The sequence below is a fragment of the Spea bombifrons genome, chromosome 5, assembly GCF_027358695.1.
Source record: "Spea bombifrons isolate aSpeBom1 chromosome 5, aSpeBom1.2.pri, whole genome shotgun sequence".
In the NCBI taxonomy this organism is placed as follows: domain Eukaryota; kingdom Metazoa; phylum Chordata; class Amphibia; order Anura; family Pelobatidae; genus Spea; species Spea bombifrons.
The window spans coordinates 59497622-59716923 of NC_071091.1; the positions used below are offsets into that span (position 1 = coordinate 59497622).

The 219302-nt window shown below is 37.9% G+C and overlaps 6 protein-coding genes and 2 non-coding genes across 12 annotated transcripts; 6 read left to right on the top strand and 2 right to left on the bottom strand.

Annotated features, from left to right (window-relative positions):
- The first annotated feature begins 3879 nt into the window (after positions 1-3879).
- Positions 3880-59685, top strand: LOC128497278 (band 4.1-like protein 4B). 2 transcript variants are annotated; one of them, XM_053467259.1, is made up of 16 exons: positions 3880-4258; positions 32697-32801; positions 35273-35315; positions 37235-37313; positions 38357-38401; positions 38888-38940; positions 40552-40672; positions 41298-41385; positions 41738-41826; positions 42265-42334; positions 42429-42598; positions 43204-43313; positions 47839-47866; positions 55354-55387; positions 56853-56920; positions 58767-59685. In XM_053467259.1, exons 1-16 carry the CDS (start codon positions 3944-3946, stop codon positions 58912-58914), a joined length of 1566 nt encoding a protein of 521 aa, XP_053323234.1. In that variant the 5' UTR covers positions 3880-3943; the 3' UTR covers positions 58915-59685. The 2 variants fall into 2 exon arrangements, with proteins under 2 accessions (XP_053323234.1, XP_053323235.1); XM_053467260.1 differs by lacking the exons at positions 55354-55387; positions 56853-56920; positions 58767-59685 and adding an exon at positions 53787-53876 and having other exon boundaries at positions 3881-4258.
- A 20929-nt stretch (positions 59686-80614) lies between these two features.
- On the top strand, positions 80615-120103 carry LOC128497280 (band 4.1-like protein 4B). The gene is made up of 8 exons (XM_053467262.1): positions 80615-81030; positions 82298-82365; positions 94969-95076; positions 96108-96234; positions 99800-99877; positions 109490-109558; positions 118938-119098; positions 119851-120103. The coding sequence occupies exons 1-8, from the start codon at positions 80974-80976 to the stop codon at positions 119918-119920; spliced, it is 738 nt and encodes a 245-aa protein (XP_053323237.1). The 5' UTR covers positions 80615-80973; the 3' UTR covers positions 119921-120103.
- Positions 120104-132793: 12690 nt separating this feature from the next.
- Positions 132794-137878, top strand: FRRS1L (ferric chelate reductase 1 like). Its single transcript, XM_053467261.1, has 6 exons — positions 132794-132935; positions 134160-134367; positions 134980-135064; positions 135866-136004; positions 136238-136484; positions 137446-137878. The coding sequence occupies exons 2-6, from the start codon at positions 134178-134180 to the stop codon at positions 137616-137618; spliced, it is 834 nt and encodes a 277-aa protein (XP_053323236.1). The 5' UTR covers positions 132794-132935; positions 134160-134177; the 3' UTR covers positions 137619-137878.
- Positions 137879-154977: 17099 nt separating this feature from the next.
- Positions 154978-160103, top strand: LOC128497672 (protein polyglycylase TTLL10-like). The gene is made up of 9 exons (XM_053467835.1): positions 154978-155102; positions 155228-155346; positions 155680-155791; positions 156522-156607; positions 156893-157046; positions 157445-157757; positions 158430-158546; positions 158952-159045; positions 159514-160103. The coding sequence occupies exons 1-9, from the start codon at positions 154978-154980 to the stop codon at positions 160101-160103; spliced, it is 1710 nt and encodes a 569-aa protein (XP_053323810.1).
- Positions 160104-171613: 11510 nt separating this feature from the next.
- On the top strand, positions 171614-176395 carry LOC128497673 (protein polyglycylase TTLL10-like). Its single transcript, XM_053467836.1, has 9 exons — positions 171614-171738; positions 171861-171979; positions 172341-172452; positions 172898-172983; positions 173279-173432; positions 173834-174146; positions 174716-174832; positions 175242-175335; positions 175806-176395. The coding sequence occupies exons 1-9, from the start codon at positions 171614-171616 to the stop codon at positions 176393-176395; spliced, it is 1710 nt and encodes a 569-aa protein (XP_053323811.1).
- A 4225-nt stretch (positions 176396-180620) lies between these two features.
- Positions 180621-208034, top strand: TMEM245 (transmembrane protein 245). 4 transcript variants are annotated; one of them, XM_053467253.1, is made up of 19 exons: positions 180621-181310; positions 188310-188427; positions 189266-189367; positions 189796-189909; positions 190837-191025; positions 191395-191564; positions 192711-192734; positions 196089-196193; positions 196758-196840; positions 197735-197825; positions 198275-198307; positions 199171-199269; positions 200186-200317; positions 201713-201835; positions 203079-203224; positions 205866-205966; positions 206463-206637; positions 207407-207601; positions 207870-208034. In XM_053467253.1, the coding sequence occupies exons 1-19, from the start codon at positions 180669-180671 to the stop codon at positions 207913-207915; spliced, it is 2688 nt and encodes an 895-aa protein (XP_053323228.1). In that variant the 5' UTR covers positions 180621-180668; the 3' UTR covers positions 207916-208034. The 4 variants fall into 4 exon arrangements, with proteins under 4 accessions (XP_053323228.1, XP_053323230.1, XP_053323229.1 ...); XM_053467255.1 differs by lacking the exon at positions 198275-198307; XM_053467254.1 differs by lacking the exon at positions 192711-192734.
- Positions 208035-218756: 10722 nt separating this feature from the next.
- On the bottom strand, positions 218757-218829 carry TRNAT-UGU (transfer RNA threonine (anticodon UGU)). The gene has a single exon. It is a non-coding gene; the product is annotated as a tRNA-Thr (tRNA).
- Positions 218830-219131: 302 nt separating this feature from the next.
- Positions 219132-219204, bottom strand: TRNAT-UGU (transfer RNA threonine (anticodon UGU)). The gene has a single exon. It is a non-coding gene; the product is annotated as a tRNA-Thr (tRNA).
- Positions 219205-219302: the final 98 nt, after the last annotated feature.

The window sequence follows — 219302 nt, forward strand, 5'->3', positions numbered from 1 at the left end:
GTTAATCCCAAAGGTTTTCAGGGTTGAGGTCAGGGCTCTGTGTGGGCCATACCAAACTCATCCAACTATGTCCTTATGGACTTTGCTGTGAACACTAAAACATCCTCACCCATCTCTCACGTTCTCATCACACCTTACTCCCACCACACATATCACTCCCTTACACATCACTCCTGTAAAGGTACTGCAGCAGAGAATCCCGTGTAGCAGTATAGGCTAGGGCACAAGTTTTGAGGACCTGGAATCTAAGCAAGCAGGAGGCAAGGGCCAATATCTTCCACTGAACACCTAAGGACCCAAGCAGGGTCAAGCCTCACGTGGTTGCAGTAGCTGGAAAGTAGCGGGCTTTGCACGAGAACCCGCTACCTCAGGGAAGGTTGGCTCCAGAACGAGTGTCGTCCCTATAGTCAGCTGAGGCAGATACTGTAAGTCTCCCATTCACCTATCACCATACCTGGGAACTTCTTGGCTCCTGCTACCCGGAGCCTTCCCTTGCGGGACGCGGCCAGGACTGCACACTGACGTTGGGCGGTCCTGCTGACATCGGGGGAGTTCCCACTGACGTCGGGGGCGTTCCCCCTGATGGCAGCGGGAAACAACCCCATTTAAAGGGGAATTGGGCGGGGAGCGTCAAGACCCCGCTCCCACGACCCGGAGGATTCGGGTCTTAATCCGGAGAACCAGAGGAGCAACGCTCACCCGGCAATCTCCAGGTCAAACCCAGAGAGGTATGCCTATCACACATTACACCTTACTCCCTCACACGTATTACACACCACAACTCACTCCGATCACACATATCAATCACACACTTCCCACCTAACACCCTTACCTTACCAAGATCACTTCTTTATGTAATTTTACCACAAGTTGCATACACTTAACCATGTGTTACCTGACACTACTATGCTCCTGCCTCAGTAAGTGGGCAAGTTCAGGCCTGACTGGTCCTGCAATGAATTTTGGACTGGCGGAAGGGACGATTACTCCATGGGCCAGCAAAAGCCTGCTGAAAGGTAACATAGTTTTGTTAGAGAAAATGGGACCTGTTGTCATCCAAAGTTGTCATCTAAATCCAACTATAACAAAACTGGCCCACAGCCCCTGCACCCAAAGTGATAAACATGAGGGGCACTTAGAGATAAGATCTGTATCGGCTGTGAGGTCATTATGGCTTGGGTTGTGTTTAGCAGCTGTCTTTTATGAGTCTGGTAATGCTTATTAAGTGTCACAAGGATGGATAAAATGAGAGCGAAATAAAACCAATGCTAAAAAACAGAGAAAATAGTTCTGATGCTTCTAGTGATTGAAATTTAGTGTATATGGCATATAATAATATGTTAAAAACATGCATTGTATAAATGTAAATACCTGCCTTCTGATCAGTTAAGTAAGTTATTGAAATAACCATATTTTATGCCTTTTGTTTCCAATCATAGAAAGCTTTTTTCAACATATTAGCTTTATATCTAGGAATTTTTTATTCCTCAGTGATGCTGAGTTCAAAGATAAATGTTAGCAAAACCTACATATTTAAATAAATCCCTGATCATTATTATACAAATGTTAATCCAGCATTGTTTCCAGTAGTCAGTATCTACGTGAGGTTATGCCCATGAACATAAATCAGCACCTGATCTCTGTGAAACATTTCCGCAAATTTAAAATTTTTTACCATAATTTTGGCAAATTCTAAATTCCGAAATCTTATCATACAGCAACTTTGGCTATATTTATGTGGGTGAAAAACTATTCCATGATAATAAAAATAGTGTTTTGGTATTACCATATTTGCTTCATTATAAAATGACCCTGAATATAAGATGACCCCTCCAAAATTTGAATAATAATTTAGGAAAAAAAGAAAAAGCCAGAAAATAAGACTACCCTATAGGAAAAGTTTTACTAGTACATATTATTTCACATGTAAACAATTTTTTCATATTTAATGAAAACTATGAATGAGAAAAATGCACATCTGCCCCCTATATGCCACTCTGCCCCAGAGATGCCTTATACCCCCTATATGCCACTCTGCCCTCCTGATATGCCTTTTACCCCCTATATGCCACTCTGCACCCCCCCAGGTTTAACAATGCATCCCCAGACTTGTCCTCCATGCTCCAGATTCTCTGGTGTCTGGTGGGGGGCAGCCGGTGGACATCTGAGCGATACACGCAGACAACCTCTGCTGCTGACAGCACTTCTATAATGGAGCACCAGAAGGTCCTGTCACGCTGGGCCACACCTTAAATAATCTAAAATTTACGCTGCTGTGGCAGAATATGTTGAAATATGAAACTGATTGTCATCAGGTGAGATAAAATTTGGGAGGGGGTTAGGTTTCCATACTTTTGTATGTTGCGTCACTAAGTAATTAGCAGTTACCCTTCAAGATCCTTCTCTTCCTCAATATGTATTTACATTTGCCAATAAAGGCAGGATGGAAACCTAGGGCAGAGCTCAACTAGTCTGCCCGTTTTTCCTGTAGAGACTCAGACTTTAATCGGTCTTTTTAGTCACGTCTTAGATTCAGGATAGCTTCATGCCTTTCCCATTTATGTTTAAATACTCTCACCGTGTTAGCCTCTACTGCTTCTGCTGGGAAGATGTTCCACTTATCTACCACCCACTGAGTAAAGTGAAAATTCCTTACATCACATCTTAGCTTCTGACCCTCTTGTGTTGGATTAGGCTAACACTTCTTTCCTGTACTTTGTTAATTCCCATTTAGGTAGTTAAATGTTTCCACTGCATCTCCTCTCCCTTCTCTCCACCAAGCTATCCATGGTACAATAGTCAACAGTACTGCTGGCATTTTCTCCTTATTCTCAGCGCTTAATGAAATAAAATGTGGTTTAATTAGAGATCTGTGAACAGACAAGCACTGGCATGGGTCGATGAGTTAAGGGAAGTCAATCAGAGCAAATGAAATTCTTCAGCAAGGTTATTTTGTGGTCATCCTTGTGAGATGACACCTTTGCTGCACAGGAGGGGGGAGCCGATGGGGTTAAAACACCTGCTGCTGTTGCCTTGTCGATAGAGTAGCTGGGAAAGCAGCCAAAACTACTTTGGGAGGAGGAGACACGGCAGAGAAAACGACACACACACGAGAAAGGGGAGGAGGAGGAGGGAAGGAGGGGGACTAAACAAACCCACGTCTGTGTCATTCCAGTTACCGAGAAGAGGAGGAAGAGACCACATCCAACAAGTGCGCGGCAACCAAAGAGGGGGACAGATCGGAGATCGCGGGGGGCATTTGTGGCTTTCGGCACCTGACGGGCACAAGTCAAAGTTCTTTGAGGAATACTCAATACAGAAAAGTCTTGTAGCATTCCTTCCTGTTGCGTTACCGGCTGATCCGTGCAGGATGATCCCGCAGCCTATCCGCCTCTAAGGACTGTTCGCAATAAACAGTAATTATCATCATCATCATCAGGATGGTTGCCCCAGCCGGGCGGGGTGACAGTGTAGGTATTCCTGTCGTTCCCCAGCCCAGTCCTGGACAATAAGAAGGGGCTGCCGCTCCGCTGTTTGAATTGTATGAACTGGGAGCCAAGAGGTGGATCTCCTCATCTTGCTAAAACTTTTTATTTTTTATTATTTATTACAGTTGGGCTTTTTTATTGGACTGGATTACAATCGCTCACTTCCTGCACATCGATCTGCTGCTCATTGATCTTTTCCCTATTACCGCTTGATTTGTGTGAGCTGCTGTCAGTTCTATTGGCTACATCGGTGTAACTTATAGAGAGATCGCAGCCCCCCCTCCCCGTTCGTTGTAAAGGGCTGTGTGAAGAGGTTGCGGGGCTCCAGGTTGGGTGTAAAGGTGTGATCGGAGCCCCTGATCGCTTCACTCACATTGCACTCCGCTTTATTATCCAGGAAGAGGAGGAGAGGGGTAAAGAGGGAGGAGGGAAGCCAAGCCAGGAGGAGGTGAAGGATGATGCTGCGGTTCCTGCGGAGGACCTTTGGCCGGCGGTCGATGCAACGGCACGGAGGGAGAGCTGCGGCTGCGGGTCGTGGCCCCGGATTCCGGGGTAGAGATGAAAGAGATGGTGGAGCTGGGGGGATGAGGGCTTTGGGGGCTGCTGCTGCCTCTCCCGGTGGGGCGCTCTACCCGCACCCGACCTTGCTGCCTCCCCCAGTGGTCAGTGGAGGAGCCGCAGTGCACATACCGGCAGCGGGGGACAGCAAGTCGGTGCTGACCTGCCGGGTGCTTCTCCTGGACGGGACGGATGTCTCTGTAGACCTCCCGGTAAGTTCACCTCAGAACCCGCCTATAGCGAATGAATTGGCTGCCGGGCGGGGTGTCCCCGCACTCTCACCCGCGCAGGTGTGTGGAGCTTTCCGGGCAACTTCACCTGCTTTCCTGCATGCAAAGCCTTAAGAGGTGCCGTCATAAAAGTGAAAGTTTGGGGCAAACATGTATTCCGTACATTGCAACACGTGAAGCAAACAGCTGCATACGGCTCTGCTGTCACTTATGGACTTACAACGAGAATACATAGCTCTGACATATAATATAATGATAATAATAATATAGTGTGTGTATATGTATATATGTGTATATATTATAACACACAATTCCACAGTTCATCCCTCTCAGTATATAAAGATATAAAGCCCTGTCTGGCTTTTTATTATTGCAGAAGGACCTTGTCCAGATGTCACAGTAGTTAGACCCATTTATAACTAAGATTTAAAATACTTTCTTGATATAAAAGAAGCTTAGGTCCAATCATTTTATTTTTTTAACTATAATTTTAATTTGTGACATATCCCTATATAATAAAATTCTCTATCACCTTGCTTATAGATTAATGATCTCAAAACTCTATACTATGTACATTTGTTTATGTTACATGGATCAGATTCTGTACAGTTCACTATATATATATATATATATATATATATATATATATATATATATATATATATATATATGTGTGTGTATATATATATATATATATATGTGTGTATATATATATATGTTTATAATATATATTCCGCTGCAGGAGATGCATAATGCAGAGCAGTTGTAGTCATTGTGACCTTGTGACGAGTATACCACTGCGCATGAGTTATTATTTAATTCATTGTTTAGATTGCAAATCAGATTTTTTTTTAAATTAATTTGTTTATATAAAACATGGTACCCTAATCTCTAATTTGGAGAACTGCTTGCAGTGATTAACCCCTGAAGCAATTTCACTGGATGGTTAGAAACCGAAAACAGTTTCAAGAATACATTTTATAATTTAAATGAATGAAATATACTTGCAGCATTTCAGATCTGTATAAGGCTCAGCCTTGAATGAAGAATATATTCGAAATACAGTTTGTTCCAGGTGGATGATATTTTATGGTATATGATACATGGGGGGTAAAACGAGGGGGTATAAGCATTAACGGTGTGTCCAGAAACGAAACTAAAATAGATAACATTAAGCAGTCAAGAAAATATTGTGGTAGGTTTTGTTGTTTCATAGCAAAGCCTAAACACTAACGCTGGTTTTGACATTGCAAAAATGCAAAGTGTCTTGTGTACCTTGGCAACCGTTAAATAAGTAGGATATTGGACAAACATGAAACCTGTATCTAGAGCTTACAGTCAGAAGCTGCGTCGCTCCATTATGCTATTGTACAGCATTTCATAACCAGACTCATGGGCTCTTTGCCATTATCACAAGAGAAACCAAAGTCTTTTACTTGTATGGAAAAGGATTCCTTCCCTGGTCGTCGAAATAATTTTTGGTATATCTTGGTCTTGTCCAATTAACAGGAGTGTTTCACTTTCCCCCCCATGGATTAGTTGCCTGATGATCAACACACCCGCATCTGTAGGGCACGTTTGTTGTTGGATGGTATACATATGGACATGCGTCAGCATCAGTGTTTATCTTCCAAACTCGTCGTGGACCATAATGGTGGAGAGCGTTGATCTTGAGTGAAGTTTTGTAGATGTTCTCTGATGTCCTACCTGTGTTGTCTAAAATATGATACAATTGTATAAACAAACAAGTATTATATTCTTATTGTGTTACTGAGTTTGTTTAGTATACATATTTAATATATATTTAAAAAGCTATAACTCTGTGATCATGAAGCATAAGAAACTTCGTATATGTTCATCTTTTCTTGGCCAACTACTGACTGTTTTCTTGTGAATACAACATATAGGGTATAGAAAATTTAGTGCTTTACAGGCAGATTTCCTAATCATTTTAATGATTACTACATTTTTAGGAGCTATTTATCAAGAATGACATGAAATCACACTAAGGGCAGCCCCACTGAAATTTTAGCCAGTCTACCTGGCTGTTTTTTTTTCCTTTTGACCAGACAAGATAATGGTAGTACATATCCAGAAAAATGGGAACATACTTCATTCATTCTTCTGTATGCACATTATTCTAGTTAGTCAACTTCTCTTCCTGATATTAAACATAAAATCCTGTTTTTTGTTTTTTTTTCTTTTTACTCTTTCAATTTTGCTAAAATCTAGAAAATGCAGTGTATTTGATGTGTTAGAAAACACGTTGATCAAAATGTTTAGATGTGAAATTTCTAGTTTAGATCTCTCTGATTTGATATGTAAACTGCCGCAGTCCGTCTCGGTAGAATCATCATCGGAAGTTCATGTAAAAACGTCAAGATCTTTTTTTTTTTTTTTCCTATGAAACCAGACCCATCTCCTCTGTATAATTAGTCCACTTTAAATGCTAAATTACTCCGGAAAGCCTTTTTTTTTTCTTTTAACTTTTACCGCATTTGCCCGTAGGCCTTTGGTGTAGAGTAGTAGTTTCTGTTTTAACAGAATATTTCATTCAAACAGTACCTAAGTAAGCATGTTTTTTATGCAAATCATGGACGTTTCAGATGAAGTAACTCTCAGTGGTTTAGGGTTGGTTTATGGCTGCCTTTTGTTGCAAGGTTGAAGCTAATATCGTATGTATATCTGTGTGTTGTTAGCACTGTTGCTAGTGCTTTATATGATTTGCATTATGGGAGTGGAGCTGGACTTTGGTCGGTGTCAGCCACCTGTAGTACATAGTCTTCGCTTTCAAATGCATTTGATTTTGTTCCCATGATTGCTGTAATGACATGAGGCTTGTTTGGATCCTAGCCAAGCAGGGACACAGAAAAGTCATTTTGAGACATGGGTTTCCTGTTGAGCAGACCAACTGGCCCTCATCCACTGTATATGGTCAGATATGTCTGTATTAAGCATCAGGATAGTGTCCTATGATTCTAATCCAACAAACACTTTATACCCATACCTTGGCCAGACATCATATGGATCATGGGAGTGAGCACCAGACTTTAAGGAGCCTGATGTAACTTAGCGGATACAGCCCATATTTATAGTCTTTAAAGACCTCTATAAAGTCATGTGGCCTCCCTAATTCAGTTATACATTGAGGGGTTCCTGAAATTGTCTTTTGTAAGTGAAGAATTAGTTTCTATAAGTTGGTGTAGGCCTCCTCATTCTTCAGCGTGACCCAGACATGTAGCTAATTTTTTTTTCACGCTGCAGCTCGGAGTGTTGTTGATGAACTGTTAGCGAAGTAATTTGCATTGGCTGGACACGTTGCTGGACAGGTTATGCCAGGAATGCACTTATGTCCTTTCCATGGCGTTTCTTTTTAACGGGTAATTAACCGTACATTTGTTTGTGGTTGTTAAGTTGACGTTGTGGTCATTTTCCAGCCTGGGTGGCTTTACAAGGCTGTGCAAATTTTCTGCTGACCAAATTAAGAGCTTAAAATTGGTGGGGTAATTTGATATCTGGTATAGTTCTTTCTCAGAATTATTGAACTTCTTTCACCCAACCAGGTGGTGATGACCCAAGTTTCTTATGGAAGCCACCAGTGACCCAAAATATGTAAAATTGCTTAGTGAATTCACGAGCCGCTTTTACGGCACAAGTAAACATAACGTTGTTGGAACAGAATTTTCAGTTGGAGCATGTAATTTTAGGCTGGATCCACCCATGTTGTTAAGTACACAGAGATTTTGAAGCTATCAAGGTCAGCAATAGTCATCCAGAATGTTAACACCTGTAGGTGGATCCTATTTTGGGATGCCCAAAATATGCTTTCCACCTGGTTGTTAAAACAAAGGAAATTTTATATGCAAATACTCTGTGTACTGTGACTAATATGTGACAAGATATGAAACTTTGTCCTGTAGGTCAGTCATAAATGCTAATTAGACTATTCATATAGTATGGCAGGAAAAACTATGTACCGGTAATAGAATGAGAATGTGTGCAATGCTTCTATAATTTGGTTACATTGTTGATGTAGAGATAAGTGCATTACAATCGGACATCCTGTTTAATAAATATCATAAGCTCTATTCATCTGTGTTTATGTAGATGTTAAATATTATTATTGTTTCATATAGCACCATCATATTCCACAGCGCTGTACAATGAGTAAGCAGGACGTAACAAGTAGTGCATAACATAACAATTTGACTTACAGAAAAAAGAGGTATGGAGGACCCTGTTTTAACGAGATTACAATTAATAGGTAGTTAGGGGAGTATTATACAAGAGGGAAAAGTACCACTGTTAGGGAAGGAACAGCCATACTAGTATAAGAATTGTCCAAGGGCAGGAGAAGAAAGGTGAGCTAGGGGAAGGGAGGAGATCATCGAATAAACAGAGAGAAAGTAGGAGGTGCGAGTAGGGGAACCGCTATGAAGGGCTTTGAAATGTAAGAGTCGGGTTTTTGAAATCCATCCTGAAGCACACAGGCAGCCAGTGAAGAGACTGACGGAGGGGCGACAAGTCTGGCAAAAGCATTCATGATTGAAGTAGAGTTGCGAGACAGGTATGAGGCAGAAGGAACACCAGAGGAGAGGAAGAGCAGAGCCAGAGGGACAGTATACAACGACAATGCCTACAAAAAAAATTAAATAAATAAATTAAATAGATATAACCGATCCATGGAGTTTTACTAATGCTAACATGCTAATTAATGGTATTTTGCTTTTGACGTGCCATATTTATAGAAAACACAATGTCTTAATGCAAAGGCAGCAAAACACCATATGTATGCATATAGCAAACACATATTACTTACTAAAGTGGCTAGGTTATGCAAAGGTTTATTAGTATTGCCATAAAGAATAGGCTCAATGTGGGTTTTTCATTGATGGTAGCCAGCAGTGGAGTATTTTTTTATAGATAACTGTAGGTCATCTGTAAAAAAAAAAAAAAAAAAAAAAAAAAAATACCACAGGTATGAAATGAATGTATTGCATGAACCACCAGGACTAACCTGCAGAGACCTTCAAAGTCTTCCTTGTTAATCGTACTCTATTATTGATATTGGGAGAATCTGCTCCATCCCATCAATGCAACCATTTCTGGTGTTCAGGTAATGAACTGTTCAGTGTGCCCTAGTGTTTTAGCTAGGGCACACTAGCTTTAGCAAGTTAACTCAGTAACTAGGAAGTAGTATGGCTTACAAGCAGGGGCGTAACTAGAAACCTCAGGGCCCCGGTGCGAGAATCTGTTAAGGGCCCCCCCCCACCCCAACCCATCTATCCCTTTCTCACTATCTCCCCTCTCCCTCCCTACCCCCCCTTCTCACGATCTACCCACTCCCTCACTCCCCCCCTTCTCACGATCTACCGACTCCCTCCCAACCCCCCCCCCTTTGTAGGTCACTTACCGTCAACTCCTGTGTTGGGAGCGTGAGGCATTTGTCTCGGGTGCCGGCGCTTCACTGCTGAGCGCCGGCATATGACGTCATATGCCGGCGCTTAGTGTGAAGCGCCGGCACCCGAGACAAACGCCTCACGCTCCCAACACTGCACTCTGGGAAGCGCGGAGGCAGGCGACGGCGGCAGCGAGCAGAGGCATCTTGGATTTCTGTCAGTCAGGGGGGCCCAAGAGTTGCCGAGCGGTTGTTTTCAGCAACCGCTCGGCACCCCTTGGGCCCCCCCCTGACTGGCAGAACTCCAGGGCCCGGTCGCAGTCGCAACCCCTGCGACCCCGGTAGTTCCGCCACTGCTTACAAGACATATTTTTTTTAAAGCAGCTTGTCGACAAACCGTATGGATTATAGAAAATAAACTGACTTGACTTGTCCTCTTAACTTTGGAAAGAGGATAGTAGTAGTTTAATTATAAATGTAATAGTAAGAAGAGTTGGAGTATCAATTGTGTTTGCCGTGTGTATACGTTGGCCTGACCTTAATATAAATTCTTTATGTCCGTAAAACTGGAAGACTAGATGAGCTGAATGCTAATTATCTTCCATCAAATTCTGTTTCTACGGGGTTACTTTTTATTTCAGAATATTTGGCACATTTGAGCTTTACTGACTAAATTTGAAGTTGGCGGGGAGAGTATGCAGGAGTATTATGGTTTCAACTCACAGATATAACTATACATTATTAAAGCCCAATCCCAGTGAGCCTCTGCTGAAAGAATAGAGTCGATGGCTTTGTGTGATTTCTTGAAAATCACCTTACTGAGTGAACTATGCGTTACACAGAGCCACCCCAACCTTCGTCATGTATAATAGGGGAGTTGAAGCCAAAACCCTTCTCTGTACTCGACTGCTTTAGTGAATAAACTCTTTAACGCCAGCGGCTGATAAATGATGTGAGTGCCTGGGGCTGCTGTCCCAGATGGTCAGTTTGGCCCTGGCTGTGATGCAGCTCTGGCACGTCACAACATCATTCATTTGTACTGTTATACAGTAGCACCTATGCAGAAAAACATCAATGATAAGAGAAGTAGGCACACAAATGGGTTTGTTCCAATAAATGAAACATATTGGAATATATATTTTATTTTATGATTTATTACCCTATATCATCTCTTAAGAGCAGCTTCATTTCAAACGCAAAAGTAACTAGAACAATCCCTTCAAATACCGTAATTTGTTAGGGATACGAAAGTTGGAAGGAGACGGAGAGTGTAAAGTTTTCATCTCACTGATTTCGCTTTATATAACGATAGCGTACCCCTGCGAGCATCTGTTCCAAGAATAGCTTGGAAGGTTACATTGCTGATCTATGCATTATGCAGGGCCAGCTAAGTTATTCACTATACTGCATAGTGAATTCAAAGAGTTGAAACCAACCTACGGTATATACCGTATTTGCTCGATTATAAGACGACCCTGATTATAAGACAACCCCCCAAAATCTGAATATTAACTTAGGAAAAAAAGAAAAAGCCTGAATATAAGACGACCCTAAAGGAAAAAAGTTTTACCAGTAAATGTTAATTCATGTAAACTATTTTTTTTAATAAAAGCTATGATTGAGAAAAATATTTTTTTTTTGTTTTTATTTCTTGTATTTTCCAACCTGTCCCCCAGTTACGCACATCTGCCCCCAGGCTTGCCGCACCAATATGGCACTGTGGCCCATGATATGCCTTTTAACCCTCTATATGCCACTGTGCCCCATGGTATGCCTTTTGACCCCCTATGTGCCACTCTGCCTCCAGAAATGCCTTATACCCCTATATCCCATTCTGGCATTTAGGGGGTTAAAATGCATATTATGGGGCAGAGTGGCATATAGGGAGGTATAAGGCATTCCAGGAGGCAGAGTGGCATTAAGGGAGTTAAAAGGCATTATATAGAGCACTCTGCCTCCAGAAATGCCTTATACCCCTATATGCCACTCTGGCATTTAGGGGGTTAAAAGGCATATTATGGGGCAGAGTGGCATATAGGGAGGTATAAGGCATTTCAGGAGGCAGAGTGCTCTATTAAATGCCCCCTTAACGCCACTCTGCCTCCTGAAATGCCTTATACCTCCCTATATGCCACTCTGCCCCATAATATGCCTTTTAACCCCCTAAGTGCCAGAGTGGCATATAGGGGTGTAAGGCATTACACACACACACACACACACACACACACACTTACTTACTTACCGGTGCTTCCAATTTCCTGCTGTATTGCCGGGGCAGCGGGTTGACGTCTCATTCCGCGGCAGCCGGAAGGAGGTGGAGTTGGCAGCGGGGGTTTGTATGCGTCCGTCGCAAATACCTTCCCCGGCTGTCAGAGATCAGGAACTCTGGAACTCTAGTCTCTGACAGTCGGGGAAGGTATTTGCGACGGACGCATACAAACCCCCGCTGCCAACTTCACCTCCGGAAGCACCGGTAAGTGTGTGGGGAGGGGGGGGGGCGACGACAGGAGGATCCAGGTCCCCTGCAGCGGTGCGGGGGATCTGGATCTTAGTCTACTAATCAGACCTCTATTTGAGGTCTGATTAGAAGACGACCCCGATTATAAGACGAGGGGTATTTTTCAGAGCATTTGCTCTGAAAAAAACCTCGTCTTATAATCGAGCAAATACGGTAGTACATATATTAGTCATTCCCTTTAGTGTAGTGGCCAAAAAAAAAATACACTGGGAAATCATGGAGATGTTGTATCTGGATCCTGTGTGACGTTCCCGCGGTATATGAACATCCGGCAGGCAGCATTACAATTAGGATGCGTGTGATCACTGCAGTCAGCTACTAGCTTCTTTGTTTAATGTGAAATAAAATCAGTGGCAAATGTTCTTTACCAAGAGTTATAAAAAAATTATTGGGCCCTTCCACGTGCTGTCCTCACATCTATCACAGAACAAAGGAGTATTGTTTGATTTCTTTTTATTGGTAGGGCTGTAAAGTACATATACTAAGCATGATAAGTAGCTATCTGGCATTCACTACAGTGCCTATAAAAGAATTGGTGACTAAAAACAGAACTTTTGCTAGGTTTGTTGTCCTTCTTGATTCGGTCTTATTTGATCTCCATTGAGTCTATCGACTTTACTTACATTTTCTGTTGTATCTATGTGTTTTTGTGATTTACTAACCTGAAAGAAAAATAACTTTTAATTGTAAGCACTTTGGGTTTTTTTTCCTTTGAAAAACAACAAGATTAAAACATAAAAAACTAAAAAAACCAAACACATTACATGTCGGGAAGGGAGTTCTCTGGGAGTTTAGGATAATGGGAGATCTGAGTACCATAACATGGGAGATGGTCTGCTTTTCAATAAATGTAGATGTGTTTTCAGTGGCCCTGTTTACCACATTGAAGGTGCTATGTGATGGACTGTACTGCTAGGTTTGTTTGTCATATGCTAGACTTGTGGCATGTGAGCTGTTACTTTTAAAACTCTAAATAAAATGTTTAAAAAACCCTACAACATAACAATTTTACAGGATTCTGTAAATCCTCTAATATAAGCCTTTATTACTTTGTGATCCTAGTGGCTATACGTGGAATTGCAGGTTAAATGCTGGAGCCATTGCCCTCCCCTCTACTACACAAGGTATGAACCATGTAGTCTTTATATTTGAATAGAACTATTTGCCAAGGTGCTGTTCTACCTAGACCTCCTCCCACCCCAAGTTTTTTCCAAAATACTTAAATGTTATACGCGTGTTAAATAAACATATTCCTGTTTTTAAAATAGTGCACCTTTTTTGTTTTAAACCTTTCACCTGGACATCTTAATTTGTTCCCTCTCCATGGCTCTGCCTGCCAATTTTTAACATCACAAAAGGTGTGTTGGCTTGAAGGTCTTCTAGTTTGAAGAGGAATGTGAGCTGTTACAGCTCAGTCTGCTGTGATGTTATACATAGAGGAGGAAAATAAGACTCAACTCAATAAACCCTCTAATGCAACTTTTAATTGGCAGGGAGCAGTTAGGAGAAAAATACAAGGTCAGCTAGGTTTGTGAATCTGTTAAGACACACTTTCCTTGGTATTAACACCTTAATTCAATGACATGCCGTCCACCACAATAATTTGAATAAAATCAACAATAAATGTCTAATATGCAGAAATTGTCTATTACAAACATAAAAACCTAGGATATTAACATTTGGCATTCCCATATGGACCACCATTAGAGTGGATATACCTCATTTTGTGCAGAAGTTCAGCTAGAAGCTAATACCATTATTGTTTCTGTGAAATCACATGACTGCTTGCATTTTACAATTTTGTGCAACTTCTTGATATGTTATCAAATGGTTTTGTGAAAGGAGAATTGTAATCGGCTAACGAACTTTTGTAACTACATTTTTCCTGTTTTGAGAATACCAGGCTGAATTTAGTTTCTTCTCAAATGCCATTTAAGAAACACTACATGTTATATGTTTTAATATAATTTACTGACTTTTTTGGGGGGTGGATTATAATTTTGTATGGATTTAAGAGAGTAATTCCATATTATATAAAACTGCATGATGAGAAAAAAATCAGGTATTTATGTAAAAGACAATGTTTAAGGTCCATGATGGGTTACCAGAGTAAAAATTATGAACAGTGGCCAATTTTGACTTTATTAAGAATCCCACCATGAATGGATCCCAGCAATTCACAATTATTGAAATTGTTAGTGGTTGCTTTGCCAAAGGTTTCTAATGATAGTTTAGGTGTTTGTTCCCAACTTAACAAAGAGCCCATTTTCAAAGGCACTTTTTTGAGTAAAATGACTTATCTTTCCAGGGGTTTTGTGGTCCTCCTGTATCTCTAAGTGGGTAGCTAAGAAAAACTAGGAGTAGCAAGTTCAAAAGAATTTCTGTTGAGTTGGATGGAAGTTTTCAGACCCAATGACTTTGGTGCATACAGACTTACCTAGTATAGGAACAAGGGTTTGGTGAGCCTGTAAGAAGTCTGCTGCTGAGAATACGAAGATAAAACCATTGAGATGGAAACAGCCATCCTTTTGTTTCAGACTTTAGTGAACGTTAAAGCAATATAACAAAAACAAACAAGAAGCCTCTCCTTGTTTAATACATTAACCAAGGCTGTTGCAGAATTTTATTGTAATAGGAGCCATGTTCAAAAGTCGGCTGATTATCATGCTGATAGCTTTGTGGCCGAAGAGCAAATGCAATAAAATGTGTGCGTAAAAAGTGTTTTAAACGGGGAACTCAGAAAACATTCCAAGAACTCCCTTCTGTATGGCATAGTATATTGTTTATAATGATTTTACAAATGAACATATACTCTTGCATACAAATTCCATTTTAATTTATTCATTTGGTTGGTGCATCCTACGGTGTCAGGATATAAGTTTTTCAACATCTACAGATAATCTACTGAACATGTAAAATTCCTGTTGACGTTAAGCATTTCTCAGTAATGCTATTAGGGAGCTAACAGGGCGGTCGGTTAATGAAACCAATCCCACCCAGTGTTTGAAATAGGAACTTTCCAAAATGTATGTGAATGACCTGGTGGTTTCAAGTAACTTATGTTTTATTGCCACCCGCCGATTTTGCTAACACATAGACTAAATCCTTGGAAGTATGACCTTCCAGTAAACGTACTGGAGGTACACGCCAAAACGAAATGTCAAATGGCCAAAGAGGGACACCTCTGTGACTCTTCTCATGAAATTAGAAATATTTAGAAAATAGACACTGGGGACCAGATTTGGGACCCAGAGATGGACTGACCCTCCTAAAGTAGAACATTTGTTAGATTTTTACTTGATTTTTACTTATCTTTGTTAATGCATATCTCACATATTCGAGTGTCAGCTTGTCATAGAAAATGCTATGAGTTGAGTTGAAGCAAGTTGGAATGTAAGCTAGTGCTGGTCTATTCCTTTTTGGCATCTTTTTAAGAATTGCTGATTCTGTATTAATAATAACATTGCTGACTAAAAGATCAGTAAAAGGTTTGCAATGAAGTCTATGTGTAATAGCAGCAGAACTGGTTAAATGCACAGTCTAGTATCCAATACACCCATAATCAGAGAAGATACTTGCTTTGTAAGTATCCCTCGCTCCAACTTTCTTGCCAACCCTAAGTGCCCCCATCAAAGCACCCATTTTCTGTGCACTCTTACAGATCCATTAAAACTCCAATGTAAGAAGAGAGTACGTGTATAAATTTTTTTTTTTTTTTCAAGATTAGATTTAGTCTTTAGTTATTGTTTGCCATGCTGCTTGGTTTTGTCTGAAAACACATTTTTAGCTAACTTTTTTATTTATTTTAAGTTTCACTGTCTGATCCATTTAAATATTATTATGCCTTTTTTTTTAACAAATTAATTATTTGAAATGTTCTGACAATTTAATATCGATGAGTTACGAAGAACAAAAATCCCTCAAAGCCAAAGAAGTCAATTTAAATACATTAAACCTGTTTTAATTTAATTTTGAATTCCATTAATATGAAGGTTCTCTTGCAAGTTTTATGGTTATGTTGAACAGCGATGCATAATGAGTTCTTAACAACCTGAGCACTTTTTACACAAATTATACACGGTTGAAATAAGTCATCAAATGCCTTAATTTCTCCCTTTGTGCCTTAGAATCTCTCGCAAGCCTAAAGTGTATTTCCTATTCATTTACAAAAAACACATTTATTATTGATGTGAAACATGTTTATTTTATAGACCTGATTTTGGGCAGTTTTCAAATGAAAAGGATCAAAATGATACCTCGCTGTAGACTTTACAATGCATGGCTTTATTCAATAACATTTCTGCAGAGAGATTGTATCCTGAGCCAGCCTACAGACTATTTCATGAAAAAGAAATCCCATGAAATGCCTACAAGCTCTCGGAATGCAATAGCTGCTAGAGTTTTATTCTTTGTTACTGTTGAAGTTGGACAGTGTCAGTGACACTTCCCATAGTAATCTGTGCTACTCCTTCATCGCAGTATTTTTTTTTTTTTTAGGAAAGCCAGTTTGGTGTGAGATTTGGTGTTTTTGCGGCAGTTAGCAAGAAACGTCAATCATAAACCTTATTATTTGTCCGTGTCTGCGACTGTTTTCATGCTTTCGTTCCTGACTGTGATCAATGGGGGAAAAAAGTGCCTTCACGCTGGGTGGTTGAACAGGGTCTATGAGGTTTTCCTGTTTTGTTTTTTTTGTTTTGTTTTTGAAAAAACACACTAAAAGAACAACTCATACAGGAGAAACCGGAGCCCACCTATTTTTCTGCTTATTCTTCAACCGTCCTCACCTTGAGCGTCCCAAGTTTCCATAATTTAAGTTACAGACTTTATTGAATATAAAGGGGCCTCTGGAAGAAGTGTGTGAGGCTTTAGTGAGCATTTTCAGCAGGATCTAATAGTTACTTGGGATGTACGTGGATTTTATTGATGTACCGTGAACTAGAAACAGTTGGCCAAGAGGCTTTTGCTGCTAAAAACCTTAATAAAAACAAATTTTGTTATATTTTGCACAATGGCCAGGCATATAGGGCACTGACACCCTCAAAAAAGGGAGTTCGTATGTAAGCTAAACATATCGCGTGAAGTGTAATGCTGTAGGAAAGTTCTTATTATTCTAGACCTCTGTGACCTCCATAGAATTACACTTACTGCTGGTGTCCACGTTCTGTAAATCACAGCATCCCAGATGAGGGGGTTGCTATTTTCTGATTGTTCCCAGGCGACACTTGTTTTGTATACAGAGGATCGAATAAATGCCAAAGGTCTTCTCTTAATTGACAGAATCAAATGGCAGCAATATTGCCACCTAGAAGAGAAAAGAAAAACACCGCCTTTATATCGGAGATTTGTTCCTCTTGACAACATTGAGACTCAGGCTATATATCCTTATCCACTTTCTGGCTTGATTGATGCTGCTGTCAGAGGGACTGGAAGAACGCGTGGCCAACCATAAAGTAATACTAACCTGCTGCTTTAAATACGACCAGGGATAAGGGGGGGGCACTGGGCTTTAATTGCTAAATGGTCCATTTGGATATTTTATCATACCGTGTTAAGGGCTTTTCAAGTTTAAAGAAGTCTGTCTGTGCTTTATGCTCAACCCCTCTTACAGGCTGGATGAAACATTTCCCCTCAACTCACTCGTAATCTCATGGTTTACCTAATAAACCTCTCTGTATGCTGTAGAAGCATTTCTTTAAACCGTAAAAAAAGGTAAAAAAACGGTCCGAACAGCTTCACGAACGGTGTTTCGTATCAAGACATTTCTTGCAGATTAACCCAGTGCAATCAAAACTGATCCACACCCAAAACTGTAGAATGATTTGTGTGCATACAAACTGTATTGCGTTAACTGTGGTTGATTTTTCCTCGCTCGTATGTCTTCATTCTTGTCCAGGAAACACTAGATATTTCTGGATCTAAATAGTTAACTTCCCAAAACTTTACTAGTGGTGGAAGCTACTGAACACTTATGTCTTCTACTGACATCTGACACTTTTGTTTTTTTATTTTTACCGTATAAATTGGTTTTTCAAAGAATACATAATCTGAGTATATAGAACGTTCTGCCCCTGCCTAGAAACAATTGTGATCTGATCAGCTGTGAGAATAAGGTAGCAGCTGTAATAAGTCGTTGTTTAAATACTTGTTCCAGATTTGAAAGATATGCTGAATTTTGGGCAGGTTAGCCTGTTTACTTCTACATTATCCGGTAATGGTCAGAGATATCCTAGGTCTCTTTAGTGTTCCAGATACAAACCTCCTAAACGTGAAAAGCAGGTTTCAGACTCCCAGTACAGGTTGTGCTTGCCAAATCCCTGGGAACTTGAAGTTAAATGATTTGTGCTCAAACACGTTCAAGTAGGACTTTACATTTTTTTAAATGAGATTATTTTTTTTTCCTCGTTTTTTTTTTTTTTCTTCAAGGGACACATTTTTTTTTTTTTTTTTTTTTTTTAATGTGTCACCATTGGCAGGGTCGGTGTAAGTCTTCTTCCCGACATTGAAATTTTACCTTGGATTTGGTGACTAGAAAACTAAATCTTTCAAACAGTAACTCAAAAAAAAAATCACTGGCCCAGGTGGGAATATGTTTGACAAAAGTCTAACGCTTAAAGGGAAAGTCACTTTAATGGATTTACTCTCATTTCTGTCTACTGCTTGTGTTTTTGGATTGATTGGTTTTTGGAAGCATTGGAGATATTGTCTTCAAATATTTGTGTATGGTTTGCAGAAGAGGAGAACATAGATGTGATAGAAAACTGCAAATACATACAAAGGAATACTTAAATACATAAGTTAATTTAAAAAGGAGACATTTTAGAACAAGAAGCTTTACTTTTGCTGAGTGGGAGATGGAAAAGTGAAATGAAACCAAGGACTGATTAAGGTTGAAATAATTAAAGCAGGAAAAATGGGTAGACTAGGTAGGCCAAATGCTACTTATTTGCTGCTAAATTCTGTGGGGTTTTTTTCTTCCTAAGACTATTTTACCTGTTAGAATTATTATTATTATTATTATATTTATTTATATTGCGCCAACAATTCGCGCAGCGTATCTTACAATGCATATATTCAATGGGGTATGACAAGACGAGAATTGACAGACTAAGACAAACCGATACATTAGGTGGAGAGAGCCCTGCTCGCAAGCTTACAATCTTGACGTAATGGGGTGACAAACATAAGGAACAGAGAAAGGTGAGAGGTAGTGTGGGGGGTATCAGTGATGTGTGGGGGGTATAAGGCACAGAGAAAGGGTGAGAAGTAGTGTGGGGGTATCAGTGATGTGTGGGGGGGTATAAGGCACAGAGAAAGGGTGAGAAGTAGTGTGGAGGGTATCAGTGATGTGGGGGGTATAAGGCAAAGAGAAAGGTGAGAGGTAGTGTGGGGGTTGTATCAGTGACAGGGAAGTTCTAGCAACTAAGGTGGTATACGTCTCTGAAGAAGTGGGTTTTGAGATTTGCGTTAGAAGCCAAGATCCATGATGAAATGAGTCAAAACTAGACCAAAAATAATTTGGACAAATTTGTTTCATTTTTGGTCTGTTCGTTTTCGGACAACAAACTGCCCTTTTGTTTCCGTTCTCTTGTCTTCTTTCTTCGTCTGTTTCTCTGTGAGCCCAGTGTCCCAGAGCATTTCCACAAAAGGGCAGCGCCTCCGGACACACTCTTTCCCCTGATTGAGAAAACAAGGGAGAGGCTGTCCACAATTTTGCAGAATTACGCTGAGAGGCCAGAATAATGAAGATCGATTCGCAGAGAAAGAGAAGCGTTTCTTCACTTTCTCCTCTCCTCCAATAGGGGGAGAGGGTGCACCCAGAGCCTCCGCTATTTTGCAGAAGTGCTGTGGGAGACCTGGTTCCTGAGAAGCGGAAGAAGAAAGAAGACACAAGGAGAAGCGGACGAAAAAAGAAGAGGGACAAGAAGAGGCAAGAGAAGAAGCGGAGCTGTGGGAAAGGACACAGGGACATCGGCAGAGAAGGTAGGGAGACATTGAGTAAAAGTCTGTCAATGCCTGAGTAAGTGAAATACAATATAAAATTCAGCGCTCTCTGCTTTGTTTCCATTTGTTTCATTGGGGTCTTCCCTCGTTTTTAAAATGAAAATACGATTCTGAATGCACAAGTCTAATCAAAACATCTTAGTGTCTATGTAGGCAAATATTATATAAGTTTTATTATGTTTCTATATAAGCATCATTGCATAGGTTAATTTGTTATATCAAACTGTAAAATGTATGATTTGCTAAAAGAGACAGAGCTGCTTTAAAGAGTACGTCTTTTTGTAAATCCAAAGTAACATTGGGATTTACAATGCCGGAATGTTAAGCAATAACGCATGAAAGGATTACTGGTAGAAAGTGCTGAGTTAATTTATTTATGAGGCATGCATAAATTTCATCTATCCTGTTTAGTTAGTACCAGTAGAGAAATGTATGGAAAATAAATAAATAAAATAAAAAATAAAATAAAAACATATATAAAATATATATATACCGGTATGTACGTGTGTTTTAATATAGCAGTATAGTAGATAGGGGCGTTTATCAAATAATTCACAACATGAATCCCACTTTTCTTACAATGTTAGGCACAATATTTTATTTGTACAAGGTTATTAGTTTTAGAGTCTATTATTCCTTGACTTCATCCTTTAGCCTAAGCATGCAATATTATTACTTTGTGTTTGAATATAGCGAGGCGCTAGCGTGTTTCTAGTTCTAGTGCACACGTATGAAATGCCACGCTGAAATCGAGAAAAAGCTACATGGAAAATTATAAAGCATCATTTTCCATTGTAGGCCAATTAGTCACTATGCACTATAATAAGTATATTCCCAGTTTAGACTCCCGATTTCTGGTCATTCTCCATAATGCTAGGCATCTGTGCATATTGGCTCTGCTTAGTGAATATATACCTATGGTTATAGTTCTAGCGGTGACCCGCTATCTGACTCCCTGCTTACCACAGATGGTTAATTTGCTCCCAGGAAGTATGTTCTACAGACTATCGAGAGAAATGAGCCAGCAATAAAATTGCTTGCTGTTTTCTACCAAATTTTGTTTTATATAAATTCAAAGGACGTTCTACATTAAATTGCACACTCACTTGAAAAATACAAGGTTGTTATGCTTCTTGAATGTCTGCGCGTGGATCATGATTTATATGCCCTGATCTTGTTACGAGCAGGAGAATATTTTCTTCTTCGGAGTCTTGATGGCTTCTTTTCATGCTGGTTTATGTGCTAAAGACAAAAGAAAAAAAACCTGTGCTGTACCTTTTCAGTTCAGAAATAATGCTGTTAATGATATTTATAGAGGTGTTAACACTAGGGAGCTGTATTGGTGTAAGAGCAGGTAACAGGATACATTTGCAGAAGCTCTTGATGCCATTTCTTAGTCATCTAGTGAGAAGGACAAGATGACTTTACGCCATTAATGGAACTTCTTAACTTTCTCTGAATTTTATTAAGTTGTTCTTTCTCTTGTATAGTGTGAATGGGCCGGTTGGGAAGATACAAGGTCTTTCTTGTAACTGGTCCATCGCGCAGTGGTGCACTGGGGAGCCTGATTGCAAAATAGGGTTGTAGTCCCACCAAACTATCCTAGGGGAGTAAGCCCACTAGGCCTAGCCAGCCTGGGCCAGAATATGCCTCTGCCTTGGGATCTTTAAGTAACGTGAACAACCCACATATTGGTTATTGAATAAACTTTCAGAAAGCATCAACATATTCAGCAGGCCATTCATAAAGACCTAGAATAAGGACTCCTAAACCAACATTATATGTGCTAGAGCCCTAGGCAGTGAGACAAATCCTTACTGGATTTTTTTCTCTGACCTTTACAGAAACCTAGAATTTGATGGCAGATAAGAACCATTTGCATACAGTCTTTCCATTTTTCCTGACATAGAGATTCAGAGCTTACTCAGGCCTTGTCTCGGATTAAGAATAGCTTTTTGACTATCCACGCATGTTGAAATTCTTTACTTTATTAGTCTCTACCACTTCTGATGAGAGCTCCTCTCTCTGCAAAGTAGAACTTCCTTATTACATTTAAACCTCTGACCATCCAGTTTTAGACTATGGCCTGTTGGTTTCTTTCTTTCTTTCTTTGAAATGAACTTCCCCCTGTACTCAGTTACATCCCTATGTATTTAAATGTATCTGTCAGATCTCCCCTTTCTCGATACATGTTAAGGTTCCTCCGCTGAACTTTCAATGTGTCTGGGGTCTCCAGAACGGTACACAATACTCTAGGTGAGGTCTGACCGGAGATCTGCTCAGTGGCTGAACCAACTCCCTCTCTTTGTGCTACTGATGCCCCTGGCTATACAGCCCAGCACCCTGCTTGCTTTTTCCAATGCTTTATCGCATAACCTGTATACTTACGCTGCACTTGTTTTGTTCATTCATAGTTGTTGTGGCTTTGTTAATTTTAGCGTGGCAATTAGGATGGTCCAACATACAAGAAATAGACATTTATTTATTTAAGGCACTTTATGTAGGACCCCGCTTATAAATAAGAACAAGCTTCTTTACTGTTAACATCTATACCAAATAAATCTTTATAACCGAACACAAGAAAATAATTATAACCCAATAGTCCATGTGCCATATTGGGGGCGCTCCTTTATTTATGTACTTGCAGCACAGCAGACATCCTAAATTGGCAGGTAACTTGTAGTAATTGGCACTCCATTTGTATTGTGTCTTTGTTCTACTCATTTTGTTTTCCCACTGGATTTTTTATACACAAAGCCTCCAAATCTACAGGATGTTCCAGCTTGCTTCTTAGAATTAGGTGAAACAAAAATGCATTTATTTGGTTTTCTGGATAAAAGTGTAAAATCATGTCTTTCCCTGTTTATATACACATAGACATAAATGTAATTACACTATATTTATCGTATCCTAGTAGATAATTAGATTAAGCTACTGGTATTAAAAATGTCAAGCTTCACAGAGAACACTATATGTATATATATATACTGTATATCAGTATAATGCATTTGCATAATGGACACTATGGCCAAGGAATGTTCGGCTTTAAGGTGGGAAGAAAAACATTCAGAAAAAAGTTCACAAGCAGATTTTTTTTCAAATTTTTTTTTTTTTTTATAAATTACACCAAAAATTAACTGGTACACAGAAACCTAAAAAATGATGGCAGATAAGAATCATTCTGCCTATCTAGTATGCCTATTTTTTGTTCCTGCTTTAAAAAGTCAAGCCTTAACTAGTTGATCATTGATCTCTTCAGGATGCCCAGGTTCCTGTTCCATGCGTGTTTAAATTCCCTTACTGTGTTACAGGACATGAAACTCCTGTCCCAATAAATATATATATTTTATTTATTGTGTACTTATAAAACAGTCACGTATAGTAAATGTGTAACTTGCTTTTCAAAGTAGGGGAAACTGTTCAAAATAAGGAAGAATGCAAGTGTTATATGTGAGATTTATTGCATGCCTTGCAATGCAGTGTACTCAAAGGCTTAAAGATCTAATGCTAATCCTCAGATTAGCTCAGGCAAAAAATGTACAACATGTGTATTACACATTTCTGACCGTAGACTCTGCAAAATAATAGTAATCAGATTTTGACGTTTGTAGCCACACATTCATTTTTTTTTATTTAAGATTTTTTTATTTTGCTTATTACACTGTAGCAGGACAATTCTCGTAATTCTGTGTTACGATGCAAACTGGAAACTGCTTTGCTGTTCGCTTCCATATTAGTAATGTTAACATTGTTGTTTTACATTTTAAAGGTATGCACTATTAGTGGTCAAAAATCTTTGGCCCCAGTGCAGGCTTTGATCCCATTGCTTTACCTTTCACTCCTCCTTATGATCTTCCTACAAGCAAACCTTTATTGAGAATAAGGGTGAGCCTAGGTTTAGTGGCACCTGTGTGCAGTATTTCTCTGGGGCCCCCCATTAACTAACACGCATACATACTAACTCACATCGCTCACATCGCTCACTCATGCTAATACTGTACACTTGCATAGAAACCCATTTTCCTAACCTGACTTATCCTGGCACTCCAACACCAACTGTTAACACACAAACTCATAATAACATCAAACATTGACACCCACGTGCTAACACCAAACATTAACACACATACATTCATGCTAATACCATACACTTACACACTCTAACATATGCTCATATTATATGTGCACAAACGCTAACAAACTTACACACAGTAAGATACTTACACACACATGGACTAACATACCTACATACACAGTAACATACCTACACATAAACACATTCTTCAAATAAAGCTTATGTAGAGGTTGTCATTGTAGACGTGCGTGTCGTATTTTGTTTAAATTAAAAACTTAATTACCCCTCACTGTTATGTAATTTGGTTGTTTTAATCAAGCTTTTATATAGTCCATTTTTGTTGATTATTCATATCTTTATATTTATTTATAACCTAAAATAACAATGTATACGGATATCGGAAAATTAAGATTTGTATTCGCTGTTTTCCTTTTGCAACAAAAAAAAAAACTGTTTTATCAAATAAAATAAATATATATAAAATTATGGGGGAAGTTTACCTTTTATTGACAGGCCAGAGATAATTTTATAGGAAAGAGTAACCATGCAGAACCTAAGAACAGGAATGTTAAAGTGGCTGCCTCTATGGAATAGATATGATATAACGTGGGTTTTAAGCCCTTAATGACAAAGCCCGTACATGTACGGGGTCAAAATGCATTGTTTTCAATGGGTTTAGGGACCGACTATTGTCCGTAAGGGGTTAATACCTAATTTATTTTACATATAAGACAATGAGCGTTAGGATCCCGGAAAAGTAACACAGGTACTTTTAAAACTGTTGCTTTTAATGCTTTGTGACTTTTTACAGGACAGTATTCAGGGTACAAGTTAAACGGACACGCTAATGCACTTTAATGCATATGGTAGCTGTGTGGTTCCTTTACATTTTAATCCCACAAATGCTTTTGCCCCTTTCCCCAAAGCCGGTTAATGCCCTGCAGGAGATGCATGTGGGCGAATGCATCTCCCTGCAGATGATATAATCTCCTCCAGGGGGTTCCAGCTCTGGCCCTACTGAACGTCGCGTACAGTGTCCATGTGTAAAGTGTTCCCGTTAATTTCAGTGGAGCACTTTTCCTGCCGCTGATTGGCTGCTTAAACTGTCAATCAGTGCCAGGAATACTCCCCAAGTACTTTACTGCCACTTATTGACAGTTTAATCAGCCAGTCACTGGCAAGACATTTCAGGTCCTTGAGGAAGAGAGAAGATTATGCACCATGTCGGGTAAGTTTTATTTATTTCTGTTTAGGAAGAATGCATATTAAAATACTCAACTTAAAAATGCATTCTTCTATAGTAGGGTGCCAGTGACTAAACCGTCCCCTTTTTAAGTTTAAATAGTGTTTTCTTGAAGTAAACGGCTTCAGGCCATTGAGGTCAGACTGTCAGCCTAAAGCCTAACGTCGCCCCCTCTAAAGAAAAAAATGCATAATAAAGTACTCTTCGAGCACATGAATATGCTTTCTTCCAAAATGGGGGGGGCACTTACTTGACCTAGAAGACTGCAGCCCTTCTACAGCAGCTGACGTTTGCCATGCCTATGCACAGGGGTCTAAACAGACCACTGCCTGCAGCATTTACCAAGCCGTTTTTGGAGCGGTCTGTAAATAGTTGGGGCAGGTGAAAGGGCAAATGCATATAGGGGATTCTGCATATACAAAACCGTCACCATGGAAATTTATAGGGACCATGGTATAAACAAAAAAAATGTGTGCTTCTGAGCTTTGTTTATATTATCCAGTGGTTTCTGTCATAGGTGGTTGTGGTATTGTGTATTTGTATAAGGTTGTGATTCTTCCTCGTGAGTCTGTGTGTTTGTTTCTGTCGTCTCTTTCGGAGTCATATGTCAAGAAACGGCGTTGTGTTTTGATTACGTTTCAAAAGAGAATAGCGGACTCGAGGGCTTGCCTTATGATTTAGGTGTGAGCTGATGGGGATTGCCACCACCAGGATGTTAAGCGGTACGGGAAGTCCATCCCGGAAGAGGGCCCTGGTGACCGTTTGCCTTAAGTGCTACAAATCCAATGGTTGTACCTGTTGTTGGTTTTCAGCAAGGTCATGTCAGGTTCCCAGACTTACCCTTCAAATGGAAATCTTGCCTGAACGTTTATATATAACGTATATATATATATATGTGTATATATGCATTAGAAATTGTTATCTCTTGAATCTTCTGTTTGGAGATGATTCACACATATTTGAGACATAGGACAAGCCTGCTTTTCATGCCCGTAGCAGTCACAATAATGGAGCAAAGTTAAGACCATTACTCATGCAGTGCACACGCTGAGACTGGAAGTGAAATGGTTGCGTACAGAATTGATGGCATGCCGGCTGTCATCTAGTTAAAAACACACAAAAGTCCCATTTATATATGTAACGCAGTTTGGTCATGTCACAGTGACTCTGCCACTTATACAAATGCAAAGCTAATTACAGTTGTGTTTAAAGCATATGAGAGACAGGTTGTTTCTTGTATGTATCTAGATGTTGCTACATATCTATATTCGTAAAACAATATCACAAACATTTCCCCCTATCAACTACCAAACATGCAAAACTATAACTCTCCATGCTTCAGTGCGGCCATTGGTGAATTGTCCATTAGGCACACTAGGGCTCATGCCTGGGGGATCTGAAGCTTTAGGGGGAGCTTCTGTGCATTGATGGATAATCTGCTAAAACACTGCCATCTGCCAAATACCAATAGCAGCATTAACCCTGTGATGCAAGTGTGGCAGCTCTCGCTGTGTGGGAGCAGAAGTGTGTGTGCGTGTGCGCATGGCTATGAGCTTTAGATCTGGGAATTTTGTAATAGCGCTGCTTGTTACTGTATAGTGTATAGTAGCTACCAGTGAAAAGTAATGCATAAACAATATTGGTCAGCCCTTTACTTCAGACATGTCCAGAAAGTGCAGATGACTGGGTCTACTGCAGGTAAGTTTGACACCTTTATACTGTATATACATTCTGGTGGTAAAATTGCTAGTAAGTATGTATGTGTACATGCATACAGGCCAGTCTGCCCTCTCTTACGCCGCATAATTACATATAAAGTATTGGCTAGAATATAATGTAGAGTTGAAAAGCTACCCTCAACAAAGTGACACCTAAGTTTCCAACGAAAGGTGCACTTTGAGTGTTTCTGTAAATCCAAGTTGCGATGCACTACGTGTTTTGTCCTGTTTACTTATTGTACATCACTACAGAATATTACAGAGCTATATACATCAATAACTATTAAATATCACTGATAGGTGGCTGTAGAATATCAACAAAAATATCCTATTTTAAGAAACTCTTTCCCATAAACATTATGGAGCGAAATTTTAAAATGTGATTCTACTACAGAATTTGGATATTCTGAGGCAGACTGGCAGTGAACCAAGTTAGGTACGAAGTCGATACAGAATGGACATCATCTGCTCGTTAGGCTTGAATTGATTGGGTTTTTTTTTCTTCTTCTTTTCTTGAGGTCACACTTTTGAAATCATAATGTGTACATCTAGCATGAGCTATTGTAGATAGAAAGAAATATAAAATATGTTTTGGGTATATTATCTGTAGTGCTAGGAATGAGTAATGAGTATACCTGGGAGCTCTTAGGGTTTTAGTCACCGATCTCAGGGTGAAGGGGCAGATTAATAATGTCACAGTCTACAACTGACTCCTTCCTAATATACACTGTACTGGACTCCCTATGGGTGCCTTTGCTATCAATAAGTCGTAGTCAATATCCTTGATTTCGGTCGTGGTTTCGGTGAGTCACTACATATAATCTTCACAATGGGCTAAAAAGAGAGTCGGTGTCAGCAGATTTAGAATGTTTCCGGGTATATGAATGAGTCGGTGGAGACTGTTAGATCTGAAATCAGTAAAGGGTCAAATTAATTTCAGTTTATATAACTAAATATCAATAGGACCCAAAATAACATAAATTCCAGGTATAGACCAGCTCCCTTGTCTCACTTATAACCACACCCCCATTTAAAGACGCAATCAGATGTATGCTTGTTATAATGCATGACAGATTTAAGACATGACAGGAATAAAATGCTTTTCCATACACAAAGCACAGTAACCTGTCAATGTATAGTTGTTGCTATGTACAGTGTGTCGTCCACCTTATTTGTTGCTCTCCCACTTAACAGAACCGAACAACTGGAATATCACTCCTGTGATGATAATGTGTTTAGTGATCCTCGCGTTCCTCAGCACTTTTAAAAACCTGTTTGTGTGTGGCTTTTTAAAAGGTTAAATTGGCTTGTTTCTCCTTGATTAATTGGAAAAGTGTATTTTTTTTTTTTACCATTTCAGAAGAATAATTCACAGACGATAATTATGGGAGTTATCAAACTTTATTATACAATTCAATATATCAAATGAATGTGAACAGAAGGGACACATTTGACCTTAAAGCAGGCCTGAGAAGGGCTACCTCTGGACTCACGAAGAGTCATTCTTCAGCACTCAGGAAAGGAAAAACCCCCTTTTTTTATTTTTTATTTTTTTTTTACATTTTTTTTTGGTTGAAGGAGGAAACCTCTAAGGAACCATGGCTTGAAGAACTGCCCTTCCCTATGGGCATTAAGAGGATAATTTTATCTAGAGCATGGGGTTTTCAAAATTGTTTTTACTGGCCAGAGATCATACTAAAATCGAATCTAAAAACAATCGATACATGTAAAAAAGTAAAACATTATTCCGTTAACAAAATACTAAACAGCATCCTTATGACTGAAATGGACTTCAGATTTCATATCCAGAAATCCATGCTCTTCATGTCAACCTGCAGTTCACATTCTTCAGATCTCTGCTGGGATCCTGACACTCTGCGAATCTCTTTGCCGGAGAGCCGGCACTCCGCAGATTTCTTTGCCAGGCAGCCAGCGGTTTTTACGTAGGCCTTGAGAGTTCTTCACTGCACGTGTGTTTCAGACTCGTGGCTATGCTTGTGTGCAGAGATGTTTTGTAATGCCTACATAGACTGCAACTTCCATTATGACATCGCAATGATAAGAGCAGACAAGATTCCACACAGCATGTTTAACCCTTCAGCTGCCAGCAAACTGCATATCACACACACACTGCGTCACTGGAGTTGCCATAAACGTCCCGGGAAAACAACAGCTAGTATTGGTGCTGTTCAGATGGTTATTTTAGTGTGATAATTTCAACTTTATTTTTTTTTTAAATGTAATGTTAAGTGGTGTTGCACAGAAATCTGAGGTTGTTTTGAAAGATAAACCAGTGAAATGTGAGAAGGGGAAAATAATTTGAAATGGAAGTATGGAGCATGAAGGGAAAGGGCAGGTAAAATCAAACTCAACACTAAATGCAATATCTAAAATTACCACAAAAAAAACCAAAACTAATTTGACTGGAGGTACGTGGTTGAAGAATATGGGACATTTTGCCTCATGACATGAGATTCATGGCAAAAATTGCACAAGTACATTTCTGTAATCAAGTCTCCTCCTTATCAGAAGGCTGGAGTTTTAATACAGATACATTTCTTTTTAGAAATTGTGAACCTCATCACATAAATGTGCATGCGATTGACATAAAGCTATCCTGAATAAAAGACAAGACCAAGGACCGTGTAAGGAGTGAGGTTTTTATAGCAGAACATTTCTCAGACTGGATGGCTCCAATGTTTCTTATCTGCCATTAAATCCCATTTTATGGACCTTTGAATTGCTATATATATTCCACTTATCTTGAATATATAACCATACACATTTTAAATAGGCTCTTTCAATCTTGAATATATAGATAGATTACTGAAATTGTGTTGTAGTATGACACCAGGGCTTTAAAACTTTAAGGCCTGTTCATAAAAGGAAGCGTTTGCAGGAGAGTTGTGGCTTCTGCTCTCACTTCACTATTCACTATAAAGGGCTGACGCTGACGTTGACTGGTGTCAGCTGGTCCTGTGTAATGCATAATTCAATAGATGAGGAGACTGTAAACAGATTAGACTGATTTTAGCATCTGTGCTTACTTATTAGAGAGCAATGTACATCACCATCACACTGCCCTGTGACACTCTAGAACCGATTTATAAATCACCCAGTGAGATTCTAGACCTGATAGATAAATATCCTTGTGAGCTTCTAGAATTGTTAAGTAAATAGCCACAGGAGATTGTAGAACTGATAAGTAAATTGCTTTGTGGGATTCTAGAATTGTTAAATATATGGCCCCGTGGGATCCCATAACTCTTGGCCTTGGGTGATTTGGGAACTGATAGATAAATAACCCAGTGTCATTCTAGAGATGGTTAGTAAATAGCCCAGTGTCATTCTACAGATGGTTAGTAAATAGCCCAGTGTCATTCTACAGATGGTTAGTAAATAGCCCAGTGTGATTCTAGAACTGATGCACACAAATTCTCAAATAGTTTTTATGCTCTTCCCAAAAAATTTCCAGTGCCTTTGTTAGAAAAGATGATGGTTTCAGAGGAGCGTTTCAAAGTGACTTCATCAGTTAGGAATTTGAGTTTCACCTGCTCTTATCGCCCGTGTTTATGCGTTTCCTGGCAGCGTATGTTGTTTGAGGAAGTTTCTGCCACTTAAAGGCGCAGTGAAAGGTATGCCTTAAAAGCTCTCCTCCCAGAGAAAGCACCATGCGAGGCAGTGTTTTATACCAATAGCATGAGTTTGTTTTTGTGCTGACCTATTCAATGCTCAAAATATATGGTCTGCTTTAGAAATGTTCTAACAAAAACTAAGATATATATTTAGTTAATTACCCAATAATTCCATATAATTTAAATTTTAAGCTGCTTTCGTGTGTCGTTTACGAGTTGACAGGAGTGTTGACGCTTTGGGTGACAGATCTAAACATACAGGTTAGGTGTCCTGTTCTTTGTTTCATGGTTTTTTTGACACATTAGTGTCCATGAAATCATAACAATTACAATGAAGTCCCCATAAAAATAAGGTAATTAGGGAACTGCTGCTTTAACCATTTCTCAGTTAGTTTGGCCCAAAAGAGAGAGAGATTCGTTTTGTGGATGTGATTTGTAACATGAGTCTTGAAAACTGTAATTTGACGTTTAACTTGAATTTTCCCTGTATTTAAAGAGACAGTGTCACAAAACATGTTCATGAACATATATTAAAGTAGTTTGTAAGTACCTTTTAATCTGCAAATTATATTTCCGTGTAAATTAATGTTATTGACCGTGTCAGGCCTGTAGCTTCAGAGCTGCACAGGAATGCTCCTTTAGACCTTTTGTAGGATAGCACTCGGCAATGATATGTGTTAAAGTGCGTATGAGGGCTGGAGTGTACTAATATGTGGCTTATATGCATGGTGCATACCTTCAGTGATGCTTATAACTTAATCGACAATGAATTCAAAGAGAATAGTCTCCACAGCCCAAACCTTTATCGTTGTGAAATCTTACCCCTATGACGGTAACAACGCGTTTGCAGGACATTCAATTTACCGAATTAATTGTATATTAGGACTCCTCCTGTAAAGATTGGTGCTCTCCTTTCTTAATGCAGATGACAAGTGCTAGAGGAGTCATGCCTGGACTGGTTATAAACTGACACTCACTGTAGAGAATGTCCCCAATGTGGATAAATCAATCCGGAGTGTGGTGCAAGAGAAGCCTTGACAATCTGTGAGAGATGGGCACAAAAAAGTATTTAAGAAATCTTGTGGTGAGGGGGAGAATGGAGCCTCTTGGCTGCGATGCTGTTTGGTCAAGGGCTGGCCCTTGTAAAGCAAAATAAACACAGAGAGATTTAGTCTTGGTTGCCCATGGATTACTCTGGACCAGGTCAGCCTTCTAATTTGGAAATTACTGTGTTCTATGGATAGATCCAGTTTGCCATCATACAGAGCTAATTTTAACATCATTTGAGAAAAGGCCAGTTAATATGTTGACTTCTAGATTATATAAATGTTTCAGTAGTTTAATATTATACTTTTGTGCATTTTCCCCTTGCTGTTGGGTTCAGTAGTGCACTTCGAGGTACCGTTTCAGACTTGTGTGTCCATGTCTGTTGAGGTGAGGTTGTACTGCGTAGACTTTGCTAAGCCATGTTGTAGACATTAAGGACCATTAACAAACAATATAAATTAATTTATATTCATTTAATATACCTGTTTAGATCAGGTTTTCTGGAATACCATAACTTGATAAAATAAGTACAAAAATCAATACTTTGAAAGAAGATAGAAAATGTAATTGACTTTGCCATGTATAGAAGATGATACTATTTTGTAAGGCTGTAGGCTCCTCATGAATCAGGATTTGGTCCAGTGCACTTTTATAGTTCACACAGTATAATTACGGCTCGCTCATATGACATATGTGCTTTGAAGACCAGCCGCGATATAATTGTTTGTTTTTTCTTGTTTTATTATTTACTGTTATTCGCTAAACATTGTTCTTCTGTATTTCAGAAACATGCCAAGGGCCAGGATTTGTTCGACCAGATTGTATACCATTTGGATTTGATAGAAACCGATTATTTTGGCCTACAATTCACGGATGCTGCCCAAGTGTCGGTATGTACCTAAATCCAGTTCAGATCGTTAGAGATGTCTCCTCCTATATCCCCACAGGGAATGAGATAATAATACGGTTAATGATGCTTAAAATAATAACTAGAGCAAGAATATCCAGGAGGTTATTCCTGAAATTTTTAATCATTAAAATGTTCTCCCTGCACTTGCCTGTTTTCAGATAAAAATCCCCAAGACATATTATACAGTATTACAATAAATAACCGCGGTTTGTTAGGACTCTGAAAGGGAATGACAATTGACAAGCTGGTCGCTGCTGAATTCTTGTTATTATATTAAAGAGACATGAAAGGACGGCTGTAGATTTTAATGTGGTTCTTGTTACCTAAAATAAACTTGTAATTTATCAGTAGAACATTAAAACTTTTCTATATTATGTGTTAAAAGTTATGTTACCTTTTTAAGAGACTTCTTATGAATCAATGGGGATTGATAGGGGATTTATGTATCCATAATGCTTAAATGATCCTGATATTACAGGCCATAACTTCTTATATGTTCTTGTGGTGTTCCCACACAAGGTTGTATTGGTCACAAGAGTGGTCTGATGCTACCTTCCACAACCTATTTATTTACACTCACATTAACTTTTCTTGCTCTGCTGTCCTTTAGAAATACTTCTTACTTGTGATATCAAAGATATTTAATTGCAGTCCCTATTATGCCTCAAAAACAATGAGTGTCCTTTGGTCCTCAATGTCAGAGACAAACTTAACAACTCAAATCGCCCAACTGGCTCCTCTTCACCCTTGTGTCCTGTGAATGCTTCAGTATCCTGTACCTCTTATTCCCTTGTGGAACTCTTTCTCATTCTCCATGCCTGTACACGTTTAACTAAATGCCACGAGGAGGAATCGTGCTTTCCTCCTTTTTTTTCTCCGCATTTATAAACCATACACACACATTGAACAATATAAGCATTTCCATTTATTTTAATTCTTCAAGTTGAATACATTTCTTCCAGCCAGAATCATATTCTGACTGGAAGATTAAATTGAACTTTTAAATCCATTAGCTTTAAAAGCCGATGAATGTAAGAGGACACATTAGCAAGGAAAGTGAGCCCTTTTTTCAGGAAGCAGCTAATTGAAGCAATTGGAGAGATTTGTCTTAATAATCAGTATGGCTTTGTCTTGGGTTTGTGTGTGTGATGAGCAGCATAATACATTAGACTACTTTACCTCATTAAAATCCATGTAGTACAGAACAGTACAGTAAGCAGCTGACAGTGGTGTTTAGACATCTGGGGAACTAGTGTTTCCACTGGTATGTCTTTTAATTCATAGAACTGCAGCTGGAACAATGGAACTTTCAATCTCATTGCAGTAGGTTTCACTGACTGTGGAGGTCTCCATGTAATGGCTGATATAAATCTTATAAACATTACTGGTGTCTTCATTATTCTTGTAAAAAAATAATTGTATAAATCCATTAGAAACAGACTTTGAAGGCAGATTAACAACCGTTCGACCCATCTAGTCTGCCTGTAAAGACATTGGTCTTGTCTTGGATTCAGGATAGCCTTATGACTACCCCATGCGTGTTTAAAAACCAAACCTCTTAGTAAATTAAAACGTCTTCACATTCCATCTAATCCTCTGACCCGCTAGTTTTATGCTATAACCTCTTGTTCTAACAAAAGCTTGTAATCTTTTGGCGTGTGTTGTTGGTCTGGGGCATTCAGGTGTATATTAACACAATGCCAAGGAGGAAAGACATCAGCAATGATCTTAGAGAAGCAATTGTTGCTGTCCATCGTCTGGGAAGGGTTATAAGGCCGTTTCCAAACAATGTAAAGTCCTGAACAAGTATGGTTTGGTTTGAAGGGTTGCAAGGAGAAAGCTTCTTCTCCCTAAAAAGAACCCAACAACATGGCTTAGGCTTGCAACGTTCCATCTGAACACACCACAAGACTTCTCGCTAAATGTCCTTTGGACAGACGAGACCAAACTGGAGATGTTTGGCCATAATGCATGGCACCATGTTTGGGGAAAGCCAAACACAGCATATTAGCACATCATACCAACTGTCAAGCACTGTGGTGGAGGGATGATGATTTGCAGCCGTAGGACCCGGGAACCTTGCAGTCATTGACGACCATGAACGTCTCGGTATACAAAAGTATTCTAGAGTCATCTGTCTAAAGCTTGGCTGAAATTGGGTCATGCAACAGGACAATGATCCCAGGCACACCAGCAAATCTACAAACAGAATGGCTAAAAGAACAAAAATCAAGGTGTTATGACCCAGACCACAAGAGAGCTGTGCATAAACAAATGCCCACAATCATCAATGAACTGAAGCAATATTGTAAAGAAGCGTGGGCCATTTGATTTAAGCATATTGGTTTACCAACACTCTCACTGTCGCCAATGCATATATTGCAAACTGTTTTTTTTGTTTTTTTCTGTTCATCTCATTAATATATATATATATATCTTTATATTTTTTAGCACTGGCTGGACCAAACAAAACCTATTAAGAAACAAATAAAAAGTAAGTATGTTATGTACTTTCATTTTGTTAATGGACATATTAGATTACATCTTGTTTTCAGTCATAATTTAATGTAATTGTGAATTCAGCTGTTTATTTGATTAGTAAGGCGCTAATTGCTTATAGACTATCTTTTATGTCATTTGTACAACTTTTTTTTTTTAACACCACAACCGTTTTTTCTTTCTTTAAAATGAAAGTTGAATTCTGTCATACTTGTTTATAAATGTCAGTCTGTCAAGTTTGTATGTGCCTAACCTGCTCTCTCTCATTGCGTTTGCCTGGGGGCAAGTGATTGCTGGTCTACTATATAGATATTAAAATACACAGGCAGTTGTAACATAAAATGAGATAGTTTGCTTAAACATTAAAGCAATTTATATAAAACAGCTAATTACCACTCAAAAGTTACACAGACAAAATGAATATGTATGTTTAGCTACCTCATAAAGCTACTCATGACCTTAGTAAACATGCAGTTAGCAGAACTGCGGCCATCTTGTGAATGAGAGTTCTGGATCTTTTTTGTCACGCGGCCTCACTCCTGTTGAATGTTCAACCCATGACTGAATTTTCACTAGCCCAGGCTCATTCTACCCTTTTTTATGTACCCTGGTGGTATACCTGCCTAAGCCAATCGGATAATACCTGGTCATAGGGCAGGTGCTTTTAACTGAAATGCCCGTAACTGACCATGAGGTAGGTTTTTGTAGTTCTCCATTGACCATGCTGTCTTGTTTTGTTGCCAATCAAGAATGGCAGATGTTATTACCACGTACCATCATCCTTCAACGCTTGTGATATTAACCCGCTGACAAACGTAGATTTATCTATATCATACAGACGTTTGTCAGTGGGTTAAGAAACCTCTTCTGAGGAGATGCTAAAGAAATCACCAAATGATATTGTGTGGTCCATTTACGAGCCTCATTGACCTTGCGTTGTTATTGTTGGTCTGCAGCTACCTGCTATAAAGAAAATCTTAATCTTCCGATGAGAATTTTCAGCCGTGCTGATGCATCGAAGCAATGTTTTTGCTAGCTTAATGCGAATGTTTCTTCATTTTTATTTCTTGTAACGTATGCCAGTGCTTTGTTGTCGGGTAAATGACTGTGCTTGTGACCAGGAAATGTACAGAATTGTACAAACACCATCTTCTTCAAAGCATGTTCACCAAGTGGCCACCCTGGTGTGTAACCTGATAAATTGCTTGTAATTACCGTGCTTAGAGGGCAGTTTCAGACAGACCAGGAGGCTATGCTTGCTCTACACATACATAGGAAAGAGCTTATGCAAATGCATTACATTGTCGCAGGGCAATATCTCTTTCCACTTGGGGTAATAGAGCCCTGTTCCTCCTGTGTATCATTGCTAATGGATCATTTCTTTCAGAATAACTAGAAGTAATGTTCAGTTTGACGGCAACAAAGAACATTTTATAGCAATTGTGTAGCCCCCGGTGAACTGCTTCTCTATGGCTCATTGCTGACCTGCAGTGAAAATTTTTCATCTTGATAGGGTAGCACTTTTTTTTTATTAAGAGCATTTTTGCAATAGAGTTTTGGTCATTTACATGGAAATTTGGAAAGTCAGATATTTGGAAAAAAAATTCTCTTGCTGTAAACCTTCTGTAGCCCCAAAACAAAAAATATAATAATAATAATAAAGATAGATATATATATATATATATATATTATATATATACACACATATAAAATAAATAAAGCGGTGAATGCATCATGCCTCCTAAAATACCCTTTACTTCATGATTGCACTGCACATTTATATTGTTTTGTTTCATTATTGAACTAAATAAACTGCCATCTGTTGAATGTTTGTTTCTTTTTGAATGGATGAAATAAACGTGCTGATATTTGATATTTTGTTTAAAGCTTTTCCTTTTTTTTTTCTTTCACTAGTTGGACCTCCTTATACTTTGCACTTTCGAATTAAATATTATTCTTCAGAACCGAACAATCTCCACGAAGAGTTTACAAGGTATGTTTAGGCGCTATGCCCATGCTTAAGCTGGGATAGGCACGAATTGAGGACTGGAGTTGTGCACCCCTGTTCTAGTGCCAACCTGAAACAAAAACACTACGGTTTCTTCTTGTTGGCATCAGTAACCCAATTGTCCCATAGTTTAGTGTTTCTAATATCCTTGTTTGAGTACAGGTGACTTAAGGATATCTTTGTCCTGCCAAGTTTTCACAGGCGCAGGTTCTTTGTAAACCAGTTGAGGCACTGAAATTGCTCAGTCTTGACGACTGGGTATGAAAACCATTGGAGGATATGAGTTTCCCCGACGCTATGTGGTTACTGTGAATGATCCTTGGTTGCATCCACTAGTTTTGTTCGAAGTTGCTTTTGCGTGATGCAGATTGTGTTATATTTACCCCAGCATGTTTGGTATATCTGATAGTCTTGTTTGAGTGTAATGATATGATGATATTGCTCTCCAGAGATTTCAGATTTGAGGATGGATAGACAGATACCTTTATTCTTACTGGAAGATGGAAAGAGAAGTTGTATTGCTCTGATACTTAAGTGAAAGGAAGATCATCATCTGATAATTCTCGATTAGCCCCAACATTTAAGTTGCCGGAAGCAGACACCTTGATTGAGGTGGGCATAGTTAGAGGCAGGACTATCCGCCTACTTTACCTGTCCAACCGCTCACAATATATTGAAGTCAGAATATGACGTCTTATCGTGTCGCTCTGGTTCAGTACATTGCGAGATGGTCAAGTGTAGTTTACGTCTGTTCTTCAAAGGCAGAGACCTTGACCAATTTCAGAGCTCAGTAGGCTAGTCATGGGAGATCGCTAACTGGCCCATGGTCCCCGCGGCCCGCAACAGTAACTGAGGCACTTGCCTGAAAATGTACTTGAAATTTTGTCTAAATGGAACAGGCACGTTAGCCATGATCTTCCAGTTGGCTATGGTTAATCATGATTTCCACCCCACTTGGCTGGACACAAGCTGTGCTGATGCTGGTTTTGACTAACTCATCTACTGTTTTAATTTCTTTCCCTATTTAGGTACCTTTTTGTATTACAGCTTAGACAAGATATTCTATCTGGAAAGTAAGAATTCTTTTTATTTCAATTCGTAAAAAAAAAAAAAAAACTCTTTATGTAAACAAAATGTATCTAGACTAGCCTTATGTCTGTTGGCTGCATGTTTAAATTCCCATAGTGGGAACCTTTACTGCTTCTGCTGGGAGACTTTTCCACCTGTCTACTACACTCTTATGTGAGGGGGAAAAGCTCCTTACGTTACAAAATAGCAGACATGCAAATTTAATGTAAGTGTAAATCTGCATCCAACTAAAACTAGACATTTTTGGAGCAGTGAAGATATTTTGGGGGGGGGAATAAATATATATACAGTATATAAGTTAGTTTATTGGCAAAGGGAACACAGTTCAGAAACATTTTACTAATATATTGTGTGTGTGTGTGTATATATGTATGTATATTGTGTGTGTGTGTATAATGCATGAAAATATGAAAATCCAATGTCAGTAAAGTGTAATTAACCTTTCATTGTTTGGTTTTTTTCTTTTTTAGATTGAAATGTCCTTATGAGACTTCAGTAGAATTGGCAGCTTTGTGCCTACAAGGTATAGAGCTCTGAACATTTAAAGTAAACATTTTATTGTGTTGAACCGGTAGCAGTTTTACATGTTCGTTGCTTTAAATGAATAGGATTGATTTATTCTGATGTACCTTATACTTAAGAGCCTCATCAGTGACTTTTCATACAATTTGGAGCAGCTGCACTTGGTTTATTGGGCAGCTTTGGGGTGTCCTGTTCCATTCTATAATGTGATGTTGGTTATTGTGTGACCGAGGAGCATTCTATCGCGATTTCCCACCCCTCCCAATTGTATGCTTATCACCCTTAATTGTTCCTTGGCATATGAAGGCTGCAGACTGCTTTTGATGATCTACAGGTACCCATTATGTGACATCAGTGAGCACTTACAGAGCTTCAGGAGATTTTTATTTATTATTATTATTAAATATATTACCAAATATATGATATAACTTGAATAAATCTCGAAAGACAACAAAACTAAAGTGCATGGCCAAATCAGGTGAATATATTGTAATAACCATTAAATAAAATCCTATATCCGATGTAGTGTTTGTTCTTCCATGGGCTATATTAAGCATTCTGACAGCTTCCTAGTCAAATGTTCAATTTAAAGGACAGGAGCTTAAATAACCCTAACTCTACAGGGCTTTCCCCATAAATTTGTGTCAGTTCATGCCACTTTGATGTGAATTAATGTAGATATCTACCTCTTAACTTCTTTATTTGACATATTTTGTTATCTGAATTCCTTGTTCCAATGCTTTAGTGTTTGCAGTACGGTTATGTTCCACTCCTAATGTGTTTTTTTTTTTTTTTTTTTTTCCATATTTTGTTTATTGATGCCATCTGTTTTACTCTTAGATTCAAATGGTGTTTTCTATTTCATATAAGTGCGACTCAATAGGCATACTACGTGTCTTTAAAGAATTCGAAAGGCTGTTTGAATGCAAGAATAAAAGAACAAAAGAAGGCATTGTAATGCCAATTTATTAAATCCTGTCATTTGCACATAATTCTATAGGTCACGGTGCATTTTATTGTGCAAATAAATAGGCTGCCATTGTGAGCGCAAGAACTATTTCAGCGCGTTGTTGTGGAAACTATGTATAGAAGACGCGCATCTACTTTCTCGCTTAAGTATTTGGATCTATTGCAGTTTCACACCTGATTATAGACTTTGCTACATCAAATGTCATTGGCGTTCTGATAATTATATATGTTGCAGTTTACTGGCATTCTTGGGGTAAAATAGTAACCTATCATTTTCTCCTTTTTTTGCCTATTTACTAATTTCCTTCAGAATTTCCAGAAATGTCCCACAGTACCGCTATGAAATATATTTACTGACAATTGGATGGCTTCGTAGAGAGAGCATCTTAAATGTGCTAACAGGTTGCACCCATTGGGTGGCATGGCAACCGCACAACTTTTATCAAAGTATTGCTTTTGATTCATAAGCTCAATGGTTTATTTTGTTTCATGTGATCTTTAATTGTATAAGATCAGTCTTTCAACTAACACGACGTGACCTTTTTAGCTAAAATGAAAAAAACAAAAACCTGCTAAATGAAGAAAGTTTCCGAAGTTAATTCAGTCGCCGCCACGTAACCGTATACCTTGTGTTTATGTGCAGCGGAGCTTGGTGAATGTGAGCACCCGGAGCACTCCCCGGAGCTGGTGTCTGAGTTCCGTTTCATTCCAAACCAAACCGAAGCGATGGAACTGGATGTCTTTCGCAAGTGGACGGAATGCAGGTATACAGTATGAACAGCCTGGGACCTATAACCCAAGGCCAGTATCCCCTCGAAGGGAAAAAGAAAGAAAATGTTCCATTCCTAAATCAATCCTCTATAAGAAATTGACAGCATTATACGATTTTCTCTCTTTCGAAATATATATAACATTATCCATCCATAAGGCTTAAGTGTACTTCTTACCAAGTCTTATAGGGCTTTTATTGTAAATAAAAACCTAAGCGCTTAGTTATAGCTGTAGGTGAATTATGTCATAAAAGAGGATACCACATGAATCCCTTCTCTGAATACTGTAAGCCTTTCTAAGCACCTGAGATTTTTCACAGCACTATTTCTTCACAATAAAGTGTTTCTTTACAAGTATATATACTTTTCTTCTATCATTCTTACATTCTTCTAGTTTTTGCTTCCTTTTTTTTTGTAAAAGTGTTTGTATTTGTCCTAAACCCATCTAGTGTCTGAGTATTTTACTGCCTTTTAAGGAAGGGTTCCTATAAAATTATAAGCCTATTTTTCTATGCCTTTTTTATATTAATGTAATGTAATTTCCGTTACCTCATTAGCCAGAGATCTGTTCTTCTTTATCCAATGGCATGCGGTAGATAAGTGGATCTTTTTTTTCCAGGGGGAAGACACCAGCACAGGCAGAACTCTGCTACCTGAATAAAGCAAAGTGGCTGGAAATGTACGGCGTAGATATGCATATAGTAAAGGTACAACAAGCTATACAAGTATCTCCAGAATGTAGGTGGCCATTGTGTCCTCTCCATTAAAGTATGAGCCCTCTCTGTGGCCACAGGATTGCAGAAGTGCCTGCATTTAATACAAAGAAAGTAAATAACTGGATCTCTAAGGATTGTGCTTGTTAAATGATTTATTCAACGGATAACATTTCTTCTTCCTCCTTCTGCCTTTCTCTTTTCTCCTTTCTCCTTCTGCCTTTCTCCTTTTTTTTTTTTTTTTTTTTTAATAGTCAGAATTTTTTTAAGGTTATTATTTTTTTATTGTAAATTGCTCCATAGCAGCATTACCTATTAGTAATCTCTATATACTTTTTTTATTTAGGGGAAGGATGGCTGTGACTATGCACTTGGACTAACACCTACAGGGATTTTAATATTTGAAGGCACAAACAAAATAGGTTTATTCTTCTGGTAATTTACAACTTTTATAACACATTTAATCGTTTATTTGGATAGCATCCTTTGTTTCTGTTCTGAATTATTATAATGCATTTATTATAGCCAAATATACTTTATGTACTTTATAATTTAATTGCAGACAAGATACCAAACAGTAAAGATTCTATGTAATAAAATAAACTGACTGGACCAATCATTATGATTAAACGCAAGTAAGGCTTCAGGTGACGTATAAGGTCATGAAAGAGATTTAATCTGGAGCCATTTACATTATGAAGCTTCAGTGTAGTTAGCCAGTGGAAAATATAGCGCCGCTTTTGGTGCTAAATATGAAAATTCTTTTGGTTTCCTTGGTGACTGCTCCATATTTACTATACTGAGCTAGGAATAGTCTGGTTTTAATACCTTTTCTTTATTTGATGTTTTTAACCATTACATTTTCTTTGTTAGGCCTAAAATTACCAAAATGGATTTCAAGAAAAGCAAATTAACCCTTGTTGTTGTGGAAGATGATGACCAGGTATGCATAGTTCTTTACCAGTGGTTATAGTTTTGTATAAATGGTAGATGATATAATAATTTCTCAATTTTATTTTTTTTAATTCTAAACGCAGGGTAGAGAACAGGTGCATACCTTTGTTTTCCGCTTGGATAACTCTAGAGCATGTAAACATTTGTGGAAATGTGCGGTGGAGCATCATGCTTTCTTCAGACTTCGAACGCCGGTCAATAATAAAGCCAACCGATCTGACTTCATGAGACTGGGATCACGATTCAGATTCAGGTGAAATCAGTAGTGGGTTTAGCAAACATGGATCCAATCTAGTCTCATTTGACATCAGAAAAGTCTCAATAATATATAGTGGTTAATTTTTTCTTTTGACTTTATGCTACCATGGCCCCTAATATATTCATCTTAACCTCCAGTTAACTTTTATCCACTTGTGTTAGGTTACTGATTGGCTTAGGCAGGCTTTGTAAGGAATTATGAGGAGAAGGGAGATAATGGGAAATATAACGCAGTTCTGCCACATCAAAATACAGACTGCTATGCTGATTTTACAAAGCACATGCTGTAGGTAGTTTCCGAAGGTGAATTATTACAATATGTGAAAAGCTGACGTTGCAAAAGTCATTTGGACTTTAATGCTTGTGGTAGCTGAATTTCTTTTCGTTTATTCTCTTAGTACAAATGCATCCTCCATGTGCAGTATACTCACCACAGCCCCAAAGTACTTTTGATATGCATTCTTCAGTGGCAGGGCTGCCTGGGATGCTAGACTTCCTTTTAATACCCAGTGTAGGGTCCTAAGCTTTACATTGCATTAAATGTAGTTTACTCTTATCACTGGCCATATAGATAAAATGCTGATTTGTTAATATATTTAGTGGTCGTACCGAATACCAAGCAACCCATGCTGGAAGACTAAGAAGGACTAGCACATTTGAAAGGCGACCGAGCAAACGATATCCATCAAGAAGACACTCAACATTCAAAGGTTTGGGTTTTTTTTTGTTAATACCCCACATATCAGTGTATCCTCACTGCCATTATGGTATTTTTGTTTTGACTTACTATTTAATACTAATTTCACTTAATGTTTTACTAAATATACTGTCATTTTATATAATTATTGTATTAATAGGAACCTGTTGACTCCTGAGCCTCACCTTGCTTGGCAGTTTTTGTGTAAACATCGCAGAGCTGGTTTATTGTGGTGTTTTCAGGCTGATGGCACTATAATCCTGAACTCTGGCCCTAGTGGAGATTATGTTGAGAGTGTGCAAAGACATACTGTATCCCTCATGTCTGCTTCTCCATGGGTCTGCTACCTAGAAATGAAGTAACATAGTAACATAGTTCATAAGGTTGAAAAAAGACCAAAGTCCATCAAGTTCAACCTATATACATATTGTGTCCCTACCGTGTTGATCCAGAGGAAGGCAAAAAACCCTTATGAAGCAGATGCCAATTGCCCCATACCAGGGGGAAAATTCCTTCCCGACTCCAAATATGGCAATCAGAATAAATCCCTGGATCAACGTTCTGTCCCTATTAATCTACTATCCATAACTTGTGATATTATTGCTTTCAAGAAACACGTCCAGGCTCCTTTTAAACTCTTTTATTGAGTTTACCATTACCACTTCCTCTGGCAGAGAGTTCCATAGTCTCACCGCTCTTACTGTAAAGAACCCCCGTCTGTGCTGGTGTAGAAACCTTCTTTCCTCCAGCCGTAGAGGATGTCCCCTTGTTATAGATACAGTCCTGGGTATAAATAGGTCCTGGGAGTGATCTCTGTACTGCCCCCTTATATATTTATACATAGTTATTAAGTCCCCCCTAAGCCGTCTTTTCTCCAAACTAAATAACCCTAATTCTGATAATCTTTCTGGGTACTGCAGTCCTTCCATTCCCCTTATTACTCTGGTTGCCCGTCTTTGAACCCTCTCCAGTTCCACTATATCTTTCTTGTACACTGGTGCCCAGTACTGTACACAGTATTCCATGTGTGGTCTGACTAGTGACTTGTACAATGGTAGAATTATTTCCTTGTCATGGGCATCCATGCCCCTTTTGATGCACCCCATGATTTTATTTGCCTTAGCAGCAGCTGCCCGACACTGGTCGCTACAGGTAAATTTACTGTTAACCAAGACTCCTAAGTCCTTTTCCATGTCAGTCGTCCCCAGTGTTTTCCCATTTAATACATATTCCCAGCCTGGATTTTTCTTCCCCATGTGCATAACCTTACATTTATCCGTGTTGAACCTCATCTGCCACATCCCAGCCCAAGCCTCCAACCTATGCAGATCCATTTGTAATCGTGCACTGTCCTCTATTGTGTTAACCACGCTACAGAGCTTAGTATCGTCTGCAAAGATTGATACTTTACTATACAATCCCTCTACAAGGTCATTAATAAATATATTAAAAAGAATAGGACCCAAAACTGACCCCTGTGGTACCCCACTAGTAACAGTCACCCACTCAGAGTATGTACCATTAATAACCACCCTCTGTTTCCTATCACTGAGCCAGTTACTTACCCACATACACACATTCTCCCCCAGCCCAAGCATTCTCATTTTATGTACCAGCCTTTTATGTGGCACCGTATCAAATGCTTTGGAAAAATCAAGATATACGACATCCAGCGATTCTCCCCGATCCAGTCTTGAGCTCACCTCCTCATAAAAGCTGATCAGGTTAGTTTGACAGGACCGATCCCTTGTAAACCCATGCTGATATGGAGTCATACATTTATTTTCATTGAGATACTCCAAAATAGCATCTCTTAGGAAACCCTCAAACAGTTTACATACAACAGACGTTAAACTAACAGGCCTATAATTCCCCGGGTCACTTTTTGTCCCCTTTTTGAATATTGGCACAACATTTGCAATGCGCCAGTCCTGGGGAACAGACCCGGTCACTATAGAGTCCTTGAATATTAGAAATAGGGGTCTGTCTATTACATTACTTAACTCCCTTAGAACGCGGGGGTGAATGCCATCTGGACCTGGTGATTTGTCTATTTTGATTTTTTTTAGGCGGCACTGTACTTCTTCCTGGGTTAGACAGGCGACATGTACTGGGGCATTTATCTCATCCTGCTGTATATTACCTGGCATTTCATTTTCCTCTGTGAATACAGCAGAGAAGAATATATTTAATAGATTCGCTTTTTCCTGATCCCCGTCTATAACGTCTCCCTCATTACTTTTTAAGGGGCCGAAGCTTTCATTTTTAACCTTTTTACGATTTATATAGTTAAAGAACATTTTGGGGTTTGTTTTACTCTCTTTGGCAATGAGTCTTTCTGTCGCCACTTTTGCTGCTTTTATCTGATTTTTACATATTTTATTTTTTTCCCGATAGCTTCTTAGTGCTTCCTCACTGCCTTCCTGTTTTAGTAGCTTAAATGCCTTTTTTTTGCCATTTATTGCCACCTTTACATTTTTATTTATCCACATTGGTTTTCTCTTGCTCCTGCCACTTTTATTCCCATACGGTATGTACTTTTCACAGTGAGAATTTAAGATATTTTGAAAAATCTCCCATTTAATATCTGTGCTTTTGTTTTTGAGGACATTTTCCCAATTTACAGTGTTAAGGGCTTCTCTTAGTTGATCAAACTTTGCCTTCCTAAAGTTCATAGTTCTTGTGGCTCCTCTAAGAGTTCCCTTATTGAACGACAAGTTATAATGTATTATATTGTGATCACTATTTCCTAGGTGCCCTCTGACCTGCACATTAGTTACTCTGTCAGGTCTGTTGGTTAATATTAAGTCCAGTAGAGCGCCCCCTCTGGTTGGGTCCTGTACCATTTGGGACAGATAATTATCTTTACTTATAGTCAGAAAGCGGTTTCCTTTATGAGATTCCCAGGTCTCGGTTTCCCAGTTTATGTCGGGATAGTTAAAGTCCCCCATAATAACCACCTCATTGTGATTTGCTGCCTTGTTTATTTGCTTTAATAATTGATCTTCTGCTGCTTCAATTATATTTGGTGGCTTATAGCAAACCCCGATCAGTATTTTATTATTTTTCTTTCCATATATTTCTACCCATAATGACTCCACATCATCATTTCCCTCACATATATTCTCCCGCAGTGTGGCCTTTAGGCTGGACTTTACATAAAGGCAAACTCCTCCCCCTTTTCGTTTTTTTCGATCCTTCCTGAATAGACTATAACCCTGTATGTTAACCGCCCAGTCATAGCTATCATCCAACCATGTCTCTGTTATACCCACTATGTCATAATTTTCTGCAGACATTATTAACTCCAGTTCGCCAGTTTTATTGGTCAGACTTCTGGCATTAGTAAGCATACAATTTAGAGGTGTATGGTTTTTTCTCCTATCAAGCCTATCCCTATTAACTATTCTAACCCCTCCCTCCGCTCCACCCCCAGGTACATTTATATGCCCCAGCTCTCTATCTATACTATCTTCCCCTTCTATATTGTAGTTTCCCTCCCCCCCTTTCCCTAGTTTAAACACTCCTCCACCCTTCTGGCCATCTTCTCCCCGAGTACAGCTGCACCCTCCCCATTGAGGTGCAGCCCGTCCCTACCGTAGAGCCTGTATCCGACAGAGAAGTCGGCCCAGTTCTCCATGAACCCAAACCCCTCCTTCCTACACCAGCTTCTGAGCCACTTGTTTAGCTCCCTAATCTCCCGCTGCCTCTCTGGTGTGGCACGTGGTACAGGTAATATTTCAGAAAATACTACCTTGGAGGTCCTTGCCTTGAGCTTGCTACCTAAGTCCCTGAAATCATTTTTAAGGACACTCCGCCTACCTCTTACTTTGTCATTGGTGCCAATGTGCACCATGACAGCTGGGTCTTCTCCAGCCCCTCCCAGTAATCTGTCAACCCGATCCGCGATGTGCCGAACTCGAGCGCCAGGCAGACAACACACTGTTCGGCGATCCCGGTCTTTGTGACAGATTGCCCTGTCTGTCCCCCTAATAATAGAGTCCCCTACTACCAGCACCTGTCTGGCCTGCCCTGTGCTCGTCCTTCCCTCCTTACTGGAGCAGACACCGCTCTGGAGGTCAGAGGCAGTGACTTGCTGCAGTATTGCTAACTCTGAACTAACATCCCCCTCATCTGCCAACCGGGCAAACTTGTTGGGGTGTGCTAGATCAGGACTAGCCTCCCTGGCGCTTTTCCCCCTACCCCGCCTTCTAACTGTAACCCAGCTAGCTGCCTGACTGTCCTGTACCTCCATCCCGCTATCCTCCCCCACCTCTACCCGCGAGAGAGCTTGCTCAGTGAGCAGCAGACTCCTCTCCAAGTTGTCAATAGATCTCAGTGTTGCCAGTTACAACTCAGTGTTGCCAGTTGCCAGTCAAGTAGGCCAAGTTACACTTGATTGCTCCCTATATCACTTTTCTTTTCTCTTATGTTAAACTCCATCAAGTACCAGTGCATTTTCTCACATAGCCGTGTTCCTAAAATGCTTTAGTTCTATGTGTAATATGTTCTAAGTAATATGTGTATATATTTTTCAGCAAACCCCATGAAGGCTCCTCAACTCTGGTAAGTCAAATTTCCCTTGCACATTTATTCTTCCATTGTAAAAGATGTCATTTAGATGACTGATGCTTCCAAGTCCTAACAAAAGCAACTATTACAAAAGTGTTATCCGTGCTGTCAGATGCTCTGCAACCTTATCTTGTTTTTCTTACATCATCTTAAACCATTGGTGCTAAAATTAAAACTGTGATTGAGATGTTACAAGTGTTTTATACCAAGCTAACAGATACATTAAAAGTAGGCACGTAAGCTAGCTTGTCTTGACAGGTCCAATTTGCTTATTACATATAAGCAATTTGTGTACAGTATGTACATCTGTACAGTTATAGAACTTTGTTTATCCCAAATCACTGGAGTGGTATCAGGCTGGGTATTCTGTACCTCTGCCACTTAATCCTTTCAACAGGGAATGCAGCATCAAACATAGTTATTTAATTTTACATTTTAGTTATAGAGCACTGACAGATTCTGTAGCACTTTTAGAATGGGAAGACTATAACATTTACAATAAAATAACAGAAAATACTGGTGCAGAAGGATTATTAATTACCTACGAAGAGATATGAGAACATCAACTGGGAACAGGCAGCAACTTAATGGTCTGTCCTACTTAGAATCAGTGTTTTTTTTCTCACTTGCGCCGTTTCAGAGGAAAAATCTCTATTGACATATCAGGCTGATGCCGCTCACAAAGGCAGTCCAGAACTGAAATACAAGGCAAATTACCTCTGCAGGAGGGAATCAATGATCCCAAATGTGTTCTTGTGCCATCGTGGGTGTCATCAGTTGGGATGGGGTTGGTACCCCTCTAGACACAAGTGATCAAGGAGGTTCATCTCTGGACTCACATTTACACTTGGAGGTGAACCCAAGAGACTCCTGAGCGGAGAAAATGTATGCAAAGGCATAAGAGTAACTCAACCTAGAATGGGCACAACCTAATAGCCTGCCATTATGGTGTGTCCGCGCTCAGGAGCTTGTCGAGTTGTTGCTCCCCTATTTACATGTCAGTCTGATCCTGCTCATAACAACAATCCAGAACCAAAATTCAAAACCAATTTCCATTGCACAAAAAAGAACAACAATCCCAAATGTACAGTTTGGCCTCCATGGGCCATATCGGTGGGATGTGGTTTATATTCATCAAGGCACCAGTGAGCGAGGAAGTCCATGTCTGGACTTCTTTACACTTGGGGTGGACAATCAGAGATTTCCAAAAGAGAAGTTTGGAATTAATCTCTCTTATTTTTGCCTTCTTTCTTACATTTGAATCTAAATCTTTAAATATATTTAATAATATATTTAATACTCTTATACATGACTTGTCATCTTTAGTGCCTTGCGGGCATTTTGACTTTTGTGTCAAAGTACTTTATATTTGGTGGGAGAAGTAAATGTCAGGAAAAATAATAATCGTAAAACTCCCTGTAGATCATACCGGCAAAGGATGTCAAGTCATTGTGGCTCCTGTATAGATATAGCAAGCCAGAGAAAAGTGAAAAACATTTTTTTGTCGTTGAGTGTGCTATATCTAGAACAGATGTGACTTTTCTCTGTTGGATTTGATAAACCATATGTCATTGAATTTACTAGGCTTCTGTTGGTTTTAACATGACTGACATTTTTTATGATCTGACCATTCTTTTGGCACTAATACACCATAGGGATTGTAAATAGTATTCGGTAACAGTAATATCCTAAGATGTCCCCGTAGTAACTTACACACTGAGAGATGGGTAATATATATATATAATATACATATAATCCGTATCTTCATGTATGAGGAAAAGTTTCCTTGAGTTTTCATGACCGTTTAAATGGCTTATTGATTTGTGTGTGTTCTTTGTACTCATTAGGTGAATTGCAATATTAACATGCTTTGCTTTGAAAAATATTTACATTTTGATAATAAATGATAGGCCGTTACTATGGGGCTTTCTGGTCACTGCTCTGTTCCTATCTTACTGTTCCTCTATGTTGCTTATACGAAGCACAGGTGGAACAGTTCCAGAGGGCACTTATTCATTCAGTTTCTTGGCTATAAGGATTTTTGTTTTTTTGCTGGTCACCATATTCCATACCTCCAAATGACTAAAGAGGGGCACCTTTGTTTTAGGAGGTACGGCTAGATGTTTGCGTGGGACATTGTAAGGGAATGTCTTGCCTACAAGCCTGGGGGTTTCCAGGGTAGGGTACCTGGATCTATCCCTCTTCTGGGGGTTTGGCATTACGTAGGGGCAGGGCCAGTCCCAAAAGACCCTTAGTGGGTGGGAGCTGGGCAAGAAACAAGAGAAGTGGACAGTGAATATGCAAATTGGGTGTGGCCACACATCGCTGCGCTAACCAACAAGTGGAAGCATGGCTTTACCCAGTGGGGATCGGGTGTGGCCACACAATGCTGCGCTAACCAACCAGTGGAAGCATGGCTTTACCCAGTGGGGAATTGGGTGTGGCCACACAATGCTGCGCTGACCAACCAGTGGAAGTATGGCTTTACCCAGTGGGGAATTGGGTGTGGCCACCCATCACTGCGCTGACCAACCAGTGGAAGCATGGCTTTACCCAGTGGGGAATTGGGTGTGGCCACACATCACTGCGCTGACCAACCGGTGGAAGCATGGCTTTACCCAGTGGGGAATGTGGCCATGCATTGCTGACGTACCCGACTGGTGGAAGCAGGGCTTTGCCCAGTGAATCGGAGTCAAACTCGGAGTTTCCAGGTATACCGACCTACCTAGGTGTTTATTTACTTGATGCTTTTAGAAGAAATACAATTCATACAATTGAGTATACAAACACAATTTCTGCTGCTTACACTTTAGAACATTGTGAAACTCTTATTCCCAGTAAATATTGTGCACTTCTAGAAAAGAGGAACATCGTGGGAGGAAAGAGAGGCACATGGATATGGGTCCCAAAGAGGGGCTGTCCTTCATAAAGAGGGACGATTGGGAGGTATGATATTGTCCTTTTGGGGAAAGATGCTACGAATGCTCCGGTGTTTTACAGGGCATTACTAAGATTAGCCTGCAATAAGACTTGATCAGAAGAGCATTGTAACCATTTAATGCTCAGTGACAATTTAAAATTTCTAGGGCTGCAACTAACGATTATTTTAATAATCGATTAGTTGGCCGATTATTTTTTCGATTAATCGATTAATCGGATAAAAAAACAATATGCAAATTTTTCGTTTATTTAAAATAATTTAATGAAATGGATGTTAAAAAAACAACTTAAAATTTACATTAACATTCTTATTTCGTTATGATCTAGTAAAAAACAATATCTGCCCTGCACCCACATTCTGCCCTGCCCCACACTTACACCCTGCCCTGCCCCCAGTCTCCCACTCTGCCCTGCCCCCCCCACCTGCCCTCCACCCCCACTCTGCCCTGCACCCAGTCTCCCACCCTGCCTTGCCCCCCCCCACACTCTGCCCTGCCCCCCACCCACACTCTGCCCTGCACCCCACTCTGCCTTGCCCCCCCACCCCCACTCTGCCCTGCACCCAGTCTCCCACCCTGCCCTGCATCCCCACCCCCACTCTGCCCTGCACCCAGTCTCCCACCCTGCCCTGCATCCCCACCCACACTCTGCCCTGCACCCAGTCTCCCACCCTGCCCTGCATCCCCACCCACACTCTGCCCTGCACCCAGTCTCCCACCCTGCCCTGCACCCAGTCTCCCACCCTGCCCTGCATCCCCACCCCCACTCTGCCCTGCACCCAGTCTCACACCCTGCCCTGCATCCCCACCCCCACTCTGCCCTGCACCCAGTCTCCCACCCTGCCCTGCATCCCCACCCACACTCTGCCCTGCACCCAGTCTCCCACCCTGCCCTGCACCCAGTCTCCCACCCTGCCCTGCATCCCCACCCCCACTCTGCCCTGCACCCAGTCTCACACCCTGCCCTGCATCCCCACCCCCACTCTGCCTGCACCCAGTCTCACACCCTGCCCTGCATCCCCACCCCCACTCTGCTCTGCACCCAGTCTCCCACCCTGCCCTGCACCCAGTCTCACACCCTGCCCTGCACCCAGTCTCACACCCTGCCCTGCACCCAGTCTCACACCCTGCCCTGCACCCAGTCTCACACCCTGCCCTGCATCCCCACCCCCACTCTGCCTGCACCCAGTCTCACACCCTGCCCTGCATCCCCACCCCCACTCTGCTCTGCACCCAGTCTCCCACCCTGCCCTGCACCCAGTCTCACACCCTGCCCTGCACCCAGTCTCACACCCTGCCCTGCACCCAGTCTCACACCCTGCCCTGCATCCCCTGCCCCCCACCGTGCCGTGCACCCCCACTCACACTCTGCCGTGTACACCCACCCACTCCCTCACTCACTCACCCGAAACACCCACCCACCCACTCACTCACTCACTCACACTCTGCCGTGCACCCAGTCTCGCACATAGACAATAGACATAAAGAATACTTACCTCCGCTACGGACTCGTTCCTCTTCCAACTTCAAATTGAAAACTTTATTGAAATCTTGATAGTTGAAGCGCGTCACATCCGTGGTCACGTAGCTTGAAGAAGGCGGAGACTGCAGAGCTGTGTAGCAGAAGCGGGGAACGCTGGCGGAGGTAGGTTAAAGGAGCCGAGCGCTCCAACGACGAATCGATCACTCGATTAATCGATAACGGAAATCGTCGACAACGATTTCCGTTATCGATTATTATCGATTTTATCGATTCGTTGTTTCAGCTCTAAAAATTTCCGTATAGATTGAATACAGGAAAATCAGACGTCAGCGTGAGAAAGCAATCACTACGTATAAATAGATGTCATGAACGTACTAACACAATTCATTTAACAATATTGGCCTTGCAGACTTTGATTCTACAGTTTTGTGTTTGGCTTAGTAATGCAAATATATCCGAAAATGGAAGCGACCTATAATATATATAAATTCTACAAAGCCATATGCAACCTCGTGTAATTATAAATTGCATTTTAATTATATCAGCACTATTGTTATTAGTTGAGCTTTTTTATTCATAACGGAAGGATTTTATTCTCCCACTGAAATGTGTTATAGCTTAGAACATATACTACATTTCCACCGTATTATTGTCTGAAAATACGTGCTTAAAAAAGGTAAATGGATGCACCCTTAAGACTTTGACTGATTTGATAATATTTTATAGACGTATAAATAGATGATCGTAGAGGGAAATAATTAAGCCTTTTTATTTCTTTGGTTTCATCCACCAGCAAAAGCTTAATGTGTTATAGTTATTCTCCAGCTATAAACTGTCATTACGAAACGTATTAGACATCTTTTCCCTGCCGGCTCATTATTCTTGAAAAATGTAGTAGAAATATCGAGTATCGGTGAGAACATTTTAAATAAAGCCCAAAAGAGTGCATCTCCAGTTCTCCAGCCTGGTTTTGCTCATTTTCTCCAGCCTTTGAATGAAGTGGCGTGTGTCTTGCTTTGCTAGATAAAACTCAAAGTCAAATATTTACAAGTGTTTCAATTAGCTGAGGTTATTTAAGTTTAATGTGTTTTGATATGATCCATATATTTCTGATATTAGGAATATCTCTTATAAATATGAGACAGAAACCTTGAGAAGCACACCTTCAGGAGAGCTGACCTGTTTGGAAGGGTTACTAATTACCCATGTAAATATTTTAATTGCTCCATTTCAAAGAAAGTACTTTTGTTAGGTTGGAACAGCTGCAGCAAATGTAGTCGTTCATCCAAGCATCTATTGGGTCCAGGTTAATACATAGGTGAAGCGCTGATGTTTAAATAATCTCGACCTTGAATCACCTTGTGGAAATACTGTATGTCCTATGTTTGACCTACTGTGTTACCTTCTCCACTATAGTTACCTAATATGTTTGTGAAATAAGCATACTGTTTTTGTAAGGTTCTCTGATTTTCAGCAACTTTCTAACTTTCAGAGATGATTAACATTTAAGAGGGGCCATGGTTCTATCTTCAATAGAGAATTAAGAGCTGCAAAGCTCTGGAATGCTCAGTATATTAAGATGGTGATCATAGGTACAGCTTAGTCTTTCCAAGATCAACCAGAGTAAAATATGATGAGGAAGCCTATGTATACATGTGCATTGTAGTTTAAACATAGTTAATCCAGGGATTATTGAATATTATTGATCCAGGGAAGAACGTTGCCACTGTTGAGCCAGATTGGTTCCATTACAAAGACTACAGTCCTTTTTAATTACAGATGAATCTATTGAATGATATCTCAGTAGCTCCAGGTTTCTCTTATCATCTGTCCTGAAGCCTAATTCATCTATGATGAGATATGTAAAAGATTGGTCGGCACGAACATGACTACCCCGGGGATATTCAGAAACCAGGTTTTAGAACTGGTAGAAAGAAAGCTTCTTAGAAAAAGCAGTGTAATATGTTGTGTATATGTCATTGTTTGGAAGCGGCCTGAATGTCACTCTAGTAGCTATACATAGGCTGCTGAAACGTAAAATGATTGTACAATCTAGATGTTTAAATGATGAGTAATCGTAAGGGATTTAGAAATACTGTCAATGAAAACCTAAATCAAATCAGGTTCTATCTGACTAATCGGGCGTGTCATTTGTAGGTGCTACGAATAGAACATTTTTCTATCGTAAATAAGGTCAATGCAAATAAGAGTCCCAGCAGCCAACACTCATATTTGGATGTCAAATAAATCGATTAATATTCCTGGGAATTCCATAATCATATGTTAAACTTAAATTCCTTAAATGTGGGATATATAATATATAAAGCAGGGGTAAATAAGCTAGATCATGTTTCATAAGATCTTCCAAAGTTGGTCACCTCTGAGACCAAAAGTTAAAGGCTAATTCCTTCAGCTACCTATGTTAATACCTCATGGCAAAAGGTAGCAAAACAAACTTAACAGGTTTCTCTTGTTGTCCCTGTCGTCTCTTCACACCTCCCATAACAAAAGGTGAAGAGTAACTAAACGGAGAGATATATGCTGCGCCCCTGGGTTTTTTTGAGAAAGGTTAGAATCTTCTAAATGGGATGTAACCGCTTTGACTCTAGAAGGACCCAATATCATCTGCAAACCATTTTCTTCCATACAGGGTCCATTAAGTGTCTGAAAGGTACTAGTACTTAAGAGGCACTGAACTGAACTAATAACCGTTCACTCATAAGAGCAGAAACATTTAGATTTACACACAATAATGTAATATACACAATACACATATATTTTGTTTAATAGCTTTTCTAAGAATTTTTATGAATATTAAATTGAAAAAAACATTGATTGTTAATATGGTAATTGTGCTAAATTTATTTGAACAATCATTTTGTATTTTCACGATACTTGTTTCAGCTGTACTGGTTAATCATAATATCGTATACTTTGTCACAAACAGAAAAGAAAATATTTTTCTAACAGCTATTTTTTTATGTACAGATTATCTGTCTGTATTTGTGACAATGTGAACAACTAAAGTATAATGTGTATATATATATTTTTTTTTACAGTTCAAAAAATAATCCCGACATCCAGAACTACCAGGTAAGTTTCAAGCCTGATGCTAAATTGCGTATCGTATTATTTGTAATATTTCCTGATGTCTTAAACTTGATGTTGTTTACGGCTTTCCTGAACTGGAGTCCATTCTCCCTCTGGTAGGGTGGCAGACGCCACAAATGGCAGCTTGTTGGATACCCTGCTGACCCCTGGTATATGTGATTTACGCTGTAATCTTTCTTGTTGGGTTTATTGTAATTCAGAACATCATAGTCTTAATAAAAAGTGCTAAGGCCATCATTTTTTTGTGCCAGACCATGCCTCCTAGTTTTAAGATCATATTAGTAACTATGCATTATAATTATTTTTATTTATTTTTTTTATTTTTTAAAGTGTTCTGTCAACCAGCATGTAATCTTGTGTAACACTGGATAACTAAAATATTTTTACATCAAAGCTGAACAATCGGGGTTATGTAAAAAAAAAAAAAAAGTGATTTTGGTGCAAAGTACTATCATACCAACTGATCAACCTTAATATTTAATTAGTTACGTAGGGCTACTTTTCGAGTGGTCACTTATAGTAATCTATATGAAGGCCTGGAAATCTCTAAAAAAAAAAAAAAAAAAAAAAAAAAAAAATAGTGGGTAATAAAATATGAACATATTTGTCTAGGTCAATTTATAAAAATATACAATCTCACAAAGGGCTAGAAGTTTCTTCTACCTATATTTTTCTGTAAACTCTTACAAAAATGAACATGGAAATTGCCCACATTAGCTCCAGAGGAGGAAGAGTATTAAATGCAGTACACATCTATATACATTATTCACATAATCTTTCACATTTTTATTAGTTTCTTTATATCTGAAAAATGGAGCTCTGATGTATTAAGAGCTCACGTACATGTTTGTGTACGTGTTGGGTTTTTTTTTTCTTTTTCTTTAAAGTTACACTCCAGTTAATATATGCACTTTAATGCCGAGTGTCAACTTAAACAATTTGTTTCATTTTTGGGGTAAATGTGAATCCTGTTTATGTATAAGCACTGTTGTCCAAGCCCCCCATCAGATCCTTGGCTTGCAGGGAATTTTAGGAGGTCTGTTGACACCCATTTGCCCATGTGTATGTGCTGTTTTTACTTATTTTTTTTTTGCTGGCTGGTAGGTAAAGAATGCGTTTAGAAGTACTTACCGAGTTCTTTCATTTGAATCCAATTGGTGAGGCTGTTTGGGGCATTACTATCCCTTTAATGCATGTGAGTGACTTATCCAAGGTTACTGGTAGGACATGGCTTCCTCGTACTTGTGCAAGGCTATTGACTCATTCCAGCGGTGTCTTGTGCAATTAAGAGATACTTTGTTCCAAGTTTAATGTAGGAGTGGAAGATTACTGAAGTACAATTTTTTTTTGTTATCAAATAATTGTTCGTTCGAGAAGCCTTTTTTTCTTCTTCAGAAAAGCTGCGCTTGTGGTTAACGCTCTGATAAGTATGCCTTTTCTTTTGTAGCCGCAATACCATACAAATATACAACTAACTCAGCAGCACTGGCACCCCCAAACATCTCCAAATATAAGGTGAGTACAGCAGAGTCCCCCTCAGATCCAGGTCAACCAGATGATACGATTTCACTATACTATATTATTATATATGCATATGTGTTGACTGATCTACCATTCGGCGAGTTACATGATTTCTAGCTCTAGTATGTTACACTACATTGGAAATGGTCTCTCCAAAGTATGGAGTGGAATGACATGCTATGTGCCATTTAAATGTCTAGTTAAAAGAGAAAATACTGTACAGTATGACTTGAAGTAATGAATTCTTTGTATGTGGCTTGTATCTAGGAAGCCCTTTGTCTCCAGCCATTATTATTATTATTATTATTATCTTATATAGCACCAACAATTTACACAGCGACAAATTGCCAAACCTATACATTGGGTAGAGAGGGCCCTGCTTGCAAGCTATTTATATTTATTAAAGGGGTGAATGGATGGAACTGTGGGTCTTAAAAAATAGTATTGCAATGTATAAATAATGATTTATTCTGATTATATAAATCCAAGGTGCAGGTGTGACTTTAAAAAAAAAAAGAAAAAAAGCTTCTTTTATAATCCATTATGGTATCAATTTATTGTGAAGGCAAACTTCTGTTGTGTGCTGTTTCTTTACAAATGTATACTTCTTTCTACTTTACTTTACGCTTATATCCTACTAAGCTTTTTAACTCTAAAAAGAGGAGATCCTTTTATCTTCATTATAGATAAAAATGATTTCACACGCAAATTCCCTTTAATAAGAACCACTTAATGGGGCAGAAATCCCAGCTTCTATCTACAGTACACATAACAGGCAGATTTCAGGCGACTCTGGTTAATTTATAACGGAAGCCGTGTTGACACTCTTCCTATATAACCGGTAGCTGCAAAACTATGCCTATCGGTCCAACCTTAGATTAAATGCACCACAGGGAAGCTGAAAACAGTGCCTACCTTTACTAACTCCAACAAAATGATGCTATAATAAAAAGTAAAGCACATAATTATAATAATCATTGACATTTCTTGATTTGCATTACTACACCAAAGGCTACAATGTCACAGATGTGATAGTTTACAATATTGATAATTATTATCGGTGTTCCCATTATTGACTTTCATAGCACCATCATGTTCAGTGGAACTGTAAAGGTTAGCATTGGGTAAACAGGACAAAACAGTGCAAAAATTAGGCAAAATTTGTATGTTCTTATTTTTCCAATACACTTGGAGCCATTTTTTTTTTTAATTCATCTTTTCTTTATGTATTCTCTAACGAGGTAGAATGGCTTAGGAAATGGTTAAACCATTACCAGGCTTGAGTGTGATTTGGGATACTGTGTGGAACAGCTGGCTTCTGCCCTCTGGCAAGGCTGTCGTTTTTCTAACAAAGTCGTGCAGGGCCTCATTGTTGGTTTTACACATTTACATGTAATTAACAGCAATGTTGAGCAAATAGGAATATATTTGGTGTCTGCAAAGCAGAACTAATGCCCTACCTGCTCTCTGTCATTGCGAGTCAACGTTTAATGGCAATTTTCTGCTCTATGTGTGAAGAAACATAAGTCTAGCAGCTAAACATTAGAATCTTTCCGCATGCATTAAACGCTTTATGTGTTTTTTTACCTTTTCCTGTTGAAACTGGTTTCATTGTTATTTTGGCATGACTTTGAAACCGAGCATTAAGTCATTACTCGCTAATGATATGGATTTATGGAAAACGTGTTTTATATTAACATTCATTATTCATCGCCATTCTAATTTGATTTCATTTAAACTTAGTTTTTTAAGCATGATCATGTACATCTGTTCTCTGTGTTATTTTGTGTTTTTTGAATCCTTCCATCTTCACTAATCAATAACTATGCAAATGGCACAGGCAATCTCCTCGTGATGACAGACCATATTGGATTCCAGTCCCCGGTGGAGATGGCAGGAATATACGATACATCCAAGATCAGAACCAGAAGAATTTAGGAGACATTCCAACCATTATCTATCAAGATAAACTCATGACAACACTCTGAGAATCACAGACGAATGTCAGCTATCATTCTAGAGATCCATTGCATTCCATGAACTCATCTGTCTGTCTACCATCTGAAATGAGTATTGTTCGAAGTGCTTGCTAGTTTAGCACAGAGTTCACACTGTAAAGACTTGTTCTCTCCAGACCAAAGTAGGCCTCAATGCATTCTGTAGATTGAAACTTATAATGCATTCAACCAACATTTACTGACGTTTGAAACCGAAATAAGTCATGCGTTGTTAAACAAAATTAAATACAACTATGTTTTAGCTACTCCAAAGACCATTTGGATATGTTGTCATTGGCATCTCCATGACATAGTTGGAACAGTGGTAGGGTTTGGGTTTTAGGCCTGTTGATTCCTAGGCCTAAAACTTTTCCTTGTTGATGTTTCGTTGGGGCCAACAAGGTGTGTATTGTGTCCTTCAGTCAAAATGTTATCAGATCCTGTTTTAGAAGAAAATCTAATTTCTATATTTTCAGAACTATCAATCATATTTAGCGATCAAACGTTCCTTTTCTTCAATATCGCAATTTGCCTTACTGTTTTGTTTAAATAATTACCAAAAAGGCCTTTAATAGAGTTAAGTTTTATATAGCTGTTCAAGCTTGTGAAATTTCTTTATTGTGGGTGTTTTTTTTTTGTTTTGTTTTTTCCTGAAATTTAGTAGAATGTTTTCTGTCCTTTTGTGTGTTTTGGTCAGTCTGCTCTCCAAAATGTGATTGCACTTAAAGATATATTCTTCCCATTATAGTTACTATGTATTTTTTTTTAAATTGTTATAGGAGTCTGTAATGGTGAAACAATATCTGTAGCTTAATAGCTTTGCACTAGTTTTGCGGTCTTCACGTGACTATTAAGTTCCTTTTATACTTTAAATTCTGGCATAGCCTACTATCTGATCTGAGACTTAAGATGTGCATGTCGAAAATAGAAAGCCGCGCCCGCCTCCCACAAGAATAGGGTTTAGATTATATAGATCAGTTCAAATATGGTTTGGATGTATAGGCTATATAACTCTAAAAAAATATAAATGGAGGCATGGTTGCGGGATAAAGGGAAGCATCATTCCAAACATAATATAGTATTACCCATCAGGACACTATTACTAAAGCACATGTGCAATAATGAAGTTACTGCAACTTTTTTGGTTTTAGTTTGTTTTAACAACAATTTTATTGCAATATCAAACTGTGCCACATGCTTTAAGCATACAAAAGGATGTTCCCCTGCTAATGATGTGAGGATCGCGTGTTGAAGTAGGTTTTAGAATGCCTAAAGAATGAAAGTGCATTTTTTTATTTTTTTTTTCCTTCTAATTAAATTTGCGTAAAGCTTGTCAAATCGAATACAAGTACCTGATGCTGGGACAACAGGGATTGTACCAATGGTGCCTTAATGTTTTGAGGCTCAGAGGGTGGGCAACAGATTGCTCTCCGTTCTGACTCTTGAATGGTTTTAAATATCTAATATGTAAATAAGGATAATTATTTCTTAACGGATTCCATAGTTGAATTGTTTTCAATGCATATAAATGTTTGCTAAATACATGGTGTTAGGGAGTTTGGGGCTATGTGACCTGTCAGTACCAAAAATGTGTATCTTGTCAACTAGCGTGCTGGATTTGTGCTCCTTGTGTACCTCGGTTGATCAGTGCCACTTCTTTGTTTTATAATAAGTGCTCAAAAAACTCTAATTGTGTCATATAAAGAGTTTTTTAAACAAGCAGGTTACTATTTGCTACGTTTTAATGTATAGATTAAAATTTATTTTTTGGGATGATTTAGCAAGGGACCAAATACTGTGCGAATTACAAATGCTTGGATTATAGATTATGGTGTTCTTTTACATCCAGTATAAATGGAACATGTGCCTTTTCAGGGGTTTTTCCCCCCTATTGTCCTCAATTTTAAGGTGCTGTTCCACTTAGACTATTAATGGCACTCGAGTATGCTAAGCAACATATCCTTAACCGAACTGCCATTCTATTCTTTGATGATTTAATCACATAAAACAACACTAAGTTTTAAGAAAATTGTATCGGCTTGTATGGCAACAGCTTATAATGGCATACAATATCAATTAGGTAATTATACATGATTAAGGAGTTAGTTTATGCATTCAGTAAGTACTCAGAATTATTTTTCTAATTCTATAGTTAAATAGGTTTTAAATTCAACAAGTGGAACAGCACAGTTTAATTCTCTTCTGTTGTCATTTAAGCATTGTGCCTTAATGTCTTCAAGCTGGACAAGTACACCGTAATGTATTGCCTTTTAACGTGGACTCGACGCTTAAAAGCTACTCAATAAGGCATTACAAAGAGTTACTGTTTCATTGAATCGTTCAAAAGATTTTTGTTTTGTTTTTTTTTGTTAGATATATTTGGTATTTAATTTTCACTTTTCTAACCTGAGCTTGCACAGTATACCTTTTCGTTCTGTTGTGCAGAGATGGAAAGTAAATGAACAGCATTGGATTTTTTCGGTGGAACACTACATATTGAAAAAGTGGCGTTAGTGGCACACGCTATTTGTCTCTGGAAAAAAATAAAACGGGTATTGCTGCCTCTTTAATCGCATGGGTCCACTTTAAAGGGTTTCACAAAGTCTGCATTCCCAGTCCTATTTTTCCAGTTATTTTGGATAGTACGTATGTGTATATTGAATTGTACATGTCTAAATGCATACCCATACGTATATATGTATATATACACACATATGCATATATAAAAAATAGTTTTTGTAAAAAGGAAAAAGATGTTTACAGATGTGTTCCTGCTGAATTTCCTCGACCCTTCATTGTATGTGCTAGGTACAAATAAACATGAAATTGTTTCAAATCACATTGTTTTCTCATTTTTGTCTTGACTCTGCATCCGTTACCATTTCTACATCCCGTTACCGCCAACCCCCCCCCCCCCGTTTTCCTGAGAACGTATGTCAAAAAAGAAGTGAATTTGATTATGGTGCTTCAGTAATGGCACCCGCAGCTTTCATACACGAGAAGTGCGTCACTTAGCCAATTTGTTACTTGGCTGCATTGTAGCTCAGCGAGTCACAGATACATATTGACGGTAGCCCCTGAATGTCTCTGTGGCGGTGAAGTGGCAAACGCATACAATTATAAGGTTCATTTTGAGGCACATGTTTGTAAAGAAGAAAAATGGTCTATAGAATAAATGTATTCTCTTTGCTGCTAAAGCAATTCAACATTTTATGATCATTTAACATCCATTTTAAAAGAGAGCTTTTTAAACAAATTTCCTTTTTTGGGGGGGGTTCAGGTGTATAGGAAACACACAAACGTAATTTCTTATTTTTAATTTACATTTTAAAAAGTTAACGTACTTTAAGAAAATTCTTTAATATTGTATAATTTTTGTTAATGAACCTGTGATGGTGTGTATAAGCAGTTAACCCTTTCTTCAGGGAACCACTTATACACACCATCACAAACCCTTAAATGATTTTTAATATGGAAAGATGGATTGTTTTCTCATTAAATACATGGTGGTGATGCTGTAGCTTTCCATTTTCTAATATTCTTGCTGATAATGAGCAAAGCAACTGCTCTCATACTGCTTCAACCGAAGGTCTTGTTACTAATGCAACACCCATGGTTCCCACCTTTTTAAGATTTCATGTTTTGTTACCCGTTAAGTGGTTTCTTCATTGTGATGATCTAAGCAACTAATGCTCTGTTATAGGTCTTTTGTTCACCTGCTTTTTAAATGTGTTGTCCCCCGTTATTTTCTTTATCACCCCCAGTTTCTATTACAAAAACATATCAGTGCCTCGCTTTGACAAATAATTCAAAAAATAATGACCAGGTGTACTGGGCTCCCTTTTCCCCTTTAAAGACCGGGATTCTCAGTATGTGTTTTCAAGGAGAAAGAGGGCTTTCTTTTGATACCAAAGTTAGATAATTAGTTGAATATTTAGGATGAGAAATTTAGTAAACACTAGTGAAAATTAGAAAAAGATCTCACAAAATTAGCTAAAGTGAAGGAAAATCTCCAAATCTATCAATTCAGGTGTCCTGATTTATATAGACTTTCCATACTTCTTGTTATAGGGAACATACTATAAGGTGTAAATTATGTTTTACAAAGCTGTAAAATGTTTACATTAGGTATGATGGGATTGCTCTAATAACTCAAACAAATAAACCAAAAATACCCACAAAAAGTATATATTTCTATAAAGCAGTCAATCCAGACTATCCTATCTCAACATGCAGCTATTTTGCCACCATGGAATCTCTGAATCCATAAGGGTATCTTGGGATGGGGTTACTGGACGTACTGGTACGTCCATAGGGGACTGAAGGGGTTACAGAACCAACTTGGTGCATTTTACTTCATGTCAATTGAAACAAGCATTGTTTAATCGCTAGTGTTGGACTTCTGTCTTTTTTCCCCTTCTCCCTGGCTGCCTCCAGAAGTAGGAACCAGAAGCAATTCATATATTTGCTTCTTAGAACATGTTCAGTAGCGCTGCCATTGAATTCACGGTGTTTAGATTACATACATATTACCACCTGCTGCTACTCTTATTGATTTCAGGGGGTACTTGGAGCTACTGAGTATGTTCAACTGCTTCCTGCTGTCAGTATAAGCATTCGGGGAAGTCTCATTGTCTAACTCCAATAACTCAAGAATGCTTGCACCCATTTGTGTGCGATAATATTTGCTGGAGTGCATGCAGAACGCACTCCGATATGTATGGTTTGAAGTGCTCCTTTAATCTGAGTTGGATGTCTGTGAGTCTATAATCCACAAATAGTTTGTACGAGTAAGTCATAATGTAATGTAGCTTTGTAACGTGGAAGAAAATGAAACAAAAAAGCAACAAAACAGTTATTTTCATTTCCTTGGCAACTTGAAGCTAAGTGCCTTTGGAGAAGTGTTTGAAATTGCATACAATATGTTCCTTCATACATGGATTGAAGATATTAATAATGTATCATCCATCTGTGAGGAATGGCTGCAGATGACCATAAATATATTGATGACAACCACTCTATGCTCCAGAGATTTTTAGCCTTTTTATCCACAAGGATCCACTGTGGAATTTCTGATACACGTGAGATATTCAAGACTTTCCACATATTTAGACAGCCAAAATAAGCTGTTGAGTATGTTCTTGCTTGAAAAAAAATATTTCATATAGTCTGTAAATGTATTTTTTCATTATGGAAGGATTTACAGTTGATCTTTATATATATATATCTTTGCACATGTTTTAAGGCCTCTAAATTTACAGGTCTTTATTAGTAGTGCTGCTGAGTTTATGATGTTCTTGGATTCCTTTTTAATATATCAAGTATGTTGTGTTCCACCAAGTGTCTTCCTAATATAACATGTATACAATGTTCCACAAATATCCATTGCAATTCAGACTGTACACATAAAATGTATCTTTAATATGCATTTCACATATTACACCACCTCCGCTTGAAGTTGAGTCTCTTGTTATCAGTCTGTTTGACCAGATAGGTGCGTTTGGTCCATTTTTTTTCTGCTGTATGGGCTTAGACTTTACATAATCCTTGGTATTGTCTGATGCTCATGATAGCCTTAAGACTACGCCATGCATTCTCTCTCATCTTTTTTTTTAATGTTATTTCATTATTCTGATGTGACTCATCAAGGTGGTGCTCATAAATTTATTTTAAAAATGTAACATTGATCCAAGACCAGACAACACTTAAATAGCTTTCTCTGTAGTGAGACCATGTTAATTGGAAAGTCTCTCAAATTTATGATCACTAGTGTGTGTGATTACAGAGAAAAAAATCTCCATCAGTATAGCAATCTACTTCTGCTCACAAGGACATTCCAGAATAAAAGGGATATTTGAATTCTGGAAGTTTGGCTGCTTGCAGGTAGTCCAGGTGAGAAAATCAAAGCAATCGTCATTAGTGCAGACCACAAGAAAATGTATTTAATCCATAGAAAGGACAACATTTGTGAAGGGCAGAGGCAGGAAGATACACAAGCGCTGCTGAACAGCTCTTAATCATAAGCCTTGTGGCCTGCCCCTTCATATGATGATTGCTTTGATTGTCTTAACCTGAACTACCTGCAAGCAGCCAAACATCCAGACTTTGAAGTAGCTATTTGCATGGAGGAGATGACGACTGCTGGTCTAGTCAGACACAGGCTAATCAACTTGGGTTATTAATAATCGCTACTATATACAAAATGATTGTAGAAGGATATATACATATTCCAGAATAAAAAGGCAAGTAAAATGTCATCTGCATGAGGGTAACAACAATCCTAGGTGTATATGTTGTCCTCCTCTGGCTTTATCAGTGAGTTATGGTTGATATCCATCTGTGAGCATGGTGGTCAGCATTAGCTGGTTTTTCCTCTTTAATGGCACATGAGCTAAAATTTGAGACTCTTCTAAATGGAGCTCACAATAGGGCAAACCATTTACAAGTCTGCTCTCTGTTGAGTTAGTCCCGTGGGCTTTGTTTATATTTGCTCCCTTTGGGAATGTCCAGGAGCTCTCCTAAAAGTATGAAAATGTAATCCAAACATGGACATCCTTGGTCATAGTGCCTAGAATAATACTGGCTCCACATCAATGGCTAGATCCAGCAGAGGCCATACGTTTGGGGTTGTTGGCTCCTTCATGCATTTTAGCTCTTGACCACGGTTAGTCTGCGATGCTGATGGAGAGTTTCACTGCAGTGACACAAGTAGGCTAAAACAGAGAGTTTGGCAAGCTTTATAAGAGTGGTCTTTTCTTGGCCACGCTAGTATTGCACTCTTTGTGTGTATATAAAATTATCTTTTGGAGCTCAGATCAATTGATCAAGACCTGGTAGTCTGTCTAAAGTTTATCCTATTTTAATACTCTTTAATTCTTTCATGTGGGGTGCATTTTTTATTTAGACATGCAATGCAATAGTCCTGTTTGCTATATTATAAATGTCAAATATACAACAGTTGGCGGATTGTCACCTCAATATACTATAAGACTCACAAAACAAAAGCTGTCAGAAGTAAAGGTGTCTGTTACTAAAACATTGCCAAATAAACTAAATTTTACATTTGTCCTCTGAGGTCTTTTAAGACATGTCCACTCTATCATGTCACTGTTTTACTTTAAGCCCCATTATCCTCTCCGTTTCTTGTAGACTGTTACTAATTAATAGACTGTGGTTCCTCCCCTCTGCTAGTTTTGGGTTATACTCTACAGCTAACTTTGGCTTCATACACTTATCCATGAAAAATAGTGCAGTCACAAATCTCTCTGCAACTCCACTAGACTGGTTGATTTCTTGCAAGGCTTGAAAATGCTTTTGGGACCAGTCCAGTAACAGCTACAATGTACATAGTAAAACTGGATGTTTAGTTGTATCCTACTAGCTACAGGTAATAAAACAATCTTTGGGGAAAGGCCCCAACTATAACCTCCTGCCCGCACCACCACCTCCTGCTCATGGGGATTTATAATTAAAAATGACAATATCCCATTTAAAATAGCTTCAAACCCTATAGGTCTCTTAGGTAGTGGTTTTGAGATCCATCCAAGCTTACCATTTGGATATCAGGAGGGTGGACAGTGAAAATCCTTGGCATTCAAAGGGTGCAGCCTGTTAGGAAGAAGAAAAAAAGATTACGCTAAATAAAGCAATCCTGGTGGCAGCAGATCGTAAATTGGTCATGGTCAATCAGCTATCATCCAGTACGGTATTTGGAATTCATTTCAAGCAAAGTTCTCTAACAGTAATGATTTCTAAATGTAGTTTCAAAATTTAGTTTATCCAAAAACTGTGCAGGTTTTAAAATTAATAATCTTGCCGTGTCCTTGGCCACTAGCATTATGTGCTATTGTACAGAGTACTAGCTATATACAGCTGTTTGAGTTTAGTACTTTCTGTTAGTAGGTAACTATGGAAACTGGTTCATAGGAGCGCAGAAAACACAGTCTCTTTTAACATGCCACTAATGCAGGAGCAGACAGAATAGCTTTGTGGAGTAATAAGACTAGGTTAATGAAAGAATATTCCGAGAATCTGTTCACTAGAATTATTATGATTTTTTTTTTAAGTGTTTTTTGTAACAGCGCTACAGAGTCTGGCAGCCCTCTGAAAATAATTTAAATAATAATAATAATTATACACAATCCAGGATCTTCAACAAAGAATGCATTTTACTTTGTAAGTACTTATATAAATATTGTTCCTCCTGAAAACAAAAAAAACGACTTACCAGAATCTGCTGCAAAAAGCATCCTCATTGGTCTGATGCTTCAAGCCACAGATTGGCTTCCTGTGGCAGGAAAGCACTCCAATCGAAAGCCAGTACACATCTCCTATACAGCAAATGGTGGTGGTATGCATCAGGGATTCCGGGAAATTTCTCGGCAGGCCACCTCACCTCACCCAGGTGCCATGAGGGCTAGTCTAAGTAATAGATGATGAGGCAGTGCCCGCTGCCTGATGCACAGGACCAGTTGAGGAGATCAAGAATCTCCCACTACGCTGCCCAACATTAAGAGAGAGCAAGTTCTGTCACTTTAGCCCTTAGCTTTCGTGCTCCGTAGCACTATGCGCCGGCGATTGGTGCTGGGTTATGGCATCATATGCCACAGCCAGGGAGCGCCATAGCAGAGGTCTGAAATGACAGACCTTACGCTCTAGTGTGGAAAGAGAGGAAAATGAGAAAGGTAAGAGATGGGGAGAAAGGTATGCTGTTAGGGCAAGTTTGAGCCAGTATATTTGTGTATGGGCAAGAATCAATCTGCAGGTAACTGGTGTAGTTAGGGGCACAGACAGGCTGTTTGGGGCAAAATATGGCACAGGAAGGCTGACTTTGGCAAAAGCTGTCACATGCAGGCTGTTTTGGGGCACTGACAAACTGGTAGCAAATATGGCACAGAGGAGCTATTTGGGGTATTGACAAGCTGTTTGGGGACCAAGATGGAACTGGCAGGCTCTTTGGGGACAAAGATGACACAGGAAGGGTGTTTGGGTGCATGGACAAGTTGTTTGGGGGCAAAGAAGGCACATACAAGCTGTTTTGGGACAAAGGTGGCACAGACAAGCTGATTATCGGCTAAGATGCTTGGTGAAGTCGGGGGCCCCTGACCTTATGTGTGGCTTGCTCTACCCCTTCATGAAGCCGCTGCTCCAAAAGAGGGTGAGCTCCAAGTAGCCTACTCTGGGAAGTTCCCAAGTATGGAGATAGGTCATGCAGTCATCAAAACAAATTATCATGTTCCATAAAGAGGATAACACATTCAAATAGAAATAACATGCATTCAGCTTTTTGTAAGCGTAAATTCAATAAAAGGTGACTGGTCACTGTTGCTGTGATTGTTTTTTCTCAAATCTTTTAACATTTGCTACTTTTGCAATTTGCAGTTACGTAATTTGTAACGGTGCTTATTCAAAGGCATGTTAAGCTGTTCATAAGCATATATTCATCTTAATATGCTTGTTTGTTAAAACCACAATGACATCTTTTGTTTATAAAGAATGCACCTCTGAATTATTTAAAATCTTTTATAATTAAGTCACTATTCGTGTCCACCCACTGCCTTCAATTTAAATTCTCTGCACAGATGTTATTATATGAAACACTTTCTTTTTTTGTTTTGTTCTGCATTAATTAGTTTGCAGAGTAGAGTTAAAATGTATTAAGTCTAAGAAAAAAGGTTTATATTAATATGTAGAATATAGTATGTTTTGTGGAATTTAGAAAAATAATATTTAAATTAAGTCTTATATAAGAGATTAAATATGGTGCTTGAGAACGAAATGTCAAACATTCTAGTAGGAAAGCGCTTGAAATAATTTTAGTTTGTGTAAATTACAAAGAGATCTCTAGATTTGATTAAACAGATGGACCCGTTTTAATAAGGAAAAGTAGCTAAATATTTTCAAAATATCATATTGCCTTATTCCCAAACAAACTTCCCCATCTGTTCATTTTTTTGCATTAAATTACTAATTTGGATTTTTTTAATACAGATTCATACTCCTCTAACCCTGCTCATAAAAAAACCCCTTTTTTAAAACGAATAAGGATAAAAGTACACATTCAAAGGTTATAATACATTTTAGTAAGATAAATGGTATTAATGTGATTAGAGTGGGCTGATCATCTAACAATTATGTATTTCTAACCATGGACTTGAGTATAACACTTATAATACATATAAATTGTATTATATAAAATATATTTACACACACTTGACATGGAATTCTTCCTTCGGTGGGACACATCCAACATTTATGTAGTATGCTGTATATTATAGAATAAAACACCTGTAGATACATTTACAGTGATGACTTTTCTACCCTAAAAGAAATATCTTTTAGTTTCTCTCTAACCCAGAATAAGACAAAAGCACAGCTTCTATGTCTTTAAGACAGGTTTATCTTTTGTAGAGAACGGAAGAGAAATGAAGAAAAAGTGGCCTTAATATATCTAGGTTTTTAACCCCTCTAGATAGAACTAGGGGTGATCGTATTACCTTCTTTAGCAATGTCTACATTGTATAGAGATATGCACTTTATGGGCAAAAGAATTGGGACACCTGACCATTACACCAACAAGGACTTTTATGGCATGGAATTCTAAATACATAGATATAAATTTGTAGTTGGTCCCCCCTTTGCAGCTAAGATTTTGGAGTGTATCTCTGGGAATGGATGCCCAGTAGAGCATTTGTGAGGTCAGGTACTGATGTTGAATGAGAAGATCTGGCTCACAATCTCTGTTCCAGTTCATCCCAAAGGTATTTGATGAGGTTGAGGCCAGGGCTCTGTGAGGGGCAGTCAATTTCTTCCACACATGTTTTTATGGACCTTGCTTCGTGCACTGGGGCACAGTCATGCTGGAATAGAAGAGGGCCTTTCCCAAACTGTTCCCACAAAGTTGGAAGCATAGCATTGTCCAAAATTTCTTGGTATGCTGAAGCATAAGATTTTGCTTCACTGGAAGTAAGGGGGGCAAACCCCTGAAAAACAGCCCCATACCATTATCCCTCCTCCACCAAACTTTACAGTTGGCACAATGCAGTCACATAGGTAACATTCTCCTGACATCTGCCAAACCCAGACTCACCCATGAGACTGCCAAACAGAGAAGTGTGATTCGTCACTCCACAGAACACGTTCCCACTGCTCCAGAGTCCAGTGGTGGCGTGCTTTATACCACTCTATCCAGCGTTTAGCATTGTACTTGGTGATGTGAGGCTTGTATGCAGCTGATCAGCCATGGAAGCCCATACAATGAAGCTCATCAGTTGTTGTGCTGATATTAATGCTTGGAACTTCATCTGTTTTGTGCGTTTGTACGAATCAACAAAAACAAGGGCGATCTCTGATGAAACTAAGGGGAAAACACTGCAAAAGTAATTATTTGTCTATTTGTCGCCGTGTGTAGCCGCCATTACAAGCTGTTTTGGTGCTCCTTGATGTGGTAAAGTAGGAAGGGACTGTGTATAGAAGGGTACATATCAATGACTGATACGTAGAAGTAGGCAAACAAAATGGGTGGTGATTTCATTGATGATTACGTCTGTGATTGATGGGTCCAACAACTTATGGGAGTTTTTGCTTTTCACTCTGGCCAATTAACATTTAAAAGGGGAAGGGTCAACCATTAGATATACTGCTAGTACCGGGTTGGACTCCCTTTTGCCTTCAGAACTGCCTTCATTCTTCTTGGCATTCTTTTTACAAGGTGCTGGAAACATTCCTCAGAGATTTTGGTCCATATAGATATGATGGCATCACGCAGTTGTTGCAAATTTGTTGGCTGCACATCCATGATGCAAATCTCCCGTTCTACCACATCCCAAAGGTGCCCTATTGGGTTACTAGGGTACTTAATACTCAGCTAAGCTCGATTGGTATTAAGGGCCCCAAAGTGTGCACCCCACACCATTACATCACCACCAGCCTGAGCCGTTGATACAAGGCAGGATGGATCCGTGCTTTCATGTTGTTTACACCAAAGTTTCACCCTGCCATCTACTGTAGTGTATTACAGAGACTGCAGCAGACATTTTCCCATTGTACATTGTGGAATTAGCATGACATAAGAGACTGTCGTTCTGGGTGCTGCTGTACTCTGGGAAAGTTTTATTTTTTTTACTCAGTTTATTCTTATTTATTATATATTGTGGTCTCCACTACATTGCTATTAATTTTGTTATAAATTATATGTAAGCCCACTTATTTTGGACTTTGACCTCTTGTCTAGATAGCACTGTGCAGAATACCAACGGTACACTATGGCAGCTGGGCTTTTTGCTATGAGACATGCTAATGTGTAAAAGAAGATTTGGGGGAACTTCTAGTAGTTCTCCATTTCATTGAGTGTTGCATGTGACCTACAGTTGAAAGGAACACTGGAAACATGATATAGCATACTGATGTGTACAAGAGGACCGATCACTGTTCTAGATGCCACATGTAGTAACATTAGCTATCTTTCTTCAGTATAATCTACGTTCTCTACTCTGCCTCATGAAGCATCTTAAACTTGTATGTCCTCCATCACTGCCTTCTAATATTATTCATGCTTGCATCCTTCCTTTTCTCTGGTTTTCTTCCTTCCTTTTTGTTATGTGCTGCAATTATAGGAAGGAGACAGACATTGCTGACTATATATATATATATATATTCTTTTATTTAATCAAAGATATACGCACAAACAGTCTTCTCGTCTCCCACTTGAGGTGTTAATAGCTGCAATCGCGATGACCTACATCAGCTGGCCTTGTAATGAGATTATTGTAGTTTGTATTGAGTTGCAATTGACGTTAATGAGAACTTAGCTTGACTTAAAGCGGAACTGTCACCTACATAGCTTTTAACATAATTGTCATAAATCTGAGTAACTAATTACTTTCTTGTGCTGAGATGTCTTTTTTCCCCACACCACCATTAAAATGCCTGCTTGAACCATTTAGCGGTCACAAAGGGGATGAATACTCATGAAACTCCTGAGTTGAGATGACTACTCCAATGTTATACGCATAAGGTGCAATTCCCATGCATGTAGTTATTGGTTATTTTATAAACAGCATTGTATAGCTTAATTAATCTGAAATGTACAAAGTAGAAATTGAGTGCCAATCCTTTTAGTGTACTTAATGTATATGTTATTAAATGTATTAATTCCTGTGTTCCCACATGGCTCTTCAATTACCTTAAACGTTTCATTATAATCTGATTGTATGAATAGTTTTATATGTAATAATGCATTACTTTATGGACTGATGACAGTATGTAATCATACAAAGTATTATGTTTCCAGATCCAGTCATTTGCAACCAGCTCAGTGTACTGTAATACCCGAGGCACATTATTATACTACGGGTGTTAAGATATCCAATGCCCACTTATTCCCCTTAACTCATTCATTGCACATTAAAAGGCTAAGGAAACTAGCTTTATTATTGGGTAAAAAACCCAATAATAATAGCAGCGCATATATCAAAAGCACTCATAGTAAATACAAATTATATGTAATGTCTTATTTCAGTCAATGCAGCAGAAAAGTAAAAAAAAAAAAAAAAAGCCAATTAAAGAATCAGCAATGACAGCGGGAGTTGCATCTACCTTCTAGATCACTCTCTGCAGTGCTGCATAAACACTCTGATTGCTTAATTGATTTAATTACACTTACTAACTGTTCTTACTGTTCTGCGGTTGCATAGCTTTTCTACATGGGACTTCTTGCTAATTGCTGCCTGCTAGGATGGGTTTTCCAAGAATCCTGATTTGCTGTGTTAAGACATCTCAATATTTTTATTTTAAAAGAGCCATTCCAGCCAATATATGTAGATTAATGCATACTTTATATTATCACGGTGTTCCCCTTCCACATGCATGGGGGATCCTGCAAAATACACTTTCCCCTTTAGCTCACTCTCTACTATTTTCCAAGCAGGAGATGTGTTTTCTGAATGTGATTTATTCATGGCCAATCAGCTCCAGAGCTGGCTCGTTGAAAGTCGCAGGGATGGGGTCTGTATGCATGTGTAGAAACTGCTCCCATTATTTTCAACGGGAGTCCTTTGATTCCACTAATTGGCTTCTTCAGGCAGCCAATCAATGGCAAGAATTGTTGCTTCGTCCTAAGTGTTTTGCTTTTTTAATTTTTTTAAATGATATATATACTACAATAATCAAGTACTTTAATATGCATTCTGTTTTGATGAGGCTGGGTGAGACATTATACCATTACAGTCGGTCCCAGGGGTTTTTGGTACCTCAAGTCCCGGAGCAATTTTGCCATTTTTGCGATATATCGGTTCAGCAATTATTCTCCTTTTCTGTGAATAGTGTGCCCATGTAAACTATATTTTTTTTTTCAAAGAGAGATAGAGCTTTCTTTTGATACCATAGTTAGATGATTAGCTGAAAATGTAGGATGAGAAATTTAGTAAAAACTAGCGAAAATATATATTTTCCCTCTGAATCCTCACAAAATTAGGTAAAGCGATGGAAAATCCCCTCCAAGTTTATCAATTCAGGTGTCCTGATTTCAGAAATACCTAATTTATATAGATTTTCCATACTTTCCCAGCAGTTATAGGGAATTTTTATGCTTTATGCTATTATCTTTTTTATCTAATTTTTTTATTTTAGTTTTGTATTTTTTTTTTGTATTTTTATATACCCTGTCCTCCGATGACCTTCTGGGTGACGTCAGCAGTGATGCGACCTGTAAGGGAATGCCTTACGGAAGCTGTTACATGAGACTGGGCAGCAGAAAGCCAGCGATGCGGGCTTCTGCTATCAGAGGGGGGAGTCCAGACTGTCAAATGACAGCCTGGTCTCCCGTGTTGCCGCAGGGGTGTGCCCCTGTTGCTGCAAGAAGGGCAGGACGTACCGGTACGTCCATAGGGGATTCTTGGGATGTGTTTTTTTGGACGTACCGGTACATCCATAAGGGGTTAAAACTGAATCATTCTATTCTATGCCACAGGCAGTACCAAGAAGTCAGGATGTTTGTCTAGTAGACTGGGCTAAGATAACATAGCAAGAACATAAACAAAGGAATAATATGCAACTGCCTGAAAACATTGTTATGTTAAAAAAAAGAAAGCTGCATGCGATTTTGAAAACATTTTGTGACACTATTAAAACAAAATGGTGGGTTTCCCCTTTAAATACAAATAGACAGCCAAATGGTTAGGGCTTCTTACCCGCTTGTTGTAAATTAGCAGAGTTGGCAATCCTGGTGCAGCCCCAAACAGATTTCCCCTCCATCTGTCAGATGCATAAAAGAAACGAGCAGATAGAGCGTGACATCAGGAACAGAAATCACCAAGCATATGCGTCCATCCAAAATAACACAATTAAATAGGTGACATTTTTTTATTGCAGTTAATATATTCTTCTAAAGAGAACGTGTGTATTTTGGATGTAGAAAAGAAACATTTTGTAATGTCAACATATTTACAGCAACTACATCTGGGTGATCCACACAGGTACATGCCTATAATAAATAGCCAAGTGTTGTCCTTCTCAGGGACAGGTAGACAAATTGGAGATAACATTGTAAAAAGAACATGCAATATATTTAATATGACATATGTGACCAATTTTTTATCCATTTTAAGAATGGGAAGATCCCTTTGTATAATCCTCTTATTTTTTCAAATTCCATGTTATAGTAAGTTATAAACATCAGATCATCATCAGCATACCTGGGAACTTCTGGGCTCCGGCTACCTTCCCTTGCGGGACGTGGCTAGGACTGCAAACTGACGTCAGTGGGCAGTCCCGCCGATGTTAAACACCCCATTTAAAGGAAAAATGGGCAGGGAGGGGGATGTGTCAAGATCCCGCTCCCGCGCCCCGGAGGATTCCGGTCTTGACCCGGAGAACCCGAGAAGTAGTGTTAACCCGGCAATCTCCGGGTCAAACCCGGAGAGTTCCCAGGTATGATCATCAGAGACTTGCTTTTTTAAAACTTTTTTGTTTATGATGTTAGAGCTCAGAGGGTCTGCCCTGTATTTATCTTTAGCTCTGATATAGGCCTTACTTATAGTTGGTCCAGGGTAACCTCTTTCAAACAGGCACACAGACAATTCCTCAGCCTGTCTTTCAAAATCAGTTGACTCAGAGCAGTTCCTCCACAAACGTAAAAAAAACTCTGCAGGTGTCACGGACTGGGTCCAAGCTGGTGACTAGAAGGACCCAGCGCGCCCGATGGTTGTTCACAGGAGTCTCGATGCAGTAGCGGAGTCTGGGGCAGGGCCTGGTGCAGGGTGACCACACTCGCCCAGGCGTTGAGCACCTAGGATAGTGCAGCCAAACACCAGCGCCCTGATATGGCAGCAGATGGAGTCCAGAACACAACGAATCCTGCAGGCACCCTGGAGCAGGCATGAAGCATATCACATGAATCACGTGCTGGATGCTGCAGGCTGGGAGAATGGAAGCTAAGCAAAGGGTTAATGTAGCAGACACAAACACAGCAAAGGAAAGGGAGACCAGGCAAGAAACATGATACAAGATAAACACGAGAAGTGGCTAGAAACATGACATGAATAGCGAAAGATATAAACAGGCACAAGACAAGGAATAAACATAACCAGATAAGACATACTTGTTACAGGGCACAACAAAGGACAGGGAAGAAGGCAAGGAACACAGGGGAAGGAGTGAGGAGCCGGAACCCTCGGACGCTTCTCCTATAAGCAAGGATAGGACATATTAACAGGGACATGGGGAGAGGAGAGAGGAACCGGAATCCTCAGATGATTCAAGGAAGAAGGGCAAAGGTACATAAAAGACAGACAAACATGAATACAGAAACTAGCCTAGGACTACAAGATAACTATTGGAGATTTCATCACATGATATGGCCATAGTATGCTTAGCCCACCACTACGCCAAAGTACTCCAATGACGGTGGGTCCTAACGCTAATCCCTGCTGACAAAGATACAAAACAAACCAAACATGGAAACCAACCACATAGCACTGAGACATACCTTAGACTGCAGACTGAGACAAACAGAACACACCTAATAAAGGAAACAGAGCTGAAGCAAAGAGCCGGAGCAGAAGCAAGGAATGGAAAATTGAACAAAGCAAAAGGAAATCCAGGAATGGATCAAAGCAAAGCAGAGAAACTACAGCAGGACAGATATGCAGCTCCGCAGCCTGGGCAGACCGTGACAGCAGGGCAGCATTTTATTTGGGCAATATGCAAACATTATACATTTCCTTAAAAATATGGCAGATGCGGTCACCTTAGAGCTATGTGTACCTGTGTAGTACCGGTATATCTCACTGCTGCAGGCAGTGATGCACTTTTCTTTGGTGCTGCCCTGGTCCTTACCCAGAGCAGTGTCCCGGCTGCCCTCTCTGTGGCAGCCATTCTTACAGATGAACACCAGGATATGACAACACATCCCAGCTCTTTTCCTGTTAAGGATGCTCAGCGACAGAACTATGGACAGTCCACAATAATGTAAATGTGCTGGTTGGCAAGATAAGAGATCTGCCTTGAAACTGGTCTGTTGAGCAGCAGTGCACAGGATCACCCAACAGGGCAATCTGCTCCCAGTTTAATGACAGGGGGCTGCTGCTGCCCTAGGCCTAATCTAGACCTAGATGGGCTTGCTAATGCTACCTCAGCCTACAATTTATCTTATTCACCAGGTCACGGCTACTGCTCATTGAAGATAAGTATGCTGCAATATGCAATGCATAATGCAGCCCAGATGTGTTCATTTTTTGTGTCTTAAATAGAACATCAATATTAACTAGAAATCCATTGCTATTTTTTTTCTGATTTCGTTTACTGATTTAATTTTATTGTTAAAACTCATTAGGGTTGGCCCTCTGTAAGGCATAGTGAAGTCAGCGAGTTCAAACGGTTCATTGTACCTCAACTAACCTTTACATTTTTGATTTAGCTGAATAAATCCCTTAATCTGGCTCTGGCTTAGTTTAGAAGAAATGAGTTGTATTTTGTTATTGTATTATTTTTCAAGATACTGTAAATTTTACACTTTAGAGGCTGGGTTATCACTCAGAGATGTAAATCCTGCTTCCGATATGCAGGTAGCATAAGGGGCTAGAATTCTATATACCCTGTTGTGTCTTTGATGTAATTATGGAACAGTTTGTCAACTCTTACATCATTTTACAGTTGCCGTTTGCTTATGAGTCATAAACAACTGTAGTTAATGTAGAGATACTGTCTGTTAGGTTGGAAAATGCAATTGCACAAATGATCTGTACATCCTGTCATAAGATCTGTAATCTCTTTTGCCTAACGTATATCCAGAGAGATTATTTGGTTCTGAGTCTGTTTGGAAACACAGCTGGGAACCTGCAAATATTTGATAAGTAGAAATGTCATGACTGCCCACAGGACTTTGAAACTTCATCAAACTATAGAAAGTGATAACAGTACACAGAGGAAAGTGGTTTAAAGTAACAGCCACATGATATAACGTAGAACAAATATAGATTGTAAGCTCTGGGGAACAGGATACCGGACTTGAATCCGTTATAATGAGATATTTATTTATTTTATGTGTTTATTATAATCTGCAGAAAATGATAAAAAAATATATGATAATTGATAAAAATAGATTTATATTTATTAACAAGACTTCTGTATTTAGATTATATCTCTTGGCAAACTGAAATCAATATTTAAGTTTCATCAAACAATAAATGGCGTAAGCGTCACTAAGGGTGAAAATTTTTATTCAAAAACATATAGAAAAGGCTGGACAACAAAACACAGGTCTATTTTAGGATACAAAATGGCTTCCTTTTAGACGCTCATTTATCCAGAATGTTGATATGGAAATCTTTATATCTACCACAGACACAGGTGTGGTGGGAATTACATATCTTTCTGGTTCCAGAGCATCTATCAAACAGGAATTTTGTTAAGAAAGTGGTAGAAAGGACCATTCATTTTAAAGTCTATTCTCTTTACAAGATACAGTACTTGTAAGAACATGACATATTGTCAATAGCTCTGTATTTTTGCATAGACACTCTGAAAATCAAACTGTATCACAAATCCTTTCAAAAAACAATAGCCACCATGATATAACACCGACATTAGATCCGATTGTCATTTAACTAACTGTACAAAAGCATTTTGTGACTAGCCACATGCATAAAGCTCCAAATTATCACTGTTTTAATACCCTAGCATAAGGAGCACTTATTACTTCCTGCAGCTAAACCAGCAATGGAATTGCAAATTTTTTTAGAGATATACCTTTGGGTTAAAGTACCTCATCCCCTTCAATTTCCCTGTAGTTTGTACGACTATGACTTACCGATGTTCTTAGAAAAAGTACTTTGACATTTTTAAATTAAGGAGTTTGTGGCCTAAGTGAATGAAAATGTTTGTCATTCGCTTATGGAAACTTCTAGGAACCCTTTAAGACTATACTTGTCCCTTTCTCTATTAATGGATATTTTGCACACAAAACATGTTTTGAAGTAACTTCAGTGGAAAATATTATTCTAAGCTTTACAAGATTCATGTTTTTAAATTAAAATATATCTTAAAAATTATCTTGTTTGATCAATTTAAGATTGAAATAGTAGAACCGAACCGTACTACATTTTAAAATTGTATTTGCTAGCAGTAGCTATTACAGAAGCTTGTAAGCAATTGCCGTTTTAAAGAAAATTCTGATGACTGATTATTTTGTATATTATATTTGAGGCATACAAATACCCATGAAACCTCCTATATTAATTGCCAGATATCCAATGGCATCACCATCAGTGAAGAAGCCTGATCTTCAACCATTCAACATTGAAGAAAATGGAGGAGCACCATATACACCAAAAGCACCTGGAAGACACCACCATCACCAACATCATCATCACCACCACCATTACCTTCCTCCCTATGGAGTAAATTCCAGTGATGGGAATGATATAGTTTCTGAAGGTTCCAGTTCCAGCAGTAAGTATAGTTAGTAGTGCAGTAGTGTAATACCATCGTGGCAGACCAGATAATGATAGTATCATTCCAGATAATAGTTTATAAGTCATTTAGTGTGTTTTAGTCATTAATATGGATGTGAGGAAAAGCCTAAGACAACACTGCTTATAAATCTGTGCTTTATTTCCCATGTCAGTCTAAGAAAATGTAAATAAGATGCTGAGACAGGTAGGCATTTTTTTTAAATTAAAAAACATTAAGGAAAAAAATGAACCAACTAGAAAAATGGTTTATATGACCTAATAATACAATTACATATGAATTTACCGTTGAATCATGAACAATGTTGTGTCATGGCAAGAGTAGCCCCTAAATATGTCTTTCTGTCACTTTTGCTTAAGGTTTCCTTGTGGCAGTTCATTGTTTTTACCCCCAAAACTGAATATAATTCTGATAAATTCTTTGATACAAGATTTTAATTCTTTGATAAAAGATCAATCCTTTCTTGTTCAACTCAGCTCAAGTTCGCCTTATATGTTTTCTTTTCCAAGTTAAAGTAAAGAAAATTGGTAGAAGCATCTTCCCCAACTTTGTATGTCCAAACTATGTTTACGCCATTTATGATTTACAGTTTAAATGTTTACATTGTTTACACCATTTATGATTTACAATTTTAAAACTGAGAAAGGTAATTTCATATCAGTGTTTTGGAATCTATCAGTTTTTGTTGGTTTGAATGGTAAATTGATTGTTTTTAAATGTCTTTTCTCAATGTTATTTAGAGGTGTCCTCAGGAGTTCCCATTAACTTTGAAGATTCTTTGGGACATCACAAAAAAGGAGACACTGACACAAATAAGATGGCTCTGCAATGGCCTCCTGTACACATCAACATAAGCAAGGTACTATGCTTGTTCTTGCCTTAGTGTATAGTTGTGCTCAAGGCAGCATCCAGTTTTGGTTAGTTTACAAAATGATTTATTTATACATTCTAACTTTGCGATACCAAATAATGTCACACCAGACCAAAAACTATATCTAAGCAAATCAGACTAGCTCCGATGAGAACAGACAATTGTATAATAGCTTACCCTGCAGAAAAAGCATATCAGACACACAGTCCAGAACCAAAATGCCCCACCTGTGAGACATGAGTGACCCAAAAAACCTCACGTATGTTTTGACATTTATTGGCCTTCATCAGAGAGGTGTGGTTGCTACATACTGGGAGCAAGGAGATCCCCGTCTGGAAATCTTTTCTTTTAGGTAGATCCCCTAGAGATTCCCAAAGTGAGGAGCGTCAGCAAAGGTCAAGACTAGCTCAGCATATTGATTTTTGTAACACGTACGCATTTTGTATTTGTATACTATTACAATTAATTAGTTCTAAACTAATAAAGGTCATTGTCATCTACCATTAGTTATGTTTTCACTTTTTAAGTGGTTATCTTGTATTTGGAGGCAAGGCTACTGTAAATGTCCTTTTGTTTCATGGGATTCTCTTATATTACTTTAAATGTGTGTGAAATTATCTGACCAACAAAGCTAATATGTTCTGTTCCTTGCCACAACAGGTGAGATGTTTTGTTTTCTCCATCTTTCCCTTTTTTGGTAGGAAATTCCCCCACCCCTATTAAGGTTAGGGTTCTGTTGTCCACAAAACAGCTAACCTAATCAGGGCATTAATCAAGCAAAACGTTTGTGTGCTGATAAAGAACAGCGCCCTGTATCCAATTATGTGATTCTTTGCCAAGAAGAAGCTGGCCTCCAATGGGGACAACTGGTAAGAGATGACACAGGGGATATCATGACTGAATGGGATATCATGAGTGACTGTGCTTGCCACTGAGTATAGACACATGTAAAAGGATAAGTATTCCACATTTTCATTGACAGTAAAAAATTTAACATTATACCTCTTACAGAATATTGAAAAGGATTGCACGCTGTAAAAGAAAATGCTGTTTTATTTCTTAAAACCTCTGTATTTTCTACACAGGCTTGAACGTGCCTAGTAGTAAAAACTTTACTTCCTTCTTTCTTCAATATTTTATAGGGAGAAGAAAAGAAAACACTTGAAAAGCATATTCATCCTCCTTTATCTCCATCTTCTGTTCCTGAGCACATGAAGTGCAACATCCTTACAGCTCTACCAGACCCAGCCTTCAGAATGGGTCCCCAGGTGTGTGGGGTCTTCTGTGTTGCTGCCTTTTAATCGATGTATGGGATGATTTTATCGAACAGAGATCCTATTTATCATTGTTAAAAAAAAAATGAGTATCGATATAAATATATAAAATTGTAACTCTTACAAAAGGTACACTGGAATTAGCAAATTTTGTTTTCTTTGCTGAAGAATAGGAAAATAAACAGTTTTGCTGCTTCAGTTAATGTTTTATTTGTGTCTAATAGAGAGGGAAGAACAGGTTACAAAGAAAATGATTGGTTAGAAAGAAAGAGTAAAGGGGTTAAATTGAGACATTTGCTTAAAAGGGAGGTAATAGGAAGATAATGTACTAAAGTAACAGAGAGAAGAAGGTGTTAAAAAAAGCAGATACTGAGCATGTTAAATTGCTCTTGTATTACATTAAATTCTGTAATGCTTCTGGATTTTAGGAAAGTAATCCTCTAAACAACGTCATTTTCTTTATAAAAGAAAACAAAAATGATTAAATTCCTGTTCTAAAAATTGGATGAAAAACCTGCGAATAAGTGGACTGAATTAATTTACCAGAGCAAACTTTACCTCTGCAGATTAAATACAAACGCAGATGTTTATAACAGTTGTTTTACTTTTTTGTTTAGTATGACAAATAGCACTGTTTTTTTTAAACTGGGGTAATTGAATCCAACCTGATGTGTTTTGATGAGATAAAGCTTCACATTGTAAGATTCATCCTGCACAGATCATGTTTTTGTGCGTGTAGCAGTAGGAATGCAATCCTGGACACAGGTACATTCACTCACTGATTTCACAACAGCAGCTATTGTGTTACATTGCAGTTTGTAACTATTGTATACCTGGCACAGTGGGAATGAAGCTTAGCGTCTAGCGCATAAATAACGGTCTAATTGACAGCTACGACTGCGATATTGCTGAGGCAGCTTCTGAGCTTCATGACTCAGACTCTCCTGTGTGTTTATCTCATTATTTTGGAAAGTTTGAACTGATTAGAAAGCTTTCAGATACTCCAGAGAGCAGGACAAACTGAGTCACACAATTTGTTTCATTTAATTTTAAGTATATAGGCAAGAATTAGCTGATATGTTAATGCACATTGGTATAACATATAGTACTGTTTCACGGAGTGATGTAAAAACTGAATACAGAGCGGCAAATAATATGTTATGCATCTGACCCTGTGGAGAGCTGACAAATAGCTCTTGCATGTGAATGAACAGAATGACAGGTATTTTATTGACCTTGTCTGAATCACTTTCTGTTGCAGGCTACAAAAGAGGAACCAAGTCCTGTAGATTTCTGTAAGAGTCCAACGCTCCAGGATGCTAATGTAAGGTCTGTTATTTCTCTGTTCTTGCATTCTCAATGTTGTGCACATTTCACACCACAGATTTTACTTTTACCTTTGAGAACATTGCTAAAAAATGGCTATTTAGTATGTTTTTCTCATATAGTGAACCATATAAATGTGAAAAGTGCAGAAAAATAATCTATAGCTTAATTCAGTTGGGTATATTGGGCCAGACTGACACGTCTGAGCTAGATTAGATGGCCCATTGTGCCATTGCTCCACCACTACTATGAAGGACTGTTCCAGCTGACCCAGCCACCATAGTGCCCGGTACCTAACACCATGTTTCCTTCTCAAGTAGAAACTTTGGTATATGACCTCACATTCCAGTGCTTAGTAGAGGGGAGTGCAGCCATTAGTTAGTCCTGGGGGTGCTGGGGTCACTGCCTTGGATTATATCTACTGTAGCACTTAACTGTAATACCACACTGACAGGGGCGTTACTAGAAGCCTTGGGGCCCCAGTGCGAGAATCTGTTAAGGCCCCCCCACCCCCCAAAAAAACATGATTTTTACACAATGTTTTTTCAACAAAAGTAAAGTAAAAAAAAAAAAAAAAGTAAAGGTAGGAGGAGCAGGGCCCGGAGGGGTGTAGCAGTAGGCGGAGACCAACAGGAGGCAGGGTTATCATGGCTGAACCTGCCCCTGCTGACCCTGTAAGAAGAGGGACAAGCAGCTTTTCAGGCTTCCCGGCTGGCTGAAAGTAAAGGTAGGAGGAGCAGGGCCCGGAGGGCCAGGGGAGGACTGAATGGCAGCTTGTGCCGGCTTCTGCATTCCATGCCCTTGGGTCCCCTTGACTGGCAGAACTCCAGGGCCCAGTCGCAGTCGCGACCCTGGATGCTCCGCCACTGCTCACTGATTACATTATACAGTCTTGCCATTAGAACGGTAGGACTAGTAGATATAAATATGGTGCAAGAATTCTGACATATAGTATTACCAAGGAACATATACTGTCTGAAATGTATCAAAGAAAACCATAGTAACTTTTATATATCATATTTTACTATAGCACAACTAGCTCAACAAGGGATAATCTTTATGCTCTTTAAAGAAAATGCAAGTGCTGAAAAGTAGTTTAATTATTAGTTAAATTACAAGGAGCACACTTATTTTTGTCTCACATAAAATGTAAATGAATAGTTTTGATCACATATTGAAACATGCTTTTATGTTCAACCATTAGAACATCATAAGAGCATAAAAATATTTAGTACTTTTTAGGGTCAAAATATAAGACAAATGGCCAGGTTTAGTTGTATATTATGAATGCATTTTGGGATCATAAATCAGAGATCATAACAAAACAATTGACAGGTCTTTTATTATTATTATACAAGGACTAATCTGTTTATTTGGGCCTTGAAAGAACAGGCTGCATGGCTTCTAAACCAGCAATTGAGAGCAATTCTCAAATCAGTCACAAATTTAATATTAAGTATTATACATTCCAATATTGGAATGTAATGATAAATCATTAAAGTAACATTTAATTTCAACATTTCCTCGTGGTTTTGAGTCATGTTTTAGTGTCCCCTTAATTTCCAGGATTATTATTGAAAAATCATATGACTGGCTCATCATGATTGCATTTCATGCATCCAAATGCTTCGAACTGTTAGTCCATTTAAAAGTCAAACATACAGTAGGAGGTTAGGATAGCATAAAACGTAGGTTCACAGTAACGTATTATGGTAACCCTTGTACAGAACTACACAGCTATTTACTGGCATGCAATGTTTGCTCAATGTGTCTAATGCTAATGAAGATGGCTTAATATAGTGGTGGAGATACTCAACATTTTTAAAAACAAAGTTGAATCACTGTATGTGTACAATTTACTATGGTGTGTATCTTTTTAATTGTGTTTTAGGGGATAACACTGAACCATGGTTTAACAAAGACATTTAGATCCTATGGTAAATTGTAAATGGTGGAATGTGGCCCCAAAACCACCTTACTTTAGACAGTGTTGTGGTTATATGTGGAATTACACAAAGACACACACACACACACGCCAGAGGCGTATCTAGGGTATGGCAGCTATGGCTCCTGCCATAGGCGCCATTTGAAGGGGGCGCCAGTTAGCGGCTTTCAAACGCCGTCTTTTTTTTTTTGATGCGGAGGAGAGAGAGGGGCGCCTAGCAACCGCTCGGCGCCCCTCATTCTCCTCCATGAGGCCTCTGCCTCTGTCCTGGTGCCGGCACCAGCGAGCGGCTTTTAAACGCTGTCTTTTTTTTTTGATGCAGAGGAGAGCTCGGCGCCCCTCGTTCTCACCCACATCCCAAAAAAAAAAAGACAGCCTTTAAAAGCCGCTCGCTGGTGCCCGCTGCTTCAGTGCTGAGCGCCGAAATATGACGTCATATTAAGGCGCTCAGCAGTGAAGCAGCGGGCACCGCAGCAGTGCAAGAAGGCAGAAGCCTCGTGCTCCCGTCGCTGGACCTCAAGGTGAGAACTACAAAGGGGGAGAGGGGTTAGGGAGTGATAAGGGAGGGAGAGGGGTTAGGGAGTGATAAGGGAGGGAGAAGGGAGAGGGAGTGATAAGGGAGGGAGAGGGGTTAGGGGGTGATAAGGGAGGGAGAGGGGGTTAGGGGGTGATAAGGGAGGGAGAGGGGGTTAGGGAGTGATAAGGGAGGGAAAGGGGTTAGGGAGTGATAAGGGAGGGAGAGGGGTTAGGGAGTAATAAGGGAGGGAGAGGGGTTAGGGAGTGATAAGGGAGGGAGAGTGGTAAGGGAGTGATAAGGGAAGGAGAGGTGTTAGAGAGTGATAAGGGAAGGAGAGGGGTTAGAGAGTAATAAGGGAAGGAGAGGGGTTAGAGAGTGATAAGGGAGGGAGAGGGGTTAGAGAGTGATAAGGGAGTGATATAAGTAAAGAGTGGATTAATGTGTGCATGCATTGAGTGAATGAGGGAGAGCATGAGTTAATATGTGAATGTATTGTCTGAATGAGGGAGAGCATGAGTTAATGTGTGGATGAATTGTCTGAATGAGGGAGAGCATGAGTTAATGTGTGGATGAATTGTTTGAATGAGGGAGAGCATGAGTTAATGTGTGGATGAATCGTCTGAATTAGGGAGAGCATGAGTTAATGTGTGGATGAGTTGTTTGAATGAAAGTGTGAATTAGTGAGTGACAGTAAAAGTGTTTGTGTGTATCATAGATGTATAATTGTGGAAGGGCAAAGATGGCACTAGCAGAAGTTTTGAGCCTTGGGGACCAAGATGGCACAGGCAGGGTGTATATGGGACAAAGATGGCACAGGCCGGACTGTTTGGGGACAAAGTTGACTTGTGCTGGGCTATTTGGGGACAAAAATGGCAAATCTTATGTGTGTGTAATTTGGGTGCTGGTCAGGTTCTATGTGGGCAGTGTGGACGCCAGGGCTGGCTTTGGGGTGTGCAACCTGTGATCTATGCCTGTAATTTAGGGGGTTTTAAATATACCTTTAATGCCTTGTTTTTATGTGAATTCCAATTGATCTATACCTGCAAAGCGGGTTTTTTGTGTTATTCTGTAGATCCATATCTGCTATGCTATGTTTCCATACATTATTTATGTATACCTGCAAATACAGGGTTAATATGTCTTATTCAGTTGATTAATACCTGCAATGCTGTTTCCATGTATTTATTTGATCTATACCTGCAATGCTACGTTTCATATATTATTATTGTATACCTGCAAATATAGGATTTGTATGTCTGATTCTGTTTATTTGATATATACCTTCAGTGCTGAGATCACAAGTTAATTTCAATTGATCTGGGTTTGTGTGTTGATCTATACCTGCTATCGGTATATATATATATATATATCGGCAGCAGGGACTAATATTTATATATATATGGGCAGCAGGGGCTAATAAATGGGTTTTAGATATTTGGACAGGGGCGCAATTTCAGTGCTTGCCATAGGCGCTATTTTCGGTAGATACGCCTCTGACACACGCACTAACCTGAAATGCTCATATCAGACCATACAAGGGGACAGCTACCTCCTACCCCACTACTTGCCCTTTCTCCACTGATAGAAAGTGGAGGGTGGCAGATAAAAACTGTGTGGAGGGAACCCAAAACCACTTTATGCTTGTCAAAAAGCCACCTAAGATAAACTTCATATTGTAATGATTCTCCGTTCTCTATGGACATTTTCCCCCCCAATGTTTTTAGAAACCATTGGTTATCCAACTAATCTTTATTATTTTTTTTACGCTTTGGTGTTGTTTTAATAGTATGTCTGTATATGCCACGATGAGCATAGGTGGCATGTGAAATGTACATTGGCAAATAGATGGGCTTATATATTTTAACTCAATGTACCACCAATAAACATGTAGATTTTTGTAGTGTGCCTGGAGGTTTCTATTTTTATAACCCAATAGTCACGAGTAGTGGAAGAGGCTCCAAACAGCACAAAATCTCTAATCTGCCAGACACTACAGTGTAGGTAATATTTTTTAATATTTTCAGTTAATAAAAACGTTTTTTGGGGTTTTTTTTTTTGCTAAAAGCACAGACGTGAAGTTGAGTTACGTACATTTTTAGTTAGCTTGGCGGAAAGATCTTTTTTTTTTTATTTAACATAATTTAGCGAAGTGGGTTAGACTTTACAATAGTGCTTAATTGAAGATTAATATTCTTTTCACTTCGACAAGTATACAAATGAGAATCATCACTTATATCACTGGCACCTAGAGATTTTCATGCATTATGTAAGTTATTTTCACAGGTTCCTTAACAACTGGTAATTGTCAAACCCAGGGGCTCTTTATCAAGAATGCAGAAGAGCATAATTTGAACGTACTTTCATAGAGATCAGCAAGAAACTCCATTTACTTGTGTACTTCATTTTTTTCCCTTTTGTGATTTTATAATTGGCACTAGAATAAGGACGTTATGTCCAAAAATGTGTGCCAGGAATGCCTTGGAAAGTGTAGTGTCTATGTCACAAGCCTACTTAGTCATTGCATTAGCAATGTCAAAATATATTTGACATGTTCATTTTCTAGAAATCAATTATAGATGAAGGTTTGCATGCATGCTTGTGTGTGTGTGTGTGTGTGTTTTTGTGTGTATGTACTGCATGACAAATCTGCCATAATAGTCCAAATGCTTATTTAGCCAGCCTACCATCAGGGTAGATCACAAATAATACTATAGGCAAAAAGCATGGGACATCCATCTCACTGCATTCTGAGATCGGTTTTGTTCCAAATCCGTTATCTTTAGTCTCATTTGGTCTTTACAGGCAAATTTGAAAACAAGAGAAAGATGGTCTTTTTAAGCTTTCAGGTTTCAAAATCAGTGCTAGACAATCAAAATAAAATGTTTTTGAAGGTCCAGTGGGATATCAATCCTTTTCCTCCTTCACTTGCATTGATGCGCAGCTTTCAGCATGTATGTGCACCTACCCCTTTTGAACAGTAAAATTTCTCATGCGAAGTGAACATATGTCCAAGACCTCATAAAGAAAATGGTTGCATCAATATATTCAATAGTGATATATAACAACATAGGTGCAATAGCCAATTTACATATGATTGCATATCTTAGTTGTAGAAGTGCACAGTTGACAACATTTGAAAAATATTCCAGGGACACTCTCCAGCACACCCACTGCACCAACTTTCCGAGCACTCTGCAATGTTACACCACTTCCCATCATTACATAGTGATTCAGACACTGACAGTGATACAGCTTGACTCCTATCATTATATAGCAGACACTGATGGTTGTACTGCACAACTCCCACCATTATATATTGACCCAGACATTGACAGTGGTACAGCATAACTGCCATCATTAAATAGTAAGCCAGTCACTAAGGGTGGTACAGCATAACTCCAAAAATATATACAAAGCCTAAGGTTGGTAAAGTATAATTCCTATCAACATATACGTACAGTGGTAAACCACAACTACCATCATTACATAGTGATCCAGACACAAATAGTGGTACTGCATAACGCCCATCATTATATATTTAGCCAGACAACGACATTTGTACAGCATAATTCCCATCATTTTTTAACAAGTCTGACAATGGTACAACATAACTCCTATCCCTAAATCTTAAGCCAGACACTGAGGCTATCCAAAGCCTCACGGTGTACTTCCTCAAAAGAGCGGAAGAGGGTGTGCACGGAAGCACTCCGGATGGCCTGGTCAGGAGAAAGAAGACAGAGGTAGATGGAAGAAGGCAGAAGATAGAAGAAGCAGGAGAAGTAGCGGAGCTGCAGGAAAGGACACAGGCATGCAGAAGTGGTTAATGGAGAAGGTAGAGAGACTCCGACCTCACGCCTTGGGCTGTGCTCCCCGCCTGAAATCCGCAACTGCCGATTTTCTGGGACACTTAAAGTACCAGGAGAAGCTCCCAAATCCTAGGACTGTCCTGGAAAAAATCATGCAGTTGGCAACTATGGAAGTGCGATGCATGTAAAGTTGTTTTATTCACAATGCGCTCCCACCATCATGTGTTTTTTTAATAAATATGATAGCTGAGAGGCCCTATACATTTCTGTGGTGTTGCCCTGGCAAATTCATTTGCCCTTTGCCTGCCCCACATGGTTCTGCAGGAGATGTGTTCAGCCACCAGTCAAATCCAGCGCTGGCTCAATACATGTTGCAGGGATTGTCTCATGAGGAACCTTCCCCATAAACATATGTGGAAAGTGCTTTCATTGACTTTGATGGGAGCACTTTCCTGGTTGCTGGTGAAAATCGTTGGACCATAGAGGAGGCCTTATAGCTACCATCTACCTAAGCTAAGTGCTTTTGTTTTTAAATAATACATATCAAAGTACTCACAGAGTACTTTAAAATGCATTCTTCTTTAGGCCCGTTAATAAAATCTCGCTACTGTAATGTTTCCATAAAAAAAATATTCACACACCTAACCTGAGGGCCAAATGTAAGACCCCTTTCATTCAATCACATAACTTGAGAGCAGTTTGGCATACAGCTTTGATAGACTCATGGGTCTTCTGCATGTTTTCCTTTCTTTTGCCTAGTCTTCTCACTCCTCAGGGTACATGGGTGTACTTGGGTCATGAGATCAATTGGTCAAATGGAAGGCAAACTGCAACATCACCTGCTTTTTTAAATTTGAGTTATCAAAACCCGTCGATTAGAGTGTGTTGATTGGTTGCTGTGCAATAATTCCATAAATCGCTTCAGTTACACACATCTCAAGGTTTATCAATGCAAGGACTTCTTCACAACCAAGTGCATCTAGCTCATACTTTAACAATTGAAATACAGTGTTTTATTTATGACTCTGAATCTTCCAACTGTGGGACAATGAGCATTTTGCTCGTAAAAGAAAATAAATCTTTCAGCTAAAAGATTTTGATAATAAGGTTTTTTGCTCCTTTAATAACATTCCAATAAATTGTTAAAAAAACCTTATAGCCTTATTAAACTGTCTGCCTTTTTCCAAATACTGCATGGTCAAGGTGATTTTAAACGTGACAGATAAAATTGTGTTTGTTTTTTTCATTTTATTAAAGCTAAAATATTTAGCTTGCACAATTTTTCAATCTTACTCACTTAACCTTGAAGCTGAATATGAATTTGGAGCCACTCTTTAACTCCCAGTAAAAACTGCAAGCAAAATATTTAAACTGTAAGACTTAAAAGTGGACAAGTTGGATACAATTTCCATCACCGTTGATGATGCCACACCAGAGGAGCAAAGAGGTTAACATATGTGATGGAGTCTGTATTTGCTTTTTATATTTTGTTTCTTTAGCATAATTATGTCATTAAACCCTATTCTTATGTGTACTTATCCTGCGAAATAGTATGTACTATCACCTACAAGAGCTTTGTGTGAAGCAGGATGTGCAAAAACTGTTTCGTTTAGTAGTAGGTATTGGTTTGGTATACATGGGGAAATAATAGGAAAAACACATTTTTTCCATTTTTGAATTATATTGTGTTATTTGATACATGGTTTCCCCAGTCCAGGTACAGTATCTGTGAAGAATTTAACTCGACCTAAAAGATCTTTTTCAGATAAAGAGTAAGCTGGTTGTATGGTTGTCATCTGAACCTAACCATAGTAACTATGCAAATAAATACTTGCAAATAAACAAGTTCTGTGTACAAATAGAGAAATGTGTTTTGCAGAGTAGTTTAGTTTAGACATGTCACTTTCTTTTTCTGTTACCAGTCAGCATGACATAGTTGTGTTAAACCAAGCAGAAGCCCATTAAAATGATTATATATAATTTTAACAAGAAACCTTCCGTCATCATTAATGAGAAGGAAGCAGCTGGGCTAATCCTTGATTTCCATAGTAATCAACATCACAGAGGCTCAAGTCACGTAAATGGCCCCACATTCAAGTACCTGATTTAATGTTTTGAAAAGGTATTGACCATTGAATGGGAAACATTTACAGAATGTATTTAGTCATGATGCCTCGGGACAATGATAACTGATAAATGATGATTTGCATTTTTAGACCATAAGAGTAGAGTCAATCAAATACATTTTTGATGATTAGTATTATGACCAGTAAAGTAATCACCTATAAAATGAAACTAGCATTTAGTATAACAAGCTACTGTCCCTACATTTTTTGTTGTCTACTTTGTTTCCATGGATATACTTTAAAGGCTCCACCATGAGCTTGGTCAGGCCTGGGCCATGAACCCCGCCAAAATATATACCAGTGGGGGAGGTTACATATTTTTCTGTCAACGCATGAAATTTTTGAGAGAATAAGTGGACAATCAATAGTTATCAAAACTAAAGTATTTGTTTTTGAATGTTATGGAAGTGTGTTTTATGCAATTAGCCTCAATTCTTTGTTGTGTTTTTGTTGTTAACGAATGTTTAAGAGGGTGAACGTGCACTGATGCAGAAGGTGAAGTTTTGTTGAATTAATGATCTAGAACTTGCCTATCCTGGATTAGTGTTGGATAGGTTTTGGTGACTCAATTATCCTTTTGAGCTACTGAATGAGGGAGACGATTCATTCTCAAACTGTAGATTGAGAATGAGAAATTCTGTCCTTCACAAAATCAGCGCAGAAAGTACACTGAGATTTTTAATAATAGCATCAGACAACAGACAAATGACTTGTAATGAAATTTAGTTACTTCTCCTTGAAATAACTGCAGTTAGCACTTATAGAATTTATATAAAAATGTTATATGTAATTCTTGGTCTTTTATACTGCCAAATAAATTGATCCATAGTTTGCTGGATCTGCTTCAAAATAGGGGGGTGAACTCTTAAGGGGATTGTTCTGAAAAAATAAAGAATTTTGGGGATTAAATATCCGTTTATTAGGTGAATTCGGCCCATCCAAGAAATTTCTAAATTTTTCCACCTTAGGAGCTGTGCTTTTATTTTGTCAATTAGTTTTTTGTAGTTGAAATTGATAAGTAAGGGGAGCTCATTTGTAATATTAATTCCAAGGTAGTCTAAAACATTAGAATTCCAGTCGAGTGGACACAAGGACCCAAGCTCAGTTCTTTCATCTTGCGTAAAGCAGGTCGTAATAACCTGCGTTTTACCAAGGTTAATTTTATAATTAGAAATTGAGCTATATTTATCTATCACCTTAAAAAGTGCGGGAAGAGAAGAAGTTAAATTCGTCATTGAAAGAATTACATCATCTGCGTAGAGAGAGATCTTAAATGACTCTGAGTTAATTTGTATACCAAATATATCGGGCGATTGTCTCAATAACTCCGCAAAAGGCTCTATAGTAAGAATATAAAGTAACGGGGCTAATGGGCATCCTTGGCGAGTTCCATTTTTTATAGGGAACCAATCTGAGTCCAATAGATGGCCGACCACCTTGGCAGTTGGATTAGTATAAAGGTTCATAACATAATTTTTAAATGTTCCCTCAAAACCATAATTTGTTAGCACGGCATCTAAGTATCTCCAATTCACCCGATCGAACGCCTTTTCCGCGTCAAGCGCCAAAAAAGCTGATTTGATTCGAAGGGAGTTGGCCTTATGTAAGAGGTTTAAAATCTTACGGGTATTGTCCATGGGACTCCTGCCTTCCACAAATCCTGTCTGACCCTTATTAATAATGTTTGGTACCACTTGTTTTAGTCTCTGCGCTAATATTTTAGAGTAAATCTTAATGTCTAAGTTAATTAAGGAGATAGGTCTATAGTTAAGTGTAGAGCTTGGGTCCTTGCCTTCCTTGAGTATTGGAATTATCGCCGCTTGGAGAAGTTCTACTGGTGGTTGCACCGTTAGCGAAAATGTGGAAAATACTCGCAATAGTAGCGGGGCAATCAAATAGAGGGGGAATATCTTATCCTAGTATCAATAAACTCCATGAAGCTACAATGCTGACCCATTATTTGGCTTGGGACAAAAAATCTAATAATTTCCCAAAATGGCTATATATAGAGGAATTAGACATTGGACTTGGTGAATTATACTCTCTCTTCTGGGCGGATACAATTAGATTGAAAGATATAAAAGTCTCGAATCCCATAATTCATGATACACTTAAAACACTTTCTAAACTAAAACGAACTATGGGAATAAAGAGAACTCTTATGCCCTCCACCCCTATCGAGGCTATCCGATTTTTTATCAGAGATATAGACTTGTCCAGATGGCAAGGATGCGGCATCTCCTGTATTGGCAATTTGTTAGACCAAAGCACTATTATACCCTTTCCTCAGTTATGTAATTCCTTTACCCTACCATCATCTGAACTATTTTCTTTTTTGAGGATGAAGAATCTTATTGACCAGGTAGGGATTGATAGAAACCCCGAATTAGAACATTGGTTAACAAAACATAAAAATAAGAAACAAATCTCAAGTTCATCTATACTTCTACTATCATTGCAAAAAGATGAGAAAGATCCACCGATCCTGAAGTGGGAAAATGACCTAGGTATTGAGTTTTCCTTGGACCAATGGCGTCAGGCCTTTGTCCAAACAAAAAAGTTCGTCCACTCAATAAGCCTAATAGAGATTTATATTAAGATAACTTACAGATGGTACCTGGTCCCAACTAGACTTAATAAAATCAGTACTGTACATTCAAATAGATGCTGGCGTTGCTTTTCCCATACGGGCACCTTTGTTCATATCTGGTGGGAGTGCCCGCAATTGTTAAATTTAAGAAAAAATCTCTTGCAACTACTTGGATCACTTTTTCACAGTCTGGAACAATTAGACTCACAGGTGTTCCTCTTCCACTTGGGACTTGAGAATTTTTGTTTAAATTATAGAATCTTCATCATACATGTCCTTATGGCCGCAAAGATATGTATAGCTAGGCACTGGAGACAACCAGGTTTATTTAACTGGAGATTAGTTATCAACCAAATTAACCATCAGTACCTAATGGAAAGAGGATATTACAACAAAATTAATAAACTTGTCAAATTTGACAACATCTGGCGACCCTGGAAACAACTTTGTGATATCGACTCCCAGAATGTTAGAGATCGTAATTGAGGATTAAGATCTTTATCTCTTTTTCTATATATATTTATATAACTTACTTACTTATCTATTTATCTATTTATTTATCTATTCTCTTCTTTACCATCCGCTGTACCCCTGGGCGGACAATTTATTATGACCCAACTCTTGATCAATAGCTAGCCCCCATCTGTTTCTCATCTCCTCCTAAGTATGACTGACGTATGAATGATATATGTGGTATCTGTCATTGATATTTGGCTGCTATATTTATAGCTTATGCCAAATATCCTGTAATTTATTCTTTTGTTGTTTTTTCTTTTTTCTTCCATTCGGTGGGGCCAGGAATATAGCGCCTGTTCGTTTATAAAGTCCTTAAATAAATATATAATTTATTGTAATATTAAATATAGCAACGAATGAGGATTGGACAACTTGTTTTGCTTGGAATAATTGTTTAAACGTATTTAAGATTATATATTTCTTTGTCGGCAAGAAAGAACCGTTATTGCAATGCCTTACCGATGTATTCTATGTTTGTGTTAAACTGCCTGGAAAATTAAATAAATATAAATATTAAAAAAAAAGAATTTATATAAAAATTTCCAAATTTTGGCGTTACTTAAGATTTTTGCCATGGGCTAGTTGCTTTAACCACTTAATAAGCCGAGGATGTACTGTTGCGTTCCAATAATCATGTTCTAGATGACCTACACTGTAGATGTAAAACTACCCTACATCCTAAAATTGGCTCATTGGCGTGGCCATTTCCCCATTGCTACACGGTGTATCAAGATGTGAGGCTTGTCAACTGGAGCCACAATTGCTGTCTGTGGTGTGAGATTTAGTGTAAAGACGTTCACAATAAAGCCACTGCAGAAGTCAAATTAAAAACATATTATTTAAGCTAAATGGTAGATGAAAATGGTATCAAAAGATAGCCTTTTGTCCTTGAAAGAAGCAATATACAAATTATGTGGAATCGTTATTTGACATACATATAGTAAAAATAGCAAAACATCTTAGGTCCCTATGGTAGGAAAACTCCTGGTCATAAAAGTGTTGAGTAAGCTTTCCACTGCACTCCACTTTTTGTCAAGCAGGTCACATTGGTTTATATATATAGTATCTCTAGACACGTAATATTTATATATATTCATTCATTTTAGGAGCCCGGCTTCCCTTCGAGCTGAGAGTACACAGTCCACTGGATCGTCTTCAAGCAAGCAGGAAGTCAGACCTCCAAGACTGAAGAAACTTACAAGACAATTTAGCTTGTAAGCTGGCATATGCATCATTTAATTTTATTAGAACGACCCCATAATTAAAAAGTTCTTATACCCAAAATATATATGACTGGTGTGGCTGTTTCATGCACAATACAATCTTCTCCCCACATGGAATTATCTGTATTATCCTTATACAACCCTAGGCAGGTTTAGGACAACCAAAGGTTGAAAACAAACTCACAGGGCTTTGCATTCTTAATGCAGAGCTTATATTTGAATTAGGACTAACTGACCTAGTTTGGGTCTGGTAGGTCTGGTGTAATATTGTAATTAGATCAGATCATTTTGTAGGTTGTAGTAATATATAAGTATATAAGTATAAGAAGAAATTGTTCAGAGATTTGCTGCTTGTTTGATGTGCTAGGTAATGAAATGTATAATCTTCAGGTGTAAAAAAGGAATCTACAGAAGTCCCCTTGGGCAGTGGTGATGTACTTGGTGGGGCCCAGAGTCATAGGAATAGCATTATCCTTAAAGTGTGTCAAGGGGAAAATATTTTTTGGTAATTGCTATTTCTAATCTTTCAAACCACAATTGGAAATTAATGTCACTGCTACCTTGCTGTGAAACTCCAAGGGCAAGCCTTTTATTTTTCAATCATCGTTATGATGAGGCTGGAATTGGATTCCTTTTAGGCAGTGGAATACTGGAGTGCTGGCTCCTTTATTATAACCGGAGTAATCAGACAGTGATAGTCTCTTTCTCTTCTGCTTTCTCTCAAGGGTGCTGTAACAGTCTGCAGATCTTTATTAGGGGGTATTCAGTGAGATTTTAAGCCAGACTTCAGAGCCTAGTTTTATGAAGCAGAACTGCATTGGACCTTCTCACTACCTCCACCTCTCTGCCACTCAACCCTTAATCTTTAATTAATGCTAACAGAAGCAGTATTATTGCATGGTAGGCTAGTTTCTCACATAAAGCAAATGTTAGGCATTAATATTTATACAGTTAAATAATAATTTAAATTGTAAATTTAAGCTCAAAGTATTGTATATTGTACTGTTTTTTTTTCTCTAAAGTAACCACAGTGATGAAGACGATCTTCCTCCTGCCCTGGCTGCAGTTGCTGCTGAATCCGCTGCTGAACATAGAGCTGCGCTTTTGCAAGCTTCAAATGGACATTCCCAGTCTTCGTCTGTGGAAAAGGTACATATCACAATAATCATGATATATAATAACTGTTAATTTTAAGACACTACCAAATTGATCCAAAGTATGTTCCTTATCAACAACCAATGTTGACTAATGTTAAAGTAACAAAATACCACCTCTTATGGCATCCAGCCATGGGTCAACACTCCCTCACTTTTGTTTATCTTGAAACATAAAAACACTTTTTAGCAGGGTGCATCCACATAAAAAGCAAAAAACTAATTAAAATAACATAACGTGATACTGTATATACAGAAATACCACGTAACATATATCATGGAGATCACTAATTTGGCCAGATGTCCTCTGAAATAAATGACTGAATAAAAAAGTTGGAAATATCTGGCATTTCTTTATGCAGAAGCTGCAGGTTACCCCAAGTGTTGCTAACCTGCTAATTCTGTTGGATTAGATTTTTGTAATTTGCATCATTTTGCAGAAATTTGGACTCACGACACCAATATAAATCAGCCCTATTGACTCATTAACAGCAGTAGCCTGCAGAAGACTTTCAATACAGGCACTTTTAGAAGTTTGCATCTACTGTACTAAAAGTACTTGCCTAAGGCTATTATTATAGGATTGGTAGAAGGACATTGGTGTCTTTCCGTGCAAGAAAAGCTGAGAGTCACATGGTCTTAGCCTGCAAAATAATGCAGCGTGCATGGAATAAAGATAAAGCAGTAAAACCTAATCAAAAACTGGGAACTACTTATTGATGTACATTATATGACCAAAAGTGTATGTATACCTGACCGTCACACCTTGATGAGCTTTCTGAACATCACATAGACATTAATATGGAATCCCTTTTGTGGTGAAAACTGCTTCCAGTCTTCTGGGAAGGTTTTCCACAATATTTTGTAGATTGTCTATGGGAATTTGTGTCTTTGTGCATTAATGTTGGATAAGAAAGCCTTGCTTGCAGTCAGTGTTCCAATTCATCCCAATGGGGTTCTATCAGGCCACTCAAGTTCATCCACAACAAACTAGTCAAACCATGTCTTTACGGACCTTGCTTTGTGCTCAGGGGCATAGTTATGCTGGGACAGAAAAGGGCCTTCACCAAACTGGTTCTAGTTCCAGTGAAGAGTAATGTTAATGCTGCAACATACAAAGATATTGTACGCTTCCAACTTTGTGGCAACAATTTGGGGAATGCCCTTTCCTATTGCAACATGAGTGTGGCCTTGTGCACAAAACAAAATCCATAAAGATATGATTTGAAGAGTTTGGTATAAAGAATAAATAAAAGACAGGAACCAGACTTGACTTGTATAAAGTAACGGCAATATATTAATGTGACAGCACACAGTGACATTTTATCAAAGCATACGCTTGATTTTCCAAACAACAGCCTTCACTTAATGTTATGTGACAATTGTAAAGTAGATTTTATGTAAGCATAGGACTTGCCTCAGTAACCACCATTAAAACAGTTTTTATTGATTCAATTTTGAAGTTAAAACTGCCAAGGGTGAAGAGACATTTTAAAACCCAAAGTTTTAAAACACCCATATTGCTTTGACATTGTCCACAGGCCACAGCACGTGGATCTCCACATTCACAATATTAAGTTCCCACGGGACCTGACCCATAAAGAACTAATGTATCAGACAATGAATTATTCCTAAAAAGCCTGTTATACCCCAGATAACTAACTCAGCATCGCTACTTTATAACTTGATGACACATTGCCAATAAAGAATCCCTTAACACACTCATAAAATACATAAAACTAACCCAGAAATAAAATTATCTTAGGGAGGTGCATGCAGCTGTCTCGCATATTGTAAAAAGACTAGCCCAAGGAGCTCTGCCACTTTAAAGCTCTTGCTTTATCTTAACCTCACAAATATTACCTACCTCAAGATAAGAGTTTGCCAATTAATGCCCCAAACATCAAACACCCTCCAAAGTAGGTCTAGGCATGCAGCTGAGCTGTCCCTTCTGTAGGCTACAGGGGATTCCTGGATTTATGCTTGATGATGACCTTGACTGCTGATTCATACTGCCAGTCTATTGTACTGTCAGGTAAGACAGTAACAGGTGTTAGTAAGTCATAACCAGTGATGGCTGTATATGTACAGAATATTTCAAAGCAGTGGAAAACATGTTAACATATTTAGTTGACAGCATGAGTGAAAATAACATATGTAAGCTTTAAATAAAATACTGAAAAGAAGGACAAAGATCATGTTATTTAACGACTAATAAGAAGTACCAAAGTATAGCAGACCTGTAGCATGTAAGATTATCATGCCCTCTTTTTTATCTCTACCAATATTGTAGACTGTATTAATTATATGATATGTGTTGATAAACAGCAGCTGAACATTTATTGTTTGTTAAAATATAATAATTTAGAAGAACAAGAAAGGTATCAAAATGATATTTTTTAATATACTCAATTTTACACTACAAAAATCTAATAGATGGACAACCCAAACACTGTGAAAGGGGTTCTGAGCAAAAGATATTCATCTCAGCGTTTTATCATGTCTGCCATGGCCCAACAAACAAAGTTGCCAGATATTTTCAAGTTTAATGCCCGAAAGGAGGGAGCTTAATGGTTACTATGGTTACCTTACATGATGGAATTCATACAAATTTGACAAAGATGGTCAGGGTGACTTCACTGTTAGACAGTTATGACTAAGTCTTCTCCTTCCTCTGGCGTGACCCAAAACAATTACATATTGCTGCAGCATTTTTAACCATTTAGCTGGGATGCTGAAAGATGAGTTGCTGTCAGGAGTTATCTTCCAGCGCTATTAAAGAATCCAAAATCCAGCACATTTCTGCAAGAAGAGTCATTGCATTCTACAATGTACTGTTTACTTGGCATCACATTTTCATTAAAAAAATAATTATAATCATCCCTACACAGCAGTCTCTTTTGAATTGACTGTATGTTTATAATTCTTCAGCACATATTGTGCCATTTAATGATCAAGGGACACTGGAAACGTCATTGGCCTTTATGCCAATAATATAATTATTATTGTTCAAAAAAGCAGCAGTTCGCTGATCGGCTGCCCATTTGAACTGGGCAAAATATATGTAGATACAGCAGCAATAATGCCCACATATCATAAGGGGTTATGTATTAAAGGTAATTCTGGATTCTTAATGTAAACATTTTCACCAAAATGGCTACCACCCTGGTCCAGAGTTTCCTGTTTAAGTGGTGGCCAAGAATTTGGCAAGTTCCTCTCCTGTTACGTTAATAATAATTTTCACAACAATTTTGAACCTCTCATAGTCACAAAATCAAAGAAGTTCCTGGCCCCAAACCCATATTATTTGGTTTAGTCCAATTATTGCTATTCATTTAATGCTATGTAATACCTTGTAATATCCCTAATAGATGCAGTAGAACACTGTTAGTTACAATACACATAAATAGACTTTTATAAGAAGCATCAGAACAAAAGGGATGTCAGAAGTAGAGAATAACAATTTATTATGGCATTTGTGGTACCTGCCATATAGTTATCAATATGTAAATGTCAAGGCATATGTGTCTGCAACAAGTAATAATCAATATATTTTTCAGAGTCCCTGTAAAGCTAGCAGTTCATTTACGCTGGAGCCAGGTGATCTACTGATGGATTTTACAGAAGCCACTCCAATGGTAAATATTGAATTTTTATGCAAGTTCCTTGTTCTCAAAGAGGTCTAAAATAAAATGATAAACAAACTAGTTTTCTGTACGCACAAAAATGCAAATAGCAAATGTCTGCATGTGTATAAAAAGCAGTCCTATTTGAAAGTACAGAAAGGAACATTGCCCTGTTTTCAGTTCAACACTTTAATCATTCCATGACCAGGGTTTTTCACTCCCTAGTGACTGGAAAGTTTTGCCATTTTTACCATACGCTTATTTATTTGATCAGTGATGCTAGCTCCTGCTGACAGAAAAGGCATAATCCTGATCTCCCATCCACCTTTCCACCTCTTCCTGTTTTAAAAAACCTGGACTTGCCACCAAAGGTTAACTGCAGGCTTTTAGGCAGGTCCTCCCAAACCCCTAGGTTCATGTGATCCATTTACAGTTCACTGAACTCATGGCACCTAAAGCATACACTATTATTTAAGTTAAATATTATACCCACTCAGTGCGACAGACCAACACCTCTTCTGAGGAAACATATACTTTGAGTTTTTATTTACAATTCGTTTGCTTTAGCTTATGGAGCTTCTGTCCTCCACAAGCAACTTTTTTCTCCTACCTTATGCATTTGGAAAAAAAACTTTAAATGTATCTTTCTCCTCTAAATAGTGAGGAGAAATCTTCATGCATGGTATCAGGAAAGAACCCCATCTATCCTATCTATGTGGGTCCTACCTGTGCAGAGTATTTAAACCAAGTTGGTATCCTTACCCATCGTGCCCATATAGGCAAGCCATGCACATGATTTTTGTTTCCGTGGTGGATCACCTATTCCTACCGAAGGGGTCTACTGCCATAGGAATAGAACACCCTACTGTTTGGACTATTTTACTTATTGTTATGGCCACATGACCACTTGTTAAAACTTTAGTTAATGTATGAAAAGTGATTCTAGGAAATTGTTTACAATAGTTTTATTACAACCCTATTTGATGATCCAATCATGAGCAACGTTCCATTGTGTGCTTTGGCAATAAGATTACTTTTAAGGTTTGCACTTAATGGACATATACGTCTTTGGTTCGTTAGACCTTAGTACATATCTCCCATAGATGCAGAATAGCCATTTCTTCCTGATGCAGCTATTCATCCTTATCTGGCATCCCTCTAGAGATGAGCATTGGTTTTAGCACAGTTCAGAATTGTTCAAAAAGCGTCAGGAACAATTGTGTGAATTTAGAATGCTAAAATATTCATTGTACACCTCATAAATTATCAGTGTACCACAAGTGAGAAATAGTCATTTTTGATGTGCTATTCTCAGTTACATAAGAGAATTTTGAGCAGTTATTTAAATTTGTTTTGGTAAACTTTGGTGAGCTATCGACAGGTTATTTAACCATCAGATTGCAAGTGAGAACAGCTCACTACACATAGCTCAAATGACATTAACGTGTGTGATTATTTAGCTTTGCATGGAATATGAGATTTTTCTGTTATGTTTCCTCTGCTTGTTTAGTGTTCATGTTGTTACTCATATTTACAAAAGCGACTGCTTGTTATATAGAGCCTTCTTTGTTTATGCTGTTATGGTATGTAGCGGCCAAGAAAACACCTGATACCTTTGCCTTTTCTTCAATTCATGCATCCAGAAAAAAAGAAAGAAAAATGTACATTATGCTATGATTTCTTAATTTTGCTGCATAAAAAATGAATGGGCATTTCTAGGGACAGGGTGTACCAGGGGAGAAATGCCCATCACGAATTGTCCAAAAGTTTCAAACAAGGTCAGTAATGGGCCAGCCCAATTGCAAAGGTGGGAGCACAGCGGGGTCGTGTAATGCACCTGTAATGGCACAGTAGCTTGCACAGTGTGAGTAGCTATGAAGACTGGCTCTGGTCTAGGTAAGTGTATGTGTTAGTGTGCGCGATAAAGTAAGTGTGATTATGTTTGTGCATGTGTGATTGAATGTAAATTTATGTCTGTAATACAGTGAGGCTATGTGTCTGTTAGTTACCGGGACAGGGGCAGAGGCTGAGGGGGAGGGCAATTAGATGTACCTGTCCCCTGGGCGAGAAGGTGTCAGCCCCTTCTGACTATTCCCAACCAAATTATGCAGATTAGGTCTTCTGAACAACCTTTGGCTATGGTAATACAATACTTGTGGATAATACAATACCAACATATTGGCAATATAAAATGTCTGTATATCCCCAGTAGGTGCTCTAAATTATATTTGCATACAGTATTCTGCTATCATAGAACCTACATCAATGAATGCTGTTTCCAAGCCTTATTTCATAGATTATCCTGATGGTTACCATCTCAAGTGGCCTTATATTATCTTCATCTTAATTCTCTCTTCAAGTGAAATGCAAATATTGCCCCTGGGGAAAAAAACCCTGAAGACTTATCATTAAGATGTTCTTTTCTTATAGTCAGAATAGAAATGTTTGATATAATATGACATGCTACACGGTACATATTAAAATGGAAACATCTGATTTTAGTTATTTATTACACAAAAATCTTGGGCACATAAGCTTTCAAGACATTAGAAGTCCTTTCTTTTGATGTATTTCTGAATAAGACGTAAATGATTAGAAATATTCGGGATAATGCTGGATTGTCCTGTTTGTAGGATGAATATAAATCTAGCGTACAACTGGTAAGGTGATGATTATCAGTCATTATATGTTTATTATTGCTAGAGCTACTCTACTGTGTACACGTGGCCACATGATGCAGTCTTGTCTGATCCTGTTTGAATCCAAATGCATCCCAAATTAATTTATATGAGAAGTGGCAAAATATAGCGTAGGTAGTACTTGTGCTTTAAGTAGAAAGTTGACTCACGCACTGTAATGTGTCACTGTCTTTCTGTTCCTCTCACTAGTCGATTCGTGAAATCCCAGTAGATTTTTGACTATGGCTCTTCATTCTAGAGCTGACACGCACACAGGTTTCACAAAGACGACAAAGGGCAGGTCAGCCAAAGTTCACACTGTTCAGTCCAACATATTTCCCTTTCATTTTTATCAATGGCTTTTTATATAAACACTACCAATCTCTGTAAGCTCTGCTTTGCTACCTTCTTGAACGTATACATCCAGTCTTCAGTAGAAACTACTCACTGGAAATTACTCAGTTTAAGGGACATAAGTAACCATCACTAGATGGGAAGAAAATCAGGAATTGTATGATGATCCGTTTCTTCTCATTACCATGATACTATACACACACAAACACTCTACGGGTGTATATGTTCTGCTATAAACATTCCGTATTGAGAACAAAACCCACATAATGCCACGTTAGATATCTCACAACAAACCTGTTCATATATATCTTGATATTTAGCTAGCAATTGACTTTATGCTGTGTTACAGTACGAAGCAGTGATATTTTTTTTTTGTGCTTAATTGTAAGCAAGCAGTTCACCCTCCAAATATTCAATTACTTAATGCGCATAGTGCTATTCCATGGGGAATGTCTGAGAGGCTGAAGTCAGTCACCCCGCTTTATGTATAAATAGTAATTGTGTTGCAAAGTGGAGCAATCAGCAGAAACATTCCATAGGTTGTTATGGTGATCGTATCACTTTTACCCCTTTGCATCATAGTGATTGTAAAGCAGTCGGTGTCTGTCTGGGTTTATCGTTCGTGCATGTGTAAATTTGCATTATATACGCATGTATGTCATGTGTGTGTTTGTCGAATAACCCTACACAAAGGAATGCAAAGTGTTCTCATAATAATTCTTTTCATTTTGATGCTGTGATTTATAAACCGATTCTAATTAGGTTACCTTAGAAACACAAGTACAGCACTTTTGTCTTGGGAGATTGTAATAATAACATGCAGCAGTATCTTTATTAACCTAATCCTGCTTTGCCTTTGTCACTTGAATAGTGGAGCACATTAAATGACGCCAGTGAAAATAGTGTAGCAATGCTGAATGCTCCAGAAAATATTTTTTTTCAATAATAAAATAATAATATTTTTTATTACATCTTAAAAAAGGTATGCAGATAAATCCAAAGTGTATCTGAGATATATGGATGCTATTGAGCAATACAAGTCTATTATGCTTTTTAGCTTCATTTGAAGAAGTATTATGTTCTCCATTAACAAAGGGGGTCATTTTGTTAATGCTTGCCTGGACCTTGCCAAGTTTCTGCAAGGCTAGAAATGGAAGATGAAAAGTCCAGGGTCTCAAAAGATTCTGGTAGCAAGGTGTCTGTTCCGCTGTCCTTGACTTATTCAGTATCGGGTGTTTAGTAACACTTGCTTAATTTAATTGTTGGATGGGAAGCACATACCTCACAGGTGTCCCTCTTTAAGAGCCAAATCCTTTTGTGTCCACTGATGTCCCTCTTTTGCTGGGGCCACAATTGCTTGCTGTGGATGAGTATATCAGTGTTCTACAGCTTCTACAGTCACAATAACCCCCCAACATTTCACGTGCTAAAAAGCAGAAACCCTTTGTTTGGGGCAACGTTAGTGGAGAGGCTGGGGAAAGGACCCTCAATCTACATTAAATGTCCAGCTACCTCTCAATGTATTGAAGCAGAACAGTGTGATATGGGGGATTATATGGTGCTCTGCTTCAATATGTTGTTAGGTGGCCATGTAAAAGCTGCAATTGAGGTCTGTCCTGCAAAAGCACAGGTCAAGTCAATTTTAGGACACAGCTGGAGGTCAAGGGAGATCAGGGATCGTCTTTAACCAACCCATGACCACCACTACCTGCAAAAGTTGGACAGTTTAACAGTACAGTGGGCAGAATGGACTGCATTAAATAAAAGAGCTAATGTTAGCATTAAGCATTCCTGCATATACAATACATGTAACTGCATAGCGTGGTTTATATTTTTTGACTCCCTGTTTGGTTCAGATTTTGCATACCATTCTATTTGTTATATAGCTGTGATCGCACATGTTAGAATGGAGAATTTTAACCCTCCAGCTAGGAGGAGAGGAATTATTCAAACCTTAGGAAACAAGCAGCTCTTACTGAACTTTCAGGATGCTCAGAGCAAGCAACACTTCCTTTCCTTTAGTAGGCTTGCTGAGCATCATCTGAGTTATATTTACAAAACAGCTGGAGAGCAATCTGGTGGCTGGTGTCTAACTGTTTGGTCATAAGATACGGAGATTTGTATGTCCTGAAACAATCTGGCTCACTGTTTTACTTTAGAAGCCAATGGACTATCAATTAATATAAATTGCAGATGCACATGGCTTGCTGTATATAGCATGCTGCTTACCCCTTATTGCCTGTATGACACCTAGAACATGAAAATATAATCATGTTCCATTGGTAACTTCATCTTTACATTTGCAAATCTAGGGACAAAATGCCCAAGGACACGCTGTCCATATCAGCTTACACCAGCCTACAGCTCTCCAGGTGTGTGTCCTGTAGTCCACTCTGCTCCAAGGAAGAGGAACAATGTTTGGCCATGCCCATCCCCTGTCTGATTCTCCTTCCACTGCAAAACTAGTGCCATTTGGGGATAGCCCTGTCTTATTACAGACCCTTATGAAGAATAGTCTACATTGTTTGCTTTTACACAATATTTAATTAAAAAAAAACTCTTATGCAGGCAATCAGCATCCCTGGGAATTCTCTGGATTTGACCCAGAGTCTCCAGGAGAAGCACTGCTTCCTGAGTCTCCAGGTCACTCTCCTTTTTTGACAGGGCAGGGGAACAACATTTAACCATGGCTGCTCCCCATCTTATCCCCCTCCCACTGCCAGTCCATTGCATACTATGTGGAGCTAGTTCTGCCCTTACTACATGGCTAGCCCCACCCCTCAGAGAACCACTCCCCTTGTGCAGCTGGACCTGCCCTCATGTGTGGCTAGCCCCACTCCCTCAGAAGAAGGAGAGCTTCTGTTAGCCTACGCTGGGAAGTCCCCAGGAATGCCCATTATAAGGCCCATAGGATGGGATGGGGAGTAATTAAAACGTCTTGTGTTTTATGGCTATACATGCTGCTACCTTTATGTAGACTGGGCTGAGGGGCTTGCCCAGACCTCATTAGATCCAAGGACTGCCCTGATATTGGATTGCAATTGAGCTGTCTCTTTTTTTTGAGAACTCTAATCTTAACTCTTAAAACAAAATTCAATATATCGGTTTCAACATAAAGATTTTGTGCTGTTTCATGTTTAAATTGTAGCCTTACCCACAGATATGTGTGTAATAGCCAAACAGTAGAACTGCAACATTTCTCTAGCGCTTGAAGTTCATGCAGAGTCTGATAAAGCAATGCTATGAAGTGTATTACAGATTTGTTCTTGTGCTGACAGTAGGAAACAATACAGTTTTACCGAGGCATCATGGAAAATGAAGGGAAATCACTTGAAAATACGGCATTCACCAAAATAACATTGTTTTTTTTTTTAAATGTATTTTATTTAGATGTTTTAAGTTGGAATTTATTGTGGTAATGTTGCAGATGTAACAGATGTCCTTTAGATATTTTCCCATGAAACTTAAGGGATAGAAAAGCAGTTCCTTGTGTTTTAAACAATTTAATAATCTCTGAAACTGAGTCTTGAAGCTTCATGTCTTGTATTGAACAGATTTTAACGGGTCACTGGTTTGGTCTGATGCATTGTTGGGTGTATGTAGATATTACATTCAAGCTCCATGTGGGTTTTTTTTTTTATACAAACGAGCTTGAATAGCATTGTCCAAAATGTCTTGGTTCCCACTTGATTCCCACTTTGTGGCAATGGTTTGGAAAAGGCCCTTTTCTATTCCATCATGACTGAGCCCCAGTGCACAAAGCAAGGTCCATAAAGACATGGTTGGATGAGTTTGGTGTGGAAGAACTATAATGACCTGCACAGAACCCTGACCTCAACCTCATTGAACACCTTTGGGGTGAACTGGAAAAGAGATTGCGAGCCAGGCCTTCTCATTCAACGTCAGTGCCTGAATTCACAAATGTTCTACTGGGTGAACGGCCAAAAATTCCCACATAAACACTCCAAAAGCTTGTGTAAAGCCATCCCAGAAAATTGGAAGATGTTATACAGTATCTGCAAAGGGGGGGCAACTACATATTAATGTCTATGTATTCAGAATGTGATGTGAATCCATCTAATTCATTATGATACTACTATATAAAATATCTCTAGCTAGCATATATGCAATTAGAAACATAGAATATGATGACAGATAAGAGCCATTTGGCCTATCTTGTCTGTCCATTTGTACTATATGTAAAGACTCTTAATCAGTGGTTTATCTTGTCTTAGATTCAGGATAGCTGTATGCATTGGAGGGCTGTTACCTTCTGTCCCCATAAGCCCCTTGTCCCCCATAACTAAAACATGCCCCGGCATACACCTTTACACACACACACTCTTATACATACACACTTCTGCTAACACGCATGCTAACTCACACTCTCACACTGACACAGACTTACACATATGCACTCACCCTCACATTAATGTACTTACACACTCATGCTACCACACACAATACACATACACACTAACTCTAAAATGCACACACACAAATGGAATCCATCTCTCACTTCCCTTTTCGGATCCCTTTTTTAACACCAATGCTTTATTGTGAGGTCACATAACATCACATTCCCACCTTTTCTAGTCAGACTGGCCCTGTTTAATACCTATTCCATGCATGTTTAAATTCCCTCCCTGTATTAACCCCTACCACTTCTACTGGAAAGGGTTCCATTTATCTACCACCCCCTCAGTAAAGTAAAACTTCCTTACATTATATCTAACCTCTGACCCCCTAGATTATGAATTCTTTCCTGATATTTTTTATATTACAAACCATTTTAGTAGCCCTCCTAAAATGTCAATATCCATCTGAGGATGGGGTTTTTAGAACTGTACACAATTGATTACATTAATCTGCCTGCAATTGTATGCATCATTGATAGTATTTGTAAATCTCAGTTATGTATTTATAATCTGTAATAACATTATTAATTAAAAACAATGACATAATTCTGATCCGGTAGACACATGTACCTGTGTTATGATACACTCATTGTGTTTGCTGATACCAATTAGCCTGAAGTTATATATCCTCATTAAGTAAGATAACTTACTCCTTTGTTAGACACAATCATTAGGGAGACACATGAGTTCAAATATTTCTTAATTTATGTGCAAATTAGATCAGTATTTTGGGATTTCTGATTTCTGCTCAGTGAAAAAATGAATAATGTTGCTATAAATGAGGCAAAGATGTTCTAGAAAAGTTTTTCAAAACTAAAGGAAGCCTCTTATAAAATCCAAAGTATTGGTTATTTCAGATCGTCAGGTTACCATTGATTTGTTATATTATGTGGGAATAGTAATAGGCTTGCCACCTTTTGCCAAGTCATTTCTGGAGTCTGATCAGGGATGTGGCCATGAATGTGGCTCAACTGATAACAGCTGAAACATTTCACAAAGGAGAGAGGAAAGACAGAAGAAGAGAGAAAAGAGAGGAGAAGATTTGAGATAATGGAGAGGCAGAAGACCGAGAAAATAGAGAAGTAAAAGGAGGCACAAGAAAGAAAAGAAAAAAAATAGAAAATACAAAACCTATAGCAATAGCTGAACTTGCAAGGCCAGCCTAAGAGCTCTCCTTGCCCGCCTAGACAATTTTTCGGTATTTCCTAACTTCACCTGTAAAAAAAGCTTTCTTTTGGGCAAATGTCAGTGCATTTGATGCGTAATTACCACTAATAAGGATTTCTGGAATACTACACTATATGTTTTTTCTTGTTTTATTTTCTCTCCTTTTATGAACCGGAAATAGCTTTCAGAAAAGGGTTCTATATTTTTACTTTGATCACTATAAGTTTAACAAGGGGTTACATAGCTTCACATTGCAGCTGGTGAAAAGGTTAGCGCTGTGTTGTTTTCTTTCTTTTATATAATATATTGTCTACCCTGTATTGTTTTGTTTAGACTTTTATTCATTATTATGTTATTTTATTTTATCAAATTATATATTAGATAATATATTGCATTGTGTATTGACAGACCAGACTTTCGGGTCAACATTTTCCTATTCTAATCCCTTTGACATATATAGAAATGCATAAATGTTAATGCCTTTTACAGTATATTGAGATGAAGTACACAACTTGCAGCTTGACATGAGTGGATATTTAGCCTAATAATATGGTTATCTGATTGTTATTGTGTTTCTACTAGCATATAATTTTGGTAAATGACTGTTTTTTATAGAAAACACTCAAATAATAAATTAGAAATTATGTGCACAAAGTACAACAGAACTAAATCCTATCTTGCCTTTCTATGAAAGCCATATCATTCAAAACAATTTAATTGCTAGACATTAATTTACATGATGACTTGTGAATGTACCTTTTCCAAATAATTAGCAAAAAATATGAGTATATGTCTATTACTGGAACTGGTAGATGATTAGATTGTACCTGTAGATAACAATGTTTTTTTTCTTCAAGCCTTAAAACTTATGTTAATTTTGCAGTTTTATCTTTTTTTTTTTTTACAGACAAATAAAAAAAAGTTTGATGTTATACAGTAAATTATTTCGATTATTTTTCTTTTCTAAGCATGCTCTAAATATTTTTTCTTTTTTTTTACTGTTAAAGATAAAGACATACCCAGCTGATCCATGTAATTCATTTTTCGATCCTTTTACAACAGTGCAGCAGTTTCCTGTAAGTAGTTCTCATGCTCATCCACACGTGACTCACCATATAATTCTGTTTAAAACATTAGTATCATTCGTTTTGTTTGCGGTGAAATGATTTATCTGACCTCTAAAAGCTGTGATGTTTTCACTTTCTCTGTGTATGTGTTTGAAGCTATAACTAGATTTTAGGTACATGCCAAGGGTGCCTTAAAGTTTGGGAGTTTCGTGACTAACATCAGCTAATGCTAAAATCTAAAAGAAAAAAAAACATCATACCACAGTTTTTTCTGTTTTACTGATAAGTAGCAGTACACCGGTTTTGTGTTTCTGGTGTGCTTTCTGAAGAACAAAAACCAAAGACAAAAAATCCTGTTGCCCAGTGACACTGCTTTGCCGTGGATGCTTGAGTAATGGGCAAACTTGCCAAATATCTATTTTCGGTGGCATGGGGTATCTTAACCTTTTGATCTACAGGTTGGGGTAACCATTCAAATGAACGGATAGTAACATAACTCCATCTACTTCCACCATATTTTGTCTAGATCATTATGAATTATTGAAGATTTATTTGTGCTTACTTCCACTTTATCCTCATGCAGCCCATGGTGCCCTCTCCCTACTTTCATGGATTCCAGAACACCAAATCATCAACATTTCTACCTTCACACATAAGGATAAAATTTAACTCTGGACTTCCAGTGACTCAAAAAATAGTTTAACAAAATAGTTAGCACACAGTGTTTATCAAAATTATTGTGAGCTTCCCTTGGAGTTCTCCATATGGAAGCAAAACATTATTTTTTTCCTAGGGGTCTAAGGTAAGTACTGGATGGGAGTAGCATAGAATTGGGCATGATGCCAATAGTGCACTGAGTCTCTGGTGTGACTTAAATTACTTAAATACATTTTAAATATATTGTAGGTATGATGTGCACTCCTGTGATTATAGGAAAGTTACAGTAAAGTAGAAATAAGTTTGTGGATCTGTGTTGACATATTGAACTAAAATAACTTTTTATCTTGTTGCAACTTGATTATATAATTTATCATGATAGCAAGGATGGCATTGCTACCACAATCAAGCTCAATCACTATTATCCCTACTTTAGTCTCCAATTATGGGAATCAGGAGAAGGGGAAGCAAATTGTCAGTGTAGGCACAAATGTTCCTGCTAAGTGAACAGGAGAAGACACCTCACACACACCGCAAGTTCCAGAGGTAACTCGACTGAAATCAACAACTCACCTATTCATGGTCAAGTTTCTGTAGAGTTGGACATAGAGTTGTAATTCTCCTATTCAATTGACCGCTGAGTTTGTCACTTGAGTTTGGCATGTGAATTGTGGGTCGAAAAGAAATCAATATGTTTGTGATCTAGTTGGTTGTCAAGTATGTCAGTGCTATAAAGATTTAGTTACTGATCAACTTGCTTTCTCCCAGGGAGGCTAGTTAACTTGATTTGAGACAAACGCCATTGTGAACCGCCAATCTAGCTCAGATCACCTTTCTGTGAATTGACGTGGTGCTGGACTTTGGTAGCAGCTTGCTAAGCTATTGGCATCAAGTTCACTATAGTGAATATTTGAACTGCTCATGTTCATGCAATATAATCATGATGATCTGAACAACTTATCTTGACTGACTATGTGATGTAACTCAGGATGTTTTTGAACAGACCCCAGAATCTTAATCCTGACCATATTATGATGTCTGGCACCCACTTTGTTTATTATTGGAATAGTGCAATTTTTTATGCATGTCTTGTATTATCTATTCATCTTCAGTCAAAAACTCTCCTCACAACACTGGCAGCAGGCCAATCTCTCGAGTAGGTTAAGTGATGAGGACACTGTGAACCTTTCGCTTCACAGGACACTTTTGTTCACATAAACTAAAACCGTAAAATCAAGCTAAGATCATTAACACTATCTGGTAACTTCAGTGCATACATTACCGAATTTGCACACTTTAATATTACAGAACCCCACAAAACACTGTGATCAGAAGTTTGAATAGGTCTGTGATATGCATTGCCTATTGTTCATATCCTTCCTTTGTTATCGACTTCTATTTCCAATTTTCCTTATGCTATTATATGACTTTGTATTTTAGGACACATAGAAGATATTATTTATACTTTTTTACACATAAAAGGAATGGGTGTGTAAGGAGCGATGGCAGACCCACCAGGCATTGGCTCAGTATGCCAGATAGATAGTCTGGGCCTGGTCATCACTGTGTTCTATTCAGAAAAATCTATTACCGTACTTACCGGCGTATTACACGCACCGGCGTATAACACGCACCCTCGCCGGAACCGGAAGTGCAGGAGACGCGGCTGCAGATCGTGCAGCACAGAAAGTTATCGGCGTATAACACGCAGGTAGGGTTTAAACTTATTTTTTTAGATATAAAAGTGCGTGTTATACGCCGATAAATACGGTATATATAATTTAATAACGTCTCATATCCTTAAAATACCTGAGCAAGTCTCAGGTCGTTGAGGGCTGAGGTGAAGAGGTCTGAAAGGGCTTAACCAAGATCAACTCTATATCAGTGAGACTCTCAAATTGAGTTTACCTGTCTTCTTAGTTTTGTTGCCAAAACTAGGAAAACGTATTGATCGTCGTCTTCGTGTAAGCATTTTGACGAAAAGTTCAATTACTATGGTATTTATATTCGCATATACCTTATTCACAGACAGTTATTTATAAAAGTATCAATATGATAATGAATAGCAATCTAGATGTATGTTATCTAAATCAGTTTAAGACTGTGGTATTGTTAGTATTTACATGAATATGAATATACATAGCTATATGTGTTCCAGGGAAAATAAACCTGTCACGGAGCTGGCTAGTCCGACTGACTGCCTCCGCTGTCTTGTGCTCCCTTAGCCTGGGACAACACACTTTCCCCGGTTCCCCAGTCACTAGCCGAGACTCAGTGTAGGGTAAAACCAAACGAAGACTGATTTATTTCTCACACACAGAGCTGGATATATCCAGCAAAACACACATTAACATAAAACAAGATATTGGGACACAAACCGCCCCCTTAATCTGCCTCCCAGAGACAACAGGGGCAGTAACGGGATTAACAATACAATAGGTGGGGGAGACTGATTTATACATTAAACTGAAAGAATGGAGGCCTCTCCCTGGTGGCAGACCCTGGCTGTCTGCTGGAGATAATCCCCTCAGCTAGTGATGAGATGATACTGCTGGGGGTAGCCACAGAAGTCTTTAGAAACCCAGGGCCCATAGTCAATAGGGAGGAGGCTGGCAGTCAGGCTTCTCCAGTGGTCCCAGTGATGGAGGCTTCCGTCACAATTCTTCCCCCTTCGAATTGGACTGACATAGGATGAGACCCCAAACGGGTTGACTCCGTAGTCAGTCAGTTTATTTGGCCCATTAATGCCCTCCCAAAATTGGTGCTCCTGCTGCTGCTGGGGAGATGGGCCGGCTGCGCCATCTCCCGTGTACCGCTGGGGAGGGATAACTCCTGCATCTCCTCCCGGGTGCTCCTGCTGCCGTTGAGGAGGGAGCTCAGGTTGATCCGGTCCCGGAATTAGGTTCTGCCGCTGGGGAGATGGACCGGCTGTTCCACCTCCCTGCTTCAGCTGGGGATGCGGGTCGGCTGCTGGATCTCCCTGAATTCCTGCAGCTTTGGTAGGTGCTGGGCAGAGGCCAGCGATGCTATGCCCGGTTGCCAGCACTTCAGCTGGGGTTAGGGCATCTTGTGGGTCGGCCTGCCGCTGGGCAGGGAAGGCCGGTTCCTCCGCTCCCGGGCTGGTGAGCTGCTGCTGGGAAGATGGAAAGGCTGTCACATCTCTCGGTTCCTCCCACTGCCGCTGGGGAGGAAAAACAAGTTCCTCCGCTCCCGGACATGTGAGCTGCCGCTGGGGAGATGGGCCGACTGCCGCATCTCCCTGGATCCCTGTAGTCATTGCAGGTGTGGGGCAGAAGCCAGCAGCACTCTGCCCTGTGGCCAGCTCTTCAGCTGGGGCTAAGGGATCTGGGCAGACTGCCCAGCATTCTGAGGACTCAGGTGTGGAGACCGCAGTGTTATCCACCCCTCTTGGGTTACCATCCTCAGACAATAATCAAATAAATCCCCAGTCTCTGGATCCGGTTGTGGAGCACAGTCGCACAGCTCCAGTATCGGATCTGGATTAGCTGCCCAGTATCCCTGTGACTCAGGGGTGGAGACCGCAGTGTTATCCACCCCTCTTGGGTTACCATCCTCAGACAATAAATCAAATAAATCCCCAGTCTCTGGATCCGGTTGTGGAGCACAGTCGCACAGCTCCAGTATCGGATCTGGATTAGCTGCCCAGTATCCCTGTGACTCAGGGGTGGAGACCGCAGTCCCATCCACCCCGCCTGGGTCAACATCCTCAGCTGACCACTCAATCACATCCACAAAATCCACACAATCCCTGGACACTAGGGGCATTCTGTTGAACGCGTTCGAACAGTTTTTTATATGCCTTCTCCAGTTCCCACTCCTGTGTAATTAAAAAGTCTAAATCACCTTTAAGTCCTAGTGCATCTGGGAGGTCCCACTCCCTGAAATCCCGGATGTCCTCAATCCACCACTCCGCTGTACTGCCGAAGTCCGGATCCTCCTGAAGACTATCCCATAATAATCCCAGGCCACCGAAGTCATAGCCCTCTGGAGAACATTCTTTCGCAGTTCCCCAATATGCTTGTTCTGTATACCACTGCAGAGCCCTATAGTGATCTTCCAGCTCTACCTCCTGTTGGACCAGCTTGTCCAATTCGGATACCCATTGCTCCTGGGGTTGCTGTCCCAGGAATGACATCCGTAGTTCCCGCTGGTCTCTAATCTTTTGTTCGGAGCTTGGAAGACACTGACCCCGGCATATAACAGCCCTCTGCCAAACTGACCTTCGAACCACTTGCCTCAGATTCTGGTATTGTTCTGTAGGCAGGGCAGTGGTGTAGCAGGAGAGGATGACCCGCAGTAGCCCCTGGAATTCCGATACCACATCCATGTCCTCGTCAAGGCGACCGAAGTCTGCCGTCCTGTCGGTCAATCCCGGTAGAAAGTAAGTGTCCCTCAGACTAAGAAGAAATCCCGCCGCTTGCCACCAATGTCACGGAGCTGGCTAGTCCGACTGACTGCCTCCGCTGTCTTGTGCTCCCTTAGCCTGGGACAACACACTTTCCCCGGTTCCCCAGTCACTAGCCGAGACTCAGTGTAGGGTAAAACCAAACGAAGACTGATTTATACAACATTAAACATCAAACAAGATATTGGGACACAAACCGCCCCCTTAATCTGCCTCCCAGAGACAACAGGGGCAGTAACGGGATTAACAATACAATAGGTGGGGGAGACTGATTTATACATTAAACTGAAAGAATGGAGGCCTCTCCCTGGTGGGAGACCCTGGCTGTCTGCTGGAGATAATCCCCTCAGCTAGTGATGAGATGATACTGCTGGGGGTAGCCACAGAAGTCTTTAGAAACCCAGGGCCCATAGTCAATAGGGAGGAGGCTGGCAGTCAGGCTTCTCCAGTGGTCCCAGTGATGGAGGCTTCCGTCACAAAACCTTTTAGATTTTTTGTGATACCCCATATTTAAAGAACAAGGTTGAAAGTAACAAAGATTTTTAAGGCCTCTAAAGTGATTTCTTCAAAGTTCATTATAACCTAAAAAAAGTGAATGCAAACTTCTTAATGCTACATCTATGAAACATTTTACACCAAAAGCATGCAACTTAATTGCACAAAAAGGAAAAATTAGAAAAAATAGATGTGGTAAAGGGGCAAGAAGGACAAACTGAAAGCTCTAAGAAATACCTAAATTAAAATGCATATCTTTCTATAATAATAATTAATTTTATTTTTTTCCATTTATTTACGTTAAAAGATTTACTGCACCCACAGACCATACAAATATAATCCGGACAGAACAGTATTAAAACCATTCTACTTCTAATGCTGATCTACACCGATCAGCCATAACATTATGACTACCTGCCTAATATTGCGTAGGTCCCACTTTTGCTGCCAAAACAGTTCTGGCCTGTCGAGGCATGGACTCCACTAGACCTCTGAATGTGTGCTTGTGGTATCTGGCACCTAGACCTTAGCAGCAAGTCCTTTAAGTCATGTAAGTTGCTACATGGCGCCTCTGTGAATGCTTCCTGGTGCCAAGTGTTCTCCAGGAAAGCAATGTACACGCACCCGGCCATTCACGTGATGAAAAAGAAAATGTGATTCATCAGACTAAGCCACCTTGCTCCATTGCTTTGTGGTCCAGTTCTTATGCTCACGTACCCATTGTAGGAGCTTTTGGCAGTGGAAAGGGGTCAGCATAGGCACCCTGACTGGTCTCTGGCTATCCAGCTCCATATATAACAAACTGTGATGCACGGTGTGTTGTGACACCTTTATATCAGAATCAGCATTAACATTTTCAGCAATTTGAGCTACAGTAGCTCGTCTGTTGGATTTGACCATACGTGCCAGCCTTGTGCATTAATGAGCCTTGGCTGCCCATGGCCCTGTTGCCAGTTCGCCGCATTTCCTTCCTTGGACCACTTTTGATAGGTACTGACCACTGCAGACCAGAAACACCCCACGAGAGCTGCAGTTTTGGAGATGATCTGACCCAGTCGTCTAGCCGTCACAATTTGGCCCTTGTCAAAGTCACTCAGATCCTTATGCTTGCCCATTTTTCCTGCTTCTAACACATCAACTTGGAGTATGAAATGTTCACTTGCTGTCTAATATATCCCACCCACATACAGATGCCATAATTACAAGATTATCAGTGTTATTCACTTCACCTGTCAATGGTCATAATGTTATGGCCGATCTTTGTATATTTTAATTATGTATTGATGTCTTCTACAGTACTGCAGCACTGGCGGTTTTCCCAACATTAACATGGAATATGACCCAATACATTCCATAGCCTGTTAGCCACAGCTTTGTGTTCATGTTCACAAGGGTTAAATTCATTGTTCGTTATTTTGATGTGAAGTTTTGTAGGTACCCAGGTGCCTATTTACTTTCCATTCATATATAAATCTATCCAATCACCTATCATAACTTATGGCATTTCATTGCTTCACACTTATTTATAGTTAGCAATGTTGTGCATTAACAAACACAGTATATGATATAGTAGGATAATTACTCTGCAGTGCATCAGGAATTTTAGGAGTAAATCATATCAATAACAGGGAGAATGTCCATATGCAGACAATGTGAACTTATTGATGGGTATGGGGTGTTTACTGAAATGTCCACTACAAAGCTTTTTATTGCTTACACATAACCAAGTTATTTTTAAATACTGTGAGCTTTATTCCATCAAACTGAGCAAACCACCCTGGGCTAATAGACTAAAGCAGTGCACATTGACGTATAATCATTTATTGATTAAATATTACCGTATTTGCTCGATTATAAGACAAGGTTTTTTCCAGAGCAAATGCTCCTCGTCTTATAACCGGGGTCGTCTTATAATCAGATCCCTGTAGCGATGCAGGGGACCTGGATCCTCCTGTCCCCCCCCAACTTACCGGTACTTTTGAGTCCCCGGTGCTTAGTCCGGGCAGCGTGTAGAGCTCTACGCGATTAGCATACACAATTCCGTGATCTCTGACAGCCGGGGAAGGTCTGCTCGATGGATGCAGACAGTTCTGGTAAGTTTGGAGGAGGGAGGAAGGGAGGGAGTGTTAAATGGGGGGCATAAGGCATTTCTGGAGTTCTCTATGAAATGCCTTTTAACCCCCTTAATGCTACTCTGCCTCCAGAAATGCCTTTTAACCCTCTATGTGCCACTCTGCCTCCTGAAATGCCTTATACCTCCCTATATTCCACTCTGCCCCATAACATGCCTTTTAACCCCAAAATGCCAGAGTGGCATATAGGAGTATATGGCAATTCTGGAGGCAGAGTGGTACATAGGGGGTCAAAAGGCATATCATGGGGCACAGTGGCATTTAGAGAGTTAAAAGGCATATCATGGGGCACAGTGGCATATAGGGGGTATAAGGCATTTCTGGGGCAGAGTGGCAAGCCAGGGGGCAGATGTGCATAACTTGGGGGGTGGCAGGTTGAAAAAAACAGAAATAAAAATAAAATATTTTTCTCAATCATAGCTTTTATTAAAAAAAAAAAAATTGTTCACATAGTTTACATGAATTAACATCTACTGGTAAAACTTTTTTCCTATAGGGTCGTCTTATATTCAGGCTTTTTCTTTTTTTCATAAATTAATATTCAGATTTTGGGGGGTCGTCTTATAATCAGGGTCGTCTTATAATCGAGCAAATGCGGTATACTGTGTGACATATATATATCCAAAATGTAGTTGTTAATTGCCCCCTAACTTATCTATTAATTAAACAAAAAATGAACTACTGCTCAGATATTTGTCAAACGGGTAAAACTCCCTTTGTCACATAAACCTTGCCATCTGCTATTGATTGTAACTACCATACAATTGATCGGCATGACAGGATTTACAGAAACAAAGAAGTAAATGGCATATGAGAACTATTCATCTCATCTAGTTTGCCCAGGCCTGATGTGGTGACAGTCTTTATCTTAATCTTTGGTCTTGTCTTAGATGCAGAATAGCTTTATACAGATGTGCTATCCCTGTGACAGGTACTTGTCTGTATTCACTAAGCCATGAGTTGTAGGACAGCAAAGGTGAGTTGAAACATTCCAGCTCACAGTTATGTATTATAAACAGCCTGTCACAGGAGGCTTATCATTTATGAAGGGATGCGTTGGCCTTACAAAGACCCAGACTGGTCTCTAACATTGTTCCATTCTCGGCCGAACTGCTGTTCCAGCAGTAGGTTGGGTGCTGCAGTGCAATTCCCCCAGCTGGATATGCCCAAGTGCACGTTACGTGAGTTTAAAAAAAGTAGCTTGCGTTCTCATATCCAGTCATTGGCTGCACTTACATCATTTGTGGCTATCTGCCTTAAAGTGCCAGGGCTGGCTGGTTTTCACAGGTTTCAAGTTGTTCTTTAAGTCATTTTCTCACTTGCTGACATTTCACACCCAGTGACAATCTAGCGATGTTCAGAACACTGTAAAAGTTAAAGGTTTCCAGACCTACAACCCAGTTCATTAAAATATCCTCAGTGTTATTTAAGTCTTCCTGCTCAACAAAGAAACCTATTTGCACAGTTAAAACAAAATAGCATGGGACTGACTGCACACATCCTATCAAAAAATGACAATTCCAAATAGCGAACTAACACCTTTACTAAATGACTATTTTGCAGGAAATTGGAAAAGTAACATGTGATATGGGATTCCTATTAACATTCTGTACAGTTGAGTGTTATATTGCTTATATATTCTGATTGTGTTAATAAAAAAAATATGTTTTTTCCCCAGATTGATTTATTAGAAACTCCCATGCAACAATACCCTGCATCACAGCCATCCCCAAAGAGATTGTCACCATCAGTTCACATGATGCCAGGGACAAGGTCTACGGTGAACCAAGCACAAACTACACAGATGAGCCATTCGTCGCACATGCAAATGGTAGACAGGTATACCACATAAGCTTTTGCTTACCAAAATAAAAAATAGGACATTGACAGCAGAAAAAGAACCAATCGACCCATCTAGTCTGCCCATTTTTCCTGATGTAAAGAACTAGACAAATCTGGGAAATATATCATCGCTCCACTCCTATCATTCAGGATTCCACATGGATATATATATGTTTTGGTAAAATATGGGCAATATTATACAATATAAACACTATACTGTGTGTTATTACAGACATATACATGTAGACACTAATGGATACAAACATCACAAGTAAAGTCTGTCACAAAGTTATACAAATACAGATAAACCCCTATTGGCCATCTGGCAAACTGGGCAAATGCCCCATGGGTTGGTGCCCGATGACACTGAATGCTCACCTTAACCGCTTTTAAAGTCATAAGATTTGGCCTTGTAGTGTCCGGCTGCAGGCTAGATATGTGTGCCTGCATGTTGCTAGAGTTAAGAGTGTTGGATGCGGGTGCGCATAAGTCTTTTAAGAACCTTGAAGTACAAGGACCTTTTTTCTTCCTTAGGCTGGCCCTGAATATAGAGATGCCCATGCTGGTCTCACACATGCCAACCAGCCAACGTGCTGCTCCCTCCCTTCCTCAAACCTCAGACATCTTAGTTTTAAGTACATTATATAATCTTACTCTTTAAAACCTGAAAAAAATAAGTCTGAGGCTAATCATTAGACAACTAATTGCACTTTTTTAACATTTATGTAATATGCATATTTATTTTTCAGTTCAGAGGCACTCAGGCGTGAACTTGAAAGAGAGAAGATGATGAAAAGACTCTTAATGACAGAACTCTGAAAATTCTTGTGTTCACCACGGACTAGGCCTGTATAGTGCCTTGTGTCTTTTTTTACATTCCACTGTGTTCCTAAGGCAATGCATATCTATTCCAGTGCATTTTATTTACTGGGCCAAAACTAGTGATGCCAGACACTTTGAGGCATATTAAGAAACCAGACTTTGCATGGAAACAGAAGAAAAGTTTATCTTCACGGATGTTTATCTTGTATAGTACTTTGTAAATAATTTAACAGATTTACACACTGAATATTTTACTAGTTGAAAAGACACATTTTATTATCTCACAAATTCTCATAGCATATTTTTTTTAAGAACGATGCCGTTAGAGCAACAGGGACAGTGCTCACCGAAAGCAGTCTAAAAACATCAGGCGGCTAAGAACCCTCTTGGTTCCTTTGTAAGAACGTATGTTATGTACCAGCTGGCGTATTTCACTGGCCACTTATTTATTTCAAATATGATACTGTATTTCTGGAGAGAAAAATGGAGTCACTTCATTGAGCTTCTTGTTCTTTAGCTACCTTTTGAAGGGCGACTAATGGTTAATTAACCCATTAACTCTTTTGAAAAAAAGAGAAGCAACATAACTCTTGCATGTTACAAATGAATTTATCTACAATCTAGTCCCCAGTATTTTTGTTTTCTTGTGTTGGAGTTCAATATATTTTATTGCATGCAACTTAATGCTTGCAAATTGGCACATCTGGAAGTCTTATTTTTAACTAAAGGTTGCCTGCACTAATTTACATGCAGTAAAATGCACACAAAAATGGATACCAATTTGCATTTACCATGAAAACCGGTCTAGATTACTGTATATTTTGTTGAATGGTTTTATTGCGCTTTCCAAGCATAAATAAGCAAAAGTACCTCAAGAAGCCATCTTGTTTTTTCAACAGCTGTCTTGTAAGTTAACGTTCCGTGGCTGCATTGCTTATAGAATTTATTATATACTGTGAGATCAATAACATCCCTTTGCCGGCAGAAAATGTATGCATTTTAAACTGAAAAATGCTACTGTAGATGTAGCCTGTAAAAACAAAATGGCAGCTCCCAGCAGATGCATTTTGCATATGTTATTCATGGTATATTTGAAAATTAATATTGCACAAATAAAGAGCATGGTGATCAGGGACAACATATTTTTATGATTTATTTGTTTTTTTGTTTCCTATTTAAAATGTGAAAATTCATCTATTAATATGATTTATGATATAAAACAAAGATTTAAATGCTGCCTTTGGTAAAACTTTAGTATATTATTGTACAGTAATCCATTGCCCAGACCTTTCACACTCAAAGGATGTGGCGGTTTTTAATATTAAGGCACCTGCAAGAAATGTTGGGATTGACTCATTGATGAAGAAAACATAGAAAGTTGAATCATAAAATATGAATTCAGAAGTGAACAATTACCCTGCCATGTATAATTATTTACTAGTTTAATATAATTATGTTTTATTCTAGCTAGCTGGAGACATCTACTTGTGTAGTGTATACAATTTTATTTTATTTTTTTTAAAAAGCATTTTTTTTTATTTTCCCCAAAGAAATTACTCTTTTGTGTTTATTTAACACGTCTAAGTGATCTGATTCTGTAAAATATATACAAATTATGTTCATGTTTTACAGAGGTGTTTTACAGCAAATGGCTTAAGTAGAAAAATGTAAGTGTTGCATCTGTTACCTAACATCAGATACTGTTAGTGTATTTCCAGTGATTACAGCTGCACTCTATTTTACCTTAACCATAGTTTAGGGGAGAAGAACTGTATAGCGTCAGGCTCGGTATATCTAAAAAGCATATACCAAGTACCTTCTTAAACACATCAATTGAATCTTACTATTAGAAATATACATCTAAACACCTTTTTTTTTGCTGTAGTATCAAATGGTTAGCAAACATTTGTTTAAGTTCTGTACCTAATGTAGCCATGGAAACTACTTTCCTCTTTAATGGGTCATCTCAACATGAAAGGAATGAATCATAGGAACTGCGGGCCATTCACCTTTCATCAAGCAATAAACTGAGACAAACACCATTAAGCATAACGCTATTCCACACCCACAAATTATTAGGTAACAAAAAGATAATAGCGTTATTCTTTATTGTACATTATAATCCCCTGACTTATATATGACATGTTAACATATTCATTCATTAAAATTATGGTGCATTTGTGCACATTTAATAGTGTATTAAATAACCATACTGAACAACCACAAGATGAAGCAGTCAATATAGTATAACTGTTTTAAGGATCCCTGTACACTCATATCAAAATTTACAACATTTATAATATATATATATATATATATATATATATATATGTTTATATATATATATATATTATAATTACACTTTATATGGATATCTGTCATATAAATTTACTACTTTGCTACATTTTTGTGTGAGACGAGGACCAGACAAAAAAACAGTTTACATCCTTTTATATTTATTTGCGATGCTTTTAAATTATTCTTTGAATACCAATATGTGCAAAATATCACATGACCTGCCTAAGGGATTGATATACCAACCTGCATAAAGCAGGATCAATAGTTTGTCAGCCAAGCCATCTGGACATATGGCCCACTGCCATGATTATTCAGACCTCTTTAGGTTTCTTGAACAAAAGAATAAAAATGGTTGGCCCATTGTGGAATATTGTTGACGCTTGTTGCCATGTTTGTGGGTGAGGGACTTCCAAAAAGCAGCTGTTTACTTAATTGCCACACTATACATACACAGTTATTCTACAATTGATTTCTAAAAGTTATGGCTCAGAGTGTAGCAACTCCATGCTCAAGCATTATACCTGTAATACTTACAGATGGCTATTTTTTCTTCATTGTGCTTACTAAGTACTAAAACATTGAAACACAACTTGACCCATTTAATCAGCCCATTTTTCCTGCTGTGAAAACTTCAAACTTTCTTTCTTTGTCTTCTCTTATATTCTTATCTACCGCTATCTCATTCAAGTAAAAGTTACAATGTTGCACCTAAGCCTCTGACCCTCTGGTTTGTCCTCCATTTTCATTTTATGATCAGTGAGGAGATTTACACACCTAGTATGACCTAATGATAGCACTTGTTGAGTAAGCCTTAAAATTACAAAGGCATTTATTTTAGTTGGAAAAAAACACCAAAATTTCTTGCCTTCAAACGCAAATTATTGTTAGCTTTTTTTTTGCATTGTTCTACAGCCAAAATCAAGAGTCCCTAATAAAGATAGATATTGGTTGAAATAAGAAAAGAGGTAAGAAGAATTGCGGTCCCATAGAATGTCCTTCTCAATTAGGGGTTATAAACATGTTTTTTTTTGGGGGGGGGGTTAATACTACCTTTGCTATGGACTACAAAGGGCAGATCCCAATGAGTGTCTACTAGAAGGGCTAAGCTGGTAATACAATGCCTATTGTAGAGACAGATCAGCCCTTCTTGCAGGACAGACTTGTTAATCAGGAACTGTAACTCTTTTGCAAATTCTTACTTTAATGAATAAACATTAAATTAAACTGTGTTGTCACAGACTTCTTTTGTATGGTTTACCCTACTTACGAGCCATGTCTGCTTATTGCAAAGATGGACCTTCAATGCTGCTTACAAATGCTTAGTTTATCTCCTGTCTTGTTGAAATTCATTGTGTCTATTGAGCGTTCCACTGGAGTTTCTGGGGAATATCTCAATGGCAATTTTAATTAACCTGTTCCCCGTCAACAAAAGAATAGCTCTACAGAAAATGGACACAGTTTAGGCCATTAATATAAAAGCTAATACAGTATTGTACATATTATAAGATGTTAATAGAACAATATTTTTCTATGTAATAACATAGTTTACCTTCAAAGAATTGCTCTCCTTCACAAATCTTTGCTGCATTAACTCAGTCTACACTTCAGCTTCAAAGCACTTCCTTTACCCTGTCAATTTTTGATCTAAAAATACTGATTGTGCCTTACACGAATGTTTGATGCATTAAGCTCTTTGGACATCAAAAAATGTTAAAACGCACTTATAGATTAAGAGAGGTATACAAAGAAATACTTCAGACTCTGACAAGATATAATAGATATGCTGAGGTTTTAATGTTTTCAAGGATTTTTACTTAAAAATGGCTGCATGTGAAAAGGAAATCGATTTACTATAAATGTTTCCAAAGTACCTTAGCCCAGTATATGTATCAAAAAAAGTAACTAATCTATTCACTAAAAGTCAAACCATTGCAAGTTAGCAATCAAGTTGAGTCACTAAAGGAAACCTATTTAGGACTTAGACAATGAAAACATTTTTTTTGTTTTTTCACATTCATAAACTCTGATATTGAGTTATATTTGCAATCACAAACCTTCGATATTCACTAAGATCAACTGAAAAGCTAAGTTGGCTAGCTTGATAAGTTTGACAACATTTATTATTACTTACAAGTTTGTGGAGACATGGAAGGTTATGTATTTGTAGTTGACATAGTCAAAGTCTCAAGTAGAGTTGAACTTGATTGGCCAAATCACATGAACCTGACCAAATACCAATTTTCAGAACACAAGCTCTTACCAGTAATTTTGTGCGTGTTTAAGATGTTTAGAGTTACGTCACTCAAATGACATTGAGTATTAATGAATAGACTTCTAGGTTTCTTTGGTACTTTTGGAGTTGTTTTATTAGGCCTCATTATCAAGCACAACAATTTGGTTATGGAGCCCTTAATATTATATGTGCTAGATATTTGTGTTTAAAGGCGTTGTAATTCTCTCATGCTAAAGATAGAGTAAGAGAGGCCTACAATTTGCCATTTGATTAATCTGGGCCATAGTGTGCTTGCCAAGCAAATGCACTGGAGACCATTTTATACTTTGCCGGGTCAGTTGAGCTTTTAAAATAGACAAATCTATTTAATTAGCCTATTTTTTTTGGAAGAGTGAAGCACTATTTTTTTTACAATAATATAAGAGGAAACCCTGATTTAAATGAGTTTGCTTATTGAATATCTTAAACAAACTGTAGCTGTCTTTAGTCTTTTATTAAGTACAACATATTAATCTAGCGATCTGTATTTTTCTGATATTAGATACCAACGACATTCTCTTAAATTGCCATTTTCAAAGAAACATAGTATGCTTAAAATGGGTTGTTCCATATACAAGTGTCAATGTTTACTTGCCAAAATGGAACAGAAGGAAAAATTGCAAAATATGCAATCTGTCTACCACAAAAAAAGGTGCAGGTTGATATATTTTATGTTAAATCATAGTTAAATCATAAATCATAGTGAATGAATAGTGATATTATTATTTGATGTTATTGTTCTATTAACTTATTTTAATGTACATTTTACAGCTGTGACATCTACTATAAGTATAGCCATGGCTTTTCATGCACATTGCCTATGAACCCGCAGAGACTCTTGCATTGTAGTCCTTGAGGAGCAACGGTAGGATATTTCAACACAGCTTTTAGACTTTACCTACATTATTTAGCAGGCTGTGCATAAGGTTCTATCACTAAATTTTGTTTAGAAGAGCAAAAAAATCATCTGCAAAGCCTTAACCATAAATACTCGAGGCACCCGTGTAATTCTTACAATTTAAGTCTTATAACTAGGTCATAACTAGGGAATAATAATGGGTAATAACAAGGGGTAATCTGAAATGTGATATTTCTATTATACTAAATATTCTAAATTTACCCTAGTTGTCATTTTATCTCAAATATGGAATTATTTTATCTGTTGTTTAATACAAAGGTACTGTATATAGAAAAGCATATTTTATATGTATCAGATATATACACTCACTATGGAAGGAACCAAAAAATAACTCTCCAGCTGTTTTAAAACCATAACTGAGGATGGGCTATCCTTTTATCTCTACTGCTAAAATATGTAATAAATGTTCTATATTTCGATGTTCTATAGAACATACAACCGCCTCTGCTTTCCCAGATATATCTAAAACTAAAATCCGCCATATTGCATATGTCAAAATAAAAGAAATATCTTGAGGACACCAAAATACACTGTACATATATATGGAATGTCACAACTTTTCTATTGTACGCATGCATTTAATATTTGTTCATTTTTAATTCTGACAGCATTTCTTAAAAGTTAAAGGTTTTAAATATTGAATAACAATGTATTGTAATATTTATATAGAGGTTTACCAGGAAAGCTTAAGATGTACATTTCATTTTTATATGTCCTAGGTTTGAGGGACAAACATCTCTTTCAGGTAGGCAAGCTAGCTATTTGAGAGCAGGGCCATACTTTCCATAGGGTGAGAAGGGCAGCTGCCCCAGAAGCTGCAAGGTGAAGGGAGCACTTGAGCTGCCCAACAGCAATTATTTTGTGCATTCTCCTGGAAGTGAATGTTTCAACACTGGGGTTCCCCAGTCCCTGCCCCGGCCACCAAAAGCCTTAGTTATGGCACTGATCGAGAGGTACAAACCATGCCAGACATCAGGTTTGACTTGGTAAGCAGTGCACAGGCCGACCCAGGTTTACCATAGACAGGGAGAAAAAATGGGCACTCAGGACCAAAAATCTCATCAAACGAGATGCTTGATCCTCCTTGGCTCCAGTTTGTTGTTCTCCTCTTTTCATGTGCCAACTTGCCCAGCCATAAAAATGTTCTACATTAAGTACTAGTATTTGCAAACAGGTTAGCTGCCCAAAAGACAAATCTTTTACCATTACCATCAAAACTGTACCATTTAGTTTCTTAATTCAGTTCTAAATGATTGTCTGTAATAATCAAGAAAAAATACAGATGCAATATTTTAAAATTCTATAAAGCAAGGAATGACTGTGTTTATGTAGACTTGTTTCATCATTTCTAAATACGATTTTAGGTTTACATATGCTTTTTTCATTCAGATGTTCTTCACAGTGTTTCAATACATCTTCTTCATAGTCAAAATAATACATTTAGTTAAGATCAGTTAAAAGCAACATGCTAACATTGAAAATGTACTAATACTTAAAATGTTCTCTGCTGCACGGCAGGGAAGAATTTCCCTTTCGGTTGCTTGGAACTTTTGCTGTAAGCATGACTTTTATTTGCCCTATTTCTTGTTTAATGCTGTTGTTTGAAACGCGTTAATTTGGTTGCCTAGTGCCTCCTAGTGTTAAAACCTGGGTGTTTTTCAATCATGTACAGAATTCTTAAACTATTTTGTGTTAATACTCTGAGACTGTGCATTACATTTGCCAAATAAAGAATGAAATTAATTTTCATAAAATATCTCCGTTGTCGTTTATGAATACTTACGAAAACGTAATGCTAATCCCAAGCAACATAAAATGAGAAAAATGATGGATCTTGCTAACAAGTATTCTATATGTATTTACTACAGATGCTTTGAAAAGTACAATTTTTTATTTGACTTTATTACAGCACTAGGCAGCTGCCGGTGATGCGTTGAATCCAGCCCTGCAGAGAACCCAGTCCCTTGGCACTCAAGCCAGGTCTCTGCTCCCTTGAAAGATTTAAAATGTGCATTAGTAAGTGCTGTTCGTTGGCAGCAAATTTTGATTAATGAAACACTTAACTCACATACATTTTTATTTACTGATTTACTTATTTAATTGGTTTAAATAAAATTTCCCACAATTGCATATGGCCCAGCAAATACTGGCTTTGTTCATTGCTTCTTGACCATGCTTTGCTCAATTAATTCCATTGTTTGGGTTTGTGTACAGAAAGACCTTTCCAGGGTGATTATATTTTAAACTTCAGGCCTCGGTTCCTAGGGGTTATGAAGAAAGGCTGGCCAAAGGAAGGGCATCATCCTGAAATATGTTTACTTAATGCTGGTATGTTATTCTAAGTAGGTAAAAAATAATTCAGCATGGTGTGTTGAACCAAAACAGAGAGCCAAGTTATAATGCAGTTTTCCACAGAAAGAGAGTGAGAAGAGAGAGAGACGCATAGATTTTATCGTAAGGCGCAGTCATGTCATCAGACAGAGAAGCATCCAAGGCTGTCTAAATCCACAGATGAACTGTGGTTAATTATCCAAGATGTTTGGAACAACCTCTCTGCCGAGAGGTACAACTGTGTGCAAGTGTACCTAGAAGAACTGCTGCTATTTGAGTGATAACATCAAATATTGATTTGATTTAGATTTTTCTTCTGGTCACTCACATTGCATTTTGTTAAATGATAAAAAAATAAATAAACTACTAACATGTCTATTTTTGAAAGCATTCTTACGTTATAGCATTTTTTTCACACCTGCCTAAAAAATTTGCACTGTATTTACCAATGTCCCTTTAATAAGTAATTCTCCAATGCTTCATTTTTGCTTCATCTGCTTCAGCACAAATAACAGATTGTGTGAGTTTAATCTGTTCATTCAATTCTTTCAACGCTGGCATAAAACTTTAATATGCCCCCCTTCTACAATGCCATTAAAATTCTAGTCATGGCCCAAATGATCTTAATTTCAAAATGTGCTGTCGCAAATATCAATAATATGCAAATGCCGTAATTTCTTATAGATCATATGCAAATACAGGCAGATCTCAAAGATGATGGGTTGAAATGGCTGTACTGAAAATTCTGAAAGGCCCAGATGTTCAGCAGATTTATAGACGTGAAAGTGCAGTTATTCATACAGTGAGGCGTTCAGCCCAAATTACAACTAAATAGAAAACCAAACCTGAAATAAGCCATTATGGCCTACTGGATGAGGTGAGCTCATTGAGTAATAGCTAATGCACAAAGTGAACATTCACTAAACAAATACATTAAGCATATAAATTGCCTTCTTTAGAACACAAAAATGGTCTTCTGCAATACGTAACAGTCTTTGCAAAGGGACCTTTGTTCTGGATGCATGTCAACCCCAGAATTATTGGACATTTTTCAAATATAATAAGGATATAGTGTAAGTAGGTATAGTAATAGGTTTCTGTGACTATAGATTGGAATAGGATAAAATCTTGAGATGCATAATGTATTTCAATAGGAAACTACTTTTCATTAAAGTGGAAGTGCCATGAAAAAAACCTTGTTCTTGAGCATAAAGTACAGTGCAACATACAATAATTTAGGTTAGCAACAGACAAAAACCTACATTTTTGCCTTATCTTGTTGGTCTTATCTTTGCTTCAATAAACTTCATTTATCTGCAGACTTGGAGGCAGCCATTGTTGCAAGTCATGTGATATTTTGGCTAATTACCTTCTCAAACACCTCAGTGATTCTTTAAACCAATTCTAATGATGTCCATTCCTCCATATATTTGCATTAAAGTGTCAAGCTGAAAAGACCATTGTTTACCACAAGCAATGTGATAAAGAGCCTGCATGTTTGCCTAGGCGATTGGGCTAAGGTAACAAACACATAATATGCAGCTGTCTGAAAACATTATATAATGTACAAACTAGAAATGTTAAAAAAAGCAGAATATTTTTTAAAGCTTTTTTTTGTAATAAAAAAATAATAAAAATTTGATTGGAGTAATAAATAAATTGATGGAATTCCCCTTTAAAGTAAGGCCACCACCATATTTTTTAGAAGAGAGAAAAGTTAAATGACTGATATATATATATATATATATATATATATATACCGTATTTATCGGCGTATAACACGCACTGGCGTATAACACGCACCCCCATTTTTGAACAAAAAAACTGAACAAAAAAAACTTCATCAGAATCACTGCTATCTGGGAAACCACACACACACACAGTAAGACACACACACACAGTAAGACACACTCACACTCAGACACACACACTCAGACACACACACCCTAACCCCCCTTCTCAGGATCTCCCCTCTCTCTCCCTAACCCCATCCCGGTCACTTACCTTCAACTCCTGTGTTGGAAGCGTGAGGCGTTTGTCTCGGGTGCCGGCGCTTCACTGCTGAGCGCCGGCACCCGAGACAAACGCCTCACGCTTCCAACACAGGAGTTGAAGCGCTGAGGCAGGCTGAGGCAGGCTGAGGCAGGCGGCGGCGGCTGAGGCAGGCTGAGGCAGGCGGCGGCGGCGGCTGAGGCAGGCGGCGGCGGCGGCTGAGGCAGGCGGCAGGCGGCTGAGGCAGGCGGCGGCGGCTGAGGCAGGCGGCAGGCGGCTGCCGCCAGCAGAGGAGTCCTGGATTTCTGTCAGTCAGGGGGGCCCGAGAGTTGCCGAGCGGTCGTCTTCAGCAACCGCTCGGCACCCCTTGGGCCCCCCCTGACTGGCAGAACTCCAGGGCCCGGTCGCAGTTGCGACCCCGGTAGTTCCGCCACTGGCTCTAGGATTTATCGGCGTATAACACGCAGGTAGGGTTTCAGCTTAATATTTTAGTTAAAAAAGTGCGTGTTATACGCCGATAAATACGGTATATATATTTCCGCCTTCTTCGTAGCAAAAGACAGCTTCAAGATGGGTAGCAGCTCTGGTTCTCAGAGTGAAGGTGCTCCTCTGGGGAAAAAGGGTTTTGCAAAGAACTGTAACACCAGTGATAACACGATACACTTGATTTTAATGAAGAAATAAAAAAGCATAAATTAGAAAGCCTGGGGTGATTGTGTTTATATCTCCATTTAGACTTTCATTAAAAAAAATTGTTGTTCATTTTTATGGACATTCTCGTCCTTTTGCATGCAAAATGTTGGTTTTATTGTGAGAAGTAACTGGATAGCAGTAGAGGTTAACATTAGACTTTGCTTCAATTCTGTTCTGAATATCTTGTGAATTGTCTCTAATTAGCAGGACTCTACAGGATTCTGATTGTAAAGCTGTAAGTACACTCATCGCTGACAGAATAGTGATGTATGGCTATTTCATCTTGTCTCTGATATATTATTAATTCATCCCTGGCAGTGACTTCGGATAACCACATCTGCATATTTATTGTTTCTCCTCTGAAGATGTATTCAATTTCTTAGCTGTGATCTCAGCGCACGGCCTCCGATGCCTTCATGACCTGCGTGGCTATTACTTCTCACTCACCTAGCATGTTCGATAAGTTTAAAATCATTCTTTGTTTAAGTTGTACGGTATGAACAGAGAGCACATGGAAGTTAACTGCAGTTTAAATAGTAGTAATAGCAAAGCAGGCTCGTTGCATGTGTATAATGTGATGTGTTAAGCAGAACATTGCAACACATGATTAGAGTCGGGTGGCAACGGATGGATCTTTGAATCTTTTGATCATTTGACATAGTTACGCAAAGTGTGCCGAACACATCTCCTGCAGCCCATTTAGCTTGGGAGTGGAGAAAATGGCAAATGGATTTGGGGGAATATCCTCATGCATTTGCAAAATGGACCACATGAATATACAAAGAGACCATGCAACGATTATATGCATTAAAATGCATATGATGGCTGGAGTGCCCCTTTAGAACACGGATATTAGTCAATAAAGCATTGTGTATAATTTGTCTTTTTATTTTTTAACACAACATTCAAGAACAAGAGATGTTCTTAATAAACAATTGAAGTGATCTAAGCAACCTCCAACGTCCTGTTGTTCTCACCATTTATAAAAACGGTAAGAACAATAAGCAACCTCTATGACAGTTGCTATAGTTATCTGTATGCAGGCAGGTCTCTGTGAGGGCATATTATAGTTCAATATTGACACCTATTGGTTAGAATCAGCATAGCTCCAATACTGTGAATTAGTGTTCCAACGTGTCTATGTATTTGAACAATATTTATTCTAATTTACCAGTTTCAACTTGACCCTAGTTTTGCACCGGTCATATTTCCCTAGATTTATAAAGTTGGCATCCTTTGGATCGCTTATTCCTAGCTTGGTCAAAAGCTGGCAAAAGAAGTCTTGGATCGCCTTGAATTGAGATCTTGTTGACAGCTGGATCTCCTACCAGATGTAGTGTGACTTATTTGTATGGCTTCTTACTGGCCCACCTCAAGGTACCATCACATGTTAACTTACAGCATGCACTTACAACTTGGAGCAGCCAGTGGCAGGAAAGCAATCAATGGGAGCACTCTTCATGCATGCGCACGACATTCGCTAATCCATGAGAGGATTCTGCTCATCTGCTGAAGGCGACACCACATACACTTAAAGGGATCTCACAGCTGCCATGTGATATGAAGGATCAAACATTGGTTGATGTGCAGTGAGGGTGGAGCGTGTGTGATGAGATATAGTGATGCAGTCATGCAACACCACCAGGGAAGTGTGATGTCACAGCTTTGCCAATGATGAGATCATTTACTGGCACGGTAGTAATTTGGGAAACTATAAACCTACAGTACTCTACAAGCATGTTCTTGTCCTTACTATAGAACTATAGGTGGACATTTCTTTTTTATGACCCAGAACCGACAGTAGCATCCATCCTTGATATAATTAACAACTTGTAGAGGTCAATCAATATATTTCGCTCATTATATATATTTCGCTCCTCAACAATCCAATAACTATAGTTGACAAACTTGAAGCTCACACTTTCTTTCTTATTATTACAGGGGAACATTTTACTATATTGTGTCTCAAAAAGAATAGTAATCATAGGATGCTGCTATGTACCTATAATGCTTTAATAATAATAATAATAATATCTCGTGTTTATATAAACCTAGGAACTCCTCGTCGGAATATCGAGTTAAGACAGTTAATGTTCAAAAATAATCCTATACCATGGTCACAAAGAAAAATGGCGGCAAAATTACAGTATATATACAAGTGTATATTACTGAGAGTAAAAAATAACTTAAAAACTTATTTAGGGCTATAACACAAATTCATGGGAATTGCCGTGATCAGTATAAAAGCAGACTGGAATGTTCATCCCCTTCTCACACGCATACAAAATCGATGCAAGCGCTGAGACGTAGCTGCGTCGCCCTTTTAAGGAATAGCCGTGACGCTGCCCCTTTAAGAGCGTGCATGTAGTCAAGGCTGAGCACGCCGGGAGCTTGGATCGGTGCGGAGGCCTGCAAGGAAGACACCGGATTTATCCGTGTGATGCCCGGTGACATCTGACATCAGACACGGGATCGCGCCCGCCCGCACAGGAAGCTGGAGGGAGCCGGTAGGTGGTTTCTGGATGCTGGTACCCTGCGTGATGTCAGACATCTCCATCGGCTTGCGGGAGCTGTTTCAGCACCATCCCCATGTAGAGCATCTGTATGGGATGAGCAGATGGAAGCTCACACCGGGGCCATTAAAATCCATCCCATTAACACAGATCTGCAGTATTAGGTGGTTCAATGCCTAAATCATTGAATAAAGCAATCGATTGAAAGTAAGGAGGGCACAAGTGACCAAAAAGGATATAGCAGAACCACAAATGCACAAAGCTGTCATGCAAGGATGCAATTGGCATGAATTACCCCCATCAGTTTATAGCAGTACGGTTATATAAGGAACCTCTGTAAGTAAACCATAATGTATACTGGATGTATATATATATATCAGCAGTGCACGCATACATCAGAAAGTGCTATGCTTGTTCTTGGATATTATATTCTGTATTGGTATGTGTTTTTGATGTATGTTTATACTTGTGGTATGTATCCAACAAACTTCTGCTAAGGTTTACAATAAACTAGACATACTACAGCACATAATAAATGTAAAGGTATTTTGCCCAGACCCAGATTTTCTCGATTGGCAAGAAGCCTTTTTAAAAACTTTGTTAAAACTCCTTGTGTGTGTGTGCGACGCGGTGATGCTTCAATAGGAATCTACATCTACAGTCAGTGTTCCCTCTAAGCTGTGCGCTTGTGCGCGCGCACATAGCTTTTTTAGAGAGCGCACACGTGCAAAAATTGTGCGCACAACAGTTTTTCCCAATAAAAAAAAAAAAATTAAAAAAAATATATATATTTTTGATACTTTATGCGGCGCGGATATTGTGCGCACAAAATTTTGGCTCTGGGAAAATTTTTGCACAAGAGAAATTTTCTGCCCACGCCAACTAAGAAAAATTAGATGGAACATTGTCTACAGTATTTACTATAACTCTATCTGAGGGAGGACAGTAGCTTCAAGAGCTTCACTCTAGAGAGTATGTTGAAGTGTTTTAGAGAGCCTTCACACTAGCGAACCCTCGTTTACACATCACAAATCGGTAAATCTACACATATGGTATATATGGTATGTGTCATGGCCGACAATCCACTTGCTGACTACCAGAATTTCTTTATATACATGACACCCAATGCCACCAGTAACCTTTGGGATTTCATAATGGATCCCATCATTTAAAAAGACCTCATCCTTGAATCACTTGCATTTATGCTTCCCTTCACAGTATCTCCGCATCAGTGCCATGAATCTGTCGTACCTGAGTTTCGGAGCTTGGCTACTCTTTGTAGGATCTACCAGGGCAAGCCCTGCAGATGAAAGCGCCCGGGGCAGCCGTACTGACCACGGGGATGCTGCCTTGGATGAGAAGCACCAGGACACCTATGGCACATTTGCATCTGAATTCTACGATTTAAGATACCTGTCAGAAGAAGGTACACAATATTTGTTTTTGTTCTATGGTGTCATCGATATTAAGCATACTAGATTATGTTGACTATATTAATGTGTTAACTTAAGTTCAGCTAATGTAATAACATTGGAAAAGGGTCGAATGCATATGTAGACATTATATGGCATCAGTATTTTAAGTGTTTTTGCTCCCTTTTGTAACAGAGTAATGTTTGGGATCAGTATTTTTACAAACAAAAAAAAAAAGTACAAAATTATGTCTCTTAGTTGCTTTAATACAATAGTTATATCTTATGTTTACTCAGGTTATTGTTAATATTATTTATTGCTAATTTTGATATTACAGTTATATTCCTGCCTCATGGTAATAACTCAGAATCTGCTGGCACTATAAATAAAATGTAAAAATAATAATACCTGCAGATAAAGAGACAAGGAGCCAAAGGATAGGATATTGGCAATAACATTATCAAGCCTTTGTGAAAACATCATAATACTAAAGGTTTCTCTCCTAGCTGATATACACTGATATCTTCAGTCTGTGATCTAGTAGACTTGGATGTATACCCATTAAAAGCATATGCTGCTCGTCTCGTCTGTGTGAGTTTTCTAGCGCAGTGCATCGTCTTTTCCAGGTTATCCTTTTCCAACTGCACCTCCTGTAGATCCGTTTGCCAGAATACGGATAGATGATTGTGGGAAGACAAAGGGCTGCTTTAGGTGAGTACGTGTGAAAGACTACCTCTTTATTCTTTATGATAGCTTGTTTAATGGTCTTGGAACATATGCATATTAAGGTTTGAAAGTCCAGAGCTGGACACAGGATTATAAGGGAGGTCTTACTAGTGAGAAGGTTGCATTAGTTTGTGTTTTTTTCTGCTACTGATACATATTCATGTACAATCTCGTATATTTATTGCACATTTTGCACAGCAACATATGTGAAATTATATGAGTCATACATGCTATCTTCCTTTCCAGCATGGCTCCCCAATTTTGTTTTCTCTCTTACCTTTGCCTTTTGACCCACCGTCCTTTTTGTCTCAATTTCTTCCTTCTGAAAGTGAAACTCACACACCATTTTCTCCCCATTGGTGGTGTAGACATGTAGTCACTAGGGTACATAGGGTCACTAAGTGTAGTCACATATGAATATATGCTTATTAGGTAGAAGCAGTGTGCTGGAAAACGTACATGATGTTGTGCATGGATGTCCTTAGTTCCTGGTTCCCTCCATGCACACAGCCTACAACAACGTCTTTCATCACAGCTCTCCAGCATCACCATCAGTACTATTCTCTGCTAACATTTAACTCCCCGTACATGAAGAGAGAGTTCTTTAAAGTTTCTACTCCCTTCTGTTTCTAAAATATTACTGAATATAAAAAAAAAATTCTTGGGTACCATTTTATTTTCTATTGAAATTAAGGTTAAAAGGTTCTGGCCTGTGTCAGATGTATAAGCATTTTTTGAACAGCAATTCAGAGGACTTCATTAAGAACTGTTGTACTGGTTTTTCAGATATGGCAAACCTGGATGTAACGCAGAGACCTGCGACTATTTTCTGAGCTATCGTCGCATAGGCGCAGATGTAGAGTTTGAACTGAGCGCTGATACGGATGGCTGGGTAGCTGTTGGTTTTTCCTCTGATAAAAAAATGGTAAGAAGTAAATCTGATTTTACATAAAACATGACACCAGCCGCTCTGTGGCTACTTCAATGTCATCAATTGACCAATTTCATTAAAAGACATTAAATATACACTCAAACACAGAGTAATACTGTTACATTGACAAGTATTCTTAAAGTATATGAATAAAATAATGTATATCCTTTATTTTAAATACAATTTATTATCTGCTGTGTTTGTTGTGATATTGCTTTTTTTTGCAGGGAGGGGACGATGTCATGGCTTGTGTACATGATGACAACGGAAGGGTACGAATACAGCACTTCTATAATGTTGGTCAATGGGCTAAAGAGATTCAGAGGAATCCCGCCAGGGATGAGGAAGGAGTGTTTGAAAATAACCGAGTAACCTGCAGGTTTAAACGTCCTGTCTCTGTCCCCAGAGATGAAACCATAGTGGATTTGCACTTGAGCTGGTACTTCTTATTTGCATGGGGCCCAGCCATTCAAGGTAAGAAGGACCTTCATGCTACTTAAAATATGTTGTATTGATTATCATATGTAACAAATAGCTAAATAAGGTGAACTATATCAATACATGTAACTGATCAATGTATTTAAACAGAAAGAATCCTGAATGTGGATTACGTTTAATTGGTTTGTCTGCTCGGTCCTGCTGTCTTTTCTGGGCGATATCATGTTCAACTTTACTACAACAGAACATGCCTACAATACATCTTATGACCTATGACATGTATTTTTTATTTTCTCATCAGCAACTAAGCTGTCCATAGGATGTAGAATTCTGTAAATGTCCTACCTAAATAGAGTGCCATACATGTTACATTATATATTTTAAAATTCACTTTTTCAGATGCCCACACACTTGGCTTTTAGGGTCTTTACAATGCCATTGCAGACTTACCAACTTTAAAATATCCCATGCTAGGACATCTAAACATGTGTGATGTCACACTTGACACCGTCATGTTCTACAGATAGTTCCATCTAAAAATAGTGAGCCATTTGTCCTTTCGAGTCACTTTTTTTAATACGTTTTGCATGTTCTTAAATTCCTTTACTGTGCTTGCCTGTACGTTTGTTTATGTATGTTTATTGGAGGCCTATTTCGCGTATCTGTTGCTGACAAAAGATTGCAACTGCCCATCTGCAAGACATACGTTGGGTTGTCAGGACCCTCCTGGGAAATTTGTGACTGTTTGGTAGCTACAGTATGTTGTCTGATGTTTCACACTTGCTTTTGAGATTCATGTATATAAAAAAGGTTAAGAGATACAGAGGAAAAAAATCAAAGCTAGAATAAAAGCATGTAATGATGTAATTATATAATTTTATTTGAAAATGCATTATCAATTTAAGGAGATTTATACACAATAAACATATGAAGTCATTCTTAAGAATTATTTAATTTATTTCTATACTTTTATTTGTTTTTTGTTCCTCATTTTCAGGATCTATAACACGACATGACATTGACTCACCTCCAGTCTCAGAGAACGTGGTCAGTATTTATCGATATGAAGACATTTTCATGCCATCGGCAGCCTACCAGACTTTTTCCTCTCCTTTCTGCCTTCTACTCATCGTTGCTCTCACCTTCTACTTGTTGATGGGAACTCCATAAAAGTTTCTAATGTGCCATCAAATTTGGGAACTTTTTGGTGCCATTTTGCGCTGGAATGAACTGACTTTTTAGGTTGTTCCAAAAATGAATAAGCTCATATTAAAAGTATTGAAAGAAAAAATATATTTTTAATCAGACAAAATATTGATATGACATATACTTAAAAGATGATGTGTGATTAACTGTTTATGTAGGTTTATACTACATTACAGCTACTTGGTTCAAGATGTCGTGGGCAAGATGGGATGTGTCCATAGGCCAGACATGATATTTATTATGACTTTTTAAATGCCGTCCCACTTACCTGCAAAGTGTCCCCCGCAACTAGCCTCACCTGCATACCTTTTGGTTTGATGGTCTGTTAACCTGCCTAGCAGCAATATGCAATTTTTAGTTCCATTCATCCAAAACAATTACACTGATTGGAGGAATGAGGGAGAGGTTGTCCTGCTGGTGCGCACCGAGGATGCACCCTGATGCAGAAATGCTCCACAATAATAAAGATGGATCTATGTAGAAAGAGAAGCACTCCTAAAGAAAAATGTATATTCCTTTCAAATATAAAAACATGTATATTTTCCTGATTGCTGTTTACCATCTTCCCCTTGAAGTTTGAAAGTTTAGTGGTCTGCTAAAAAAAAAAACTGAAAAAATATCCATTGATTAGACTTATAGAATTAACATTACTGTATACGCAGCGTATGCTTGGGCTTTCACACATTCTAGAAACACTAGGAGACACTCGCCAGAAGGCAGAGGGTGTCAGTTATTAACTGAAGGAAGCATGTGTCTTAAAATTCTCCCCACTGTAAGGAAATAAAATAGAAAACAGAATAGAAGCAGTCTTTGGCTAAGTCTGAGATTCAGGATAGCTGTATGCTTATGTATGTTTACATTACTTCACTGTATTGGCCTCTACCACTTTTGATGTTATATACATACCTGGGAACTTCTGGGCTCCGGCAATTTACCCCATCAAACCATATAGTTTTGAAAACTAGATACCCCAGGGTATTTCAAATGCTGGTATTTTAACCCATTCTATGCACTTATTCTACTACCACCCTTTGTCAAATTTTGTGGTATTTTTTTTTGTGTTTTTTACCTCACAAATTGTACTTAGGGATACATTTACAGCTCCTGGTATATGCAACAGCCAAACAACATCCCAATATGTGTTTAGCAACACCTCTCAAGTACAGTGATACCCCCGTGCATGGGTTTGTCAGGTTGTTTGGTAGGTAAAACGACAAACTTGGGAAGTTTATTGAATAATGTCCTATACCCAGAGAATAATTCTCATTTTAAGAGTGAAATGCTATAACTTGTATCTTGATGTCTGAAGACAATAGTGGTTTGCTCACAGGACACATCATTTCAATTACTTAATTTGTCCCTTTGAAAATGACATTTGTGATGGAAAGCCACTTTATTAAATAGTGCATGGGGTCTAGCTAGCAAATGAACATTTGTCTTAGTAACATTTAATCAACAGAAGACTGGAATTGACAAAAGGAAGGTATTCATTTTCAGTTTAGTTTACTAACTTATCTCCCCAGTGTACACTTTGAAAGCTAATTATGGGAAACTAGGCCAAGTGCATAAGAATTAGGTTTGTTCAGTTACCATTATTTAAAATAACTATATCAGAATGATAGTATGTCTTATTAACCATTACACCGTCATCAGCATTGAATTATTGATCTACAAAGAAACCCATTATTTTATTTACATATAGCAGTGTTTGGTGATATGTTTGGAAAAAAAAAAAAAAAAGTTAAAATGTGATGTAAGTAACGGTAGGGTATGCGATGTGTGGACTGCATATTTCTACACGAATTATAAAGAATGTATTTATTGTTTTTTATGTTTTGGAAAAAAAAACTAATAAAGTACTCATTGTTTTTATAGTGTCTTTTTTGTATTACATAAATTCAGCCTAGTGTGTGTGCCCTCCCTAAAGGCTAAATGTGTTGGTCCATGAAATATTTCATGTACCCACACTAACCAACTTATGTCTTGCACAGGCGTTTATCTTTGGGATTGATGTGACAGAATTGAAAAATTACTTCTAGCATCACACATTATATTGCCCAATGTACTTACAATAAAATACAATAGACTTTCGGGGCAAATAGGCAAATTATCAGGATTACACAGTCTTCATATCTTCATGTAATATCTTTATCTCCTTGGAGGTCATGATACATACACAGGAGAACCATTTTGTTGCTACATTTGTTAGTGAGGCACTCCACTCATTGGCTGGTAAATGGATATTTGTTTGTCTCAGTGTTTTATAGGCATTAGCATATTTAACCCCTTAAGGACAATGGGCGGTCCCTAAACCCATTGAAAACAATGCATTTTGAGCCTGTACATGCACGGGCTTTGTCATTAAGGGGTTAATTAATCTTCCGGGACCTACCAATATGTTTTTTTTAATAATCTCTGTACTGGTGCGTGTAGCATTCTAATTATGGGCCTTGGATATTGAATAATGTATATACCCCAAAAAAATGTGAAGAAAGTCCATTTCACTTCAATAAAAAGGCATTACACACCCTTAATGTTTGATTCCACAGGCTGTTTTTAATTTTTTGTCCCCTTTGTGACCAACACTTTTGCCGTGCTCGTGTTTAGCAGTAATTTTTTCCTCTCCTATTTAGTGTACCCACACAAGTTATATATTGTTTTTATCATAGCCTCTAAAAAAAAATATATGAAGAAAATTTGAAAAAACACTTTTTCTCACTTTTATTTGAAAAATCTTTTACTCGTCTACAAAAGCTAATGAATAAACCTGCTAAATAGATTCTACTATTTGTCCTAGGTTTAGAAATACCCAATGTTTTTATGTGTTATTGTTTTTTTGAAAGTTATAGGGCAATAAGTACAAATAGTACAAGTATTTTAACCCATTCTATGCACTTATTCTACTTCTACCCTTTCTCAAACTTTGTGGTAATTTCTTTTGTGTTTTTTACCTCACAAATTGTACTTAAGGTATAAATTTACAGCTCCTGGTATATGCAACAGCCAAACAACATCCCAGTATGTGTTTAGCAACACCTCTCAAGTACAGTGATACCCCTGTGCATGGGTTTGTCAGGTTGTTTGGTAGGTAACACCAACGAAATTTAGATGGGGCGCAGGTACATATAAAAGGGAAAAAAATAATAATACAATATAGTGTAGATGTTTTGTACAATGTGAAGCTTAAGTGATATAATGCAGTCACAAATCAAAGAAGTGATTCCAACCCATCAATAGGACTGTATACAATCTTTAATGTTCTTCTTGAGAAAATCTAAAAAACAAACTTCAATGGTGCAGTATTCCAAGGTCAAATGTAGAAAAATGGAAAAGAATGCACTCACAATTGTATATGCACTACAGGTGCATATATAGGCGTAGAAAGTCCACCAGAATGTGGGATATAGCAATCTCCAATTGAATATCAACGCGTTTCACCCGTAGGCTTCTTCAGGAAAATCAATTGAAAGAAATGTCCGTAAAATTCAATATAAAATCAGCAGTCCGTAAGTGATTTCGTCTTCTTCATCTGTTCTTTTATATCCACTTCCGCATATCGCCGTTTGTTGACCTTTCCCCTTTGATGTCATCACGTCTTTTCAATGTTGTCATCACGTTTCGTTTGTGTTATCTGTCTGTCTTCTCATTCGTTAATAAAGTTTATACAGAGCAGAAACGGAAGACCATTTCGCCTGTATCAGGGAAGATCTTTAAACTCCATTTATAGGTCGTGAGTGGACTCGGTCTCAAAAAAATAATGGATATAGTAAGACGAGTGTGGATGAATCAAAAACGGACTAAAAGAATATATATAAAAGGAAGAAACGAAGGCCGAAAAGGAAGACGAACCGGAGAGAGAACGGAAAGAGAACAAGCGTGCCCGCCCTATATGTTAATTATGTATGTATTGTATCGTACGATTAACATATGTATGAATCGAGACTGAAAATAATGTGACTGGTACTATCTTTTACCAAGAAAAATATATTATTTTAATTGAACCATAAGCGATGTAAATATATTGTTTCTACTTAGTATTAAATGAAAATGTATGTATTTGTTCCGTAAGTGATTCTCATATGTGTGTATTATATTATATTCCTTTGTGTAACGTGCATATTTTTAAATAAATATATTTTAGCAGTATCCTCAATAAATTAATTAATAAACCAGTGGTGTATCTGTCATGGTCTCAGGTGAATGTGTGGTGAGTGAACGGATGAATGAATATGTATGCGTTATGTCTTTAAATAAATTAATACATTTATGTAAAACTTTTTTCCAATAATTCTTGCGGGTAGTTTTACATCTATTAAACAAAGAGAAAGAGAAGAATTTTTTAAGAAGAATAAACAACAATCAAGTAGGGACTTTGAATTCGCTTTCTTCACAAAATACAATGATAAGGCGTTTGAGATCAAAAAAGCAATTAAAAAATGCTGGCCTATTTTAAGGCAGGACAGTGTGTTGAAAGAAATCATACCGGAACATCCGAACGTCATATATAGGAAAACAGAAAATTTAAAGTCCTTACTAGCACCAAGTGCACTACCTGAAGTAGGAAAGAAGAAAAATATGCTGACTATCAAAACTCCAGGTTTCCATAAATGTGGAAAATGCAAGTTATGTAAGACATGTCATTTATCAAAGAAAAAAAAGCACATCTTTTAGATGTACAAACACAGGGAAGGAATATACAGTTAAGCACTTTATCAATTGCGACACCACCAATGTGATTTATTTATTAGAATGCAAATGTGGTATACAGTATATTGGACGCACTTCTAGAAAATTTAAAACAAGGGCACTGGAACACATTGGAGGGATTAGGAATAAAAACCCTAAACACAGTGTGCCCAGACATGCAAACAGCTGTAAATTATTTTCCTTCGAGAGCCTTAAGATTATGGGCATAGATATAGTTACTCCACACTGGCGGGGAGGTAATATTAAGGAACAACTAGCTAAACGAGAAACTGAATGGATATATAAGTTCCAAACGCACAAAAAAGAGGGGTTAAATATGGAAATAGATATTTTAGCATTTATGGATTAATATAGCTCCAAAAGTTATATTTAATATTTAATTACGAATTTGTGTAAATTTATTTTGTAATCAATAGATACTCTGAATCCATATGTAATTTTATTTTCAATTTTTATTTTGTAATTTTATTTTCATTTTTTAATTTTATATTTAGACACATTTTACTATATTTTATTCATATTTATATAATTTATGTCATTTTAGAATATTTATAGCCATTTCTCTGTATTTATATAATGTTTTATACATTAATTTTAAAATGGACATCATTACCTCCTGTAGTGTTAGTTTTAATACTACTACTTTTTAGAGTTATTATTTCTAGTATTATTTTTAGTGCTATTAATGTCTTATACATTAACATTAAAATAGATATCATTACCTCCTTTAATGTCAGTTCCAATACTATTACTTTTTAGAGTCATTATTATTATTTTTTAGTGCTATTTTGGTACTGTTCTTTATATATACCAACTCTGCATACATATAACAATAGGCAGCCAACATTTTTACCTTATCACATAATTGTACAATATAAGAGTAGATTAACTCTTTTTAAATGTTTTAAACCTTTTAAATTATTTAAGCTATCCTAGATATTGAATGATCACATACATACATTTATTTGATAGGTATAACAGTTAATGAAAATTACTAACTCAATTAAGGGGCACTAGGAATATATATTTATTTATTTAGACACTGCACATATCCACACACACACATTCACCTGACACGCACAAAATGAAAACCACTTGTTTATTATTTAATTATTTTAGAATTCATTTAAGGATATAATGGATATATATTCATTCATCAATACACTGCACAGATTCGCACACATAGACACGCATAACTTATCACTTGTTTATTAATTTATTTAAAGACATAACGCATACATATTCATTCATCCGTTCACTCACCACACATTCACCTGAGACCATGACAGATACACCACTGGTTTATTAATTAATTTATTGAGGATACTGCTAAAATATATTTATTTAAAAATATGCACGTTACACAAAGGAATATAATATAATACACACATATGAGAATCACTTACGGAACAAATACATACATTTTCATTTAATACTAAGTAGAAACAATATATTTACATTGCTTATGGTTCAATTAAAATAATATATTTTTCTTGGTAAAAGATAGTACCAGTCACATTATTTTCAGTCTCGATTCATACATATGTTAATCGTACGATACAATACATACATAATTAACATATAGGGCGGGCACGCTTGTTCTCTTTCCGTTCTCTCTCCGTTCTCTCTCCGGTTCGTCTTCCTTTTCGGCCTTCGTTTCTTCCTTTTATATATATTCTTTTAGTCCGTTTTTGATTCATCCACACTCGTCTTACTATATCCATTATTTTTTTGAGACCGAGTCCACTCACGACCTATAAATGGAGTTTAAAGATCTTCCCTGATACAGGCGAAATGGTCTTCCGTTTCTGCTCTGTATAAACTTTATTAACGAATGAGAAGACAGACAGATAACACAAACGAAACGTGATGACAACATTGAAAAGACGTGATGACATCAAAGGGGAAAGGTCAACAAATGGCGATATGCGGAAGTGGATATAAAAGAACAGATGAAGAAGACGAAATCACTTACGGACTGCTGATTTTATATTGAATTTTACAGACATTTCTTTCAATTGATTTTCCTGAAGAAGCCTACGGGTGAAACGCGTTGATATTCAATTGGAGATTGCTATATCCCACATTCTGGTGGACTTTCTACGCCTATATATGCACCTGTAGTGCATATACAATTGTGAGTGCATTCTTTTCCATTTTTCTACATTTGACCTTGGAATACTGCACCATTGAAGTTTGTTTTTTAGATTTTCTCAAGAAGAACATTAAAGATTGTATACAGTCCTATTGATGGGTTGGAATCACTTCTTTGATTTGTGAGTGCATTATATCACTTAAGCTTCACTTTGAACAAAACATCTACACTATATTGTATTATTATTTTTTTCCCTTTTATATGTACCTGCGCCCCATCTAAATTTCGTTGGTTTTATATTTTAACACTTGGAGGAGAGTGTTATTTGGGTGCTGCGGTCCAAATCAGGGAAGTATCACTTTTATTTTATTGTTCACTATAAGAGCACGTAATTTTGGTTTTATTTTTCACGGTGTTTGGTAGGTAAAACGCCAAACCTGGGAACTTTAACATCTGGCTCTACTGCCCACATGTCCTCAGTGGGTCATCTTTGAAGCCAGCTGATTTAATTTACCCATAAAACCATATCTTTTTGAGAACTAGACACCCCTGGTTATTCAAATGCTGGTATTTTTACCCTTTGCAATCACAAGATTCTATCACCAGCCTTTGTCAAAGTTTGTGGTAGAATTTGTTTTTGTATTTTTTTCTATATGTTTAATAGCCTCCTAAGCTCTTTTAAAATGGGCGTCCTCCACCATACGTCGTATGGTGGATGTTGACGCCCCAGGGAGGTGCTACACTTGGGGTTGCTAAATGTCTCGACATCCAGGCATTACAGTAACACTGTTTAAGCGAAGAAAGCAATCACAGGTCGCTTTCTAAGCTTGTATAATGCCATGACATGCCAGGCACGTCTCTGGCAAGTCACTGGTCGCTAAAGGGGTTAAACATGGCTAATAATCAGGAGCTTTGGGTGTCTTCTCCAGAACTCTATATCCAGAGCCCAGACACAGCAATCATTCTCCCCTTGGGCCATTGCCTTATACCACCAGCTAGTATGTATAGACTAGACGATATTTTGTATTTTTGATTGTATAATTATTTCTATGTTTAGATTTAGAATAAGCCATCTATGGCTTCCCCTAGGCTGAACAAGAGCAAAGCAAAGACACCATAACGGGGGGAGGCGTGATGATGTAGGACACGCACGCCTTGAGGAGTGGGGAGGAAGGTATGGCGGCTCCACACTGCCGGACCGGAAACGGTGGAGAAACAGGGTACAAGGACTGGACAGATTGGCCGACCAAAGATGGCCTATGGCAGTGCAGCAGGGGCGAGGGAAGTCTGCCTATGCAAACTCGCGTCTCTGGCCGTTATGTCCGATTTGACACAGCTGGTTCACTGTGCTTCTGTGCGGAGGGTCGATCCCTTGTAAGATAAAGTTGTATAGTGAAACTGTTGGTGGCCTGGGGTGTCCCAATTTTGCTGAGAACGGGTTTTGTTGTCAAAAGGCTGTTAATATTGGAGCTGAAAGTGTATATAACCTGGTGGTGCTGCTGCTGAAACGACAAGGCCATATGCTGAGACTGTTCACTTTTGTTTATTAAATACAGTTAACATATAGTCAAATGTCTGTAATTGCTTAAAGAGCCACAACTCTACAGCCTTGCTATCTTGTTATACTCGTATATAGACAGATATCCTTCAGACTCTGAGCAGTTTTGTCACTCAGCGCCTATTGGTCAGGCAAATCAGCCAAACCCCCAAATAAATAGATCCACAATAGGCAAGATTTTAATCATTCAATTGGCATATAAATCCAAATTATAGAGGATAAATATGATGATCTGGAATTGCAAATAAAGGCTCTGACGGATGATAAAGCCAATTTAGAGCAAAAGATATACCAACTAGAATTGAAAATGGGAGACTTAAATGATCTCCAGTTTAGGAAACCAGGATAGGATATTTTCTGCTCTTCCCCGGGGATGATCATGGTAAAAACATAGAGCGTGTTCGTAAATTACCCAGACCAAGAAATTTGCCTGCAGAGATCCCAAGGGATATCATCGTATGTTTTTGTGTTATCGATTTAAATGCATAGTTCTGAAAGCAAGTAAAGATAAGAAAATCCTAGAAGGCCAATACAAAAATGTAGTTCTACTGGACTTATCCTATTCTACGAGGCTGAAGAGGAAAAAAAAAATCCCCGTCATTTTGATCCTAAGGAGGTACAATATAAGATTTTGGTGGGGATTTCCCGTTAAGATCACGTTTACATACAAAGAGAACTTTTTATCATTTGAAGCAAAAGAATGGCTGAAAACTAAAAACTTGAAATAAATACGGTTTCCCAATTGTAATGCAACCAGGAGTTTTTTTCTCCCTGATATAAGAAGATACACACTGGTTATTATTTTGTGGGTAACCATGGGGAGGCAGTAATTCATTGATTAAGATCTAGTATTAATTTATGTGATATTAGTTATGAAGTTTAAATCTTTTTTTTCTATACACTTAGAGGTGGTCATGGTACACTAGCTATAAATTGTCACCAGATATGAGAAATTTAAAGATAAATCATAAGAAAGTTATAAATTATCAATTCATATTGGTTAAGAATCTGCGGGTAATCAAAAGGTTGCAATAACTCATTTATAAACACTAAACAGTTTTTTTTTAAATGATTCTCTAGTTAACATATTTGTTATTTTTAATGATTCTCTAGTAAACATATTTGTTATTAGATATAAGAGACACAAAGAAGATATCATTTATTAATGAATACCAATAATTAATTTGTGGGAAATTATAAAGATGCCGCAGTTCAATAAGCAACACTCGTTATTAATTTGTGGTGATAGTAGTTATATTATAATTTTTCCGGTTACTAACAAGGAGGTAACCCTTAGGTTGAAGGCTGTTGTTATCCATAAATCAACACTGGGTAGTGATTTTAGCATGATATTAGCTATGAAGTTGTTTATTTTTTTGTTGTTGAGATAAAAGTGGTCCAGCCACAATCCCCCCACCGCCTAATGCGGAGACACACCCACATTAAAATTAGGCCCCATATATATGGGTAGTCTGACTCTAATGGCAGCCAAGGCTGCAAATGTGTATGTTCTATGTTATGTATACCGGGTTCTGAGAATACAGACCCTGCAACGATATAAATGTATGTTTAGATCTATAAGGAACGGAGGAGTTTTTATCTTTTTGAAGAAGACTGAGGGTAAAATGCTTATGATTTTATCTATAAATGTTCAGGGTTTGAATGCCCCCATTAAAAGAGGAATGGTTTACAATATGCTGGCCAGATCCAAAGTTTAATTGACATTTCCTCAAGAAACACATTGAATTCAAAAGACCGTACAAAGGTGGGGTAGAGCACAATTTTCTAAAATTCTACATGCCTCTATACCAAATTAAAGAAAAAAAGAGGCGAAGCTATAGTTTTTCTAGTTCATTAAAAGTAAAATTGATCCACCAAGACCTTGACCCTGAAGCATGATACATGATCATTATTTGTAAAATTGATGAAAAAATATTCACTCTACTTTATGTTTATTTACCAAATATCAATCCAACTGGTTTATTAGTGAAAATCTTAGATACATTAGAATTGGTGCATAAAGGTTATCATAGCTGGGGATTTTAATTGTGTCATGGACCCGGATCTTAATAAATTACTCCCTAATAATACAATAGACAGAAATATCATCAATCAGGCTAGGAGATTAAGAAACATACGCAATATATATATATATATATATATATGTTATTTTGGGTGTTGAATCCAAAGGAAATGAATTATACCCTTCTCTCTAGACCTCATGGTTCCTACTCCAGGATAGATCTATGCCTAGCTAAGGCTCAAATGATAAAACAAGTTAATAAAGTTTATATTAAAGAGACCTCCTGGTCAGATCATAGTTATTTGGTTTTAGAACTTGGACCTAGAATCCCACAAAGCACATGGAGGTTGGATGAGAGTCTGCTGAGGAGTCAGGCAGATAAGGATTATATCACGTCTATGTCAGATTATTTTTTTGCTGAAAATCTACCTTTAGATACCTCAAACACTCAAAACAACTTTTAAAGGAGCCATCAGATGATATTTGGTCAAACTTAATAAAGAAAAAGTCAGGGGTCTGGCTTAAATGATTTGTATATTACTTATTATAAATTATCCGCCGAAAATAGAAAACATCCCTCTAAAATTAATATTCAATCATTAGAATTATAATCAGAATTACAAATTAAAATGAATAAGAAATTAGAGGATAATATAAATACAACTATAAAAAAACATACTTTATACTATAGAGGTAACAAGGCTGATAGAATATTAACAAATACATTAAAAATCTAATAACAGAGTCGACAAAATACTAAAAGGTGAAAACATTTATACCACCCCAGAGGACATAGGCCAAGCCTTTAATGTATTTTATTCTAAATTATAAAATCTCCCTGATTGCTCTACAGACTCAAATATAGTTAATTACTTGGATAATACTAATATTCCTAAAATAACTGAAACGCAGAAATGCCCGAAATAGAATGGGCAATAGACAGATTAGACCTGGTCAAAAAAGACCCGGCCTGTATGGATTTGGAAATGCATTTTATAAAATATTGTCTCCCCTCAACTTTTGGACACGTTTAATGAAATTGTCTTGGTGACCTCTATTCCTAGTGAGCTATTAAATGCTAATATAATACCAATCTTAAAACCTGATAAAAATCCCAAGGAAGTTTGAAATTATAGACCAATATCACTTATAAATGTTGATATGAAGATTTATGCATCTATTTTAGCTGAAAGGCTTAAAAGTGTTTTTCCATATCTTATCCATTCGGACCAAGTGGAGTTTGTCCCAGCTAGATCTTCTTGTAATCATGTTAGACGGCTAATAAACACTCTGAACCTTGAGAGAAAACGACGGGCCCTGTCATTAGACACCGAAAAGCATTTGAGAGGGTCAGCTGGAGATATCTGAGAGCCGTGTTAAGATCCTTCGGCTTAAAGGAGTGGATTTATGATGCGTTAACCGTTCTTTTTTCTACTCCATAAGCCAGAACGGCCGGTACTAATATTTGTTCTCAGTGGTTTAATTTAAAGAATGGAACAAGCAAAGGATGTTCTTTGTCTCCACTCCTGTATATAATGACTTTAGAGACATTAGCTATTAATATAAGGAATAATCAAAACATTAACGGTTTTCCAACTAGGGAAGGAGAATAAAAATTAGCTCTATATACCGATGATACTCTAATATCCATTACATCTCCATCAGACTTGTCGGGATTCTTTATGGCAGAAATAGATAAGCACAGTCAGGTCTCAAATTATAAACTTAACATTGATAAATCAGGGAATGGAGACTAGTTTTATCAAACAGACTAATAAATCATTAATAGAATGGAGAACGACAGAAACATTGTGGTGGGGCAGAATGAATATATTAAATTCATATATTATTCCCAAATGGGAATAACTTTTCAGTATGCTCTCGTTATCTGTCCCAAGACCTTGGCTAGATATGGTTCAGACCAGTTTTTCTGCCTTTGGAAAGGCAAGAAGCCTAGAATCAGTGCTAATACATTGGCTTAGAACATTTCTAAGGGAGGATTACATTATATTTTGATAAATCAGAATTATCAAGATAATTTTATTACAAATTACTTATTATTTACAAATTACAAAATTTGTCAAAGCCATTACAAAAATCTGGACATGTGCAGAATGAGATATTTAGAAAATAATATATTGGATATTTCATTGAAGGAATGGTATATATTGGGAAACCACTGTACCTCTCAAATCTTGGAGGAGGGTACCATGGTTTCATTCCCAGAGAGCTCTCAAAGGTGGCAGCTACCTAATAGGGAGATATTCAATTACTTGAGAGTAAAAAGTTTTCTTAATGAAGCACTATTTAAAAATAATACAGAGATTAAGAACCTCATCAAAAATGTTCTGTTATTAGAAGGTTAAAAAGATATTAAGCAGATCTAAGGAGCTCATATCCTAAATATATAATTCAGAGATGAATGCAATCAGTTCTTGGCAGAAGGAATGAAAAAGTAAGATTGGAGTTGACAATTGGATTAGATCTCTGGTACGAATGAATAACACAATCCATTTTCTTAATATCATGGAAAATCAATATTAACTAGCAAACAGGTGGTATTTGGTTCCTAACTGTCTAAAATGTACTAAAATGTACCTAAATTGTACAGCTAATTCCTGGTGGGGTGGCGAAAGAGACGGTTCATTTTTACATACATGTGGGGATGTTTGCTGATGTGGTAATGGGTATTTCAAACATTGTACCAAATATCAGGAGAGAGATTAGCCCAGAATCCAGAACAAACTCTGTTACATTTTAATTTAAACCACTTCTCTAAAGATACTGAAGACCTATTCATTGTAAAGTCGCCTGTAAAATTATCATTGCTCGTAATTGAAAATCAACTGTCCCATTTTCCAAGAATCAATTATTGAGCCAACTAACGTATCAAATAAATATGGAAAAGAAAATAGGTTGGCTAATACCGGAAACATGTAAATTGTCTTAAGAAATTTGTCATAAGATCAGATTTCTGAGCTTGGCTCCACTTCCTTGTTGGTTAACAACGCAAACTAAGTAACATGGATATATCCCCTTATCTCCAGAATACTCCTCCTTTCCAAATGTTTTACATTTTCTTGTATTTGTAACTATTAATGTAATCCAAATCAATTTGTACAATATATTTGCAAATAATAAAAAAACGGAATAAGCCACCTACAGCCACTTATCTAATTTGCATTCAGGACTATTTTTAACAACAGTTTATCTGCAGCTTAGATCCGTTTCACTGAGGCATATTTTAACAAAACTTAACATCACTACATATATACAATTATATAAGTACTTCTTGAGCAGTTCATCACCTTAAGTATGTATATATATATATATATATATCTATATATATATAGATATATATATATATCTATATATATATAGATATATATATATACATCCATAATGTGAAGAACTGCATAACAATTACTTTGTACTTCTAGGTTCTAGGATATAATATTTCCATATAGAATACTGCTAACATATGCATACGGCCAGTTTCCTTTAAGATTTCATGCAGTGCTTCTCCTGATGACCTCACAATCGTGTGATGTCACAATAGCTAAGGGCAGTATATAAGTCACAGTTACTCAAAGAAAGGTTGTTAGAAAGAGACAGCGCTCTTACCAGTTGAAGTCTTTTCTTTCAAACCGAACTGCGAGTTCAAATAACAAATATGAGCCAAAAAGGGAACAGGCAACTGATTTCTCTTGAGGCACCAAAAGTGACAAGGAGTCCTCTTGAATATCTAAAGAGGCAGAACTCCTTCTTTTATATTGAAGGCGGTAATGGGGCAAATCTGTAAGTATTTCATTAAAGATAAAGATAGGTGCCTAATATGTACAGACTGGACTCTGATATTTAGCATTGGTCCATATACATTTTGTAGTTTATTATATAAACAATTATTTTCTATGTTTAAATGTAGAATAAGCCATCTACAGCCACGTACCTGGCTGTTTTTAACAATAGTTTATCTGCACCTTAGTTCTGTTTCACTGAGGTATATTTTAACCAAACATTACATCACTATATATAGATAGATAGATAGATAGATAGATAGATAGATAGATAGATATATACATAACAATTCCATTGTACTTCTAGGATATAATATTTCCATATACTATACTGCTAACATAAGCATATGGCTAGTGTCCTCCAAGATTTATTTCAGTGCTTCTCCTGATGACCTCACAATCGTGTGATGTCACAATAGCTCAGAGCAGCATATAAGTCACAGTAACTCAAGGAAAGAGGTTGTTAGAAAGAGACAGCGCTCTTACCAGTTGAAGTCTTTTCTTTCAAACCGAACTGCGAGTTTAAATAACAAATATGAGCCAAAAAGGGAACAGGCAACTGATTTCTCTTGAGGCACCAAAAGTGACAAGGAGCCCTCTTGAATATCTAAGGAGGCAGAACTCCTTCTTTTATATTGAAGGCGGTAATGGGGCAAATCTGTAAGTATTTCATTAAAGATAAAGATAGGTGCCTAATATGTACAGACTGGACTCTGATATTTAGCATTGGTCCATATACATTTTGTATTTTATTATATAAACAATTATTTTCTATGTTTAAATGTAGAATAAGCCATCTACAGCCACGTACCTGGCTGTTTTTAACAATAGTTTATCTGCACCTTAGTTCTGTTTCACTGAGGTATATTTTAACCAAACATTACATCACTATATATAGATAGATAGATAGATAGATAGATAGATAGATACATATATACATAACAATTCCATTGTACTTCTAGGATATAATATTTCCATATACTATACTGCTAACATAAGCATATGGCCAGTGTCCTCCAAGATTTATTTCAGTGCTTCTCCTGATGACCTCACAATCGTGTGATGTCACAATAGCTCAGAGCAGCATATAAGTCACAGTTACTCAAGGAAAGAGGTTGTTAGAAAGAGACAGCGCTCTTACCAGTTGAAGTCTTTTCTTTCAAACCGAACTGCGAGTTCAAATAACAAATATGAGCCAAAAAGGGAACAGGCAACTGATTTCTCTTGAGGCACCAAAAGTGACAAGGAGTCCTCTTGAATATCTAAAGAGGCAGAACTCCTTCTTTTATATTGAAGGCGGTAATGGGGCAAATCTGTAAGTATTTCATTAAAGATAAAGATAGGTGCCTAATATGTACAGACTGGACTCTGATATTTAGCATTGGTCCATATACATTTTGTATTTTATTATATAAACAATTGTTTTCTATGTTTAAATGTAGAATAAGCCATCTACAGCCACGTACCTGGCTGTTTTTAACAATAGTTTATCTGCACCTTAGTTCTGTTTCACTGAGGTATATTTTAACCAAACATTACATCACTATATATAGATAGATAGATAGATAGATAGATAGATAGATACATAACAATTCCATTGTACTTCTAGGATATAATATTTCCATATACTATACTGCTAACATAAGCATATGGCCAGTGTCCTCCAAGATTTATTTCAGTGCTTCTCCTGATGACCTCACAATCGTGTGATGTCACAATAGCTCAGAGCAGCATATAAGTCACAGTTACTCAAGGAAAGAGGTTGTTAGAAAGAGACAGCGCTCTTACCAGTTGAAGTCTTTTCTTTCAAACCGAACTGCGAGTTCAAATAACAAATATGAGCCAAAAAGGGAACAGGCAACTGATTTCTCTTGAGGCACCAAAAGTGACAAGGAGTCCTCTTGAATATCTAAGGAGGCAGAACTCCTTCTTTTATATTGAAGGCGGTAATGGGGCAAATCTGTAAGTATTTCATTAAAGATAAAGATAGGTGCCTAATATGTACAGACTGGACTCTGATATTTAGCATTGGTTCATATACATTTTGTATTTTATTATATAAACAATTATTTTCTATGTTTAAATGTAGAATAAGCCATCTACAGCCACGTACCTGGCTGTTTTTAACAATAGTTTATCTGCACCTTAGTTCTGTTTCACTGAGGTATATTTTAACCAAACATTACATCACTATATATAGATAGATAGATAGATAGATAGATAGATAGATAGATAGATACATAACAATTCCATTGTACTTCTAGGATATAATATTTCCATATACTATACTGCTAACATAAGCATATGGCCAGTGTCCTCCAAGATTTATTTCAGTGCTTCTCCTGATGACCTCACAATCGTGTGATGTCACAATAGCTCAGAGCAGCATATAAGTCACAGTTACTCAAGGAAAGAGGTTGTTAGAAAGAGACAGCGCTCTTACCAGTTGAAGTCTTTTCTTTCAAACCGAACTGCGAGTTCAAATAACAAATATGAGCCAAAAAGGGAACAGGCAACTGATTTCTCTTGAGGCACCAAAAGTGACAAGGAGTCCTCTTGAATATCTAAGGAGGCAGAACTCCTTCTTTTATATTGAAGGCGGTAATGGGGCAAATCTGTAAGTATTTCATTAAAGATAAAGATAGGTGCCTAATATGTACAGACTGGACTCTGATATTTAGCATTGGTCCATATACATTTTGTATTTTATTATATAAACAATTATTTTCTATGTTTAAATGTAGAATAAGCCATCTACAGCCACGTACCTGGCTGTTTTTAACAATAGTTTATCTGCACCTTAGTTCTGTTTCACTGAGGTATATTTTAACCAAACATTACATCACTATATATAGATAGATAGATAGATAGATAGATAGATAGATAGATACATAACAATTCCATTGTACTTCTAGGATATAATATTTCCATATACTATACTGCTAACATAAGCATATGGCCAGTGTCCTCTAAGATTTATTTCAGTGCTTCTCCTGATGACCTCACAATCGTGTGATGTCACAATAGCTCAGGGCAGCATATAAGTCACAGTTACTCAAGGAAAGAGGTTGTTAGAAAGAGACAGCGCTCTCACCAGTTGAAGTCTTTTCTTTCAAACCGAACTGCGAGTTCATATAATAAATATGAGCCAAAAAGGGAACAGGCAACTGATTTCTCTTGAGGCACCAAAAGTGACAAGGAGTCCTCTTGAATATCTAAAGAGGCAGAACTCCTTCTTTTATATTGAAGGTGGTAATGGGGCAAATCTGTAAGTATTTCATTAAAGATAAAGCATTTTTTCTGTCTGTAAATATGACATAGCTTAGCAACCATTTCAAGTTGAATTGAAGCAATATGTTTGGTTAATAATAATCATTTGTTCCTCTACTTCAGTGTTAAAGATTATTGCATGAATAAAGGGTGGACACCCATCCAGGATAAGACCAGGAATGACTACATGTTGAAGTGGTGTTCCATCAAGAGAAGATCTAACTATATATCTTTTCAAGAAGGTAAGTATGCCAAGCTTCCGCTACATATCATATGTATAATTTTATGCAGATCGTATTTTATTTGGTTTGTATAAGACTATTCTAGCGTTGAAATATTGCGTGGCATTATAGGGCTGTGGAAAATGCTCTCTATATTCTTTAAACAGATTATTTTACAAAGTAAGAAAAGAATGATAAAGCATATCGTTTATTAAAACCCATCAAGATTGCTATGAGGATATGCAAGATTTAAATAAAACATAAAATAACAGCTATTCCAGTGCTAGGTTTTTATATGAATGACATGAAAGATCCAGAAGCTTTAAAATATTGTTTCACATCCATTTTTTCTAGGCAAACAATTGATCTACCAGATTCCAAACAACTGGATTTTCACTACAAAAATTGGTCTTTTAAGGTGCTTGAGGGACTACGAAATCCAACAAAGCAAAATCTGGAACTCAAAGTGAGTAGCAGTTTAGTTACCTTCCTTTAGAATATTCAACAGCAATACCCAGCACATTTATCAGGGACAGTAATACTGAGAAGCTGTGCAATACAGATACTCTGTAATACAAAAGCAGTTGCTTATGTTGGTAGGAAGCCTTGTAATAGTCATCTAGGATGGATTTGGGATTTTCTCGAAGACCTCTCCTAGACTGTCATGTGGAAATTGTTTTTTTTTATACTTCTTGAATAAAGTGCAGACACAGTCTAATATGAAACATACTAGGCTGTGCATTCTTGGTAGCATATAAAAGAAAGATGCATACAAGGCTGTAAAGAGTTCTCTACTCTTGAGCTGGGTTAACTAATCCATCTAAATTATATGTTCATATTTTATCAAGAATGGCTTGCTGAGTCAGTAGCTTGCTGACCAATGGAACATGTTTCCTTTAGTTCTGGCATAATAAGTGTTACTACCTTCATCATTAGAGTAAGTAATAGTATGTGATATGCCGTGTCATTGTAAAAACATGTTATTAATCTGGTCCTATGGGAAATGCACATATTTTCAAAAAAATGTTTAAAAAGATATGTTCATGAAAACATTCCTTGGATAGAATACAATACAGGATGTTAATTGTCTTGTAGGTAGAAGGCTGAAGGACACAATATTTATTCTTATTAGAAATATAAATGTATTAGTATCATTGACTGAACTCTCCACATTATATGTTGTTGTCTTTGAACAGAGAACTGAAAATGGCCGATTTTTATCCAGAGTCCTACCGTCTGGACATTCCATCAGAGAGAAAAACATTCTTCTCTCTTTATAAAGGTAAGTACTCATAATATATAACTAACAGCCACAGCTAACATAGTAGGGGTTCTGTCCCTTAATTTAATTTAGACACCCTTGTGTTTAACTACAGGTAAAGGCTTCTGGCAGTGGTCCAGAATGTTCAAATGGGACATTTTCTGCCATGCTCCTCATGTGTAAGAATGTACATTTTAAATGTACTGGATGTACTGGAAGTCACTATAAAAAGTTTACATTTCTTTTTAATTTGCACTTCCATGAATAAATAGAATTCACTAATTGCAATTTAATTTCTATCTTCAGATTCTCAAACATGGATTTGTAAGCCCACTGGCCTAAACCAAGGACGTGGCATTTTCTTGCTGCAAAACTCAACGCAAGTCAATGACCTACAACGCCAGATGAGGCTCCATAAGCATGACCGTAATCATGTCTCAGAGGCCAGCATTGTACAAAGGTACTATGAGAGCATGCAGTTACTCGTGTTACGTTACTAGTATTATTATTGTATGATAAGGTTTGAAACAATTCAACAAAATGTCTTAAGTTCAGGTTCTGGCCTTTTCCTCTATAGTTTCTGTTTTAATAACTATGTTATTTAAATCACAGTGCTAACCAACTAGTAGTGAATATTGAATTAGTTTTAATTTGTAAAGTACTTGATCATTATAAGTAATTTATTTGTTAATTGCTTGATGCCAAAATAATTATTTTGATTAATATTTTCACCACATTGACCCATCCCCCTGTCTCTGCAATAAAGTATGTAATATCCATAGGAAACTGTAATGTTGAATTTTTAGAATAAATTTAAATGTTCACTAAATAGAGTACATTTTCTTTCTTGTTTTGCAGATATATTCCAAATCCTTTGCTTCTGGGTGGACGGAAATTTGACGTAAGGTCCTATATGATTATCTCATCCACGGAGCCTTATGTCGTTTTTTTCCGTCATGGTTATGTGAGACTTACCTGTGAACAATATGACCACCAATCTACTGATCTCACTAGCCATCTCACCAACCAATACATGCAAAAGAAGCATCCATCTTATAAGGAATTGAAGGACGAAACTATCTGGTCTATGGAGAGATTTAACAACTATGTTAACCAAGAATATGCCTCCAAGAAACATCTACCCAGGAACTGGGTTCTGAACACCTTCACGGTAAGGAAAGAATAAATGGTTACTGTACATACATATAGCTTTAATGAGATGGTTCACAAGCGACCTTGTTCACTATAGGGGAAATATCGCTAAGAAGGAATAATTAAGGATTATGGGGAAATGCACTTAATCAGCATTAGTAGAATTTTGTTAGCATTGCCATAAAAATCTGTTCTGTGTGACCAAAATATCACAAAAGCCTGCAATGCTGACTTCCACTTCTGCACATCATGAGCGCATATTGTAACATTTTGAAGCAAAACCCAGTTTCACTTAGCGCCACACTATATTACTGTATTATTTTTATATTTAATATATTATAGTAATATTATCTAGAATTGTGATGAGATGGGGGAACGTTTTGCAGGGTTTAAGAGGGTTTTTTTGCAGAGGTCTAGTAGTTTCCTTGGGGTTCAGTCGCTAGGTGGTTGTGAGACGATGGTATCTTCACACACTATATTAAAAATTTAAAGAAAAACATTTATTTTTCATAAATTTGCTTTTAGAGTACACAACATCTTGTAAATCTACAATGTAGCCATGGTATTCAGGCATTAGTGATACTTCCTCTTCTCCAGTTATAAACTTAATTTTCTTGCCTGTTCCAAATAATGCTTATTGGCGTATGCATGATAACTCACAGTTGTTCTCATTGTCTTCCTGTTTCCGTAGAAAAAGATGCAGCTGATAATGGCACACTGCTTCAAATCATTTAAATCGAGGCTCACAAGTCGCCGGGGGTATTTTGATCTAATCGGCTGCGATTTCTTAATCGATGAAGACTTTCAGGTAATCTTACAATTCAAAACAATAATAGTATTCCCTTCTAGAACATAAGCACCATTTAACAAAACAAGTAGTATTTACTTTGATATGACTACGCAGGAGAAGTTCTAGAGTTACATTGTTAAGATTCAATAGTTTATGTGAAAATAAGCATTCATAAAAAATATTTCAAAAACATCTTTTTATTGAGTAAGATGTTTGAATATTTTATATCGCATCATTTTATAAAGCTTTTAGTTAAAGTGAGTATCAATAGAGTAACAGAAGAAAAGTCTGAGAACACAGATTTGATGAGATTTTGCATTTGTTCCTTTTTGCCTGTAGAAATATGTTTATGGTTCTTTCAATATTGAATCATAAGTAGTCAGTGTTTTGTATGTTGTATTTTTATACTAAATATTTTAACAGGTGTGGCTCCTGGAAATGAATTGCAATCCATCCTTGAGCACCAGCTGTAAGGTTCAGAAGGAGGTGATCCCAGGGGTTATTAAGGATACACTTGGTAAGTTCATGTATTTGATGTATTGACTTCACCTAGGAGGCCACCGCAGTGGTCCTATTTACCCTACCCTATGATGTCATATCCCAGCGCTCTACTTTCTCAGTGATGCAAAGACGACAAGCAAAATAGAGGGAGTAGGACAAATGGTTGCTCCTTCCTAAGGAGGGCAGCACACGCCATGCAAACCCTGGGGGCTATCCTATTTGCATGTAGCTATAGGGTTAATGTTAAGCAATTAATGTTGTATAACCTTATAGGATAGGATTATGGTATTCACAGTACATATTTCCAGAGTACAACACAGTCATTATCACATCAGTCTTATTCATGCTTCTAGTCTTGGTTTTTGTCCTGTAGTTGAGTATGTCACCAGCATTTAGGTTTTAATGATTTGTAGCAGAGAAAAAAACAGCACATATTTCTGGTTCACTGAGACTATTAATTACATTATTATGTTTTTCTCTTTAGACTTGACTCTTGAAATCTTTAATAAAAGAAAGGGCGAACTAATTCTTCCACTGAAAACTAAAAACCAGTGTGTACTTCTGTACAATGGACAGATGAATCAGGTGACCGTGAAATCTGACTGGTCCCGATCCACGAAAGTTCAGAGGGAACCACTGAATGTGAAGAAACTTCCACCAATTGCTAAAGCCCCTGACACCAAAAAAAGAGCCAAGCAAGTAGACTTGAGGATAACATCAGCACCAGCAGCAGCAATGTCCAAAGTCCGCACGGAGAAAGACTCCCTCAGATTACCACCAATACTCAAACAAAAACCTGTGCGTAAGTCTTCTGCTGAACTGCCAGATGTCAGAAACAAGAGGAACGACTCTTTGCAGACTTCCTCTGCAGGTAGACTCAGTAAGATTAAGACCTCACATGTACTGCCAGATATAAGAAACATGAGGAACTCATCTACGGGGACTGCCTCTGTGGAGAGACCCTCGACCTCTGAATGTAAGACCCCGAGGATCTCCAAGAGGAGCTGCTTGTTAACACCAGCTCCACCATCAGCTGAAGTTAAGCCTCTGAGAAAGTTCCAACGTAGACACTAAAATCTTCAAGAGACAAACTCTTCCTTATCCCATAAAAAGGCAAGAGGGGTCGCCATAATTGCTTCCAACAATATTAAAGTTGAGATAATTTATTCATATAAGGATATAGAAGCCAGGTTCGTTTTTATCCTGTGTAAATTAGATGACAGATTATTTTCGATATTAAATATTTATGCGCCTAATATAAAGCAGATTCATTTTCTTAATAGTACCCTACAGAAAATTCAAAACTATATACAAGGTACTTTTTTATGTTTGGGTGACTTTAATTGTGTTATAGATCATGAATTAGATAGGAGAAGCGCAAATCGAAACACTTATTATAAATTAGATAAGCTTTCAAAAGCATTTAGAGATACCTTAGGGAAATTTCAACTATATGACGTATGGAGAACTATTAGACCTAATGATATAGATTTCACTTTTTTTTCCCATAGACATAAATCCTTTTCCAGGATAGATATAATATTGACAAAAGCAGAAACAGTACAAGACTGTAAAAAAAAAAGAATATAAATAATATTGCGTGGTCAGATCATGACTCTGTATGTCTAGAAATTAATAAAAAATATAGACCGAACCCTTGTCCTTGGAGATTAGCATATTCATTATTGTCATCTAAAGAAATATGTGAATATATAGCCCAGGAGTCTGAACAATATTTTCAGGAAAATTTGACAGCTGAAATTAGCCTAGGAAACGTGTGGGGCGCATACAAATGTGTAATTAGGGGACTAATTATTAAAAAGACTATACAAATAAGAACTAAAAAAATAAAAATAAACTATCGGATTTGCATATTGCCTTAAGTAATTTAAAAAGAAAATGTATAGAATCTCCTGATATCTCTATAATGAATATGATAAAAATTAAGAAGGAAATACAAGATGCGCTTATTGCTAAAGCAAATTATAACTTAATTAAAATGAAGCAAAAATTTTATTATACGGGTAATAGAGCGGATAAAATGCTCTCTCAACAACTAAGAAAACGTAACTTAAAAGCTAGAATATTGAAGATCAAAGATAGGAATAAATACCTTTATAGCCCTGTAGAGATTTGCGTCATTTTATTCATCCTTATATAATCTACCTGAATAGAACCAGGATATGGATATTATTAAGAAATACCTTGTAGACTCTAGACTACCAAAACTTCTTGAGAACCAAGCAGAATTATTAGATACGCAATTTAAGGAGACAGAGGTACTTAGTGCAATAAAGGCACTGAAGATAATTAAAACCCCTGGACCAGACGGTTTCACAGCCTTATTTTATAAAAAGTTTGTAAAATCATTGGTGCCTCATTTAACTAATACCTTTAATGAAATAAAATTAAATAAGTGTTTCCCAAACGGTATGCTAGAAGCATCTATTCTCCCGATATTAAAACCAGGAAAAGACCCCAAAATAATGGCCAATTTTAGACCAATATCACTCATTAATACGGATAAGAAGATCTATTCGGCCATTCTTGCTGAACGTTTGAAAATAGTGATTCCCCATTTAATTCATAGAGACCAGACTGGATTTGTAAAGAATAGACAGTCAAATGATTATACGCGCAAAATTATGGATTTAGTAGAATACGTAACAGCTTACAAAATCCCAGCTGTGTTCCTGGCCCTGGACGCCGAAAAGGCGTTTGACAGGGTTAATTGGAACTTTATGACAGAGGCTCTGCGCGCGTATGGATTTGGTGATGGGTTTATAGAATCAGTCATGTCTCTATATACTAAACCAACGGCTAGAGTAATAGGACAGGGATTTATGTCTCAGTGGTTTGGCATTTGTAACGGTACTAGACAAGGCTGCCCTTTAGCACCCTTGTTATATATTCTCACTATCGAACCTTTTGCATCTAGGATCAGGAATAACTGTGATATTAAGGGAATCAAAATAGGAGATCTAGAAAATAAAGTTAGTCTTTACGCAGACGACATTTTGATCTCCCTATATGACCCAATAAAATCTTTACAAGAATTAATGCGAGAAATCTCTATGTTTAGTAAATTATCTAATTATAAATTAAATACAAATAAAACTCAAGCTACTGTGACAGACATCTCTGGGCCTATTAGAACTTTCTTGAACGAAGAATATGATTTTGTTTGGGGAACGGATAAAATAGAATATCTAGGAATTATAATTCCAATCAAGCTCTCTTGTATTATTGAAATTAATTATAGGAAACTTCGGGATGAATTATTAAAAAAAAAAAAAAGCTAGCTGGAAGGGATTATTTGTATCTTGGCTAGGGAGAATGAATATTGTAAGATCCTATATAATTCCTAAATGGCTGTACTTACTTAGGATGATACCAATTCGACTCCCGATGACATGGATACATGTATTTCAAAAAAATATAGAGAGTTTCATATGGGTAGGAAAAAAACCAAGGATAGCAAGGAAAATTCTATATGCAACTAAAAGAAACGGGGGCTTTAATGTTCCTAGCTTGGAGAGATATGCCCATGCGAGTATGATAACTCATATACTAAAATTACAATATAAATATTGTCATAAGGAATCATGGTTTCTTACAGACCAAGAACTAATAGGTATGACTAACTTAGAATGCCTTATATGGCAATGTAATGATAGAGCTTTTATAGCGAATAAAACTCTCCCTGCTACAATTAAGAGCACCATGGAATTTTGGATCACATTGAAAGGTAGAATAGGCTTGAAAAACAAAATCATCCCCACTGCCCCATTAGAAATCCTCATGTTTAATATACCCCAGCTGATTCTTAAGAAATGGAGTGACTATAGAACTAAAAGAATTAACGATATATTAAACCTAAGAGATATAAAATCGTTTCAATTACTTTCTGGGGAGTTTAATTTTGGCATTACAGAATGTTATAATGTATTAAGAATTAGGTATTATATACAATCAAATTTATTTTTGGGAAAATCACCGATAATAAATCGTCAGATTAATGAATTGTTCTCACTTGAAGTAATTAACAAATGTTTAAAGAGGTGCTATGCGTCAATGGAGGATATTGAATCTCCTAAATGTCTTAATGTTATGTACACATGGCATCGTGATCTTCTCTTTTATTGTGAAGAGTCCCAATTGATAGAAAGTCTAACGGAAATAAGTATAATCTCTCATTGCTTGAACATGATAGAAATGCAATATAAAATTATGTTCCGCTGGTATCTGATCCCGACTAAATTGGCAAATTTCATCAGAAATATTCATCAATATGTTGGAGATGCAACAAAGAACAAGGTTCCTTTAGACATATCTGGTGGGATTGTAGCGCAATTCTTCCTTCCTGAAGGGAACTATTTGTAATAATCTCTACAATTACCGATAAAAATATTGCTATGACTCCCGAGAAAGCATTATTACATATAGCCTTGATTACTTTAACTTTCAACCAAAGAGCTTTAGTAATACAGTGCCTGTTGGCAATGAAGCTATGTATTGCGAGGAATTGGCTTCAAAAAACTACAATATCTATTGAAAATATAATTAATCAAATAAAGCATCAATGCCTTATGGAACAAGGCTTTTTCCAAGCACAGCAAAGATTATACAAATTTAATAAGATATGGAAACCCTGGCTTGATAAATACCCTATTAAATAAAAATTTTATATGGGAAAATGAGGTGAAGAAAATGAATAGAACGAAGATATGATACGGAATAACCCTGAGAACTATACGATAAGTAATAAGTCCTAGGACTTTTATAATAAAGACCAATAGCGTAGAAGGTCATCCATAAGACTCGGTATAATATACATATTTTTGATTTAGAGCTCCTTATGTGTATGTATGGTGTGAATGAAGGTATGGATGGAGGGTCTTATGAATTTAGAAATATCTAGACCTTTTTTTTTTCTCTTTTTATTATATATATATTTTTTTTAACATGGGACATGGTGAATTTGTTGCAATGATATAGCAACAATTATCTTACATATATAAGTATCATGAAATATATTGATAGACAATATGATGTATACTCCTGATGTATATTCCTGATGTATATTTCTGTCACATACTCAAGGTATACCCTGACGTGTGGTCACTATGTATCCTATGTTTTGTTTTTTCTTTTTTTATTGTAATGTCTTTGTCAATTGTAACTGTCTATATCGTCTCAATAAAAAAAAAAATGAGACAAACTCTTTCCTTATTAAATAAAGGTTTTGGTTAACATCCATTGCTTTCAAGTAGAAATATATTATAACAAAAGGATAACTGTTTTGTAGGTGTGGCATATAACAAAGGGATGTAATGGATGTAAGGCTGGGTCGTAAAAGAGATAACGTAAAAGGAGTTAGATAGCAAAAATAGAGCAAAAAAATCAAAGAAATTTTATTGATTAAGTTAAAAAACGTAATGGTGAAATCAATTTAGCTGTCGCACAACTGCAGTACAGCTGGGGAAGGGGATCAGTACAGTTTATGTCCCCTAGAATCGAATCGCAAGTTGACCGGAATTTCTAACACCCTATAACTAAACATTTTCATAAGCCAAAGCTTAGATTCTTAAAGTCCTGTAAATTGCGAGGTTGGGCTTCCATGAATCGAACTTGTTTCTCCTGCATATCCCACATGCTCGACTAGATTGAGACGTAATGTAAAAGAAAACATGTTTCATCAGACCAGGCTACCTTCTTCCATTGCTCCATAGTCCAGTTCTTATGCTTACGTGCCCATTGTAGGCACTTTCGGCAGTGGACAGTGGGCAGCATGGGCACCCTGGCTGGTCTTGATGTGATTACACGGGCCAGCCTTTTCCCCTCACTTGCATTAACCCCTTGATATTTAAAGACACCATGGTAGAGCAAAAAAAAGCCTCTATGCTAAAAAAAGTGGCGTAGCTATAGTTTTTTCTAGTTTATCAAAAGTAAAATTGATCCACCAAGACCTTGACCCTGAAGCATGATACATGATCATCATTTGTAAAATTGATGAAAAAATATTCACTCTACTTTATGTTTATTTACCAAATATCAATCCAACTGGTTTATTAGTGAAAATCTTAGATACATTAGAATAGGTGCATAAAGGTTATCATAGCTGGGGATTTTAATTGTGTCATGGACCCGGATCTTAATAAATTACTCCCTAATAATACAATAGACAGAAATATCATCAATCAGGCTAGGAAATTAAGATAACATATGCAAAAAATACGGTCCATATGATATTTGGAGGTTGTTGAATCCAAAGGAAATGAATTATACCCTTCTCTGTAGACCTCGTGGTTCCTACTCTAGGATAGATCTATGCCTAGCTAAGGCTCAGATGATAAAACAAGTTAATAAAGTTTATATTAAAGAGATCTCCTGGTCAGATCATAGTTATTTGGTTTTAGAACTTGGACCTAGAATCCCATGAGTACAAAGCACATGGAGGTTGGATGAGAGTCTGCTGAGGAGTCAGGCAGATAAGGATTATATCATGTCTATGTCAGATTATTTTTGAAAATCTACCTTTAGATAACTCAAACACTCAAAACAACTTTTAAAGCAACCATTAGATGATTTTTGATCAAACTTAATAAAGAAAAAAAGAAAAAGCAGGGGTCTGACTTAAATGATTTGTATATTACTTATTATAAATTATCCGACGAAAATAGAAAACATCCCTCCAAAATTAATATTCAATCATTAGCAGAATTACAAATTAAAATTAATAAGAAATCAGAGGAAAATATAAATAAAACGATAAAAAAAACTTATACTATATATAATAGAGGTAACAAGGCTGATAGAATATTAACAAATACATTAAAATTCTAATAACAGAGTCGACAAAATACTAGAAGGTGAAAACATTTATACCACCCCGGAGGACATAGGCCAAGCCTTTAATGTATTTTATTCTAAATTATAAAATCTCCCTGATTGCTCTACAGACTCAAATATAGTTCATTACTTGGATAATACTATAATTCCTATAATAACTGAAACGCAAAGAGAAATTTTAAACGCCCGAAATAGAATGGGCAACAGACAGATTAGACCTGGTCAAAAACACCCAGCCCGTATGGATTTGGAAATGCGTTTTATAAAATATTGTCTCCCCTCAACTTTTGGACATGTTTAATGAAATTGTCTTGGTGACCTCTATTCCTAGTGAGCTATTAAATGCCAATATAATACCAATCTTAAATCCCAAGGAAGCTTGAAATTATAGACCAATATCACTTATAAATGTTGATATGAAGATTTACACATCTATTTTAGCTGAAAGGCTTACAAGTGTTTTTCCATATCTTATTCATTCGGACAAAGTGGAGTTTGTCCCAGCTAGATCTTCTTGTAATTATGTTAGACGGCTAATAAACACTCTGGACCTTGCGAGAAAAGACAGAAAAAGACGGACCCTGTCATTAGACACCGAAAAAGCATTTGACAGGGTCAGCTGGAGATATCTGTGTTAAGATCTTTCTACTCCATCAGCCAGAACGGCCAGTAGTAATATTTGTTCTCTGTGGTTTAATTTAAAGAATGGAACAAGCCAAGGATGTCCTTTGCCTCCACTCCTGTATATAATGACTCTCAAGACAGACTAATACATCATTATAAGAATGGAGAACGACAGAAACATTGTGGTGGGGCAAAATGAATATATTAAATTCATATATTATTCCCAAATGGGAATATCTTTTTAGTATGCTCTCGTTATCTGTCCCAAGACCTTGGCTAGATATGGTTCAGACCAGTTTTTCTGCCTTTGTTTGGAAAGGCAAGAAGCCTAGAATCAGTGCTAAGAAGATTTCTAAGGGAGGATTAAATTATCTTTTGATAAATCAGAATTATCAAGCTAATATTATTATCTTGACAAATTACTTATTATTTACAAATTACAAAATGTGTCAGAGCCATGGTACACCCTTGAATCAGAAGAAGTTGGGATTAAGAATTTAGAATATTACATATGTTGAATAGTGGTAAAACAAACTCTTTTTTATTAAATAAGAATTTGATAATGGATCAAATAATACAGTCGTGGCACTTAATCAAAAAGGAGATGGGCCTCCAGAATAAAAATCTGGACACTTGCAGAATGAGATATTTAGAAAATAATATATTGGATATTTCATTGAAGGAATGGTATATATTGGGAAACCACTGTACCTCTCAAATCTTGGAGGAGGGTACCGTAGTTTCATTCCCAGAGAGCTCTCAAAGGTGGCAGCTACCTAATAGGGAGATATTCAATTACTTGAGAGTAAAAAGTTTTCAAGATGAGGCCTGGTATAAAATAGAATCTCTAGTATTGAATACAGATGACTTAAGTTTTTTAATGTCAACTAATCTATATATTAACAATGTCGAAAATAATTTAATCTTATTGAACTTGTTAAAATTCTGGGGAGGGTTTAGAAAATTAAAAAAGCTGGGATGCGTTATGATTCCAACTGCCTCCTTAAAATTTTTGCAGATAAATATTAGAGATTTAGATATAAACAGCTGGCGCGCAAAGGGTTTAAAGAAATATTACCAGTTGGTTCAAAATAATAAGGTTAGACCCTTTGCGAAGTTGGCAGAAGAATTTAAACTAACTTTAAAAGATGGGTTTACTTATCTACGTATTAAGAGTTATATAGAGTCTCAAAATAGATTACATAATGATATTAAATCTAAGTTAATAACTTTGATGGAAAAGGATATAAATATTAGATCAGTGATAAAAAGTGGGATATGTGATGAAGAGGCCCCAGTCAACAAACCAAGAGCATATATAAACTGGCAAAATGAGATATGTCAAGAAATTAATTGGGAGGATTGGTGTAAAATGTTTTCTCAGTTAAAAAAAAAATATACACTGTTTAAGCCTGATTGAATTACAATATAAAATAATGAATAGATGGCATTTGGTGCCGGAAAGGTTGAAAAAGATGTTTCCACGGGTTTCTAATCTATGCTGGAGATGTAATCATGAACGGGGATCGTATAGACATATATGGTGGAGCTGTTGTAAACTTGACAAGTACTGGCTTATGGTTGTATCAGTTTTAGAGATGTTGGAGATTACGGGTATTCAGCAGTCAATCGAGAGTTTTCTTTTCCATTTATCATGGAAAACTGAAAATTCTATACAAAAGTTTCTAGCTTTCCATATCTTAATGGCAGCCAAAATCCTTTTGGCTCGTAATTGGAAAAGCCAAGAGGTTCCACACTGGGAAAAATTAAAATCACAAATAAGGTTCCAATTGCAAATGGAAAAAGGTTTGATAGAAGGTAAACAGGAAAAAATAGCTTGCCAAGCTTTGAATAAATGGTTTCTTTTGTTTCCTAATGAGAGTAATATACAGCCCTTGGACATATGAGATATATTCTTTGTATGGCGACTCCCAATATATATACTTAGATATTGAAAATATACCTATTTATTTATTTATGTATTTAATTTTTTGTCTTTGTCTATATATATTTTATTTATTTTTTTTGTTTGTGAGGTTAAGTCGAAATGTTTTTGTGATGTGGATTTTGTCAATAATAAAAAATCTAATAATAAAAAAAAAAAAAAAAAAAAAAAAAAAGTGTTTTTCCATATCTTATTCATTCGGACAAAGTGGAGTTTGTCCCAGCTAGATCTTCTTGTAATTATGTTAGACGGCTAATAAACACTCTGGACCTTGCGAGAAAAGACAGAAAAAGACGGACCCTGTCATTAGACACCGAAAAAGCATTTGACAGGGTCAGCTGGAGATATCTGTGTTAAGATCTTTCTACTCCATCAGCCAGAACGGCCAGTAGTAATATTTGTTCTCTGTGGTTTAATTTAAAGAATGGAACAAGCCAAGGATGTCCTTTGCCTCCACTCCTGTATATAATGACTCTCAAGACAGACTAATACATCATTAAAAGAATGGAGAACGACAGAAACATTGTGGTGGGGCAAAATGAATATATTAAATTCATATATTATTCCCAAATGGGAATATCTTTTTAGTATGCTCTCGTTATCTGTCCCAAGACCTTGGCTAGATATGGTTCAGACCAGTTTTTCTGCCTTTGTTTGGAAAGGCAAGAAGCCTAGAATCAGTGCTAAGAAGATTTCTAAGGGAGGATTAAATTATCTTTTGATAAATCAGAATTATCAAGCTAATATTATTATCTTGACAAATTACTTATTATTTACAAATTACAAAATGTGTCAGAGCCATGGTACACCCTTGAATCAGAAGAAGTTGGGATTAAGAATTTAGAATATTACATATGTTGAATAGTGGTAAAACAAACTCTTTTTTATTAAATAAGAATTTGATAATGGATCAAATAATACAGTCGTGGCACTTAATCAAAAAGGAGATGGGCCTCCAGAATAAAAATCTGGACACGTGCAGAATGAGATATGTAGAAAATAATATATTGGATATTTCATTGAAGGAATGGTATATATTGGGAAACCACTGTACCTCTCAAATCTTGGAGGAGGGTACCGTAGTTTCATTCCCAGAGAGCTCTCAAAGGTGGCAGCTACCTAATAGGGAGATATTCAATTACTTGAGAGTAAAAAGTTTTCTTAATGAAGCACTATTTAAAAATAATACAGAGATTAAGAACCTCATCAAAAATGTTCTGTTATTAGAAGGTTAGAAAGATATTAAGCAGATCTAAGGAGCTCATATCCTAAATATATAATTCAGAGATGAATGCAATCAGGTCTTGGCAGAAGGAATGAAAAAGTAAGATTGGAGTTGACAATTGGATTAGATCTCTGGTACGAATGAATAACACAATCCAATTTGTTAATATCATGGAAAATCAATATTAACTAGCAAACAGGTGGTATTTGGTTCCTAACTGTCTAAAATGTACTAAAATGTACCTAAATTGTACAGCTAATTCCTGGTGGTGTCGCGAAAGAGACGGTTCATTTTTACATACATGTGGGGATGTTTGCTGATGTGGCAATGGGTATTTGAAACATTGTACCAAATATTAGGAGAGAGATTAGCCCAGAATCCGGAACAAACTCTGTTACATTTTAATTTAAACCATTTCTCTAAAGATACTGAAGACCTATTCATTGTGAAGTCGCCTGTAAAATTATCATTGCTCGTAATTGAAAATCAACTCTCCCATTTTCCAAGAATCAATTATTGAGCCAACTAACGTATCAAATAAATATGGCAAAGGAAATAGGTTGGCTAATACCGGAAACATGTAAATTGTCTTAAGAAATTTGTCATAAGATCAGACTTCTGAGCTTGGCTCCACTTCCTTGTTGGTTAACAACGCAAACTAAGTAACATGGATATATCCCCTTATCTCCAGAATACTCCTCCTTTCCAAATGTTTTACATTTTCTTGTATTTGTAACTATTGGTGTAATCCAAATCAATTTGTACAATATATTTGCAAATAATAATAAAAAGGAATAAGCCATCTACACCCACTTATCTAATTTGCATTCAGGACTATTTTTAACAACAGTTTATCTGCAGCTTAGATCTGTTTCACTGAGGCATATTTTAACAAAACTTAACATCACTATATATATACAATTATATAAGTACTTCTTGAGCAGTTCATCACTTTAAGTATGTATATATATATATATATATATATATATAATGTGAAGAACTGCATAACAATTACATTGTACTTCTAGGTTCTAGGATATAATATTTCCATATCCAATATTCCTAACATATGCATACGGCCAGTTTCCTTTAAGATTTCATGCAGTGCTTCTCCTGATGACCTCACAATCGTGTGATGTCACAATAGCTAAGGGCAGTATATAAGTCACAGTTACTCAAAGAAAGAGGTTGTTAGAAAGAGACAGCGCTCTCACCAGTTGAAGTCTTTTCTTTCAAACCGAACTGCGAGTTCAAATAACAAATATGAGCCAAAAAGGGAACAGGCAACTGATTTCTCTTGAGGCACCAAAAGTGACAAGGAGTCCTCTTGAATATCTAAAGAGGCAGAACTCCTTCTTTTATATTGAAGGCGGTAATGGGGCAAATCTGTAAGTATTTCATTAAAGATAAGGATAGGTGCCTAATATGTACAGACTGGACTCTGATATTTAGCATTGGTCCATATACATTTTGTATTTTATTATATAAACAATTATTTTCTATGTTTAAATGTAGAATAAGCCATCTACAGCCACGTACCTGGCTGTTTTTAACAATAGTTTATCTGCACCTTAGATCTGTTTCACTGAGGTATATTTTAACCAAACAGTACATCACTATATATATATAGATAGATAGATAGATAGATAGATAGATAGATAGATAGATAGATAGATAGATAGATACATAACAATTCCATAGTACTTCTAGGATGTAATATTTCCATATACTATACTGCTAACATAAGCACATGGCCAGTGTCCTCCAAGATTTCTTGCAGTGCTTCTCCTGATGACCTCACAATCGTGTGATGTCACAATAGCTAAGGGCAGCATATAAGTCAGAGTTACACAAGGAAAGAGGTTGTTAGAAAGAGACAGCGCTCTTACCAGTTGAAGTCTTTTCTTTCAAACCGAACTGCGAGTTCAAATAACAAATATGAGCCAAAAAGGGAACAGGCAACTGATTTCTCTTGAGGCACCAAAAGTGACAAGGAGTCCTCTTGAATATCTAAAGAGGCAGAACTCCTTCTTTTATATTGAAGGCGGTAATGGGGCAAATCTGTAAGTATTTTATTAAAGATAAAGCATTTTTTCTGTCTGTAAATATGACATAGCTTAGCAACCATTTCAAGTTGAATTGAAGCAATATGTTTGGTTAATAATAATTTGTTCCTCTACTTCAGTGTTAAAGATTATTGCATGAATAAAGGGTGGACACCCATCCAGGATAAGACCAGGAATGACTACATGTTGAAGTGGTGTTCCATCAAGAGAAGATCTAACTATATATCTTTTCAAGAAGGTAAGTATGCCAAGCTTCCGCTACATATCATATGTATAATTTTATGCAGATCATATTTTATTTGGTTTGTATAAGACTATTCTAGTGTTCAAATATTGCGTGGTATTATAGGGCTGTGGTGTTTTTTCAAAGATATTAAAAACTCTAGAAATGCTCTCTATATTCTTTAAACAGATTATTTAACAAAGTAAGAAAAGAATGATAAAGCATATCGTTTATTAAAACCCATCAAGATTGCTATGAGGATATGACAGATTTAAATAAAACATAAAATAACAGCTATTCCAGTGCTAGGTTTTTATATGAATGACATGAAAGATCAGGAAGCTTTAAAATATTGTTTCACATACCTTTTTTCTAGGCAAACAATTGATCTACCAGATTCCAAACAACTGGATTTTCACTACAAAAATTGGTCTTTTAAGGTGCTTGAGGGACTACGAAATCCAACAAAGCAAAATCTGGAACTCAAAGTGAGTAGCAGTTTAGTTACCTTCCTTTAGAATATTCAACAGCAATACCCAGCACATTTATCAGGGACAGTAATACTGAGAAGCTGTGCGATACAGATACTCTGTAATACAAAAGCAGTTGCTTATGTTGGTAGGAAGCCTTCTAATAGTCATCTAGGATGGATTTGGGATTTTCTCGAAGACCTCTCCTAGACTGTCATGTGGAAATTGTTATTTTTAATACTTCTTGAATAAAGAGTAAGTAATAGTATGCAATATGCCGTGTCATTGTAAAAACATGTTTAAAAAGATATGTTCATGAAAACATTCCTTGGATAGAATACAATACAGGATGTTAATTGTCTTGTAGGTAGAAGGCAGAAGGACACAATATTTATTCTTATTACAAATATAAATGTATTAGTATCATTGACTCTCCACATTATATGTTGTTGTCTTTGAACAGAGAACTGAAAATGGCCGATTTTTATCCAGAGTCCTACCGTCTGGACATTCCATCAGAGAGAAAAACATTCTTCTCTCTTTATAAAGGTAAGTACTCATAATATAGAACTAACAGCCACAGCTAACACAGGGAAGTTGGAGTAGGGGTTCTGTCCCTTAATTTAATTTAGACACCCTTGTGTTTAACTACAGGTAAAGGCTTCTGGCAGTTGTCCAGAATGTTCAAATGGGACATTTTCTGCCATGCTCCTCATGTGTAATAATGTACATTTTAAATGTACTGGATGTACTGGAAGTCACTATACAAAGTTTACATTTCTTTTTAATTTGCATTCCATGAATAAATAGAATTCACTAATTGCAATTTCATTTCTATCTTCAGATTCTCAAACATGGATTTGTAAGCCCACTGGCCTAAACCAAGGACGTGGCATTTTCTTGCTGCAAAACTCAACGCAAGTCAATGACCTACAACGCCAGATGAGGCTCCATAAGCATGACCGTAATCATGTCCCAGAGGCCAGCATTGTACAAAGGTACGACACACATTACTATGAGAGCATGCAGTTACTCGTGTTACTTTACTAGTATTATTATTGTATGATAAGGTTTGAAACAATTCAACAAAATGTCTTAAGTTCAGGTTCTGGCCTTTAGTTTCTGTTTTAATAACTATGTTATTTAAATCACAGTGCTAACCAACTAGTAGTAAATATTGAATTAGTTTTAATTTGTAAAGTACTTGATCATTATAAGTAATTTATTTGTTAATTACTTGATGTCAAAATAATTATTTTGATTAATATTTTCACCACATTGACCCATCCCCCGTCTCTGCAATAAAGTATGTAATATCCATAGGAAACTGTAATGTTGAATTTTTAGAATAGATTTAAATGTTCACTAAATAGAGTACATTTTCTTTCTTGTTTTGCAGATATATTCCAAATCCTTTGCTTCTGGGTGGACGGAAATTTGACGTAAGGTCCTATATGATTATCTCATCCACGGAGCCTTATGTCGTTTTTTTCCGTCATGGTTATGTGAGACTTACCTGTGAACAATATGACCACCAATCTACTGATCTCACTAGCCATCTCACCAACCAATACATGCAAAAGAAGCATCCATCTTATAAGGAATTGAAGGACGAAACTATCTGGTCCATGGAGAGATTTAACAACTATGTTAACCAAGTCTATGCCTCCAAGAAACATCTACCCAGGAACTGGGTTCTGAACACCTTCACGGTAAGGAAAGAATAAATGGTTACTGTACATACATATAGCTTTAATGAGATGGTTCACAAGCGACCTTGTTCACTATAGGGGAAATATCGCTAAGAAGGAATAATTAAGGATTATGGGAAAATGCACTTAATCAGCATTAGTAGAATTATTATGTAGAGTTTTGATAAAATGGGGGAAACATTTTGCAGGGTTTAAGAGGGTTTTTTGCAGAGGTCTAGTAGTTTCCATGGGGTTCAGTGGCTAGGTGGTTGTGAGACGATGGTGTCTTCACACACTATATTAAAAATTTAAAGAAAAACATTTATTTTTCATAAATTTGCTTTTAGAGTACACAACATCTTGTAAATCTACAATGTAGCCAGGCAACCACAAATAAAACTTCCATATGCCTGTCCCTACTTACCAATTTTATGCACTCCTCTGTAGTCATTGGTTTCATGGTATTCAGGCATTATTGATACTTCCTCTTCTCCAGTTATAAACTTAATTTTCTTGCCTGTTCCAAATAATGCTTATTGGCGTATGTATGATAACTCACAGTTGTTCTCATTGTCTTCCTGTTTCCGCAGAAAAAGATGCAGCTGATAATGGCACACTGCTTCAAATCGTTTAAATCGAGGCTCACAAGTCGCCGGGGGTATTTTGATCTCATCGGCTGCGATTTCTTAATCGATGAAGACTTTCAGGTAATCTTACAATTCAAAACAATAATAGTATTCCCTTCTAGAACATAAGCACCATTTAACAAAACAAGTAGTATTTACTTTGATATGACTACGCAGGAGAAGTTCTAGAGTTACACTGTTAAGACTCAATAGTTTATGTGAAAATTTAAAAATGTGAAGTATTCATAAAAAATATTTCAAAAACATCTTTTTATTGAGTAAGAATATTTTATATCGCATCATTTTATAAAGCTTTTAGTTAAAGTGAGTATCAATAGAGTAACATAAGAAAAGTCTGAGAACATAGATTTGATGAGATTTTGCATTTGTTCCCTTTTGACTGTAGAAATATGTTTATGGTTCTTTCAATATTGAATCATAAGTAGTCAGTGTTTTGTATGTTGTATTTTTATACTAACTATTTTAACAGGTGTGGCTCCTGGAAATGAATTGCAATCCATCCTTGAGCACCAGCTGTAAGGTTCAGAAGGAGGTGATCCCAGGGGTTATTAAGGATACACTTGGTAAGTTTATGTATTTGATGTATTGACTTCACCTAGGACGCCACCGCAGTGGTCCTATTTACCCTACCCTATGATGTCATATCTCAGCACTCTACTTTCTCAGTGATGCAAAGACGACAAGCAAAAGAGAGGGAGCAGGACAAATGGTTGCTCCTTCCTAAGAAGGGGAGCACACGCCATGCAAACCCTGGGGGCTATCCTATTTGCATGTAGTTATAGGGTTGATGTTAAGCAACTAATGTTGTATAACCTTATAGGATAGGATTATGGTATTCACAGTACATATTTCCAGAGTACAACACAGTCATTATCACATCAGTCTTATTCATGCTTCTAGTCTTGTTTTTTGTCCTGTAGTTGAGTATGTCACCAGCATTTAGGTTGTAATATTTTGTAGCAGAGAAAAAACAACAGCACATATTTCTGGTTCACTGAAAGTATTAATTACATTATTATGTTTTTCTCTTTAGACTTGACTCTTGAAATCTTTAATAAAAGAAAGGGCGAACTAATTCTTCCACTGAAAACTAAAAACCAGTGTGTACTTCTGTACAATGGACAGATGAATCAGGTGACCGTGAAATCTGACTGGTCCCGATCCACAAAAGTTCAGAGGGAACCACTGAATGTGAAGAAACTTCCACCAATTGTTAAAGCCCCTGACACCAAAAAAAGAGCCAAGCAAGTAGACTCGAGGATAACATCAGCACCACCAGCAGCAATGTCCAAAGTCCGCACAGAGAAAGACTCCCTCAGATTACCACCAATACTCAAACAAAAACCTGTGCGTAAGTCTTCTGCTGAACTGCCAGATGTCAGAAACAAAAGGAGTGACTCTTTGCAGACTTCCTCTGCAGGCAGACTCAGTAAGATTAAGGCCTCAAATGTACTGCCAGATATAAGAAACATGAGGAACTCATCTACGCGGACTGCCTCTGTGGAGAGACCCTCGACCTCTGAATGTAAGACCCCGAGGATCTCCAAGAGGAGCTGCTTGTTAACACCAGCTCCACCATCAGCTGAAGTTAAACCTCTGAGAAAGTTCCAACGTAGACACTAAAATCTTCAAGAGACAAACTCTTTGCTTATTAAATTAAGGTTTTAGTTAACATCCATTGCTTTCAAGTAGAAATATATTATAACAATAGGATAACTGTGTTGTAGGTGTGGCATATAACAAAGGATGTAAGGTTGGGTGGTAAAAGAGAACGCAAAACAAAAACAAAAGAACTAAAATAATAATGTTATTGATCACATTAAAAAACATAATGGTGAAATCAATCTAGATGTCGCACAACTGCAGTACAGCTGGAGAAGGGGACCAGTACAGTTTATATCCCCTAGAATTGAATAATAAGTTGGCCAGAATTAAACATTTTCAAGACCTAATGCTAAGCATCTCTCCTTCTACATAATGTACAGCTATGCTCCTCTCTAACTCCCTTCTTACACACCGTATTTGCTCGAATATAAGACAAGGTTTTATTTTTAGAGCAAATCATCTTCTATTCAAAGTTGTTTTATAATCTGACCTCAAATAGAGGTCTGACTATAAAATTTAGATCCAGATTAGCGCCCTGAGCGGGACTGTTTTCTTAATCCTGCTCCCGCCGAATTTCTGACCATTACCGCCTACTCCTGCAACATGTGCGTTCCACTCCTGTCCGTTCCCGCAAACATTCTGTATTTTGTTTTTATTTTATTTTTTATAGGAAATTAGATTATATAATTAGAAAAAATGGTATCTGAATAAAGGCCTTCTTGTCCTGTAAAAAAACAACAATATATAACTTGTGTGGGTACACTAAATAGGTGAGGAGAAAATTATAGCTAAACACGAGCAGTACAAAAGTGTTTAAACAGCCTTGGTCTCGAAGGGGTGATTAGATATATTTATTATTCTGACGATATAAACATCATGCTAAGTGGATGCTTAGTTCTATTTGATGTATATATATAATGCAAACCGAATAAAGTATAACAAGTAAATATTTAGTCATATATAGAAGGCCTGGTGAGTATTAGGTATACAATAGTATCAAGTATACACTCAATGGTAAAGTATACATATGTTTAGTAATGCAGGTTGTAAGTTGTAAATAACAGTCGATGTACGTCACAGTTACAATTAATGGCTGGTAAACGTCATAAGTTGTCCATGTGTAAAAACGAAAAAAATAAGTATTGGGGAACTGAGCAGGTCAAATCCCAGTGTTGTCACCAGACTACAGGGTTTTAACAGTAGTGACCATCAGGTAACAGTATCAGTTCATAATGACTGATAGTACTTGGCAACTACAAGAATAACATAAGTATTTTAAAGTAAGAAGGAAGTATAATCAAGTTCCTCATTAAGACCTTGAGGAGTCAGAGTATGTAAGCTATCAATCCAAATGGTTTCCCTTTTACTAGACTTTGCACATTCGTTTTTGTACGAATGTGTTTTTGTGCCAAACTAAAAAAGTAAACAAATGAAAACGAATGCGTGATAAGGAAAATCTTTGTCATTCATCCATTTGTTTCGTTGCTGCGGCCACCATTTTAACTACACTAAGAGGAGGAGAATCTCGCCATTTTTCCTGCACTTGGTGAGCCTCAGCCTGCCCTTTTTCACAGGGCCTTCCCTGTTTTTTTGTAAATTATTTTTTAGAATAAAATAAGACTGGCAGTATTAGGTAGAAAAATCAAATAGCCTAGTGAAAAAGCCTTAGCCTAGTCTAGCAGAAAGAAGAGATCTCTCAGGTTATTAAGTTAATCTTGCTCGTGGTGTTGTGTTTAACATTTTAAAGCTTAAACTTAAAAATGTATGTTTAAAATAAATGTTTAAACATGTAAAGCTAAACTAGCCGGTTATACTAATTTTTGTGAAGTTAAGCTAATCTTTCTTTGTAGTACTGGTGCTGCCTTGTGCTTTGTGTTAGCACAGAAGATACAAAGTACATTTTTCAAATTTTCAGTCCGTCAGTGAAGTGAACTTATTGGGCTAGCAAGCCCAGCCACATAAGTGCTGCGGGTTTTATTCAGCAAGCAGTGAAGCTTACCTAACTGTTTTGCTGTTAACTTTTATTTTTTTAAATTCTTTAAAGAACAATTGTCTGTGTGTCGACGACTGTACTAAGCAAAGCTACAAGGTAGCTGAAGTAGTAGCACTAACAAAAGGAATTTAGCTAAGGGTCACCCTTGATAAAGCCTTTATCGGCGAAACGTTGGAGATCACATTTGTTGTCCGCCCTCCTGTCTATTTTTTGTTTTTGTGTCTTAATTTTGGTATTAATTTTAATTTTTATTGCATGTATTTAACTGCTGATTTACTCCCACTTGTAATATTGTCGTTTTAAACATTGTTCTCATATAAGTTATATTTTTTCTTAATTATACAGTGGGTTATGTGTTCTTTTTTTTTTTGACAAGTGCATCTCTTACTTTTCTATATTGTCCATTGTGTAGCCATTGGGATGGGATTGGGGCTCTTGCACTGTCTTTTGATTTTTATACGCTTACATGATTTTATGTAATTTAGAGTGCTGCCTTTTGCCGTATTATGTATTTGGAGGCTATGTGTATTTGAGGTAGACGTTGAAGCAGTTTGCACTTTAATTTAACTATTGCAAAATCAGTACTCTACTCTATAATTACCAGTCTTTTGTACATTTATGTCATTTGTGCAAGAAGCCTGTAATAGTAACTATTTAATTATGTTATGTATTGCAGCCTGTTACATTTATGCAGGACAATTGCCCCAGAGGCCCACTTTGCCGCCCCAAGCGTTTTTGTTTTTTTTAAGCGGAGGAGAGAGTGGGGTTCCGAGTGGTTTTCGCTTACCCGCTCGGCGCCCCTCTCTCTCCTCTGCGAACCCTCTAGCTCGGTTTCGGTGCCGGCTTGTAATGCTGAGCGCCGGAAAATGACATAATTTCATGGCAGAGCAGGGAGACTCGCCGCAGGACCCCATATAAGACACTAGCACTTTATTTGTTTTATTTATCAAATGTATCTTTATGTTAATTGAGTGGTTTAGTACAGAAGGGGTTACATAGTTACATAGTTAGCTGAAAAAAGACATGCGTCCATCAAGTTCAGCCTTTCCCATATCGGGTTAGAGGACATAATTGATCAAGTGATTGGTATAGAAGGGGGTAAATGGTTCTATAAATGAGAAGACTGGAGGAGGAGAGATTATGCACCCGAGGAAGCCGATGCAGGGCAACGGTGAAATGCGTTGTGCTGAATACGCCCATTGAGGAAATGGACGCAAAGGAATTTCGTGAGAATCAAGCTGTCACTGCAATTTCTCCTCTCCACAGAAGATATTATTTTTTTTATTTATATTAAAGTTGTTACTTATTTTAACTATTTCTCCTCTGGTCTTCTTCTGTTATACTGGTACACAGAAGCTCAATTCCTCTTTGATAAATTAAAGTATTGTTTAATGTTCACACATATTGTGGTACCTTATTTTTCTGTTTTGTAAACTTGAGCTAACTAACTAGTGGCTATAACTTGAGAATTTTCTTAAAAATAAAATTAAATAACTAAATTTTTGGATAGCCTGCACCACTGTTTGCACTGCAAAAGTTTAACAGTGAGCACTTTTTGGCAGACTGCACACAGCAGCACAGTGCAGTTGCGCATTGTTTTCCAGTAGCACTTTAGAGAATCTTCCTCGAAATTTGTTTTGTATGTGATTCTTAATTACCGTAAATAAACTTAAACAGCTTCCCCTACTGTTAAAAAACACCACACGGGCCACACACACCTAAATAACATTTCCAATGCATCCTCTTTTTGGTACTAGGAAAGGAAGGGAGGGTCAGGCTCCATCCACCACCACAACCACCAGTCGTTCTTCTACGATGCAGCTTTTGTGTCTGTTTAGTCGGGCAAGTACTTCTGCCGCTATATCAAATATCGGATGCTCATGTAGATATATTCTATATGGTAATTCATTTCCCCGCTATTGCTGCACTATAAAATAGGATTTTGGTTAAAGTTTATTAAAGAAGGGTGTCGCCAGGGGTGGTCTTTCAGGCATAGGTCATTATATTTCAAATAATCTTGGTAAGGTAGCCCAATGCTTCACTCTGTTGACGGTTGTTTTCTCCTTTAGACAAACTAACTGTATATGACGCAAAACATAAGCGCTGCAGGAAGTGGGCGTGGCACGTACTGTCATACAAAATGGGTGAGCCACCCGGGAAAACTCCCGCCTCCTCCCAATGGGAGTGGCACATTAATGTGTACAGTAACGGCGAGACTGGCACCTGTGGAAGCATTGGGGCGGGGCGTAGGGCAGTACCCGGAGGGATGCACAGTGACAGGGAGAGCCGCCCTCAGACATGGCTGATAATGAGGAGCTGCTGCCGACCGGCCATGCCCGCTCCTCTAGTCCGACACAACCAGAGCCCAGCGATGACAGCCATTCTCCCCACAGACCCTCGGCTGATAGCACCCCTCTGGGTGCCCACACCCTGTCCCATTACACCTCCCGCTTGCCCCCGGGGTTGCTCCCCCTGCCGCCCGGTCTGCCTCTCCGCTTTGACCGAAACATCAAACAGGCTTTCTACAACACCGGAGCGCTGCTGTTCGCTGCCGGCTGCTGTGGGGCGGCCGTGCTGGTCTACTTCATCCTCGAGGCCTTCCTCAGGCCTCTCTTATGGGCTGCGCTGTGTGGCACTTTCCTGCACCCGTTCAAGAGCTCGCTGACCGGCCTGTGCCGCCGCTGGCTGTGCCGCCTCCAGCGCCAGGGCTCCCCCATCGTGCTGGCCACCCTGCTGCTGCCTGTTAGCTTCGCCAACCACTCTCTGGAGGCCGCTGGGGAGTTCGTTGGCCGCAGACTCCGTGTTCTTGTGCCCCTTCTGGCCGGAGCCCCCGTTGTGTACCTGCTGTACTGGGCCGGCAGCTACCTGGGAGTGCGAGAGCTGCTGGGGCACCTGTGCTCGGCGATCTGTGGGGCCCTGGAGTACTTCAGCACGCTGTGGGTGAGGACGGGATTGGGGGAAATGGGGACGTAGTCACTCTATGCTGCCCATCGAAGGGAAGGGAAGGTAATAAAAGATGCACCTTGGACAGCAACAGCCATTGGCCTAAAAGGTGACAGATAACACACGTAATAAGTCACAGGAAAGTTCCTTGGTGATAATGCCCCATATTCATCCATGCAATGGAATCAGTTTTCGTACATTGAGCATGGCATTCCTTCACCTGGTAGATGTATAGTGTTATCGTGCTGTACTATATGGTATTCCTCTACTAGTTGAATGCACATCACTATAAGGCGACATTACATTGCTGGGTAATTCAGCATTTAATATTTTAGCATCGGTCCATCTGAAGCTAGATGGACGGGCTCAATGTTTGAAAGAGATGGGCTGTGGCCACCACTCATGCTCCTGTTTGTAGGAGATGTTCTGGAGGTTGTGTTTCAGTGACTGGCCAGCTTGGTCCCTGCTGGCTTGGCACCAGGTTTTAACGTCTAGTAATCATTGAGGAGCAGGCAGATGGTCTGCAAAAACCAGGGGGTAGGCATAGTATCCGTACTTGGTCACCAGTGTCGGTGACAAGCCTTGTCGAGGTCATTGCTTTATGGGGCATTTGGTCAAATGGCAAACTAAAAATGTTGCTGCCTACCCCTGGTAGGTACCCTCTTCTAGATGCTGCAGTAGCTGCCCACCTATGACCAGTATAGGGTAAAAGTGCATTTGAGTCTAATAAGTGTTTTTCTGCAATGGCTTTGTTGTAGATACGCATGTAAAAAAAAACCCAACAGATGAGTAGGCCGTGTTTATATTTTCATAATATATACTGGATGTATCCTGCCCCATTTCTGTTTAGGGCTAGCTGTGTGAATGCAAATGCAGTTCACGTGCTCTGGGGTTCATTCACTAAACTGAGTTCAAACTCTCCCAATTCACCGTTCAAATACCCTGTGAGCATCTTCTGCTTGAAGGGCTGAATTGGCCGTATATAATACATAGCTAAGGTTTGAGATTTCATGGATATTAACCTCACTGGTTTAACCATGCATCATGCAGGGCCTTTTTAAGATAGCCGGGCCTGGCTTTTTATAATACAGTACATGGTGAACTTGTTGCAATATTCTGCTTACTTGGAGGCTCGCAGTTCAATGAATACATTTTCTTGTACTGACCTTTCTGCTCTTTGTACGTCTAAACCAAACATGCAAAAAAAACTATTTGGGAACATTTGGAAGCATGCCTAATCCCATTTGCTTTCTGCACTCGTTATAAATGTCAGATTGTTGTGTTTTTGTCTTTCCCGGTCCTTGCTGCTAATAAGAAGACATTTTGTTCCTAGAATTACATGTCTCTTAAACCCTGTGTGGATTGGTGACAACACCAGAAAAAAACAAAACAAAGAAGCCCCCCAAATAGTTAATATGTGCCATCACAGAAATTCACACAAAGTGCTTTTAACAACTTTCCTGTTTTGTCCCAGGCTTTACAGTTAGAATTGCTATACCGATTTGAGATACCCTTTTACTTTAGGTTTCCTAACTTTCCTTTGTTTGCTTTTTCCCGAAACCTGCATTACACATATGTAAATATATATTAGGGCTGCAACAACTAATCTATAATGAAAATTGTGGCCAACGAATTTCATTATCGATTAGCTGAATCAATTTTATCTATTATAAGATGAGGGTTTTTTCAGAGCAATGAAGGTTTTTTCCGACCTCAAATAGAGGTTAGATGGGGGTATAAGGCATATCTGGGGGTCCAGAGTGGCATATCTGGTGGGTGTAAGACATCTGGGAGGTCAGAGTGGTATATCTGGGGGTATAAGGAAGGCATACTGGGGTATAAGGCATATCTGGGGAGGATGGAGTGGCATATCTGGGGGTATAAGACATAGGGGGCACAGTGGCATATCAAGGGGTATAAGACATATAGGGTATATGTGGGGAGGGCAGAGCGACATATGTGGGGAGAGCAAAGTGTCATATATGGGAGGCAGTGTGACAAGCCTGGGCTCATATGTGCATAACTGGGGGGGCAGGTTGGGAAATAAAAACAAGAAATGCATTTTTCTCAATTCTCAAAGTTTTTTTCAATTCTGCTGTTTGTTTTTAACATCCTGTTTGTTAAATTATTTTAAATAAATGAAAAAATTACATTTATTTCTTTATCCAATTAATCGAAAAAATAATCGGCCAACTAATCAATTATGAAAATAATAAGTTGCAGTTTTTTCTGTATAGGACAGCCCAGATATATGTGAAGTAATAACAATGAACTGTTGAGAACTTCACTGGCTTTGTTACAAGTGTCTTTTCCAGTTAATTTATTTCTTTCATACATTTAATTTATTACTATCTTTCGGTTTTTTAACTCTGTAATTTTTTTTTCGTCCCACCCTTCAAAGATAACGGATCCATAAAGTACATCTCAACACCTGCTCCTTTCTGTTCCGGCTGAATCCTGTTCTTGGAAGCATTTACAGATCCTGTATCGATTTCCAACCTTTCCTCTAGATTATTTGCTTTACTGAGTAGGACATTTCTGCCCCTCTGTCTTGGTGTTCTAAAATGTGTATCTCTCACTACAAAAGGTACATTAATCCATCTGATAGCTGAGAGGTTCCTTTCAAATTTTTGTGGTGTCCACTTTGCAAATGCATTCTACAGAATCACCCCATATGCTTGTTCCGCCTTTGTTCCCCCTTTCCTCACCCACAAGCTGTTTTCAACCGAAGATAGCTCTTTGTGCAAAATATGCTTACTGTTATTCTGCTCCAGCTTTGGCTCGGAGAAAGTTGTGGGGTCTCTTCAGCCCCCCATATACGTGCACAGAAAGTTGTACTTCTCGAAGCAGGCCATCAGTGGTGAGAATCTTTGGACCACAGTAGAAGAAGGGAGCGGCTTTAATATGCATTCTTTATGTGGGCTGTCAGGGACATTAAACCATCCCTTTTTAAAATATAAATGTCGAAAAAAAACAGAACTGCCAATAGTGTTAAGCTTTTTTTGTATTGTGGAGTAGAAAAACATAAAGAAATACAGGAGATGGTTAAAATAAAGTTTATTGTGTTGGTTATGAATTTGTGTGCATGACCAGCAACAATATGTAAGTAAGTGGACTAGCAATTTAGGTTTTCTGGATAGGAAATGAACAAAGTGAGCTTATACTTAAGGTGCAGTTGTGCTGTATATTGTAAACATACAATACGCAACTGCACCTACAGTATCACAATTGATAATGCTTGTTTAAATGTGAGCCAATGGGCTAAGTCTGTATAGAACATATAGAATACCCCAGGGCTCGACAAATCCCAGGCGGCAGGTGTTTGTCAGCCTGCTACATCTACAAAAAAAATACCCCCCGAGCCTGTGATCAATGCAGGAAAGGGGGTTGAGTGTTGATTGGGTCCCCACACAGGTGTGGGGACCTGACACAACATCCCCCTGCTGCCTGATCGCTCCATGAGAGCAACAGTGCAGCGTTAACCCCTTCAATGCTGTGATCGCTGCATTGTAGGGGTTAATTCCTGTTTTGTACGGGGCTCTGCTGCTGCAACAGCAAAAATGAGCCCCCACAAGCCCTTTGATGGCTCCTGTAGGCATGGAAGCTTACAGCAGTCATCAAAGAGACTCCCCCTGCAATGGCCGGTCTATAGACCAGCAATTGCGTCCCAGCTGCCAGAGGCAGCTTCAGGGACAGGGGGAGAGGGTTCATCGGTCTCCACATGTGAAAGTCCAGGGTGCTTCCAGGTCAAATGCTGTGAGTTTAGTAAGTGGGCTGGTGATCAGATCACTCCTGACCAACTGTTAGTTTAAAAAAAATCCTGGCTCCTGACTTTTTTAGCTGGCGCCTAGATTCACAACAAATTTGTCAAGCCTACCTCTCCACTATCATTTTTGATATTTGATCAAGAGCTACTCAGTATGTGTAATGAATTGTATTATAGGCATTCATATTTGGAAGATCAGTGGCTAAAACCATGATTTGTATGAAACGTTTGCAATTCAAATTCCATTCATTGTTCAGCAGTTGATCCGGGAACACGATGCGCCTCAAACGTTTGGACGGCTTGCTGCAATGGTATTCCTCTGATAAGTTCAGCTTAACCTTTTCATTCTAGGGTGCTGGGTCATTTTGAACAGGATCTGTCTCACTTAAAAGGAAACAAACGAAATGAAAACATTTTGTGAATATTATATATCAATCACAAAGCCAGTCAGGAGCGTGAGGTCATTTAAAATATTAAAGACACTCTGCCCCCCCCCGACTTACCGGAGCAGACTCCCGGGTGTCTTGCGGGGCCGGCGGGGGGCATCTACGCAATACGCGTATACAACCAGAAGATCACTCCTGACCAACTGTTAGTTTTAAAAAAATCCTGGCTCCTGGAAAGTGCTGGCAGGGGAGGCTGTCTGAGCATATCAGAGAGTAGGATACAGGTCCCCTGCACCGCTGCGGGGGATCTGTATCCTAACCCCGCTGCCTGCCCAGCGCCCGGGACTGCATGTCCCGGGCGTTGGGCGCTAGACCCCGAATATAGGCTGCACCCCCACTTTAAAGACTTCATGTGGGGGGAAAAAGTGCGGCCTATATTCGGGCCAATACAGTACATACTTTTATTATATCTTTTATGTCTGTCTACCATTGTAGACTGCACTGTATATACAGGTATTGAACAACCTGATTCTGGATATCTGTCATGATTTGTTTCTATATAAAGAATGTGTCATTTAATGCTGTGAAAAATGTGCCTGGCAACTTATCGCCTCCATCAGCAGGTTTTTAAGCAGCAGTGCTAAAAGAAATAATTTTCACTTTTTTTTATGCAGATGAATTCTCCTGTATTTAAATTAAATATACACTTATGGCTTTAAAGTCCAGCATTTCTGCTGTAGACTGGGACTTCTATTGTTTTTGGTTTCTTTTGGCCTTTTGTTGGCATCAGCTAAGAAGTCTGGTGAACTACATTTGGTTTCATTGTAAAATGAATATGGATGTATCTAGGAACAAACTAGCGCTGGCTGGCTAGAGCTCCAACTGTCCTGGGGAAATATCAGGGGCTACCTCCATTTAGCTATTGGTGCAGTAGGTATCAGCGACAAAGATAGATGTTATCTTTGGGGTCTCTGGGGACAGCCCTAAATGGTATTCAGCTGCCCCTTCCCCTTTTCTTTTTTCCTCTGTTCCTTTTTCTTTGTTTCCTCTTTCTTCTGGACCTGCTATACCCACTCCTGGTGCAGGCCTACACACGTTACCTCAATATCTCCTTAAAGGGATCTGAATTGGGCAGAATCAAACACTGCTACGCTACCTACTACTTCTTAAGCTTCTGGGTGAAACTGCAGGTTCCCAGCTATGAGTATGATGAGCTATGTTGGAAAATCAAGTCTATTACGTGCTTACATATATAATGAAACATTACAGTTGCCTCCATTTCTCCAAAGTGCTCCTCTATGTGTAACATCGCAGCAGGCTCACCACCTTCAGCTACTCCAACCAGTCCTTTCATGCCTGTGCCAGTGAAACAGTAAATTCTAATACACAGTGCTGGGCAGTGTGTTTTGTCTGATGGGAATGATGTGTGATAGGTGTGAGGCAATGTGGTGTTTTGTGAGTAAACCAGAAGACTTTAAAGCTAATGCTCATTCTGTGATGTTAGAGATTGGCAGCCATAGCTGTGCAGGCAGGCAGACCAAATTACCTAGTGATACCTTGTGTACATTTCACACCTTTGTGACTGCGTCTTGAAAAATGTTTCAAAAATGTCATTTTTCACCACTGTTTGGCACCTATTGCAACTAAGCATGAAGGCAAATGCACAAATTAAAATGTGTTTAATACATTATTTGATTATAAATAATAATTTAAAAAGCTCATTACCTGGTCCTTCACTGCTGCACACTCACAATACATATTCCACACATTACATATAATCATAACAGAATCTGGCCATAATGTAAACGGCGTGAAAGAGGAGACTATAGATTTAAATGGCATGCGATGTATAGCTAAAATAGTGTTTTTTTTCTTAATAAAAATTCTACATAGGAGTCATGGATACCACAGTGTTGCTTTATTTGGTAAAAAAAAAAATCCTCACATGGCTAGAACTATCATTTTTTTTATTATTCATAGCCATGCTTACCACATATTTTGATTTGAATGCTAGCGAATAAAACGTGTGCATGTAAGGGAACGTGTTCCGTGATGTTTTGTGTTAATTTGTTTTATTCGACTAATTGGCACAGTTCCCTTAAATGTAGCCATTATAAATTCAGTCCTTGTAAAGCCTCAAGCAAGCCTTTGGGTTCATCTGGAATGCTTCTCCCCGTTGCTGTTTGACATTTATTTACTCGAACCACATTTGATTCATGTTTATGTTGAGTAAAATCTGGGTCAGCCGGATTTGTACTTTATTCTTTAAAATGTTCTCGGCATGGGACGGCTGAGCTGGAATCTAAAACCTCAGCTGGTTTTCGTAGTCAAGTCGCATTATGAAGGTTACTCTGTTGGCCTAGTAAAGGGTATCAACTTCAACCAAAGACCCCAGGGGAGACTTTTCCACATCTTTCTAATAAAGATACAATACCTAAAGCTTTCCAATGAGCTTGTTCATCAGACTAGAAACCCATGTGTTGCTGTAACACTTCCATAAAGCACACTTACTAAACGTACTCACCTAGTGTGGAGATGCCATCATTCAAAACGTTATGGCAAAGGTCTTCTGTAACGTGTCAGGTAGCATACAACAATTCTTGTACACCATTTGTTCTCTTCTGTGAAGGCTAAATTGAGGTAGCTTATAAAAACTGGATGTACCTTTTTTAAAATCAACCCTGCTGGAAAGTATTAATAGCCATGTAGTCCAATGAATAGTTTTTTTTTTTTTTTTTTAATATTCCAAGTATGTACCTAAATAGGGGCATAAATATACTATAAAGTTCATTAATTTAAAAAAGAATGTAAACTGTGTCGTAACTATGATTTTTGTTTGTGTAGATATGGACGCTGGTGGTAGGCTATGCACTGGCCGTAACGTTTAAATGGAACCCAGACACCCAGCGATATCTCTCTGCTATTTCCATCCCTGTCTGGCTCATACTGCTTTTTCATTTAGGTATGTAATATTTTCTTTAGTTTGGTATCATTTTATTTTTCTTTTAACTTGTCCTTTTTTAGTTGCCATATCTAGACTAACATTGGATGGACCAGAAACAAGTTATAATAAATAATGGCTAATAAAATTTGAGAACACAAAAAATATGAACCAATGATAACATTTATCACCTGTCTTATCCACCTCTCATAACCAGTTCAGGACAGGAAAATGGTTAACTTAGCATGTGTTGCATAAATTATCCCCAACTGTATCTAACATAGTTACACTAATAATAAAACAACCATGAAATAAAGGTAGTTTATATAAAAACATATTTGGATTTATTCACTAAAGCGGGAGTATTCAGGGGAGTTTGCTGGTGACCACGTCAGCTCCCTGACTATTAAATGAGCAACCAAAAAGATATTGTCAATTTTTTATTCAATAATCACAATTTATAGTTAAATAAGTAATATATCTGGAAAGTCTCCTTGAGTCCTGGAAAAACCCGTCGGCATAGGCGCTTCATAATGGATTTCAAAGTTGAAACTGCAACTGTCCCACAAACTCTTCTTTAAAATCCTGTTTTAGTGAATAAACTACAGAAGTGATTGTAAAAGCTGGATAGGTGAAACTTCCACTTTAAGTACCGATTTGACCATCCCTACAGAAGAGGCAGGCAATGCTTCTGGTTCGGTTCTTATGGTGAGAAGATGAGTTTTATATCATCAATCTCACTGGGGTGAAAACTGAAAATCAAGCGTTTTGGGTTTGTTTATACACATGATGGTCATACAGTTTAAACAGGTGTGTTTGTTAAATTACATAAAAATCTGCATTCTCTATGTTTTCACAGCATCGGTTGCTGGCTCCTGGAAGATTCCTGTGTTTCTTCTGATTGTCTTCCTCATGACTGTTGGTGCGTTTCATGAGAAACACCATGCACATGGGTCATCAGGTAAGGGCTTCATGCTTTAGTGATTTATTAAAGGTACATTGTATCAGAAGGCTCTGTGGGATGGCAAATGTGTGAGAAGCACAACCCTAGTATTCTGCTTTATAGGGTTTCTTTACAATGTAACTTTTGTTTAAATGCTTAATGGTGACATTACCCGCAACTTGGAACATCAGTGGATTTTGTGCTTTTTAAAAATTAGCCATTTGAAAATGAATTTGCAGTACCATTTAAAAGTATTATATATATATATGTAGACTACATATCTGAAGTGGGGTAATGAAGACATGTAATAAGTAAGAGTTCATGTGTAGATTTTATTTTTTACCAGAGAAATACAGAACCTTAATAAAAATGTAAACAGATTTATGTTCAGATCTTCTTGTTGATCCTTTTGGTTCTGCGTTAATCAGAATCTAGTTGCTTCTCAGGCACGGTGCTACCTGGACAAATGATCACCATAGCGGCCTCGACCATTGCCATGGCAATATCCATTACCGGCTTTGAGGAACAACAGGAGGAGACCTCTGCATCACAATCTGCAGGTGACTAAACACTCAAAAGATCGTCTCCGTACTGATCTGATCTTTAAGGAACACATTCTGCGTTAAGAGCTTAGCCAATGAGACACCATCAACCCAAATATGTCATTGTGTACCATGGTCTCAATTGGGTATAAATCATAATTTTTTCCATTTTGATATAAAACTTTTATTTTTTTATGGAACCTTGATTAACTTTTGAATACATGTATAGATGTGGGTAAGATTTGTATTTCTTTTCTATGTCCACCTACGGTTTCTTTATCAGCAGAGTTTTTCACACCAGTAGGTTTGTTGTAGAGTCATGTGGTTGCGCGAAGCAGCATCTCTTCAAAACGCATGTTCTAAAAATGAATCCTTCACTCCTCTTGGTTAAGACCAAGAATAATGTGAAACTACAGTTCTGTGCACTCAAGTATGTTATTGAACATTCCCTGTGGGTCTTCTGGCCAGCATAAGTTTATACAAAAATCTTCAAGGACGGCATCCATCTGTAGAAAAGCAATTTACGGAGCAGGTGGAGAGAAGCTTTGTGTTGAGATCGTGTGGCAAGATGGAGGCTTGCAGAAAACTTGATATAGGAAAAGCTAGAAGGCAGAGGGAAAATATTAGTATATGTAGTTGTGTTATATAATCTAGTAGCCAGTGATCAGTAATTGTTATTTAATGCTGTGTACTTTGTTGTATTCTGACGCTGAAATAAAAGTCTGTGATATGTTTCTGTTCTTAAAGCTTTCATACATTTTGAGTCATGTATTGAAACACTGTGTCGCTCTAGATGAGAACATGAGCAGCACCTACTCGATGAGGGCTGCTAGGATATGGCTCTTTGTTCTATAAAGCTACTCAAGATAGCAGCTTTTCATTTTGCTTAAAATGTCACTGTTAATATAACCTGTTGATTTTTTTCCCACTGTCTCATTGTTTTAGTGGAGACGGATAGGAATGATTCGCCTACCAGCACACCACATGGCAGGAGACAAAGAAGTGACATCAGTGCCTTTTTAAGAAAGAAGAAAACCAGCGACATTTACTTTGTGCTCCTCGTCTGGGCTATTGTCATTGTACAGCTGTGGCTCAATTTGTGGATAATACAGCTGCTTCCAGTGCCTATTGCAGGTGATCACCACTTAAAATCATTCCCCTGGTGTTTATATCAGCCGTGTTATTTATTCATTTTCTGCTTTTATTTATTTTTTTCTGATAATTAAAAGTAAACCTACATTTTTTTCAAAGAAACAGAGAATAGTCAATTCTAAATAAGCTGTAGTAACTGTTTTTTCCCCATTATATTTCATATACTTTCTGTATTCGCACAGTGTTGCATTTGAGTGGATGTTTAGATTTCTGTTTGTTCACAGCTAGATAGCTGTTTTGCTATTTTGTTTGATCTCCCTATTAATATCCCTCTTTCCAGAAAGAATTAGATGTGACCTATAGTGTCACCTTTATGTGATGACTGTAATAACAGACTTCCCTCGATTGCAGTGTTTGCCATTAAGAAGCTTATGACCCACTTTGGCGTGGTGAACTTCTTGGTAAAGCGTGTTGGCGCTTGGTGGGAAGTGGTAGAAGACTTTTTGAAGGAACGACAAGAGGCATTGGCACCCAGACCAATTCGAGGACTGGGACGGTTTATTCTGAAAGTGGATACTAAGGTAAACTGACATATCAACAAACCATTAAGCATTTTCTGTTGCAGACTATACTTTGGGAAAACTATATAAGCCTCCTTACACCATGACAGAAATTACCATACTGACACTCTTACCTGCATTGCATATGTTTATTGTCTTGCTCACATCTGTAGATGCCCTGTCCTTGCATAGAGGTTGTCTTCAAGTCCTCATTCAGTTTTCCACCTTTTTTATTTGACTAAAAAGGTCACGTAGAGCTGGGAATGGTTTATACATTTATATCAACAATGAAGGATCTACATAAATCTAGATAAATGTATAATATAGTGCCAGCAGTAAATTTTGAGAGGGAGAATAAGGGGGGCTGTGGGTTTTGTCCAGACCATGGTCACAATGGTCTATACTCATGTTTTTGTTTGACAATATGTACAGAGAAACATATAATTTGATGGCATATAAGAACCTATCTAGTCTGCTTGTGTTTTGCTAGTGTAAATACTCAAAACCTTGGTCCTCTTCGATTCAGGATAGCCGTATGCCTATCCCATGCATATTTAAATCCCCCAATTTATTAGTCTGTACCTCTTCTGCTGTTTGTGTTTATCTACCACCCACTCTGCAAAATTGCCACATCTCCAATGTAAACATGCAGCTGCTCTTCTATATCTGGTGATGCAAAGCACATCAATGGGGTTGGTATCATAGTGTAGTTCTAAATTCAGACTGGATTCATTAATTTGGGGGTATGTGCCTTTATTGTAAAAGTAGTGCTGTTTTGCAAACACACAACCAGTGACCTTTCGCTTTTGCACTCTTTAAATAAGCCTTTACCATAAATTGAGTATTGACTAAGATCATTAGATTTGTTAAACTGACTAGTGGCCTAATTGGCAATAAATGTGTGTAGATTATATTATGGCTTGTTTTACCCTTATATTTAGATTATCATTAAATGCAAATATGGGTAATTTTGGAAATCCCTTTTGTCTTTTGTTAAAAATATATAGTCTCATTTTGCTATATATTTGCTGTTTTTGTGTCTTAGCGGTTTTTTGTGCCCTCTGTTCTTTCCAAAATATGAATGCATTTTTCACTAATGCACCACTGTCTTTTCTCCTTTTCTTCTCCCACCCTTTTTCACTTCCCCTTTCCCCTCCCCACATAAAGATGTGGCATTGGCTTAATGAGCAGGTAAACCAACAGATTACAGAACTGTGTGTTTTTCTAATGTGGATTTCTGTCCTTTTTTAACACCAAATGGGATACTTAGCATAACTTCTATAATCTCCGCTTGTATTTATATGAAACATTCTACCTCCCAAACTGTTTGTAACATACTTATTCTATATACAGAGCTATTTTTAATGTGTGGTGTTTTGACGTGTTAAATCTTTAATCTCTACTGTGTCTTACATTGCGCCTTCTCAAAGAGTATTCATGGCAGTATTCTACAGTTGGCCGTAGGCATTGGCTCAACATGTCCGGTGCCCCCAGTATGTTAGAAAAGACACTGTTTTATTGGGAGAACATAGGTGGTACGGAGAACATTAAATAAAAATTGAAGTGCATCGGTGGGGTCAGTGGAGCTATCATTAAGCCAAACCTAGTCACTTGAAACCCGTGGAAACTCTTAGATGGTGGCCTGAAGTGAAAGATAACCTAGACGAGACTAACTCCAGGTATGCTTTAAGGCATTGTGGCCAAGAGACCTTCTCGTTCCATGCGTAGAAAATAATTCACAAATAACTTTTTCACACATTTTTAAGGGTGTAAAGCTGTCTCAGTTTGAGATGATTAAGTAGTAGATAGAGATCAGATTACTTTTTTCATATTAAAATATGAATTTAGTTGAGTTTCCCCAAACAGCACTTGGAGCTACCCCAGGAAAGGAAAGCAAAAGTTGTTTTATCATTGCTGGTTGAGGGAGAATATTGTATGGATGATTACAGCTCTCTTTAAATACAAAACAGTGTAAATGTGTATTAAATTTGTATTCTTCATTATCATTAACCGTGGTATGTATCATATGTAACTTTTTTTGTCCTGGAGCTCCAGGTGCATTCAGTAGAGTGAAGAAGGCTATTTCTACTAAGCGATGAGCCATGTAATATTTGTTGCCAGATTATTTTATAATAATTCAAAGGCACATTTACATAATGTATTCATTTCCTTTAATTTCCAAGAAGCCATTTTTATATACATTTCACAAAGTTACTTCAAGGTATGTAAGGTTAAAAATGTAACATCCCAATACAGTTAAGGAATATCTATCACTATTTGTTGGCTACTGGATAGATCTCTGTGAAAGTGAGACTGAAGCAGTGTAATGGGATCATTAATAGTAGGCTGAGAATAATCGCTCCGTGACCATACTGAAAAAGAGCGTGGAGGCCTTGTTCTTGACAGGGTTTCTATGGCTGACTGCTTTTTGTAGACATGGGCCAGTCTGTGTGACTGTATGTTTCTTCTGAATATCTTTGTCTTACAACTATTCCTCTCTGAGGTATATAGTGTTACTCTCCATCTCTGCTTATGAGCTTTTCCACAGGGTTGATGACAAAGGGGAATGCCAAGTTGCTGCTGTTCCAATTTGCTTATGGCTGCCCTCAAATATACAGCCGATAGGGTGTCCTGAAGATGTAAATGCCAAATTGCCTAGAAAAACAGAAAGCTGTTAAACTCCGGGCTAATACCTTAGTGAAAAGACTGATTTAACCATAGTGAGTGAGCAGCCAGGACACTTTAAGTAGCATTTTGTAATTAAGATTTGCTAACGTATAAATAAAATGACTGTTCAGAAATATTTTCAGAGCTAGTTAATAGAACCGTTTTTCAGAATTCAGAACAATTCAGCACACCATTCTGACCCTCTAATATGCAACATATCATATGTCTGTATAAAATATGACCGTACTGTATTAGTTAGATTTGTGCATTTATTTTTAATGGTTGCCTTTAAAAGGGATTGTGGTTTTTCTGTTAAGTTTTTGGCCTATGTGCCTTTGCCGTTTCTGCCATATGGCTAATGCTGCATAAACATGAGTTGAAACGAGCCTTTCATAGGACTGTTCATGGCGTTTACATTACGATTTACACGTATCTTGCTATTGATTCCCATCCAGACCGTATTGACAAATACTGGATCGTTTGCTACATCGATGACTGATGTTGATGAGACTGTGCAGTGCCTCTCTGTCCATAAGAAAACATGTTCAATTTGTGCATGCGTTGATCATTCTTCATTGTGATTCTATGAGAGGGGAATCATCCTTCATACTTAATAAGCATCCGATACAAATGTTAGGCCAGCATATTATCACTAGATGGCAGTATTTCCCTTGCCATTTTCTTTAGCTTGTCGGGGTGAAAAGCTTTTTTCTGAGGTCTGGCTTAAGTTTGCAAACGCAATGATTTATTCAATGTTTCCTTTAGGGGAGCTAAGCCAGTTTGCACAGTTTGGGGAATCCTTATTTTTTTAGTGCTATCGTATATTATATCATATAGGAATATTACCATTTATTTCATATTTATTATGTACTTTTTGTTTTCTCCAAAATTTCTATTAGGTGTAATGTGTCAAAACATGTGCACGTACTGTATGTATATATCTGTATTCTTCACAATTTAACAGTTCAGTGTTTTAACTCCATCAGTATTTTTTTTTTTAACTTGATCTAATTTATATACCACCCTGCTCTAAAATAATGTTCTAATATGAAATAATGTGGGAATTGTGCCCACTTTCCCTGCTGGCTCTCCCATCCCTTACAAAACTGGCACATGTATTAAACTAGTTCTAAATGGTTCAATGTATATTGCATGTATCCTGGCATTTCAAATGGACTACAGTGGGACATCTAGAGTTGTGGCTAGAAGACCAGGCTTTACCAAGACTTCTGACTGTTGATTACTGTTTAGAAGAATATTAAACACATTTTTTTGCTTTTCCCACAGGAAAATGGTATAGCTATATTGGCCCAAGAGAAAAATGAGTCTGTAGTTGAAGTTTAGTTTAACCTTTTATTGAGAAACTACAGAAAACAATATAACTTTACATAAGCTTTCAGTACCTTAGATGTTTTTTTTTTCTTCTTTAAATGGAAAGAGATGGACCTCTCATGTCCTGAAAGCTTCTATGTTGGCCCAATAAAAGATATTGGCTTCAACTAAAGACTACTGTTTCTATACACATTACTAGGGCGCTGTAAAACACTATGATATGCTCATACCAAGGGGAAAAAACCCGAGGGATAGAGAATTGGGCAACAAGGTACGCTTTGGAGGTATATGTATTGTTCTCCCCTGTCTTCATAGTTAATACAAGACTAGCCAAAGTGAAAGATTCTTGAAATAACTGATCGTAGTCCATTCAGATTCATCGTATCACATATGATTCAATATATTCTATAAATCAAGTTATTCTTTTAATCTCATTTCCTTTTTTTCAATTTTTTTTTGTTCTTTTCCTTTATATCATGTGGAATTGAATCATCTGGTTGCTGCTACTTTTTTTGTTCATTCATGTCTTTCCTTTCATTTGCACAGATGATTGTCTGGCTGGAGAAATCACTTGACAAAATAATCAGCATATTTATAATATTCCTGCTTGTCATTGGAACTCTTCTGCTTGCCCTGCTTCTAACAGCCAAGGTGCGGTAACTTACAAACCAAGAGGTGTTCTTCTTTTCAAATATTGCATGTTTCCTTTGATTTTAAACACGTCTGCCCCAAGACAAACAAAACTGAAGATTTTTATTATTTTTGTGTAAATATGTATTTTCATGTCCAGCACATTTTAAAAAAAAAAAATTAGTTTTAACCCCCCAAAAAGTGCCATTTTTATGGTATACAACATAAATGTGGTGTTTTGTATGTAACGCAAAGAATGTCTCATTAAAAGCCCCTTGGACACTTCTCTCTGCTGCCTTCCTTCCCATCTATTGCAGATCTGTGTTACACAAGCATTTAAATTACTCCCCCAAATTAGCAAATTCTTCATCTGCTATTAACTGGCTGCCAATTCTCAATAGAAGGGACCCATGTTTTCTGTGTCTTTATTGATGGATCCATGCAAATCATGTATACAAATACATAATAACAAGAGACCTAAATATTGACATAGTTGCTTGCATTAGCACAAATACAATTCCACAACCAGTACAAATTTATTTATTTATTTATTTTTTTTTTTTTAATCCCTTCCGTTTCTTATAGGTTCATGAAGAAAGTGTGCATATCATTGCAGTGACAAGCAACCTTATAAATGACACTGTTTCCAACCATCCTGAATGGGCAAAGTAAGATACTATCCTAGAAGATGAGATCTACTACAGAAAATTCACTTTGCATTTCTAATTGGTCATTTTTTTTAAGGAGAAAAAAGTACATAAATCAAGTCAAGTGTCTAAAAGATGTATTATTATTTTTTTTTTAAATGGAAAATAATTTAGTATAAAAAATATAAACAGGAAGATTTCCTTAGAACAAATTTTTTTTACATAAAAATTTAGATATATGTAGGTGTTTGTCCTGATTTCATGAACACACCATTTCCGTGGTATATTATGTCTTCTCTGCTTCACAATCCATGTAAAGGAGTGGGAGGCAGCGATCACTGCCAACAGCAGTGTTGATATTTGTTGGCAGTATGTGATTGGCTTCTCAAGCCATCACATGCACAGAAGTGGCTCCTATTGGCTATGGGCAGCCAGGAGCAGAGCTCCCGCCACTGATTGTAGTTGCAATCTGTGGCAGTTGTGTAGGATGTAATATTACATCTCTGGGGTTAAAAGCCCATTTTTGGGGGGAAATAATTCTTTTAGAGGTTTAAGATTACATGCATCTGCATAGTGCATGTGCACATCTAAACCATCTGTTGTAAAGAGTGTGGTAGGTGCAGTCCCTTTAATGCCTGGTATTAGATAAGTGTAGCAATAAAGAAACAGGGTTTTAATAGTAGCTGAACCTCATTTATGGCTGCATACTTCCAATGCACACAGAGGACACCCAGTCATTAACAGTTTCTTTGGAAGGTGACATACATTATGAGTACAACTGTGAACGTATACTATAATATGGCGCATGCTGTCGTGAGTATCCAGCAGCCCAGGAATCATGTCTGTAGAATATGTCTTGCATTATTGTACAGTATGTTTAAATGGTTATAAGTTTGGTTGTAAATGTTTTTGCAGTTGGCTACCCGAAGCTCAAGTTATCCAGAATGCTCTCAACTCCGCTGCTAATAATGTGTATCAGTATGGAAGAGAATGGATTACCCATAAGGTAACTCACGAACAAGCCTTGTTATTGATGTAATTTGTGTTTATATCTCAGTGTAAGTTCATACCAGAAAACTCCCCAAAACAAAAGCATATGTACTTGGAAATAAGGTTATTGAATCATATATATTATGATAGTTCTAGTATTTCCTAAATGTTTTTACAAAGATTGGAGATAATAGTATGGGATATAAAATACCCCACGCTGTCAACCACAAGTACATCTTAAACCAAATCAAAAGCTTTTACTTTATGTAGACTCGTGCTGCTTAATTACTCCTCACCTGAAACACAATAACATGGTAGCGGTTTGTTTCTTGCTACGTAGAGAACCGTATTGGGCAAAATGAGGCTTTGTTCTGGGAGGGATTGCATTTGATATTGTGGTTTAGCTGGTAGTAGGTTAATTTCAAAAACAATTTTCCCCAAAAGACATTTGCATTTATTTTCCAGACAAAGGCACTTGCCGAGCCATCAAAAATTCTAGTACGTGGTTGCAATGTAGATGCTTTCACTGTAGTCTTAAAAATGTCTTCTAACTTTCAATTCACAGCATCCAAAGCCAAGCATTTTGAACTAGTGTGTGTTTAGAGCATTGTAGAGCCTGATGGTAACTGTTTGTGCGTGTGTTTTAATTGAGTTTGTCAAATGAAGCCTAACCCTGAATATCTTTAATATAACTCACATTCTCATAGTGTGTGGAATCTCAAAACCTGAATCTGTAGTAGACACCTTTTTCTGAATTCCTGTGAGGGGCTGATGTGTAAATACTCTACAATAAGCTGGGCGGTTCATTCTTCTCCCGCGCTTTTGCATCCTGCAGTTCTAGCACAAGGTGGATGAATGTGGTAGCGGAAGAGAAAACCATACCAACAAGGGTTTTCTCTGCTCACCTTTTAAACCAGCAGCTACAAGAACTAGTTTCTTATCCTGATTCCATGTGTAAACCCACTGCAAGCATAATGATGGTCCCAACAATATAGAAACATCTGAGAGGCTTCCCATGCCCTCTTGGGTAATCTTACAAAAAGTTGAGAGTGGAAGAATTAAAGAATAGTTCAATCTTTATTCACACTTTTATTTTAATGTAAAGTTCCTTATTGTAAATCTCATGTAACATAGAGCCTGGATATATTTGGGTAAACCCCGGTCAAGTTTAATGTTTACGATACATTTATTTTGAGATGTGAAATAATGTAATGAGTAACCAACATTGCATGCTTGTGCATGAAACCTTCATTGCATACAGTGGGTGTACAAAATGGGTCGGGTGTTACTGTTTTATGGGGAAACTACTGTTTTCCCACTAATTCTGGGACTGCATTGTTTATTTAGTGTTTTCTTTGTAGCTTCATAAAATCTTGGGGGAGAAAGTCAACAATACTGCAGTGATTGAGAAGCAAGTTCTGGAGCTTTGGGACAGACTGTATCATTCCTGGGTCAATAAAGTAAGTTTGCAAAAATATCAAATGGATAATACAATACATTATTTTCATTTTTGCTGGAAAACTATTCTTAAAATTTAAACCATAACATTTTGGAAGCATAAATTACTGTGGAAAATACATTTTATTCTATGTGGCCAATATAATAAGAGCATCAGGAAGTTTTATGCCATGGAGACACTGCTTTAAGAAAGTTTTGTTTCAGAATTCAAGTATGTTAATGTTTTTAATAAACTAAAAAAAAAAAAAAATGTTTAAAAAAAATATTCACTTTATCTTCCAACCTAAACAGAATATTTAAAACGCAACAGATTTACTCTGCATTAAAACCAAAGCCCAGAGGACCTCAAATCCATTTGTAGTTTGTGTAGTTTTTTTCTTCTCCCAAATGACGTTTGTAGTGTTTTTTCAAATATTTCTTTAGAGTGTAACGTTTATTGCTTTTTAAAAAAAAGTTTTAAATGGTATTTTGTAGAAAAAAACCCACAATGTAGTGAATTATGATAATTTCTTATTTGCGTACTGGCAAGTTAAATTCAGAGACATACTTTGCATTGCAGAACAGCACTCAAGACAAACCCTGAAGACATATACAGTAATAAAACATGAGAATGTAATATTGCCTTTTGGCCAAAACACACAATCGCTCATGCCACATCAAGGGACCTCAGGGGAAGTTTAGACAGTGACAACAAAATAATGGCTGAATTTCCAGACCAATTCAATATCTATTTTCAGAAACGGTAGGCTTTATACGATCTTAACAGGGATCTCGAACCAAAAAGAGGACGAGGAACGCCAACCTAAGTGTCAGTATATGTATCCAAATAAAAACCTAAAAGGTTTGTAGCTGCCCAAAATAATTCCACGAAGCAAAGAACAAACCATCTTAAACTTCTTTTTTTCCCCTTTTTCTTAGAATGTTACACATTCCGGAAGACACAAGGGACAGCGAATGCAAATACAACGTCAGAACAGTTGGTTGGGAGAAATTTTGGATTGGCAAGACATAGCTTCCTTCGTTCATGAAAACATTGAAACCTTTCTCTCGGTGAAGTGTTAATTCATTATTTAGAGTGACATTTAGGACATATTGTATAATGAAGGCAGTATGGCTGATTTGGAAAAACATTTTTAAAAAGTCGTCAACCCATAATACGCCTTGTATCTTGAAATTTGTAACCCGGGTAACATTTTAAAAGAACTGATCAGTTGTAATATTTTTACTAATAGTGTTGCATAGCATGGTAACAAAATAATTTTTATTACTTTACAGTGTTACACATCAAACAAATTCTAAATTTGCATTCCACTGCAGCTCCTATTTGGCCATCTAATGACTCTGCAGCTAAGACTGGGGCTCTTCCGTAACGGGATGGGATGGCCATACCTCTGGCCCTACTCCTGGCTCTTAGCCCCCCCAATGCAGGAGTCCTAATTTGAACACCTGCAATGTTGAGGGGTGTAGCATGAGGTCAGAGGTTTGGGGGTTTTTTTTGTTTTAAGTCCGCACGCAAGTACTACATATATGGACAAAAATATTAAGACATCTGACCATTACACCAACAGTGACTTTTGATAATATTGCATTCTAAATACATAGACATTATCAATTAAATATTGATAAGTAGTTGGTACCCCTTTGCAGCTATAACAGCTTTCAGTCTTCTGGGAAGGCGTTCCACAAGATATCGGAGTGTTTCTGTGGGATGTTTTCCTTCATTGGATCTAGCCCAAACCCTGATTTCAATAATTAACAGGTGTGTCCAATACTTTTGTTCATATAGTGGTGGTGCACAAAGCAAGGTCCATAAAGACATGTTTGAATGAGTTTGGTGTGAAAGAACTTTACTGACCCACAGAGCCCTGACCTCGACCCCATTGAGCACCTTCGGGATGAACTGGAAGGGAGATTGCAAGCCAGACTTTCTCGTCCAACATTAGTGCCTGACCTCAAACATTCTCTACTGGATGAATGGGGAAAAGGTGCCACAGAAACACTCCAAAATCTTGGATCAGTGGAAGCTGTTATAGCTGCAAAATGGGGACCAGCTATATATAATGTGTGTGTGTGTGTGTGTATACAGGTTATGAGAGAGAGAGAGAGATTGATTTTGAGTAAAGATATGTGTTAAAAGATGTAAGGAAGGAGGTTGATTCTTTAGTGTCCCATGAGTGCACGTGTATAAAGAAATGTATTACAAGAGAACATTTGTGGGGACACATCTAAAATGACCAGTTAAGTTGTGAGAAATGTGCTAAATAAGAGGTCTGATTTGCGTAATGGAGACTGGTAATATTGTGCATTTGATTACCTCTATTAATTCATCCATAGAGAATTCTTAAACATAATAAAATTGTAATGTCTGAACGCTTACAGACTCATGGGCTTGACGTGCCAAGTTCATTGTAGATCACTTTTAAGGTTTGTTTTCCTTTCTTTCAGATACTGGAGTCTCTTTGGATTGTAATGAGTCGTAATTTAAGTCTTCTTTTTACTACTGTAACCACGTTATTTACTGTCATCATCTACAGCGGCACAGCACTCCTCAACTTTGTGTTATCGTTGGTATGTATTTTATACGTGGCACTCGTTCTGCCAGGCTAAAGATGCAGTAAGTATTAAGTATACCTGATTTAGGACGTCGGAGTGGTATTTTTATGATTAACTATACATGATGAATAGAAATCTTAACCTTTATAATGTCATTTATATAACGGGTAGACAAGGGAGTAATATGCAAGAAGATTGAAATGTGTATACTTTTTACACATTATAAAGCAATTACTGTTTTTCTGGACACAAAATGGTTTGATTCCACATGGAATTTCCTACAAGTCACAAAGTCAGCCCTTAGGTACCTGTGTAATCTAAAACTCATAAAATCTGTATTTGCACATCTGCTGTGTATGTGCTTGGACTTAATTAAACAGAAAATGTGTTCCTCCACAGTAAAAATCCTTTTCAACATTATGCACGTATATTTATTTTACCAATATAAATGATAGAATATTGTGCCTGAATGGGCTGTCACTACTGTATAATTGCCAGCTGTTGTATCTGTAGAATTGCTGAAATTACACTGTTGGATTTGTTTTCTCATCCCTCAAGCACTGTAACATGTCTTCTTCATAAATACTAAGCCATCAATGTCTTGCGTAATATCAAGATCCAGTAAGCAAGTGTTTCAACTATTTTATTTAATCTATACTGCTATATCCGGACGGTGACAGGAAAAACGCTTTCTGCTATGTACACCTTAAATAAGATATATGCAAATAGGATTTATGTTTTATGATATACAGGGATATAAATAGAATAACATTAATATTTTAGAGCTTCTTGATCCAAGGAGAAATCCGATTGCCTCTGGGAGTCAAGAAGGAATTTTTTCCCCCTGATGGCAGAATCGAAGTAGCTTAATTAGGGTTTTTTCTGCCTTCTTTTGGATCAAGAGTAGGAAGGTTAGGTAGAAGGGTTGAACTTGATGGACTTAGGGCTTTTTTCAACCTTATTAACTATGTAACTATGTTGTTTCAAATGCTTTTACTTTTGTTAAAAGAACATTTTAGTGTCCAAAATTGCAGTGCTATTTTTGGTGCACATTGTAGTTATTATTTGCATGGACTTAAATGCATTTTACAATGTGTCCTGATTAATGCACCCTAGTATTGGTAGAAGCAGCCAGAGGAGACGTTAAATACTGTAGTAGTGCTCCTTTTAATGACTTTTAATCAAAACGATGGTTTGCCATTTCTTCCCCGATCATATAATGGTCCACCGGAATTACTGTGAAACATTTGTCTTACAGGTGATTTTCCTGACCACCCTGTTTTACCTATTAAGCTCAAGTGACGAGTACTACAAACCCGTGAAATGGGTGATAAGTCTCACCCCACTATCTCAGCCAGGACCATCCTCCAATATCATTGGTCAGTCAGTTGAAGAAGCCATAAGGTAAAAACCATCAAATAGCTATTGCCTGGAAGGTAGTTATTTTTGTTGTCTGATTGTCGGAACATGGAAATTCATGACTTTTCTTTGCAATGCTGAGCTAGTTGCAGTATACAAACCATGATTTGCATCATTAACTTGCGGGGGATCTGAAAAGCAAAGTGCCATCCAATTATGTTTCGGTGAATATGTACTGTATTTAACATGTGACTTTTTCAACTCCTGCAGCTTTATATATGTTCTGAAATTGCTTTAAAGTGCAGTAGAATGTCCAATTGAAACTCAGTGGGAGTTGATTCATTTGTTTTTATAGTCGGTATGTTCAAACTTGGCTTAGTATTTAGGGCAACTGGCCCACCTAGTAGCTGCCGCGAGCGTTCATACCGGCTTATCGTCTCGTACAGAGATTGTTGTTGAAGACTGCTTTACCACCAAGGATCCAGGAATAAAATGTTACATAAATGATAAACCCAGAGAGGGGCAGTTTTTTAATGTTTTATTTAAAATTATCAGTGGTGCTTCATTATAAAGATCTAGTTGATAGTTTTATGAGTGCTCTCGACACCACAGCAACCAACAAAATGATCCACTCAATGGGAGCATCTCTTTGTTTCTGTGGCAATAAAACCACTTTTAAAACCTTGCACCACAGTTGCTTGGTATAAGTACTCACTGATTTATCCATTATGTGATGTTTCACAGGTTACCACCTCGTCATATTTATTAGTTAGTGTAGAAATCTCAATCCTTTATATTCTTATTGTAAATCGCTAGAATATGGTGGGAACTCTGTAGTCAGTAACTGATTCATCACCAGTGATATTTGTAACTTTTTTTTTTTTTTCTCTTCATTTGTTTTCTGATGAATTTTGTAGTTTATTCAAATTAATTGATTACTTTTAATTTAGCTGAAATCATATTATTTTTTATTGACTTTGATTTCTTTGGGTTACCCCCAATTACAATTTGTATAAATAAGCTCCACTTTGCATGAATAGTAGAAAAGATATATAACCAGGCACATCCCGTTTGGCACTGACATGATGTGTTGGGTCATCATCATACTTGGGAACTTCCCAGAGCTGGCTACCTGGAGCTCTCCCTCTTCAGAGGGAGTGGTTGGCAAAGGGACAGGGCTAGCCATGTGTGGGATCGGGCTAGCTGTGCATATTTGCTTGGGTGGGGAAGAGGAACTAGGCGCTGAGTGGGCACGGTCACAGAGAAAGAGGAAAGTTACACAGAGTCCCAAGGAAGCAAAGCCTCATCCAGGGATTCCAGGTCAAACCTGGAGAGTTCCCAGGTATTGTCATCATGTACACATTGTTGCTTGTTTACTACCTGAAAGCTATTAGCAATGATTGTAAAATAGGTTGTAGTTATGACGCAGCCCGCAATATAAGGAGCTGTTAAGTAAGTGCAAGTTGTCATCCTGAGAAAGAAACCGGTACTGTAACTTATTCAGACCAGCACCATTCCCCCAGGTGCTTGCACATTCTTTTTTCTGAATCAAGAGCTCCTATTCAGCCAGTGCTTCTACGCCTGCAGCATGCACATCTTTGCACAAGCCATTCCTTCCTGTTTGTTACGGCATGTCTTCTTCTCTCATGTCCCATGCCTTGTTTCCTTGCATTTCCCATATTGCTTGCTCGGGTGGGGGTATTGCACATTACTAAGTTGCATGTTGTGTCAGTGCAACTTAGTATGTGCGATATTTTCACATGAGTGCATGCACAGGGGCCTGCCTTGGTCTTGCTCATCTATTTCCTATTCCTATACGCCTACGGGCCAAACAGTTGGGTGCTTATATTTATGCTTTCTATTCTGCGGATCACTAACTGAACAGTGCTGCAACTTTATTGGACAAAACTGTTGTACTAACAACGAGATTTACATGTCATATCAGTTTACATCCAAGGTGGTTTAACTATTAAACAAAGTTTTCGTTCCCTACATATGCTTGATATTGCCTGTTACATTTTTTTGACATGGAAAAAAGAAAATTGTAGACACTGAGTAAAGCAGTAATTTTCCTGCTTATAGTAGGGACGGAAATAGTATGTAAGTGAACACTGTGTCTTTTAATAAGGATATCTCTTGCCTGTCGTGGATCCTGCTGTTTTAATTATTAACTTACTTGAAGGAATGCTGTTGTCTATTGTGAACCTTTTTGAACTGTAAATGGTTAGCAAAAAATAAGTAGATAAAGATTGAAGCATGCAGCCTTATGTTCGAATGGACTTTTCTAAAAGTAAACATCAACTACTGTCATTTGCATTTGTAAGTAATTGGACATTTTCACAAAAGAGAACAATGCGTTTTACACTTGGTACATTGGCAGATTCATTTACGAAATCCTTGTGCTATCAGAGAATGGAACCATCACTGGAACTTGCTTCTTGAAAGCAGTATTTTATCTTAAAAGCTTATGTTTGGTGACTATGTGCTCTGCTCACTCCAGGTACAGGATGGTCATCTTCTTAGTCAGATCTATAACTGTGTAAGAATGCAAAATTACAACCAGTGTTTGTTTATTTTAATAGATTTACTACAAAGTCCACCCTATACACTATATGCTTAACAAAATTTGCAACCTGCTATTGACTGTGGATGGTGAATGATCTAGACATTTGTCCTTCATTTTTAGGGGTGTGTTTGATGCGTCCCTAAAAATGGCTTGCTTCTACGGACTATATACTTGGCTCACTCATACTATTTTTGGGATAAACATTGTCTTTATACCATCTGGTAAGATTTCTGTGCACCTATATCTCTGTTGCTTTTTAAAATTGCATGTTTTCTGCATATTCACACTGATAGATGAGAATATACCAAACATCTTTTGGCTTCCTCCACTGCTTCTATTTTCTTGTTTGCTTTTAGTTAATTTTCTCATCTCCAATATAGCAAGGAAGGTTATGGTCACCTCTGAGGAAACACATCATGCGAAAGTCACACTTAGATCTTTCATCACCCTAATATAACAGCCAAAATCGGCACATGGTCTTTAAGGGGGCCCAGTAGTAAAAGCATTTGCACCCACTGGAATTGTTGAGTGATACCATATAATCAAACACAGGGCAGTTGGTTGGTAGTGTTCTCCGACACGATAAGCAATTTGTGGTATTGTCATACCTATTGTACCTGCATGTATATGTTTCATTCTTCACAATTTCCAGTTACAACGTGCACATATGTTTTCAACAAAGCTGGATTCTTATTTGTACTTTATTTTGTACCTTAGCCTTGGCGGCAATTCTTGGAGCAGTACCGTTTTTGGGGACATATTGGGCAGCTGTACCTGCTGTGCTGGACCTGTGGTTTGCCCAAGGAGAAAGCTGTAAAGCTGTGTTGCTGCTTGTGTGCCATTTGTTACCAACCTACTGTGTAGATACAGCAATTTACTCAGATATATCTGGGTGAGTGCCCCTTTCACTTTGCTTTTCAGTAGGAAACAGAAAGTAAATGGGAAAAATCAGCAATTGTATTCCCACTTAAATGTACAGTGAAATTGTTCATTGCTTGTGCAGTTAACGATAATGTAGGAAGCATGGTCCCTAGGTTGGATTTTTTTTTGTTATTCCAAGAAAATAGACAATATTAAGGAGTGAGTTACAAAAGGTGGTGCAGACATGAGAATTGTTCGTTTGCAAAAAAAATCTACATAGCACGACAATACAGATTTTTAGGAATGATTTTAAGATGATATGTCATACATTTTTAATGTGTGTTGCATGGTTGAGAATACTACATGTGTTAGGCTAAGAGTGGTATGTATGCTTGGGTGTATGTCAGTGTGGCTAAGAGTAATCTGTATGGTATATTTAAGCCCGGGTGTATGTAGGTGATCTATGGGGCTGTCTGTGATCTGTTTGTGGTTGAGTGTGATCTGTCTATTTGCTCAGAAAACGTTGTGTGTTTAGCTAAGAATGGTGTTTGTTTAAACGTGTGGCCGCCATGAGCTTGTCTCAGTGTAGTTGAGTCGTCAGTTTGTTGGCATTAGTTTGGGTGAGAGTTGCCATTGTGGATAGGAGTCATCAGCTGAGTGCACATATTCCCCCTTTGGGTTTTTTTAATTATTATTGTAACCTCAAATAAGTAATTTCCTCATTATGCGTTGTGCAACACTTTATTGTGCACCTTCATAGTAATTTTTAGTGATCAAATATTTTTTCCTCTTCAAAACAGAGGAGGTCACCCATATCTGACAGGTTTGGCAGTAGCTGGAGGAGCATATTATCTTGGACTAGAAGGGGCTATCTTTGGACCTATTCTACTTTGCATACTGGTGGTTGCCTCTAACATCTATCGTGCGATGCTTGTAAGCCCAACGTCTACGTTGCCCACGCCTTCATCAACCCCATGGCCATTACAGTTTCCCCGGTAAGTCGATTGTATGTCTAGTTTAGTCTACCTATTAATTTGCTCTTTTAATGCGCTAGTGGTGTAGCTCATTAAACAGACCACTGAATTTTGTATATTCTGTTACTCTGTCCATGTGTTTTCTGCATATATCCTATTGCATGAATAGATACATTTGAGTTTTAAAAGAGCCAGCTCATCCCTCCTGTTAGCTTAATTGGTCAAAAAATGTTTTTATAAGGTATTAAGTTGTTACTGCTAAAAAAAAAATGTTTTTGTTTTTTTTAAGGCCATTCAGAGAAAATCTTCAGGAAATGAAATCCGCAAACGAATAATAAACTGAAACTATCTTGATATCACCAACATTAACCTTACAAAAGGTGGCCTTTAAGATCCCTTCTATGGCCTGTACTGAAGCAAATATGTTGCCATGCTTTCTACAGCGAGGGAGTGTTTGTTTTGTACGATCTGTCCTGAATGGATTTCATAAGAGTAACTGAACACGAGTTTTACTTTGTGTAAAACCGAACAATGATTCTGCAAGCATTACAACATAAAACCAGCGTGCATGGTTTCCTATAGCTATTTGCTATATGTTGAAACAGTGACCACAATCCATTGAATGTTTTAGTGGACAAACCAACCAAGGGAACGTAAACGATTGGACTGAAATATGCCGTTATTGAAGAAGAATGACTACTTTTTGTGGGTTTTTTTTTCTCCCCCATTACTTTTACACTGCTAACAAAGATCGGGCCTTTCAAGTGTTCTTTGTGTGTTGGCAACAGCTTTCACATAATAGCAATACACCTTTCAGAGTGCTAGAACGTTCAACAAGTGTTTCTAATACCTAACAAGAGCTTTGTAATCTCTGGCCAAGGCAACTGCACTTTAAATATTAGAATGCAAATACATTATTTGATATTTTTTGTACATGTTTTGTCTTTGATATTTGTACTGTGTTGAAATGGAGGGACATGAACACTTTGTCATGTGTTCAGACCCTAAACAGTGTCTAATTGAAGAACCACTTTTGGTATTACGTACGTTCTTGTGTGCTATCATACTGAGCACCAAAATGTGAGTGTTTTTTTATAATCACAAATTAAAGCAAACAGTAACCAAAATCTGTATGTATTGCTTCAAAATGTAAGGGTTTGATAGAAAATGTTATGCGCTGGGTATTAATGCCAAATTGGATCTGAAATGCAGTAGGAATATATACATTTGAAACACATCAATAGCTTATTGGCCATTGTTTTTATGTATGTGTGTGTTATATGTATATAATTTATTTGTTAACCCCTTAAGGACAATGGGCGGTTCCTAAACCCATTGAAAACAATGCATTTTGTACAGGCTTTGTCATTAAGGGATTAATATTGCATATATAATATACACCGATCTGCCATAACATTATGACCACTGACAAGTGAAACACACAGTGCATTGCAGTTTATTGCATATGGGGCTGCGTAGCAGCAGACCAGTCTAGGTGCCCTTGCTGGCCATTGCTGAAATTGCCTACAATGGGCACGTGAGCATAAGAACTGGACCACAGAGCAATGGAAGAAGGTGGCCTGGTCTGATGAATCACTTTTTCTTCTACTTCACGTAGATGGCTGGGTGTGTGTGCGCTTACCTGGAGAACATATGGCACCAGGATCATTCCATGGAGACCCTACCTTGCAACTTACAGGACTTAAAGGATCTGCTGCTAATGTCTTGGACTAGTCAGCGCTGTTTTGGCAGCAAAAGCAAGATCTACACAATATTAGGCAGGTGGTCATAATGTTAGAGCTGACCAGTGTATATTATGTATTTCACTCAGTAAAGTGGGTGCTGTTCACAGGCACTTCCTGTAAACATGTGAATGATCCCAGATGTCTGGTATGTGATAGAGCTTTGAGGTCCCTTTACACAAAAAATTTATACATATTTATTACATATTGTCTGATTTCTCCCGTGTGCCTCTCTTAGAGAATTGATGCACTTTTTTTTGTTTGTTAAATATCTGATTTGCGCACCAAGTTATGGACTGTGCCCATTTTTTGACTGTTTTACTTAGCGATATAGACATTTGAATAAGCTTTTAAATGTAATATTACCTGCTGCATTTGTGCAATTAAATAGTCACTAGTTTCTAGCTAACACTTTGTTCCAGGTATTTTTTCCAGCTGGGTAGAAAATGATATAATTAGACAACAAAGTTGTATTTACCTTTTCACCGCTGGAAGGAGGATAAGACTCAAAGGATTACCACTTATTATTTGCTCTTATAATAGTGCTATGATTTAAGTAAACATTAAAATAGGCAGCAAAATCACCCTGTTATTACACATAAATGCTGTAAGAGCTCCTACCTAACAAAAATCATTTTATACCAACATCCAGCTGATGTAGGAAATTTAGCCAAACTCCAGGAGTGTTTTTTTGTCTCTAGGAGTTGGCAAATGCAAGTAATATCACAGAAAATTGCAATTTACAATCCATATTTCTGTATACATTCTAATAAATGTAAGAACAAAAATATATGAATGTCCCGTACCTAATCCCAAGCAAAGCCTTAAAATAGGCTCATTCAGGGCCATCTTCAATACATGGCAAAAGGGCAGCTGCCCTGGATCTGGTCATTCTTGGGGGCCCAATTTGGTGGCCCCACCTTGCCAGCTCTATCTAAAGGTGGACTTGACTGCTTGCCGCTGTAACCAGCCTATAATTGAGGTATGTTCATATGAAGAATGCCGGTTATTGATGCTGAGGGCTGGGATATGAGGTCATAAACCGGCATTCAGCAGTGAAGCTGTACATGCCACAAGGGAGCAGCAAAACAGAGATATGACCCTCACGCTCCCACCACATGAGGTAAGAAAGAGATGGGGAGAAAGGGAGAGATAGCGAGAAAGAGGAGATATAGTATAAAAATTGAGAGATAAAGGGGAGAGAAATAAAGTGGGCATAGGAAGAAAGGAGAAAGAATGCTAGATGGGGAATAGGGGAGAGATAATGAGAAGAGATGGGGACAAAGGGGAGAGTTAAAAAGAAGGAAGATAGAGATAGAAATGAGCCAGAAAGAAAAGAGGGGGAGATGAGATAAAGGAAAGAAATAGGAAGAGGGGGAAGAGATAAGGGAAAAGCTAGGGAGACATGAGAAAAAATACTGATATTTAATTTATTTGGATGACTTTAAAGCAGACATTCAGCTGAAGCTACTTTTTATTTTTTTTAAAAAATGTATGTGGGGGAGCAGCATTTCTTCTTTGGCCCCCAGCAGCACAATGTCTTGGGCCAGCCCTGGGCCAAAAGCAGCTTCCCCTCGAGCCTGCAACAACCCTGCACCATTAATTTACTATGCCATTGGCATAATATTGCACTTCTGCCCTACGCGTGTGCCATGGGGACTTCTCATGCGGAGTCACGCTAGGGTCAGAAGGAGAAAAGCCGGCACTGACTCTGTCTCCTCCTACACATGTAAACTCTTCTGTATTTTCATTTGATGTTTGTATCTGCATAGTTTATGACCAGTTCTGCATTTGATCCCATGAGATCCCATGATATCAAAATGTTAATATAGTGTTATAGTGTTTGGTTTTGTGCCGGTATTTAGCCTTAGATGCAGTTTACCACCGGCTTTGGGCTGCATTCCCAAACAACCCGACTCCAAGAAGACCGAGTCTCGCTGGTGGACTTGTCCTGCTGGTCGGTTCTCCACTGGTTGTTATAGAAAAAAGTAAGGGAAAAAAATACACTTCATACATAATCCCTTAACCTTTTTTGTGTTCAGGGATTTTCACATCCTAGCGAGTTGAGTTTTCTCATTTTTACCATAGTTCTGTTCGTGATTCTCTCTTTTTTCATGTTTAGTGTACCCACTCAAAATATATATTGCTTTTCTTTCAAGGACATGCCGAGCTTTCATTTTATGCCATTTTTATACTATGCATCCTTTAGTTTAAACAATGGTATTAAAAATAGAAAACTTGAAAAAACATTTTATCTGAGCATCTTGTTTTATTTATTTTTTCATCTTTTAAACTTCCCTTTTTACCTTTTTTGTTGTTTTTACTTTTTTGTGGATTGGAGGTCTCTTTGGGACAATTAGAACCCTACCCCATATGATGTCATGGTGTTGGTGTGATAGAGCCTGTCCTGGTGTGTGTGCGAACACAGAAAACCCCAGCACTCCAATCAGCTCAAAAGGCCCTGTTTGGCCGAAACGTTGATTTTTTTTTAATTTTTTTTATTTTTATTTTTATTTTTTGTTTTGCTTTCTCCGAATAAAGTAACCTAAGGATTGGAAGCTGATTGGTGCACTGGGATTCTTTTCTGTGTTTGTATACTTCAAGAGGGTTTATGCTGTCCCTTTTTTCCTGCTAGCACCCAGCTTCCTGGGAGTTGAGTGCTGAACCATTTTTTTTCTTTTTTAACTGTCCTAGTGTGTGTGTGTCTGGTGTTGGTGTGGCAGAGCCTGTCCTGGTGTGTGTGTGTATTTGGGTGTCGGTGTGGAAAAGCCTCTCCTGGTGTGTGGCTTTTTTTTTTTTTTTAAAGCGCAGGAGAGGGGCGCCGAGTGGTTTTTGCTTACCGGCTCGGCGCCCCTCTCTCTCCTCCGCGAGCCCTCTGGCTCGGTCTCGGTGCCGTCATTTCCGGCGCTCATCATTACAAGCCGGCATCGAGATCGAGCAAGGAGACTCGCCGCAGGACTGCTGAAAGGTAAGTACAAAGGGGGGGGATAGGGTAGATAATAGGGAGGGAGAGGAAGGGTAGATAATAGGGAGGGAGGGAGGGAGGGAGGGAGAGGAAGGGTAGATAATAGGGAGGGAGGAAGGGTAGATAATAGGGAGGGAGGGAGGGAGAGGAAGGGTAGATAATGAGGGGGGGGGAGGGAAAGGGTATATAATGGGGGGTTGACTTTTATGTCCCAAGTGCATTTTTTTTACATTTATCAATATTAAACTGCAGCTGCCACACACACCTGGCCACTATTCTACTTTACTTAACCCCTTCGTTACCAAGGCTTTAGCGCTTTAACTATTGTACATTGTACACTGTTGTAGGTTTAATCAAGATTCCTCTTTTCCATGTTTGATGGAAAATTATTTTTTTCCTTAGATACCATAAAAAACATTAAAAAAACTAATAATTGTGAGTGCTACTATGTAAAAAAAAAAAAAAAAAAAAAAAAAAAGCTTTCTTAGTATTTCTTTTTTATTTTATGTTCTAGAGGACCAGATCCATCCCTTACATAGTACCCTAATTTTTAATACTTTTCGCTTAATGGGTTTGGGGTAATGAAAGGTGGGGGGGTTACAATTTTTTACATGTAGTGCTAGGGCAATAGGATGTAAAGGCTTTTTTATTTGTTTTTTTTTTGTTTTTTTTTTGCTCTGTACATGTTATGTATGCCAGTGATGTCAAAATGACATCACTGAGCAAATTGTATTGCTTAATTTTTATGTACCGTATTTGCTAGATTATAAGACCAAGGTTTTTTCAGAGCAAATGCTCTGAAAAATACCCCTCGTCTTATAATCGGGGTCATCTTATAATCAGACCTCAAATAGGTCTGACTATGAGACTAAGATCCAGATCCCCCGCAGCGCTGCAGGGGACCTGGATCCTCCTGTCTTATGCCCCCTATTTAACCCCCCCCCAAACTTACTGGTGCATCTGACTTCCTGGTGTGTAGTCGGGGGAGCAGGTAGACGTCTACGGGATTGGCTTAGGCAACTTCCGCTGCAGCTGGAAGGAGGTGTGGTTAGCAGCGGGGATTGTCTGCGTCCGTCGCGCAGACCTTCCCCGGCTGTCAGAGATCAGAGTTCCCCGCACCGCTGGGAGGAATTCTCTCTTACAGCCGGGGATTTGATTTCTCATTTTAAATTTATGTTTCCATAAAAAAAAAAAAAACTTTTCCATAACCTTTGTGGGAAGTGAGAGAAATATTTCTCACTCTATCAATTTCTTTCCTCTGTTCTCGTCTGCACAAATCACACCGACTAGATAGACCCTAGATCGGCCGTTCCTTATGTAACGGTGTACCGGTGCTTGTGCCGAGCTCCATTACAAACAATCGTTCTGGCTTCTGCTTACAGCGGAAGTCCAAGCTGTCAAAAAGACAGCCTGATCTCCATTGCAGTGGCAGGGAGATGTCTATGCTACTGTCGAAAACGCGGAACGTACAGGTACGTCCTACTGGTAATATTGCCATATCGTTTTGAGGATGTACTTGTATGTCCATGGGGTATTTAAGGGGTTAAATCATTTAACTTTTTCCACCTGGAAGGTCTACCCTGTTAAAATGGGGACAGCATTCAACTGAGCTCCGCGGTCTATTTAGTTACCCAGCTAGCATGCAGCTAGTGCTAATAGGGAAGATGGTATAGCTCTATAGCAATTTTATAGATCTATTTTATATTCTTGTTTTCGGAGAAACTAAAAGGAGTGAAATAAGAGTTATTGGTTTTGGTTGCAATTGCTACAAAAATATTTTAATACTTTAGTAGAGATCAAATTACAGAAAAAAATGCCAACTTTATGGGCAAAATTACCCCATATATTTTTATGATCTATCCACCAGATGGCAGCATACACTTTGCAATTAAAATTTCACTTGATCTTTAGAGAAACTGTAATTTCTGTTATGTTGAAAATGTAATTAAATCTGTAATTATATTTTACCAAATGATTGATAAATTCAATTAAATATGTACAGGGAGTGCATATAAGTCCCACCTTTCATATATCATGAACAAAAAAGGATAATGGCCAGGCATTGCCTTATACACCGCTATTATCTATCATGTTTTCAGACAGCTGCATATTAGGAAATTGTATGTGTGCAAATGTTTTTATTTTATCTTGTAAACTAACATCCTGGCTTCTTATCGTATTCCTTGTGGTAAGCAACAAACTTGAGGAATCAGCTCAGTGTTGTAAAACAGGAAGCATAATATATATATATATATATATATATATATATATATATATTACCCTCTGCTAACCATTTATCTTAAGGAGTCTATGATAACTGGGGCAATTAGATTCACACCAAGTGAAGTATCAAATAGCCTTCATAGATATTGATCTCACTTAATCTTGGGCCACCATTTTTAATTCAACTCACGTAATTTACTGTAATCTTTAAATGAGACTTTAGGGAAGTTACGCACCTTATGTCTGTTTCAGCTGGTCCTTTACCACGTTGAGACCTGCAATTTAATTGTTTGTGTGAACAAGTCTTTTGACACATTGTGTTCCTAAATTATTTTTATCTGGCAGGCATATCTAAATTTTCCATAACGGTCTTCATTGTAGACTTCCAAGCTTGTAATCTTCTAGAAGCTCATCAGACTGTGCGAGACGTGTTCATGTAAGCTCATGAGGTATTGAGTAGTTTGTGACATTAAACAAATCTGAGTTCTTAGCATTTTATCCTTACAGTCTTATATAATTGGGTGTTACTGAATTCACTGCTCTTGTTGAAAGTGGCCTTGGTGAGACCTGAACTTTGGAGAATATTACCTCCCTTACACATGTAGCCTGTTTTGTGTCCATACCTGTGCTACCAGACTGCGCTTACCAAGGCTACTGGATCTAGGTCAATACGCTTCGAATTTATGGCGTATTACACGCCATACTTACCATTGTCAATAACATATTTATTAAAGGGCTTTCTAGACTTGTTTAGGAGATAGTCTCTGCTCCATTTCACCATGACTACAGTCACTAAAACAGTCCTACACACCAACCTTTCATTTTGCCATAGTTACAGCTTTTTCCTTCTTTTTATAGTGCTTCATATTCGTGCTCTGCTATTGCTGTTTTTAGTACTGCTTCTTTTTTGCCACACGTGCCATTGGTTTACAAGGGTTTTTGGTGATGGAGCACATAATGATCTGGGTTCTATTAGATTAGCTATCCTGTTCTCGCACTTCTTCATCCTTGTAGATAAGTGTGATTCAAATAAGTATTTGCAGTTTCTTCAATGCTTGACGGGAAAGTCAAATACTTACTTGATCATGTTTTATCATTTCCAACTAGCGCTCAAATATTTGATACATTTTTCTCAATTGCATCGCATCATCAACAATTGACAATTGATATATATATATATATTAATCTTAGCCTGCTATAGCTTCACACATCTACTAATCCATCTTTTTTTGCTTTATAACTTTCTTTTACCTCTGCTGTGGATTTATTTACTTACTTAGGTTTAGTGCTTTGTTCTCCAATCCTTGTTCCAAGTAGAACATTGTTCTCAGGCATTTTGAATAGAATGAGTGTCTCTGATTGTTAGGATATATCTCCATAAAGTCTGGCAGTGTTTTACAGCAATTTATCATTTTGCAACAATAACCTTGTGTCACTTTATTGCGGACAAATTCATGCACGCTTGTAGAATACTTAAGGCAAAAAAATGGCTCCTCTTTTAAGCCGCTAGGAATCCTTATGGTAAACTGTATGTGTGCTTGGTGTCGGTTTTTGTTAAAGTAGAAGAGCTGGAAAACAATACATTTAGCAAGATATACTCTTTCTTTGTGTTCTTGCTAATGTGATTTACTGGCAATGTTGGTCACAGTTCTGCATTGCCTTAGCTGACATCAGAAACACCATACATGAACGCAGACTAATTTTGCATTTCATGCAAAGATATACATTGGCTGTGTAAGGAGATTTAATGTCGTTTGCAGCTACTCATTTATACAAATTTATATGTGGTGGAACAATAAAAACGTGAATGTGTTGCAAGCAAAGTGACAAGTAGTCATACCTGAGAAACTCTCTTGATTTTGCCTCTGGGTCGGGGGAGCAGCGTCTTGATACGCCCCACTCCCTGCCCATTTTCCCCTTGGGGGGTGTACCGCGACATCAGAGGGGCCACCAACTGACATCAGTGGGTAGTTTTGGCCGCGTCCTGCAAGGGTAAGCTCCGGGTAGCCAGAGCCCAAGAGTCCCCAGGTACGCAAATATTACATACATATTCTTTAGAACCATAAGACAATAACACAAAGATACAGAAGTATGGTGGGAGTTCCCACATTGAGTGTTAAGCTTCATAAACACTCAATGGTTTCCTTGACTACCGAGAAAGCTCTGTAAGTTCCTTTGACAATGCAGATTTCATTGTTGTAAATACTAGTTAAATAAATAATAATATTGCTGGACATCAGTACAGTCTGAAAGCAGGGGACAGTCTAGGAAAGCTGAGCTAGATGTTGTTGGGAGAAAGGGAGTTAGCCTGCCAGTCGCTATACATCCCTAAAGAAGTGCCTAAAGGGAGAGTCAGAGAAGCTGTGGAAAGGCATTCCAGGGCATGGGGTGCAAATCTTGTAAGTGTACATTATAAGTAGAAATCAGAGTAGAGGACAGATGGAGATTATCAGATGAGCATACCTGGGAACTTTCCGGGTTTGACCCGGAGATTACCGGGTGAAGCACCGCTTCTCCGGTTCACCAGGTCAAGACCCGAATCCTCTGGGTCGCGGGAGTTGGGGTCTTGACACATCCTGCTCCCTGCCTATTTTCCCTTTAAATGGGAGTGTTTCCCGCCGCCATCAGCGGGACCTCCCACTGACATCAGTTCTGGGCATCCAGGCTGAGCCCCGCAAGGGAAGGCTCCGGGTAGCCGGAGCCCAGAAGTTCCCAGGTATGCAGATGAGCAGAGAGGCAGAGGACCAGTTAAGAGACTGCCAGAGGTAAAGGTGTTAGTATAGAGATGGCTAAGGAAGATAAGTCCTCCAGCAACTCCATGACAGACTGTAAGGGGACAAGATGGGTATAAGGTAGACCAGCTAAAATGGTTGCAGTACACAAGACAGGAGATAATGAAGGCATGAACAGGAGCCTTAATTTTGTTTGGAAGGAGAATTGTTTTTAAGTTGTAGGTGGCAGGTTTCCTGAGGTTAAAATCAAAGGTGACACCAAGGCATTCAAGGCGTTCAAGCAGGGATATAAACAATAACACACTTAGATTAAGGCAAAAATGGTGAGGCTCCACAGGTATGGCCATGGATACAAACAGGCTAAAATTTGGCTATATTTATACATTTTAAAATAGATCCGATTCATTTTTCAAAATAGCAGACTACTTTGGTCTCTTCTTCAAGGATGCGGAAAAAGTGTTAAACTTAACCTTGTATTAATTTTCTATTCTGTACTACAGAACCCTTATAAGACAATTATATCAACATTGACCTTTAGGATGTTTTAAGGAATATTCCACAACCTTTTCGTGTTGAAGACATCTTAACAAGTTTCAAGGGGAAAAATATGTATTAAAGGCTAGAGACATTCAAATGCTTTTTTAAAAAATTCTAAACGGTGAAAACCATCAAGGATTTTAGAACATGACCTTTGCTTTGAAGTGAAAATATCAATCAAAAAATGTCATTTCATACATAGGCATAACACTCACAAACGGATCGTTTTGGATTCCCTAACAGTTTTCTACTGGAAAATCTAGGTATAATTGGATTCAAACCTTAAGGGTGAAGTTTCTTTAAAGATTTTTTGAAAATAGAATTTAGACTGAAAAATGAATTTTAGGACAAAGGAAGGTGGATGATGACTGCATTAACTGATTTGGCTTGTCAATTAAACTACAAATGTTCTGTTATTCTATGAATTAGAATTTGTGCTCTTTTTTATTATTTTTTTTAAATAAAAAAGCTATTAAAGTCCACTTAAGTTATAATGTGCCTAACATGAACTAATAATTGTGTTAGCAGGTTTTAACAGATTATAACCCATATAGATATGGTGTTTAATGTATTGACGTATTTAATATGCATAGCTTAGAGGATAGAAGAGAGGAGAGAAGAGAAGAGCTATGAAGCCAAGTTTGTAGAGTATGTCCACGGATTTTTTTTATTTTTTGTTGTTGACATGTTGCATGTTTACAATGACTAAAAAATTAAATCTTTTATTTTTGAAGCACCAACAAATTACGCAGCTCTGTACAAGTAAAATGGGACAGTTAACATACATAACAAATATATATTTGTTATGGCACAGTTAAGATATATAACAAATATATATACACATCAGGAGATGAGAAACCTGTCCCTAAAGTAGCCATTTACTGTTATGGTACTTTTATACAAAGTTCTAGGTGAGAATCGTGGGCTTTTGAGGGCCCCACTCAAGAGCTTGTGATCTCAAGAAAACACACTTGCAAAGGCTCCAGTGAGATTTGAACTCACGACCCCTGGTTTACAAGACCAGTGCTCTAACCCCTGAGCTATGAAGCCAAGTTTCTAGAATGTGTCCACGGATTTTTTTTATTTTTTGTTGTTGACATGTTGCATGTTTACAATGCCTAAAAAATTAAATCTTTCATTTTTTAAGCACCGACAAATTATGCAGCTCTGTACAAGTTAAATGGGACAGTTAACATACATAACAAATATATACACACATCAGGAGATGAGAACCCAGTCCATAAACCAGCCATTTAGTGTTATGGTACTTTTATACAAAGTTCTAGTCGGCAATGGTGGGCTTTTGAGAGTCCCACTCAAGAGCTTGTGATCTCAAGAAAACATGCTTGAAAAGGCTCCAGAGAGATTTGAACTCACGACCCCTGGTTTACAAGACCAGTGCTCTAACCCCTGAGCTATGAAGCCAAGTTTGTAGAGTATGTCCACGGATTTTTTTTATTTTTTGTTGTTGACATGTTGCATGTTTACAATGACTAAAAAATTAAATCTTTTATTTTTGAAGC

Excerpts from the sequence above, each read along its gene's own strand:
- LOC128497278 (XM_053467259.1), top strand. The coding sequence starts at position 3,944 with ATGATGCTGCGGTTCCTGCGGAGGACCTTTGGCCGGCGGTCGATGCAA. Across the intron at positions 4,259-32,696 it reads ATGTCTCTGTAGACCTCCCG|AAACATGCCAAGGGCCAGGA; the intron begins GTAAGTTCACCT and ends TCTGTATTTCAG. Across the intron at positions 38,941-40,551 it reads GGCAGCTTTGTGCCTACAAG|CGGAGCTTGGTGAATGTGAG; the intron begins GTATAGAGCTCT and ends GTTTATGTGCAG.
- FRRS1L (XM_053467261.1), top strand. The coding sequence starts at position 134,178 with ATGAATCTGTCGTACCTGAGTTTCGGAGCTTGGCTACTCTTTGTAGGA. Across the intron at positions 134,368-134,979 it reads AAGATACCTGTCAGAAGAAG|GTTATCCTTTTCCAACTGCA; the intron begins GTACACAATATT and ends CGTCTTTTCCAG. Across the intron at positions 135,065-135,865 it reads AAGACAAAGGGCTGCTTTAG|ATATGGCAAACCTGGATGTA; the intron begins GTGAGTACGTGT and ends CTGGTTTTTCAG.
- LOC128497672 (XM_053467835.1), top strand. The coding sequence starts at position 154,978 with ATGAGCCAAAAAGGGAACAGGCAACTGATTTCTCTTGAGGCACCAAAA. Across the intron at positions 155,792-156,521 it reads AGCAAAATCTGGAACTCAAA|AGAACTGAAAATGGCCGATT; the intron begins GTGAGTAGCAGT and ends GTCTTTGAACAG. Across the intron at positions 157,047-157,444 it reads GAGGCCAGCATTGTACAAAG|ATATATTCCAAATCCTTTGC; the intron begins GTACTATGAGAG and ends CTTGTTTTGCAG.
- LOC128497280 (XM_053467262.1), top strand. The coding sequence starts at position 80,974 with ATGAAGTGCAACATCCTTACAGCTCTACCAGACCCAGCCTTCAGAATG. Across the intron at positions 81,031-82,297 it reads CCTTCAGAATGGGTCCCCAG|GCTACAAAAGAGGAACCAAG; the intron begins GTGTGTGGGGTC and ends TTTCTGTTGCAG. Across the intron at positions 99,878-109,489 it reads TTACAGAAGCCACTCCAATG|ATAAAGACATACCCAGCTGA; the intron begins GTAAATATTGAA and ends TTACTGTTAAAG.
- LOC128497673 (XM_053467836.1), top strand. The coding sequence starts at position 171,614 with ATGAGCCAAAAAGGGAACAGGCAACTGATTTCTCTTGAGGCACCAAAA. Across the intron at positions 171,739-171,860 it reads GGCGGTAATGGGGCAAATCT|TGTTAAAGATTATTGCATGA; the intron begins GTAAGTATTTTA and ends CCTCTACTTCAG. Across the intron at positions 173,433-173,833 it reads GAGGCCAGCATTGTACAAAG|ATATATTCCAAATCCTTTGC; the intron begins GTACGACACACA and ends CTTGTTTTGCAG.
- TMEM245 (XM_053467253.1), top strand. The coding sequence starts at position 180,669 with ATGGCTGATAATGAGGAGCTGCTGCCGACCGGCCATGCCCGCTCCTCT. Across the intron at positions 198,308-199,170 it reads CCGAGCCATCAAAAATTCTA|CTTCATAAAATCTTGGGGGA; the intron begins GTACGTGGTTGC and ends TTTTCTTTGTAG. Across the intron at positions 203,225-205,865 it reads TCAGTTGAAGAAGCCATAAG|GGGTGTGTTTGATGCGTCCC; the intron begins GTAAAAACCATC and ends CTTCATTTTTAG.